The sequence below is a fragment of the Hermetia illucens genome, chromosome 5 (assembly GCF_905115235.1).
Source record: "Hermetia illucens chromosome 5, iHerIll2.2.curated.20191125, whole genome shotgun sequence".
Taxonomy (NCBI): domain Eukaryota; kingdom Metazoa; phylum Arthropoda; class Insecta; order Diptera; family Stratiomyidae; genus Hermetia; species Hermetia illucens.
Window position 1 is genome coordinate 12,620,440 of NC_051853.1, and position 288,358 is coordinate 12,908,797.

Sequence of the window (288,358 nt, forward strand, 5' to 3'; positions counted from 1 at the left end):
CGACCCTTCAGGGAATCGTCCCACCGTTGCTTCCAATGACTCCCGCCTTGCCGTGGTTTGATATTCTGCTTCCATTTTTCGCAGATTCGTTCCCCTTTTTGTCGTACAGGCAACGAGCCTCAATTGTCAGAATGTCCATTAGGACCACTCTCGCAATAACACACGTTTGGAGGACTGAGATTGTCCACACCCCTTACGACTGCTCTCACACGTTACTCCTACCTCCCAGACCGATGATGTATATAATCGTGTAGAGCAAACCATCTCGGCCACAAGTAATATGCGGCTGTATTTAGCGCTTGCAAGTTAAGCATCGTTAGTGTTAACGATACGTTGGTGTTTGCCGTTTTCCCGCAAGCATAGGCCAGATGTCTCTTGAAGTTGATCTTCTCGTCAATTATCGCTCACAGGTATTTGATAACCTACTTTAGAGTGATTATCCGTTTACGTTGTTTCGCGACGACAACCACGCCCCAATAATCTGTGGAACCAATTATTAATTTTTGGGCACGGTAAGGACAAAGACCCTATTGTACATTATGTTCAATGTTCTTAAAATACCCGCAAAGGACAGGTAGGAGTTAGTGGGAACACCCGTTTTAGCTAATTAGCTTTTTGTCCACTGGCTCACTTCAACACATTTTTGACGTCTAATAGTACTAGAGCACAGCATTTATTGGAGGACTTCATGCCCTGAGTCAGTTTCAAAGCCGTCTACGTAGCCGATCGTTGAATGAGCTTAACAGAAACCAAACTGCCACTCCTAAAGGCTATCCCTATATTTTATGATTGAGAGAAGTCGACATGGAGTAGTCGAGTAGACGACCCCATTCCCCAATTCGCCCATCGAGTCCTTATTAGGCAGTGAAACTATTTCTTGCTTGCATGCGTCAAATACGCGAATAAAGTCGGGGTTTAGTGTTAACAAAGAGGTTAAAGACTCTATTGGGAACGGAATCCAGATCGGGGGTTTTATTATCATCGATTTTACGGCAAATTTCTGTTGAAGTTTATCTCCGTTACCGTAGATATGGTGGAGACATTCAGTACATTTGTATAATTACTGCGCTCCCCTTTATGTGGGAGGAAGTGCGCCACCGCTATCTTTGGAAAAAGTGCGGCGGTCACTTGTGGTGTTCGCCTTTTCATTTTCTTCATAACAAGCATATATGCCGCTTCCCATAAAGCCTACCTCGCAAGTTCGCGTTTATTTCTGGCTGAAGTTTGGTCTTCCTCTAGTAGTTGGCTGATGCTTTGCTTCGTATCACATTCAGTTTGGCTTTCTATGAATTCATCCTCTTCAAACGTTTTTGCGGACCAGCCCTGGTTTCTAGTTCCGCGAGCACATCGTCGTATAGCCCATTTTCGATCTGAAGTGGGATTTGCCTCCTTAAATTTGGCGTAGAATAATATAACTCACTGTATGCGTGGGCGTTCAGAGTTCCCACCACTCCACTAAATTTCATGTCAATCATTACAACGGTTTCGGAGAAAGATGTCTGCGGTAGACTGACAGACCAGATCTCCCATCAGGCGCGACTCCAGGTGGCGGAGCATACCTATTTATGTGTATCCATGCACTTTTTTTTTCAGACTATGCATAGGCTAGTATTTGCTCACCTCTATTACACGGGCCAAAATGGCTATGGGAAGGATGGGAAGCTAATGGGAGCTCGGCAATTGAAAAGGGTGAAGGAGACTGTAAAAGGATTGTTTGGAATATGACGGATCCAAAGTCCACATCTATTTAGTCCGATCCAACGTCAAGTGGATGTTGACTTAGGATCCCTCATATTCCAAACAATAAACTACCTTGAGCATAGCTTAGACTCAAACTATTCCTGGTTTAAACTTGGATATAATTCGCGCCATTGTCGTGCTTCTGCGAGGAGCGTTCTGCACTGGTTGCAATTTCGGTCACGCTGCTCCCTGGGCAGAATTGACCCAGCGTCTGATGAGTTGCCTCTGTTCTGGACGAAAACGTTAGTCCCTCTTTCTGTAAAAGGAGTAATCTCTCCAAGACTCACCAAAAACAGAGCCATGACCCATAAGAAACCACCTTTTATGCAGCTTGGTGCTAAAATAGTTGCGCTGTCCAAATTCATCGAGGATCAGCACAACGTGCACCAACCTATTAAAACATGGCGAGAGCTATCGGGATGCTTTATAATAGACCGCAGGAAGAAAGAAAACCTAAGGGAAAGCCGAACACCCCCGTCGCAATAGTGTCACAAGCGACCCAAGTGACACCAAACCATGGGGTCATCTTGGATCAAGTAAGAGAGTGCGAAATAAAGAAGGGGAAGCTTTAGGGAATCAACAGGCACCAAAAAGGAAAAAAAGTGTCTTGACCAGTAAAACAAACGGAACTGAAAGTTCAGAAGGGGAAAAACGTGTGCTCAAAGTGGAATGTCGGCTAGCGAAGCGAAAACAAAGAAAAATGAAAACGGTGGATGAACTAAGGTCGTAATCAAAAAAGGAACAAGAAACCAAAGCGTGAATTCGCCTAGAGGCAATTGTAATCTCCAGGAAATCTATCGTATGCGGAGATACTGAAAAAAGGTGAAATCTCCCCGACCTAAGAGACCTGGGCGGAAATGTCAGCAAAATCCGGACCATCCCGACAGGAAATTTCATATTTGAGCTGAAAAAATCCAGCATGGGAGAAATTGAAGGCTTTCGTAGCCAAGTTATAAAATCACTTGGGGAGAATGTAGCGGTAAGATCCCAAAAATATGATATCTATGGTATATACAGTGCATGGATCTCGATGGGGTATCATCCAGAAAAGGGATCTGCACTGCCTTAATACAACAATTCAAGGTGGAGGAATTTGGAGAAGAATCTATAGTGAGCTTAAGAAAGGCTTATCGCGGTACTTACACTGTCATTGCGACTGTCAGTGGAGGCATCACATAAATTTTTGACCGTGGGGAAGGTTTGGATTGGATGGATTGTTTGCCAACTGAGGGGGCAGATCTCTCTAAAGAAGTGCTCTGGTTCAGTTGTAGATTTGAATTTTTTCAGCCTTGCACTGGCACCTAATATGTCCTATCAGATAGCGAAGACTTCACATACAGCGAACACCAGGTAGCAAAGGACGAGGCACAAGGCGGGAAACCCAGACCCCGGAAGCCAAAATCCAAAAGAACACCAGGATGATCTTCAAAAGTACAAAGTGAACAAACATTCATTGAGGTGTGGTTAGACCTGCCTAGCAAAGGAGGCAACTCCACAGATAGAGCTCTCCATGCCACACAAAGCATTTCTAAAGTGTGTAACGCGTTAATACCTAGGAGATGCTCATTCCACACTAGAAGACCCTATTATTGGTGGAATTGTAAACTTGCCAGTCTTCGATCAATTTGCCACCGAGCCAGACGAACGGCTCAGAGGGTAATAGGTAGCATCAACCAAAGGTAAAGGGAGCATGCCTAGCTCGTCATTCAGCGGAGTCAGATGGAATGTTTTATGGAAATTTGTTCGGAAGCGGACATAAATCCGTGGTGTAACGCCTATAATATCGTGACAGGCCGATTCAGAAGCCGTTTATCTCCGCAGATTAGGTGCTCTATCCTCTTGTTAAAAATAATCCAGGGGTTATACCCCACCAGCGGCCTCTGAATCTGACGCTGATTCCAGCAATTACCGGGGACGAGCTGCCGGAAATCTGCAGTCGAATAGGCGGATGGAATAAAGGATGTGTTCACGGAGTTGCTCGAAGCGTACATGTCCGAGGATATCTTTCCTTCACCATAGAAGCGGCAGAAGTTGCAGCTGCAGCCTAAGGCTGGCAAACCTCCTAAAGACCCATATGTCTTTTAGACATTATGAGCGAGCGTCGAGAGCCAAGGAGGCCTTTCAGATCGGCAGTATGGGTTCCGTAAAGCCAGATCAACCATTGATGTCATTGAAATGGTTAAATACAATTTGCGGAAGGGTTTCTACCTGTAAATATTGCGTGGTGGTGACCTTGCCTACCTGCCGATGATTAGTGTTTTCCCTTATCTCGTTGCTATTGTCCATAGCTACTTGCAGAAGAGGACGCTCTGGTATAATACCGACGATGGACCCAAGGAGTACGTTGTTTCCGCGGGTGTCCCATAAGGCTCTGTACTGGGCCCACTACTGTCGACCATCATGTATAAAATGGTGCTTAACCTTCCAGTTCCGAAGGATGGCACGGTGAAGCATTACGCCTATGCCATAGCACTAGTTGTGGTCGCTAAGTATATCGAAGATGTTGAGTTACACTCAAGCGAAGCTATCAGTGTTGTTAAGGTTTGGTTAGAAAGTCTTGGACTGGCACTCGCGGAGGAAAAAACAGAAGCGAACTTCAGCACTAAGCGCCTTAAGGGAAATTACGCCTGTATTCTAAATCCAACTATTTAACACCGCTGACAGCATCGATTTGATTCTATACTTATTAGGAGATGTAAGTTGCATTTACTTTTTGGCTTAGGGCATCCAAAATTCGAAGTCACCTTCGTAATCGACGCTAGTAATGAAAAATCTGAAAAGACTTTTAGTCTCTGATTAATTATTGAGTATTCATTTCATAATTTTTCTAGGAAAATATTAATGGAATTAATGGATAATTACCGCCGAAATCTCATCTTACATTTTATATCCACTACAGTAAATCAGTTATCTCCAATTAAAGACTCAAAAACGAACTATAATTGACGTTTGCTTTTAAAAGCGCCATTTTATTAATCGCTCTTATTAAAAACAAATAAAAACTTATTCACTCGTCACAATGTAAAATGCGCAACTTTCTACCAAATATGGGTTCATCCAATATTTACATACAAATATAAAAGTTTTATTTACATAAGAGTCAGAGCCGGCATCCCAGCGTTCCTCATAAAGCGGAAACCGTGTTCATCGCTTTATATTTAATGTGATTTATATTTCCATGGATTTGAGACTACTCTTAAATTTTTAATCAAGAATTTCCCTTTCATTTAGTACATGGAATGTTTAAATACTCATATATGCATGTGCACATTCCTGTGATAACGAGTATTACATTTTGCTGAAATATACTTCATAGACAACAAAACGTACTATGTATATACATATATACTCGTATGACTGAATTTTCTTTTCCGGAGATTGCGTTATTTTGGAGAATATTCATAGTATCTTTACCATACAAGTAACGGGCTGAAATCACATTCATTATGCACGTTCTGATTTATATGATTCTGACAAAATTTCGATAAATTCTGCCATAATTATAAATCGAATTGAATTTGAAGCACAAACAAAACCTTATTAAAATGGGTTTAATGTCTGTCTGTCTTTTTTTGCCGATGGAAGGTGAAAAGCTTCAAAAGCTACCGCAGGCTCCTGCCACACGGTTATGTGGGACTCTTACCCACTAAGACCACCTCTTTCTCCTTCCACTCTCCCCGCCCTACTCCCATTTGGTATTACGTCACGTGGCTGGATTAGAGTTTATTCTGCGCTCATGCTATTATTCATGTTTCTCTCGCGTTCATTCTTTCGGATGACGTCTTCCTGCCTAAGCTTCTTTCCGATGACTGGAATCACCTTTCGACTTCGGTCCACTATCCCCTTTGCTTTCTGTCTGTCTGTCCATCTATCCGTGTTTTTTTTCTGTTTTTGAGGAGGTGGAAATCTTCAAAAGACACTAGTCTGGACACACCAGCGTGTGGGATTTTTACTCACTAAAACCACCCCGAATCCCTCCCTGCTCCGCGGAATCATCCTAAGGTATTGCATCACGGGGAGGAGTCAGCTCATTCTATTCGGTTGTTGCATATGAAATGTCCGATTTGGCAATCAAGTGAAGTTAGTTGCGATTTTGGTGTATCAAACCACCACCAGTTAGCGCTGTTCGTGTCGGATAATGAAGTATAAATACTTCTATATTTAATCAAGGAGTCATTTCAGTTTTGACGATCGTTGTGATAACAGTGAATGAAAAGGAAACAAGTCGGGAAACCGGAAGCTTGACGCTTCAGGTATAAACAGTTTTGTGTTTCCCTATGTGAGGAGCATAACGTAGTTCTCCATTGGTTTATAGCATTGACCCGAGATATTGAAATCGCTCAGTTCTGGGTAGGTTACTGCCATTGGCAGAACTGAGCGATTTAAATATCTCGATGGGTAGGTTACTGCCATTGCCAAAACTCAGCGATTTAAATATCTCGAGTCAATGCTATTAGCCAATGGAGAACTGCGTAATGAAATTGTTTCACGCATTAATGCAACCTGGATGAAATGGCATTCCCCAACTGGTGTTCTTTGTGATCGACGTATCAGCGCACGTTCCAAATCTAAAATTTACTGCAATGTCGTCCGTCTGCCGCTATCTATAGTTTTGAGTGTTGGCCGACTATAAAGGACAATGAACGGCGTCTTGCGATAATGGGGACAAAGATGTTGCAGTACACTTGTAGCGTGTCACGTTTTGATTACGTCTGAAATGAGAATATCCGCGATCGATATGGGTTTGCACCGATCGTGGAAAAATTGCAAGAGAGGCGTTTTCGATGGTGTGGTCACATAATTCACGCTAACGAGAATTCAACAACCAGTATTGGTCAGAACATCGAAAGCAATGGTAAGCAACCAAAAAGCCGGCCAAAACAATGGTGGCTTGATACGCTGGATGGGGATTTAAAGGTCTCGAGATTACATCCTGATCAGGCATTTGATAAAATAAAATTACGAAACCGATCACCACGTGCCGACCCCGCTTGTGAACTGAAGGCTGAAGAAAAAGATGTGAGGAGCGACGAGTGCCCGACAGCTCCGTGTAATATAGCTAACAATTCCATTGCCCTCTATTTTCTAGAAAGCGATTTAAATAAATCATTTAATGGAAAGCCCTGTGTTGATAATGGTCAACCTCATACGCTTCACACTCTGAGTTTAATATTATTAGCAAATGCCAACAATTTAACCAACGTCAAATATAAACAAGTTGGGAAACCGGAAGCTTGACGCTTCAGGTATGAAAGATTTTGTGTATTTCTTTTATCTAGAGATTTGAGTGTACATTTGCCCCATTAGTAAAAGGATGTAACTCACTATATACATGAGCGTTCACAGTTCCTATCTTTCTACTAAATTTGGTGTCAATCGCTATAACCGTATCCGAGAAAAATGCGTATGACGGACAGACAGACAGACAGACAGACGGACAGACAGTAAACCGATTTTAATAAGGTTTTGTGTTTACACAAAAGGGCTAGGGAGAAATAGATTCTTCTTGAATGGAATTTTAATATTTCGCTCGAGTTTTAATTATTCTCGTTAATTATGACGTTAGCATCTGATTTGCATGGCTTTGAAAGCAGTAAATTCGCGCGAAATTGCTAAGTTTAAACTGCTATAACTTTGGCCAGATTTCCACGAAATTTAGCGAGTATATACGAAATATTGTCCTCTATGCTGGTACAAAATTCGGAAGTCCTATAATGAATTTAAGGGGGGGTTTCAGTAAATTTCTAGAAAGTAGTAATGTACTATTAATAAGTTTATTTGACCAGATATCGAAATGGGACATATTTTGAGGCCTAGATTTCATCTAGGCGCACCACTTTGATTCTTTTCGGATTTTTAGGTTGGGTAGTTTCCGAAAATGAGTCCTGTCTCACTTCAAGTGTGTGCATTTTGACTCCTTACTCACGCACTTTGCAACTTATGCCAAAGCTAATATCAGTTTCGGAAAGTACAAATCGCGACCTTTCATTTGATACCCTACACGACTATATCCAGTGAAAAAAATTGTTGAATCCCCTCTTTGCATGTAGGGGAGCCCCCCTTTAAACTCCACCTAAATTTATGCCACTCGCTGTTTGCGGGAGATTTCATAGATTCCATCCGCCCACCAAATTTCGTTCGGATCGGTTTAGCCGTTTTGGAGAAAAATGCGTGTGACAGACAGACAGACAGACAGACATTCAATCGATTTTAATAAGGTTTTGTTTTACACGAAACCTTAAAAAGAATGGAAAAGAGCCAAGAACGTATACTTTCCCGATATGAGTTTAAACTCGGTCATAAAACAGCGAAGGCGACCAGGAACATTAACAGCGCATTTGGAGCTGATACGGTAAGCGAACGAACCACACGGCGGTGGTTCGAAAAATTCCGGTCAGGTGACGTAAACCATCAAAGTGAGCTACCCGGACATCCAGGACCATCGATTGATAACGACGAGCTGCGTTTTCTAGTCGAACTCCACACAACTCAGTCTGTGAGAGACATTGCAGAGAAACTGGACGTACACTATTCGACCGTTTCCCGGCACTTGCAACAACTTGGAAAGGTGAAAAAGCTCGACAAATGGGTTCCGCAAGCCCTTACGGAGCAAAACATGGCGCTTCGATTGGAAATTTGCTGTTCTTTATTCTCTCGCAATAGAAGCGATCCCTTTTTGCACAGAATAGTGACTTGTGATGAAAAGTGGATATTATACGACAATCGTCGCCGATCAACACAATGGCTAGATGCTGATGAGCCACCGAAGCATATTCCGAAACCGAGCCTCCATCCGAAGACGGTAATGGTGAGTGTTTGGCGGTTTACAGCAGGAATTATTCACTACTAGCTTACCCGGCTTCGTACCGCCTCAACCGACAAATAAAAGACCTAAACTTTTGTATAAAATAATTTTAAAACAAACAAAACGAATCCGTTTTTAGTAAAAAAGCATATTGTGAATGAAGCATGAAGCTTTATTATTATTTTCGACACATCATGAGATACTGGCTATTTATAAGGTTTACGAGTAAATTTGATATTGACAGACACACACTGCTATGATACAGTTTGTTAATCAATTTAAAGCTTTCTCATAAACTGTATTTTTTGTTTTGTTTTTTGGTGCGTAAATAAACAAAGAGGACGGTTTTCCGACAGGCGAACACGCGACGTATAATTATCAACGCGCGAAACAGGGAAACTCCAAGTTGATTCCGCAAACTTCTAACGATTGTCCTTGCGATTTATTTATGGTTATCGCAAAGGCCAGACGTAGTGGAAATTGTAAGTTTTTAAAATCGAATGGTAAATCCGCTGGAATCATCGGTATCCGCGGGATCAAGACATCCTCTCCTTTGTATTTTCCTTTTATGATTGTTGCCTCAATGACGTTATTCATCTGCTTTTTCACAACCAGTCTTGTTCCATTGCACAGTCGAGGTTGATTAATGTTAGACAGCATGATGACAACTGACCCTATTTTTAACTGCAAATTGTGAGGTTGTAATCCAGATAATTCCAGTGAATTTAAAAACTCCGTGAGATAGTTGACTACGTCATCCTGGTTCATAACGGTGTCGACTGATTTGAAGGAAACCAACTGTCCTGGAAAAAAATTCTGAATGGTCGCATTGAGATCCTCGACATCTTTATTTTTCGCCGCCAATACTGCTCGTTCACCCAGCCAATTATCGTTATTGAACTTTTGCGCTATATCTGGGAAAACAGGCTGAATAAGCTCCTCTTTTGAATCTGTGATGTGACAGAAATCTGTGGGTAATGTGATGAATCCGGTCGAGGTGTCCACTGCAACTTTATTATTTCCAATGTCTAACAACTGCTTCGCAAACACATTCGCAGTTTCATCTTGTTACAAAAATACTCGCATGTTAGTTGTTAATTGGAGTGTCTTTACATACTGCCACAAATTCGATGATTTTAGGCATGCATTTAGTCCATCAGCAACAGTTGATCGGGGAATAACTGGAAGAGTCTGACGAAAATCACCTGACAACAGAATCATGGCCCCACCAAAAATAGTTTGGTTGTCATGAAGATCTTTCAACGTTTTGGCCAGTGCCTCCAGTGACCTCTTATGGGCCATTGTGCATTCATCCCAAACAATCAATTTGCATACCTGTAGGATCTTGGCCATTGCGCTATTTTTGGCGATGTTGCAAATTGGTGTTTCGGTAATTTGCCTGTTTAATGGTAATTTCAAGGCAGAATGTACAGTTCGCCCGCCTTCTAGCAGAGGCGCAGCTCTTCCGGATGAAGCCAACGCGAGAGCAACATCATTTCACGATCTGATCCTCGCCAAAAGCAATGAAATTAAGAACGTTTTCCCGGTTCCTCCGGGAGCATCAAGGAAATAAATTCCACCAGATCACAATACTTTATTTGCCATCAATAAACACATATCTTCTATCATGATCAATGTCTCATTGTAAATTTCTGTAGTCATTTGTAGTGTAGGATTCAAAGTTTGACGGCGCACACTATGCAAAACATCCTCAGACGTCATTTCTATACTTAACCCACAAATCTTTTGGATTCGAGGGGAAACATGTCGATATGATAATCGCAGACAATGTATGAATTTGATGCGGCGATGAAGATATTACGGAATCCTTGAGCGTATCATCCCAGTGCGAATCGTTTTCAAGTAAATGCAATAGTTGACATGCCTCACACATTTGTCCATTAACTGTTCTCAGTTGTTTAAACGAGATCGGACCACGAACATTCACCAACAACAACCGCAAATAATAACATTCATCGTTATTTGGATGTACTGTGTAGATGCGACCCAGAGCGTCTGAAGAAAATACATTTGGATGTCCTTCAACTGGTGTTCCTTGTTTTCGACGCTGAAACGATTTCGATGATGCATTCCAGGTGTAATAGCGTGGCATGTCAGCATACAGCAAAGTGCGAGCAAAATCATCAGTTTGACAGACTGAAGAAACTTGTTAATGTTGTCGACGGTGGACGTGGCTCTGTCTGCCGCGTTCGATTCATTAATATAAACTCGTTGACCATTTTCTAAATGGACTACTGTAGGGTGTCTTTCATGGTTCGCAAATGAAAAGATACGCCAAATTGGTTCGTTGCTATAGGAAGAAGAAAAGTGCTGTTTTTAGGGTTTTACCGGCAATTATTCGAATTTTTCTCACCTTTTAAACCTTCCCTAGACCTCCACGGACATTTCAAAACCAAGATAAGATAAATCCGTTCAGCCGTTCTCGAGTTTTAGCGAGACAAACGAACAGCAATTGATTTTTATATATAAGATTCTTTCCTGGCATCTGAAAAAATGATAAATGCACAGAAATATTGTGCTAAATACTAGGAAATGCGCCAAAAATTGCGTATTTAACGACCGAGATTAGTCAACATATATGATGTGATACTCCTTCACGACAATGCACGACCTCATGAATCCAGAACAACGCTTCAAAAGTTGAACGAATTGCAGTATAAGACTCCGCCTCATTTATCATCGGACTTTTCGCCAACAGACTACCATCTTTTTAGGCATTTGGATCATTTTTTGGCGGAATAACAGTTGAGGAGCCTATTTCAGCTTACAAAGACTGTTCCGCTCGAAACGTCTCACCATAGGGTCAAAGCTCTTACTGTACAAGACTATGATCTTGCCAGTCCTCATGTATTCCTCGGAAACTTGGATTCTTAGCAAGAAAAATTGCGAACTCTTGGCCGCGTTCGAGAGAAAAATCCTCCGAAGAATTTTTGGCCTTCTACATGAGGATGGACAATTCCGTAGCCTACATAATGACGAAATCTATGAGCGATACCATGGCCGTCCGGTTGTAGATAAAATTCTGCTGAATAGGTTACGGTGGGCGGGTCACTTAATCCGTATGGATGAGGATGATCCCACCCGGAAAGTCTATAAGGGCAATATCTATGGTAGAAAAAGAAGACGAGGCAGACCCTGCCTACGATGGAGCGATGGCGTAGGTCAGGACGCCAGACAGCTTTTAGGGATATCGAATTGGTGGACCTCGGCGCAAAGCCGGGATGTCTGGAGTTCCTTATTAAGGCAGGCCTAGACAGGATACCAGTTGTTGCGCCGTTGATGATGATGAACAGTTGAGGAAAGAAAAGGTCATCAAAATTGCCTTCAATGAGTTTATCAACTTCTGAAAATTGGACTTCTACGAAACTGGCATATATGCTTTTTTATCTCGCTGGGAGAAGTATTTTGAATCGACTGGCACCTATTTTGATTAATTAAATAAATTTTTGTAAGCTTTACAGTCGTTGCAAATTTTAGTACCAAATCGGCCATTTCATGTGCAACAACCTTAAGCTTAATTCCCTTTCTTCTATACGCGGCGTACGTGGCTGCATTTTTCTCCTCTTCTCTGCCTTTCGCAATTTATTTTGGTAGATACGATCATGCATCTCTCCAGGCTCTCCAAGAGTCTCCTCTAGATTCTTCGTTTCTTCCACAAATTTCGGATAGTGGAAGAATGCATGCTCTGGGTCCTTTGCAATTTGGACAATCGGGTGAGGTCTCCAATTTACACCTGTGCAGGCATTGGCGATATCCTCCATGCCCCGTGAGAATCTGGGTGAGGTTATAATTACTCTCACCGTGTCGTCTCTCCAACCACTCCTTGATGACAGGAATGAGCCTGTGAGTCCACTAACCCTTTCCCGGGTGTTCCCACCGCTCTTGCCATCTATTTATGGATCATCCCCTTTCAGCCTTTTTCGTCCGCGATGAGGGAGAGATTGGTTTCGCATTGTGTATGTCCGCCATCTCATCTACCAAGATGTCAATTGGCATCATTCCAGAGATGACGAATGCTGCATCATCTGAGACAGTCCTGAAGGCAGAGCATTCAGTTCCACAACGCCTCCATCCAAACTGGGGTCGCATAAAGCATGATTGAGGTCACCACCCTGACTATAAGCAACCTAGAGCTATGCCATGGTCCTCCCACGTTCGGGATCATCCTCTCTAGGGCCATACTAGCAGTGGATAATTTATCGCAAACATACTGCACGTGTTGCTTACAGCTGAGCTTCCTGTTTATCACCCCACGCGTATTTTTCTCGGAGGCTGTAGCAGCGATTGACACCAAATTAGTTGGAAAGGTGGGAACTGTGAACGCTCACGCATACAGTAAGTTACGTCATGCTATGTCGACTTTAAAGGGAGGTCCCCATATTCTGATTTGATCACAACTTCATCGATTGATTGAATCTTCGGAATTTATCGTAGATATATATTTTGTTTTATTGGGCCTTTCTCTTTGAAAAGAAGAAAACGGAGAAGAGGAATCAGAATCTACAGTCTATTCAAAAATGAACACAAAAATTTAACTTAATTTAATGTGATGTTTACGCCGCCGCGGTTGGGAACAGAAGAGACCGGCTTATTTCCATGCGGTCCTTACTGTCCCAACCAACGGTATTTTTCCACCGCTAATTCTCCACTCCCCTGGTGCGTTCCGAAAATGAGTGAGTGGAGAGTTCCGCGCCATCTACCCGTCCGCATCCGCAACATCCGAAATAAATTTCGAATGCTGCAGATCCTGCCGCGCCACACCCATACAGATAAAAGGGGGGTGTACATTTTTTTCACAAAATATCCTCATGTGGGGTATCAAATGAAAGGTCTCGGTTAGTACTTTTCGAAGCTTTTAGCTTTTAGTTTCGACCTTTGTTGGAAAGGCGGGGAGTTCGGAGCCATTCTCAGAAAAAGTCAATAGGCTGCCACTATATGGTGGCTAGGCTCCGAAATACCTTCCATGCCCATATCCTTTCAAATAAAGTTAATAATAGTACATTACTAGTATTTTCAGTAATTGGCTGTAGAACCCCCCTAATCCCAGCACCACGAAGCAATGTAGGCTGTAATATAAAGCTTGATCCTACCAAGTTTGGTGGAAATCGCACTATTACTAACAAAGTTATAATAGGTCAAAGTTGCCACTTCTTTGGAAATTCAAGATTTTGAATGTCAATGTCGAAAGTGAATATTCTCACATAATATATGCATATATTACGTGATACGTATTAATGAGACAAATGCACACTCAAATGTCCTTATAAAGGAAACACACAAAACCTTTCATACCTGAAGCGTCCACCTACCGGTTTCCCCACTTGTTTTTTTCTGTACTACCCCACGAAAAACTTTGCCCTTCATCATTTTGAGTGAGAAATGACAAATGCAGCGATCTCGGCCTAAGATTCTGGGTCTATGGAAAGTTAAGTGATTGGACTCTCGATAACATTGCTTTCTCGCAATTGGCAATAGTTTAGATACAGGCATAGCTCGAATTACCACGTGAATTGGTTCCATAAAATTCCGTTATAAGTCGAAAATGTGATAAGTCGAAGCGTAAAAAATACGTGCTCGTATGCATAGGGTAGAGAAGAGTAGAATTCTTCGTTAATTGTCGCTTGTTGCTTATCAAGTACTAAAACTAACATTTCGCATATAGCAGCTGTTAAGAATCAATTCCGGTCTAGGCCTGCCTTAATAAAGAACTCCAGACATCCCGGTTTTGCGCCGAGGTCCGCCAATTCGATATCCCTAAAAGTTGCTTGGCGTTCTGAACCACGCCATCGCTCCATCTCAGGCAGGGTCTGCCTCGTCTACTTTTTCTACCTATTGAGGCGGGTTTTATCCACACCCTGGTCATGGTATCGCTCATAGATTTCGTCGTTATGTAGGCTACGGAATCGTCCATCATGTAGGGAGCCAAAAATTCTTCAGAGGATTCTTCTCTCGAACGCGGCCAAGAGTTCGCAATTTTTCTTGCTAAGAATCCAAGTCTCCGAGGAATACATGAGCTTTGACCCTATGGTGAGACGTTTCGAGCAGAACAGTTTTTGTAAGCTGAAATAGGCTCTGTTGGCTGACAACAACCGTGCGGGGATTTCATCATCGTAGCTGTTATCGGTTGAAATTTTCGACCCCAGATTGGAGAATTTATTATCGGTCTCACAGTTGTAGTCTCCTATCTTTGACATCACGTCCTGCTATTATCCCCATGCCTTCACTTTTGGCATATTGGATAGCTCTCATGAATGTGCGTAAAAGCCCCATATTATCTCTTTATCTCGCTGTTGACTTTTTATGATTAGTTTAGCCGATGTGATCTCGCCATCACATAGGTCACCAAATTAGCCTGAAAGTCTTTTGAGGCCACCATGTAGGAGCGAGGTCGATCCCTTCCATTGGCAAACAACGGGTCAGCATGTTGGAAGTTTAGGCCCCTGACAACCCCACCAAAAACCCTCGGTACTTGTATGAGGTATATAAATGTCTTGCAGCTATTGATCCGACGACTGATAAGCGCAATCGCTGCTTTACAATGTTGGAAATTTATTTAGGAAATATGGCACCTCTTCTACGCTTCAGATGAAGATGCCGAGGGCTGCACGTCCTCTTCATTAGTTTTAGAAGCCGACACCTGTGAAGTGATGGTCCCTAGCCCATAGTAGAGACGGCGGTCCGTTTATGCCCAAACTTTCTTCGGGTTCGGGAACGCCGATAGTAAGGAAAGTTCTTGGCCTATCGGCTCTGTCCTGTTTTGCTCCCTGGCAGCATCCAGGTGGAGGTGTTGAGGTTATTCTCGACACCAAGTTGTTCCAGAACCTCAACACCACTATGCACTTCATCTAGAAGCCAAAGGAAGCACTTTTTGAACGATGGCAGCTCAGAGACAATTTTTAGGGTTAGTCGCACACCCTCCCACACATCGTCGAGAGAAGAGCAGTACTGCCACAACCACTCGTTCGTGTTTTCGTCGGCAAAGTAACATTTTTCGGTATACACCTACCGACTCATATCCAACCTTAATGCCTTGCGAGGATACAATCCTTAAAGCTAGGAAGAGTTTCCACCCGAGCTGTTCGTACTGCTCAGTATCGTAACTGGATGAATTAGAGTCGTCATACAAGAGCCATTCATCAGCTTCAATAGCCTTGGCTGGAAATTAAGTCCTATCCATTGTCGGCTGAGCCGTCTTTGCTGCCTTTTGTGTCCAAGAGTTGGGATCGTCCGAGGACCGTTGCCGCTTCCGTTTCTTCTTAGCCGTAGTTGCCCCAAACGATCTTTCCCTCTCAGCCTTAGCACAGCCCCGGCGGTTGCAATTTGCCCGAAGACTGTTTGCCCCAAGGCGGTTTGCCCGGAGGTTTTTCCGGAGACGGTGTGCCCGAAGGCGGTTTTCCCGGGGGAATTTTACCCGAAAGCGTTTTGCACGAAAGCTGTTTGCTGTCCGTGGATGGGTGCTTACCTATGGGCAAGACTTTAGCCTCAGCAGGTGGCGCCGATTGGAGCCTAGGCTCAGGAGTTTTGAAAAAAGGGGCCTGCTTCGGCTCGTCTGTTAAGCAGTCCAGACTCAGGTTTCCCGTCGATGACCTTAGGGTTGCCCCTTCACTCGGGGTTGGATCGTCACGATCGAAATTTGATTTTCATTTTTTAATAGGTTTTTGTTTTTCTAGTTATTCAGCCGCCATTTTATCAGAGAAAGTAAGTCGATCTCGGTAGACCCTTTTTTGCTGAGACAAGGCTAGTTGAAACTGGGAAAACATCTTAACCCCTGTGACCACTCAGGCAGTCATACCTTGGCTAGAGATTTTGATTACCGCTTGGCTTCAGGTGTCACCTCTCGTTTCCTAGCGGATCTTCCTTACTGAGCTACCTCAGAACGACAAGGTAGGTAATCGTCGAGTCGACGAGAGCTAACATCCTCAGGAACCTGGATGTCTGCACACACGTCTTGGTTCGTGTGGATGTTTCCCGGAAGTTCTTGAAAAACCCAGATATTAGGGTCCATATGAAATGTTGAAGCGAGGGAGGCACTTATCTTGGCAGGCCCAAGAATGTCACCGTGTCAAGGTTAAATCCTTTTGTGTCCTGTTCTGAGGTTTCGGGGGAAAAGGGTGTACGGCGCGTGAGATTTAATCTGTGCTCCTAAAATTGGCGTGCCAAGAGTCGGTTTTATCGCTGAAACCTAGCATCAGCTGGGGAAGTTTGTCGAAACTCTGGGAACAGGTGGGGCCACACTGAAGGGTACTCCTGGGTGCGGTGGCGCCGCGGCTGACACTGTCGTAAATTCAGTTATGAACCTGATAACGACGGTCTGCGGAGCCTCCATGCCCAGGAAGACATCGAGGCGCGGCAAACCTTCCATGTATTGGTGGATAGTGGAAATCGCAGAGCTCCGGAAAGAGTGTCACAGGCTCCGCCGCTTAACACAACATCTAGACGACCGGGGGGAGTCATGTACCATAATGATGGAGCACAAATCAGCCAAAAGGAGACTCCGCAGCGCAATAAACAAGAGCAAAGCTCGCTGCTGGCAAGATCTGGTCGACGAGGTGAATGGGGATCCGTGGGGACTCGATTATCGGGGCTGTGCGGAAACCTTGTTCACTTAAGGCCGAGCAGGTGGACTGAATTGTAAGGTCACTATTCCCTGCGCACCCCGTATGGAATGATGACGTCGGCCGGAAGAGCGCAGAGGACTGTCCACTTTTCTCCATAAAAGAGTTGGAACAGGGAAAAACAAGAAGGCGCCAGGACCCGATGGTATTCCAGCAGACGTATACAAACTGGTATTCCAACCCCGGCCAGACCTACTGCTCGGCGCATTCAACGCTTGCCTGAAAGAGGGCTTTTTCCCTGCTCGTTGGAAAGTTGCGAGGCTTGCGTTGATCCCTAAAGGGAAAGGTGATCCCGAATTGCCGTCTTCATACCGTCCACTATGTATGCTTGACACTGCTGGGAAAGTGCTCGAAAAGCTCATCAGAAGTAGACTCGCTGAAGCTATACGCATTCCTGGAGATTTATCTCCCCGGCAGTTTGGTTTTAGGGCAGGTAAATCGACAATAGTGTCCGGGTAGCTGAGCGGTTAGAGCACTAGGCTACCGTACAGAAGGTCACGGTTCAAATCTCACTGGTGACAGTGGAATTTGAATCGTGATTTGACGTCGGATACCAGTCGACTCAGCTGTGAATGAGTACCTGAGTCAAATCAGGGTAATAATCTCGGGCGAGCGCAATGCTGACCACATTGCCTCCTACAGTCTACTGTAGTGTACCGTTGCGGTCTTGAATGAAGTGCTCTAACACACTTCAAGGCCTAGATCCAATATGGATTGTTGCGCCAACGATTATTATTATTATTATTATAAATCGACAATTGATGCTGTCATGCAGGTCGTGGACGCCGTTCGACGAGCAGAGGCACATAGCCGCCGAGCTCGACGGGTGGTGCTCTTCGTAACGCTTGACGTCAGAAACGCCTTCAATTCCGTAAGATGGAAAGACATTCTAGGCACACTAGACAATACCTTCAACGTGCCGAACTATCTCTTACGGATTTTGAGAGACTATCTGAGGAACCGCTCTCTGCTCTATGAAACACTTGAGGGTCAAAGGTGGATGGAGGTCACGTCGGGGGTAGCACAGGGATCCATCCTAGGGCCGGACCTCTGGAACGCTACCTATGACAGTCTGCTTAAACTCGACATGCCAGAAGAGTCGCGTCTGGTCGGCTACGCAGATGATGTCGCAGCGCTTGTTGCTGGACGCACTGTCGAACAGGCGCAAAGCAGACTCGGCATATTGATGCGACGGGTAAGCGGATGGATGACTACTCATGGTTTCAACCTTGCACTGGAAAAAACCGAAGTAGTCATCCTGACTAAAAAGAGAATTCCGACCCTGCGTCCCATATCGTTCGGCGAGTCGATAATAGAGTCAAAATCAGCGGTAAAGTTAAGTAAAGGAAGGCATGGGGTTCGTCAGCAGCTCTATTTAAACACAGGGGATCTCTCTCCAGACAACATTGTGGAAGAGATGCTGAGGACTGCTGACAGGTGGAACCGTGTTGCCCATTACGTTCGGGCCCTTCTCGTTGCTAAGAAGATAGAATTCGACTGGTGGAGGAGCCGGATGGCAGGGGGTTCCTTGAACTGACAGTTCCCTTCCTCCTCTCCCCTCCCGTTGGTGAAAGGAATTCCCTGATTTGAAGGCTCCGCAAGGCGGGAGAGTTCGGGGACTAGCCCAAAGCAATGTGACAAACGGTTCCAGGCTAGCTTCCTGACGATGGGGAGGTGTTTAGTTGGTAGTCTGACGACGTACTGAATTGGGAGTCCAACACTGTGTGCGTAAATGCATTCACCTACCCTATCCCAAAAAAAGAAAAAAAGTATCAGCTGGGGGTGGGGTAGTATGGAGGCTCGGGCTGATTAACGGGGATTCGTCCGAGCACCGCAACATAATGATATAATTCACCACGAAGTGAAACTCACACGACTGAGTGATTCGCCTACTTGTTGGTAGCGGGGTGACAGTCACGAGGCTGGCAGAGCAATCGTGGAAGTTGAGTCGAGAATTAGCTGTCAGAAAGAAGGAGTTGAATTGAATTAAAAAAATAAATAAAATTTTGTAATTATGTTTTGGATTAATAAATGTTTAAAATTACTAATTATGTGTTCGTTCGATAAGATGAAGATGGGATTTGATCCCAGAGGTTTTGCGTTTCCCATCGTGGATAATCCACGTTTTCGGCCTGAGACCTATCCTGTCATTTGACTGAAAGAATACATTGAAACGATAATGTACACGTTTCTGAGAATTTCAAGGCTTTACCCGTGTTTATCTAGTTGTTTTGCTTTTGGTATTACCACAGATTTTGTATCTTTTTCTGAAGTACAAACTCAGAGAAGGTCACATCTTACTTGGGGGCGAAAATAGAGAAGAAAGGGTGGCATGCATGCATTGCATGACCTCGTTAATTAGACAAACTCTTAATTAAACAGTTTGTGGGATGATCCAGTCTAGTAACGTCTACCGTTTTCCTATGTCATTATACTCCAAAATCACGAAAAGTGCCCGAAGTAAATTGAGATTGAAGAAGAATTGGAAATTTTGGTTTTTTGGAAATTGTTGGCGACAAAATATTTTGATGTTTCATTTTTGTTTCCCAAAGGATCTTTACAAAAAAAAACATTCACTGACATCTCCAAAAAAACATTTTATTGAAGGAGAGGAAGGGGATGCTTTAAAAAAGATAGTCTAAAAAATTCTGGCTTAAAAAATTCCTTTATTATATCTGAAAGTGTTTGCATGAAAACGTCATTTATCCTGTTAATACCATCATTATTCCATTAATGCGGAATTCGCAGGACTCTGTACGCTGAGCAGTTCCATTTGCATGGTATGACCGCATTGATATGCTTATCTGCAAATAACTAAAGAGTTGGACACATAATTGGCAATCTTGTAAGCAAAGCGCAAAGTGTAAACAAGTCCTCGTCCTTTGTAAAACAAACAGTGAAATAATTGAATGCAGAAAATCTGAAAATAGGGGAAACATTTAATGGCATAGAATAAATTCCCAGAGTATAATTATCTAAAACCATGCGAGCCTAGAGAACCTGAACTTCCACGGGGATAAGTCCTGGAGTACGTTCGAAGGTTCTCCGTTTCGGCGAAGAGAAATGCATGGAACTGTATTCTGCGCATAGCATGGAACTGGAAGTCGTCGCATATTCCATTCGAATGTTTGGTTAACGGGACGCGTGCATGTCTGCACTATGTTTGTTACAAAGATTCAAAAAGGATCCAGTGAGTGCCGAAGACGAGAACCGATTCGAAACTATCCACTGTTGAGGAACGTGGTGGAGTGCGAGTTTTCATTTGTTCGTTCCTTGAAATCCTTCGAACGGTTTGCATGAGTCCTGGATGGAGAGTCTGAAAGCAGCAATAGAATATCTTTCCGTTATTGACGCTCATCGTCGTGGCAATCATTTAGTCCTTACGTGGCTGCAAGTCGTGTAACAGCGTGTAATATTACGTTCCCGAATAACCGACCGAGCAGTTCAGTAGGTTTCAGAATCGGCGAGGACCTGAAGGATGCGCAACGTAGAAGTTGACCGTTATCGCAGGATTTCAATACGTGAATTGACATTTAATTTGAGTGCATTCGATTTATAAGGATTTTTCGTATTGTTCGTAGTGGAATTAACAGTCATTTTGCAATAGATTCGCGGTCAACCCAGGTCCTTTGTGATTATTGTTTATGAATTGGTGCAGTTTGCGTCGTATTGTGCTAGCGGTTAGTGGTTCAGATTCTTGTGGTTTGTGAGATTACGGTACGATTAGTGAGTGGAATTAAAGTTTGTGCATCAGATCCTGCAGCACATGCAGTAGCGACCCGCAGGAAGTTCATTGTATCCTTGCATTGACGGTGGCAGCAGTGATCACAGAGTATTGCACTGTGAATGCGTCCAGAAGGTATCTACATATGAATGCATGCATGATGAATATCCCACTATCTGTTTTATGCTAATGAGGGCTCCAGAAGATAATAGTCAAATCAGTGTCCAGTTTTGAATGGAAAAATTGTCTGCAGTGTGGAAATCCTTAATGGCTTTTTCGAAAAAAAAATTAAGTCGAAAGGAACATATCCAGCGCTCATTTGCATAGAAATTAGTAACCACATTTGACTCGTACTCATGCAGTTGTTTATTCGGTTTCCATGACTGGCCTATTCTGTGTGGTATTGACTAAGAAATTGGCTTTCTGTCGGTAGTTGCTATCTGGCTAGGCACATATAGTATGTATGAGCATTTGATTAGTGATTTAACTCTATCTGAAGCGAATGGTCTCAGATATTTTTGTATGAACTTTGCGATAGTCAACTTTGAATCCTGAAAAAGGATGCATACGAATTTGCACTCTTTCTGGAAAGAAAGTTTCATTTGAATGATTTAAGTGCGGATTTCACATATCCACATGTACATATGTGTCTCTAGTATAGATATATCTGTACATTCTCCATCGGTGTCATCAGGTATTTTTATAATTTCAAATAATCTATAAAACTGCCAACACTTCGAATGCTGAATATTAGAAGCACAAAAAGTCCTGTCGTCTCAAGAGTGTTTCTATTATGGTTGAAAGGAAGTTTGAAGCCGACTTCCATGCTAATATATTTATAGAGAACAAGCAGGAATGCTACTTATCTGCATGGAACGTCTGAGGAAGTGAGGGATGGTTTTGTGTTTGATAACAAACTTGGAATATAATATTATATACAAACATATACCTCTATTTGTGTGTCGATTGTAATGAAAATTGAATGTCGACTTAGTGTAGGTTGCAATTTTCAGAAGCAAATACTTTCAGGAATATCACATAAATTATAAATGTGACGATTTTTGATCGAATATTTATAAGTTCCTTGCTCTTATCGATTCACAGGATATTGAGAAAATCCTTGATTTGTGGTTCTTTCTCTTTTTCGATTATTTAATTCAACTTAAATTTTGAGAAGTTCAAATATAAAATATTCAACTCAATTGGAATATAAACCAAAAAGGATATTTTAAAGAGAAAGTTTTCTGTTTGGGGATTTTTCGACTAGATTTGCCAAACTTATCTAAAACAAAACTGGAACCAACTTTAAATCAACTTTAAACTTAACCTGAAGCTACGTTCTCGATTTGCATATCTCCAATTCACCTCTTTGTGGAGCACAAGGTATCTTCTTCGGTGTTAATTTTTATTTTCTTGTCCCAATTGTAATGCGATTGGACTTCAGATTCACTATCATCGCACATACGATGTGCAAGTGATAAGCCAATAATATTGGGACAAGCACAAAGATGAATACAGCCATCTATGACGCAACAACGATGCTCAAAAAGATCGCCCATAGCACCGATTTCCTAGCCAAACTGTCCCAAAAACCAGATCTAACAGCATTTTTTGAAGAAAGATACAAAACCAGTATGATATGTCTCGATGTTTGGGGGTAAGATGGTGATGAATTTTTTTAAGTCACCGAGAAAATTTGGTCAGTCAGTTGCCCCAATTGTCGGGAACACATGTTATGACTGCGTTTTTCAACTTTAGTTTGTCATACAAAAAATTTTTAATTTTAATTTTTAAAGATCATTCGAGTTTGTCGCAGTCAAGCAAGGGAACAGGGATATCCTAGAAAACTCAAGAAACGGCGAAACTCATCTTCGGTCCGCCCATAGTTAATGGAACTTCACTGTAGAGTTCCTTTGACATGTGCTTCCACGCCAGATTCAGGAATGGAGGAGCTGGTCCTTTTGGTCACTTCGCTCCAGTTCAATTCATTATCAAGGTATTCCACGGCCCTTTAACTTGCTGCTCAGGATTGTAACCGAACTTGAAATACAAAACGAAATATCGCTGAGGCGAAGCTAAAAATTAAAATAAAAAAAATATCGCATCGACCGGACTCAGAAAGGGGGAAAACTTGAAACCCTAGTGGCACGATCGAAAATGGAATGATGGATCATATTCCCGATCGACGTTTCCCATGGCGCAGACTTTGAGGAGGCACAGCTTTGCAAGTTCCTATCACTCCTTGTTATCCCTAGACTATAAAATGGGGTATGTTTCTTTTTGTTTTCTAGGCATCCCCCCCCCCCCCCCCCCCAAAAATTCTCTCAATTATCATTACAAATTTGAACAGCCACGACTTGAAAAATTGTAGAGCCTAGTTAAACACGCACTCCTGCGAAAAGGAATCCTCCAAAAATTGTCTAGACTTGTGTCGAAACCCATTGGCACAAAATCTGAAGAGTATGTCGGTCAGTGAAGAACCTTCCACAGCTCTTAGAATGCGGCTTTGATGGATTGGATAACATGGGGCCAAGCATTTTTTTTTGTTGGTTGGTTTTTTTTGTGCTGAATTCCTTAATTTACGGGGAAAAGCTGGGCGAGGTAGAGCTCCTTGTTGACGGTACTATTATTTTCCAATGCACTATACCTTTCTTGTCCCACTGAAAACAGATCATTGTATTCTTACGGTGGGAGACCTACTTAACTCCTCCCCTGTCCCTCGATGGCAGGCAAGACGTTTAGAGGCAATTTAATTTGAGGGCGCATTTCCTTGTTCTCTTCGTTGAGTTCGTGAGACCTCATGTTTTCGAGTTTTCTGCAAGTCCGATTGAATAAAGGTGGTTAAGTGATCACGGCTCATTACTTCGGCCATCTCACGACTTACTTGACGACAATCTTCATTCACTAATAACTTGAGCCTACTCAAAAAGAACGATTACCACACTTTTGTAGAGCAGAAAAAGTTCTTCTGAATGACTATAAATATTTTACCAAATAAAGAAAAAAGTCTTTAAATGGAAGAAATTAGAAAACGCTACGAACATATTAAACAACCCAATATTTTGATTTAACATAAGTAAGTAATAAAAAACATGTTCAGCTTAGATTAAATCGTTATTGGCACGAATAATAACAATAACTCTGAAAAATCTGAAATTTACCAGCAACCTTACAAGCTTACTGTCTGCGTTCTGCTCTTTCGTAGCAATGTCTATTTACATAAATGCTTTCTAATTTCCCAAGATGATTCGCTATGCAAAATGCATCTGCTAGTGCATAACATGGACACGCATATGGCTGTGCAATTTGCAGGGAAAGCAATGAATTTAAAAGTGGATATATTTTGTGGTATAAATTAAAAGAAAAAAAATGGAATTAAAATGATTATTTATAATAGAGTAATGTTAAGTAGGACCAAAACAGCTATCAAATTGACTTAAACACCGTTCACGCGGGTGACATGAACACTCCGCGACTTGTATCTACTTGCGACACCTTCGTTCCTGGGTTAAATAATGTACCAACTGTGTTGTATGAAGATATTCTGAATCTATTGAAAAAGTGTCTAGGGTATACCCTCGTTGACTTATGGTGATTGCAGACGAATTACAAGAAAACTTGACTCTCAAACAGTATGATGTATCGCCTTAGTCATTGGCCTGAAATGATTTTCTCAAGATTTGATAGAACTCGTCATTTCTCTTCAAGTTTATTGAGGGCAAATAGAGTTATTGATGTAAAGAATAATTGCAAACCAATCGCCATCTTTACTGTTTACGTAGACGCTTGCATTCCGGAAGTTGGGTCTACCTTTGTGGAAGTCTTCGTTCAGACGAAGTTGTACTACGACGGATCAAATGAGCTGGAATGCGCCACATGAGTGAAGGTCTCTCCATTCCAGGACGTTGAGAAAATCGGTTTCTACCTTTTTATTTAGGTTTAGAACCATCAGTACTATCTTTATTCCTCAGGACTATTCGATTTCTGACAGATCTTCCGGACGCGCCAACAAATCCGAAATCTCATTCTTTAATATTGAACAAAAAAATTTCACTCATCTTTCTGGACAAAAGCCTGAACCATCCTCGATCTCCTCTTCAATAGCGTGATGGTTCTTTGGACTAACTGGTTTTATTTTGAGTACCTTTATCAATCTTCCTGATTTATGCTTTGTCGAAGTTGGAGGATTTCGAGTTGGAATGGCATCTGGAATTGAAGTTGGATTTACATTGAAGCTGGATTTACATTGAAGCTCAGAAAAGGGTTACGTTCTCTCAAAGCATTCTGAAATTTCTGTCGAATTGGCTTCCCCCCAACATAGTGATGTTGAAAGTTGTCGGTCCCTCGTTGTTCATGCTAGTGATTCTCCTGTTGACATTTAATTCATCATTTGCCTAGACGATATCAGTCACCTGCTCCGACTAAAAATCTAAAAATATTGACCTTCTTCTCCGTTTTAGACTTTTCCAAGCATTGCAGATCGTGCGAAATTTCTACTTAGTGCTGCTCGCACATGGTTCAAATTTAGCTGTGCTCCTGGTTTGATTTGAGGAGTAAACAGAAAAGGTGGGAGTCAGTTACTCTCCATTTGGTCCGGTCCGACTAAGTGGATACGGACTTAGAAGTCCTCAATCCTCTTCTTTCCACTGTTTCTGGTCCATGGATCCCTCCCTCTCTCTAGGATAGCACCCAAATAGATGTCGGACACAGTACTCCATTACATTATTAAATAAAGTACCTAACCTAGTAACCATCTCCATCAGGCTGCTCTCAGAGTAAGAGTGAGGCGGCGTCAGATGAGTTATCGTTTGCATCGAATGACCATTCTCCATCTTTTGTAGAAGTTGATTGAAATTACCCGATAAAAAAGAAAATAATCGCTCAACATTGTGAGAGGAGTCGACCTAGTAGACCAGAAGATTATCGTCTATGATCTTAACCATAAGTCTCGGAAAGAGTTGAAGAAAACATTCATAAAACCTTCGATGATCAGGTTGTGTCCTTTCTTCTTTTGCTGATTAGCACTAGCTCCGTTTTATGTTCAGTAGGTGATAGGCCAGTCTTTTTCAACCAGTAATTGACCAACCATATAACTTCATTTGCGCAGATTTCGATCTTGTCTAAGCGTTTTCCAACTACTGTTACCCCGCTATCGTCCGCAAAGACAATGGTTGTCAGGCCGTTAGGAAGGTGTAGCGTCAATACTCTATCGTACATAATTATCCACAGTAAGGGATTCAAGACAGAGCCCTGTGGTACGCCGCACGTTATCGGGAATAATTTCAGCCCATCATCCTAGTCGCAGTATAATCTTCTTCCTAGAAGAAATGCAACAACGATGGGTACAATATACTTCGGAGCCTGTAGTTTGGTTAGAGCCTCTACGATTTTCGCCCATTTTGCAGTATTGAATGCATTTTTTACGTCGAATACCACGTAAAAATTGGTTTCCGGTCTAGGCCTGTTTTAGTAAGGAACACTAGATATCCCGGTTTGATGCCGATAAATGATTTGGTGAAAGTAATTTAATGACTTCTGAGGATAGGGTCCAGAGAAAGCTATCCCAGAAATCTAAAGAAACGATGAAACTGACCTTGGAAGTCCGCCCATAAATGAGGTAACTCCACGGTAGAGTTTCTTTGACACGTGTTTGCACGCCTTTGTACAAGCCAGACTCGGGAATAGGGGAGGCGTTCCTTTTGGTCACTTGGTCACTTTAGCCCATCTCAAGTCATTATCAAGGTATTTGCCTGTTTTTTAATTCGATGCTGGAATGAAAAGAAAGATCGCAGGCGAAGCTGAAAATGGGGGAAAAATACCGCCCCGGCCGCCCGCATAGAACCGGAAAATTCGATATTTGCGGTCTGCGATCGAGAGGGAAGATCCACGATGGATCGCATCCTTAATCGATGCTTCCCTTACCTCAGATATTAAGGAGGCCTTTGCGGTGCTCGCCCTTCCTTGGCATTTTGTTGTTCTTTTGATAATCGCTGGACGGCCGGGAATCGAAAAATAACAGAATCTAATTAAACACGTCTTGTGAATTCGCGAGGAGTCCTCATTCAAACATATCTCTAAATCAATTTTGTATAATACGTATTCTGAGCGCAAATAAATAATCAGAAACACGTTTAGCTAATTCTAAATCGCTGTCTGTTCAAATAACGATAACAACGTCCTGAAAAGTCCGAAACTTAATAGCGAGCAACTTTTTGCGTGAAAAATCCACAAAAAAAAAAAATAGTTACATTTTCTCGGCACACCTGACTGTCAAAAATGTTTATTTCTATAACATTAGTGCTATTTTCTCGAGCAAGTAATTACGTACAGCTTTTTCGCACCAATATTTGCATGTATAAATGTTTCACAATTTCCCTAGAAGATTCGCTATGCAAAATGCATTCGCTTGGATATGGAATAAACGTGCATATAGGGATTGGAAAAATCAAAAATTTTTGACTGACGGTTTCGTCCAGGGCAGAGGCAACTCATCAGACGCTGCCTCACCTCTGCCCTGGGAGCAGCGTGACCGAAAGTGCCAACAGGTGGAAAGACGCTCCCTTTTATCATCGCAAAAACACGACAAGGTTGCGAGTTATATTGGACTTAAAACACCAGTCGTTGTAGTCTAAGCTAGACTAAAGCTAGGTTGTTGTTTAGGATCTGCGGGGTCCTAAGTCCCCATCCACTTGATGGTGGACCGGACTAAATGAGGAGCAACTTACTCCCTCGTTTTTTAGTCCATGGATCCCTAGTATTGGAGCGTAGCACCCCAAGCATTAAGAATTGAAAAAATCAAAAATTTCTGACTGACGGTTTCGTCCAGGGCAGAGGCAACTCATCAGACGCTGCCTCACCTCATATAGGGCATATAGGGCTTTGGAATTGGTAAAATAAAAACAAGCAAAATATTAAGTGCCATTTATGGTATTTGAAAATTGTTCTACTAGAATTGAATGATGTTAAATAGGTTTTAAAGTTTCGGGGATTTAAAAAATGATAGGATCTCGTGGCAGCAAATTTCAAGAAAGGTATTAAAATAATCATTCACGAATCGGTGCTTATAATACCATAATGTTTCTTTGTAGAATGCGAAGTCGGAATGACATTTAGGAATTTGAAAAGAAAATATTGGAAATACCAATGATAACTTGGATAACGTAAGGCTTAGGGTTTTCGTAATGGTTCTCTTCAGCTGAATTGCGTAATTTTCGCGGTACAACTGAGCGATGTAAAACTCCTTGTTAACCATACTGTTTTTTTCAATCATTTTTCAATGCGCTGTACATTTCTAGTCCCTCTAAACACAAATCATTGTTTTCTTTGAGTGGAAGTCCTGCTTGACTCACGGCATTTGTGTTTCTCCTGAAGCCTCCCGTTCCCTTCACGGCCTTATATTGACGTTTAGGTACCATTTCTTATCCGGCGTGACAATTTCGTACTAGAAAGGTTGTTTGAATCCACGTCTCACTCTGTGGCAGGCAAGACGCTCAGAGGTAATTGCCTTTAGCTGTTCTCAGCATTGAGCTCATGTCTCATGAGACAACCATGGGCTCACCTATGTAAAAGTGACATGTGCCAAATTGCACAATCCGGAGAAAAATTTTTGACGTAAAAAAAAAACAACCAAAAAAGTAATTTTCGAGCACCTGACTACCAAAAACACTTTTTTTTTTCTATCGTCACCCGCCAAAGAATATGGTGATGTTTGAATAGGTTTTAGGGTTTCAAGGAATTCAAAATTCGAATAGTTTGCTGGTAAAAATCTCAAAAAGGGAATTAAAATGATCATTTACAAATAAGTAATAATTTTGTGTAAGGTTAAGTCGTCCCAAAAAAGCTATTAAGCTGACTTAAACGTTGTTGACACTAATGAAAGAAATATTCTCTCCTCATCTACCTTTGACACCTTGGCTCCTAGGTCAAATGGATAGGGTGACCACATTTTGAATCGATCCAAAATGTCTTGAAGTATGTCTTGATGATAGCTGACGTATTACAAAAAAAACTCGACTCTTCAACAAGATAATATGTCACCTTAGTCATTGGCGGAAAATAATTTTTTCAATAACTTGTAGAACTCGTCGTTTATTCAGCGGTTTCTTTAGAGCATATTGAGTCATTGACATAGACAATAACAACAAAAATATTTGCGTAAATACTGGTTTTCCAAAGGTCGGTTCTGCCCTAAAAATGTGTATCTCTTCGTTCAAACAACGGTGACTACAAGATCCACCTTCTTTTAATCCATATAAGGACTTTTTTGGATGATGCAATCCTTTCCTTCATAGCTGATAACTCGGAAAATATTCTCTCGGCTTTGAAGATAATGTTTTTGGATCCTTACTTCCTTTCAATAATGAACTTTCAAATTTTCTCATTGTATTATTAAGACCTTTATGTTAAATTTCTCTTCAGTAATAATGTTTAGGCGTTACATTCAGTTATAGTACTGTCGACATATTCTTTATTCCGTACTACTATCGGAGTTCCTACAGATCTTCCGAATGTCTCAATAAATCCGAAAGATCATTCATCAATGTCGATCTAAAACTATCACCCCTCGGTAACATGCATTTGCTCCTTACTGGACTGCCGATTTAACTGGAACCTCCGTTGTACCCGCGTTATCTGATGCATCGTGGACCTCTTCTTAAGTAACGTGGTGCTTCTTTGGACTAACTAGTTTTCCTTTGAGTACATTTGTTGATATTCCTGGTTTATGCATAGTCGAATTTGGAGGAGTTGGAACCGCGTTTTGAATTGGAGCTGGGTTCACATCGAAGCCTGGGTAAGGATGATGCTTGCTCAAAACATCATGAAACTTCTGTCCAATCCGGGGTCTTACCAAATTGATGATCATAAATGTTAGTAGATCCTCCGTTGTTCAATATGACACTAACGATCTCTTTCGTCAACATAATGCTCTTCGATTTTCCTCTCAACATTCCATTCATCTTCTACCTCGATACCGGCCACCTGCTCCGAATAAAAGTATTAACGTTGGATGAAATTTCTACTCGGTGTTTCTCAGGGATCTAAACTATGAAGGATTTGGAATCCGTAATGGAGTCCTGGGTCATACATTTTCATGCACATGGTCTGCGCTCTTGTCATGATTTAATGAGTAAACAGACGAACCAAATTCTTGAAGTCTCTCATGTGATCAGTCTTCCATCCACATTTTGTACAGGGTTTTCCTACCGACGCGAGAGTGGCACCTGACACTGGGAATCAGGAATTTAAAAGGGGAATAATGGAAGTGCTAGACATCAAGGGAGGGAAAAATACTGTATACACAACACATACAAGTGGACTTAGTTCGGTGCAAGGCAAAGGGAAAGTGATCTGCATGCTGCGAAACTACAGGTCCTGCAATGGGATATAGAGTCCCAAAAATTGTTTCTATATGGGGCAATTAGGGCCAATATGTTGTTATGCGGGATTTGTCTTCCCAATATAAGTACATACATTGTAGATGTCAAAACGAAAACTTACTCTGAATACAGAATCAGATATCGAGTTCATGGAGTTTGCCAGCGAATGTATGCTGGGGAGTGCAAGTCAAATGGATCCTGCTCCGAACCCAGAGCAAAAAATCGGAGCTTCTAAAATTGGCGAAAAAGACGAAAATCCAGTAAAAATTTCTGTCAGGGTTAATTATTGAAAACCAAAATAACTTTTCACTGAGATACTATTGGCAAACTGTACGTGACGGCAAAATTCTTGTTGATGTGACTGACGAATGTACCCCTCTTATTTCTCCTTTTTCTTCAGCCTTGCTCCCGTTCACAAGCGGGGTCGGCTCGTCGTGATCGGTTTCGCCAGTTAACTCTATCGAATGTCTGGTTTGGGGGGTCTCGAGACTTTTCGATCCACATCCAGTGTATCAAGCCACCGTTGTTTGGGCCGGCCTTTTGGTCGTTTACCATCGACTTCGATGTTCAGACCAATCTTGGCAAGTGAATTCTCGTTAGCACGAATTGCGTGACTATACCATCGAGGACGTCTCTCTCGCAATTTTTGCACGATCGATGCAACCACATAACGATCGCGGATATCTTCATTTAGGATGTGATCTAAACCGTGTCACGCCACTAGTCCAACGTAATATTTTCGTCTTCATTACCGCAAGACGCCGTTCATTGTTTTTTATAGTTGGCCAACACTCAGAACCACAGACAGCGACTGGACGGACGACATTGCGGTAAATTTTAGATTTGAGACGTTCGTTGATACGTCGATCACAAAGGACACCAGTTGTGGAACGCCACTTCATCCAGGTTGCGTTAATGCGTGAAGCAATTTCATAACGCAGTTCTCCATTGGCTGATAGCGTTGACCCGAGTTAATTAAATAGCCCAGTTCTGGGCAGATCACTGTCGCTGACAGTGATTGTGTCAGTTTCATGTGGATCGGTCGTCAAAAATTCAGTTTTGTTTAAATTCAATCTGAGACCATGTTGCATGAGGCGATCATTCCATTTTTGAACAAGTTGCTCGAGATTATTTTTGCTATCAGATGCTAGGAAAACATCGTCTGCATAAAGCAGTGTGTGGGGCGCTGGACATAGGATATCCCGTGTGACGGTGTCCATAACAAGGACAAAGAGGAGTGGTGAGAGGGCACTTCCTTGATGAACTCCAACAGAGACACGAAGCGGTTTTGATACACCCGCCATACTTCGAAATTTACTTTTCGGATCATGGTCGAGCAATTGAACCCAGCGCACGAGTTCTTCTGGCACGAAGTGTTGTCGTAAAGCATACCAGATGAGTTCATGTGGTAGACGGTCAAACGCTTTCTCTAGATCCAGAAAGGCAATGTAAAGAGGGCGGTGCTTCTCACAGTGTTTCTCTTTGAGTAACCGCGCAGCGTGTATTGCGTCAGTAGTTCCGCAGTTTTTAACAAATCCGGTTTGATTTACGGTTATTTCAACGATTTCGCGAATACGGTTGTCAAGAATGCGTTCAAAAATCTCCATGGTATGGGAAAGTAATCGAATCGGACGGTAATTTTAACATTCTCTGTTGGAGTACCTTTCTTTTTCCATATTGGAACAGTGGTACTTTCTTGCCAGTCAGTTGGTGCTCTTCCTTCCTGAATAACCCGGTTAAAGAATTCACTGAGCCACAGTGTTGGGTCCCAGCTCTTCGCTTTCCAGAGCTCAGATGCGATGTCGTCAGGTCCTGTTGCTTTTCCCGATTTCATTTGTTTTATTGCCTCCTCGACTTCAGTTGCGCTGACTGGTGGAACTGGTCCAAATGTCGGCAATGATTGTGGAAGTGGAGGATGAGCAGATTCTTCAGTTGAAATCTGCTTGAAGTATTCTTGCCATCTATCCGTTGCGACTCGACGGTTGGTAAGTAAAGTACCGTTCTTGTCATTAACACAACAGAAGTGTTCGATATCCTGTGTGTCCTGTGATCCAGTGAATAATGACTGGAAATAAAAACTTCTGAGTTTGGCGGATAGGAAAAAAATCATTCGAGTTTCTTGCAGTCAAGCAAGGAAGCAGAGCCATCCCAGAAATAAAAAAAAAACGGCGAAACTTACCTTGAAGTTCCTCCCGCAATTGATGCAATTTCACTGTAGAGTTCCTCTGACACGTGCTTGCACGCCTCTAGTTATACTAGCCAGAGTCGGGGATGGGGGAGGTTTTCCTTTTGGTAACTTCAGTATATCTGTAATGTGTTATAGGGATTTCGCGTTGGTCATACGGCCATCATGAGTGGTCGAAAATGACCTAGAGGGAAGAGCTACTTCAAAAACCAAAAAAGTTGGCGAAATTGACCGTGAAGGTCCGCCCGCGAATACTGAAGCTCAATTGGAGCGCTCGGTCGACACGTGCTTGGACGCCTCTGCACTACTCAGGCCCGGAATGTGGGGGGTCCTATCAACGCTACGATCCCTTACGTGTCATTCTACAAAATTCACGTATGTATATCAGTGCGTTGGTCCCTTCCTCCTTCCTTGCTGTTATCGAGACTTGGCTGAAAGACTCGTACAAAAACGAGGAAATCCTTGTTAGTAATTGGACTATCTATAGAGCTGACAGAAATTATACTAACACTTGTATTTGCAAAGGAGACGGTGTTTTCATTGCTATCCACAATGCGAATTCGTTAGAGTCCTCTTAGGCAAACACTACCTCTATATTGGAATTGTTTACGTTTAGTTATTTATAATAATAAAGTAATTGACAGTATTTCTTCAGCAGTGATACTGCTTCATTGGAAAATGATAACCGGATAATCATGTTCGAAGACTACAATCGCCCGAACATTAGGTTCATCACCGACGAAAGCCAAAACCGCCTCCTCTGAGTTAACTTTCATGATCCCATCGACTTCAACCTTCAACCTTTTATAGTAATGATTTACAGAAAATAATCCCAAAACCTTATCAAAATGGAAAATGGTTAGACATAATCTTTATCAATGCCTATGACGAAGTGGGGGTTAGCTCAACTACTGACGCCGAGAACCTTTTCTTTAACTCTCTTCATTACTCTGCCCTTACAGTTGAACTCTCCTCCATAGATTATCCCTTTACCCTATCGTACAATAACGAAATTGAATTCGATTTTTTGAATGCTGACTATGAGAGCATTATACATTATTTAAACAGCATAGATTGGACCAGTTCTCTATTAACAGCGGATCTAGATGGCTCCGTTGCCTTCTTCTATAAGATAATCTTCCACGCCATCAGCAGTTACGTACCCAAAATAAGGAAACACAATAGACCCTTAGAACTCTGACTTGATAATAATTTGAGGTAGTTATGTAACCAAAGAAATAAAATCGATAAAGCCATCAAAAGTGACTACGACATCAGAGATGATTTAAAAGGACAGTACGATACGCTTTCAAGAGGAATCCCTTATCGATGGAATACTTTTGAGCCGGGAAGAGATCCACGAAGCTCTTCAGGAACTCAACGTCAACAAAGGTCCCGGCCTGGCCCCTACTTTTTAGTACAATGCGTTGATCAATTGACGACTCCCATGTACATAATCTTTAACAAATCGCTCTCAATGGGCATCTTCCCATCCTCGTGGAAATCCTCCAATCTCACGCCTATCTACAAGAGTGGCGATAGAAAGTTTGTCGGAAATTATTGAGGAATCGCTATTTTGTCAGCAATCCCTAAACTCTTTGAGAAGCTGTGCCTGTGATAAACTCAAACCTGGCATCGACCCCCGTCTCAACGAGCAGCAACATGGATTTAGAAAAGGTAGGTCGACCTCCACAAATCTAATTATTCTAGATTCTGATGTCCTCTACGAGTTGGAAGAAGGAAACCAAATTGACGTGGTCTATACGGACTTCGAAAGGGTCGTTGGGTAAACTACGCGATTTTGGTGTATCGGGCTTCTTAGTCTGCTAGTTCCAGTCCTATCTTCATGAGTTCAGTTTGTGAAGTTTGAAGAGCGACTATCCAAATGAGTTCTCGTGAATTTTAGAGTACCACAAAGTAGTCACTTGGCTTCTCTGCTCCTTAACATCTTCATTTCGAATTTACACCGCGTGTTATCCGATATTCCTCACCTGTTCTATGCCGATGACCCGAAAATGTATAATACTATCAACAGTCAATCCGATGGAGACATTCTTCAATCCAGGCTGCAATCTGTTGAGAGCTAGTGCATCCACAATAAGTTCCACCTTCATCATCATCATCAACGGCGCAACAACCGGTATCCGGTCTAGGCCTGCCTTAAAAAGGAACTCCAGACATACCGGTTTTGCACCGAGGTCCACCAATTCGATATCCTCAAAAGCTGTCTGGCGTCCTGACCTACGCCATCGCTCCATCTTAGGCAGGGTCTGCCTCGTCTTTTTTTTCTACCATATATACTGCCCTTATAGACTTTCCGGGTGGGATCATCCTCATCCATACGGATTAAGTGACTCACCCACCGTAACCTATTGAGACGGATTTTATCCACAACCGGACGGTCATGGAATCGTCCATCCTTATATAGGGGGCCAAAAATTCTTCAGAGGATTCTTCTCTCGAACGCGGCCAAGAGTTCGCAATTTTTCTTGCTAAGAACCCAAGTTTCCGAGGAATACATGAGGACTGGCAAGATCATAGTCTTGTACAGTAACAGCTTTGACCCTATGGTCAGACGTTTCGAGCGGAACAGTTTTTGTAAGCTGAAATAGGCTCTGTTGGCTGACAACAACCGTGCGCGGATTTCATCATCGTAGCTGTTATCGGTTATGATTTTCAACCCTAGATAGGAGAAATTGTCAACGGTCTCAAAGTTGTATTCTCCTATCCTTATTCTTCTTCGTGTTTGACCAGTGCGGTTTGATACTGTTGGTTGCTTAGTTTTTGGTGCTAACGTTGCCACCATATATTTTGTCTTGCCTTCATTGATGTGCAGCCCAAGATCTCGCGACGATCGCCGCCTGCTCGATCTGGATGAAGGCAGTCTGTGCGTCTCGGGTGGTTCTTCCCATGATGTCGATATCGTCAGCATAGGCCAGTAGTTGGGTGGACTTGAAGAGGATTGTACCTCTTGCATTTACCTCAGCATCACGGATCACTTTCTCGAGGGCCAGGTTAAAGAGGACGCATGATAGGGCATCCCCTTGTCGTAGACCGTTGTTGATGTCGAATGGTCTTGAGAGTGATCCTGCTGCTTTTATCTGGCCTCGCACATTAGTCAGGGTTAGCCTAGTCAGTCTTAATAATTTCGTCGGGATACCGAATTCTCTCATGGCCGTGTACAGTTTCACTCTGGCTATGCTATCATAGGCGGCTTTAAAGTCGATGAATAGATGGTGCAACTGTTGTCCATATTCCAACAGTTTTTCCGTCGCTTGCCGCACAGAGAAAATCTGATCTGTCGCTGATTTGCCTGGAGTGAAGCCTCTTTGGTATGGGCCAATGATCTTCTGGGCGTATGGAGCTATCCGGCCTAACAAGATAGTGGAGAATATCTTATAGATGGTACTCAGCAACGTGATACCTCTATAATTGCTGCACTGTGTGATATCTCCCTTTTTATGTATGAGACAGATAATGCCTCGTTGCCAATCGTCAGGCATTGATTCACTGTCCCATACCTTGAGCACAAGTTGATGAACCACTTGGTATAACTGGTCGCCTCCATATTTAACCAATTCGGCAGTAATTCCATCGGCTCCTGGCGACTTCTGATTTTTTAAAATATTCAGGTCAGTTGAAATGTAAACCTGAAAGGATATTTTAAAGAGAAACTTTTCTGTTTGGTGATTTTTCGACCAGATTTGCCAAACTTATCTAAAACAAAACTGGAACCAACTTTAAATCAACTCTAAACTTAACCTGAAGCTACGTTCTCGATTTGCATATATCTAATTCACCACTTTATGGAACACAGGGTATCTTCTTCGTTGTTATTTTTTATTTTTTTGTCCCAATTGTAATGAGATTGGACTTCAGATTCACTATCACCGCACATACGATGTGCACGTGATAAGCCTATAATAGTAGGATAAACACAAAGATGAATACAAGCATCTCTGACGCAACAGAGATGCTCAAAAAGATCACCCTTGGTACCGATTCCCTAATCAAACTGTCTTAAAAAACAGACTTAAGAGCATTTTTTGAAAAAGATACAAAGACAAATATGTATTATTTGTCGACACTCATATATAATAATGTGATAACTTCTGAGGTTGGGGGATGGGCCAAAGATCATTCGAGTTTGTCGCAGTCAAGCAAGGGGACAGGGATATCCCAGAAATCAGAAGAAAAGGCAAAACTCGCCTTCAAGCTCCACCCGCAAATGAAGCAACTCCACTGTAGAGTTCCTTTGGTATGTCTATGCACGTCTTTGTACTGGTCAGGCTCAGGAATAGGGAAAGTTGTCCTTTTGGCCATTTCAGTCCATTTCAAGTCATTATCAAGGTATTTGCGGGCCCTTTAATTTGAAGCTGAGGATCGCACCGGAACCTGAAATACAAAAAGAAATATCTCTGATGGGAAACTGGAAATGTAAAATAAGAAAATATCGCTTCGACCGGGCGCATGGAGAGGGAAAACTAGAAGCTGGTCACTGTTCAAATTGTTCCTCAATAAGCGTCAAAAATTTTGACAGCAAGAACAGAAAAAATTGTAGAGTCAATTTAAACACGCCCTCCTGCGGAGGAGGAATCATTCAAAAATTGTCCAATATTGTGTTGAAGAATTGGTTGGATCATTTGTAGAAGTCACCATCTCTGGAAAGGAAATAACGTATCATTTTGCTCGACAGGGAGCGAAAAAGATAGAAACCCAATGGCACAAAATCTGAAGAGTATGGCGGGCTGTGAAAGATCTCCTATTCGAGCTCTTGGGGGGCGACTTTGACAACATGGCTAACATTGGCCCAAGCATTTTCGTAAAACAGTACGATTTGGCCTTGTTGTTCGATTGTTTTCTGCTGAATTGCTTAAATTATACGGAACAGCTGGGCGATGAAGAGCTCCTTGTTGACCGTACTATTATTTTCCAATGTACTGTACCCTTCTAGTCCCACTAAAAACACGTCATTGTATTCTTGGGGAGGATATCCGGCTTGATTCTCGGACTCTACTTTTCTCCAGGAACTGCCCGTTCCCTTCTTTGTATGATATTGACGTCTTGGTACCATTTTTTATCTGCCATGACGATAACTCTTTGAAAATTCTAAAATTTACCAACGGGTTCTCAAATTGCATAATCTGTAAAGAAATTTTTACGAAAAAACCACAGCCAGAAAAATAAGTCCTGAGTAACACACCTGACTACCAAACGTTTTTTCCCCCCATCTTCATTCGCAAAAGAGAATCAAAGAGAAAGCATCAGCAGCGTTTTTTCCAGCAAGTATGTAATTTCATGCACTCTGTCAACAACAAGCCAACGATGTCTGATTTCTGCTCTTTCGTAGCAACGCTTACATATATAAATGCTTTGTAATTCCCCAAGATGATTCGCTATGGAAAATGCATCTGTTGGTACTTAACATGGTCACGCATATGGCTGTGCAATTTGCAGCGAAAGCAATGAATTTAAAAGTGGCGGAATTTTGTGGTATATAGTAAATTAAAAGAAAAACAAGTCGGGCAATTAGACGCTTAACGCGGTATAAAATGTTAAAAGGTTTTGTGCTTTTCTATGTAAGGAGCATAACGCAGTTCTCCATTGGCTGATAGCACTGACTCGAGATATTTAATTCGCCCAGTGCTGTCAGCTTCAGTAACTTGTTCAGCACTGAGCGAATTAAATATCTCGGGTCAATGCTATCAGCCAATGAAGAACTACGTAATGAAATTGCTTCACGCATTAACGCAATCTAGATGAAGTGGCATTTCACAACTGGTGTCCTTTGTGATCGACGTATCAGCGAACGTCTCAAATCTAAAATTTACCGCAATGTCGTTCGCCCTGTCGCTCTGTATAGTTCTGAGTATTAGAAGACTGTAAAAGACAATGAAGGGCGTCTTGTGGTAATGGAGACGAAGATGTTGCGTTGGACCAGTGGCATAACACGTTTTGATCACCTCCAAAATGAGGATTTCCGCCATAGATGTGCGGTTGCACCGATCGTGGAAAACTGCGGTAAAGGCATCTTCGATGGTATAGTCACGTGATTTGCACTAACGATAATTCACTTGCCAAGATTGCTCTAAATATCGAAGTCAATGGTAAGTGACCAAAAGGTCGGCCGAAACAATGTTGGCTTGATACTCTGGATGGGGATTTAAAAGCCTCGTGATTACATCCTAATCAGACATTTGATAAAATAAAATGGCGAAACCGATCACGACGAACCGACTCCTCCTGTGAATGGGACAAGGGCTGAAGAAAAAGAAGAAGATGTGAGGAGCGATGAGTACATGACAGTTATGTGTCACATAGTTAAAAATTATATTTTTTGTTCTATTTTTTAGAAAGCGATTTAAATAAATCTTTTGATGGAAAGCCTGCATTGATAATAGTTAACCTCATACACTTCACACTATGAGTAGGGGTAGTTTCCGAAAATGAGCACTGTCTCACTTTAAGTGTGTACATTTTGACTCCTTACTCGGGCACTTTACAATTTACGTCAAAACTAATATCAGTTTCGGAAGCGCGACCTTACATTTGATACTCTACACGACTATATCCCGTGAAAATTATTTTTAAACTCCCCCCCTTTGCGTGTATGGCGAGCTACTCTTTAAACTTCACCTAAATTTATGTCACTCGCTGTATGCGTGGGATTTCATAGTTCCCATATATCCACTAAATTTCTTTCGGATCGCTTTAGCCGTTTTGGAGAAAAGTGCGTGTGACAGGCAGACAGACAGACAGTGAATCGATTTTAATAAGGTTTTGTTTTACACAAAACCTTAAAAATCACTTCTGCTAAACGCAAGCACCGCACTTTTTTTTCGAAAAAGAAACAGAGTTAGTCCTTGGACTCATTTCAACCCTTCCTCCTCTGTGAAATGGGATTAGACGAAATTTACCGATTTCATCTCAATTTCGGCCAAAATAGGGATGTGACAGAAAAATTTAGGGTAATGGAAAAAAGACGGAGGTCATATCCTATTTCAGTGACCCACAATTAGTAGAGATCTCCCATCAGAGTGTTCATTCTTCCATGTTGACTTGTGTAATCTAAAACAGTTTAAATATTGACAAATTAATTTGACTTGTCTCAACCAGATTTGGCATAGAAAAGACGCAGGCATTAAGGGCCAGATGAATTGTTGGAGAAAATCCCAACAGTAAAAAAAAACTTTACCAATTTAAAAGTGAAAAATATTGATGTCACTGTTTATGACTGGTTTTGCAAGGTCCAAAGCCAAAACACTACATTATCGGGACTACCTATTTAAGAAAAAGCCAAGGGAATAGCTTTAAGCCTTAGTTAAAGATTTCGCTACATCTAACGGTTGACTGCAAACATTTCGCAGTAGACACAACATAACATTTCGATATGTGCCTGGTGAAGTCTCTGCTGTTAATCCAGAAGACATTGAACAATTTTTAAAAAAACTTCCAGCACTTCTAATTGGTTATAGACCCCAGGATATTAATAATGCAGACAAAACAGGTCTTTTCTTTAGAGTATTACCTAACAAAACCCTTGCTCTCAAATCGGATAAGAGTGTGGAAAATTTTCGTAAGGAAGGTTAACAATTTTACTGTGCGTTAATTTAGCAGGAGAAAAAGGAAAATCACTCGTGATAGGGAAAGCTGTACGTCCCAAAGCGTTTGCCTCCATACACATCAAATGGTTGCCAATAATTCGGCATTTTAATAAAAAGACCCTAGATGACAGGCCAGTTAAAGCAGCAAAAAAGGGGAATTCTGCTTTTCCTAGACAAGGCAACTGCGCATCTTCGTCACTTGCAAAATTACAAAATATACAAATTATTTTTCTTCCAAGCAACACGACGTCAGCTTGTCAGTCGTTCGATCAGGGCGTTATTAAACGTTGCAAAATTCACTATCAAAGCATGCATGCTAAGCACATCTTGGCAAGCATTGACACTTCTTCAGAGAAGAAACCAATTAACGTCTTGGAAGCTGTACAGCCAATAAAAATTGTAAACTGATTTAGTAAAGCTGGATTTGACAAAAATGATTCTGAATCAGAAGAATTCAACCCTGAGGATGACTTGCCCTTGGAAACACTTGGGGAGGGCAATTCCAACGCAGAAATCCTCGGAATAATTCGCCACTGAGTCCCCACCAACACTTCCAGAGCTTGAGATCGACTGTTCCAGTGGCGAAATCTGCTTAGATGAAAAGGATTCCGATACTGAACAGCGTGTAAAATTTTTTCGTGAAAACGACAATATTGCCTTCGAGGGACATATTCAAACGCTGTTCTTGGAAGAAGAACAGTAAATTTTACGTCAGTTCACAATTTCCGATTTTTTTCAAAAATTTTGCCTGGTAAAGAAGGAAATAAAAATCTGGTCATATCCTTAGAAAGTGTATTCATTTGCTTACAAAGCTAACCACCGTCGACAGAATTTTTTCGAAAAATTGTATTATTACTCCTTATGGACGGACGCCCCTCTTGAGCGGCCAAAAAATTGCTCGACAGCCCGTCCATGAAAGTTTTCACTGTATAAAGTATTCAACTCAATTGGAATATAAACCAAAAGGGATATTTTAAAGAGAAACTTTTTTTGTTTGAGAATTGAGAAAAGATTTGCCAAAACTTATCTAAAACAAAACTAGAATCAACTTTAACCTTAAGGGGTTATATACCTTTCTTTAAGGTGTAGGGACTTTTTAAGGTTTTGTGTAAAACAAAACCGTATTTAAAATATGTTTACTGGCTGTCCGTCCGTCTATCTTTTTTTTCGTTTCATCGTTCGAAGGTGGAAAGGTTCAAAACCTACTGCTGGTTCCTGCCATGCAGTTATGTAAGACTCTTACTCACTAAAACCACCTCCTTCTTCTTCCACTCTTCTTACGGGACTGCTTTATAATGCATTGCATCGCGGAGCTGGATCACTTTTTTACTGCGGTTTATTATTGTTCTCTACCTTTCTTTTCTCCTTCACAATTATTCTTGCCTTAGCTGCTGATAAATCGTTTTCAACTCAATTACAACTTGATTCCAAGCCTTCGTTGACTCCAACATAAATTCCACTATATTTTAAAGTGTTAAGCGCCTGTCTACGTTCGCTACCAGCCTAGTTCGGTGCACGGTAAACCTAGGGCAATCAAATACAACATGCTCCACATTCTCAGTCACGTTACCACTTTTTGGGCAGCATGGTGACTCGTCGTGTCCAAATCGATATAGATAAGCCCGGTAACCTCCATGTCCACTTAAAAACTGTGTTAGCTCGTAGCTTAGTTCTCCGTGACTTCTTTCAATCCATCTTCGAATGTGTGGAATGATACGGTAGGTCCAACGGCCAGCTTTTGTCTCGTTCCATCTTTTTTGCCATTCTGCGATGGATTCTCGCTTTGCTAGTTGCCATCGAAGTACAATAGATTCCCCGATTGCATACATTTTGTCGTAGAGAGGCCGACCTTCATTCGCCAAGATGTCTATGGGATTGTCTCTGCTAGCATATATGCTGCTCCTCCTGATGTTGTTCGAAATGCACTGCATACCCGGAGTGTACTCGTACTTAGTCGATATGCTATTCCTAGTTTTCTGCAGCTTGATTTGTTTTCCAGAACAGTTGCCCAAACTGGAGCTGCGTAGAGTAGCACGGAACTAACTATCCTTGAAATAAGACAACGTCGATTTTGTCTTGGTCCATCAATATTCGGTAGTATCCTCGAGATCGTTACAGCGATGGAAGACGCGTTAGTTGCAGCACACTCAATGTGCTTTTTAAAGGAGGAAGTCTTACAAAGACACTGCCGCGCCTGGTTGCAGCAGCGTGTGGGATTCTCACCCACTAAAACCACCGTGTCCTGACAGGAATTACGTCAGATGGTAGTTAATCTCGCCGTGTCGTTGCTGGATCCACTCTTCAATACGAGGTGCGTATGTGGTCCAGCGATCCCCTATAAGTCATCTTATCATTGCTGGCACTTTTCCATCGACTATCGCCTTGCCGCCTTTCGGTGTTCTGTATCCTTTTCAGCTGGATTCGTTCCCTTTTTCGCGTCATCACGATTTCGGGCAGAAGATGCTGCCAGGTCACCTGTGGTGCTCGGCCTCTCATCGTCTTCATAACCACCCTGTACGCTGTTCCGCTGTTTCGAAAAAATGTAGTCCACAACTTTGCAATCCCTTCATTCCATCAATAGTTAGACCGCCTTTTTGAAATGGCTCCCCCCCTCGACACAGCAACGTCGCATGTTCTCATTATGCGTCCCATCATTTGCTCTATTTTTTGAAGCCGTACTATCGGGATTGTGGCCTCCCAACGGCTTTCTATGAATGCTTGCTCTTCAAACCTTTGCACGAACCAGCCCCAGTTTCCATCTCAGCGGAAACGCATATAGCCGCATGGCCCATATTCGATCTGGATGAAAATTGGCTGGTGGTCGCTATGAGTGTAATGCTCATTGACAAACTATGCCGTTCTTCACGCCAATGTGGTACTCACTTATGTCAGATCGACTATTGAACCCGACCCTGTCCCACGAAAAGTAGCAACATTTTCCGTATTTGCAAGCAGTCTCGTTCTGTGAAGCCTCGAGCTCCTGGTGTTCGTAGTGCCACTATCCCAATCCACAGCCCACGCGCTGAAATCACCCGCTATTACCTTCGGGTGTCGACTTTTTACATCCGAGACTAGCAACCCGTTGGGGAGTTCCGTCCCCACGTACTCGAGGAGGGCGATCAGACCCGAGTCTGCAAGGGACTCATCTGAAGTGGCTCTGCCACGAAGCCTCACCGGAGGTTATCTGGTACCGTAAGAACCGGGACGGCCCTCTGAGAGCATATGCTCAGGGAGAACTCCTGGAGGATGTGTTCTCGGCCCGGTTATTTGCGGTTGGCCCCCTTGTGGGAGTTTCATGGTGGTTGTGGTTATGCCTACATCGCGGGCAGAGCTCCTCGGAGCTCGAGCGTGGAGTTGTGCTGTACAAATCGGGTGCCGTACTCCTCAGTTGCGGCAGAGGTGTTAGATAGGCCTCGCATCCACTGGTATGAATGCTGAGCCTGCACTCGGTATAAACCAGGACCGCTGTGCTTGCATGGCGGGGCTCTGATTGTGGTCCCAAAATCAATCCGTGTCCGAAGAGGACCGTGGGATTATGCCTTCCCGGCAGGTACTCACGTTAAACCCCCAGGACTTTCATTCGAGACTAGCATACCTAGCATTCCTTCGAATTTTGCTATCATCGCTCTTGGGGGCTATTTTTGCCCTGAGGAATACAACATCTGGAAATGATTTCCACATGCCCATATTGCGATAAGGCTCGCTGATTATGGCAGCTTCAATTCCCCCTCTCACAGATGACAGACGAGGGAAGTTTTTGCGCTACCTCGCAGTGGTTGGGATTTGTATCAATCTCATTTCTTTACTGCATCCAAAGCTCTCCTGGGCACTGGGCATCTACTGCTGCCTGTAGCGTGTCGACAGTCAACACCCTTTTCTCCCTTGCAAAGTATAGATTCACGCTCAGCCTTATGCTCACTGAACATATGACCTTCTCCCCCAAATTTTCTGCATTTTTTTGACCTGTCAGAATCTCCGGTGTATTTCGCCGCTATGTGGCCTGTGGCCAAATTCAAGGCATTCCAAACAGCGCTTGAGGGACAACTGTTCCTTTTGTCGGTAAACGACCCAACCCATTTTTACTTTACCAACCGCCAGCAGTTTGAACGCTGCTTCAGTTGGTAAGCTTATAGTTGCTGTTTGCGTGTCTCCGTATGCCTTTCTCAGTTCTCTGATAACGGAATCTTGCAAACGCGGAATCTGCGAACTAGTTTCTAAGCCATGGACGATATTCAATCCAATCCAAAGTATCACAATCTTCTGCTTTCTGATCCGTATTTGTGCCTCTTATCCTAAGGACTTCTCCACGGTGCCGAGAAAATGTTCAGCCATTTTGCTCGGAGACTTCATCAACTCCAGCATTAAATCTCCTTTTTGGACCGTCTAATCTGGCTGACACTTTCTCCAAGGTCCATCAGCTTAAGATCGGATTTGATCTTCCTGAGGATATCGGCGTAAGTCATATCATCTTTTTTCGAGATAATAATCAATTCGGACCGTAATCGTCTTTTTCTTTCCGCCAACCTTGCGCTACGCTTCCTTGGTTTTTTTTTGGGGCTTTATCTCCCTTAGGTCGATTGGAGCTGGCGCCGCTGTTTCCACGATTTTGGCCACTTTGTTTGTCTTTCCCTTTGCCGGTGAGAGGCCTTTTTGCCTTTTCGCGTTCTGCGAGGATCCAAAAGAATCGTTCGCGCCCTTTTCAAGTTTACCGGCCTTTGGATTTTAAGGGGGTATCACTTGTGTTGCCTGAGTGACGGTTGACTTCTTCGAGGGATTTTTCTCGTCCTGGGCACACCTCCAAATGCGTACATGTGCGTAGAATTGCCCGCCGAGCATTCCCCTATCCGCACGAAGGGACGCTCCTGATGAAAGATTTCGGTTTTTGCCAGTAAATATGCCCTGGTATTCTTATTCCTTTAAATTGGATAGTCTTGAGTTACTATCCGTCGCTGATTCAGGTGGCTTATCTTTCTTACGCTTACATAATGATAGCTGAAAATACTGTGTACACCCGTGTATGAAGTAAATTTACATTCTGAAGTAAATATTCAAACATAATAACGTAAACAAAGCATTATCAGATGCTCCAATTTTCTGGTGTGATAAAACCAACCTCCAATTCTTCAGTGATTATGGGGTCTACCTTAACAACATTTCCAAATTCTTTGCGTCAGACACATTCACATACTACACGCCTATTTACTATACCAACTAAAAAATATATAATTAATGTCACTTTCTAAAAATCACTGTCTTCTGGTCCCTCAATTCCAAACTGCAATGACGATCCTTATCACTTTCTCCACTATAATTCCCGAATAAATCCAAAGATTTAATCAGTGCAAAGAGCAATTTCTAAGTGGCAAGCAAACAAATTAGTCGCAATATGTTTTGGAGTTTGTGTTCGCTATTAGGGTGAAAATCAAACTTTGCAGGTTTGTGGATTGTAATTCGATTAGATCTTGAATGTTTGATTAGTTACCGCAATGAGTTTGCCGGTGTTAGAGCATTTCGCGGACAAGCGTTGAAATCGTCATTCCAAAGTTTGTTCTGACTCGGGAGAAAGGTGTTAAATGGTTTATTAATGAGGACTACTTTCAACCCGCCTAGGAAACTTTGAGCAGAAATTTAGATGGATGCAAATAAGTGTGAGTAGATTTAATTTCATACATACATATATCATCTGCTTGAGGTAGTAACAATTTGTTTGAGCTTGTAAGTAAGTAAGGACTAGATTTCCTTGGAGTTCGTATTAAGAAAATTACAGAAGGTCCACACAAATGTCCCCTGGAAGAAAGACTTCAGCCTATCTAAGGAGACCGTCCTGGGTTAGCCACCAACATCTAATCTGAACGCGTGCTTCCCACGCTAGGGAACCTTATAGGAAGCCCCTCATGGAGATCCCTATGGGTAGACGCTACAATCCGGTCTTCTCAAGCCCACCTCTCTTGTCAAGAGCAGGTTGCCCGGGAGTTGTAGGTTCTGTCGGTACACCAGATCAGCAGGACCTGCATTTAGGATGAATCGTCGCGAGCCATAATAGCGACTGCAGTTAACTGAAGGCATTTGAAACCGAGAAGCTTTCCGAACTCCAAGAAGAGAGTAGATTCGAACTGTATTCCCCGGTCTGTCATTACAGAACACCAAAACACGGGATCTCTCTACTCTCTCTCTCTTTTGCAGTAGTGTCTTCCAGAAGTATTGCCTCAAGCCAATGCGTAAACCAATTTATGATAGTGAGACAATATTTGTAACGAAGTGAGCTTTGCAAAGGGCCTACTATTTTGAGGTGTATGAGGTGGAACCACCCACCCACTTCCTTTTTAACATGCCTAGTGACTTTATACCTTTCACATGCAATGCCCTCTCTAGCCCGAGTATTAAAGTTCTTGTTCATGGCTCAGCAAACTGAGGAAGGCGTGTCGAAAATAGGAACTCCTTGAACTTGTATTTGGAATTCGACTGTATTCTGGGGTTGGGATATTGCTCTCAGAGATCTGGGATAGAGTGTCAGCGACTAAGTTGTCTTTACCTGACTCATGGGGAATGTTCGAAGTTGGCTAATGACGTGCCGAAATTGGCGACGGGACGCCTTGTCGGGTTTTTCCGCTAAGGGAAAAGTGAGAGGCTTATGGTCCGTGGACAATTTGGACGACCTACCTTCAAAAGAAAAACGGAAGTATTTGATACTCAGATAGGCGGCCAATAGTTTACGACCAAAGGTACTGTAATTTCTTTGAGCGGGATTCAACTGCTTCGAGAAGAAATTTAACGGCTGCCAGCTTTGGTTCACCTTCTGGTGAAGAGCAGCGCCTACTGCCATGTCTGGGGTATAGATGAACATGACTAAGGATGCATACTGTTGAGAGAACGCCAAAAGTTTAGCGTCTACCAGCTGCTGCTTCGAGGACTTATAGGCCCAGGCGGCGCTTGGAGACCACACAGCCTCCTGCAATTCCTTAGTTTTTGGCCCCGACAGGACGACGTTAAGAAGGGACTGCTGATGAGCGGTGTTGGGCAATAAAGTTTATCATGCTCTGGAACCTTCTCAGGTCTTTTACTGCATTAGGCAGTGGAAAGCTCACACTTGTATTTTGCCGAGGTCCAGTTGTACGCCGTTAGGTGTAATGAAATGACGTAGATATTTCACGTGCGGTTGGAGGAATTTGCATTTCTCAACATTGATAACTAGGTCATGATGAAGGGAACGTAGGCACCCTCGAGACGTGCTACATGCTGCTGATTTGGTGAAGGAGGTGACCAGAACATCATCCAACTTCGAGTTCCGTAGTATAGAATGGGTGAATTTTTGGAAGGTTTGCACCACATTACATAAGCCATAGTCATTAGTGTGCTCTCGAAAAGTCCGAAAATTATGCAAATTGCTGTCTTGGAGATACTAATGTCTGCCAGAATGAAGCTCCGCGAGGAAGTCCTAAACAAGCCAAGCGTCACGTCTACTTGCGTTTAACCGTATGTGTTTATGGGCGTAAAATTTGCTGCCGCTAATGTTAGCTGGGGATGCTTGGTGAGACTGTTAATACCGTGGATCGGAATTCTCCAGAGAATCGCGCCTACTAAGGGGACCGTATACTATCCACGCTTCGGGTAGATGTCGCCGTGGCGCGCTTAGAACTTTTTGTTGTTTTACCGTAAAGGCGCTGGTGCATTTAGTGCTCTGTTTGCAAATTTGTGAAAGTAACAAGGCGCGCGTGAATTCGATGCGGATCCTGGCGACTTCTCGACCGCTCATTTCGTGCGTGTTCCAGTTTGCCCTCTCAAGTGAATAGCATTTATGCTTATTATCAGCATCGTGAAAGTAGCCTTTTGTCATCAAATTTTCGCTGTCTCGGCGGTCTCGCGAGATACCTACGCAAACACGGGGTGCATGGACCTCGTGCATTTTATCGGCCGCCGTGACCGACAATTCCGTATGCCATCGGCATATGCTAATACGACCCTTGTATTCTCAGGCAGTCGCTTAAGTAAAAAAAAAAAAATGAGGATATTCGCGTCAACCTTGTTCCAACCCAGCTGCTACATTTCAGCAGCAGCAACTAGCTGGAGGTGTGGTCGTGGAGCGCCAAACCAGCAAATGATACAGCTTACTCATTCAGGCGTCAGCATGGTTGCGTCCTGGGGCATCTGTGGTGATGTCCGCCAACACGAATTGCGCCTCGAGTTGGAGGAATCAAGCCCTTGGGTTTCTTCGGTGGCATCCTTATTGGCACGTAGTTATGGATGTAAAAGGTTCCGTGATATATTTTCTTTCACGAGACATACCTTTACGACAACCATAGCCAAAAACGTGGCGAAATAAAAGCGAAATTGGAAAATGGAAAGGACCAAAACTAACCGCTGGCTCCTCCCATATGTGGTTATGTCAAATATTTATTCACTAAAAACATTTCCCTCTCTTTTATTTACCTCGCGGGAGTACCATTTCGGTATTATGTCACAGAGTAAGATCAATTTCGACCAGCGGTTCGTGTCCTTATTTATTATTCCTCCGAAGCTTCTCCTTCCTCATCAGATTGCGGACCGCCTTCATTACTTTTCCATCGGCCTTCAAGTTGTTTTAGAGGCTAATATATGGTGTCAGGTGTTAACCGCGCCCTGGCGTCATTTTCCGCCTGCGCTATGTGTGCGCAAACCTCGGCTAGTTCATAATAACGTGATCCGCACCCTCCGGAATCATCACGCGTGTCGGGTAATATGAAGAGTCGTCACTCCCTAAGTAAAAAAGGTATAGCCTTGATAGTGCCATGATAGTCGCTCCAATATCGTCTGCGAAGCCACTGATAGTTATTTGTCTAGGAATTGAAGGAGATACCTCCTTGTAGCCACTTCGGTCGTACTGCTCCCAGGGCAGAGGTGAGACAGCATCTGATGAGTTGCCTTTGCCCTGGATAAATCCGCAAGTCCTGAAGCGTCGAGCTTCCTGTTTTCTACTTGTTTTGTCTTGGATCTCCTCACACACGCTCCAATTCGTTGGTCCCGGATACGATGTACTCGAGGGCATGCCCGATAGGTCGATGACGTGCTTTTATGACTTCATACAGAGTAACGGGTGAAGTCTCCAGGGAGGTCAATCCAACGATTCATTTCACGTCACTTTAATACTTTTTCTCTAACTTGGTCAACTGTGAACCATCACGGGTCAAGCCAATTCGTAGGTATGGGTTCGCTCCTGGTAGCACTCGAATACATTGTCTTAAAAACAGCCGCATGCAAGGGACTTGCTTGCTCTTTGCTGTCAAAATAAGCGCGAGTCGACTTTACGGTGTTGTTGTTCCGTCACGTCAACCACACCCCTGCTTCCGATGTCACGAAACTGGTTCATCCGCTCAGCGGCAGAATTTGGATGATGAATTCGGAATTTGGGCATAGTAGTCCATATCCACCGCTGGACATTTTCCGGGTTGGTTTTCGTCCACAGCCATATTTCAAATGAATAAGCCAGTGAAGGGATAGCAAATAAATTCAATGCGCTTATTTTGTTCTTCCCCAAGAGATGCGATTTCAGCACCAGCTTTACATGTCGCACGAGTTCGGGCAACAGAGCATCCTTCAGATCACCAACTCGAGCATAGGTTCCCTGCAGAATTTTTAGGTATTTGTAGCAATCTGTCTCGGTCATAGTTTGGATGTGGAGGTCACCAGTGCTATGTCCGGCATGTGGCTCGTGATCACGTTTGCGGATGGGTTGGATTGGACACTTGTCCATCCATCCAATTATCACGGCTAAACTTGTCCACAATTCCCAACAGACTTCTAAGGTGGCCATCACTGCCAGCATACAACTTGTTGTTATCTAATTACATCAAGTGTGTCAGTTCGCACTTAGCACGTAGGCCATATTTGATTGCAGAACCATCCCCTCAACCATCATTTAGGAGCAATGAAAGTTGGTTCAGTGCCATGCAAAATCAAAGGGACTCTCCCTGGAAGGTACCTCTCCTTTTACGGTTAGTCTCTGAAGTATTGGCACCCTCAGATGAACACATTGATAAGTTGGTAGACCCGACTCGGCAGACCTTTTGCTCCTCGAACGGAATGTTGTTGCTTTCAAGGTGTGCATTGACAGTTTCACTAATAATGGACGATATGAATTTTTAGAGGGTTGGTAAGCAAGTAATCAGTCTGCGGGGTCCTGCACCGTGTCCTTGTTAGGGATAAATTAGGTGTCCTCCAGCAGTGAGGACTAATGACCTGATTTGTGCTATGGTGGTAAGTTTTTTAAATCAGAAATTCTGCACCCGATCCAGACCAGGACCCCCCCCCCCCCCCAGGTTTTCGAGCTGTTTATGGCCCGTTAAACTTCTTCTTCGGTAACATCCGCATGCCAAGCCTAGTGGCATGGCGGGTGCCTTTTGCGGTGATCTACTCAGTAGCTCACCTCCAAAGTCCACCCCAATATTCTTTCGCTTCCGTCACCGAAAACTGTACGGTCTGGACGCTCTGTTGGATTTCATTGGATGATCTGCAAAAACTCCGCTGGTGCCTCGCATATACTGCATTCGGGAAACGTCAGGACTGGCATAATTCCCGTAAACCCTCTGCACTATATTTCTCACCCTTCTACTGGCATTGCCCGAGCTGAGTTGAGTCAGCCTGGCAATGTCCTGCCTTAGTGGGTCACGCCGACGTTCCGGACGAATTTTCGACGGTGCATCTCTTCTATCCCTCAAACCAATAATGCGAAAGCGAATCTTCTGACCATGCAATCTGACAGCCAAAACTGCACCAGAATACACAATTGATTGTAGTTGCAGCAGCGACATATCAGCACACAGCTGAGATGCAATCTCATCATTGATTTGAGATTGGATTCTTGGAGTTGCTGGAGATGCATAGAGCCTGGGAATACCTGGTCTAGGCAAAGGATCCATTTCCCAGAATTCTATACACGCTCTTTGGAATTCGTCCTGAACCTCAGCGGAGACTCGGCCAGTACTGAAACTGTTGCCTGCAATGCGGTGCCTAGACGTCGAACCGCCCCACGACCAGCGGTTACGACGCCGTGCTATCCATTACGAGAGCCTGACCTAGCCACCAAATCAGACGATTCCCGCCGGTTATCCGTACCGGTACTGAAGTTTCTCCTTCTTCTCATTAGATGGATTTACATTTTAAGCCGAACTGCAAAGGGTGGTGATAGCTTCCTCAGTGAGTAATCTGCAAGACCGCAAAGTTTTTGCACTTTCTCACCTTCCCCCGGAGACGCTGCGGTGGCGAGTGGTTATTCAAACTGAAGCTATCCAGTCCTCCTCGGGCTCGGCCTTGGGATGGAGGATTTTCCTTATTATGGCTTCAATATTAACCACAAATCTCGGTTTTTCATCAATTTAATTTTAATAAAAGCAAATTTCCGTTGGTTAACCTTGAGTTGAATTTTATCTTTTAAGCTTAACCCACGAACGTATCACATTTCAAAATTTCCGATGTTTATTCAAGTCAAATCTGAAATACGACAAAGTCAAACAGAATTTACGACTTTCTCCGCAAATGGAGATTCATTTCGCAACTCAATTAAAACAATTGCAATAATTTCCAGAAATAAATAAACAGAAATATTTACGTACGTACATACATTTCCCTCCTCACACCCTCCCCCAGCAAGCTGACATGGTTTCACTCGCTTTTTGGGGCCATGAAACATATCGTGCGTCCTTAGCATACTTAAAGCGTAAATCCTTTTTTCCCAAATGAAAATTCACTTAACATACTTTCTGTCGGCGAACTTTCTGACGCCTTTTTACTTTGACTTTTCCCCCCTTTCGGGCTGTTTTCCGTGATTTATTCTTAGGTTTGGGTTTGGGGTGAAAGTTTCATAAATCGGTACTGCGAGGTTCCAGGGTGTAACGCGCTACTCGGTTTCGCTGGTTGGCAGGATCGCGGGGTCCAGTGATGAACGGTTGTGAAACTTATGGACTAAGTTCTGCCGGAGAACAAAAAATTTTGAAACTGGGAAATTCCTTTTATTGTAAGAATTTTTGCACAAGATGAATGGAAAAAATTTTAAAGCTGGGACGGTTTAGTAGATTTGGCGAAGGTCAAGTATTTTCTTTTTTTTCGTCGCTAATTTCTTATTATGTACAAGAAAGTTAGTCTACCTTGAATATTTGAAGGGAGATTTATATGGTGGACAGTCTTTAATAGCGTGGTAGTGATAAAAGTATTACTATACGGCTCAACTCAAGTTCCAATGTCTGTTAAAAGTCGTATAGGGAGTTGGTCACCTGAAAATTGGAAAATTTGCCTGTGGCTTAAAATATTTTGGGAACCATTTGACCTCTTCTTCTTCATAGTAATAGTTTGGGGATTATTTGTTAGCCAATGTTCAAGCAACAACAAAAAAATAATTCGAGAAGAATTTTTCTTCCTTCGTAACGCCGGAGCCTGTTTCGAGTCTAGAATTCCTTAAAGAATTGCCTCCAGGCCCCCTGGATCACTGACTGTGTCGGGACACTGTCGGTGTTGATTGCGGTCTCCTATTATATTCTCGGCTTCCTTTGAATACCCTTTTGAGTATTCTCGAGTTGCCCATCCTCAAAATGGTCAGCCGCAATTTCATTACCTTATGGATTTCTGGTTCATCCTACATATCGTACCTGATTCGCCATCCCTCTCCCTGTCGGACTACTCCTGGACTTTCCTAAAATGATCTTTCAAGGACGTTTAGCAATTTTTCAGAAGTCTGAGGCACAACATGATTTCAACATATGTTTCACTATATTTTCGGGTGCAAAGTGCTCCCTTGGTTGTATCTTCCAATGCAGCCCTTATGGCTGCGAATCTCGATCAATGAAATAAAACGTGTTTTGCGTCCTTTACAATATTTAATGGATAATATGGCGAATCATCATGTCCAAATCGATAGAGATATGCTCGATAACCTCTGTGCATGCTCAAGAACTGGCTCAACTTCGGCGTGGGGTTGCGCGATTTCCGAGTATCCCGTATGATTCTGATGGGTCCAGCGGCCTTTTTCTGACTCTTCCCACTTCTTCTGGCATTCCGCAATAGTTTCACATCGTATGAACTGTCGCCTACGGGCAGGAGATTCTCCGGTGAGATACACTCGATCGTACAATCGTGTTTCTTCTCTCGCTAGAATCTCAATGGGGATCATTCCCGCTATCATGCAAGCTGCTTCATCGAATATTGTTCTGTAGGTGCAACATTTTCGGGGTTCATTCACGCAATACGCAGCTCCAATCTTTCTCTTATTTGTTGTATTTTTCAATGCATCTGTCCACACTGAGGCTGCGTACAGTACGGTCGAACTGACTACCCTCGAAATAAGGAGTCACTAGCTCGGCCTTGGGTAACCTATATTTGGTAGCATTCTCGCAATCTTTGATCCAATGGAACATTTTTGAAGTTTAGCCTTTGGTCTACCATTGCGCCTAAGTACTTAAACGCAGGCTTGGAATGAATGATTTTTCTTCCAACTTTGATCTTCATGACCGTGCACTTTCTCCGTTTGGTAATAAGGACTTTTTTTTGTATGGTGGGGGAGAAGCTACAGCTTCTGAGCACTCAAACCGTGTTGGCCCATTGTACGCGCTTCGCCTGTCTAACGGAATATTCCGGATTCGTTAACGTATCGGAGGATTTCCGTTAGTGGATGTGATGCTACCCGTCGCAATTGGAAAATATCGGCACCAAAGATCTGATGCCTGATGCGTCTATAAGGAAAATTCTCCTTGGATTCCGCTTCCCTATTACAGGAGGGACACGTATCATCTTCGGTAATTCCTATTCTGAACATATGTCCAGCTAGTGAATTATGGCCTGTCAGAATGCCCACAATACACCTGCAAGTCCTCCTGCTCTTCGACAGTATAAACTTTGCGGTACGTATGTTCAGTTCTGGCAGGAAAAGTTTGGCGTGTCGAGCAGCATTTAGGCTCTGCCACCTGTCATTATGGGAAACTTGTTCCCAGTTTTTGAAAACAGATTTAGCCAATGCTACTGATACTCCAATTGTTGGCTCCGGTCCCGGCATAGGGAAGATTGACCCCTCTTTCGCTAAAGCGTCCGAGATTTCATTTCCCTCTATTCCACAGTGACCAGGTCCCCAGAGTAGTTCCACCGTATTGAATCTAGACATAGAGTTCAAACGGTTTCTGCATTCCTGAACTATTTTCGAGCTGATCAAAGGACTGCTCAATGCCCTCAATGCAGCTTGACTGTCATTGCAGAGCAAGACATCCTCGAAAAATATTTCTTTGAGGTCGCTCTAAATGCTCCATACCCTCCTTTAGCTTTGCCGGATAGATGCCATCCATGCCCCATCCAACTTTCCCCCTACCACTTCTCGTACCCGTTCTCCCGGGTGGTGAACTTCAGGGGGGCTGTACTGATTCCAGTCTGGAGCTCGTGATAGTACCGTCGGGTTTTCTAAGAAAGTCCAATTTGGACGACTCATCCCTTTTAAGGATTCTGCACAGCCTTGAAGTCTCTCTTTCGCCTTCCAGTTCCCCACAGTAGGCTCTAAAGGAGTTTCGTATCGAACACCAAACGAGCCTCTTATATTCACGTTGTGAGTTCCTGAAATTTAACCAGTCTTCGTTCTTGTTACTTTTTCAAGCCCGGTTTAGAAGTCGGCTGGTTGATTTGCTGAGTTTTTGCAGTTCTCGGTTCCACTAAGGAACCGTTTTACCGCTTTTGCCTCGGGATATAGGACAAGCCTCTTCATAGCACTCTAAAAGCATGCAGTTCAGAGTTTTCAATTCATCTTCCAGGACCAAAGGAGTCCTTAGTCGCCTAGGGAACTGTACCTTATTGCTAAGAAGTTCATTGAACTTTGCCCAATCCATTTTCCTAGGGTTCCGTCTTTGTACTGCAGACTGTTCGCCCGCAATAGTCAGAGTGAATTCTAGATATCGGTGATCTGACAGTGAGACCTCGTCTAGCACTCGCCAGTGTGTAATCAACTCTAACAATTTTGGGGTACAGATTGTTAGGTCAATTACTTCGCTCCTTCTCGGTCCCACGAACGTAGGGGCGCACCCTACGTTTGCAGTCATAAGACCAGCTGAAGTGATGAAATCAATGGATTGCATTTGCTACTGCCTCAACAAATATGTTGAACATTCGCATCGCAACTTATTAAGAGTTCGAGACCACTTGATTCTGCATACGCCACCAGATCCCTAAGCTCTTGCGTCGGCGGAGGATACAAAGAATCATAGGGTAAATAAGCGGAGGCAACTATGATGTTTTTCCTCTCGCCATTTATCTGGTATTGTATGATGACCGTAGCTAAGTCCTGGGAACAATATTGTCTCAGCATAGTTGCCTCTAACCGTTTTGACATCAGGACGCAAGCTCTCGGTGTTAAGGATCTTTCGTCGTAGAAGATACTAGCCCCCTTTACTGATCCAATGCCACAGATTCTGTTAAATCGAACCCACGGTTCTTGCACCAGGAAGATATAGAGGAAATCCTGTAGCTTTGTCATTCTCGCTGCCAATAGGTAGGAGGGAGCTTTGGCATGCTGCAGGTTGATTTGACCAATCTAATAAGGTCTACTTCCGTCTATTTTCTGTGAAAAGTAGACCAGCATTCTCTAAGTAGGGCTTAACGTCATAGACTGCTCCATTCGCATAAAGCTCGACTTTTTCGCGGAGACGTGCAACAACAGTCACACCAAAGTCGTCCGCGAAACCAATGGAGACCACATCAGTAATGAGGTCTAGCGTCAGTACTATGTTATACATAATTTTGGAGTCTTGTATTTAAACATTTCAGCTGTTCAGTATCACGCTTTAATCTATTGTAATAATACTTAAAACCAAAATCTTATTCTAAGAAGATGTCGAATCGATGGTAACTAAAAATGAACGCAACATTGTATGTACATGATTGAACCGTTCTTTTTTTTCGTTCGTCGTAAACTGACTTTTTTTAGTCAGTTGACAACATGTCATTCTTGACATTTATCACCCCAGTCTCATGTCAATCCGTCAGCTGTTTCTGCGGCCATTGAATGCAACGGCGGAGGCGAATTCATATTGGCGCTTAGGTTCGCGCCTCCGATGTGCCGTACCATAATAATCCACAAGAGTGGACTTAGGACGACCCCTTATGGAACTCCATATGTTGTTCGATATAATTTCATTCCTTGATTTGATTCGCAGCGCAGAAGCCTATCGATTAGGGACTCAAGTATTTTGCACCATCTCGCGGAATTGAAGGCGTTCTTCGAATCGAGTGTGAGCACTGCACAGAATTTTTCCTCGTCAAGTTCGACCTTAGTTTTGTCAGCCACCAGGCAAAACTGAGCTGGCTCCCTGTCTGTCTGTCATACACGTTTTTCTCAGAGATGTTTATAAGGATTTGGCGGAAAGGTGAGAACTGTGACCGCTAACGCATGTAGTAAGTTACACCATTCTAATGGGACAAATGTCACAAATATTTTTATAAAAAAAATACACAAAACCTTTCATACCTGAAGCGTTCAGCTTACGGTTTCCCGACTTATTTCTTGTTTGGACCATGATTTTGAATTATTGTTCATTAGCTCGTAATTCAATCACCTTCGCTGCATCGACAGCTCCAAAAAGATTCCTTTGGCACCAAAAGAAGAGCGCGATAAAGGATTGATACCATCGATATACGTTACCACCTGCGTCATGGTTACTTTTGCTAGACAAAGTAGTTTAACTGGGATTTCTAGCTGTAACGTCAATACGTTGGGATGATGCGGTGAGACGCTCCTGCAATAGTGGCGCTTTTCGTGGGTTGGCAGATGCATTTCTCAGTCATTCTGTCAGGACTTCTGTTGTTTATCATCGTGGATGAGAAGTTGACCGTTGAAGTCCTTTACAGAACCATCGACAGATTTGCGACCACATGCAAGCTGTTTCGTGATGCGGTACACAGTTCTGAAGTCATTGCGGTCTGCGCCATCTTCCACTTCTCTGACTAGTACAATAGTAAATTTTCTTTTGTCACGGCTGTATGCTGTTCAGCATAGTGTACCTATGCTGAACTTCTAGGGATTTCGCTGTCAGCCAGATTTTCTGACGCCTCTTCAGAGGGAGCATTTTCAATGGGGGCCTATGCCTCATGTCGTACAACCCGCTGATGTTGGACTTAAGAGGTCGCAGCTCCCCAACCCTGCAGAAAACTTGGGGGCGCAACATGGAAACGAACGCAAGCGGCTATAAGATGGTGACCTCTTTGGTAACCGATGTGAGCGTCTCTTTGGTTATGCGTATCCAGGAGACAAATCCTCCATCTACTGCTGGTCGCGCAACTCAACTGTTCTTATAGTCGGAAAAGACAATCCACAAGGAAATGGCGAAACACGTAGAAATATCGGCAACTCTTTCAACAAATACAGAGGAGGTAAAGTTCCAAAGGAACCGCCTAGGCATGGGCCAAAGTTAGAGCGAAAAAAATGCGACACGTGAAAGGCCAATATATCGTGAATTATTATCACCTCCAAAAACGTGATGTGACATGCGTCAATATTTTCAGCAAAGTAGAATCTGATCCGGTACTAATGAAGTAGTCGTCAAAGGCATCAAGAAATTAGATGTTCCCGAAGGGGAGATTTAATGTTGAAGGTGAAGAAATGTGGCGGAAGGACGCAGGAAATTTTTCTCCGGAAAATAAAGAAGAACTTGCTGCAAAAAACCACCGAGAAAAACTAAACTGTGCAATTACTATGTGCGAATTGAAAACATGCAATAATCCCAAAAAATATCTTTAAATCTATGCTTACCCACAGGTATCTTATTGCATGACAATTTTTTTAATATTCGCCCCTCCCTCAACCCAACAAAAGCCCAAAATATAGGAAAAATATAATCCTCTTTATTATTTCGCAGTTTATCATATAATTACAGTCAAAATATCCCTAATACCCTCACCCCAACCGACATTAATATTTCCAAACAATTAAAAGTCAACGTCCGGCAAACATCTAACCCCATAATACTCATCTGAATTAACATGAGACTTCACCCCTTCCAACTGCCAAGTATCATTGGGATGTTTGTAGACAGTTATACTTGAAATTAGCTTCCAAATAGTCCTTTTACGTATCTGTTTATTGGGTTCGGGCAGTTGAATAATTACAAAAGTTGTCATTTGGGGTGATGAACTCTTCAGTTGAAGTAGGCGGATAGCAGGGTCGGGATTGGAAAACAAAGGAATCATGCTTTCCTGTTAGCGGAGGGGCATTCAGTCTTTGTTTTGTTTTAAGATAAGAAAAAAAAAAATGGCGTGTCCTGCAGGAAGTATTGGTCAGTCCTTGCTTCCTCGAATATCTCTATTACGGAGTAATTAAAAATATTATATTATAAACCGCAGGATCCTTCCAACATCTTAACATCTAAGGAATAGATTTACTGTTTCAAAAAAAAATTCATCCACTATCAACGTAAATGGCCATCCCACCGAAGCTTTCACAACTCAGCTAGGTTCATTTCGTATCATGGGTGTACCTAGTTCTGTCTGGACCTTCTTTTATTGGTCCTGATATACATTATAGTACACGACCATCGGATGCATCGATAGCTCGTTCTTATTTTTCTGACTTGGTCCATATCTCACATCCATATTAGATAACCGGTGTGCCCTTTCATTAGAGCGCACTCTGATGAAGGGGAAGCTGGTTTGCGAACTACGGCATGTTTGCTTCTTAGCAATATAATTTTCGCCAACGAAGGAAATACACTCTAGAACCTGTGGTGTTCTCAGCTCCGTGGAACGTGAATCATTCACGACGAGAAATTTATTTTTATGCGAATTTTCCCTTTTCATCATTAATAACCCTTCCCCATCAGCTTCCTTTCAGTCATCTTAAAACGTATATAGGCGTTCACTAACTTTAAACTATTAATTTATACACTTCCCCAGATACCCAAACGTTTCCAATATTCCAAAAAAGATCTTTAACTTTTCTGTTGTTGTTTTAACCTAGAATTGATCACGCTGCATATTATTAAATGCATTTTCAGCTTTTGTTTCTGACTGAGAAGAAATGTTAAACATGATAAAGGACGGCTAAGCCGGTGCTTTATTTTTGTGGTTTTCTGCGTTTCTTTCTTCAACGGATTGCTTCTTGTCCGTTGCTAGGATAGAATTTCCTTGGGAGTTCTAAGTTAGAACATCGAAAAAGAAAAGCCGGAGAGTTTTCATTTGTAGCTGCTTCTAGGGTAGCATTGTTTTCTGCATTGAATTTTAAAATCCGGAAACGAAAAGATTGATGATTGAAGTTGGTTTGAAGGAAGAACGTAGTTTTAACCATTTGGATTATTTCTTGGCAAAACATTTAAATTGACAACGGAATATCTTAGTGCATGGACAACCGTCAATTTCCCCTCTCTCCTTCAGATAGAATTTCGACTAACGGCGATCGTCAGAAACCATCCTGAATGACCGGAGTCGATCAACAAGGAAAACCTACCCAAGCAACCTAACAAATAAACCAAGAAGGTCGACCCACAAATATCGAGCTCTACTGAAATATTCTGCGAATTTGAAAAATCGTCAAAGAAATTATCGCGAAAGGAGATAGAGGATCATACAATTTTTATTGACTGTCGTAAAAGTGTCCTCCGGTTTCGCAATTTCTTTTCTCTTTCTGGGCAAGTACCTGTGCCGGTAGTCTTACTTTTTTGGGTTTGAACCATGGTCAAAGTACGGTCAAAATTATAAACGCGATATCCTCATATTTGGGAACACTGTATGCCACTTCGAATTGGTAATTTTGCTTCCATCCCATTTCACTTCTTGGACTGCTTTCGAGACATTTAACAGAAGAAGTGTCGCCTCAATTTTTTCAGCTGCTGGAAGCTCGAAGCTCGAAGCGTTATTTTCAGGCGGGTTACTCGCAAAGTGGTCAATCCGATTGGTCACATAGTATCGGTCAGTTGAAATCTAAATGGGTTCGAACGATGGCAACCAATGACGAAGCGGTGGAAGCAGCAGAAACCTCCAATCATTATCGTTATGGTCGTTAATACCGTGTTTTCCCATCACAAGTCTGAGCAAGGTATTGGCGCAGCGCATTTTGGCATTTTGATCATCCATCATGATTACAATGTCACTTTTAAGTAGCTTTTCCTGAACTGCGCACCCCTTTCTACCATATCCACCATGCCATATCGCTGTCTCACCTCTGCCCTAGGAGAAGCCTGAGCGTGACTGAAAGTGACAGCAGGTGTAAAACGCTCCTTCACATAATGGAAAAAGCATGACAAGGGTGCGAATTATATCCAAGTTCTATCCGCCAATAATTTGAGCCTAAACTAGACCAAAGCTAGATTTTTGTTTGGGGTACTTCGCTTAGGTCCAAAATATCCAGCTTATATCGTTGGAATACTTTCAAGAGTTGGAGGCAGCGAGCATTCTGAGGACGTACTGTTGGCGAATCGCGGACGCACATTTCAATAATAGTCCGTTATCCATAACCCCCTTTTCGTAAACTTTAACGACAAGCAGAGAAGACTTTGAATGTATTTTTAAGTTCTAATTCAATTCTGTAAATGAAACCCAACGTGGCGACCAATATAAGTTCCAACCTTCGATGCCTGTGAAAGATAGTCTGACTACCAACGCCACTATAAACTATATCTTCCGTACTTGAAATTCCCTGGCTTCTCGCAACTATTGTAATTTACTCTCCCCCGCTAATTTTCCTAAGTCTACGTTCTCTTCCCCTCCCCCCCTCTTTTCCCCCTCTTGTTGATGCAGCCTGCCCCAAACCTCCTACCATTCCCCTACTTGCCCTCTCCTTGTCGAGTACCTCAAAAGTAAGCTTAACGCCAATGTTGGTCCTGGTCACGATGGCCTTCCTAACCTCCTTTCAGTTAATTCCGTTTCCCCTTTCCATTATTTTCAACAAGACCCTCGAAGGGAGCTAATTTCCTAGCCTTTGGAAAGAGAGTCTCATCATCTTCATTCGCAAAATAGGGATCGCACTCTTGCTGAAATTGCCTGCCAATCTCACTTCTCTCTTGGAACCTTGAAAATGTATGCCAGTTACTGGCTGTTCGCCCACTTTGACCAGCTCGTAGTGAAATAGTAACACGGCTTTGTCAAACGTAACTCCACTGCCTAGAACTTGCTCAATTTCACCAATTTCCAATTTCACCTACTTGGCAGGAAGTGCATACTATCTACACATTTTTGTCCATTTTGTGCATTCAAGACCTCGGAGACACTTTCGACAATAAGCTCCGCTTCGACACCCATTGCCTCGAAGTCACCAGTCGTGCAGCGAATTGCTGGGCTTTATACTTCGCTCCTCCTCCTGTAATTGTCTTACCCTAAGGAGGTGCAACTTAAATTCACTCTTCATTCTTCTTAAAAAAACTTTCCTTCCATAATTACCCCTCCCGCCTTCTGAAGCTCTCCTACAACAGCCTAGAACCTAACTGGATTGAAGTACATTTTTTGAACTTCCTTTGAGTCCTGCGTCTTATAATACTCGCAACGCAGATATTTTCAACGTGCCCTTCGCGGAACTCAAAATCTATTTCCGTTCCCCGATTCCTAGACAAAGTTGTGTCCTTGACTTCGTACTACTACGTGAAAGTCTAATTATTCTTGTGAGCGTGTTTTTGTTTTGAGGTTGAAGGCAAGGAAGCCCCCAAATGTCCCTGAAAATACATCCAGACGTTGAGAATTGTCTTGCTCTGACTTCCCTTTATGCTACTTTTGAGACTTTAAGTTTCCCAGGTGAGCCTCCCTTAAGTCTCTGGAATACGGGCTTTATCGACAGGGGGCTGAAAGGTTATGTTGTCCAAGTTTTTACTGAACAGTCTGCCCTCTCCTGTAAGTTAATGGCGATCTTTTTCGTAACTTTTGACGCGCAACTACTGATTATTGTTAGGTTTTATTTTTTTAGTTTGGAACCGGAGGTACGTAGTGGGGGGGGGCCTGGCAATCCTTAATACTTTGCATTGGTTAGCTCCTTTAATGAAAGCAAGAAAGGTGGATGAAAAGTAGAACGTTTCCACTGCACAGTTGGGTTGAAGAAAAGGAGGGAGAGCGTATTAGGGTGGGATATACCAGCTACCCCTAATATTTCACTCTCTCTCTCTTCAGATGTCACACATGAAAGTGGAGATGTTCGCGTTTTGGTCTCATGATGTATTATGGAGACATCCTTTTAAGGTGTTGTTGTCCGTCTCTCCGTTTGTCTTTTTTTTTGACTGGGAGAAATCCATCATGGATACACAATTGAAATCTAGGATACGCATGCTGGACTCTTACTATGTTTTTCTCTACACTTTTCCCGCGGGACCACCGTTCTGATATTGCCTCGCGGGGCTATTCAGTTCTTAATTGTTCATTCTCAATTAGATACTATCACTTTGCATAATCTTAATTGCGGTAACTTCTCTTCTATGCCTCCGCTGCGCTTCTGCTGGTGAACCCTTTCCAACATTGTAACTTCCGCGTTCCATGCTGTATTTGATTGCATCATGTACCTTACCGGATTCTCCACTGTTACACTAGCATTTAGCTCTGTTTCTAGATTTCTTCTTGAAATTTCAGATCTTGGACAGATGAAGAAAATGTGTTTTGTCTCTTCAGATGCATCTTCATATGTAGGACAATCGGGCGATTTATCGGAACCGAACATGTAGAGGTGCTTGCTGGATCCACCGTCCTGAGAACTGAGTCAGATCGTAACTCGTGTCATCGTGGTTTCGAATAGTCCACGTATTTTTGTTCGGGATAAGTTCGTGTGTCTACCGGCCATTTTCCGCCTGGCGCTGTGCTCTTTGCCAAACAGCCAATCACCTCATTCCCTTTGCTTTTTTAGGCTCGCTTCTTGCTTCTCGTACAAATGGCTGTCTGTCTGTATTCCTGTCAAACCTATTTACTGAGAAATGGTTGCTCCTACTGATACAACATTTGGTGGAAAGGTGGGTACTGTGAATCCCCTTGCATGCAGTGAGTAAAACTGTTCTACGTTGCTTTTAAGGGGGTGGGGTAGGCGGTCCAATTAATGCAAGAAGGGCGTGTACAATTTTTTCCACCGAGTATAGCCATGTGGGGTATCAAATAAAATGTCTCGATTAGTACTTTTCGAAGTAGATATTCATTTTGACATTGATTGCAAAAGCTGGGAGTATGGGGGTCCGAAAGGGGTCAATTATTTCAAGCACCCATATTTTACGCATATTCATGCTTTGGGTGTAGTTTTGGGGAAGAACAGATCTTTAATTTGTTTCTTTTGGAGTCTCAGGTTCCACATTATGTGCGTTTCTCTTGTCCGCTCTTTTTCAAGGTTTTGTTGAAAACAAATTCTTGTTAAAATCGGCTTCCTGTCTGTATCTTTTTTTCGTTGGGAGATGGAAAGCTTCAAAAGTTACGGTGTGATCCTTACAGACGGTTGTATAGGGCTTGCACTCACTAGAACCCCCAGGACCTCATATACCCATATGGTATTACGTCGGGGAGCTGAATCAGAATTTGCCCCGCGCTCATGCTGATGTTCGTACTCCCCACTCATTTCTGCTTGCGGCTGACTTCCTCCTGAGTTTCCTAAGGATAGTTCCGATTATAGTTTCGACTGCAGTCCATATCCTCTTCAATTTGAACATATGATTTATCATCTTTTTTGGAGTGAAGTGCTCTCCAATGCAACTTTTAAAACTACGAACTTCGGACATCGAAATAACATGCAATATTCGGGCACATTGGACAATTTGTCCAGTCGTCATGTTCATCTCGATAGAGGCATGCTCGATAAGTTCGGTGTCCGCTCAAAACTTGTGTTACGTAGAAATTTACTTCTGTGTGGGGTCGCTCGATCTATCTCTGATTATCTCATATTATTCTGTGCGTCTATCGTCCTTACTCTAATTCGTTCCACCTTTCCTGCCACTTGTCGATAGTTTCACTTCTTTGGAACTGCAGCCGACGGTTAGAAGGTTCTCCGGTAAGATACGCTGGGTCACAAAGGTTCATAGAAGTGCTTCTCTCGCCTGAATATCAATTGGGATCGTCCCTGCTATCATTCAGGTCGTTTCGTCAGACATTGTTCGATAGGCACAATATGTTCGGGGTACAGTCAAGCAATATACACCGCAGTATTATCTGTGTCCCATTTTTGATCTTCATAGGCGTACGTGTCCTTCACTTAGTAAGTACTACTTCCGTTTTGTGCTCTCTAAGCAATAGGCCTGCATCCTCCAGCCAGGGCTGTCATAGACTACTTCATTTCCATAAATCTCGAATTTTTCTGCAATAACCGCCAGACCAATGTCCTCCACAAAGTCGATGGGGACCACGCGCGTTGGTAGGAAAATCTAACGTTAGTAACTATAGTAGTTATATATAATTATCCGCAAGAGTGATCCTTGGACGGATAAAGGTTCACCCAGACGTTCGTCTAGGGGGAATAGGAATGAGAATTAGCCTCTGCTTTTTCCACTCTGTGGGAAATGCGCCAAGCCAGAAACCTTATTTTTTGCTCCTTTGTTTGCAGCTTCCAGGACCTCTTCCTCGCTTATCATTGTTACTTGAACCAGATAAACTTAGATATTAGAGAGGCTAGCGGCGTTCACATGTTGTGGGAAGGAGTTTGTCACTATTTCGTCTAGCAAGTTTGGACAAGTAATCAATGGAGGGCGTTAGACTTTGATTTTGCTCATCACCGTTTTCTAGGCGCCATCCAGAGGTCCGAATCAAATTCTTTACGCCGCTTGAAGTGTTCGTTTTTACTTCTTATTATAGCGACATGCCGCCGCCGCTTTGTATCTAGATCGGTTTCCGTTTCGTTCATTGCGTCCTCTGGCCTTAAGGCACGTCTCGCGGTTCGGTACTCGTTTTTAGGAACTAGTATACCTGTTAACTGTCCAATCTATAGCTGTCTTACGGACCAATTCATCCCTGTAACCGGCTTGATTTCGAAAATTATGGTCGGATGGCCACTATCTGTGCAACTTTTACTAACGTGACCTGAAAATCTGTCTGTCTGACTCTTTGTCTGTCACACGCATGGTAGAAAGATAGGAACTTTGAGCCCCTTTACATGCAGTGAGTAACATCGTTCTACGTTGAGCTTAAGGTTTAGATTAGAACTTGTCGAAACTGGAGTTATTGCTGATATTGGGTAAACATAGGGGAGTAGGGCCTTAAAATGTATGCCCCGAAAAGTGTAACAGGTCTCGTTCTCAGAACCTATCCAACCGAAAACCTTGGAAAAATTCACAATGGTACACCTATACAAGATCTAGGCCTCAAAATACATCCCATTGTTATACCTGCTCAAATAAAGCGAATGCCTCTGAATGGTAGTGTGATCAGTTTGGCTTGGTGCTGTTTACTTTGGTTAGAATTTCTGTTACTGTTCTGATTTTATTGAAGACATAGGTTTTACCTCCCTCGGTTGGTGCGACTGTACACTACGACAGGAATTAATTCTCCGACTCAAATTGGGAGTTCAAGGTACTTTTCATCACCTCCTTTGGTTCCTGGAAGCACTTGACACATGGGACCATAAAAGTATTTCTACTCTTTTGACTGGAGCCGCCAGTTTACGACCCCAAAATCTAAAATAATAGTTCAACGTATGTGAATATACAATACATGTGTGCGTATGAACAATAATAAAACGTTAAATCGATACATGATATCTTCATTCCCACCCTTAAATCTGGCTCCTGTTTCTTGCATTATTCTGGTACCCAAATTGTCTACAAGAATAAGACAAGTCTGTATGAAAGCATGTCCTATCTGAGTGAAACTCCTGCACACCACCAAGATGATGAAAACAAACAAAGACAGACATGATGTTAAATAAATAATAAACAGCAGGAAGAATGCCCACAATAGCTGGGTCCCATGCAGCTTGGCGTCTCCATTCGCTCATTTCAGAGCCCGGCATTGTGATCCTACGCGTGGTAATTTCACACCGTTGTACTTTTTGCAGCTCTCCCAAGGACCCTTTCATTTTAAGATTCCAACATCTGAATTGTGGTTTTGTCTGCCAGAGTAAAATAACATAAACTCGAACATTTAGAATTTCTTTCACAAATGAAAAACACAAATTAGTAAGATACAAGCGTAAAGGACATTTTGAGTGGAGAGTACAAAGCACTAACGTAGGGCTTAGCGCCCGCATCAAGTGGGTGGGAAAAGAGCACTTGAATTTCTTAAGGGTGCTCGGTAGCGAGTGGCACTTGAGTACTTTAACAGACTGATTAAGTCCATTGTCAGAGTAGGGAATTGTTGTCGCTATTGGCCAGGTGCGATAGGTCAGATACTAGAATTTGAACTAGTTTTATAAAGTATATTACGATGTACTCATATATGTCCTTTTACATTAATTGCGGATGTAGGTCCCATAAACAGATCATCGTAAATACGAAGCGCTTTCATTTGTCTTATTATCACTCCTCGTTTCCTTTCATAAATTTTGTGGCGCATATAGATATGTAAGGAAAGCTGATTAAATACTCATTGAAGGAGGCATTCCAAAAATGTGACAGTTTTCTCTTGTTGACTTGACAGTCTGTCTGTCTGATCCATGGCTTGGGTGGAATGCTTAAGATATTGCGGGAGGGTTGGCTTAGCAAATTGTATGTGTATTTATTTGAGTTTTTTATCTTAAAAGCGTTCCCCGTTTAAATATTTCCGCTTGGCAAATTACACTCGAGTTGTGTGAGCATGACGTAAAGATTCCAGTTTAGGCGTGAGCTGTTCACGCCTGATTGTATTAGGTTGTAGCAAATAAAATGGCCGTTTTTGTACCAAAATTTGAAACGACTGTAAAGCTTACAAAAATTTATTTATTTAATCAAAATAGGTCTCAGTCGATTCAAAACACTTCGTCCATCGAGATTCAAGAGCATCTATGCCAGTTTCGTAGAAGTCCAACTGTCGGGTGTTGATAAATTCGTCGAAGGCCATTTTGACAGCCTCTTCGTTTCTAAATTGTTTTTCCGCCGAAAAATGATCCAAATGCTTACAAAAGTGGTAGTCGGTTGGCGAAAGATCCGGTGAATATGATGGATGAGGCAGAGTCTCATATTGCAATTCGTTCAACTTTTGAACCGTTGTTCTGGAAACATGAGGTCGTGCATTGTCATGAAGGAGTATCACACCATCTCTGTTGACCAATCTCGGCCGTTAAATACTCAATTTTTGGTGCATTTCCTCGAGTTAGGCACATCATTTCTTTGCATTTATCGTTTATCCAGGAGCCAGAAAAAAAAGCGGATAACTCCAGCAGTAGACCACCAAACAGTCATCAATACCTTCTTCGTATGGAACTGGATAACTCCAGCAGTAGACCACCAAACAGTCATCAATACCTTCTTCGTATGGAGGCTCGGTTTTGGCATATGCTTCGGTGACCCATCAGCATCTAGCCATTGTGCTGATTGGCGACGATTGTCGTATAATATCCACCTTTTATCACATATCACTATTCTGTGCAAAAAGGGATCGGTTCTGTCGCGGGTGAGTAGAGAATTGCAAATTTCCATTCGAAGCGCCATGTTTTGCTCCGTAAGAGCATGCGGAACCCATTTGTCGAGCTTTTTAACCTTTCCAAGTGCCTTTGCAAGTGCCGGGAAACTGCCGAATAGTGTACGTCCAGTTTCTTTGCAATGCCCCTCACACACTGACGTGCATCGAATTAGACTAGCAAATGCAGCTCCTCGTTGTCAATCGATGATCCTGGATGTCCACGTGGCTCACTTTGAAGGTTTATGTCGCCTGACCGGAATTTTTCGAACCACCGCCGTGTGGTTCGTTCGATTACCGTATCAGCTCCAAATGCGCTATTAATATTCTTGATCGCCTCCGCCGCTTTATGACCGAGTTTAAACTCATACAGAAAGAGTATACGTTCTTGGCTCTTTTCCATCCTTTTTAAATTTTCTATTTTTTTTTATTAAAATCGGTTTACTGTCTGTCTGACCGTCTGTTTGTCTGTCCGTCACACGCATTTTTCTCGGAGACGGTTATAGCGACTGGCACCAAATTTGGTAGAAAGGTGGGAACTGGGAACGCTCACACATATAGTGAGTTACATCCTTTTACGTCGAATGTAAGGGGGGGGAGGTCCCCATACATGCAAAAGGTGGGTGCAAATTTTTTTTTCATCAAATATAGTCATGTCGGGTATCAAATGAAAGGTCTCGGTTAGTACTTTTCGAAGCCATTTGTTGAAAAGGTGGGGAGTGCGGGGGTTGAAAGTGATCATTTATTTAATCAACCCATTCTCAGAAACTGCCAAACCGAAAAATTTGAAAAAAATCAGGGGGCTGCCCCTATATGTTGCCTAAGCTCCGAAATACCCTCCATACCGATACCTGTCCAAATAAAGTTAATAATAGTACATTACTATAATTTTTAGTAATTGACAGGAAAACTCCCAAACTGCAGCAATGTAGACTACAGCATAGAACCTAATCCTGCCAAATTTGGTGAAAATCGCACTATTACTAACAAAGTTATACTAGGTCAAAGCTGTCGCTTCTCTGCAAATTCAAGACTATGAATGTCAATATCACTTGAAAGTGGAAATTTTCACATAATATATGCATATTTTACGTGCTACATGCTAATGGGGCAAATGCACACTCAATTCTATTTATAAAAGAAATACACAAAACCTTTCATACCTGAAGCATCTGGCTTCCGGTTTCCCCACTTGTTTCCTTTCTATTCAGTGTTATCCCGACGATGGTCCAAACTGAAATGATTCCTTGATTAAATGTAGGAGTATTTATACTTCCATATTCAACACCAACAGCGCCAACTGGTGGTAGTCTGATACAGCAAAATCGCAACTAACTTCACTTGATTGCCAAATCGGCCATTTCATATGCAACAACCTAATAGTAAGAGGCATTTCGAATCAAGCTGGCCTCGCAGGGTTGAATTCCGTCATCAGATGCTAGATAGGTCTTTCCAGTGTTGATGTAATCCATTGGGAATTTGCCATTTCTCGTTCGTGTCCAAAATAATGACCCGTGATTTCCTTCGACCATGAGCGAAATTTCTATTTTGATGCAAATCTCTGGTGTGCTTGTTAGTTTAGTTTGGTGGAGGAAGCCGCAGCCCAAAGCACTGAAGCCTTTCTGAGGCTCATTATTCTGGAAATCGCTTATTCAATGGCCTCCCGCATACGGCGTTCGCGGACTTTCCCGAATCTGAGAACATTCTCTAGAAGTGAAGAGCATGCAGGTTCTTCGTTGAAGAAAACCTTACCTAAGTGCGTCCATCTGAGATCTGAGGAACTCGGGTAGCTGCATACGCAGATCTCCTCCTCCCCTATTTTTCCCCCCTGTGGTAGTTTAAAGCTCAGTGTCCCATTAAATGTGCTACTAGGGTTTTCATCTTCAGCTTCTTAAGAGGCAACAAAAATGCTGCCCCGGATTCCTATGTTTGAGTGCCCTGGTGCCTACATTTAGAATGTTTCGTTGGGCCAGCCAAGTTGCCGCAGCAACTGGTAGCAATTTCATACCAACCGGCTAGATATGCTGTTGCTATTTAGTACTGATAATGCTGCTTGACTATCGGAACCGATTCGAACCATGTGACCCCGCCTATTCTATCGGAAGCATTCTTCTCTTACTAATTAAATGGCATATATCCACGGTTGGAATATGGTCGGGCCGGTTCCTTAATCGGATTCGTTGAGGACACTCCTGCGGTCGATTCGTTTTCCATGAGTAATGCTCCGGTCAAGATCATTAAGTCCTTATTCCCAAAAGACTCGTAGCCATTTATCCACCATTTTCCTCTTTTGGTCATTACGATGGAGTTTGTCTTTTCAAAGGTGAGTCTAGAAGCCATATGATTGGCCAGCAGTAGAGCCAGCATGACCGTGAAGGATCCAACTGATTAACAGCAGATCGTTTTTATGCTGTCTTCCTGCGTCACAAATCGTCGCAAATGAGGCCTAATCGAAAGCACCTTCGATGTCCGTACGCTTTTAGCGTCATTCATTTTAAAAATGCCCTCGACAATTTTTGTCGAAAGCCCAAGGAGTACTGTCTCCGTGGAATTGCCATTCTCGTTGGCATGTTGTAGCCACTTAGGAATGTATGTATCCCTTACGAACTACTAACTTACTATAAAGGAAATTAGACTGATCGGTCGGAAGCCTTTTGCGTTCATGTAGGTGAGTTTTCTGGTTTAGGAATAAATAGAACCTTCACATTGCACCAGTTAATTGAAAATAAGCGAGTGCTAGGCACGTACGGTATCATCATGAACGGCGCAACAACCGGTATCCGGTCTAAGCCTGCCTTAGTAAGGAACTGTAGAAATCCCCGTTTTGCGAATAGGTCCACCAATTCAATATTTCAACGAATTGTCTGGCGTCCTGGCCTACGCCCTCGCTCCATCTCAGGCAGAGTTTGCCTCGTCACGGATCACTTTTCCCAGGGCCAGGGCCGTTGTTGATGTCGACTAGCCTCGAGAGTGATGCTGCTGCTATTATCTGGCTTCGTACATTGGTCACGGCCAGCCTAGTCAGTCTTATCAATTTCGTCGGGATACCGAATTCTCTCATGGCCGTGTATAGTTCTACCTGACTATACTGTCATTGGCGGTCTTGAAGTCGATGAACAGACGGCACAACTGATGGACTATTTCGACAGTTTTTCCATCGTTTGCCGTATAAAGTTTGGTCTGTTGCTGATCGGTCTGGTGTGAAGCGTCTTTGGTATGGGCCAATGATGTACTGGGCGTATCGGGCTGTCCAACCTTAGAAGATAGCGGAGAATATCTGATAGATAGTGCATGATAACTCCTTCGTATGTATGGGCCAGATAATGCCTCGTTGCCAGTCGTCAGGCATTGATTCGCTGTCCCGCACCTTGAGCATAAGTTGATGAACAACTTGATTTAATTGGTCGCCTCCATATTTAACCAACACGTGGTCAATTTGGTTAAAAGTGATCTCGTCTGGGGAGGCCCATGTATGTGTGTGGACCGATTTCTGCGCAAACCAGTTACTTCCAACAACCATTTCGCGTGACACTGCTAATTGGATAATCCAGAGTCCGTTATATTGGTATCCTTATGCAAGCTATAGGGGGGTTGCCAGCCCTACCCAATCCCCAACCTGGAGGTGCTATTTCTCTCATTTTTACTTGCAGAAGGCTCGCGTACGCTATATGTTCGGAATATGTAGACTTAAGGCAGCAGATTTGTATCTATGGAACGAGCTAAATACCCATTTTACCACTCCAGTGATACTACTATGCTTGAAAGAGCCTAGTCTCTCAGTTGCACTGGATGATCCTGAGATGAAATTTAGAATGCCGGTTGAAAGTGTACTTCGAGTAAATGGCTGCCAGTTTCGTCATTGCTTTCTGTTTACATCCCACTCGGCGAACGTATTGTAGATAACACAATTTATGGCCACATTCTTTGATAAGAATCCAGCCACCGGCTGAATTGGGGCTTTAGTCCTCGATTTACTTGCATCTTTGTCGTTCGCCTCTGTTTTACCAAATTCGAGTTCCACCATGGTGTTTTACCCTTCTTTGGCTTATTGACTGGAAAGCTTTTCTCATGCTAGTTGTGATCCTTTAGGCTGTTTTGTCAATGCACGTCCCATGGATCGTCACCTGACTGCTCAGTTCCATTTTATACTTCCGCGGATCCCGAAATGAAATCAATGCGACTGTGGTTCAAGAGTGTGATATCGTTTGATACCCTCCACTCTACGACAAGATCAGTAATGTCAGGGGATTCCACCGTGCTGTCGATGACATCTCGCCTGGCACACTTTGAAAAATTCGAGTTCATTGCCTAAATTGAGGATCTGTGGATTGGTTAGATAAATTAATAACTACAATCCTCTTGCGTTTATGTTGGAATATCCCGAGCATATATTATGGGCACAGACATTCATCCTGTTATTACCCCCATGCCTTAACTTTTGGCATATTTGATGGTCTTGATTAATGCTCCATTGGGAACTTCGTCCACATGAGAGGGAAATAGGCAGAGAACCAAAGACTCTTTTTATTTTCCTGTTCACTTTTGTTGGGTTGTTTGGCCGTTGTAATGCCGCCAGGACATAAGTCCTTAAGCAAGTTAGCCTGGAGGTCTGTGAGCCAATCATGCAGGAGCGGGGTTTATCACTTCCGTTGGCACAATAGCCACTGGCTTTCCCATCAACAACCCATGGTTCTTGAATGATGTTGATAAATGTCTTGCAGATCCAACAACCGATAAATGCTGCAAATTTATTTGAAAAATATGGAGCTCCACCTTCGCTTTATATGAGGATGCCATGAGATCCTCGTCCCCTTCAATGGTGTTGGTGTGACCATGCCGAAAGTTCCCTGCCTACCGGTTCCATCAAATAGAGATATTGAGGTGGTTCTGGACACCAAATTGTTCCGAAACCCCAGCCTCATTACGCTCTTCTTCTGGAAGCCAAAGGAAGCACTTCTTGAACGAAGACAGTTCAGCTCGTGGGGAGATGGGCAGTACTGCTTGAACCACCAACCACCAACCACCAACGTTTGCGCTTTCTTCGGTAACGTTTATCCGTAACATTTTAAGGCAGCTTAATACCTCACGCGGATGCGGTTCTTACAACTAGGGGAAGTTTTTCTTAAGCTGTTCGCATTGCTCGGTATCGTAACCGGATGGATTGGCGTCCTCAAGAAGATTTAATCGTTGTAGGCCGAGCCTTCTGTGCTGAAGAGATGGGATCGCCGGGTGACCACTGGGAGTTCGACTTGTCTTCGCCGCAGGTGTGTCGGACACTCCTTTCTCCTCAACTTTGGCACATTTTAGTTTGTCCGAAGGCTATTTTTTGCACGGAGATATTGGCTTAAGCGTGGGTAGGACTTTAGCCTCAGCAGCCCGCGGTCAAGTGTGCTGACAGAAGGGGCAGGCTTCCAGTCGTCCATTAAGGACTGGGTTCCAATAATAAAAAGTGGAGAATCCGAATTTAGACTTGCTTTTGGTTTTTTCGAGTTTTCTGATTTGCGATTTTTCATAATTAACTGTAATGGCCTTAGTTTTACGGGGAAATGTAAATCCACCTCGGCCACGACAAGGCTAGTTGAAACTAACAGGTCGCTTGGTACCCGCAGTTCACCGATTCCGCTGACATCATAACCTCTGTGACCTTCCAGCCTTCGATACGGTAATCACACTTTAGCTTGGAGTTTTGACTACCATTTTGTTTCTGCTCTGATCTCCTAGGGGATCTTCCTAACTGAGCTTTTTCATCATGACAAGATCGAGGGAGTGTTACAGTTGTTAGTGAGACACGCAATTGTTTGAAGGGGTTGAAACTCCCAACGGACCTACTTATAATCCCGAACCTGGCTAGCATTGGAACATAGAAGCGCGTATGACCGAACATTTCAGTTGCTGGTGGACCTGTATGGTCAATATTCTCGGAATACCGTGGGTGATTTAGCTTTATCCTTTTGACTATATGGACTGCAAGTTAACTTTCTAAGCGTTAGGAAATATTGAACTTATTTTACAGATTCCGGATGGAAGTGTCAAATTAATAGGAACTTTACATTTTTTGTAAAATTCGAAAAACCTGAGCGAAGTGCCCCGAAGTACATCATCATATGTTCTTTATAATTTATATTTAAATAATTGTTTCTATGATTAAGGTTCACATTTTATCGAAGATCCTTCGTTCATTTGGTCCCGGTATTGTTATAGAAAACACCTTAACATCCTAATTTCCATAATTTATTGTTTGTAATCAGAGAACTCAACCTGGTCCTTGGTCTCAACTTACTATTATACATATATCTAATTATTTCAAAAATATCTTCAAAGATACAATTTCCCTTTCATCATTCGCCTTCAATTGTCATTGCCATCAAACTATCAACACCTCGAAGATCTGAAGCATGCAAATGAGTGGCACTTCCAGCTTCCGATAATTTTCTTTGAAGGAAAGTCAATTGAGTGGTGCTTAACAGCAATTTCGACCTCCCCCCACCACAGCAGGTCTCCACTTACTCCCAGAAAGCAGAGAAAATTGAACCTTTACTGAGAGATATCAGTGATTGTATGCTTCCTCTGCTGCTCCGTATCGCATAGTGGTTTCCAATAGGAAGTAACATTCTCCTCTATGCACTGCTAAAGACCCATCACTGAGGATACATTCAATGGAGTTGCACTTAAGCTCCTCAAAGACAACCCCTTAAGTGAGTGGTGCATGCATCTATTAGATAGCGAGAAATCGTTAGAGGGCAATCTTTTGAATTCGATTCAATTTAAGTTGCGCTGGGGTGCCTGATAGCGAGTGTATCGAATATTGGGGACACTTCCATCAGGATATGTGCAAGCGAATTCTGGCATTATTTTAATGAACAAGGAGTACAGAAGGAAAACGGAGATAATTTGAGGGAATACATAATTTTGGTCTTAATATGCGCTTTAGAGTTGAATCCTTTTAGGGTGTTATGAAATGCTATTGAAATCAGTCGAATGTGGGGCCAATAGCGTAGCGAGTGGTCGAAGGGAGCTGCAAAGAAGCATTAGGACGATTGATGGTTCCAAAAATGCGGAGCGTAAATTCATCAGAGTTCTGATATGTTTAGTTGATACCAGGACAACGAGTGGTATATTTACCAGGACAATGGCGCAATTATGAGAATATCCGCCTTCGATAAGGGGATGCTCCCATCGGGGAAAAATTGCGAAAGAAGCGTCTTCGGTGGGATGGCCATGTAATTTGTTCTGATGAGGTCTTACTAGCTAAGTTTGGCCTCAGCGTCGAAGCAATGGCTTTATATCCGGTAATATAGTGAGACCAAGAAAAAAAACGAATTCAAATTAGACGAGCCGCCTAGGAACTGTAAGTGATCTTGGCTATAGGGTAGGAGGAGTTTCTATCTTTTATAGACGCTACGGGCTAGGGTCGGCTAGATTCTGCTTCTCGGAGCAGGCGCTGATACCTCCTAACTGCGAAGCATAATCGTTGAACCTTTGTTTGAGAATTGAGGACTTCCAGGGCCAGGACTTCATATACTTTCTGCAAGTTGGGTGCTTGCCTAAAAATGGGCGTTCCGGACCACAACCATGGAAGTATGTTGCTTTTCAACTGATCCGGTCGGACTTAGGAATCCCTCGATTCGCAAACAAAAGTCTAGTTAAGCCTGAATTTTAAAAGGCGGTTTTTGTCTTCGTCATAACTCATGCACATGTCGTGTTTTGAATTAATATAAGGGAGCGAATGCCATCTTATAATCACTTCGGTCACATTATTGACTTGAGGCAACATCTGATGACTTGCCTCTGCCCTGGATGAAACCGCAAGTCATATCGTAATTGAAGTTATTTGATATACCTTACTGCATGCGCTTCATTTCCTGTTGATAAAATCCGGCTCAATAGGTTGCGGTGGGTGGATCACCTAATCCGTATGAAAGAGGATGATCCAGGACAAAACGTCTATAAGGACAATATCTATGGTAGGAAAAAAAGACGAGGCAGACCCCGCCTGAGATGGAGTGATGGCGTAGGTCATGAGGCCAGTCAACTTTTAAGGATGTAGAATTGGTGGACCTCGGTGCAGGGAGCGGTCACCGGTTGTTGCGCCGTTGATGATGATGCTGATAATGATCACTTGCAACAGGTTTCTTCCTCCTCCAATTAGAGTCGTGCAGTCCACTGACACACAAAACTTTCGGAGAGAAATCCAGCTTTATCGCTTATGTAGGCTCAACTCAGGCGTGTAACAACTGGGCAAAGCCGGTGAAGGAGGCGGAAAAGAAACTTTGCACCGATACTTGAAGTTCTCCATGCCAGGATTGTAATGTCAAGGATTTTTTAGGATGACGGCACCAGCCGAGGGGGTTAGGATAACTAAACCAACCATAAATAACTCAGCAATAAGTGAAGGTAATCCTACTTACCCTTCCATGTATCCTTTGCTCAATATCATTTAACAACCACAAAAACTCAAAGCCTAATCAGCATCTGGTATGGAAAACATCACCTACCAACACATCGACTGGCTTAAGCCTCAGCCAAGGAAACCTGAAATCGTAAGCAGCTCCAGTCGGCGAAGAAATGGGCGCAAATAAGGACCAGTCCCATTCCCTAAAATAAACCTTCAAAAGTATATTTTAGAACTCTAAATCGGATGGTTAATACTAGACTAACATCTTTTATTGAGAACTCAGGCTCCTTACCAGAAAGCGCTCAAGCCCACTTGCGTGCTTGACCACCACTTGCCCTAAATGAAGCTTTTCTTCACAAAAGGACAACAGCAAGCATGTCATGGCTGCGATTTTAGATGTAAAAACAGCATATAGCTACATTACGGGAGAAAAGGTTATTACCTAAAATCTCTGCCGGGAATTTTAAGCCTGTTGAGCGAAGAACCTTGACGATAAACTGAAAGGGCATTCCACAAAGTTGTGTCCTAAGTCCCACATTGATGACTACGCTGATGAACTTGTCATCTATGATGAGTCTGGTTACACAAACGAGGTGGCAGCAAAGTCCTAAAAAACAACAAACCACTGTCTTCACGCTGGAGCACAAAATTATCATATTGCCCCTCAATCTGAATTCTGAATCTGAATCTGAATGAATTCATAACCGTAACCTTCAAGAAGAACAGAACGCCCCCTCCAGCCTTACTATTAATGGTTACACCTTGGAACAGGCGAAATCGACCACTTTTCTGGGGAGAGTCGTAACTTCCTCTCCAACAAAGAAGGACGATGCGGTCCAATAAATTAAAAGAGCGGTAATAATTCGATAAAAGGGTAGTAGAGGTCCCAGGGCGAAACGTTGATTGGCACCCACGATGGAGCATAAAACCTAGGAAACGCCTGCTGAACCAACACCAATAGCTCTACTACCAAACCCTGAGATGGAGCGTAGCTCAGGATGCCAGACATTTTTAAGGGATATCGAATTGGTGGACCTCGGTGCAAAACCAGGGTGTCTGGAGTGCCTTAAGAAGGCAGGCCTAGACCGGATACCAGTTGTTGACACCCCACGCGGCGACCAGTCCCTCACCTTCCCGTAATAGAGGGCAAGAAAACCATGCATAGGGGAAACAGCTTTAACGCCAAAGGGCACGGAATCTCATTGCAAAGGGTTGGCACTCCGCGCAGTACCAGTCCCCCTGAACCCTCCAAAGAAGTTCTGATTTTGGTTCCTGTCGGGATGTAGGTAGCCTTTTTTTTTTTTTTTTGGAGTAGGGTAGGTGAATGCGTTTACGCACAGAGTGTTGGACTCCCGCCACAGCACGCTGGCGGACTACCAACTAAACACCTCCCTGCCATCAGAGAACTAACCTGGAACCGTTTGACACATTACTTCGGGCTAGCCCTCTCGCTCTCCCGGTTTTGGGAGCCTTCAAGTCAGGGAATTCCTTTCACCAACGGGAGGGGAGGGGAGGAAGGGAGTTGTTAGTTCAGGGAACCCCTTACCGTCCGATCCCTCTGCCGGTCGAGTTCAATCTTCTTCGTAGTAAGAACAGCCCGAACATAATGCGCAATACGATTCCAGCTGCCAGTGCTCTTCAGCATCTCTCTGACAATGTTGTCTGGAGAGAGCTCCCCTGTGTCTGCATAAAGCTGCTGGCGGAGGCCGCCCCACCTCTCGCAAGAGAAAAAGATGTGTTCAGCGTAATCCGCCACTCTATTGCAGAACACACAATCAGGAGATCGCGCCTTCCCAACCCTATGCAGGTAATACTGAAAACCCCCATGCCCACTTAGAAGTTGGGTAAGGAAGTAATCAATCTCACCGTACTTTCTGTTCAACCATGGGTCTAATTTGTCGATGAGCCGCGCAGTCCACCTGCCCCTTGGCTCATTTTGCCAAGAAAGCTAAGGGTGCGTTGACGTTCTTCACGGGCAACCACTTCTCTTAAGTTTTCGCCCTTACGGCGATAGATAGCTTTGCGCTCCTTGGTAAGGAGGGTAACGGGGATCACTCCCGCAATCACCATCACAGCCGGTTCGGAGACGGTGCGATAAGCAGACGCCACTCGCAAAGCTCCCCGCCTCTGCATTTGAGCGAGGCGTTTACGATGCACCTCCTTGTCAAGGGCATCAGCCCATACCTCCGCACCATAGAGAAGGACGGACTGCGTTGCTCCCATGAGGAGACGTCTCCTAGTTGATATAGGGTCCCCGACATTCGCCATGAGCCGACTTAAGGCCGCGACTCCTGCTGCAGTCCTGTCCGCGGCTGCTTTGATTTGCTCGAAGAAGCTCATTTTCGAGTCGAGCATTAAACCAAGGTATTTAATCGCTAGTTTTGACTCTATAGTCAACTCGCCGATCGATATGGGACGCAAGGTCGGGATTCTTTTTCTGGTCAGGATGACTGCTTCGGTTTTTTCCAGCGCAAGGCTAAAACCGTGAGCAGTCATCCATCCACTTACCCGTCGCATCAATATGCCAAGTCTGCTTTGCGTCTGTTCAACAGTGCGTCCGGCAACAAGTGCCGCAACGTCGTCTGCATAACCGACCAGGCGCGACTCTTCGGGCATATCGAGTCTGAGCAGACTATCATAAGAAGCGTTCTAGAGGTCCGGCCCTAGGATGGATCCCTGTGCTACTCCCGACGTGATTTCCATCTTCCTCTGGTCCTCTAGCGTCTCATAGAGCAGGGAGCGGTCTTTCAGATAATCCCTCAATATCCGCAAGAGGTAGCTTGGCCCGTGAAAGGAGTTCTCTAGTGTGCCTAGCATATCTGTCCATCTTACGGAATTGAAGGCATTTCTGACATCAAGCGTTATGAGGAGCACTATCCGTCCAGATCGGCGGCTGTGTGCCCCGGCTCAATTAAACGCATTTACGACCTCCATAACAGCATCCACTGCAGATTTCCCTGTTTTAAACCCGAACTGCCTTCCGGATAAGTCCCCGGCAGCACGAATCGCTTCAGCGAGTCTACCCCTGATGAGCTTCTCGAACACTTTTCCGGCCGTGTCAAGTATATACAGCGGTCGGTATGCAGACGGGAGCTCCGGGTCTCCTTTACCTTTACTGATCAACGCGAGTCTGGCCACTTTCCAGCGAGAAGGAAAAATGCCCTCCTTCAAGCACGCGTTGAACAGCAATTCTGGCCGCTGGCGGAACAGCAGTTTGTAAACTTCCGCCGGGATGCCATCAGGACCTGGCGCCTTCCTGTTTTTCATAGTGAGAACCGCTTCTTCCAGTTCTCCCATTGTGAAAAGGGGGCAATCCACGACGCTTTCCGCGCTATTTACATCAACCCGTACAGGGTGTCTGGGAAACAATGTCCGCACAATGCGGTCCATCTGGTCGGTGCTCAATATGCAGGGCTTCCGCAGAGCCCCGATTTTCTGAGTGACAAGCTTATAGCCAAGTCCCCACGGGTCCTCATTCACCTCATGAACAAGATTTTGCCAGCCGCGGGCTTTGCTTTTATTTATAGCGCTGCGGAGTCTCCTTTTTGCTGATCTATATTGTGGCTTTATGGCACATGCCTCCTCGTTGGCGTACAAACGTTGTGCCAAACGGCGGAGCTTATGACACTCCTTCCGTAGGTCGGCAATTTCCGCCGTCCACCAGTACATAGAAGGCTTGTCGCGCCTGGGGCCTCTCCGTAGCATGGAAGCCTCACACGCCGTCGTTATCAGATTCATCATTGAATTTACGACGGCGTCAGCTGCGACACCACCACCCCCCCGAGTGTCCCCCAGCGCGGCCCTACCTGCTCCAAGAGCTTCGACGAATCTTCCGATATTCACCCTCGCGACATTCCACACGCAGGGGGAACGTCGTGTTGGTTCTCGCCGGCAAGTAGCGTCAAACACTTCGAACGCAATGTACTGATGATTACTTGGCGAGAAGTCTTCTAGTACTCGCCACCCGTCCACCGATGATGCCAGAGATTCCGACGCAGAACTGATGTCAGGAATGCTTCCTTCACAACCTGGGCGCCGAAACGTTGGCGTGGATCCGGTGTTTAAAATTACGAGCCCGGTTCTCGCCGCCATTTCCAGAATCCATTTCCCTCTGGAGTCTGATTGAGGCATGCCCCATTCAAGAGCCCTGGCATTAAAATCACCGCCAACCAGGATTCGTTCCTCCGTGCTCGAAACGGCGTCCTCCAGAGCATCAAGCCGACACCGAAAGTCCGGAATCGACTCATTCGGCGTCAGGTAAACGCTAAAAAACGTTATCTCTAAACACCGGATCCTGACAAATCCGTCCCCCGGCCTTCGGCAAGAACACGAAGTCGAACGTCGTCCCGAACCCAGATGGCAGCGGTGCCCGATAAGTCGAGATACCATGAGGATGGGTCCTTGTTTCGGTATTGCTCGCTAATCAGCACTAGATCAGCATTTACTTCCACAGCGAACTGTGCTAGCAACTGGTGAGCGGTTGCACTCCGGTGCATGCTAATTTGCAAAATGCGGATCATGGCGTTCGCACCCTAGCTCTGTCCAATTCCGCCCTGAAGATCGGACACCGTCCCGAGCCCGCAGTGTGTGCGACGCTTTCGCCAGACACGCCACGATCCCTGCAGAGAACACAACTCTCGCTTTCCTTGCAAGTCTTCGCTTGATGACCCGCTTGGCGCATCTCCTGCATGCTGTCCTCCTGTCCGGACCCTTGCAAGCTGCTGACGTGTGTCCATACTCCAGGCACCTGTAGCACTTGGTGGGGACTATCCGCATTCGTACCCTGCATACTACCTATCCGATTTTGATTCTCCCGCTGTTAAGGAGCAAACATGGATTAGTTGCCAAGAATCTTTTGCGCGTGTTTGGTTCCACTAAGTTTCCCAGAGAGGAATTTCGAAGCATCATTCGCATAGTGGCTCCATTAAGATCGGTTACCATAAATCCGAACTGAACCCCCCAAAGAAGTTCTGATTTTGGTTCCTGTCGGGACGTAGGTAGCCTTAAGCAGCTGTGAAATGTCTGTTGTTGTAACATATGCTGTGCAACATGCGCGGAATTTTCCTCGTGCAACACCCGGTCCAACGTGTGCGAAACTTTCCCATCTACATAAAATTTCAAAGAATGTGCTGAAAGTTGAATCTCCTGTGTATAGTGTTGGTCTGTTCTTGGACAACAATTTGCTGTACTCCATAATGACCGCCACTCCTCAATAAAATGCGAATGAACTCATCAGTTATTCGTTTGTTTTCAGCCTCCCTTACAACAGGTGAACTAAAAGGCTCGTCCTTCATACTGTTCGTGGAATCCCTTTTCCTCCTGTCTTCGATGGTTTCTCCGCTGTCAGAGCTGACTACCCTAAACTCGCAACTCCTACTCTCCGGCTTCTTTTTACCGGTGTCCATTACCGCCGCAACTGCCTGTTTTAAGTCGACTTTACCAACTTGCCCAAAGTAATCGAGAACCATCATTTTGCTTTCACTCGACGTTCGGCACCTCTCACCTGATTCTCCCGTGTTCTTGGGTTCTTTCTTCAGCGGTATCTTAGGCGAGATGATGAAAGAAGTGCTGGGGATTCGCGATAGGCTAGCAGACAATAAAGAACCGGGCCTTGACGGTATACCAAATAAAGTCATTAAGCTGGCTATTAAGTCGAGGGCGAATATATTTGTTGGTGTTTGAAGCAGGCTTGTGTTGGATGGGATCCCCCCTGAGGTATGGAAACACTAAATTCTACTGTTATTGCGTAAAGCTGGTTAAGCCTACAGAAAACCGGAGTGTTTGGAGTTCCTTATTAAGGCAGGCCTAGACCGGATACCGGATAGAAGAATTCCAACAGCTAAACACCGAATCCTTCAAATGTTCGACTCAAATTCTGGACCACAGTAGAATTCCTTAATATAATATTTATAGAAAACTATCTGTTGGTCGGTCAACGCTCGGCCTGACTCACTACAATTTAGCGGTGAAACTTAAATAACTTAATCGAAGGAAGATTGATATTCTTTCTAGGCGGTATCCCGAATTACTGATACCAAGGGATAACATGACAACGAGGTTTCACTTCGATAAAAAGTTTGAAACACATTGGGGTAACAAGGCAAACTGGGAGAGCGAGGCTGCTACATACGGCTTAAACCAGCAACACATTACTTGGTACACTGACCCTCACAGCAGATGGAGCTGGTGCCGGTATCATTGGTCCAAGGAAAATGTACTTTGAGCCATTGGGCAGGTACAATAGCATATTCCAGGCGGAAATATACGCCATAGACAAATGTGCCTCCTTTAATCTGCAAAGGAACTAAAGGGGCAGAACATAGCTATTCTCACCGATAGCCAAGCAGCGATCAAGGCACTTAGGTCCAACCAGGTGAACTCTAAACTGGTATGGGAATGCCTTGACAGACTGAATACACTTGGCTCGTCCAACAAGGTCTGGATACTTTGGGTTCCAGGTCATGCTGGATTGGAAGGCAACGAAGCAGCGGACGAACTAGTCAAGAAGGGAGCAGGGACGCCTTTACACGGGTCAGAACCTCTCTGTGGAATCGGAAACGGTTTCATGGCTATGAATCGAAGAAATGAAAAGGAACGGTTGAGGGAACTATACTGGGCGGGCCTATCAAGGATGGATCAGTCCAGGGTGCTTATTGGGGGATACGAACCCATGCGCACAAAGGATTGCTTAAACCTCACCAAAAAGAACCTCCGAATCATAGTGGGAATTCTCACTGGTTCCTAGGGAAGCTAGGGATATCTACGGACACTGCCTGCAGGTTTTGTGAGGAGGAGGACGAAACCTCTTTACACGTCCTGGGACAGTGTCCGGCACTTGTGCAAAGTAGGTCGAGGCATCTGGGAGCACATTTAATACCAGATGCAAAGCTGAAAGATCTGGAAGTGGAGAACATACTAAGGTTCCTAACGGTTATAGGCCTGCTTGAGATACTATGATCAATAGGTACACTATAACCAGTGAAAGGGGCACAATAGTTCTTCAAGGACGCGGTGCGACTTTCCCTTAACAGAATAATAATAATAAATCAAGAAGAGTCTAGCACTGCTTCTCTGAATTTCTTAATACTTTAAATTTAGGTTCACCAAAACATTCCTTACATATTCGGGTCGTTAGCGATTTTTAAACGGGTCGCTTACGATACGGGGTGTGACGTCCCCGAGGTGCCCGAGTAAGTAGTTCTGCCCCCTAGCTGGCAGTATACCTGCGTCCTAGGTAGTAGCCTCGAGAAAGCTTCTCGGTGAAGAGCGAACCGCGAATGACCGGTACACGTCGGGACACACTGGGAGTCTCCGGAGCCGTCGACAACTCTCTGTCGGCGTCGACGGGGTGATGTGAGCGTAGCTCTGCCAAGGTGGTAGTTGCGACGTGTATCAGGAGCCAGCCCCTTCGGCACCATGGTCGGGAAGTGTGCATTGAACCGGTGTTAGTAGACCGCGTTGCCCCGAGCGAGCGCTGATCCGTCCGTGAATTCCGGGATCGGCTAAGCGTAGGTCAGGCCTCAGGGAACTGGGGTAGGGGCTGTGTCCCCGAGTGTATACCCGTTCTTGACTATTGCGGCCCGCTCCCTTGCACACGATGCGCTGGTACCTTTTTCATGAAGAACATTCTGAAAATTATAAAAAAAAACGACGAAACAACAGACAAGGAGCTGGGTGCGTTTGGGCGGAGCACAAAAATGCGTCGTTCACCGCAGCGATCAGTGAAAGAGGCAACGAGGGCTGATATACCCGATGAGACACCGGGGCGCCCAAATAAAGAGGAAGCCTCATCAAGTGGCGCGACTGACCGTGCCGAGATGGCAACTCCATTACCTTGCAGTGCCCCTGTTTTGGAAGTAAGCTCAGTGAGAAACGTTAGTCCTGAGCAGATGGATTTGGACACAAATCGAGTGGAAGTGCATTCGACTGTCCTCGCTAGAGCCGAAGAGGAAAGGCTCATCAGAAAGTGCGCAGCAGTGGTGAAACGAATGCGGTCAGCAACGTTCCTTCAGAGAAACGTCAGCAGAGGCGTCAAAAACGGGCTGATGGAACTGGAGGAACTACTGGATCGCATTTCCTTTTATAGACGCACGTGGAGAGCAGCGGAAGACGATTGTAGAGCAGAAACAGTCGCACTCCCCGCTGAGAATGCTGCTTGCGTCAAACGGACTGCAGATAGCCCTCTGCAAAGCGAACAGGGGAAAAAGCGGAAAGAGGACGACGTGCCTGAAGGAGACTTTGTCGAAGTAGTCTTCAAGGCCCAAAAAAGAAGGCGAAAAAAGATAAAAAGAAACAACGGACTCCGTCGCCAGAGACACGTCGGCTCTGCTCATTAAGCCGACGGAAGGCAAGACATTTGCGGAAGTCCTTAGTGAAATCCGCCACAGGATGAAACCCGAGGAGAACGGAGCAGAGGTGTCTTCGATACGGAAAACGAGGAGTGGTGGAGTTCTCGTCGAACTGGGCCCAAAGACGACCAGCAAGAGCACGTTCTGCGAAGCGGTCAAGGGGCTATTGGGGGAGAAGGCTCTTGTTTCCAGCCTAGAACCCATGTGCTCTCTAGAAATACGGGATCTTGACTGCCTCACAGAAAAGGTCGAAGTAGAGGAGGCGCTAAAGCGTGAGTGTCCAGAGGTAACCAATGCCCGGGTAGGTATTACCTCTGTAAATGCTCGAGGCCAAAAACTTGCCGTGGTGGATGTCCCCGAGCAATATGCGAGGAAACTCCTTAACAGCGGGAGAATCAAAATCGGATGGGTAGTACGCAGGGTACGAATGCGGATAGTCCCCACCAAGTGCTACAGGTGTCTGGACTATGGACACACGTCAGCAGCTTGCAAGGGTCCGGACAGGAGGACAGCATGCCGGAGATGCGGCCAAGCGGGTCATCAAGCGAAGACTTGCAAGGAAAGCGAGAGTTGTGTTCTCTGCAGGGATCGTGGCGCGTCTGGCGAAAGCGTCGCACACACTGCGGGCTCGGGACGGTGTCCAATCTTCAGGGCGGAATTGGAGAGGGCTAGGATGCGAACGCCATGATCCGCATTTTGCAAATTAACATGCACCGGAGTGCAACCGCTCACCAGTTGCTAGCACAGTTCGCTGCGGAAGTAAATGCTGATCTAGTGCTGATTAGCGAGCAATATCGAAACAAGGACCCGTCCTCATGGTATCTCGACTTATCGGGCACCGCTGCCATCTGGGTTCGGGACGGCTTTCGACTTCGTGTTCTTGCCGAAGGCCGGGGGGACGGATTTGTCTGGATCCAGTGTTTAGGGATAACGTTTTTTAGCGTTTACCTTACGCCGAATGAGTCGATTCCGGACTTTCAGCGCCGGCTTGATGCTCTGGAAGACGCCGTTTCGAGCACGGAGGGACGAATCCTGGTTGGCGATGATTTTAATGCCAGGGCTCTTGAATGGGGCATGCCTCAATCAGACTCCAGAGGGAAACGGATTCTGGAAATGGCGGCGAGAACCGGGCTCGTAATTTTAAACACCGGATCCACGCCAACGTTTCGGCCCCCAGGTTGTGAAGAAAGCATTCCCGACATCACTTTTGCGTCGGAATCTCTGGCATCATCGGTGGACGGGTGGCGAGTCCTAGAAGACTTCTCGGCAAGTGATCATCAGTACATTGCGTTCGAAGTGTTTGACGCTACTTGCCGGCGAGCACCAACACGACGTTCCAACTGCGTGTGGAATGTCGCGAAGGTGAACATCGGAAGGTTCGTCGAAGCTCTTGGTGCAGGTCGGGCCGCGCTGGGGGGCACTCCGGGGGGTGGTGGTGTCGCAGCTGACACCGTCGTAAATTCAATGATGAACCTGATAACGACGGCGTGTGAGGCTTCCATGCCCCGGAGAGGCCCCAGGCGCGACAAGCCTTCTATGTACTGGTGGACGGCGGAAATTGCCGACCTACGGAAGGAGTGTCATAAGCTCCGCCGTTTGGCACAACGTTTGTACGCCAACGAGGAGGCATGTGCCATAAAGGCACAATATAGATCAGCAAAAAGGAGACTCCGCAGCGCTATAAATAAAAGCAGAGCTCGCGGCTGGCAAAAGCTTGTTAATGAGGTGAATGATGACCCGTGGGGACTTGGCTATAAGCTTGTCACTCGGAAAATCGGGGCTCTGCGGAAGCCCTGCATATTGAGCACCGACCAGATGGGCCGCATTGTGCGGGCATTGTTCCCCAGACACCCTGTACGGGTTGATGTAAACAGCGCGGAAAGCGTCGTGGATTGCCCCCTTTTCACAATGGGAGAACTCGAAGAAGCGGATCTCACTATGAAAAACAGGAAGGCGCCAGCTCCTGATGGCATCCCGGCGGAAGTTTACAAACTGGTGTTCCGCCAACGGCCAGAATTGCTGCTCGAAGCGTTCAACGCGTGCTTGAAGGAGGGCATTTTTCCTTGTCGCTGGAAAGTGGCCAGACTCGCGTTGATCAATAAGGGTAAAGGAGACCCGGAGCTCCCGTCTGCATACCGACTGCTGTGTATGCTTGACACGGCCGGAAAAGTGCTCGAGAAGCTCATCAGGGGTAGACTCGCTAAAGCGATCCGTGCTGCCGGGGACTTATCCGCAAGGCAGTTCGGGTTTAAAACAGGGAAATCTACAGTGGATGCTGTTATGGAGGTCGTAGATGCGTTTAATCGAGCCGGGGCACACAGCCGCCGATCTCGACGGATAGTGCTCCTCATAACGCTTGATGTCAGAAATGCCTTCAATTCCGTAAGATGGACAGATATGCTAGGCACACTAGAGAACTCCTTTCACGTGCCAAGCTATCTCTTGCGGATATTGAGGGATTATATGAAAGACCGCTCCCTGTTCTATGAGACGCTAGAGGGCCAGAGGAGGATGGAAATCACGTCGGGAGTAGCGCAGGGATCCATCCTAGGGCCGGACCTCTGGAACGCTTCCTACGATAGTCTGCTGAGACTCGATATGCCTGAAGAGTCGCGCCTGGTCGGTTATGCAGACGACGTTGCGGCACTTGTTGCCGGACGCACTGTTGAACAGGCGCAAAGCAGACTTGGCATATTGATGCGACGGGTAAGCGGATGGATGACTGCTCGCGGTTTCAACCTTGCGCTGGAAAAAACCGAAGTAGTCATCCTGACCAGAAAGAGAATCCCGACCTAGCGTCCCATATCGATCGGCGAGTTGACTATAGAGTCAAAACCAGCGGTAGGTAGGTATTTAACCTTGGTTTAATGCTCGACTCGAAGATGAGCTTCTTCGAGCAAATCAAAGCAGCAGCGGACAGGGCTGCAGCAGGAGTCGCGGCCTTGAGTCGGCTAATGGCGAATGTCGGCGGCCCTATATCAACTAGGAGACGTCTTCTCATGGGAGCAACGCAGTCTGTCCTTCTCTATGGTGCGGAGGTATGGGCTGATGCCCTTGACAAGGAGGTGCATCGTAAGCGCCTCGCTCAAGTGCAGAGGCGGGGAGCTTTGCGAGTGGCGTCTGCTTATCGCACGGTCTCCGAACCGGCTGTGATGGTGATTGCGGGAGTGATCCCCGTTGCCCTCCTTGCCAAGGAGCGCAAAGCTATCTACCGCCGTAAGAGCGAAAACTTAAGAGAAGTGGTTGCCCGTGAAGAACGTCAACGCACCCTTAACGAGTGGCAACTTTTTTGGCAAAATGAGCCAAGGGACAAGTGGACTGCGCGGCTCATCGACAAATTAGACCCATGGTTGAACAGAAAGCACGGTGAGATTGATTACTTCCTCACCCAACTTCTAAGTGGGCATGGGAGTTTTCAGTCTTACCTGCACAGGGTTGGGAAGGCGCGATCTCCTGATTGTGTGTTCTGCAATAGAGTGGCGGATGACGCTGAACACACCTTTTGCTCTTGCGAGAGGTGGGACGGCCTCCGCCAGCAGCTTTATGCAGACACAGGGGAGCTCTCTCGGAGCAGCTGGAATCGTATTGCGCATTATGTTCGGGCTCTTCTTACTACGAAGAAGATTGAACTCGACCGGCAGAGGGATCGGACGGAAAGGGGTTCCCTGAACTAACAACTCCCTTCCTCCCCTCCCCTCCCGTTGGTGAAGGGAATTCCCTGACCTGAAGGCTCCCAAAGCCGGGAGAACGGGAGGGCTAGCCCGAAGTAATGTGTCAAACGGTTCCAGGCTAGTTCTCTGATGACAGGGAGGTGTTTAGTTGGTAGTCCGCCAGCGTGCTGTTGCGGGAGTCCAACACTCTGTGCGTAAACGCATTCACCTACCCTACTCCCAAAAAAAAACATATTCTATGCGCAGTGATATTTTTGCTCTAATTCCTCCCCCCACCCTGGCCGCTTTCTTCCCTTGACAGAATAATCTAAATCCACTATTTTTTATTTCCATTAATCTGCATACATGCTCACTTTCATACGTATCTATTTCTAAATTTAGCAAATATAGTGAAATATACACAAGGACACTGTATCCTTATGATACATGGGAGTCATAATCACTTCTCTATAAACATTCAACGGCCATTTCCCTCTACATTTCCCATACGACTTTCTATCCAGCCGGAATTGTAGGCCTCTCCCCAGTTTAAAAAGGATCAAATTATTGCTGAGATAAGAAGATTTCCCTTCGTAATAATATGCGTCAGACCGAAAAGGGGATCGTTCCTTCAGAAGCGGATAAATTCTATAACATAGCAGTCAGTGTAATCTTATTACGAAGGATATGTGTTGTGAAAATATTTCGCAAACATACTCATCCGTAACTACAGATTTCATGTGGCTTTGGCGTTTTTTATTTCCTCCCTTATTTGTGGACGTACCTGAGAAAAGAGAGTGGCACCTTTTCAGGAATTATTACTTCTTCTTTCAAATTGGACTCAATCAAATGGAAATTTTGTTTCATGGCCAGCTCTTGGATAGTCCCTATGACAAGGGGAGGACACGTTCGATAATCGATGGATAAGTTTTGTTCGAGGGTGGGAGAACATAAAAAACGTGAAACGGTCTTAAAGGTAACGTGGAGCTCGAAATGAAACTCAGGGTTTGATTTGAAGGAATTATAGTTTTATGGGTAAGAAAAACTTGTTCGGGAACAGGAATTTGGCAATATATCCTTTTCTGTAAAAAAATAGCGCCAGGGAAACTGTGCTATGCAAACGCCAGGGTAAGTTGTCAGCTTTTACAAGTGTTTTTTACCACAGCGGAAAGTCTTTGTGATTCGTAATATCAAGGAAATAATGAAAGCCGTAAAGTTTTTCAATTAGCTACGAGGCTCATTACTCCTTGTTCTTTAGACTTTGTTCCCTTCGGTAATGAGGTCAGTTCGATCTGATCATTTTCATAACTGCTCTCGGCAGACAAGATCCGGACCTGGGGTGAAAATTATGTGGGTCAGTCTTTTATTTTTAAAGTGTTTCGTTCTGTGTTCCTATTTTGACCTTTGAACACCAAATCTTCCTTCTTCTCTCCTCTCCTCAGGCCTAATCAAAATCAAGTTATACGGTATTCCTCCCAAGTTAGGGATCGTCCTTGTCTGGGCCAGGTTGGATATATTGTTGTGTATAATTTTATAAAAGAACTGCAATAGTGGGCCCAGTGCAGAACCCTGTGGTATACTCGTGAAGACAGCATACTTCTTAAGTTATTTTTTCCGTCAGGGAGCTATCGACAAAAGCGATAAGTTAACCGAGAGCATCAGCCATTACAAGGGATTTCCCAACTTTGTTTGACCAAATTCGTTACATTCTCATGCCTACAGGTTTTTAGAGAACCCTGTAATAAATTTAATGATTTGAGGACCATCATGACCCGCTTGAATGCTCTTCTTTTACTGGTTAAAAGGTGCGCCTAAAAGAGGTGAGCTTACCAGCTTAAGATGTCAACTTAAGTTTCTGGCACTTCCTCTGCAACGTATGTTCCACACAATTTGGCAAACGACTTTACAGGGTCGCCTTTTCTTCTTCACAAATTTTACCTAAAAAGTTAACTGGCGGTTTCGTCCAAGGCAGAAGTAACTCATCAGACGCTGCCTCACCTCGGCGCTGAGAGCAGTGTGACCAAAGTAGCGACAGGTAGTAATCGCTCCGTTTGCATATAATCGCAAACACGAAATGAGTGCGAATTACATTAAAGTGCTCCCCCTCGGACACCACCTTGTCGTGGTGGGGGAGCCTGTAGTAGTTTACTACTACACTAAGGGTGTCCAAAAATATGAATATGGAAACGATGGATATAAACTCTTCAAGTGGTAAGAAGTCATAGACTTCGAATCCACCCGCGACCATGAGCAATCATGTCGCGGCCGAGGCGCGGATTTTGGAGGCCTCACCACATTCATATTTGCCTATAGAGCAATCTGTAGAAGGCATGCTTTCCGACTCAGTGGAAAGTTTGCACTTGGTGCCTACGGCGAAGTTAGCCAGAAAGGAAAGTACGGAAACTTTCAAATTGGGAGAAACTGGAAATCCGACTATGGCCGGCCCGTCCGCGGTACTACAGCCCAAATCTACTCGCAAGCGGAAGAGAAAAGCCCGGCAGAAGGGAACTGCGGCCACTAAGGAGGGGGGACTACAGGCTGAATCCTGCCTGTCAGAACCTTCTTCGCCATCCTTACTGGGAAGAGCGGAAGAACGGGAAGCTGGTGACGTGGACGCTACTGGTTCAACGACAGTATGTGGAAATGGATCCAAGCGGTCCGAACACCGTGAACCTGGAAAGGCCCTAAGCCGACGGCAGAAGAGAGCACTGCGAAGGAAGATGAAGCACCTTGGGAATGAGGACATGGACGTGGCTGTACCACTAGGCGCGGTAACGCCCAGAGAAATCGGACGCAAGGTAGCGGAATCTCAGGCGGAAGGTGGGGATAAACTGGAAACCCCGGTAAGATCCACACTGGACGCACCAGACTCTTCAGTCAGCGGTAATGCGCGCAAGAAGCGTAAGACCAACACATCTGCTGTGGCCGACGCTTTATTGTGCTCCGCACCAGGGCTTACATCCACGCGTCTCGCGGGGATTCGGACCGGTGTGCCGGGAGGTGATCAAATCAGCGAGAGAGATCTCAATGAAGCTGGTCCCTCCCACAGGAATACGAACACGAAGGCGGGAAGGAAGAGGACGTATGCACAAGCTGCGGCCTCTGTTGTGACTGCTGCCGTGGGAGTTTCCTCCAAGGATGGCAAAATGTCAGAGGGACAATTTACCATCCTCCAGGAATGCCTGTGGAAGAAAATGATGGAACCTGGAACGAAGCCGCGATTTAACGATCAAGGTTTTCGTGATGGGCTTCTACATTTGGAGTGCGCTGACGAGGCTGCCTTAAAGTGGCTCCAGCAGGTAATCCCAACTTTGAGTTCTGGCGGTCGGCCCAAGTTCACTATTGTGAACACTGAGCTACGCAGGACAGAACATGTCGGATGTTGGCTGCCGGGCCCTCGAAGCAAGGCAGAGGACATCATCCGCTTGCTGGGTGAACAGAACCCGGGCATGGACTTTGGGCACTGGAGGGTAAAGTTCATGAATGCCAGGAAGGACCAATCTACAAACGTGGAGGGCTTCAACTTGGTATTCGAACTGGACCAACAGAGTCTGAATGTGCTCAGGGGAAGTCACCATATGGTGCTCCACTTTTTCCTATATAGACTGAAATTCAGTCATATCAGGAAACTGTAGGGCATCATCTCCATTTTGAGAGCGAACGACAATGATGGTCTTCGACTCACACAACATAGAGCAAATTGCAGCATCTTCGGTGCGTTCTCCCACAATGGAGACGTGCGCGGAGGATAGTGCATACAGGGGCGGAACCCCCGTATGGGGGCTCGCACTGGGGAAGGGACTACAGAGTGAATCCTACCTGCTAGTAACTTCTCTTACACCTTCCAAGGAACAGGCGGAAGGAGAGACGTGAACGAAACTGACTTGATGCCAGTTCGAGTGATCGAATCTATGCAACCCGGACACCGCAAACCAAGTAAGGTGCTAAGTAGAAAACAGACGAATGCTCTGCGGGATGAGGTGAGATCTTTCGTGGATGAGAACATGGGAATTGCGGTACTCCCAAGTACGGCTTTTCTCAGAGAAATCAATCACGAGGGGATCGAGTCTCTGGCGGTACGGTGTGGGGGAAACCCCGTCATACGCGGACTGCCGCATACGCTTCTAAGTGTTTTCCATAAGACAATAGACTAAGTTTATGTCGAAAAACATAAAGATTGGTCAAATCAACCTGCAGCATGCCAAAGTTCCCTCCTACCTGTTGGCAGCGAGAATGACAAAGCTGCAGGATTTCCCCTATATCTTTCTGGTGCAAGAACCGTGGGTTCGATTTAACAGAATCTGTGGCATTGGATCAGTAAAGGGGGCTAGGATCTTCTACGACGAAAGATCCATAAGTCCGAGAGCTTGCGTCCTGATGTCAAGGCGGTTAGAGGCAACTATGCTGAGACAATATTGTTCCCAGGACTTAGCTACGGTCATCATACAATACCAGATAAATGGCGAGAGGAAAAACATCATAGTTGCCTCCGCTTATTTACCCTATGATTCTTTGTATCCTCCACCGACGCAAGAACTTAGGGATCTGGTGGCGTATGCAGAATCAAGTGGTCTCGAACTCTTAATAGGTTGCGATGCGAATGCTCAACATATTTGTTGGGGCAGTAGCAAATGCAATCCAAGAGGAGAGAAGCTATTTGATTTCATCACTTCAGCTGGTCTTATGACTGCAAACGTGGGGTGCGCTCCTACGTTCGTGGGACCGAGAAGAAGCGAAGTAATTGACCTAACAATCTGTACCCCAAAATTGTTAGAGGTGATTACACACTGGCGAGTGCTAGACGAGGTCTCACTGTCAGATCACCGATATCTAGAATTCAATCTGACTATTGCGGGCGAACAGTCTGCAGTACAAAGACGGAACCCTAGGAAAACGGATTGGGCAAAGTTCAATGAACTTCTTGGCAATAAAGTACAGTTTCCTAGGCGACTAAGGACTCCTTTGGTGCCGGAAGATGAATTGAAAACTCTGAACGGCACACTTTTAGAGTGTTATGAAGGGGCTTGTCCTATTTCCCGAGGCCAAAGCGGTAAAACAGTTCCTTGGTGGAACCGAGAACTGCAAAAACTCAGGAAATCAACCAGGCGACTTCTAAATCGTGCTTGCAAAAGTAACAAGAACGAAGACTGGTTAAATTTCAGGAACTCACAACGTGAATATAAGAGGCTCGTGAGTTGCTCGAAACGAGACTCCTTTAGAGCGTACTGTGAGGAACTGGAAGGCGAAAGGGAGACTTCAAGGCTGTGCAGAGTCCTCAAAAGGGATGAGTCGGCCAAGTTGGATTCTCTTAGAAAACCCGACGGTACTTTCACGAGCTCCAGACTGGACTCAGTACAGACCCTCCTGGAAGTACACCACCCGGGAGAACGGGTGAGGGAAGTGGTAGGGGGAGAGTTGACGGTTCTTGCAACCCCTTCAACACGCAAGTGTTGCAAGAGGAACTGGAACACTGCGAAAGCGGTTGTTACCCATGAAAAGGTGATAGCTGCCATACTGTCCTTTGAACATTTCAAAGCACCTGGCATGGATGGCATCTATCCGGCAATGCTAAAGGAGGGTATGGAGCATTTAGAGCGACCTCTAAGAGGATGTCTTGCTCTGGGCTACGTGCCTTCTTCTTGGCAACAGGTTAAGGTAGTTTTCATACCAAAACCTGGGAAAGATGACTATTCTAATCCAAAGAACTTCAGACAGATCAGCTTGACTTCATTCTTGCTGAAAGGTTTGGAGAGACTGGTGGAGCGTCACATTCGTGAAAACGTCACCTTAGTGAAAACCAACATGCTTCCCAACGTTGAAAGTCCTGTGAGTCTGCTCTTCATTCTTTGGTCACAAAGATAGAGGATGCAACTTTGAATGGTGAGTACGCGATGGGGTTGTTCGTGGACATTGAAGGGGCTTTTGACTGTGCGCCTTTTCAAAAACTTTGTGATGCCGCCAGAGCGCATGGTGTTGATGATGCTTTAATTAAGTGGATCCATGCTATGCTAACGCAAAGATTGCTGTGCGCTGAGGTAGGGGTCAATCGCTACCTGACTACGGAGGCAACGAAGGGCTGCCCCCAAGGAGGTGTGCTTTCGCCGCTTCTGTGGAGTATGCTGATCGACTCACTACTATGCGAACTGCAAAATTTGCCAATACACGCTCAAGCTTATGCTGATGACGTGGCTGTACTTGCTGTTGATCGGGATCTTGAAACGGTGTGTAGGAATATACAGCGGGCCGTTGATTTGATAGACAGCTGGTGCCTTAGACATGGTTTGTCAGTTAATCCCAATAAAACCACAATGGTTTTATTCACAAAAAGGAGAAAACTGGATGGACTTTGTCTCCCTGAGATGAGGGGTACTACCCTTCAACTCTCCGAAGAAGTGAAATACCTGGGGGTTACTCTAGATAAAAAACTTCTTTGGAATAAACATATAGAGGTAAAGATGAAACGAGCTCTCACAGCTTATGGGCTGTGCAGACGGACCTTTGCCTCGACATGGGAACTCAGGCCTCATGTGGTAATGTGGATATACGTTGCCATCATTAGGCCGATGTTCGTATATGCATCCATAGTGTGGTGGGTTAAGGTGAGACAAAAAGGTTTTCACCGTAAACTAGCTGCACTGCAAAGAACTGTTTGTCTGGGTATCACTGGTGCCATGAGCACGACATCCGGCGCAGCTCTGAATGCACTACTCAATTTGCAGCCCCTGGATATATTTATTCAAAGCACTGCAATGAGAGCAGCTCATAGGCTAATTCGATTAGATCTATGGGAAAACAACGGACGTGGGGGGCACAGAGCATTGGAAGAGTTATTGGGAGGACTGAATCCAATTCTTACAATGCCTTCCGATTCTCGTGTCCCCATACATCTGTTTGGTAGAAGATATGTAGTTACCCTGAAGCGTAGAGAGGACTGGGAAGACCCAGAGGAATGCGTGGAGGGATATACGGAAGTCTTCTACACCGATGGCTCAAAAACAGATTTGGGTTCTGGAGCCGGAGTCTACCTCTCGAATAAAAACGAGAAGTGGGCTTTTCCTTTGGGACAATATGCAACGGTTTTTCAAGCCGAAGTTTATGCGATCCTAAGGGTGGCAAACTGGGTGATTGACGAGCGGTTGAAGGGCAGGCGCATCGCAATCTGCAGTGACAGTCAAGCTGCACTGAGGGCATTGAGCAGTCCTTTGATCACCTCGAAAATCGTTCAGGAATGCAGAAACCGTTTGAACTCTATGTCTAGATTCAATACGGTGGAACTACTCTGGGTACCTGGTCACTGTGGCATAGAGGGAAATGAAATCTCGGATGCTTTAGCGAAAGAGGGGTCAATCTCCCCTATGCAGGGACCGGAGCCAGCAATTGGGGTATCAGTAGCATTGGCTAAATCTGTTTTCAAAAACTGGGAACAAGTTTCCCATAATGACAGGTGGCAGAGCCTAAATGCTGCTCGACACACCAAACTTTTCCTGCCAGAACCCAACATACGTACCGCAAAGTTTATCCTGTCGAAAAGCAGGAGGACTTGCAGGTGTATTGTGGGCATTCTGACAGGCCATAATTCACTAGCTGGGCTGTTTAGAATAGGAATTACCGAAGATGATACGTGTCCCTCCTGTAATGAGGAAGCGGAATCCACGGAGCATTTCCTATGAAAATGCCCCGCCTATGGACGCATCAGGCATCAGATCTTTGGTGTCGATGTTCTCCAATTACGACGGGTAGCATCACATCCACTAACGCAAATCCTACGATACGTTAACGAATCCGGAATATTCCGTTAGACGGGGGACGCGAGTACAATGGGCCAACACGGCCTGAGTGCTCGGAAGCTGTAGCTTCTCCCCACCATACACACACACACACACACACACACACACACACATTGAAGTGAGATCCGTCGTAAATTCAGACCTAAACCAGGCAACTCATCAGACGAAACCATCTGTCAACCTTTTTGGAAAACTTTGGTCCGGTCCGTCATCAAGTGGATGCGGACTCAGGATTCTCATATATCCTTAACAAAAAAATTTACCTTATACCCTCTGGACAACTGTTTGATGGAGATTCGAGAAAAAATCACGCAGTTTGCTATTCAATCAGAAGTTAAGTTTTCTGCCAGGGAATATCCGATATTTTAACATTATGTCACGTTGTGTTCTGTTGGAAGCCCCCTTTTTGAGAGCTCCTTATTTAACTGAACCAGGAAGAACATATGTAGGAGGAGCAACAGAACACAGTCGGGAGTCTGTCTTCCAAAAAAATAGTAGGCCAAGACGGCTTTGTCGTTTCTTACCAGGGCAGAGGCAGATCGTCAGATTCTGCCTCACCTCTGTCTCGCGTGCAACATGACCAAAGCGGTTCGGAGATGTTAAATGCTGCTTTATATAATTCGCAGGACATGACGTGATTACGAATTATATTGAGCGTAAATCCGCCTATACTTCGGGTTAAAGCAGGAGGTGATGCAGCGTCTGGCGATTTGCCTCTGCCCTGGTAAGAAACGCGTCCGTTCGTTCACTCTAAGGCACTGGAGGGAGCTACACTTGGCCTCTTACATAGCATCAAAGTTGCTGCCTCGAAAGCCATGTAAGTAATCCTTTTCCAACTGCATTCATTAAAAATCTAGTCCACCATGAAGGCCTGACTGCGTTATCAGCCATTTAGGTGTAGCATGCTCTGTCACTACTTTAAATATCTTAGCTGACGTTCCGAATTTCTGCGCTCCCTCCTACAGTATCAAACGTTTTTCCTCAGTAACATAATCGTTTCTCTGAGATTTGGTAGGGAGGAGTAGGAGGAGGAGTAGGCACTCCTTCATCCTCTTTCTGCTCCAGAAGCATATTGATTCGTGGCACCATGGATGCAGAAAGGTTTGGTAAAATCAGATCGTGAAAGGCAAGGCAGCATTCCCAGACAAGCAAAGCTTACGCTTTTCATGCAGCATGCCTGCTAGTGAAGCAACCAGCGAAAGGTAGTTGTTGGTACCACCCACACATTCCAAGCAAGCATATGTTTTTAGAGTTTTTGATGGTCTTCAGATCCGGGTGGTTCAAAAAAAATACTTACTTTATCTTCCACCAGCAACTCAAGCACTTGAAGCTACCAGACTACCAGTTGACAAACAACACATTAATACAGAATTTTCCAACTAGAGCTAGAAAAGGATAAAGTGCCGGGGATTGTAAAGAGAGGGGAGGGGAGAGGTAAAGGAGAGAGAAGAGAGCGATACCATGACCGTCTGGCTGTGGATAAAATTCGACTCAATAGGTTACGGTAGGCGGGTCACTTAAACCGTATGGATGAGGATGATCCAGCCTGGAAAGCATATAAGGGCAATATAGTGGAAAAAGAAGACGAGGCAGACCCTGTCTGAAATGGAGCGATGGCGTAGGTCAGGACGCCAGACAGCTTTTAGGAATATCGAATTGGTGGAATTCAGCGCAAAAACCGGGATGTCCGAAGTTCCTTATTAAGGCAGGCCTAGACTGGATATCGGTTGTTGCACCGTTGATGATGATGATGATGATTGTAAAGATTCCAGAAGAAATTGTTGGGCAAGTCGACCAATGGGCGAAAAATGTCATCTTCAATATGGTCCACGATGGCTGGGATCAAAAGGATATGCCACGCGAGTGGTCAATTACTGTTATCTATCTTATCCACAAAAAAAGACTCAATCAGCAGTGGGAGAATTATATATTATTGTATGATATGTCTTGCGCGTGCTATAAAGTCTTGACCAAAAAACTAGAGGAGTCCATGACTGCTAGGATTCCAAAATTAGAAGGCACGATTGTAGGATCATGACTTTTGGAAAGAATGCACTCTCAACACCAAGGTCCGAAACTAGATCTAGAGCCTCAAACCCAATGACAACGTACCTTGTCGTAATCGCCGCTAACCGTCGCGTTGCTGGCAATATCACAGAAGTGTTGGACCTCATCCAAAGCGAATGTGCCCATCCGCCAAAGATATATTCGCCGTAAGGCCCGCGTGATTCATAAAGAGAAGGTACCCTTAGGAATAACAAGCACCGATCCAAGGTCTCTATAATTAATAGCAGGCCATCAGTGTATACAAATACTATCTACTGTAGTTTCACAGAAATGACCATATCCATCTGCCGTTGCATTACAGACCCCAAAGGAGATGACCCCAAATTCATAGTGTGAAAACCCTGTACACTCATCGCCACCAGGCTGTATTGCCCCTAAAAGACATGGGGGTTGAAAATTTCTCTGCATGTTCGATTTAGTCTGAGCTACGACTAAGTGTAAGGAACGATCCATGGGTATAAAATGCATAATACGCGATCAATAGCTTTCTTCCTGAAGGAATGTCATTCATTCACTGGCGACTGCAGAATTCATTCAAAATATTCCCTGGTTGTCGAAAAAGGGGATTGGGATTCTTGGGCTAGCAACCTGCAAATCGCGGAGTTATTTATGCTTTACAAACAGCTACCATGCCTCGGAATCGGACTGATCGTTGGGTTACGACCTTTTGTTTTCGTCAACGGTTTATCATTGCATTTTCCAGTGTGATGTCGCTTCTCGATTTCGATATACATTCACCTCAGAATGCTCCCTTTCTCCAACTTCAGCGGGTACTTCATTCATACTAGCTGGATATCCTGGGGTTGTGTTGGGGCAAGCCAGGTCCTAAAGGGGACGTTGTGTTTGTGATGAGAGATCCGAAAGTCAAGGTGACTTTCGATCGGGTGGTCGCCTGCCTCACATTCGGATTTTCTCACAAGCTTGGGGAGTTTTGACTTCTGAAGTTTAACAGGGAACGCTTATGAGACCTGGTAGTCCTTCAACAGCTGAAATGCATTTTGAACTGCTCATCAGAGAATTTTAATGAGCACTGGGTTACCAAATGTTTTTCCCTCCGGTGGAAATCAGGTGTTACCCATGTCTCGATTTGATTTCACAGGATCTGGTTGAGGGTCACGACATGAAGTTGAATCGAGGAGTATAGTGATTTAATGGCTCTTATTTTCGCTGCGAGTAAGAGCAAGCGTTTTGAGCTTGAGCTCCGGAGCTGTGGGAAATTTCGATAATTTCAACGTGACGTGCACCATGACAAAAGAAGCTCCACCAAACAAAAGCAAGATAATCTGGGCAACTAATGTGCTCAAAAGGGGCAGGGCCGCTAAGATTGACAATCTCCTCGCGCAGTTCCTGTTGTCTCTGCACAGTTGCTTCTTCCACTTATCTGTAAATCCTGGCAATCTGACATGTTCCTTCTGAGTGGAAGATAATAACTAAAATTATTCTGTTGAGCATTAAAGAATATTTGAAATGCTTAATCGACAGAGAGCATGTTGGCTTTCCTTCTGAATTCCCATGCGTTGGCCATATTAACACACTGCGGATCACTCTAGAACAGTGTGCGTCAATTTCACGAAGGCTGAGTTGAAGGTGTACTTTAGAATGGAATCAAGTAAGGTTCTGTCACCGATAATATAGCTTCATGCTATCGGTGACGTTCGACGTCCAATGCCACCGGATTTGGAAAGAAAAGCAAGGACTGGAAACAACCACCAACAGAACTGAGGTTCTCAGTGCACTGGTCATCGCACGCTCCTTATCTCTATAAATGACCAGGACATTGAGGGTGACGATCGACTTCTCCATCTTGGTAGCGTTATTTCTTCTGATGGCGCCATCGAGCTTGTGTCACCTGACGCATTAACAGTGGTTCCCGAAATATCGGTATTTGAAAAATAAAAATCAACACTAGCGAATGGGGAAAACACGTTTTTATTATTTTAAATAATTGCACTTGCAATTAACGGAGATGCAGCTCTCGCATGGTGGAAGTTTATCTGGGCTATCTTAGTACTGGTTATTGGCTCCGTTATTGTTTGGAGCTCTTCTCCACTGTCGGAGCCGAGAAGTCATTGGTCAAGGTCATCCAGCTTCTGCTCTTCATTAGGTAGCAGGTCTACTTCCCTGATTGAACCAGTCTTTTCCACCTCTATAGCTTTCGAGACTTCTTCGGGGACCTCGGTATGCTTTTCATCCGGTGTCTCCTCTGAGGTGTCTTTGTTCGGCTTTGCACATACACCGTTATATTGCCAAATCGATATCTGATATGGCAACTCCGACGTTTGATTGGCTCCAGGGATCGGCCGTCTACCCCGATCGTGAGGAGTTTACCCTTTCCCTCCACCTTGCTTCTAAAGATTCTCCATAATCGCATATGGAGATCGTTATTCTGAACGATTAGGAGGCCCATGAGATCTTCCGTTTTTATTATCTCGGCTTTTGGGAGAAAAACTACCACCATGTGTGCTCCTGGTATGTCACCCCTAGCACATGTTGACAGTTTCGTCCCTTCTCAGCCTGGAAATTTAGGAACTATGGTCCTAATCCACTCCAGTAGATGACCTGGTCGAATGTGCATCCTAGAAAACACACAAGTTTCGTAGTCTATCCCTTGCACATCTGCCTGACGACAAGGTCTTCGATGGTTTCCTACTCAAGTGAGTATTTTTTGAGGAAACATTTTAGGCAGTATGGCCAGTCGAATGCCCTTGATCGCACTAGCATAGCTAATGGCAGGCTTCCTGATTCCTGCCTTCGTCCCTGACCAGCCGGGGTTTTCTACGCTCTTGGGTTCAGGTTTGTATTTTTTGGGACCATTTCCTTGATGCGGGTTGATCTCTGCTGCTCCTCGCTTTCTTCTTCTTTTTCTTCAGCCTTTGTCCCGTTCACAAGCGGGGTCGGCTCGTCGTGATCGGCTTCGCCATTTGGCTCTATCGAATGCCTTATTTGGGTGCAATCTCGAGGCTTTCAAATCCCCATCCAGCGTATCAAGCCACCGTTGCTTAGGTCTGCCTTTTGGTCGTTTACCATCGACTTCGATGTTCAGACCAATCTTGGCAAGAGAATTCTCGTTGGCATGAATTGCGCAACCATACCATCGAAGACGCCTCTCTCGGCGCCACGATCGCGGATATCGTCATTTCGGATGTGATCTAAACGTGTGACGCCACTAGTCCAACGTAGCATCTTCGTCTCCATTACCGCAAGACGCCGTTCATTGTCTTTTATAGTTGGCCAACACTCAGAACCATAGAGAGCGACTGGACGGACGACACTGCGGTAAATTTGAGATTTGAGACGTTCGTTGATACGTCGATCACAAAGAACACCAGTTGTGGAACGCCACTTCAACCAGGTTGCGTTAATGCGTGAAGCAATTTCATAACGCAGTTCTCCATTGGCTGATAGCGTTGACCCGAGGTATTTAAATCGCTCACTTCTGGGCAGATCACTGCCGCTGACAGTGATTGTACCTGTTTCATGGGGATCGATCGTCAAAAATTCAGTTTTGTTTAAATTCAATCTGAGACCGTGTTGCATGAGGCGATCATTCCATTTTTGAACAAGTTGCTCTAGATCATTTTTGCTATCAGATGCTAGGGAAACATCATCTGCATAAAGCAGTGTGTAGGGCGCTGGACGTTGGATATCTCGTGTGACGGTGTACATAACAAGAACAAAGAGAAGTGGTGAGAGGGTGCTTCCTTGATGAACACCAACAAAGACACGAAGCGGTTTAGATACATCCGTCATACTTCGAACTTTACTTTTCAGATCGCGGTAGAGCAGTTGAACCCAGCGCACGAGTTCTTCTGGTATTAAGTGTTCTCGTAAAGCATACCAGATGAGTTCATGTGGCACACAGTCAAACGTTCTCTAGATCCAGAAAGGCAATGTGAAGAGGGCGATGCTTCTTACGGTGTTTCTCCATGAGTAACCGCGCAGTGTGTATTACGTCAGTAGTTCCGCAGTTTTTGACAAATCCGGTTTGATTCACGGTTATTTCAACGATTTCGCCAATATAGTTGTCAAGAATGCGTTCAAAAATCTTCATGGTATGGGAAAGTAACCGGATCGGACGGTAATTTGAACATTTCGCTGGACTACCTTTCTTTTTCCATATTGGAACAGTGGTTCTTTCTTGCCAGTCAGGTGGTCCTGAAAAACCCGGTTAAAGAATTCACTGAGCCACAATGTTGGGTCCCAGCTCTTCGCTTTCCAGAGCTCAGATGCGATGCCGTCATGTCCTGTTGCTTTCCCCGATTTAATTCGTTTTATTGCCTCCTCGACTTCAGTTGCGCTGACAGTTAAGCTCTTGGGCGTTTAACGTAGCTAGCTGTCGTGAAGACTTAATCCTACGATCCTCTTTATACACGGATTGATTTTGTGACCACAATCAGAGCCCCGCTGAGACAAGCAACAACGGTACCAGTCTATACCAAGTGCATGGCTTAGCATTCATACTGGTGGATGCAAGAATTACCGAAATCTCTACTGAACTAAGGAGTGCGGCACCCGTGTTGAAACACAACACCACGCCAAGGCCCGAAGGACTCTTCTCGCTTGAGCACAACTACAACCACCATGAAACTCCCACTAGGAGGGCCAACCGCAAACAGCCGAGCTGCACTCACATACAACGGGAGTTCACCCGAAGTATAAGAGCCCAGGGGCTATCCCGGTTCTCCCAAACCGCCACGTCTGAGCACCAGGCTGTGGAACTGCTCCAAATATCGGAAATGATTGTGGAAGTGGAGGATGAGCAAATTCTTCAGTTGAAATCTGCTCGAAGTTTTATCGCCACCTATCCGTTGCGGCTCGACGGTTGGTAAGCAAAGTACCGTTCTTGTCATTAACGCAACAGAAGTGTTCTATATCTTGTGTGCGTTCATTACGGCTTTTAGCAAGTTGATACAGATCTCTCTCGTCATCTCGAGTGTCCAATTTATCGTAAAGATTTTTGAAATGGTTCGCTCGGGTGACAGCGACCGCTTTCTTTGCTTCCCGGTTGGCATTCTTATAAATTTTCCAATTAGCAAGCGTTTTATGGTCGAGAATGGAGGCGTTTCTTTTCACGGACTTTCATTTCAACATCATCATTCCAAAGCCAAGTATCTCGGTTGATGTAACGCTTACCCGGTCTGGTGACCCCGAGGGTTGCAGAGGTCGCTTTGTGGATCGTATCTTTCATTTGGTTCCATGATTCTTCGTAATGGTCGGCAATCGTATGAGTGAGATCGTTTCTTCTTTCTTCTCACCAAATCGCCACCATTTAATGCGTCGCGGGTCAGTGCGTTTCTCACGGTGTTTTATTGGTGGCTTAATTCGCAGGACAGTAATCAACGGCCGATGTTGAGGTGCGATGGTCTCATAGGGAACGACTTTACAATATGGTCGATTTGCGTTTTATTGTTCCCACTATAAAATGTGGGAAGATGAGGCAATCGTTTGATGAACCATGTATTCATAAGTACAAGGTCATGGGTGTCCGCAAAATCGATTATACACTCGCCACCTTCATTGCGCGCTCCGAACCCCTTTCCCCCATGGCACCTGTTACCGTCTACCTTTTCACCCACATGACCATTAAGGTCGCCGGCAATGATTATGTAATCGTCAGCAGGCACGTGATAAGTCTTTTCATCGAGAAGTTGCCAGAAGGTGTCTTTCTCGGCATGAGGTTGACCTGTCTGTGGTGGGTATGCGGTGAAGAAGTGAATAATGCGATCAGCTGATATAATGGTGAACTTCATCAGCCGATCATCAAATCGTTCGACTTCTTTAATGGCATCACAGAAACCCTCTGAGATGGCAATGCCAACACCATATTGAGTGTGTGGGTTACCAAAATAGAGAAGTTTATAGCCATTTTCACCGCGTTCGCGTTCAATGTCGCAGCTTTTGGCTCCAGACTATCGGGTTTTTTGCAGAGCGCAGATATCAATACGCCTTTTCCGACGGGCTCTTGCGAGTTCCTTGGTCTTTCCAGTTAGGGTACCAATATTTAGCGTGCAGACACGTATGTGTTTTGTTCGTTGTGTTCGGACTAAATTGCTTACGTCCTGACGCAGTCCATGTAGAGGTAAAGATGAAACGAGCTCTGACAGTTTATGGGCTGTGCAGACGGGCCTTTACCTCGACATGGGGGACTCATGTGGCAATCTAGATATACGTACGTCCGTAGTGTGGTGAATGACAAACATGTTTTCACTATAAACTAGCCACACTGCAAAGAACTTTCTGTCTGGGTATCACCATTAGCACCACATTCGGCACAGCTCTGAATGCATTACTCAATTGAAAGCCCCTGGATATATTTATTCAAAGCATTGCAATGAGAGCAGCTCATAGATTAATTTGATTAGATCTATTGGGAAACAACGGATGGGGTGGGGCACAGAGCATTGGAAGAGTTACTGGGAGTACTGAATCCAGTTCTTACAATGCCTTCTGATTCTCGAGTCCCCATACATCTGTTTGGTAGAAGATATGAAGTTACCCTGGAGCGTAGAGATGACTGCGAGGTCCTAGAGGAATGGGTGGCGGGATAAACGGAAGTCTTCACCGATGGCTCAAAATCAGAACAGGGTTCTGGAGCCGGAGTCTCCCTTTCGAATAAAAACAAGAAGTGGGCTTCCCTTTTGGTACAATATGCAACGGCTTTTCAAGCTGAAGTTTATGCGACCTTAAGGGCGGCAAACTGGGTGATTGACGAGCGGTTGAAAGACAGGCGCATCACAATCTGGAGTGATAGCCAAGCTGCATTGAGGGCGTTGAGTAGTCCTTTGATCACCTCGAAAATCGTTCAGGAATGCAGAAACCGTTTGAACTCTACCTCTAGGTTGAAGACGGCGGAACTATTTTGGTCACTGTGACGTAGAGGGAAATGAAATCTCAGATGCTTTAGCGAAAGAGAGGTCAATCTTCCCCATGCCGGGACCGGAATGAGCAATTGGAGTATCAGTAGTGTTGGCTAAGGCTGTCTTCGAAAACTGGGAGCAAGCTTCCCACAATGACAGGTGGCTGAACCTGAATGCTGCTAGATACACCAAACTTTTCCTGCCAGAACCGAATATGTTTATTCTGTCGAAAAGCAGGAAGAGGAATCCACGGAGCCATTTCCTATGTGAATTCCCTGCCTATGGACCCATCTCAGAAGCTGCAGCTTCTCCCCCACCACACCACACAAGGGTTGGTAGAATAGGACGGTGATAGGAAGGAGGAAAAGTCGCCAAGGCTCTGCAAGTGCTTATGCCAGCTGCAAATGCACATTTTGGGAAAACGTCATGACTTTCGGGGTAGGGAACACTTGGCAGTAAGTGTGCACTTTTTGGAGACCTCTGGGTAGAGGCCGAGATTATAGCCGAATTTGACAACGATGGCCCAAAGAAGGAAATTCCAATTTATCGAAAAGGAAACTCGGATCAATTTAGGAAAATGTGCGTGAAACTTTTTGCCGAAAGATTATGGTTCAAAATTGGAATATCATCTAATGGCTCCATTGAGCAATACCAAACGCATATGTGGTTATGCATATCCTTATATAATTTTATATGATGCATATAGGTTCCGTTTATTTGCATCAAGGTTTCGCTTGTTTGCATGAAAGGATGCATCGCGCTCGGAGCTTCGCTCAGTTGGAAAATACAAATATGTACAAACATGTGTGCTTACTGTATTCCAAATGTGTATTCAGCCCCGGAACACAGCGCAGCATTCTGACTGAATTGATTCACGTTTTTTATTTTTCTATTTCAGTAAAATGAAAATGATGTCCATATTACCTCAGTGTCTGTCTGCACTTCCGTCTGCAGGAATCCGCTTCAATTTTCATAATTGAAATGGATTTTTCATGGAGCATTTTATGGCTAGTTAAAGTATATACGCTAAATGTCTACGCTATGTAGTAGTTGTGGAAAGCAATGAGCATTACCTCTGACTCGGAGCATCCTTGCATCCTTGCAGCTGTGTAGCTTTCAATATTTCTCGTTTTGTTTACGTTTTGTGCCAGTGCACAAGGTTTCTGGTGAAAGATATTAGTTTGACGTGAAAGCAAACCAAAAGTAATGGTATGAAAAGTATTTCAAGGGAAGGGGTGGACCTTCGGGGAGTTCAGTAATATTTTAGTCCGGTACCAGGGAAATGTATAAATTTAAAAAAAAAATCAGTGGAAGCCTGGGATAGTGTAGTTTTTCCAACATTTACTTCCGTAAGTTTGGTCTCTTTGAAAGGAATGATTGAAATCACTTCAAAAACCAATCATTTGCCGGAATTTTGGGCAAAGCCAATTAATCTTGGCCCTACAGGGGCATAACTCTGGGTACCACTAGTAATTCCAAAAATATGTGTGATAAGCCCTATGCAATGGAACTGAGGGGCGGGCAGTTGACCTCCTCTGCAGTTGGGCATGTTTGTATCAGATCCCTGGGACTCTGTGCAAATATTTCAGACAAATAAGAAGAACAAATGATTTCGAAGGGAAATTATAAATTCTGAGATGGAAGCGACCGACAAGGAGCAGCCCAAGAGCCTTTCAGTTAAGTCTGCTTTTAACTGGTTGCAGTGGTGTCTTTCAAGTTGGTACCATCTCCGTCGTTCGCAATGCACGCTATTAATTAGAAGTGAAAGCTTCAAACGAATTCTAATTTGCAAATGCATTCGAAACTCTGAATGGAACGAACCAACCAACTTTCACTTTGATGCATCACATGCCAAAAGCTTTTCATTAAATTTAATGTGTGTCTTGCGGTTTTCCCATATATTCGCTGAAGCCGCTCAATACATATTTGAAATTATTTGGGAATGATATTTTCGACCGAATGCTCGGTAAAGGTTGGTTGGTTCCGATTCAAGGAAATTATTTATAATCCTCCTGACGATAGTGAAATGTGGTGAGCTCCTGCTTTTTGGATTCTCCCTTGAGTTTTTCCGGCTCTGTCGAAAACGAACCCAAGTCCGACTGAAAAGGAGGCAAACGTGGTTGGCGTCTTGGTAGTCGCGAAAATGTAGCTGCTTCAGGCTGCTGTTGGTAATTGACACTATTAACTGACTAATTCATCAATAATTGAGGCAGTGGCTATCTGCTCTGGGGTAGTTGGCTGATGATTAAATATTTACACCCAGCACGTCAAGTGTGAGCCTGAAAATCTGAAAGATTTTGTGGTCTGGACTTTAAGGGCACAAACCCGACAGCTTTAGTAAAAGTATCAACGTTTGAGGATAAAGACAACGAACTTTTTGGCTATCATATAAGGACGAAAAGACGTATAGGCAACATAGGCATAGTCATTCCAATTCGATAATTTCGTTCTGTAAGATTCATAACGAGCTAAAACGTTGTAGTTGGTAGAACTAACTGGATTGAGATGGTCAAACGTCTAACCTTAGTTGCCGAAGACGACCTAGAGGGAAGAGCTTTCTCAAAAACTTAAAAAAGTTGGCGAGATTGACCGTGAATGTCCGCCTGCAAATACTGGAACCCCATCACTCCGTCAACAAGTGCTTGCACGCCTCTAGGTTAGCCAGGCTCGAGAATGTGGGGAGGGAGGGTCCTTTGAGCGCTACGATCCCTCACGTGTTATTATACAAAATTCACGTGTCTATACCAGTGTGGCGGCGCATCGGAGTCGCGAACCTAGGCGCCAACATGAATTCGCCGCAGAAACAGCTGACGGTCTGACATGAGACTGGGGCGAAGAAAATATCAGTGTAGTCGGTTCTGGTAAATTGAACACGCAACGTTCTGAATTACTCGCCGCGTACCTTGCTATAAAATATTTCCGTTTCTCCCTTGAGGGCTGGCCGTTTACTATGTTCACGGACCACAAGCCCCTTATTTTCGCGCTTAGACAAAAGCCCGACAAAAAGTCCCCTCGCTAATTTAGGCACTTGAGTTATATCAGCCAGTTTACTTTCGCTATTCAACATGTATTCGGTAAAGACAATGTTGTTGCAGACGCTTTGTCTCGAATTTCGGAGCTCACAGTCCCCGCCTCGGTCAATTATACGCAAATTACTGAGGCACAAAAAGACGACGCAGAGCTTCAGAGCCGAAGCATCAGGACGACGAACTTGTTAGTCACCTCAAAATATTTCTGGCCTTCCATGAACATGGACGTAAATTCTTGGGCCAGACAGTGCATCACATGCCAGAAGTGCAAGATCAACAAACACGTTCGAAAGGAAGTAGGCGTGTTCCCTCGGTCAACCAAGCGTTTTCACACCATCCATTTAGATATCGTCGGTTCTTTGCGAGACTCCGACGAATAGAAGTATTGCCTCATAATCATCGACAGGTTGGTGGCCTGAAGTAATACCTTTGTATGATATTACGGCCCAATTATGTGCCGAGGTCCTCTGTCGAGAATGGATTCCGCGCTTTGGTGTTCCAGCCGTCATCATCACGGAACAGGGAATGCAATTCGATTCTATTTTTTTCGCGAAGTAAGGAATGCTCCTTGGCTTTAAACGGCATAGGACTACTGCATACCTTTCACAGTCCAATGATATGCTGGAACGTTAGCAACGGACGCTGAAGGCCGGTCTAAAGGCCCGCGACGATCCGTCGTGGTCGTCTTCCTTGCCTTACGTCTTTCTCGGCCTCGGTACAGTCCAGCGAGAGGAGTTCGCGGCCAGTTCAGCGGAGATGGTTTGCGGGGAGAATCTACTCTTCCCCGCCGATTCCGTTCTGGACATTAGAGCACTGCTAAACGACTCGGGAATGCTGCGTCTGCTTAGGGACGCGATTTCGAAGATGCGGCCGACTTCACCATCCAGACACGCGACGCTGGAGATCAACACCCCCAGGGGTCCCGAAACATGTCACCAGGTCCTCATCAGGGTGGAAGCCCCTCGGAAGCCGCTGCCACCACCATACGAAGGCCCTTTTAAGGTTCTGGAAAGAGGCGAACACTCGTTTAAGCTTTACGTCCGAGGCGGATCCAAATGGGTGTCCTTGTCGAGGCTGGAGGTCTTCGACGAGCCGGCGGCTGCTTCGAAAGAGCGCCCGCAAACTATCAGATTCGCTCGGTCACCCCCGGTAGCAGGATCACGCTGACGGTTTGCTTCGCCGAACCCGCGCGGTTTCAGCTGCGAGCGGAGTGATGTACTGGCTCATTGGAGACGCAAACCTAGGCGCTAACATGAATTCGACTCGACCGCTGCGGTCGTGGAGCTGTAAATCTCCTGACTTGAAGGCCGCGATCGATGGGGCGATCCGCAACGGATTACAGTCTCGATCCCGTTGTGTCCTGCCACAGATGTTTATTGAGGTGCGTCCTCTGAAGTTTCCTCCCTTCCTTGACATCTTCCGGTCATTATTCTGGAGATGTCCCTAAAATCTAGGAGTTTTACGGGGCTAAGAAGGAGGAGAGACGAAGGGAGTCCTCACATAAAAAAAAATTAGTTATACTTCATGACGCAGAAGTATGTTTTCATGCAAAAATGCCAATTGGTGGACAACAAAATCAAATAAGTCTGTAAAGTATCTAAGGAGAATTTAAGAAGAGGAAAACAATAAAATAATAATAAAAACATGTCCGGTCTACAGATATGAGCCGCAAGCAGTGCTTGATAGTTCTGTTTACAGCATGTATTGGGACTGGCATGTTCTGACTGATCACCATACCCCACATAACAAGCCTAACGTACTGTTAGTTGACAAGACAGGTCGCTCCACGTATATTATTGATGTTGCTATCCCCCATAACTGCAACATCGAACGGAAATGCGTGGAGAAGAGGGTGAACTATGAGCCATGCAGAAGTACACCATTATGCATAGGTGCTCGATGTTGCAGGGAGTTCTCGACGGATTCTCCTATGGACCTGCCACCAAAACCAGCGCCCTTTAGTTTCTAGCCTTATGCCACTCAACTATCCGGACACATGGATGTGTGGTTAACAAGTATTAACAGCACAAGTCTTTCTGGTGAAGGGACTGTACTTCTTGAAGTGGCCCAACCGTTTGAGAAACATTGGAGTATTCTCATAACCCTTGTCAGGAACTTCAATTTGGCAACCTGAAGGTCCATCTCTTTTGAGAAGAGGATTCTTACGTTTCCTGGAAAAATAAGGAATGCTGGAATCTAATGACCTGTAGCATTCACTGCGCAAGACATTGACACTGTCTGCCTCTGCTCAGAAACTACTGTTTTCCCGACCTCCCGTTTCCCTGTATGTGCAACATGTTTTGGTAACTTATTTGGGACTGTCTGAATCTCCGTCTCATCCATCTTGCAGATGTGGCCAGGAGTGAACCTATACTTAATCATAGCTGCTTCACGATTTTCAAAATATGTTTTCAGTTGGGTTCGATTAAAGCCCATTATTCTGGCTCTGCTAGTTTTGCTTGAGACTTGAAGGGACAATTTATTCCTCCTTCATAAAAGCTCTTGTGAAATCTTCCCCAGCTAGCTTACTGACATCTGCAAATCTATGGTTTATGCCGTTTTGTGGAGTCTAGTTGTATAGAAGAAATCTCAGAGACTTGAAAGTGAGATCAAGGAATCCCTTATCTATTGTCTGAAATCGCCTATGATTTTCTGATTTTACTCTTTTCTTTAGGCGAGCTAAAAAAACGTCTCTGCAACACCTATTCTGGCTACTGCTCCACGGATGAACAATCCATACGCAATTAGGTGACGAGCCTTTTCAAGGAGTTCTCAGCTGATATTTTTGTCGTCGGACTACCAACAAAACACCTCCCTATCCTCACAGGGCTAGCTTGGAACCGTTTGTCACATTACTTCCGGCTAGCCCCCAATCTGCCGCCTTGTGGAGCCTTCAAATCAGGGAGTTCTTTCACCAATGATAGATGAGAGAAGGGAGGGAACTGTTATTTCAAGGAACTCCGTGCCATCCGGCCCCTCCACCGTATTTGCATTTTCAGCGCAATACAGCTCCACCTGTTAGCGTTCCTCAGCATCTCCTTGACAAGGATGTCTGGAGAGGCATCCCCTATAGTTAAATCCTACCTTTCGCAAGAAAAAAAGGAGAAATGGGCATCGTTCAAAACATACAGTCAGGAGATCGTGCCTTTCCAATCTTGTGGAAATAAGACTGAAAACCTCCATGTCCACTTAAGAATTGAGTAAAGAAATAGTCAGTCTCGCCATGCTTTCCATTTAGCCACGTCCCTATGTTGCCAATGAACCGCGCAGTCCATCTGCATCCAGTTTCATTTTGGCAAGAGAGTTGACACTCATCTAGTTTGCGTTGCCGTTGTTCACGAATGATCATCTCCCTTTTCTCTTCTCCTTTGCGCTTGTATATGGTTTTATGCTCCTTAGCAAGAAGACAACGAGGTTGACTCCCTCGATCACCATCATGGCCGATTCAGAGACAATGCGGTGCCCAGACGTCACTCGTAGAGCTCCCTGTCTCTGTACTCATGCAAGAGGCTTACGATATATCTCCTTGCCAAGGACGTCAGTCTATACCTCTGCGCCGTAGACCAAGACAGTCTGCGTTGAAGTAGACGTGGCCCTCAATATTTGCCATTAACCGACTAAAGGCCGAAACTCCAGTTGCAACGTTATTTGGTGCTACTTTGATTTGCTCGAAAAGGCTCATCTTTAAGTCAAGAGTCAGTGCAAGGTATTTTAACGTTGGTTTTCACTCGGTTATCAACTCGCCGATCGATATGGGATGCAGGGTCGGAATTCTCTTTGGGTCGAAATCACGCATGAGTATGCCAAATCTGCTTTGCGCTTGCTTGACAGCTCGTCCAGCAACAAACGGCGCGACATCATTGCCATAACCGACCAGGCGCGAATTTTCTGGCATGTCGAGTCTTAGCAGACTATTATAGGAAACGTTCCAGAGGTCCAGCCTCAAGATGGACCCCTGCGCTCCCCCGACGTGACCTACATCCTCCTCTGAACCTCTAACTTTTCATAGGGTATGGAACGATCCCTCAGATAGTCCCTCAATCTCCATAAGAGACAGCTCGGCACGTGGGAAGTACCGTCTAATGTGCGTAGAATGTCTTTCCATCTTACGGAATTAAAGAAGTTTCTGATGTCGTGCGTTACCAGGTGCATTACCCGTTGAGTTCGGTGACTGTGTGGCTCCGCTCGACAAACGGAATCTATTGCCTGATAGCATCAACTGTGGATGTAGCTGAACTGCCATGGGAATAAGTTTTAGACAAGTGTTGAGTGTGCTGAGCAGTTGGTCTGGCCAATGATGGAGCATTAGTTTGTATACTTCTGCCGGGATGCCATCGGGTCCAGGCGCTTTCTTGTTTTTCATAAAAGGGACCGGTTCTTCGAACTCTTTTATAGAGGCAAATGGGCAGCCCACGGCACTCTTCGTACCGCCATCATAATCTCGTACGGGGTACGCAGCGAATAGCACCGGCACAATGCGGTCCATCTGTTCGGCCTTAAATAAACAGGGTTTTCGCAGAGCCCCGATTGTTCGGGTTACCAGTTAGTAACTGAGCCCTCATAAATCGCCATTCATCTCGTCTAACAGGTCCTGCCATCAACGATGTTTTAGTCCTCTTTATTGCACCGTGGAGTCTTGTTTTGACTGATGTGCAATTTGTCATTATGGTATATGCTTCCTTCCGGTCATTAAGATGTTTTGTCGAGCGGCGGAGTTTGTGACACTCCTTCCGGAGTTCTGCAATTTCCGCCTTCCCTTAATACATAAAAGATTTGTCACGTCTTGATTTCTTCCTAGGTATGTAAGCTCCGCGGATTGTCGTTATCAGGTGTTAACTGAATTTACGACAGTGTCAGCTGCTGCGCCATTCCTCCTTCTCCAGCGCGGCTCCAACTGGTCCATAAGTTTCGGTTAACTTCCCGGTGTTAACCTTCGCAACGTTGCATGCAGAGAAAGAACGCCGTGGTGGCGCATACAGGGACTATGTGCCATCCACTTCGAAGGCAATATATTGATGGTCCCTTGCCGAGAATTGTTCCAGAACTCGCCACCCGTCCACCAGCGACACCGGTGACTCCGACGCGAAGGTTACGTCTGGAATACTCCCTTTGCAGCCTGAGCGCCGGAACCTTCGGGTGGATCCGGTGCTTAAAGCTACCAGTCCTGTTCTAAGGGGTAAGGGTAAGGCATGCCCATTCAAGTGTGCTGGCATTGAAGTCTCCCCCCAACCAGGATCCGCCCCTTTGTACCCAAGATAGCGTCCTTCAAAGCATCAAGCCTACGTTGATTGTCCGGAATGGTCTCATTTGGTGTTAGATAGACACTAAAAAACGTTATCCCTAAACTCCTGATTCAGATAAAGCTGTCGCCTTAGGCAAGAACCCTAAAGTGGGTGCCGTTATGAGCCCAGATGGCAGCGGGACCTGATATATCGGGGTGTCATAAAGCTGGGTCCTTCTTTCAATACTGTTCACTGATGAGCACTAGTTTTGCTTTTCGCAGCAAACTGCGCTAGCAGCTCGTGACCGGGTGCACTCCGATATATATTGATTCCCAGGATGTTGACCGAATCCTGCCTCTTTCCAGTTCAACTCTGAAAACTAGACACTGCTCGGAGTTCGCATTGCGGGTAACGTTGTTATCAGACGCACCACGGTCCCTGCACAGGATGCAACTCTCCTTTTCACTGCAGGTGTTCGCTTTATAGCCTGCCTGGCCGCATTCGCGGCATGTTGCCTTTCTCTCAGGTATCCCAAAGAAAGAATCTAGCCGCGGAAGTCTTTGCCCTCCGCGAGTTTTTACCCCCATATACCCTACGCCAGGAATGTGGCAACCAATTAAAATTTGTCGGCCTCAACATAAGTATGCCGCAAGCACTACTATAACTGTCCGAGGTTTATTATTATCCTTTTTTTTTATGCAGAAAGATAGAAAGACGCTGCTGCGCCAGGTTGCAGCAGTGTGTGGGATTCGCACCCACTAAAACCACCCCCACTCTTCCGCCCCTCTCCGCGGGATCACCGTGAAGTATAACTTCGCGAGGGAGCCTCTGGTTCGCTATACCAGCTCGTCCATGTCACGTCTCCGTCGCGCCGCCTTCCGAGCTCGATCCAACTCCAGGAGTTTTGTCTGCACCACGGCTACTGCCTCATTTACCGCCCATCCAGTTTTCCTCCGACTTCAGCATCTCTTCCACCCGGTTGGAGGGCTCGATGTCCGCCCCTAAAATGCTGTTCAACCTCCTTTTCTGCTGCAGAAATCTGAGACAATGGAACATAACGTGCTTCGGGTCCTCGGGTGCCCCTGTCGGAGTTATCCCATCATTGTTGCCACTTGCCACACAACTCTCTCCTGATGGCTTTTCGGAAATCCGCATTCACCTTGGCTGGATGATTCCTCCTCCTCCTTATGGGACTAATTTGTAAGTATACTTTGCAATCTCAAATTGAACCCCCAATTAACGTTATTACCCATGAATGTCGCGAAATATTATCTCAAAACAAACTTTAGATTGTAAAAGCATCCCTGCAACAACCAAGACAATATCAATAGAGTTTTCGCTTCTCATCCTTCCACGAAATTTTCTTGGGTATTTTATTGGTATGAGGACATGGCATGTAAGACACGAACTGCAATTGCCTTGTCGAAACCATGTTGCTCCTGTACCCATTGAGACGGTGGCTGCATTCGATCTTAAGGAACCGACCAAGTTCACCTTCCTTGCAGGGATATGGGATTATTTATTGCTTGACTCCATGTCTAGATATAAACCGAATGTTTCGCTGAACAAACACCGCCACAATTTGCTATGAGTAAATGTAAACACTTTTCAACTCAAGAAGGTTGTTGCAAGGATGATTCAGTGACGGTCGGGATCCTTGTAAGTGGGTAAAAGTGTTGTCGATTTTCCTTTAGTCTGTTATGTCAGTTTTTCGCGAGGGGATGATAAGTATAGTATTAACCTGAGGCGCCCTAATGCGGTTAGCTCTTTTTTGTGTTGAGGTAATACGCATTGCACATATGAGTTACCGAAAGCTAAGTAGTATAGGCGTCCTTTCATTCAAAGCTGAAAATTATGCGGACAAATGTGGATGGAGTTGTGAGGCTCTCAGTTCACCATTGTACGTATCAAACCTACGTTGTTTGAGCTGGCCTTTTGGTCGTTCCCCGTCCCCCCATAGTGGTGGCACCGGGAGATGCTATACTCACTTTGGCTTGCCCGCCGTGATTCAGTAGGCGAGTCCTTCAAAGGCCTAATCAGGGCAATCAGACCCAAGTCTGCACGGAGACTCATCTGAAATGGCAAATTGGTCACCTCACCAGGGGTATACTGGTACCATGGGAGCCGAGATAGCTCCTGGACTCTCATACTTCGGGTGAACTCCCGTTGTATGTGAGTACAGTTCGGTTATTTGCGGTTGACCCCCTAGTGGGAGTTTCATGGGGGTTGTTGGTTACGCTCAAGCGAGAATAGACCCTCGGGCCTCGGCGTGGTGTTTCGATTCAACACGGGTGCCGTGCTCCTTAGTTCGGTAGAGATTTAGGTAGGTCTTGCATCCATCAGTATGAATGCTAAGTCACGCATTTGGTATGACTGGTGACGTTACTTGTCACAGGCGGGCTCTGATTATGGTCACAAAATCAATCCGTGTCTTAAGAAGACCGTAGGATTAAGTCGTCCAGACAGGTGCTCACGTTAAACCCTCAAGGACTCACAGTCATTAAGGCGTGTTACTGCACTTGGCCAACGCAACACTTCCATCTTCATTACCGCGAGGCGCGGGTCACTGTCTCTCATAGTCAGTCAACACGCGGAACCATAAAGGGCCTTGCTTAGAACATACTCGACGCAAAACATACTCAGCATTTATTTTTTCTCCCGGTGGACCAGTATTAGCATTACTATCAGAATAGGAGAACAAAATTATCAACTGAACCTTCACCCTTTCATGATGTGACATCTTTCGCTACTACTTACACTTACTTATTAGTTTTCCTTCGGGTGCAATTGGTGTATCAACGTAGTCCTTATTGGAAATGTTTTCAAATTCAACACAAAGTAACAAAATGGCGCTTTAATACTGGCACCACAGGTTCGATGTACTATAAATATAATCAATAAAAAGCAGGTTTGGAGTACAGAACAAACGTCAATCATCAAGCTCAATAATTACACACTATTATTTGCGTCGAGAAACCTTCAGTAGAGGTCCTTTCCAAAATCCTTTATTGGTAGAAAGATTTTTGTACGGAAACGCTTGCTTGTAGGTATCCTTCAAATTCGCTCTCCTAAAACTGTGGTTTTACCAGCTTGCATTTCTTTTGAAAAAAAATAAAGTCAATGGGATCAGCCAGAGGATTAGCCTACTTAACGCTGCAGCCTTATTTAATGTTACTTTGATTTGCTCAAAAAAGCTCATCTTTGAGTCAAGAATCGGTACAAGGTACTTTACTGTTGGTTTTGATTCGATTATCAACTTTGGAATTCTCCTTTTAGTCAAGATGACTACTTCGGTTTTTTTCCAGTGCAAGATTGAAAACATGAGCAGTCATCCATCCGCTTACCCGTCGTAGCAATAAGCCGCTTCTACTTTGCGCTTATTCGACAGTGCGTCCAGCAATAAGCGCCATGACATCATCTGCATAACCGAGCGAGAGGTCCGGCCCTAGGATGGACCCCTGCGCAATCCTCCCGACGTGACCTCCATCCTCCTCTGTTCTTGTAGCGTCCCTCAATATCCATAAGAGATAATTCGCCTCGTGGAAAGTATTGTCTAGTGTGCCTAAAATGTTTTTCCATCTTACGAAATCAAAGGCATTTCTGACGTCTGATGTACGGAATCCACGACTTGCATGACAGCATCAACTGTGAATCACCCTACTCTAAAACCGAACTGCCGTGGAGATAAGTCTCCGGCGGCGCGTGAGCTTTTCGAGCACTCTTCCAACAGTGTCAAGCATACAAAGTGGGTGGTATGAAGATGGCAACTCAGGATCGTCTTCTTTTTGTTGACAACCGCAAGCCTCGTCACCTTCCAACAATAAGGGAAAATCCCCTTTTTCAGCAAACGTTGAATGCAAAGAGCAGTAGGTCTGATCGATGTTGGAATACCAGTTTGAATACTTCTGCTGGAATACCACCGGTTTCTGTGGCCTTCTTGCTTTTCATAGAGAGGACTGTCTGTTCCAACTCTTTTACAAAGAAAAGTGGGCAGTCCTCGACACTCTCCTCGCCGACGTCATCTCCCGTACGGCGTGTCAAGGGAATAGTGGACGTACAATGCGGTCCATCTGCTCTGCGTTAAGTGATCAGTGTTTCTGCTGAACCCTGACTTTTCGGTTTACCAGTTTGTAACCAAGTCCCCATTTATCCCGTCGACCAGACCCTACCAGCAGCGTTTATTACGCTGTGGAGTCTCCTTTTGGCTCATCTGTACTCTGTCATTATGGTACATGCCTCTCGGTCGTTTAAACGTTGTGTTAAGCGGCAGAGTTTGTGATAATCCTTCCAGAGCTCTCCAATTTCCGCCGTCCACCAATACATAAATTGTTTGTTACGTCTGAATACGCTCCTGGGCATGGGAGTTCCGCAGGCCATCGTTCATAACTGAATTTATGACAGTGTCAGTTGCAGCGCCACCACCCCAAAGAATACCCTCCGCATATTCCCGCGAGGGTCTCTCTTTCGTTGCCTTGTCTAAAATCTGGAAAGGCATATATCTCAACAACAAAGTCAATTTGTCTGTTTTGGAAAGTGACCTCCACTGCTACTCGAGGCTGCAAGTTTTCGTCAACACCTGTCTACGCCGTATTATCGAAGTATGCTGGCCTGATGCTATTATAAACAAAGGACTTGGTCGGGGAAAATCTAGTTATCCGTACGCCATGTGATTGGAAGGCGGATGTCGTAGCAGATAAACCATACATTAAGGAGGCGCGACAGTTGCGTTGCTGGCTACGCCATGTAGTTGAATATCCACTCACAAGAACACTTGGCACAGAATAGTAGACAAGGAGTGTCGGCGTCTCGGGAAATCCTGGGGGAGCTGAATTGCGCTTCAGGCAACCGTGAACGATGGGGCGAAGGTGTGGTTGATGTGCCATACCCCATCAAGGGGTAAATTGTAATGGCTTATATTACATTTAAAATAAACTGCTAAAAAGAAAGCAGATTTTAATTTTGGATTCAGCTAGGGCTCCTCTCATTCAGAAACGCCTCATGTTATAAGGAAGGAGAAGGATATATACAAGTAGATGGATTTTCCAGGCAATTCCTTAGCAAACCGGAAAAAAGACAAGAATCCTTTGTAGTCACGAGAATGAGCTTCGGGGTGCTATTTACAAGTTGTCACTGTCCCTGAACGTGTATAAAGGTTTCATCACACTCCGCACAACCCTATAGACAGTGTCCATATGTATCTTTAGTTTCGATAGGTGATAGTTTAGTCGGCAGTGACTAGTGAGAATTCCCACTATGATTCGAAGGTTCTCCTTGGTGAGGTTTAAGCAGTCCCTTGTGCACTTGGGTTCGCATCTCCCAATAAGTACCCTGAACGGCTGTCACAGCCATGAACCCGTTTCCACAGAAGGGCTTTGATCCGTGTAAAGGCGTCCCTGCTCCCTTCTTGACTAGTTCGTCCGCTGCCTCATTGCCTTCCAACTCAACATGGCCTAGAACCCAGAGTATCCGGACCTTGTTGGACGAGCCGAGCGTATTTAGTCTCTCAGGGCATTCTCATACCAGTTTAGAGTTCACCTAGTTGGACCTAAGTGCCTTGGTCGCTGCTTGGCTGTCGTTGAGAATAGCAACGTTCTGCCTGCCTGCCTGTAGTTCCATCTTGGAATATGCTAGTCTACCTACCCATTGGCTCCAAGTACATTTTCCTAGGACCAATTACCGTGCCACCTGACCGTCAGTGTTCCAAGTAATCAGTTGCTGGTTTAAGCCGTATGTCTTAGCCACGCCCTCCCAGATTGCCTTGTTATTCCAACGGGTTTCAAACTTCTTATCGAAAGGAAACCTCGTTGTCATATTATACCTCGGTATCAATAATTCGTGGTATCACCAAGAAAGAATATCAATTTTCTTTCGATTTAGGCATCTCCCCGCCACGCTGATACTCCCGGCCATCCTGAAGATTGTCCTCCTGAATCTGTGTGTGCAGACGGGCAGGGGTTAATGGGGCATATCCTCATTGCCCCACTGATACACAGGCAAGGGTTTGTGGCTTGTGAGGTGAGTTCAGTTCTTCCTGCCCAGATTACCGCGCTATTGGCCTTACTATTTCAGGGTATATCCAATGTAGCATCTTCGGGCTGCAATCCCATTTTTTTCCTGCTATGGACCTACAAGTCATCAGAGCCCTTGTGACTTTCCGACAAGTGTTTTCGACGTGCGTCGCAGTTTCAGTTGACTGTCCTGCCCGGAAAGCGTGTTGACCCTGATTACTCATTTAAACATTAGTTCTAATTTGGTTGCCTATGATCTTCTTGTCGATGACCTTCTTCACAGTTTTGAGTACGAAAGATGTTAGAAAAATTGGTCTGAAACATTTAAGGTGAAGGATCCTTTTTACCCGCTTGCGGAATAAAGACCACCTTTGTCCGCCTCAATGCCCTTGGTATATATACCAGGGCTACGCTGCTCCTTATCACCCTCAGAAGAGACTCTAAAGTGCTTTCTGGGCCTCTCTGGATTAGTATTGGGAAGATGCCAGTTACTCCGGGTGCTTTCAGTGGTTTAAAAGTTAAAGTTCTGAGCATACCTGTTTTGCCAGTTTCCAGTTCTCCTTTTTTCCCTTTCATTCGTTGTTGCGGTGTCAGGCAAAATGTTGTCACCTTCCGTCGTGGGGTAGGACCACCGGAAATGAGTTCTGAGAAGCAGGTGAACCAAGTCCTCCTCATTTGCGATAAATGTCCCATTCTCCTTGTTTAAACAGACAGAAGATATTGTCCCGTCTTTTGTGATTTGTCCGATCCCTTCACAGAATTCCCAGAAGCCGTTCCATTTTGCTTCCCTGATCGCGTTGCTATTTGCAGTTAGAGCATTTTTGTACCTTTGCCAGTCCCCGACTTGCTTTGCTAGTTGAAGAGTTTCCGTGTCTCTGCTCTCATTCAGGCTAAGTTCCTATTCCACCAGGGTGCATCCCCTGATGACTCAACTGTCTTAGAGAGACAGCTGGCCTCATATGCATCGTATGTGTGGAGGTTTTTCACCACTGTTTCTAGTTCCAGTTCGCTCCCGATGTCGCCTCCTCTTGAAAATGAGCCACATTGGTACTCAGGTGCGTTGCATAGGAATCCTAATCCGTTCTCCGGGGATTCCTTATTATTCTTTTTATTTCGGAGTTACCCTCAATGTCGAATCTGATTATTCTGGGATTAGACATAGAGGGCTCATCTGGCACCCTGGCGTTGACATCGCAACCGAGGAGAAATAGTAACGACCTCTTCTCATAGTACTTCGCCAATTTACCGACTAGCTCTGGTGGAACCTGGATCTTGCCTCCTGGGAAGTATCCCGATGCCGCGACTGCCTCTCGAGTGCTACCCCCGGCATCCAGTGAGACTTGGATAGCCACAAGGTTCCCGGTTAGAAACTCTGAAAGACATATGCATATATTTGAAATTACCTTTAAGAATTATGCAAGTTCTTGGTTTTTCGCAAGAGGAGTCTTAAATTACCTACATGCTTCCTCCTCCGCGAATCTACCTCCGATGCACCCAGGGATTCCAATGTTCTCTTTGGAACTTGGCCTTACAATTATATGGGGTGCGCAGGGAATAGGGTCCATACAATGCGGTCCTATCACAAATTCTTTTACTCCTCCTCAAAAATAGCAAATTTGTTGATAAAACAGGTAGAGTAGTTCTCTTTTTCGGCCAACTCTAATAAGCACACCAATTCAGAAATATCAACTATCACAGCTTATTTCTCTCGAAGATCGATTTCTGCGCATTTCATTCAAAAATTTTGTATAAAACAAAAAAATTTTGTATAAAACAAAATTTTATTCAAACCCGTTCACTGTTCGCTAGTGTGTTGTGCCTGTCAATCTTTTTTAATGGGAGATGTGAAGCATCAAAGGTTGCTGCTGACATCTAGTAGATGGTTATGCAGGGCTCAGGAGAATCGCCCCCGGTAATTGCCATATCGTCTTCTTTGATTTTAACATGTGGTTCAGAATGTTTTCCAGTACTGGGCATTGTAGCTTTAAATTAGTGGACCTTCAATACTCAGATATTGAAATAAGATATATTCATGTTTGGACGCATCGGATAATATAGCGAATTGTCATAACCAAATAAATATACTTTTCCAGAACATCGATTGGGATCATCAAATCTATCTCCGATGCACTCAAGGATTCCAATGTTCTCTTTGGAACTTGCCCTTGCAATTATCGCAAATTCAACATGGTGAAGGCTTGTCGGGGCTTTCTTAGTGCTGGCCATTAGCTGCGTTATTGTTTGGAGCTCTTCTCCACTGTCGGAATATCGGCCTTCTGCTCCGGCATGTCTACCCTAAGCCCTAAAAGATCTAAGTCTAGGTCGTCAAGCTTCTGCTCTTTACTAGGCAGCAGATTTACTTCCGTGACTGATCCAGTGCTTCCCGCCTCTATGGCCACCGAAGTTTCTTCGGAGACCTCGGTATCCTTTCCACCCAGTGTCTCCTCCGAGATGCCTTTCCTCGGCTTGCCCTGAGCACATGCACAGGTATGCTGCCAAATCCATATTTGGTATGGCAACCGCGACGTTTGATTGCCTCTTGGGATCGATCATCTATCCCGATCGTGAGGAGTCTACCCTTGCCCTTTCTCCTGAAAACTCTTCATAATCGTGTATGGAGATCCTCATTCTGAGCGATTAGGAGGTCAATGAGATTTTCCGTCTCTATTGTTGCGGTTTCCGGGAGAAACACTGTCACCATGTGTGCTCCTGGTATATCATCCCTAGCACATGTTGACAGTTCTGCTCCTTTTCAGCCTTACAATTTAGGAACTATGGCCCTAAACCACTCTGTCTTTCGTCCACCAGTATGTGACCTGGTCGAGAGCGTATTCGGGTGAACACAAATTTCGCAGTCCATCCCTTGCACATCTGCCTGACGAAAAGGTGTTCAAAAGTTTTCTACTCCTCACGAGTGAGTATTTGCTCTGGAAACGTTTTCGGCGCTATGACCAGTCGAATGCCCACTAGCATAGCTAATGGCGGGCTTCCCGATTCCTGCCTTCACCCCTAATCTACCCGGGTTTTCTCCCCTCTTGGGTTCAGGCTAGAATTTTTTGGGAGCATTCCCCTCATGCAGGCTAATTTCTGCTGCGCCCCGCTTTCTTGGCTTGGTCTATCTTGGCCCTTCTTAAAACATCTTCTGGTTTTTGGTCTTCATTCAGATAACGCTGGTACCATTTAGCACCTGCGGTACTGAGACCTGCCTCCTTCTTGACGTCTGGTATTTTGATCTCAGATGTGCTCTTGTTTGTCCCCGCTTTCTGCGGAGTGGTCTTTGTTGGTTGTTGTCCTCGAATCTATTGCTTGATGTCCCTTTTCTCTCTTCTTGGCTGTAATCACCTGGTCTCCAATATTTCGAAGATGTGCCTCATCCGCGGCTCTTTGGATACCCTTAGCCATTTACACCTGGAAACTTGTTTCCCTTACTTACTCCTTCACTTAGGTTTATCGGTTTACTTAGGTTTATCGCCAACTTATGCTTTATTATTCAGCATCAGGAATAGAAGATAGGATGTAACCGATAGAAATGGATAGAATGAGGTAATACCGCACTTCTTTCCAGATGTTGTGGTTAAAAATGTGTTAACTTTTTCACGACGTTAGTATCTGCTTTAATGGACAGAATAATAGTAAAATTCAGTTGATTAATTTTTTAGTACGAGCATTTTTGTGAAAACTATTCCAGAACTTAAAGGAGAATGAAGGATGAAGTTCGTCGTAATCGACACTAACAAGGAATGCTGAGAACTCCGCACAGAATTGCAGAAAACCGGTAACACCACCCACCTACCAGCAACAGTATCAACAATATCATGAACATAACATGGCCATCAAGCAAGGATTCTTACGTTCCTCGGCAAGGATCTGAAAGTGCGCGAGAGAGGAGTTTGGCTGTAAAAATAAAACCGTGACGAAAAATAAGAGAAGAAACGTGCCAAAAGGCCAACACTCTCGTATATTAGAAACGTGCTGTATCTGGAAATTTGATATTGTTAACCAAAGCAAAGACCCCCAAAGTAAAAAATGACTTTAAGAGGAAAATCGGAATGGGGAGAGTCGAAATTGTTGAGCAGGACTGCTGGCCATCCTTTGGCTATCATTGCAAAGACAACATACAAACATGCTGGTCTCCTTATTCGGGCGAGCACAAAATAAAGATGACGAGGCCATCCTAGATACTCCTAGATCCTGTGGAAAACCAAGTCGTGGGGATAACTGTGTGGGTGTACATATATTGTTGCGACTTACGTCTGCGACACGTATCAGGGTAACTGAATTTCAAGGATTAAACACTCGGGAATCGGATAAGGATAATATTTTAGATTTCCGAAGATGCTGAGTGTCTTCATGTCGTCCGTGCTATGTGTTGCGAACATCAATTTGTTGAGTTTCTCGTTTCCATGACTCCTGCGTTCGGTCAATTGGGTTGAAGGATAAATTGGAGAAATCCGATAGTAATCGTCGAGAGTACAGTTTAGTAAGTGTTCAACATTGTCTTAGATGAAATGGTGGATTTCCAGTTTATCTTGTTTCATTCCAATGCAATTTCGAAAGTAGCTGGAGAGTAATTATGAGAATAATTGAAGGAAAAGTGTGAATAGTCATCGGAAAATATTTAGATTTTATTTACGCCTCCGTGGTTTGGATGTACGGTTTCGGGACTATGAATACTTCAAACAATTGATATGCATACTAGAAGTAATAAAGCTGGCACGGCTAATCTTTTAATGTGATGTAAAGAGCTAAATGGAATAGAGTGACTGGCCCAGGATGACCTAGAGAGATAAGCTATTCCCAAAAACCTAAAAAGTTGGCAAAATTGACCGTGAAGGTCCGCCTGCAAATATTGAAGCTCCAGTGGAGCGCTCGGTCGACACGTGTTATAGCCTACTCTACTGCTAGGATGACCTTAAGGAGGGTTTTGCAGCCTGTTACTAAAAATTATAGCAATATACTATTATTAACTTTATTTCACCAGATTTCGATATGGAGGGTATTTCAGGGCCCAGCCACCATATAGTGGCAGCCTCTTGGTTTTTTTTTCAGATTTTTCAGTTTGCTAGTTTCTGAAAATCGGTCCCTTAAAGAAATGATCACTTTCGGCCTCCCGCACTCCCAACCTTTCCAACAAATGTCAAAACCAAACCCGGCTTCGGAAAGTACTAACGGAGAGCTTTCGTTTGATGCGCCACAGGATTATATTTGTTGAAAAAAAATGTACATCCCCTTGTTGCAAGTATACAGATGCCCCCCCTTAAAATCACTGTATGCGTGGACGTTCTCGAATCCCATCAAATTTGGTGTCAATCGCTATAACCGTCTCTGAGAAAAATGCGTATGACGGACAGACAGACATGTGTGGAGCTGCCTTCCTGCGGATAAGAAAATGCTCGGCGTATGCGTAGGAATATGTACATCTACGCATTTGGCACCTCCGTGCATGGGCATGTTTTTGCGCAGGTCAGGTAGGTGGGAGAAAAACACCCACCCGGAGACAAAAATGGTTACGGGAAGGACACCCAGAACAAGAAATAAATATGGAAGAAGAAAGGAGAGAAAAACTTACAGTGTAAGGACTTGGAATTCCAGTGCCGGCGGATTTTGGGAGTGGGCGAGCAGACTTTCGGCCGTCGATATCCTTCACTGCAGTGCCTCGGTGGTGGATTACTTGGGCACAGTTGTATCGAATACTACAAGCAGCCTGGAGACATTTAAAAGGAGTACATCACACCCAAGAATGCCTGTTCAAAAAACACGGAAAGGTGCCCCACAAACTGGGCATTCATTAGCCCATAGTGGGGTGACTACACCGTTCAGACCATGTCGCAGGACTTAGTTTTTCTACCATTTAGGACAAGCTCGACGATCCTGTGATCTCCTCCCAAATGAAGGAACAAATCAGGGAAGCTCCCGGAAGCCTAATAAACACGGAAGTGTCCAGTGGAAAAATCAAGCAGAGGAGCAGTATCAGAATACGGACGAAACATCGTTTGCCCCCCCCCCCCCCAGACTGAGGAAGACACACAGACTGAGGAAGACACACGGAGGCTGCGCTTACCAGATAAAGCAGCGTTCAAACTGCTGGTGGCTAGTAAAGTAAAAATAAGTTGGTTCGTTTTCGACTAAGGCAGCAGGGGTCCCTCAAACGCTGCTTTAGATGCCTGGAATTTGACCACATAGCGGCGAAATGCACCGGTAACTGTGACTGGTCAAAAAGATGTAGAAAACGGGGGGGAGGTGATATGTTGAGGGAGGGCAAGGCTGAGCCTGAATGTATGCATTGGCAGAGGGAAAAGGGCGTCGACTGTCGGCACGTTGCAGGCAACTGCTTACTGGTGTCCCCAGTTATTTGACTAATTTCCTCACAAGTTACCTCTCGGAGAGGATACTTTGGTACGATATGGATGAGGGATCTAAGCAGTACACCGGCACTGCAGGAGTGTCACATGGCTCAGTGCTGGGTCCTCTCCTGTGGAAAGTGATGTACAATGGAGTCCGTGTCCTTTCCGTGCCAAAGGAGGCTACAATAATCGGTTTCGCAGATGATCTAGCTGTAGTCGTCGTCAACCCGTAGACGTTGAAGTGAACGCTAGCGAAACCATTAGCTCTATAAAAGCGTAGCTGGAGATGGTTCAGCTTAACCTTGCGGATCAAAAGATGGACGCGGACTTAATTACCAACCGTAGGAAGAGGAATACGGTTAATATTCGTGTTGGTGGTCACATCATCACGAATCATTCGAACCCGGTTACCTAGGAGTGATGATTGATACTAACATCAATTTCATGGGACACCTGGACTATGCCTGTGAGAAATCAGCAAATACCAGCGCATCATTAGGGCGGATGATACCCAACATTGAAGGCACAAGATACAGTCTCAGATTACCTATGGCCGCTCCACATTATTATACGAGGCACTAGTTTGGGAGGAAGCACTAGCGTGTGAGCGTAATCAAAGGAGGATAAATATGTCTTACCGCTTAGTGTCGCTAAGAGCGTGTGTGCAGCGCCTTCAAAACAATATCAGACGACGCAGCGTGCACTATTGCGGGAATGAACCTGATGAACATTCTGGTAAGTGAGGCACACTGCCTATACAAGAAAAGGAAAATGAATCCACCTGAAAAGGATACAGAATATCAAAAGGCGGCAAGGCGAGAGTTCCTGGAAAAGTGGTAGCAACTGTGCGATGACTCTCAAAGGGTTGATGTTATGTTTCACTGTCCACAATTTTACTAAGAGAGGAAAAGACTCCCACAAAATCAACCTAAACCCGCAGAACATCGTTCGAGAAATGCTGAAATCGGAGGAAAACTGGTGTATGGTGAATTCCGCAATCAAAAGTATACAAGAGTTCCTTGGAAAAGTGGAACGGGCAAAAAAGACGCGAAGATCGAAAGGTTTGTCGCTTAAGCGCAGTCCATTCCGCGAAGTAATGCTTTGCTGCGGTTCGCGGGGAAGGAAAAAGGAGAAAGTGGGGGAAGTGTTAGTGGGTGAGGATCCCACACACTTCTGCAACCTGGCGTGGCAGTGGCTTTGTAAGATTTCCAACTCCATTCATAAAAAAAGACAGGCAGACATACAATAAACCGATTTTAATAAGGTTTTATTTTACACAAAATCTTAAAAAACGATGGCTCGACCACACGCGTAGAGCCGTGCATCTCCGGGCCCGAGTGCCGCGATCGAGGGGGGAAGATCCATGACGAATCACTGTTTCGAGTCCTGTTTCTTCTGCCTTAGATGTTTACAGAGGCACGGACTCTGAGGTTCCCTCCCTTCCTTGACATCCTTCAGCCATTATTCTGGAGGATGTCCCCATGATGTGGGAGCGTTGCGGGGCTGAGGAGGAGGAGAGAAGAAGGGGTCGTGAGAATTCAATCTTCCTAGTTTGGAGTCAGAGGACAGAATGAGGATGAATCATTGAGGACGGAACGACACAGCATGTAGCCGACTACCTTCGTATTCCATCAAGGATTCATCTCACCGGTTCAAATCTCGCTGGTGGCAGAGGGATTTGTATCGTGATTTGACGTCGGATACCAGTCGACTCAGCTGTGAATGAGTACCTGAGTCAAATCAGGGTAATAATCTCGGGCGAGCGCAATGCTGACCACATTGTCTCCTACAGTCTACTGTAGTGTACCGTTACGGTCTTGAATGAAGTGCTCTAACACACTTCAAGGCCCTGATCCAATATGGATTGTTGTGCCAACGATTATTATTATTATTATTCATCTCACCCGTCGCTTCATCCCTACGAAGAAGAAAGAATATTAAATTTTTCGAAATCTGAAACGAAGAGATAGCCATTTAACACAGAGGTAGGGAAGGACACTGGACAGAGGCTCGCAGGGCAATACCTTTCGGTATATAGCTGCAAAGGCACGTAGATCCGAAGACTTCTGGAAGGCAATCACCAAGGAGATGTTAATTCTCAAAGACAAACACAACAAACGACTAGCTCTTGTGGTATACTACCAAGGATAGGGCAGGAAACTCTACTATATAAGGTGGGAAGGAATATTGAGACTTAGGAACACTGGTTCAAGTAGTCAAAACCCACATTGGGCGCCATTTGTTATGAATTAAATGAAATAGAAATGGTCAAACGACCATCCTGAGTGGCCGAGGATGACATGTTAGGGATCGTAGCGCTCAAAGGACCTCCTCACATTCTCGAGCCTGGCTAGAACATAGGCGTGCAAGCACGTATCGACCGAGTTCTCCGATGGAGCTTCAGTATTTGGGGGCGAACCTTCATGGTCAATTTGCTCAACTTTTAGGTTTCTGGGATAGCTTTTCCTCTCTAGGTCATCCTCGGCCACTCAGAATAATCGTTTGACCGTTTCTATTTTATTTAATGTGACCAACCCGGAAGACAGGGCCCTCTTACCTAAAATTTTTATTTTCATCTTTTGACAGTTTCCATACTTACCTGGTTTCCTCTTTCACATACCGTATCATCCATCATATTGGGGAGGTTTAATGAACGATTGAAAAAAGAAACAAAGCAAATCCAAAGGCCGGAAGGATAGCCCACAGGGGGAAAGTTTTTCTTAAAGAAGAGGGAACGGGTGAATTTACCTTGCACCTGTTCAAGGGCAAGGCAAGCACTGTCACGGGAGGGTGATCAGCCAAAAACAGCTTAAGGTCTTCGGGACAGAATAAAAAGGGACAAGTAAGGATGAAAGGGAAGATTGTTGACAAAGAATAAAAGTAATAAAGAGCCCAGAATAGATCCTTGTAGACGCCAGAGGAGGAGGAGGAGAAGAAACAGGATGTGCAGGCAATAAAAGAGGCACGACAGAATCGTTCGGAAAGGTAAGAAGCAAGCCATGAAATAAGTGGTAATGGAACGTTGAGAAAGGAGGGTTTGGACAAATGTATATTGTGATTTACAGTGTCGAAGGCTTTAGCAAAGTCAGTGTAGATAGTATGCACTTCCTGAAGTAAATTTAGACATTTGTCTGCAAGCTTGGTGAAATCGAGCAGTTTGGAGGCAGTGGCCCTACGCTTAACAAACTGCATTGCTCTTTCATTATAAGATGGCCAAAGTGGACGGACAACCAGTTGCTGACATACTTTTAATAGATTTTACAACAGGAGGAGAAGAGCGAAATGGGACGGTAATTCTCAGCAAACATGTGACCACCACTTTGGTGATAGGGATGATGAGAGTCTCTGTTCACAGGCCAAGAAAATGGTTGGCTTCGAGGCTGTTGGTGAAAATAATGAAAGAGGGATGGTTTGACCAGTTTTATGCAAAAAGAAGCATGGTAGACGTCGTATCCAAGGCCAACATCAGCATCAAATTTCCCAATGGGTTGCTCGATAAGGAGAGAGGTAAGAAGGGAAAATGCTTGAAGATACCCGGCAGGAGAGAAAAGGAGGGATCATAGACTGAGGAAAACTAGCGGCAGCGTAAATCACAAGTTATGTGAGCAGAGTTGCCAGAGGAGCCAGAAAATTTAATGGAAGGAGGAGATAGCTAGGCAGGACTGCGGAAGTTGCGAATATGAGATCAGGATGGTTTGAGATTTCCATGCTCCGGTGAGTTATCAATATTGAACAGATATTCCTTCCTAGACTTAAGTATTAAGGATTTGGCCGAATAAAACAAAGTCAGCATGGTTTGCAGAGGACAGAAACTTCTTCCTGGTGGTGAGTTTTTGACATTTTTTGTCGACTTCTGTGGTGACCCAGACAGAGTAAGAGCGCGAGGACAGAGAGCGAGAGTAACAGAGAAGAACATCTGATAAAATGGTATGTAAGATACTGAGCACTCACAGCTAATGGAGAGACCAGGGGAGTTCAGTTGATTGTCGCCAGGGCTGAGTTTACACCTTCGAAGCTTGCCTTACAAAAGTTTAACCTGGCAGGCTTTCGCGCAACAGGAGGGTGGAGTCGAGTAATCTGGGCATCATACTTGAGAACAGTATGATAGGCGTCAGGAGTAACGAAAAAGGGGCATAAGGGAAATGGAAAAGGTCACGCAGTGGAAGGTTAGAGAGGACTAGAGACCTCACTCCGATAAGAGTGCGATTTAAATGATTTCGGGACAGATTAAATTAAAGGGTGGCACAAGTGTTCATGAAAGTGAGAAAAGGAAGGAAAGGCTGGGTGGAGTTATTGGAGAGAAAAATAAGGCCAGGAGTAACATAATAGACCAAAAGAGCATAGAAAGGTTAAAGCTGCCATAAAAGGCGGAAGAAAGAGACGATACCACATTCAGCATTCAGTTCATTAAAAAATTGAGACCCCGAATTACACCTCCGATATAAATCTCTGTTTCACAATTTTAGCATATTTTGTCCTACACCCAAATCAATAGATTTTAATAACTGGCGTGGGTACAGCTACATTTACTTCAATAGAATCGCACGTTTAACCCCTCCAATAGTCGACTTATATTACCCACTGCCTATACTTATCCAGGGAACGTTTCACAACCTGAAAAAGCAAAGTGTCTTTCAACCACCTCTGCTGATAAAATCCCTTTCAAATGACCGCTACATGATGTGATTCGAAAGCAGGGACACCCGCCTTAAATTTTATCACAATAGATATATGTAGTTAAAGGTCGAAAAAAGAAAATGAAGTCAATCAGAAAAAATGCTAGTAATAATTTTCAGAAATCCATTTAAAATATCAACCTATTTCCATCCACCCTCTTCAACCATAATTTTATCAATACCCACTTGCTAAGCAAGTCGAAGCAGGTCGAAGACCCTAACCTGTTTTCCCAGGCCCTACTGGCATGGCGTCAATCACATGCGAAGTGAAAGATATGTCTGCTGAAGATGCACTTATTCGGTGGTGCTCCTTCGTGGCTCATTGGCACTACCTTTTCAGATTTTGACATATATAGCTCTTGTCTTTTGATTGACCGTTGGTAAGCTGGCTGTTTATTTTCATTTTCTCTGACCAGAAATGTCATTTTAAATAAAAATTTGTTACAAATAAAAATTTGTCACAGCAAAACCGAAATAGCTGCAAAGCTGAAATTATGTCAAACGGTACAAAATAGTTTAATAAGTAAGCGTACGTATTGATTATTCAAAATTATCGCCATGGTTCTTCACACAAAGCTTCAGACGATCGGGCCACACATTGATCGGTGTACGAACTATTTCCCACCGCACTGGCATTCAAGGTTATCAAATTGGAGTGGCGGATAGGCGACCTCTTCAAGATTATTCTGCAGATAATAATCCAATGGAGTTAAGTCTGGGTTTCCAGAAGGCCAGTCAGCTGATGCTATGAAATCTGCTACGCTCAACGATGTGAAATTTTGAATTTTCTTTGCCTTCGTGAAATCCTGCGGAAAGCACCAATATTACCCTCGAACAAGCTTTCATTCAGAGGCTCAACTACGGTCTCTAACATCTCTTCATACACTGCTGAGTTGCTCTTGACACGTCACGCCCTGATAGAAAACTCCCCACCACACCATTCCTGAAGAAAGGTGGTGCCTCCTTTGAACGTTTGGTGCTCGATCCTTAGCCTCATAACATGACCATCTATACACCCGATCATTTTAGCGACTAAATTTATCTTTAATTCATCGATTTTTTCATCTAGAAAAATGAATTCCCTGAATTCAGATTTCTTTTAGTTTAATCATAAGTGGCTTTCACAGCGTTTGTACGCCCCTTACTGGAGATCATCGCGTAAAATACGACTCATGGTACCTGTGAAGACGTTCATTTTACTCGCTAAATGCTTCTGTTTATGCAGCGAATTCCGGTAAAATCTTGTACTAACAGCCTGCACACGTGTCGTACAGACCTCTCACGCCCCTCTCTCGGTCAATCTTCGATGTCATCTGTTTCTCTGTACCGTTGTAACGTTCGTTACACGAATCATTCACTTATGAATAGCGGTTTAAGCGTTTTATGAATCTCTTTGGCCGTCTTTCCACACGCATATAAGATAACAATATCCACTCGTTTCTCGTACTTGCCGGACCTCATCGTTACACTGCTCACAAACAACTACCTGCGGCAGTCTGAAACTTAAGTGGGAGTAAGAGAGGATTCTATTATATATTAAACGTTCACAGTGTTGCCACCGTTTTTCTTTTCTCATTTCGACGTTTCACGATTTACTGACGGAACTTATGGCTATACTGTATATATGCTATTGGTTATAATATATATATATAATTTTAAATTAGAGAATTTACCAACGATTTTCTAATGGTAACATACTTTCTTATAGGAATCATTCAGGAACCAGCTATCTTTAAGGACCATGTAAAACTCAGAACCGGTAAAGGATGGTATTAAAAATATCAGGATGACGAGATTGATACGAAATTCCAAAATTCTAAAATGTTTTGGATGGCTTCCGTTTTCTCATCGCAGCCTAAGCTGGACTCTACTCACCGTTCTGATCATTTCAAACTACATAGGTAAGTGCGATGTATTTCGATGTTTTCACGTCGTCACACCTCATGATTAGTTGGACTCTTTTCAGTTGGAGCATTCGAACCGGACTTTGTGATCCCTTTGGAAAATGTGACGGTGGCACAAGGACGTGATGCCACCTTCACCTGTGTCGTAAACAATTTGGGTGGTTATAGGGTGAGTTCGGACTCAGGGCAAGCAAGGGTACGTATCGGTTATTACGACGTCACAGTGAGCAAATTAAAATGATTCAAAGATAATTGATAAGTGCACAGAAGAGAATCACCAAAAATTTATTTTTTCTTATAACGAACTGCCTTGTGATGATGATGCACCACCATGCACTGATTGATCTTCAGTTAGATGCACCGGAATGCCAGCACTTAAACTCTATCTGCACAATTCTGTAAAGATACACATTGGCTAATTTCGTATAAATAAAATTTAATTGAATAAAGCACTGAGTTTTTCGTTGAAAGCGAAAACTATTTACTTTGCGATGAGCACCGAGAGCACCCTCTTAGAGTTAGTATCGCACCAAGCATAATTTGTTATTGGTTCTTCCACTGGTAATAATTTCAATCTTAAAATAAATTTAAACTAAAAAGGATGCACAAAAATATATATACAGCACTTGCTTAATATGGTTAGCACAGGCGTTGGTAAGAAAACGAGAAAAATCTAAAAAAGCTTCCGCTAATAAAGGTCGATGTAGATTTCCTGCAGATAATATGCCATGAATTTCAACAAATTTAACATAAAATTGAAAATCTTTGAAATTCCAATATGTGCAAATATGGTACCTTTAGATAAGTATAATTTGCAGGCTTAAAGCCTACGTTTACATCACAAAAAATTAAGGCCATTGACAAACACTCTTGTTTTTTTTCGTTTTAATGCTAAATGCTTATGCTTTCTACTCGATTAATAATTAATAACCATAAAGTTCTACACATTTGCATTATCAAATTAAGTTGCATTCGGCTTTGCATTACTTGGATCCAGTTTTGAATTTTCAGATATAAAAACATTTTAAACTTGGAAAACATATTATTGCTCGCAGTTCTCCACGATCAGTGCAACCACATATCGATCGCGGATATCCTCATTTCGGGTGTGATCTAAACGTGTGACGCCACTAGTCCAACGTAGCATCTTCGTCTCCATTACCGCAAGACGCCGTTCATTGTCTTTCATGGTCGGCCAACACTCAGAACCATAGAGAGCGACTGGACGGACGACATTGCGGTAAATTTTAGATTTGAGATGTTCGTTGATACGTCGATCACAAAGGACACCAGTTGTAGAATGCCACTTCCTCTAGGTAGCGTTAATGCGTGAAGCAATTTCATAACGCAGTTCTCCATTGGCTGACAGCATTGCCCCGAGATATTTAAATCGCTTAGTTCTGGCCAGGTCACTGCCACTGACAGTGATTGTTTGCCACACGCACTGGTTTTTCCAAAGCTTTCGTTTCTTTGATTGCTTCTTATTTTTTACCAAACTTCTGTGTTATGATCTTCCGTAAAATGTTTACTCCTGGTTGATATTCCTCCAAGTCTTCAGTGTCACATAGCCTTACATCTCATCCACCATGAACTATTCGCGTTTCGACCGTGGAGTACTCCTCGCATAATCACACCCCGAGGATTTCGGTTCGAAAGTTATCAACCGTAGTCGTTGTGGTGAGCAGGGAAGTGGGGAAATTTCGGTCCGTTCTCCTACTTTAATTTTTTTGTTTCAATGAAATCTCTATTCTACGCTGTCGAAAAAACTTCGGGTCTTTCCCTCTCTCGTTCAGCTTGATGGTGACGTCTTATCTTCGACTTCATTTATGAAACTTTTGCTTTATAGTTTTCGAAGCCATCGAAGGCGTCATCGAGACTCTACAGCCCATTTGGGGTGTTGGGTTTACAGATATCCTTCCACCAACCATCTTCGTCCATCGATCGCGTCCTTTAATTTCAAAATCTGAGCAGTTGTGTGTTGTCTTCACTACACGGCCACTGCTCCACAATCTTAATAATCACATTGTCCCTAGCCGAATATACGCATCAGGGAAATATCAACAATATGATGAAGCTCAAAGAAGAAGAAGAACTTTTCAAACAATTTCAGATTTTTTCAAACTGATTTGTGGCTTTTCCAAGTCAGTTTCAGGATTTTTTAATTCAAATCTAGACAATTCCATTTCAAAATCAGAATTTTCCATTTCAAATTCAGATTTTTTTCAATGTTCTACTGTAAGGTTTCATACCAACGTTCTGTCACTTGATCGAATTCACTTTCTTAGAGTTTCCACATCAGCTGCAGCATGGCTTCCCTCTTATATTTCCAACCGATCCTGCCGTGTCTCTTTTGATAGCTGCACATCTGCCTCCTTCCCCCCTCCCCTTAGGCGGCGATCCACAGGTTTCTATTCTGGGCCTCCTGTATTTCTTATTCTTTATCGGCGACCTCTTGTTCACCCTTGTCCCTGCTTCTTCTATACTGACGACCTTAAGCTGGTTGCCACTGTCGCTGATGGGCACGCTGGTTCCCTAGTACTCTGCTAATGGGTTAGATCTTAACGTCAACAATAGTCACTCGATGTGCTACTCATTCAAATCATCACTTTCACATCACCTTCTTTGCCTCCTCTCTTGACAGATATTCCTGATCATATCAGAACTGCACTCAAGGTCTCGGAGTCACTTTTCACAATAAGCTCTTCCCCATCATCCACTGTCTCGAAGCCCCCAATCGATCTGCCAAATTGTTAGGCTATATACTAAACTCCTTCCTTCCTTCCTTCCTTCCTACTGACTTCCTTCAAACCCGCTTTACTCTATTCAACTCTCCTCGCTAGAAGTATCCTTAAGTACTACTATGTGACCTTGCATATAAAACTGAAAACGTACCCTTCCAAGATCGTTGTAGCTTGATATACCGGTAGAATAAGTTGCTTCCTCAGAACATTGTCTGAGATTAGTCATTGCCGCTCCGGTGACCTCTTCTCCATAGATGATTGATTAATTCGTAAAGACCAACTGCCCTTGAGGCACGGTCTGCTGGATTACCTTTGAAACTGGTACGCCCTCAAGCCTAGGATTGCTTGCTAGATTCTAAATTCTAGTGACCTGGTTCGCGATGTAACGCTTTTGGTCTACGGGTCCCTTTTTTATTCCAGGCAGAGTTATCGTAACGTGGGACCAGTAACGTATGACTCCCTCGTCCAATTGTATTGTAGAAAAAAACGGACTCATCAATTCGGAGCAGACAAAGCAATGTTACAGTCACCTTCCCGCTACTATCGATACTGTAACTACCGCTGCGAAAGCAAATTCGGAAGCGCCTGTGAAACTCGTAATAACGCCTTCTTCTGTAATGGATTCACCGGGAAATACGCTTGTGCTACAAGGGAACCTCGTCCGAACAGAAACCTGACTTCCAAATCCTCTGTTCTCTTGACGCATTGGGGTAACCACTGAAGGCGATTGAAAGAACCGACAATATTAGCCAGAGCACGTCTTTTGATTAGCTTTTGAGACGGACCTTGGCAGAGTTTTAGTTCAGGCCAAAGACAGCGATCGATGTTGCATTATCCATTATAATCCTGACCTCTCGGATTTTTCTGGGATTCCGTTCAGCAGGTTGGTCGGGCCCACAAATAATCGGATTTAAACTGTGTGCTATCCGCACGTATATACTGGTGAACGTTTTGTACCAGAAATTCTACATACGATCCAAACCAGGATCCCTACAATGCCTCCAGCTTTTTACGGCTCATCGAACATTTTACGCTATATAGTCGAACCTCAGGCTATAGATAGTCCTCAGTAACTGCCGCAAAGCCATGCCATGGATAGTGAAACGGGGGGTGTCTTCATTCAACATATTGGGCATATAACCCGCAAGCCCAATGTTCTTTTGCTTCCGTTAACAGAAATTGCCCTGTCAGGGCTGTCTATCGGAATTCGCTAAGCAATCTGAAAAAAGCTTCGCTGCTTCCACAGCTGCATTCTGAACATTTGCGGAATGACTTCTGTCAAACTGTCACAACGGATTGCGTACAACAGAAAGCTTCTGTTTGGGTGTGTTCAAAATTTCAACTAAGGGAGTTTAACTGGAAATACAGGATCGTTCTATTTATACTCACTCTCTTAGGTATGTCCGTGGTAATTGAAGCATCATTCACTATTTCCCCCTGATTACTCGTCTTCCGGATGGAACGGATATTATAATTTTGTCTAGGAGTGTGCCTCCCCATGAATTTGAATAGCCAGGAGTAACCCTTGTTTTGACTGCTGTTGAAGGGTTGATCCTTCTGCGTTCTATAACAAAATGTGGTTCCACCGAAATTTCTTCCGCAATCTGCGTTAGAAATCAAGTATATCCTGGATTACTCCATTTGATAGTAGAAGGGTTTTGTGCTGGGTATTCCTACCGCTGCAAATGACTTCCAAAACATGTTTCTCCAGATTTCGTTCAAATTTTTTGAATCGTAAAGTTATTCTCCGTCTGGGCTGTTGATACGAAGTCAGCTTGCTGAGCATTTACCATTGAACCGTTTTCTTTCGTTTGCTAATCGAGCTGCTACTGGTCCGGTTGGTGTATTCATTCAGTCAGGCGACCTCAAAAATCCGGTTTGTCTCTTTCATCATGCCCTCCAGCGAAATAGGAGGGGTTAGCATCAGGCGGATCATGTGGTTGAAAGGGGCGAATTTGTGCTCATGGGCGTGGTTCGAAGTGCTGGGTTTCGTGTCCATCGGTCTTCTGTAGATCACTAGGTCTGATTTCTTTTGCATTCTCCCCAACAACAGGTCCAAAAAGGGCAATCGATCTTCCTTTTCCATTTCCAGGGTGAACTCGTATTGGTATGCAGTCTATTGAGAAAGTCGAACGTTTCTTTCCAACATCGGTATTATTGAGGATAACGTAGATATCGTCTAAATACCTTCCAAAATCTTGTCATCAGGGGAACCGCTATGCCAAGGACACCAGGCGATAAGGACCCTTTAAGGTTCAGCTTTTCTCATTTCATCATGCGTTCATTTGGCCAGCTAGTCGGCCGGGTCTTTAATCGTTTGGAGGAAATCCATGATGATGACAATTTTTTTCAACTTTTGCATCACCTGGTAGCTTTACGGCTTGTCAGATAACGAAGGATTCGGCCCTGAGGTGCGGTTCGAAATTTGAATAAACAGCGCATCTGGAATTTATGAGGTTAACCAAAGCATCGGTTGCCAGGATTGTGGAACCTATGGCTTCCCAATTGTTGGCTTCCTCCCCACAGCGGAAGGCATGTTCGGCCCGTTCGTCTTTGAATGCATTTAAAGCGGTAAAATTTTTGAAAATTTTGAGAGTTCTATCAGCAACAATGCTAGCTATGATTGTAGGGAATTTATTGAATACTACGGTTAATTTGTTAGAAGTGACAGACTTACTCCTGCTTCTTTTCTTATTCGACATGAGTTAAGGTGGGTTTGGTGAGGCCACGATATCGTCTCACCCCTTTATATGGTTTGATGACCTCTCTCGGGTGGAGACCTCAGCTGGCTTCCGTCGCGAAGTTGACATCGAATCCAAATACATCTTTGCCGGCGCTTGAGAAGGCGATGGCCGAAACTATTGTGAGGTTGGGATTTTGGTTTGATGATGTGGGAGTGGATATCCCTGCTGAAAGCAATCTGGAATTCACTATATCTGTCCATTTTGGACTTGCGTATTATGTCTGTATTATCCTGAAATCCATTACGTTTAGGTTGGACGCTCCCTATCATGTCAAAGTTATTATAGTTAGTATAGAATTTTTTCGGCAGGCTCTGAATGTTGTATTGAATAATCCGTGCCATTTGCCAGCTTAATGAAGTGCAGTACTTTTGAGGTTACTATAGGCGTCTCGAATATATGGACTTCATGAACTGTTTGAGAGTCTTGCAAAAACACCCTTTTAATATTCGGAGACGATACAATAAAAGAGGCTGTTGAAGACATTAGTAGAACTTGGAAGTAGCTGTTTAGTCTACGCTGCCTTCCCATATATTTTTTGGGTAACTTCCTGCTCATCGGCCCAAGGACCGGGAAGTTGGAGTCTAAGGATTAGTCCGGGTTAAGGACTTTGAGAGAGTTGGAGAAAGTTTTGCTGGCTTTTCCTCCAATTACAAATACGCTTGCCACTTTCGGCATGCCCGATCCCTAGCAGTGTGTTCTGGGAACTTACACAAGAGACAAAACGTCCTTTGACAGGCCTCTTCCCATTTGCCCTCATTATCACAACTTAAACATCTTTTATCATTAGACTTGCCGATTTTTGGGGTGTGATCCAGGCTCCGACATTTATAGCATTGCCTGGGTTTCGGAATGAACTATTTCACAGGGATTAGGGTGTACCCGATGGGTCCTGGAAGCTTAGTTCCAAAAAGGCCAGTTTCACTGTGGTGGAAGTTATGTATTTTTGTGGGTTATCAGAATTCCTCCTGTTTAGATGTTAGACCCTGGCTAGGTTGTCGTCCAAGAGAGCGTCCCTAAAGATATCATTTCTTATGAAGACGAGGAGGACTCTTTTGATAAGTTAGAAGCGGGGATGAAGTTTTGAGGTATGAAAGGTTTTAGGAGGGACAAAACGGTTTACGTTCTCGGAAGACTTTTAAGTCATCCATGCTCATTCTCCTGCCATTCTCGAGTGTGACCCAATCAACCAACTTTGTGACTCTATTAACCTAATTTCTTTGATAAACCTACTTCCCTCCTTCTTAATCATCTTGCTTTTGGGCTTCACGTTAAAGAAATCAGATTCCTTTGTGGAGAAGAGGCTCATATCGGCTTTGTCCATTTGTGTGTCACTTACTTCTCCATTGGGGGGATCTCCAGGGGGAGGCTTCCATTGAATTGCCCGCTGCCTGGTCAAAAACTCACAAAGTTCACCAGCAGGAGTCTGCGTGAGCTGCGAGATGAGGCAGAGAAGAAGAAGAAACCTCACCCTGCCAGAAAGGTGGGGGGAAGGAAAAGGAGCGGTCTGGAAACAATAGCTTTGGAGAGGACCGGTATCTTGTTCAGTACCGATTGTCCCCAAGCAACACCCCTTACATAAGTGTGAACAGAAGGAAGAGACAATAAATAACATTCTCCCTTATAATTTATTCTTCTGCTATAAAGCTCGCTTTAATTCTAATCGAAAATATTCAATGATTTATTCTGAAAAATCAAATTTTTGTTGGTAGCCTGTTTGCCACTTGCATACTGAATCCACAAGTACATATCCTTCGTCAGGTATTCTCTCCATTAGATGCCAATCTAAGTTAGTTTTCCGAATTTCCAAACGTCTATTAGTTTCAATAAAAGCAGCTAATCCCACATTATAGAGGCTCCATGAAGTTGCGTCTGCCCATCCCCCGTGCTTCTAACATTGAAACCATGATGCACTCGTAATTCGCATTAAATGCACGCCATCATGTAGTACCAACATAGACACGACACAACATTAGTTATCACCTGGTGGATGAAACTTAATTTACAAGCACTTAGCAGAGTCAACACCTTCTCGTCACCTATCCATCATGGCTTCAATTTGGGATGATGCCACAGTGAACCTTCGATCCTGACTTACATGGGGGGTGGATGGAGAGAGTGCACCCCCGCCTGTACCGATTTGTAGAAGATTTGCTTCCGTTTGACAAACAGAAGGTGGTTATAAACTGCTTTAAGGGTACTTCAATTTCCTTACTTTGATTCTGGATTTAGATGAAAGTTAGCTGGGAAAGTACTTACAGAAATGACGATATTATACTCGCAGATGCACAAAATGCATTTCTCTCATGATTAAATTTTTATCGCAATTATCCATTATGCGAAAAGTCAATTATTCCCACTTTTGTCAACATATGGCACTCAACTCTCGTTAAAAATGCAGGGATGGGGATGAGACTGCAAAGGGGAGGCAAAGCGAGCAGTTTCTAATTTACTTGATAGTCCGTTGGCATTGTCGCCTGCATCATTGCTCCCACCGAATACCGGGAAGTCAGCCAATGCTGATGTATCGCCCTCGATTACAATTCGCGCTGTTTTCAAACGTTTTCGAATAAATTGTTCCCGAAATGTATGAGTTCGTCCCTTTCCATGTCCTTGTCCGGTACGACACGAACTCCATTTATCTGTATCATTCAAGGAATTTAAATTTCGAAGCTGGATCCTCATCATCCGACGGGAACATGTTCCTGTCGCCATGCATGCTCCGAGTGGTTATAGTGACCGCTTTAGTGTTGCTCCTCCCGCATCCCTTTCAGCTTGTCCGACTTCCTCTGGGCACGTTGTCCATTTCCGTTTTCCTGTTTTTGTGTGGTGCGGTGCCGTACATTCCCCAAAATTATCGAATGCACGCTGAATGACTGCCGCACTACAGTGCAATGTCCGTTTGAAATAATTTACGGTCGCTGTCCATTAATGCTACGCCCAGGATATTCACCTAAATCAGTTCAGAGTGGGTTTACCTAGAGAAATGTTAGGAGAAGTACTGACCGTTCGCTGCTCCTCATATTGGAGTTGGCTCTCAGGATATCCTGCTTATTTGTGTTTATTGGTGGTTAAGTATATACATAGAATTAATATTGCATATAGCGATAGTCCTGTTCATCTAAAGTAAAGTAGGTGGTAGCGGAAAATGTACAACACATGATGAATTCTGGAGATGAGACAACCATGACCTCCGAATTGGATGAGTTTTCTAAGGTTTTGGGTAAAACAAAAGAGACTTTCGTATCAGGTTCCAATTGACCGAGTTGAATGCATTTCTCACATCCAGGGTCACCACCAAACAATATTTGCTGGTATAACCCCTTCCGTGAATTGCATTTTCGGCCAAGCCAGTAACCATTTTGATGGCAACACTGGTTGATCTGGCTTTACGGAACCCATACTGCCTATCTGAAAGACCGCGTTGCCCCTCGCCTACTGGGAGTGATCTATTATAAATAACCAGCCCCAACATTTTCCCCATAATCTCTAGAAGACATATGGGTCTATAGGAGGACGGTTCCCCTGGAGGTTTGCCAGCCTTCGGCAGCAGCACCAGCTTCTGCCGCTTCCATGGTGTAGGAAAGATACCCTCGGACATGCACATTTCGGAAAGCTCCGCGAAATTATCCGGTCTACAATTGACTGCGAATTTGAGGGCTTTATTTGGTAAACCGTCCAGCCCCAGAGCTTTGCTGTCGCCTGTTCGACTGAAGATCTCCACCAGCTCGTACCTGGAGACTGGTGGAATCAGCGTTACATTCATGGGGCGCTTGAAGATGTCAGTACCCCCCTCTTGCAGGGGAAATAATCCCTGGATGATTTTCAACAAGAGCATAGGGCACGTGATCTGCGGAGATGATCGGCCTCTGAATCGTCCTGTCACGACTTTATAGACGCTACCCCACGGATTTATGTCCGCTTCCAAACAGAGCTCCTTCCCTCTTACTACGCTGGATGGCGACCTTAAGGTTCTTGCAGGCTTCCCTATTGGCATGCTCCTTATGCCCTTGATCGATCTTACCTATTGCCCTCTGAGTTGTTCGTCTGGTCCTGTGGCAAATTGATCGAAGGCTGGCAAGTTCACCAGTGAACCAATAGTTGGGTCTTCTAGTGGGGAGTGAGCATCTCCGAGGTATCAATGCGTCACATGCTTTACAGATGCTTTGTGTAACATGGAAGGCTTTATCCGTGGAGGTGCTTGCGATTGCTTCTAATAAGTACCGCCCCCTTGCGTTAGTGTCTTTGCTGGCCCACTTGATAGCCCACGCATTAAAGTCACGGGCTATCATCTTTGGACCTCGTCCCCTTGCATCGCGAATAAGATCGTCTAACAGGTCTTCAAACTCAGCCAGTGTGAGACTCGGTGGGGCGCCTGACCCTATATCATATGGCTTGACGACTGCACGCCCATATCGGCGCTCCAGATATTTACCACTTCCAGCAATATGCCGGTTATCCCGTCCCTACTTTCCTTCGCACAAAATGCAATTGGGGGTCTCTGTTGCACCTTTTGCACTAGTATTGTGACCGGTTGAGTACCGCCATAAGCTTTTCTTAGGCTCACGATAGATTCTTCGCTGAATTCCTTCAAGTTGAATTGTTGCTTCAAGGCCATGCAGATCTCTTCTTTGAATGTTACCTCATCGAGATGTTTGTATGTAGATCTCATGTTTTTGGGAACGAGCCGCGACATTCTCCCCAAGTGAGTTTATAACTTGGTTACGAAATTTTACCTTTTACAATATCTCCGCATACGTTAGATGTCCTATGCTGGATACTACAATTGCCTCCGGGCGAATTTGTACCTTCTGTTTCTTATTCCTTTTGTTGGTCAACAACCTTAGTTCCTATTTCCTTCATTTTCGCTTCGCTAGCCGGCATTTCTACTTTGGACACTTTATGTCCTTCTGAACTGAGCTGAACTGACCGTTTGTTGGACTGGTGAAGACCCCTTTTTTTCCTTTTTGGTGCCTGTTGATTCCCCAAAGCTTCCCCCTCTTTGTCTCGCACTCTCTAACTTGATCGAAGGTCGATGACCTTATGCTTTGATGTCACTTGGGTCATATGTGACACTTTTGTAGTTGGGATGTCCGGCTTTTCCTTAGGCTTTCTCTCTTCTTCTGCGACCTATTGTAAAGCACTCTGATGGCTCTCACCATGATCTTAATGGTTTGGTGCACGTTGTGCTTGTCCTTGATGAATTCGGACAGCTCAACTATTTTAGTCCCAAGGTGCATAAAATGCAGTTCATCTGGGTCGGGGCTCTGTTCTCGGTGAGACTTAGCCAGATTCCTCCTTTTACGGCTTTGTTATTGGAGGTGATCGTAAAAAGCTTCTCCTGAATGGATCTATTTGCTGCTGGTGAAATACCTCTTGATCAGATACGATGGGTGTCGAAATCGCCTTTTTTTGGCCATCTATCTCTTTTTAGCCTTTTCTCTGCCTTTGCAATTGGTGTTCTTGGCAGAGTTGTGCTTAGTTGTTTCCCCAACTCTAAAACACTTGTAACATTAGATGCGACGATGGTGAAGTTGTCCACCAGCAAGGCACTGCGGTCAAGGGATATCGACGGCCGGGAGCCCGCTTGCTCACTTCCAAAAGCCGCCGGTACTGGGGTTTCGAGCCCCTGCAGCGTAACTTTACTCCTTGTAAATTCGTCCATGTTGGTTTTATTTTCTGGGTGTCGTTCCCATAGCCACTTTGGTCCACGCATCAGAGATGAGCAAACACTAGGCCATGTACAGTCAGAAAAGAAAAGTGCATGAACACATATTTACACATCTATAGATATGCCCCTATCCGACACCTAGGATCGCACCTGATGGGAGATCTGGCAACTCCTTACAGGTCTGTCTGTCAGTCAGTCACATGCATTTTTACCGGAGACTGTTGAAGCGATTGACACCAAATTTGGTAGAAAGGATGGAAACTGTGAACGCTCACGCATACAATGAGCTACATCTTTTTACGTCGAATTTAAGGGGAGGTCGCCATACATGCAAAAGGGGGATGTAAATTTTTTTTTTCACCAAATATGGTCATGTGGTTATAATATAAAGCATGATCCTATCAAGTTTGGTGTAGATCGCACTGTTACTAACAAAGTTATTATATAATAAGTCAAAGTTGTCGTTTTGTTGCAATTTCAAGACTATCAATGTGCTACGTATTAATGGGACAAATGCATACTCAAATGTCTTCATATAAGAAATACACAAAACCTTTCGTACTTGAAGCTTCCAGCTTTTGGTTTCCCGACTTATTTTACGTTCGAAACATTCAGATTACTTCTACTAAATTGATTGAATCATATAACTAACTTCGACATCATATCTGTTAACTCGGGGTGCAATTAAGGGTAAAGTTGAAGTGTCAACCCCATCCTCTAAAGGGGTGAAGAGTTTATGGGGCGAGAGGCAAAATCCCCTCCTCAATGTCAACGAAAACTCGTGGCAGTCACCCCATTACAAACCTATGGCTCCTCCCAAGTAGGCTTTTCTTTTCGTGGTAAAGTTTGAATTTTCAACCCCACCCTGGTTGGGAGCTGGATTAGAAAGGAAAAGCTCCTTCTTTTTCTCCATTCCCCACCAAAAAAGAATACGATTAAAAATTTAAACTTTACCATGAGCATAAAAAACTCCACTTTGAAGGACAATAACTTTTTCAGCCTTTGTGACTGACACGAGTTTTCACCGGATTTGAGGAGAGGTGACCTTCTATTACACCCTCCATAAAGTCTCCACCCCCTCACATCACTGAATTGAGCAACTTCCACTCGCTATCGTGATGAAACAACCAAAAAGTTCCACTTCGGTCTTTCTTTTATAATTGACTCAACAATCGACCCTAATTATTTCTGCAACCTTTCCTTCCTTTAATTAATTGGTGATATGCTGAGCTCGATGGCCTAGTGGTTAGTAGGCTAAGCAATCACAGCGGAAACCAGCAGCGGCATTTCCAACAAGATTGGATGTCATACATTAGTTCGCATGGCCATTGACTTGCAGACAAATAAAAAAGTGGGAGACCAAGGGAGGGAACTTCTAAGGAGGCGGCAGTCACCTGAAAGGAAAACGCAAATAAACAGACAGACAAAGTTAAGAGGAGGGAAAACAGCGCAAGTCGGAACAAGGCGGATGGACCGAGGCTGTGAAAAAAGGCGAAGAAGAAACCAAAAGTGCAAATTCGCCCAAGACAATTGTAGTCTCCAGCAAACAAAATCTTTCGTATATGAAGATACTCAAAAAGACCAAAGCTGATCCCCCCTAAGGCCTTTAGCACGTACTAGCAAGATCCAAAGGACCCAAGATAAGAGATTTCATGCTTGAGCTGAAAAAAAAACCGATCTGGGAGGACCTCGTCATTTCTGTAACCAAGTCCAATGGAGAAACTGGCACCTTGAAGCAATAATTTTAGGTTGGTCGAACTTGGAGAGGAAATCATTTTAACTGTTTTTGTAAGCTGAAATAGGATAGTAGTTGGGTGGACTTAAAGAGGATGGTGCCTCTCGCATTTACCTCAGCATCACGGATCACCTTTTCCAAGGTCAAGTTAACGAGGACGCATGATAAGGCATCCCCTTGTCTTGGACCGCAGTTGATATTGAATGGTCTCGAGAGTGATCCTGCTGCTTTTATCTGGCCACGGACATTCATTAGGGTTAGCTTAGCCCATCATATCTTCTCGCCACTATTAATACTAGATTTTTAATCTGTCGTCGTGGGTCCAAATGTCGGACCTAGCATTTTGCCAGTTCACCTGAAAGGATTCTGGTTCGCGCTCGTCATCTTTTCACTTGAAAGGATATCTACTACGGTGGCCAACTAACCCAACAAACAACGTCAAAATTTTCTCCATTTCTTAATCGTAATTTCTGTCTTTTATCCATTCTTTGCGTGAGTACTTCTCCGCGGAAACCAAAAAAAATCCTTCAGCCAATCTTTCTCTCCTTTCAACTGCCTATCTACCAAACAGTAGACAGCTGTCAAGAGTTCCATAGGCTTTCATATATGTGGTTGCCCTTCACTCCTTGGTATAGTATAACGCGTTAACCACACCCACGCGCCATCGTTCGCGGTTACCTAAAATGCCGCTTAGCTCCCAACACCTTTAGCTCGACACCACGAAATACCTAGAAAAATTCAAGAAAATCTCAGATGGCTTCGTCCGAAGCAGAGGCAAGTTAACTCAGGCGCTGCCTCACCTCTGCCCTGGTGCGTGAACCAAAATCGGCCACAGATGGTAACGATGAGTTGCCTTTGTCCTGGACGAAACCTTCAGTCACTTTTTTTGAAGTTTTTGGTTATTTAGCTCAAAAATGAGGGGTCCGTGGAGCACAGGAGAGGAAATACATTGCTTCCCAAGTGGTTCGGTACGTCATCAAGTGGATGCGGACTCAGTACTCCCTGCATCCTCAACAAGAAAATTACTTTGGCCTAGTTTTGGTCTGAACATACGACGGATTTCATTTCAATATTGTTCGCACTCATGTAGAGTTTGCGATGATATATAAATGGAGCATCTGTCGCCATTTTCGGTCACGCTACCAGGGCAGAGGTGAGGTAGCAGCGGATGAGTTGCCTCTGTCCTGGAAGAAACTGCCAGTCACTTTTTTCCAGAAGAAATATTGCGTGTACATCTTGCAGTCTCGTGCATGTAGCAAAGAGGTATGTTGGAGTGCGAAACCGCAGGAAAAGATCACCTCAACCGACCACCCGTAGTCTTACCAAAGCCGCCGTATCGCCAACGTGGGGAGGGAGATGAGTGATCCACTAACATTTGTGAATAACGAGGCCATTTACAGGGCCTTCATAGAAAGTGATCATCGCCAATCAGTCTTTTGACGCCGACAACTTCTTTGGTTTATGCGTGGGAGGTTTTTTGAACCTACCCGAGTAAGGCTATTGCTGCGTTGACTGCCTAACAAAATTCAGCGCAACGCAGGTTGCATTTTCAGGGTACCAATGTAAAATATTTGCTAGGAAACTCTGAACAAACTGGACAATCATTAACTTTTTGGAATACTGCCTAATAGGGGGAGGGGCCGGTGATCTGTAATATAAAGAGCGCGATTTACTATTGCTAACCACGAGAGTGGAATTATCAGTCAAACCGAAATTCGGCCAGCAATTTTATGCATTTTCATCAGGAAACACGCTACGCGCTTTCTTGCCTGTTGTCTCAATCCCGCGTTTATATCCTTTTGTAGTTATGACCAGTAAGTTTCAACCATTGAGCTCTCTCTCGACCTCTCTGCTTATGGGTACTAAGTCACGATATATGGAGCTAACGGATTAAAAATAGCGATTAAAAGCCTGCGAACGTTATCAATAAAGTAATGCATGGGCCACTTCAGCTACGCTACCTATGAATCAGATACAATCAACCCTTTCAACCGTTCTACGAACTCAAAACCTTGACAAATGGACTGGACTAATTAAAGTATATTTTCGACCCCGACGTCTGGAAAACACTTGACAATAAAATAATCATAGACACAAATTAGGTTTTCAAAATAGAGTATACAACCATCATCATCCCCCAGTGTTTATGTGAAAATTACAGAACCTACAATTGCATTGTTACCCCCATCCCTTACTGAGATCCCCATAACGAGAACAATTTACATAAATACGTATATGGCATCCCACTTAAGCGGTTTCCGTTGGCACGTACCATTGTTGATACTGAACCGCAACTCTGATTTGTAAGTATGGCTAGCGTCGTGTCCTGTTGATGAATTGGGGATTCAGTCGATTGATTCCTGCTTTGCATCCGTGCTTTGGGTAAAAACTAAATGAAACAATATTTGCCAAATTATCGACTGTTGCCTATTATTCTCACATCAATTGTCATATGTGGATTACAGCAAAGGGGGTGGTTGCAGCCGATGAATCAATTAAATTACTTGGGAGAGTGATAATTCAGTTGATCTTGGTCGCTTGGGGGAATTATCTGAGAATTGTTGCATATGATTGGGAATATTTACCTTAGTACCAACATGTGTGCAATACTATGGAGAAGCGAAGGCGAATTTGGCCATAAACTATAGGACGCACTTGCTGCCACTACCAGAGCTGATGGTAATACGCTTCTGATAGTGTTATTGCTCCATCATAATTATTCAACCAACGACCATACCCGCTGAAATGCTGCTCCTCTGTCTTTTAGATCTAGAACTTGCTTTTTTAAAATGCTATTTCCTTGAAGAAAAAACACAAACACAATGGATCAGTTGTAGAGGAATTTTCTCCCACTTTTTTGGTCCAAGGGCTCCTTCTTTTGGCCTAAATACCAAAGTACAAAAAACGAGGGCAACGTGACAGAAGTGGTTACTGGATGTGGTTTGCTCCCATATATTAATCCACCCAATCCCTAAAACACTGGTTATATCTCAACGCACTTTAATAATAAAAAGTTGAAGGGTATTGAAGCACTTCATTTCGAGTTCGTCGATAAGGCCATGTAGCAAGCATTGTGTGCGCTGGGATTGTTACTTTGATTTGATTCTAATCATTCCAATCATTTATAACTGAATTGATTATATTCAGGTCATAAGATGCAAATCTTTTGCCCGCCAGTAAGATTTTAAAGCAATTTTCATGGCTGGTTATATGTGGTTATATCTGAAAATACCTGTATCTGCTGAGCAGCTGGGTTAGGTAATAGTCAATCGTCTGTGATGACATGAGCTATCTACCTACCACTCTATCCCCTTTCCCATAATTGCTGCTAAGCGCTGATAGTGTGAGCTGCCGGTTTAGGTTTCTTATTCCCATGACCTTTTCAAAGGTAAATAGAACTCCCCTCTGCACCATGGAGAGCGATTGGGATAATTTCTAATTGGAGTATCAGGATAAGTAAATGTAGCTGGAAAAGATTGTCGATGCTAGACACTTGCGGTACATTTACCTATTGAGGGTACTATCTATACTGCGGAACGGTAGAGAAGGAGAGACCAACCGCACTCATCTATAAATGACATCTACTGGATGAGAGACCTTCACTATTGGTTCTAACACTCTAGCTGTAGCCTTGCCTCTGGTTTTCAAAATTTGCGCGAAGAAGCACATTCCCGTATTTACCATATCATGATGCCGAGGTGTTTTACAACCAGGTTCGACAGAACCATGATTTCACATTCTCCGGTTGTCCCCGGAACTAGAGAGAATCCGTGTTCAATTATCTATCTGCTGACACACCCCTGCTTGATGTTTCTCCTAAATTCAAAACTGATTCTAATAGGTTAGAGGTTCAGATCAGAAACATAAGGCCACAAGTAGATATTCCCACTCTAACTAACATAATGAAAGAGGAAATTGCTGATTCAACCAGTTTTACCATGAATATTATTACCAACCCAAGTCTTGCTGAGACCCGAAAATCGAGATTTTCTTTATAAGGAAACAAGTCAAGAAAAAACCATGAATATCTTGAACTTCAGCCCTTCTCTAATGATTACGGAGGTTAGGCGAAAACACAAACGGTACTACCAGTAACTCTCAGTCAGCTCGAATCGATGATACCCCAAAAGAGCATGCGCATGATTTCGTTTAACGCTGGAAACCCTGAAGGAATAAGGTTAGAGCAGCTACTTTCTAGCTATCCTAAAAAAATGATTTTTTCGTAAAGGCGTTTAGAAAAAGGATACTAAAGCCTCCTTGAAAACGCAAAACAAGAAGGGACTGTCTCTTCATACAATCAGCTAAATGTCCCGCAAAACACTCACAATCACAATACCATATTGAAACTATCGACGGAGCACCTGCAATTATAGCTACTGGTATATGATTACTGGTAACAAGCTTTGTGACCAGGAGAAGAATGCTCTCCACAGGAAAAGCTCCATGTTCCCTATCAAAACTTGCGTGGCTTGTGAGTTTTCATAGCCATTTGTGGACAAATCCGACACCTAGTTAATAGTTAGATGGGAAGTCAACATTAGCAGAAGCAAGGGTTTTCACGAGCCAAATGAGTGAGCTCTGCCAGTCCGGGCGTCCTTTACGTCAAAGCCGCTAAAAAATCATTTCCTGGAACTATCCCCGTTCCAAAATGTACGACGTTCAAATAATTCGGGGAGGACCTTTTTTAACATAAATGAGTAGGGTCCATTCGGTGTCATGAAACCAGTCATGAATCTATGGAGCTAAATTTTGAATCATCCAACTATTCATCTCTGATTTTACATGCCCAAGGTACCACTGGCAAATGGTTAAAGGATTCTCTGAAAGCAAACTTCTACTGCCTATCGGAGATACATCTAAGAACTACATACGTACGTGATAACACCAGTGAGCCTATTCAACAATAAGACTATTCCTAATACCCTGTTCCGTTGTCCATCTTGCATGGCATTGGAACCACTTTAAACTTTTGCTTTCACACTATGCTTTAATCCTGCATTTGAGCCTCGAGAAGTTTACAACCTGAAACGTATGCTCCCCTTTCAGAACTAGCCCTGTTGGAGCACCCACTGAGCAGGTGGAAAAGTACAAGATGGTTGTCTTGACGGTCCAGAAAATGAAATTATTAGGAAGTGAGGTATTCAACTTCATTTTCAAAAGCGAGAAATAGTCTGAATAGCGCAAATGCGGCATAGGTTTTGTCATCTACAAAATTTTGGCCACAACACCCCAAGCTTCGAAACAAACAACGAAACAATTGGTGCCTTTCGAGTGGAAACTAAATTCCTCGACGTTTGACTACTCAACATGTATCCTCTAATGGTAGACAAGGACGAATCAGGGAAGAATAAATTCTGTTGTCGCCGTAATTCACTGCCCCAAAAGCCCTGTAAATAGTACTCGTCCACTTGACCGTAGAGATTGGAAAAGCGCTGGTCCACTGTGAATCTACTGAAGCCACATTTGACACGATAGAATTAATGGGAGCCAAAGCAGGCTCATAAAATTCAGTTGCAGCAGGAACATGGTAGTCGCATCAACTTGTTCCTCCTACAAGATCCAGAAAAGGATATTGGCCTCAACAGATAGGGTAAGATTCAGCCTAATCGATTACGTCCTCTCCAGGAAACGAACTGCATCTGGAATCCTTGATGTATGCTCCTGCCATGGGGCGACAATTATTTGGAAATAGCAGGGTCATCCCTGCTATCAGCCTCGATATAGAAAAGCCATGTAGGAGCGCTTGAAGAACAAATCCTGCCCACATTAAACTGACACTAGGATGATGTGAAGTAGGTTTCGATAAAAGACGGAATCAAGACTGTTGCAGAAAAACCATCAATGAGTGGTGTGACGAAGATGTAAACAGTATCAAGAGCGACCCATAAGAATTGAACGAGAAAATACGTCGAAGTAAGACGTACTTCTTCTTCTCTAATGAACAAGCGTGTCTCCGCCCCTGGGTCTGACAATATTACTTACAAGTGTATACGCTGGTTGGCCCCAGAAACTTTCTCTGTTTTGCTGCAGGGTCTAAACCTCATTTGGTGCAAGTTAAGTTCGCCCGAGAATTGGTCTATTGTTAGGGTGGTGCCCATCCCCAAAACACTTAAGGACTCTGAAGTTTTGACTAGTTACTGCCCAATTGCTCTCATTAATGTATTTGCCAAACTGCTTAATTCGATGGTCAGGTTTAGTATCAACAAATTCATTGATGAATACAAAGTTCTACCTGCAAACTGTTATGCTTATTCTGCAGGAAAATCCGCATCCGCCTGTATGAACGATGTCTCATGGCACATTTCGGTCGCTAAAAGCAGACTATGGCGCTAGATATGAAGAACGTCTATGAGCAAGTTTATCTGGCGACCCTGAGTGACATAATGTCAAATCTCCTTTTTCCTGCTGAAATTATTTTATAGGTGTCAAAGATAATGTCCAACCGACATCTTCAGCTAGGACAAAACTGTCCAATGCATCTCTTCACAATAAATGCTCTGATGGTATTGAAATCTTCTAATATGCGTACGACTTTCTCATATTAGCCACTGAATATGATTGGATTTCGATCTCCAAATGTTTGCAAATGCAGGTGAATGCGTTCATCGCTGAATCCCACAGATTGGACCTACTGATTAATCTTACCAAATCCGAACTATCTCTTTCAAAAGAAGTAAGGTAATACCCCTGCTCATTAAAATGTATGACCATACTCTCATCATGTTAAATCCATCATCTTTTTGGGTAGGCAGACAACAAGGACGTGCTCTGTGAGGGACCACATGAACTCTATTATTCCTGAAATCCTCAGGCTGGGCTGAGTAATTTTTCAACCAGTTTTTCTGGGGTCTCCCTCCCAAAAAGGCTATTAATCTCTATAGATGTTTGGTAAGGCCCAGGATAGAATATGCCGCCACTTCCACTATGAACTCCAAAGTACTTTGAAAATAAACTCAACTCAATATCTACTTGTATCTTGAGACGACGTTTCGGGTTAACCAAAACAACGTCCTTACTCCAGGTTTTTGCTTTGGCCGCTCAGTTTCAGAAGACCTCTTTTGGCAGCCAAGGAAGTTGTTAAATTAAACGAAAGGAATCCTAAAACCAGTCAATTGGTGGTGCAAAACCTAGATGCTAACAATGGGCTGTCCTGGATCTATAAGTCTTTCCAAAGCTTGTTCGATACTGTAATTCCCAACGTTGTCCTCACAATCTCTAACAAGCTTCAGGTTATCCTGTCGTATGACTTAGGTGGCGCCGGCAGAGCCCATGTGGCGGCTACGTGTGGAAGGGCTATGGAGGGCTTTAAATCAAGGGTTTTCACGTCCTTGCTTCGGAAGCTACTTTCATGATGGATGGGTCTGCTTGCGCTATAGTTGATCTTGAGGGGACGGATGGCTCACGTTTTTCTTTGAAAGTGTGTACAGTCTTGGTTGCTGAACTTGTTGCCTTTCTTTATGTCGTCAATGTATCCTTCAGAATGGGTGCGGAAGAAGTTGCTATCATTACAGACTCTCTCCATACATGTAAATTTCTGAAAAAAAACTGTACTATCGCATCACCTAGTGAGCAAAATATACGCCCTTGCTTTTGAACCCGTTTTTAAGTCGCTGAAAATTCTATGAGGTTCGGCTCACGCCAACGAACTGGCTGTTGAAGCTTGTAAGACCCTGAGGTCTGGTCCTACCAGTTCGTGGGTGGTATCAGGTCTCATTTTGGTCTGTTAGCTTGCCGAGTTCAAGAGGACAAACAAAAATCAACAACAACAACGGGGTTTTAATATTGAACCTGATAGCTTCAGTTACTCCCATTATTTGCTATTTGGCATTGATACCTTAGCCGAAGTTGAGGTTGTCATCGAAATTTGCCCTTATATGTAAATTCACGCCAAGGATGTACGGCAAGGATTTTCGCAAGTCGGCCACTACCTGCTTCGCGATAAAGGGACCCATTTTCTTAAAAAAAAAATTTATGACGTAATAGACAGTGGACTTTGGATATTCTATTATTTCAGCTATTGTCCTGCCTTAGTGAGTCCCGCCGAAAGAAAGCAAGCAATACTGATCTGCGGCTCGCTGCATAGTCACGTACGCGATTTGCAGGAAACGCTCGACGAATCTTTGGTGCAACAAGGAGCGGTAAGGTGTTGAACACACCCTCCGTAGTAAATTTTCGGTTGCCGCAATTCTATAAGATTCTATAAGATCTATAAGAGATCTATCTATTCTATAAGATCAGAAGTTGACTGACTGACTTGCTATTGTAATGAATAATTGAGATTGGGATGGTGAAAAGACCATTCTAAGTGGTCGGAGACGACCAAGAAGAGGGAGGTATCCCAAAAAACCTATTATTGAAACCTATATTTGAAGCTCTATTGAGGTCCTCCATTGACACGTGCTTGCAAGCTTCGATCGCTTATGTGTCATTTTCACAAGAATTCACGGGTCCTTTCCAATGTGTGGGTTGGTATCGGATCCAGGAAAATACTCAATCATGGGGATTGGGGATTTGCGTCCGTCTATCGAAATAAACAAAACGCGAGCTAAATCTGGAACTAAAATAAAAAAAAGACGGCTCGACCGCGCCTGTGGAGCCATACAATTTCGGATCCGAGTGCCGCTACCGAAAAGGTGATGATTCCCCTGCCTCAAATCTTTTCTGAGATTCGAGCTCTGAGGTTCCCACCCTTTCCTGACATCCTTAGGCCATGATTTTGGAGGATGTCTCTTGAATATTAATGAGTATTGTGGCTAGGGAGGAGTACGGTTAAAGGAAATCCTCAAATCAGGAGTGTCTAGTGATAGTTCATTACAGAGTATATTCGTCAAGGAAAAAAAAAAAAATAAACAGAATCGTTGAAATATAAAAAGAATCGTGAAAATATAAAATGATAAAATACCATAGTAAATTATAAGAATGGCTACAATTAATACATAAAACAATAAATAAAAAGTTCGCTGATTTGGAATAATATTAGGTAATAAAATAATAAACGAAAGGAGAATTTAAAAAAAAAACAAACATGCCTGAATTCAGATCCTCCTCCTTGAGAACTACAAAGGTGAATTTCACTTTACCATCTCTACTGTTTTACAAAAGGGGACATTCAAAAGCAAGAAAAATCATTATTACAGTTATTACAGCTTTCCTGCGACAACCGGCATCCTGTCCGGGTGCCAGTTGTCGATCGTCACCTTCCGCATGTCTTGTGGAAAGGGAGCTCTTTCTTATGTTCAAATAGCACTTTTCCTCTCTTCCTTCTGTTTACTCAGGTAAAACCAAACTATATGTTGGCTTTCGTATCATTCTATCGCAAGCCTTGTCACAATCAGCTTCGCTACCAAACTTCCCGCATCAAGTGCCAATCTACAAATCAATAATTCCCCGATTCAGCTGTACCGCTGTCAATCCATCAGCCGGTCTCGATCCCGCTAATTTCGTGCCAAATTCATTTCCATTCACCTCAATCAGATCAACCGTTAGGCCTGCCTTTCGAAATTTAGGAACCGGTTAGTTCAAATTCAAGGTCAATGTTTTCTTTTGACCGCCGAGCAGAAATAGCACGCTCTACTGCCAGAAGGAGGAAATATTCTTCTTGGCAATTTTGGTAAAGATTTTGGTTGGAAACTATACTATGTCGCAATCGAAATATTTAAGGTTCTTCGATGGATTTCAATCTACGTTTTATTAGAAAACAAGAAAGTTCGAGTTATTTATCATTTAGATTTCAACCTTCCGCATATTCTCCAACTTCTATTCAGCTACCTATTGACATTAATTTTCTATAAATTTCCACCTGTATTCAATCAGCGACTTCCTTCAATTAGTTCCCAATCAACCCAACAATTATCGTCGATTTCCTGCAAATTCATCATGTCATCCTAATTGACAATTAAAATTGTAATTCTTCCTATATTCATCCCTAGCCAATCTATCGATTATTTTCAAGCTTTAGTTTCATGAAAAATTCATGATCATAGCGACTAGTGAGCGAATTAGTGAGCTTTAAAGTACTTCCCTTTACACTGGCGACCCCGATTTTGATGCATTCGAAATTAGGCCGAACTCAACCTTTCACCATAAATCTTTTCAGCAATTAGCTATGTTGAGTACGAAGTACTTTATTCTAATTCCAATCGGATTGATTGGCGCTCGATTTTCTGTAGGAGGCGCATCAAACAGAGACCGCTTTCACCACCTTACCATTCCTCTTTTATTGGAGATGGAAGAGAACCCTAGATTTTTTTAAGATTTCAATCAAGCAAGTTAGTTGAGGATTTTTTCGACAGGTCATATATGAACATAGTATAGCTATTAGTTCCGCTAGTCAAACAAATCTTTATTGCATGCATCGACCGCTTCAGGCGCAGTATGAAGCGGCATTTCTCGAGCTGCATGGGTGATGCTGGCCTTCAAACTCTCAAAATTGGTGCAAGTTCGATCGCAGGCAGTCTCCTCTAATTTAGCCCAAAGGCTGTAGTCCAGACGATTCAAATCTGGGCTGCCTCAGGCCTATTCATTGGCAGTTATGAAGTCAGGAACATGCGCCGCTGCTGAATTATCTTGGCTTTGTGAGCGGGGGCCGAGTCCTGCTGGAAGCACCACGGCTTATCAGTGAATGGAGATTCCTCAATGGCTCGACTACATCCTCTAACATCTTTTCATACACGCTCGCATTGGTTTTGACGCAGACCTAGCAGAAATAAATATCAAAAAATATATGACAAACGGTTTCGTCCAGGGCAGAGGCAACTCGTCAGACGTTGCTCTACCTCTGCCCTGGGAGCAGCGTGACCGTGAGTGGCATCAGATGGAAAACGCTCCTTTATCTATTTGGAAAAACACGCCAAGGATGCGAATTATATCCAATTGAAACCGCCAATAGTTTGAGCTTAAGCTAGGCTAAAGCTAAATTATTGTTTAGGATACGTGAGGGATCCTAAGTCCACAACCACTTGCTGTTGGACCGGACCGAATGGAGAGCAACTTACTCTCACGTCTTTTTGAATGCTTGGGTGCCACGCCCCAAACGAGGGATCCGTGGACCAAAAAGACGTGAGAGTAAGTTGCTCTCCATTTGGCCCGGTCCAACAGCAAGTGGTTGTGGACTTAGGATCCCTCACTTATCCTAAATAATAATAAATATCAGTTACTCCGGGATATGAGACGCCCCACCATAGCATGACAGAAGTCGGATGGTGACGAAGTTGGACTCGCGGAGCATTTTCTTTGGCTCCATAACAATTGTGAGCTAATATTCGATTATTTTGTCGGTTGAATTTTTCCTCGATGGTAATCATTTTTTCATCAGAAAATAGAACTTTCCGATATTTTTTACCGGGAAATTGTTGCAGAAGAACAGCACATTGCGTCCGCGTATCTACTTCAGTTTTTGCATTAACACATGGCTAAAGCACCGCCGTATGCAGCGAGACTGAGATTTTCTCGTCAAATCATCATTATCAACAAACAACCGGTATCCGGTCTAGGCCTACCTCAATAAGGAACTCCAGACATCCCGGTTTTGCGCCGAGGTCCACCAATTCGATATCCCTAAAAGCTGCCTGGCGTCCTGACCTACGCCATCGCTCCATCTTAGGCAGGGTCTGCCTCGTCTTCTTTTTCTAGCATAGATATTGCCCTTAAAGACTTTTCGGGCTGGATCATCCACATCCACACGGATTACGTGAGTAACTCCTTATCCCCACTATTAAGTGAAATTTTCATGGCAGTAACCCGCCCACCGTAACCTATTGGGTCGGATTTTATCCACAGCCTAGCGGTCATGGTATCGCTCATAGATTCCAACGTTATGTAGGTTACGAAATCGTCCATCCTCATATAGGGGGCCAAAAATTCTTCGGAGGATTCTTCTCTCGAACGCGGCAAAGAGTTTTCTTGTTAAAAAATACCTCGGGTTGATCTTTACATGATGTCGACATTGTCAGCACAGTTCAGTAGTTCGGTGGGCTTAAAGAGGATCATACCCCTTGCATTTACATCAGCATCACGGATCACTTTCTCGAGGGCCAGGTTAAAGAGGACGCATGATAGCGCATCCCCTTGTCGTAGACCGTTGTTGATGTCGAATGGTCTTGAGGGTGATCCTATCTGGACTCGCACATTGGTGAGGGTCAGCCTAGTCAGTCTAACCAATTTCGTCGGAATACCGAATTCTCTCATGGCCGTGTACAGTTTTACCCTGGCTATGCTATCATAGGCGGCTTTAAAGTCGATGAATAGATGGTGCAACTGTTGCCCATATTCCAACAGTTTTTCCATTGCGTGCCGCAGAGAGAAAATCTGATCTGTTGCTGATTTGCCAGGAGTGAATCCTCATTGGTATGGGCCAATGATGTTCTGGGCGTATGGGGCTATCCGGCCTAGCAAGATAGCAGAGAATATCTTATAGATGGTACTCAGCAACGTGATATGTTTATAATTGCTGCACTATGTGATATTTCGCTTTTTATGTATGAGACAGATGATGCTTCGTTTTCAATCGTCAGGCATTGGTTGGCGGGACATCAAATTCGCCGATGTTCTGGTTGTTCAGTAGCTCATCAAAGTACTGAACACATCGCTCCAATATGCCCATTCTGTCGGAAATCAGATTTCCCTCTTTGTCCCGGCAGGATGAGCATCGAGATGTATAAGGTTCCATCCTGCTGACTTGTTGGTAAAACTTTCGCGCATGGTGTGGTTGCTCCCTGGACTTTTCTAGTTGACAAACTTCTTGATTTTCCAGGCTTCCTTTTTCCGTCTGTGAAGTTGCTTTTCCGCTCGCTGGAGTTCGTGATAAGTCTCTGCGCGTGCCCGCGTTTTTTGAAAATGACCATTACTCGGTATGCAGCATTCTTCCATTCCGTACCTAGCTTACATTCATCGTGAAACCAGCCGTTCCAACTCCTTTTGCGGCTGGGGCCAAGTATGTTTGTGGCCGTATCCATGATAATGTTCTTCAGGTGATTGTGAAGATCATTTGTTGATTCTTCATCTCCAGGTCCTCTGTTGACTGCGGTTATTGCTGCATCCATTTCCCTCTTATAAGTGTCGCGGAGGGTTGTGTTGTGGATGGCTTCAGTGTTCACTCTCACCTGATTGTCAGAGGGGATTCTAGGTGGTATTGTTATTCGAGCTCGGAGCACCATGCCAACGAGATAGTGATCCGAGTCTATATTGGCCCCCCTATATGTTCTGACATTCATCAAGGCTGAGAGGTGGCGGTGTTCGATCAACGCGTGGACAATTTGAATACGGGCTCCTTCCCTACTTGGTTGTTAAAATCCTCAAGTATGATTTTGATATCATATCTGGGACAGGCTTGAAGGGTTCGATCTATTACCTCTAAATTTGCCTCGCAAGCGCAGAGTGTATAGCTGTTCGCTTATATTTTCAAAGCCGATAACAGCAGGTTTCATTTTTTGGCTGACTAAGAAACCTACTCCGAGCGATAATATATGGTGTGGTGGTCTTCTCCAAGAAACCGGTCCCTGTCCAACGCATCTCATGTGACGCTGTTACTTCAGCCCTATATTGGCACAGGGCATCGGCTAGATGCTTGGTAGTTCCATCTCTGTACAGGGAGCGCACGTTTCATGAGAAAATGCGCAAATCGTTATTCCGTTGTCGTTGCCGGGTTCGTCGTGTTGTAATTCGTCCAGTCCGAGGTTCCTGTTGTGGCTTCGTAACAAGTTGTTTTCCGTATAGGATTGTCAGCCCTGCTGACCAGTTGGTACAATTTGTCCCGTTTTTAGACGCGGGGGACTCGCCTTCATCCTTTTCTGTCTACAACTTTTCGTTAAGAAAGAGCTCCCAGCAGCCATCACGTGGAGGTGGAGATAGGGTATGGTAGTAGAGCTGTTGGTGTTGGTTCAGCAGACATTTTCCAGGTTTTATGCTCCATCGTGGGTACCAATCCACGTTTCGCCTCGGATCTGTACTACCCTTTGACCAGGAAATAGAACTTTACGATATTTTTTACCGGGAAATTGTTGCAGAAGAGCAGCTCACTGAGTCCGTGTATTTACTTCAGTTGTGGCATAATATATGGCATCGCACCGCCGGTGTGCAGCGAGACCGAGATTTTCTCCTAAAATACAACTCATAATTCGAGTTGAAACGCCCATTTCCGCCGACATTCGTTTGTACTTGTGGAGAGGTTTGTGACGAACACTCTCACGCATGGCATGCACGACATTCGGGTGACGTACGGAGCGCGGGCGCCTTTCCTGCGGCCTGTTGACCACATCAGCTTCTTCGCGGTATCAGAGCTAATGTCCTAAAAACGAATCGTTCGTTTACCGGCAGTTTTTTTTAACAAACTATGAATCTTTATCGGCGTATTCCCGCATTGGTGCAACGCAATAACCGTGTTTTTTTTTCGTAGTTAGCGAACTTCATCGTGTTGTCGTTCATGCGCTACTGACCTTCGGAACCTGAAAGCCTGACGGAAGTCGGGTATGGTTAGGTACTCTCCGTGCGCAGTGTTACCAGTTTCGGCTGCCTAACATTTCTCGCTATACGTATCGATTGACAGACCTTACGGCTTTACTATGTATATTACGCAAGCCAACAGCATAATCTATTATTAAAAAGCTTTACTCAGACAGATATAGCCATTGTTAATTGTTTCTATCTTATGCTACGATTTGAACCATTGTCAATGGCTCAAATCGTAGCATAAGATAGAAACAATTAAGGCTCAAAACTGGAAAAGGAGTAAGCTTAATTTTGCCACAATTTTCGTCCTCCAATCGACGACTAGACTACAACCATTGCAACTGATAGGTAAGTACACCTCTGTAGAACTGAAAATTTAGATCAATTAACTGTTTCCATATAAATACTTAATGAAAATTGCAATTACGTTTGGATTAAATCTATTGTGCATTCATGGCATATAATTGAAGCAGGAAATCTACTAATTTACAATAACGATTCGCACCATGACTACTTTTAAGAGCACATCACTGTTTGCACCAGTTATTGAAAATCACGCACTTTTGCACAAATAATTGAATTTAGCTGACGTTGTTGCACTGATTATGATTTCTCTTAATTTAATTGCAACAGAAGTAATAAACCGAAACTATACTTGCACCCTGCATGCATTCAGAGCACCAATTTTTCAGAGAGCACCTAAAAACCGAATAAAATCGAATCCATCTAAATGCAATCAATTCCACCAGCTTCAAACTTGAATCTGACTAAACCAATTCTGTGTTTTCTTTCCCCCACCCCCACCCCACTATCTACTATTGACAAAAAAAAATCCTACATGGCTTCCCGAAACATCCAATTTCATTTCAAAAACAAAACTATTGTCGCCGCTTGAAAACAACATTTCCGATAATCGCCTGAAAAATGCGGAAAATATTATCAAATCGACGGCATCCTGCCATGATATCCTTTCGATGCTGGCTCAATGCGATTGCGGCGTCGTCCCTAATGATGATCTGATGACAAAACTTTCAACGTGACCACCGGCTGTTGTTGGACGTTTTTCACTTGCCACCCCCCACATGGCATCATTGCGGGCTGAAAAACGAAAAACGGATCCGTGGGGGCCGGCCGGCTTGACTAACCTAAACAATCTTTTGGGCTTCAAACATCGGAAAATGGACGACTTGGTGTACGGAATCGCCGATAAATGTCCTTTCTGCGGCGATTCGGGAATTCGCTACATGACAATACGGCCTACCCTCGTCCCCGCATCAATTATCCGTTTATGACGTATCTGGCCTTGCACCAAAATGTTTTTGTCTTTCGTCTGGATCCTGTGGATGGTGTTTTGGGGGCGTAGGTGGCATGGATCAAGGCAGACGCCAAGGCAATTCTGGCAATTCATGAGCACGTAATAACGAACAATGATCGATTATCTGTCACCCATAACGACTATAATACGTGGACGCTGGTTATTCGGAACGTTAAAATGGAGGACAGTGGCCAGTATATGTGCCAGGTCAACACGGACCCAATGAAAATGCAAGTAATTATCCTGCAATAATTCGCTAATTTCTCTGTCTGCATTTTGTATGGCTTGTGTTTGGGGTGTTTTGCTTTATTTGCCTTTGTTGGCCTTTTGTTTGTAGCATGAAACCATCACTAATTGCGAAAATTTCATTTTCATTTTGACTTATGGCGCTAATGAATGGATGTTGTGAAAGGAGTTAAAATATGAAGCGAACTAATTAACTTCTCATTCCGTTATTGCTTGCCGGGAACGATTTTTCACCCTCGCAAGACGGCGTATTTGGAAGTGGTAATTCCTCCCGACATCATTAATGAGGACACGTCCGGAGATATGATGGTGCCTGAGGGAGGATCGGCCAAACTGATGTGCAAGGCGCGGGGGTTCCCCAAGCCAAAGATCACCTGGAGGAGGGAGGATGGACGAGATATTATTGCACGCAGTCACGGGACAAAGAGTAAAGGTAAATTTTTTCCGAAGGATATGATTATTCATTTTATACTTTTCAGATATTAGTTCCTTCCTCCCTTAACTGCTCTGGTGTTATTAGGAGTGGATTGATTTTGCCGTGATGGGTGTCCACTAAGACATCTAGTATGGTTCTTTTCCTCAGAGATCGTCAACGATCCTTCATGGGTCGCTTACGATACGGGGAGTGGCGTCCCCGAGGTGTCCGGGCAAGTAGTTCTGACCCCGTACTTGGCATAATACCTGCGTCCTAGGTAGTAGCCTCGACAAAGTTTCCTCGGTGAAGAACGAACTGCTAATGATACACAACTCCTTCTCGACGTCGATGGGGTGATATGAGCCTAGCTCTGCCATGCTGGTAGTTGCGGTGTGTATCAGGAGCCAGCCCCTTCGGGATCCTGGTCAAGTAGTGTGCATTGAACCGGTATTACCGGGTTGCCCCGAGCGAACACTGATCCGTCCGTGAGTTCCGAGATCAGTTAATCGTAGGTTAGGCCTGAGGGAACTGGGGTAGGGGCTTTGTCCCCAGGGTATACCCGTTCCTGACTATTAGGCCAGCTCCCTTGTACACGATGCGCTGGTAAACAATTTATATGGCGAACAAAAACAAATCAGACGAGGAGATAGTGGAAGTGAAGAGTGAGCTGGCTGCGTTTAATCGCAGCACGAAAATGAGCCGCTCACCCCAGCAGTCAGCGAAGGACGCAACAAGGGCTGAAATACCCGACGAGACATCGGGACGCGCAGATTGAGAGGACTCGCAAAGTAATGCGGTACCTCCAACGGAGACAGGAACTCAGACCATACTACACAATGCTATCACTCTGAAAAGAGGCACAGTGGAAACTGCCGAAACTAACCAAATGGTTTCGAAAATAAGCCGAGTGGGAGGGCTGTCCACTACTCTGGCGCAAGCTGAAAAGGAAAGGCTTATTAAGAAATGTACGGCAGTTGTAAAGCGCATGCAATATGCGACATTCCTCCAGAAAAACGTCAGCAAAGGGGTGAAAAACAGGCTAATGGAACTGGAGGAGATCCTGAGCAGGATTACATATTATAAACGGACATGGAGAGTAAGAGAAAATTTGCAGGAAGCAGAAACAACCGCACCTTCCGTCGAGAACACCACGAGTGCCAAATGGATCGCAGACAGCCCCTGGCAGAGCGAACTGGGGAAAAAACCAAAAGAGGAAGGAACATCTGAAGGAGACTTCACTCAGGTACTCTCCAGTGTTCAAACGAAGAAGACGAAGAGGAACAAGAGAGAACAACACGTGCGCCATCAGAAAAACCTCTGCCTAAAGTTAAGGCGGACACGAAGGACGGAGCACCAAAAGAAAAGTTGGTGACACGAAGGAGGACTAGACCGCCAGCTCTGCTTAGTAAGTCGACGGAAGGCAAGACTTTTGCGGAAGTTCTCAGTGAAATCCGTTACAAGATCAAACCCAAAGATAACGGAGCAGAAGTGTCTTCCATTCGTAAAACGAAGGGTGGCGGGGTCCTAGTCGAACTAGGTCCGAAGAAAATAAATAAAGTTACGTTCTGTGAAGCTGTCAATGGGCTTCTAGGAGAAAAAGCTTTGGTATCCAGCCTGGAAGCCACATGTTCCCTGGAGATCCGAGATCCTGACTGCCTCACAGAAAAGAACGAGTTAGAAGAACTCGCCGGATGAGTGCATGGCGGGTCGTTGCTAGGAAGCGGTTCCAGCTTTTTAGAGCTTCGGATTCCTTCCAGAATGGTTGCCTGTCATAATAAGCGACTAGGATCCATTGGCCGGAGATAAGGTTGGCTGGACCCAGGTCCTTGAAGTAGATCAAATGGGCTGACCTTGATGGGTGTGGCATGCCCAAATGCCGGAAATATACAACTATTGCTGATCCAATCAATCAATCTGGGCGGAAAGTCTGCCGACCTAATATCCGATATGGAGGCTGTTGGAGTATGTGGTGATGCATCCAGTTGTTGGTTGTTGGATTCATTTGAAGCGTCATCTACTGGAAATGGAGCCAGCTTTGATGATACTGACGATTTCTCCCAGCGGTCATTTCAAAGCGGGCGATTGTCATCCTTGATGATGACCATTTTCCCAGGAGCAACGTTCTGACCTTGATTCTGCCATTTGTATCTGTGTTGGAGCTGGTTAAGATATTCCATCGACCGCCGTCGCCAGGAATCCGATTTTAGTTAGGTTGTGAGCGAGTTGTGAGCGTACTATTGTGCTGTGTTACATGGAGCTCAATGGTGGCTGTGAGGGACTCTCTGGTCAAGAAATTCCCTGACGTTAGTGCCGTCAAATCATTTGGATCAGCAGGCATCGGAGTTATCGGACGCGAGTTCAGAATTGCCTCTATTTCTATAAATATGGTCTCCAATTCCTCGCACGTGAATGAAGCTGAAGCCAAGGTGTGACGGAACCGGTGCTTGGCTGCCTTCACTGCCGCCTCCCACAAGCCACCAAAGTGTGGTGAGCGAGGCAGAATAAAATGAAAGTTTATGTTGCTGGCACTGCAGGTGGAGATGATCTGCTCCCGGGAAAGATCTGCCTCCATCATGTTACGGATTGCGTCAAGCTGGAACTTGGCACCAACGAAATTTTGTTGCATTTTCGGAGCATATGTGAATGCAGTGACTCCCATGAACCTCTTGAGTGCTTCAGTGAGGGGCTTTTGTTGAGAAGCAACAAAAGACACCGGTGTAGGACTTCTGTGGGCGTTTTCCTCATATCTTATTATGAGTCCATATGGGTCCGCAGAAATCCACTTCGCTGTTAACAAACCGATGAGCTGGTTGGACACGATGGCTCGGCAAATTGCTCATCCTTTGTGTTAAGAGTTGCGGGTTTGCTCATGCACATTGGACGCAGTGTTGAAGGATGGAATTGAATTAGCTAAAACTTTCTAGCATAAAAAAATACTGATTGTCAAAAAATTAACAGGGAAAGTGGCTTATGCAAAAAGTACGAAAAAGTTTGTGACGGAGGAGACTATAAACATGTCTCTAAGGAGTCAAATATGTTAGGAAAAGCGAGTAGAAAAGCCATTGTATTCAAATTCAAATTCCTGTACATTGTTTCTTCTTCCCTTTCAGCCGTTGGCCCCTTTATTAGTGGGGTGGGTTCGTCTTAACTGGTTGCACATTTTGCTCGGCCAGAGGTCTTATCTGGAGGAAGTCGTGGAGCTTTCAAATCTAGCCTGTCAAGCCATAGTTGTTTCAACCACACTTTTGGTATTTCCCATTGACTTCGATGTTCAGACCCATATTGACAAGTGAGTTTTCGTCAACGTGAACTGCATGTCCTCCCTTGTAACTTTCCCACGATAGGTGCAACCCCATTGCGGTGACAAAGTGCCGTTGGCGTTGGTCAGAAGACGATGGAGAGGGGAGAGCTATCCAAAAAAACCTAAAAAGATGACAAAATTGAGCAAGAAGGTCCGCCCAAAAATATTGAAGCACCACCGAAGTGCTCCATCGAGACGGGGTTGGATGCCCCTATGCTAACCAGGTTCGGAAATGTGGGGGGAGGTCTTTCGAACATTTAGATCCCTCACGTATAATTGACCAAAAATTCACATGTCCTTCCCGATGCATGTGTCCGCAAAAGGATTCTGAAAAATAAACAAACAGGGGGATTCCCGCGAGCCTACTGAAATAACGTCTTCGCTTTGACCCTATGATGAGACGTTTCGAGCAGAACAGTTTTTGTATGCCGAAATAGGCTCTGCTGGCTGTCAACAACCATGCGTGCATTTCATCATCGTAACTGTTATCGGTTGTAATTTTCGACCCTAGATAAGATAAATTATCAACGGTCTTTTTGAGAGCGTTGCCACCCGTTGGTCAACCAAAAATATTCTAATTAATTCTTCTACCGCATAGGTTAGTATGATCTATCTACTGCCACTTTTGCCCTCTAGCTAACACGTCTGTAGGCATCTATCCCAATGCCAAAACGCAGACATGAATAGGAAAAGACTTGAAGTTCCCGAGTGACAATGACAGCCTCTCTACATGTGTGGGTCCATGTGGCAGCACAAAGAGAAGATTAGCGCAGGGTAGCCTCAACTTGATATTGGTATTGAGAGAGCTGTATTTTCAGATTTTGGGGCAAAAGACGGAGATCTGATTTAACCCTGAACACACGTCAAAAGCCATTGAGCTCGATGCGCCTAAGAGCGACAGAGATTTGTTGACTAAGAAAAAAATTAGGCAAGAAATTAACTGGAGAAGTGGTTAAAAAAAGTAGGCAACAATTTATGAGAAAGTGTTCAAATCAACTCCAGGAGTCTCGGCAGAAATAACAAACCATAGAAATGGCAAAGCGATAAAAAAAGAATAAATATCCAAGTGTTGAAATATCCTAAAATATCCGGATTCTGAAAAAATAAACTCCGACACGGGGATTCTCATGCACCTATGGAAATAAACAAGATGCGACCTAAACCTTGAAATGAAACAAGAGGTTCTCGCCCTGCGTTGACATCTTTAGGCGATTATATTGGAGGATGTTACTTATTGCCCATTGCATCCACTTATTCGTGTGCACTCTAGCTTCTCACAGGTCTGAAACTCCCACACAGTCTGGATTTCCTCACAAGAAAGAAGTGTGCTCAACAGATTTTCCCCCCAGCATCACACGACACGGAAAAACAGCAGCATACTAAAATCGTAGGTCGTACACTAAAGTTCTGATTTGTGAGGAATCTGATTGCGATTGCAGGGACTGCCCGATATTGTATAAAAATTCGCGTCAACGTCTGATTCACTTCAAGACACACCGTCAACTCCAGTCCAGCTTTTCCGCTTTCAATCGATCAGCTGGTCTTGGTCCCGCTAATTTTCGTTTCAGATCAATGAGCTTGAACTTGAAAGTCCAAGCCAGGTTCAGCGTCAACAGCGAGGTACACTGTTGTGTTGAAATATGCGGCAGAGCATTCCCTTCAGCTACGATCAATCACCTGCCTGCACCCAATAATGTGCAATATGGGGAAGGCACGGTACACTACACGGTCTATCACTAATTCTGAAGAAAGCAGATCGATACCAATAATCCCGACACGATAAGTTTCAATGAAAGCAACTTCCCCAGAATTGAGTGATTTAACTGTCTCAAAATGGTGCCCTTAACTAACGTTGAACTGCACTATAAAATTGCTTCAGATATCGGCGCAATTTGGATAAAATCGCGCCCTGCAATCATTGTACTTTGCGATTGACGTATCAGTGAATGTTTCGAAATTCGCCATATCGCCCTCTATGGTTCAAAAGTAATGAATGGTGCCATGTGATAATAGAGATAAGATGGTTCATTGAATCAGTGGTGGCCTCCGAGCCGATTTCTGACAGACTTCTAACTGCCGCATTTCGGTCCAGGTTAAGGAGCATCACAATTGTACAATGCTGCGCACCAACGGAGACTTCCAATGTTGTGGAGAATGATGCTTTCTACGAGCACACGTGGTTCAGGGGCAGCTTCCTATAGGTGACATTGTAGTCGCAATGGGTGATCTGAATGCCAAGGTGGGATCTGAGAACACCTTCCTCGAACATGTGATGGGAAAGCGCGGTCTTCGAAACCTTAACGGTAATGGTGGGAGGATCATGGATTTCTGCAATTTCCACCGCCTCTCAATTGCCACATTGTTCGAGTACAGAGCCTGCCATAAGGTCAGTTGGGTTTCAATTGAGCGACGCTGTCCGAGCAATCAGGAGTTGTTTTCTAGATGTACGTAAGAAGATAAGCGCTCACATCGGCCTTGAAAGGGATCACCATCTGATGGTCGCTTACGTGATGGGTCCGCCACTTCTCGCAGGGTCGTGGAGCTTCGACCCCTAAGTTCAACATCGACCGCTTGCATGACCCAGCTGTTGCTCGGCAATAGGAGAGCTATCTTGCTAATCGAACGAACCTAAGTCACGCGGCTGAAAATATCGATGAGCATTGGGCCGCCATCACAAATACTCTTGTCTCGCATGCTGCAAAGGTCGCCGGTTTAAGGCTCTACTGGCCGCTGCGAGTAATGGTAAGCGTGACGCGCTCGAACTCCGATACCGACCAAATTCCCGAGAAATTCAGCATAGTGTACACCGTGGGCAGAGAGAATATCCCATTGTGCTGGTCAGAAACGCGGAAGATGCCGCAAATCGCAATTTCAGAACTATCTACCGCATCACGAAAAACCTTGCATATGGTCGCAAATTTCTTGATGGTCCTGTGAAGCACGTCAACGGTCGACTGTTTATCTACTATGATGAACAACTAAAGATGTAGAAAAGGTTTCTTCTTTTAAGAACCGTTCCTTCAAGCAGAAAATAAGTCATTTAGAACATCAAAGCACTCAAACGGAGTTAAGCCGCTGTGTTTGGCAGTCTCCCCGCAAAGTTATTTATCGCTGTATCTGCAATTGCTGCAGATCTGCTGCCTCTACTTGTACGAAAATCTTGAGAATCTGAGACCTTTTCCATCTGCACCCCACTGATCATTTTGGAACAGCGCCCGGCATTTAGATCTTCGCTGCACGTGCTCTTCATCGATTTCGAGAAAACTTTCGATAGTGTGAAAAGGGGATGTACGCAGGAGGAGCATTCTACAGAAACTAATCATCAACATCTACGACGCAACAACCGCTATCCGGTCTAACCTCCCTTAACAAGGAACTCCAGACATCCCGGTTTTGAGCCGAGGTCTACCAATTCGATATCCCTAAAAGCTGTCAACTTATTGAGCCGGAAGTCATAGTATCGTTCATAGATTTCGTCGTTATGTAGGCTACGGAATCGCCAAGCTCATGTAGGAGGCCAAAAATTCTTCGGAGGATTCTTCTCTCGAACGCGGCCAAGAGTTAGCATTTTTTTTTGCTAAGAAATCAAGTCTTTGAGGAATACATGAGGACTGGTAAGATTATTGTCTCGTAGCTGTTATCGGTTGCGATTTTCGACCCTGGATAGGAGAAATTGTCAACGGTCTCAAAGTTGTAGTCTGCTATCTTTATTCTTGCCTTTTGACCAGTGCGGTTTGATGTTGTTGATTGATTGGTTTTTGGTGCAGACGTTGTCACCATATTTTCGTCTTACCTTCATTGATGTGCAGCCTCAAATCTCGCCCCGATTGCCGTCTGCTCGATCTGGTTGAAGGCAGTTTGAAAGTCTCGGGTAGTTCTCCCCATGATGTCGATATGGTCAGCATCGGCCAATAGTTGGGTGGACTTGAAGAGAATAATGCCTCTCGCATCTACGTCTGCACCGCGAATCACTTTCTCCAGGGCCTGGTTGAAGAGGACGCTTGATAGGGCATTCCCTTGTCTTAGATCCTTGTTGATGGTGAATGGTCTCGAGAGTTATCCTGTTGCTTTCATACAGAACTTGAACTAGATATCTCTAGTTTCCTAGGTGATACTTTGGCCGGCAGTGATCATTGGGAATTCCCACTATTATTCGAAGGTTCTTTTCGGTGAAGTTGAAGCAATCCTTTGTGTCCTTGAGCTCGTATCCCCCAGTAAGCACCCTGGACGGCTCCATTCCTGGTAAACTTGCCCAGGATAGTTCCCATAACCCTTCTTCTTCATTTTTTTAATATCATAGCCATGAACCTGTTTCCGATTTCACAGAAGGGTTCTGGCGTTTGACGGCGTCTCTGCTCCTACTTGACCAGTTCGTCGGCTGCCTCATTGCCTTCCAACCCAAATTGGTCAGGAGCCCAGAGTATCCAGACCTTATTGAGCGAACTGAGCCCATTCAGTCTCTCAAGGCGTTCCCATACCAGTTTAGAGTTCACCTGGTTGGACCAAAGTGCCTTGATCGCTGCTTGGTGGTTAATCAGAATAGCAATGTTTTGCCCCTTGTAGTTCCTTTGAAGATTAAAGTAGGCACTGTCTATGGCTCATATTTCCGCCTGGAAAATGCTAGTGTGCTTAGCCATTGGCTCCAAGTACATTTTTTTTTGACCAATGACCCCGGCACCCGTTCCCTCTGCTATGGATCTGTCAGTGTACCAAGTAATCAATTGCTGGTTTAAGCCGTATGTCAGAGCCACGCTCTCCCAGTTTGCCATGTTACTCCAAAATGTTTTAAACTTCTTGTCGAAGTAAAAATTCGTTGTCATGTTATCCCTTGGTGTCAATAATTTGGGGCACCGCCTAGAAAGAATGTCAATCTTCCTACGATTTAGGCAGCTCCCAGCCCTACTGATACTCCCGGCCATCTTGAAGATTTCCCTTGTTGCCAGTTTCTGTATGTGGAGATGGAGATGGGTTAATCCCGGAAGGACATCCAGAGTTGCTGTTGGGCATGTCCTCAATGCGCCACTTATACACAACAAAGCCAATCTTTGGAGTTTGTGTAACTCCCTGGCTTTCGTTTTGAGTTCAGTTCTGTCTGCCAAGATTACCGCCGGTGATAATTGGTCTTACTATTGCAATGTATACCCAAAGTATAATAGTATCTTCGGAATGCAACCCAACTTTTTTTTACCCTTCAAGTCATCACAGTCCTTGCGGCTTTCCGACAAGTATTTACGACATGCGTCTTCCAGAGTAATTCCCAAATATTTTACCTATGTTTCTCGCTTCACCTCAATGTCATGTAGCCTTATATTGTTAATTTTAGCTCTTACGAGACTATTACCAGGCGTTGCGGTTATTCTAAAATGGGTATCGCTCTGTCGTCCAAATTGCGCGCTTTCCACTTTTGTCGGTGGCTCATACCGCGTTATCTTTTCCTCTGTATGGTTCGCTTATAATCACCACGTCCATTGTCGTTTGTTCTGTATTGCCTCGGCAAATCGCCGCGCAAGTTCTCTGTATATGTCCTCTTTTGTCGTGACCTCGTCAAAGTCCCTGCACTCCGCAGTTACCTCGTGATTGATTGCCCCACCATAACCTCCTCATCTGAATATCTAGCAACAAAATCCTGTTAGTTGAGCGTTCTTTCGTCCTGCGTCTTCCAGAACTCCAGGAGCAGTTCTCTCTTCTGCGTTATTCTGATCTGTGTGACATTGCCCACCAGCCGGCTTAGCGTGGATCTTCCTTGACCTGCCGCAGAATCTCAGCGTAAGAGAGGTCACCGCTGCTTTAGATAATAATTGCTCCCGGACGGGGCTTCCTTCATTTATTGCCTGTTTCCTTGGCTTCGCAGTTGTCCAAACATTTGCTTCCAATTTGTGGGATCTCATTTGTGAAGCCGATTTGGGGTCCAAACGTTGCACTCCCTCCGTTACTGATTCTTTGACTTTTCTTTGGTGTTGGAAGCTTTACACCAGTGTTTACATATCTGTCTGTCTGTCACACGCGCTTTACTCAGAAACGCCTGAAGCAATTCTCACAAAATTTGGTGATGGATGGCATCATTTTGTATTGAATTCAAAGGGGCGGGGATGAGAGGCTCTCAATACATGTGACATTTTTTTTCACAGAATATCATCGTATGGGGTGTCAAATGAAAGGACTCAATTAGTACTCTTCAAAACTGATGATATTTTTGATACTGGATGAAACATAAGGGAATAAGAGCTCAAAAGGTGTGCCCCAACCAATGTAACAGGTCTCGTTCTCAGAATCTATCCAACCGAGTTTGAGTAGTTTTTAGGAATGAGCCCTTTCTTACTGTGATTTTGAACTTGTTGATCGTTTGCTTCCTATTTTGCAACCCATTGTTAATATGAAAAATGTTTCGCAAGAGATGAATTAAGGCCGTTCATGTGGTATTTGTCACGACCATTTTCGGAGCAAAATAGTTGCCTCCTATTCAGAAGGAGCCCCCTTTTAAACTGAAACTTGTTCGGCTCCCTGATAGAGGGAGGTTAGGAGGACTTAGGACTTCGGACCCCATCATTCTCAAAACGAAGGTTTCCCTATGTCCGCCGAAATTTGTGTGAATGGATACCGCTGGTTTTTGGAGATAGTACATGTGATATACAGACAAAGGGTAAACCCATTTTATTAAGGACACAAAATTTAAGAATGTAATCATCTCGTGTACTTCCGAGGCCATAATCAAAGAGAAAACTGGAAACCAACGATGAGGTTTAGGTAATTCCTCAGCAGCTGAGAGAGGGACGGGAATGATTCACTGCGCTAATCCTCGAAAGTTAAATGATCCCGAAAGATAGGAACACGGTGCCGAAACAATATTGTTCCCAGCCCTTACTATATAATGTAATTGATATTCTATACATATTTAAGCAAATTTGCCAACTTCATTGACTGTGTCACGAAACCACCCCAGGAACAATTAATGAATTGGAGATTGACTAACACCCAATGGATTCTCACCCACAGCTGTGCTAAGAAAGGACCTAATTATAATACTATTTTTCACTTAAGCGTTCTATAATTTCCAATAATAATAAAATAACGAAGCCATTTCACTATATTTTCATTCGATTTTCATCTTTAACATTTTCTTCCTTTATTTTCATTGCACATGGAAGCGTCTTCCGTTGATGGTGAAATGTTGTGGCTTTCAAAAGTCACGCGATCGGAAATGGGCGCCTATTTATGTATAGCCTCGAACGGCGTGCCACCGTCAGTCAGCAAGAGAATGAAGCTACAGGTTCATTGTAAGTATCAAACATGTAGTGAAATATATAAATTGGAATCCTCCCCCGTCTATTTATACCAGGCTAGTTTCAGTGAGGTAATACCATCTCAGCGACTGTTTCTGTTATTCTTCTTTTTTTTTCAAAAAAGGATCCCCATCCTTTGTCACTTCTGAATGTGTGATGGTTAGAAGCTTCCTTCCGCAGTGAGCCGGCGACAGGAAGGGAAGCAGGCGTGCGTCTGGAAAACGAAACTTTACCTGCGAGGACATCATCATTCGACAAGGACGAGTTGCCTAGTCGAAGGGCATTATTGGAAGCAAAAATTTAATATCCGGTCGACTAAATTGAGTGGCGACTCCGTTGAATAATGGTGGGGTCGTTGCACGTCGGAAATAACGACTCCAGCTTGTAGTGAGTCTGGGAACGTTCTGTTGTTTGATGGCCAACTGTTAATGCTTTTCACTTGTAGCTCGGACAAAGTTTGGTGATGTGCAGATTTCAATGCTATTTTTGATTTCGCCCATTTGATTGATAAAATTCAAGTTAAAATTTAAAATGGTCCTCAATCTTGATTTGCCCTTTCTATATTTGTAAAAATTGAAAAGCAAGATTTGATATGTTGTCTTGTCTATCACTGGGGGTACCCTACCCCAAACATACACCAAAGCTCAATAGCAGAGTGAAAAGGTTATTTTCTATAATTCATTCTGCAAAATGGGGATAGGGGTAATCATTGATTTCGGTATGAGCACACAGAATAATAGACTCTTCACTATCCTCCTTCATTCATTCAATTGGAACTCAACATATATAGGCAGATCTATGTGGGCGTATCACTTGCAGCAATAAGTGCATGGTAGCAGTCATACTGGGGACTGAAGAGTCTTGAGACTGCTTCCCCTTAATGTTGGCCGGACCGCTTTTTTAGGCCACAGACCTTTCTTTATGGGGTAAGCACCCAAACACTTCAAAAAGGAGAAAGACAACTTGCAATTTCGGCCTCCATTATAATTAGGTTCGAAAAGTAGATGTGAATCGCTTATGCCGGCAAAGAGAATTCATTCCCAGGATTTGTGTTTTATTGACATGATACCTTGGCCAATCTCTCGTCCGACATGCAATTCGAACGCTTTATCAATGCTTTGCAGGAAGTTTCCTGAATCAGAGGCTTACATTAAGCAGTCTCCATATCATCACATCGAGGTCTTCCTTCTCAAGGCCCAAGGCCTTCCAGCATACATCACCACCAACTCTTTCGATCCAACGATCCTGTTTGACTTTCATACCCATTCTTTGTTGAATGCTCCTTCAATATCCGAAAAAGCAGCTAAGGTATGTTGCTTCTTAGTAAACGTGCTGAAATTTGGATAGGGGCGAGCGCAGCGTGGTTCTGACCAGGTCTCTCCGAAGATTGGGTCTCATTTTCCATTGGCCAGAATCGTACTGGGTCTCTCAGCATCGTTGGTGATTTCAAGGTTGTGAAAGTAAACCAGCAGAGCCGCTTCCTGGTAGTCCTTATGGTCTACATATGCCTCTCTGAGAGTCCATTTGTGGCCGCCAGAATTTATGCATGTAGCAACTGTTGTTGGACCAGTGTTGATCCCACTCCAGTCGCAATGTCTCTTTGTTGTATCGAATTCCTTCTACAGAGCCCCTTCATTTGACTTGCCAAATTTGGTCGTAATAATTTAACCAAATTTTCTTCAGCCGATCTTGTGTTAATTGCGGTTTTGACGTCTTCCTTCTAGAGGAAAACTACCAAGCTGAGACGTCTGCTTGCGCAAGAGGATCGTCGTCGGTCAGACCGTCAATCTCCATTTACTGCACGAACTAGTTGGCGATATTGACTAGCTCGAAGCCGTCATCCGGTTTTGTCAAGTGGACAACTTTAATCTTTTCGTTAGATTCCGAATAGTACCCTATAGTCCCTGAGTTTATGTGTTTATGTGAAAGCTTATATTTCGAATCCTTGAATCTTGATCTAAGGCTTGGAAATATCCACTGTGACTTTTATCATTCATTCTAAAGTAGGTCTGGGCAGCACAGGAAATAAATAATTTCCTTTTTCTTTTTTGTGGCATCCCTTTTACACCTTCGTCATTTATGGTTGCCTTTATCTCCAAAACGCGTCGTGGTACGAGAACTGCATCTACATGTCATCGCCATAGGTATATCAAAGTTAGTATCAAGTCCCTTCAAGTCTTCCTGAAAAGCCTTCACACATCGGTTACCCTGGAGTTGTGGGTTCTATTGCATGGCATAACCCTTTCTTCCAGTGTCATGTCCTCTTTTTAAGCAACACGTCATATCCTCCTTTTATAAAAGACGTCTACCAGTACTGTAGACGAAACTGGGTCGGAGCAGTGTACCATGGTGAAGCCATGTTAGCGAAGGTTTCAAGCTTCCTAGTAACAGTGTTCCCCACGTTCCCTGTGTCGCCCTTTAATATCAGCTAGGGTATACTGCTTGTACTACAGTAACCGCTCAACCAGGGCAATTACCTCGTGGTAAGCAGTTTCTGTTTCCATTGAGGTAGGCATCCTGAGACTTCCACAATTGCCCTTAAGCGGCTGTTCAGGACGCGCTCTAGGGTGTTCAACACGAGAGACGTGAGGCTGATTGGTCGAAAGTCCTTCGCCCAGCGATTTATATGCACAAAAGCTGTTTATAGCCCAGCCAATCTTATCCTCGGTAATTACCGATTTGATAGTCTCGCATGGCTGAGGTGGCCGCAGACCCTGCGAGCAAGGCTCTGACTCACAGTCCTCCTCGCTAGCAGCAAAGTGCGAATCAGCAGCTTCAAGGTTTCACCAGAAAATTCCATCCAGGAGCCTTCCGACCTTCTAAGAAAGAGTGGGCTCCTATGTTCTTTCGACAGATTCATACTGAGCTTCGCGGATTTTCTGATACTTTTGATGATCTGTCAATAATCCAACCAAGATCGCCTCTTCGCAGTCTTAATGACCGACTTGCACTTCTTCAGGCAGTCCTTGTATGGCTGCCAATATTTATGCCTGTAGCAGATGTTGAAGACTGCCCTGGTTAGCTTCCTGAGGCTGGAGAGATCGTTATCCCACCACGATTTCAGTGTCTTCTTATTGTATTTAGCGGGGCACGAGACTTTAAAGGCGGTATCGAATGCCTTTTCCAGAGCCCCGAATTTTGACTCCAGTTCGTCTATCGTGTCAATCTTACCAAATTGCTCATCGGAGAGTTTGTTCTTAATTGCTTGACCAAACTTTCTCCAGTTGATCCTCTTGGGGTCTCTGAAAGGTTTGGAGACCTCTAGACTGAAAAGTATCCAACTGCAATTTGAGAAGAATCTCTGGCCAGACCCTCTCCAGTTCGCCACCCTAAGAATCCCATTGTCGGTTACTAGGGTGATATCAAGGACCTCCTCTCAATCGTCACAGTTCACCGAGCTGGCGAAATGGAAGGGTTGATGTACTGATCCTGTTTCACACCGATAGGTTTGTACTAAAATAAAATCAAAGAATGACTCACCACTCTCGTTGATTTCCGAGCTGCCCCACAGCGTATGCCATCCATTGACCTCGCAGCCTGTCAACAGGTTGGCCTTTGCTATGGTAGTCGTCAAATGTTGCAGTTTTTCTTGCGGAGGTGATCGGTCGTGAGCCGTGTAAGCCGAGGAGATATACACATTCTCTGCCCCCGCCTGCTCCAGTTTGACCACGACTGGGTCGCTGGAACTGAGATCCGGACACATAAAAGCGTGCGGACTCTTCCTTGCGAGGACACATGCTCCAGGTCTGTCCTGATCAGCGTCTCCTGTGAAATAAATTAAAATATTTGTATCAGAATTCTTTGATGATTCGGTCGTCTCCAACCCAAGGCTCCTGGATTAGGGCGATGTCAATATCTTCCTCTAGAAAGAGACGAACTTTGAGTGTTGCAGATTTATCTGCGTTACCCTCAGCATGATCTGCTTGCGTGGGGGGTTCGTCGGTCCCCGTCGGACCGTCGATCCTCATCTCCTCCAATAGCTCTTTGGCGGCGTTGATTGGATCCAAATAGTCGTCCGGTTTTAAAGAGGGGAACACTTTCACCTTTGCGTTCCTGGCTCCGAGCCGCACTTTATAGTCGATCTGTTCCAGTGCCTCCAGGCACTCTCTGTTTATACGTAGCGGAAAAGTTTGGCTGTTTGTCTGGGATTACTCCCTCTTGATACCAACCCTGTCGTCCATGGGAATCTTGGGGTTTTGAAGGCACAGGAATTGGACGAGCTTGTCCTTATCTGTGACCGTGTGAGTGACCGGTCTCCGTAGGGGATGACTTTGAGCTTCACTCCTCCCAGGCGTCGCTGATCTTAGCGACGCACGAACGATATTCCCTGGAGAATTGTTCCTCGCAAGCTATAACGTGTAACCCACGGACCGCCTGAGAGGAATGAATACAGACGATGGATCCCATGCCTTTGGTGTCCAGGAGATACTCAATGACCATCTCCGACAGCCTGACCTTAACACTGGTCCACACCTCCGGTGCTAGTTTGCCGCTAGCGGAATTGCCATTCGCTAGCGTCGCACGTAAGTGGCTCCTAGCCACGTCGCTGAAGGGTTTCTCAGTTCGTGGCTCATCGGCTGGCTGTTGCTACCCACTTTTCTCAGGATGTTGTTTAGCACCCGAGCTCTTGCCCACTCTGCTCCATCTGTGATCTTGTTCGACCTTCTCTTGCGATCGATTACGTTTGAGAGCGGTGAACTTCACCTTCTGCTCGTCTGCCAGGCATTTGCAGTTGTATTCCTCAACAATCGCTTGGTATTTAGCGAGGTCTTTTTCATCCCGCTCGTCGACACTTCAAAGTCCATCCAGCCGCCTGTTGGACCGAAAGCATCATATACGTACCGACAAGCTGGACGACATCATCAGTTCATCTCCGGCCAGGAACGGCGTTAAAATGCACATTTGAGTTAGCTAGGCATATTAACGCACGTGTGCCGGATTGCTTTTTTCTCTTCTCCGGCTGACCGAATCGTTTCTCAATCGATCCACTACAGTCTGAACAGTCTAAACTGGCAGGCCAGCCCGATCCCACCTTCGTTCCGGCCGCCGATTAACTGGGAACTGTTCAGACGTAACTGAGAGGCGGCCTGAGCGTAGATGGCCTTTAAAGCACAGTGTGTTCTGGTGATGTTAATCTTTGGCCTCATATCATAACGAGGTCAAGTGGTCTACTTGGGGTTCGTCAAGTTATACCAATCCGAAGTGGTGAAATTGCTCAGTTCCGCACAGGTCACTGACAATGATAATGATTGAACTGACTTCATTATAATCAGTCATCAGAAACTCCATTTTCTTCAAACTCAGTGGCATGCGATGCTCCACGGAGCAATCATTCCAAATTTGGACGAGTTCCTCGAGACCAGTTTTTTTTTTGAGACACCTAGTCAAACATCATCTGCATAAAGCAGTGTTTAGAGAGCTGAACTTTTGATGTTTATGTATATGTATTCATGATGGAGGTGATGTCGACCGCCCCTCTCACGTACTGCAGAATCAGACGCGAGTCTGCAAAGAACTCACCTGAATTGACCCTTGCCATGAAGCTTCACTGGAGGTTATCTGGTATTATGAGAACCGGGATGGCTCTTTGAAAGCAAACGTTGAACAATTCAAACTAACATACCAGCCTAATCCCACCCACGTTAACTGAGGATTGTTCAGGCATAATTAGTGCATCTGGTGGGAAACGGAATGGTGCTCTGAATGCATACGCTTCAGGAGAATTCCTGGGGGAGGTGCTCTATACCTGGTTATTTGTAGCCCCAATGTCGTAGTTTCATGTGATTATAGTTGTGCCCATATCGCGGACAGATTGTGGCCTCAATTGTGGAATTTGATTATCTAACTTGGGAGGCGTACCCTTTAATTGTATCAGAGGTGTTAGATATACTTCGTATCCTCTGGCATGAATGCCAAGCCCTGACAAGGGTGCGTTCCAGGTAGTTTGACTATTCTGCCCGGCTATCTTTTTCTTTCCTAATGGGCCGGTGTCCGGATAGCTGATTGGTTAGAGCACTAGGCTGTCGTACGGAAGGTCGCGGTTCAAATCTCATGGGTGGCGGTCTGATCGGTACCGTGATTTGACGTCGGATACTAGTCGACTCAGCTGTGAATGAGTACCTGAGTCACATCAGGGTAATAATCTCGGATGAGCGCAATGCTGACCACATTGCCTCCTCCAGTGTTAATGCCTTGATCAAATATGGACTGTTGTGCCCACGATTATTTTCCGAGTTATCATAATCTCGGCAGATGCCGGATTTTACCTAGTACTAGCACTAAGTACTAAAGATTTAGGTTCGGTCGATTCTACCTACTTAAAAACTAAAGGAGCGCGCTGGTGGCGGTGGCCGTTTGTAGGTCAATGGGTGAATCCGTCGAGAACTTCCTGTAACATCGAGCATGTATGGTGTAGTTCTGCATGGTTTGAACCAGACTGTGTAAAAGTCCCAGGACATCAAGAGATGCCGTAAAGGATTTAGGAGCTGACGACATTATGGGAACTACAACCACCCGCTCGAGGCGCCAATTTCTTTGATTTCCCGACCCAGTGGCTCACAGTTCACCTTCTTCTCCACGTATTTTCGTTCAATGTTGCTATTATGGGGGATAGCAACAGCAATAATGTACGCGGAGCGACCCGTCTTGTCAACTAACAGTACGTCAGGCTAGTTATGTGGAGTATGGCGATCAGTCAGAACTTATCGGTCCCAATACATGCTGTAAGCAGAACTATCAAGTACTGCTTGCGGCTCATATCGGTAAACCGGACATGTTCCCGTGATCAGCCCATGCTTATATGCAAGGTTTTGATGGATAACCTTACATACAGCATTATGCCTGGTGATGTATTGCACCGGTGCCATAACAGTACAGCCAGAAATGAGATGGTCCAACGTCTCTAAGGCCGAACCACACATTCTGCACTGGTCGTTCTCCACCCGTTCTTTCATGATGAGCTTTTTATAAGCTCGGGTGTCGACCATGTCGTCCTGAATGGCACACATGAATCCCTCCGTCTCAGCAAAGAGCTGTCCAGCCCACAGCCATCTTTTCGACAAATACAAATCGACAATTCATGTGTTTACCGTGCATTGCCTTCGACTTCCATTCATCGATGCGCTATTGGTCCGACTTCACTCCACTCAGAGGATTGAAAGATCGATCCTTCAAGTTAAGTGGAGTCAATCCACAGTCTGCAGACAACCGCATGCAAGGGGCTCGCCTGCTCTTTGCTGGAAAAATAAACGCGTAGCGAATCGATTTGGCGATGATGTTGTCCAGCCACTTCGACCACGCCCCTACCTCCGATGTCACGGGGCAGGTTCATCCGCTCTACGGCAGAGTTTGGATGATGCATTCGGAATTCAAACATGGTTGTCCATATCCGCGGCTGGACGTTTTCCAGATCGGTCTTCGTCCAAAGCCATATTCCGAATGCATAAGCAAGTGAAGGGATAGCAAATACATTCAATGCGCTTATGTTATTCTTCCCCGTGTCATGCGATTTCAACACTAGCTTTACTCTCGAAGGAATTCGGACAGTAGAGCATCCTTCAGATCATCAACTCGAGCATGGGTTCTTTGCAGAATTCCTAGGTACTTGAAGAAGTCTGCTTGGTCATAGCTTCGATGTGGAGGTCACCACTGCTATGTCCGGCATGCGGCTCATGATGACCTTTGCGGATGGCTTGGATTCGACACTTGTCTTGTCTTGTCTTGTCTACTATTCGCAGCAAACTGTGTCAGTTCGCACTTAGCACGTAGGTCATACTTGATTGCAAAACCCTGCCCTCTAGCATCATTCAGTAGCCATGAAAGGGGGTTCAGTGCCATACAAAACCAAAGGGGACACAACGAATCACCCTGGAAAATGCACCTCCGTGTACGGATGGACTCTGAGGTATTAGTACCCTCAGATGTAAGCACTGATAAGGTGATATGCCACCCTTCCATAACTGTCGCCAAAATCTTTATTAGTTTCGGATAAATGCGATACAGATGTAGGACATCGATTAGGTAGGTATGCGGTACCCTATCGAAAGCAATCGATATAGCAACTAAAGAGGTTTCTTTGGCATCTAGTTGCTTGTCCTAGAACTATCGAATCTTCTGACCATGCAATCTGACAGCAGTAACTGCACCACAATACACAAGTGATTGTAGTTGCAGGAACGACATATCAGCACACAACCGAGATGCAATCTCATCATTGACTTGAGATAGAATTCTCGGAGTTGCTGGAGATGCATAGAGCCTGGGAATACCTGGTCTATGCAAAGAATCCATTTCCGAGAATTTTATACACGCTCTTTGGAATTCGTCCCGAACCTCAGCGGAAATCTCAGCTGGATGGTGGAGGAGAGTGCTTCGGCGATTATTGAAACTGGTGCCTGCAGTGCGGCGTAGTGTTGTTGATGCCGTAGCCTCTGCCCCCATTGACTCTCGGTCACCAGTTTCCGCGGTGACCTCAAGTCGAATATGCTCTCTGATGATGCCCGGGATTGTGTCGGTGCCAGTTATAAAGCGGTACTGGTCTGCGACTCGCTGCACAGTGACGCGCGAATTTCGAGAAATGGTCGACGAATCTCTGATGCAACAAGGGGCGGTAAGATGTTGTACCCGCCTCCGCCGTTATTTCGTGGTAGGAGCGGATGACCAAGAAGTTCATTTCTTCAGGCCACTTAATTCGCTGCCAGGCGGAGCAATGCTCCTGGTCGTCGTGGCGCCTAGACGTCGAACCGCCCCTCGACTAGCGGTTGCGACGCCGTGCTGTCCATTACGGGAGCCCGACCCAGTTACCAAGTCAGACGACTCCCGCCGCCAGACCTGAAATTTCCTTTTCTTCTCATAGATGGATTTGCATTTTATACCTAACTGCCAGGTGTGAGGATAGCTTCCTCAATGAGTAATCTGCAAGACTGCAAAGTTCCTGCACTTTCCTCACCTACTCCCTGAGACGCTGCGGTGGCGTACAGCCATTCAGACTAAAGCTATCCATCCCTCCTCCTTTCACAACCGGACTTGGGCCCGTTGTGTCGCCTTGCCAAACAGATAGTGTTCTATCCTTCACGAAAATATCAGAAATATTTTCATGTGTTAAGGGAGGCACGAGCACTATCCATATTTAGCGATTCAAGTTTGCAGGATTTAAGGTCTCCTTGTTATAAATCCTGAAAATCCTATAAAAAGGCGTGTATGGGAGGGGGATGTTAAATTGGAGTGAGATAAAAAACAAACCCTAATGTTTTCACTTTCGTCATTTTCGTGCTAAAAATAGAAGTGTGGAAATTAGGGTTTCTTTTCCCCAAGTGTAGACTCTCAAAAGCAACACACTCCCCCGATTTAAATATTTTGAGAACAGTTGACATTGATATTTCCACGGATTTCGAAAAAATGTGTAAACCCACATTGTCATTCTCAAAATAGCTGATTTCAGACGGATCCACGTATCTTTTACATTCGTTCATCAAAAAATGAATTATCCTGAAAGCAGTACAATTCCTGGAATTGAAAATCCTCCTTATTGATGATAGATATTTTCCCAGGGGTTTGCTTCCTTTTGTTTATCATACGAATCGTCTGTTTTCGCTACCAAAAATGTCCCAAAAAAATTTAAGGATGATGATAATTTGTTCTTGAAGTTTCAATCTTTTTTGAGAGACAGTTTAGGATCTGCTGTCGGTGTTTTTTCTATGGGGATGAATTTGAAGCTTATGGTAAATCGGGACGAAAGTCTATTAGATTACCTGAGCCTTTTTAGTGAAGAGGGGGATGTTTATCCCTGCCTTTGGTTAAAGTTAAGTTAATGCAATTTGGAAGTGGTTATCTGAGAATACGCGATTGAGAAAGGGCTTGGAAGTGGGAGGACAGGATGAGTCCTTTGACCCTAATATTGCCTGATATATTTACCATCAACAATCGGCAATATCTATATGAAACCCGCGAAAAAACTTGACAAGATATCCCATTCTGGAAGCAATTCAATTTCAATCAAAAACACATCACAATTAGCAGCTCCAGCTGTAAAAACTACCCCCTGACCGATCCATTTCTAATGCACTCTTCCGAAACAAATGCCTATGTGTAGTGTCCTTTTTAATGGCAATTTTATTCTCTTTTATATTCATCAACGCAGTTCACCCCCTGGTCCAAGTTCCCAACCAACTGGTGGGCGCGCCCGTTAGCACAGATGTCACCTTAATTTGCAATGTGGAAGCTTCGCCAAAGGCAATAAATTATTGGCAACGGGAGAATGGTAAGTCCTTGCACCAAAAACTAGATGAAAAAACTTTCTTGTGATCTGAGAACGTCATGTTGTGCTGTCCTAGTTAGCAGACGGGTCTGCATAGCTGAGATGTGTACAGTTTTTAAGAAGCTTCCACTTGTTCTCGGAAAATGTGACCTAATTACCTTGCGACCGTATTAATGCCTTCAGTCCTGTTTTTAATGTTTTCTGTGAATCCTAGGTGAAATGATTATTGCCGGCGAGCGGTATATCATCAGCGAAAAGGAAAATTCAATGTATGCTGTGGAAATGGTCCTTCAAATAAGACGTTTGCAGAAGTCTGACTTTGGAGGATACAAGTGTATATCGAAGAACAGTATAGGCGACACCGAGGGAACGATACGACTTTACGGTAGGTTGGGGATGGTTTTCTCTGTTTTCAATCTGTGTTTCTTTCCACTTAACATTTCAAATACACTTGTCGAATTCACAGTACTAATTAGTCTAGTAATTCTTCTTGAATAAATTATTGCAATTATGCTGTTACTTTGGTAATAAACTTTCTTTGTTTTGCTACTTCTTACAGAGATGGAATTACCGGGGAAAAAGAACCAACCGCGGGACGATGACGAGGAGAGCGAAGAGGTGAGAGTTCCAAATTGATTTGAATTTAAATCTTCTCATCTAGAATAGTGAAGGACTCCAATTATAGCTTGATTCACCATTTCCACGGCAATTTATAATGCATAAATTATTTAAGGACATTTACCAGGTTTTCTTTTTACAATCCGATACGGTGTTATCTTAATATTTTCCTATTTAATCATGAAAGTTCCGAAAATTAATTCGGTAATTGGTCTTCCCGGAACCTGTTTGACACTATAGTTCTCAATGAAGTTCCCGTGATTTCAAATAAGGTTCAGGTCAACTCGTCTTATGATTTTGAAGGAACCTGTGGCAGGGCCCACATGGCAGCTACTTATAGCAGGTTGGCCGATGGCCTTAAATCTAGAGGCTTTCTGGTCTTGATGTCGGCACGATGGTTCGGCCTGTTTGGTGGTTCGACCGGACGGTACTCAGATGTCAAGCTGTTCCTTGAATGTCAGTTCGGTTTTGGCGGCTGAAATTTTTACTGTCCTTCAGGCCGACAGACAGTATGGCTTCCGTGCTGGTAGGTCCACCGACGACGACTTAATGCATGTGAAGAACTTTGTTGTTGGTTGTCCTAGCAAGTACGTCTTTGGAATCTTTGTAGATTTCAAAGGCGCATTTGATTACCTAAGTTGGTCGTCTGTGTTATTAAAGCTTTATGAGTGTGACTGCCAGGAATTAGCTCTGTGGAAGAACTACTTCCATGGTAGAAAAGCATTCGTCCAAGGTATCAGTGAGCGAGTATGGGTGAACGTGGAGCGCGGCTGCCCACAGGGATCTATCGCGGGTCCATTTATGTGGTATCTGATGATGGACGAACTGTTGGGTAAGCTTTCAACCGTTGCTGAATGTGTTGCCAACGCGGATGATCTCCTCATTCTTGTTGTGAGGAACACTCGGCTTGAGGTCGAACAACGGGATACTGAGTACATGCGCATGGTTAACTCGTGGTCTTTAAAAGTCGGGGTCGCAGTCTCAACGGAAAAAACCGTTGTGATGATGCTGAAAGGCTACCTACGTCGTACGCCGTGTGTAAAACTTAATGGAGTTCCATTGAAATAGCGGAAGAAAGTGACATACTTGGGAGTAATGATCGCGGAACGTATGTCCTTGGGTCCTCACCTGCGCGAGCTCAAGTCACGCTTGATTAAATTGGTGTATATGTTGAAACGTGTTATGAGGTGTGAATGGGGTCTAAGCAAGAGAGCTGCTAGATCCATTTATGTGGGACTCTTCCTTGCTTGTTGTACATATGGGCGTGTCTTTTAGCGTTTTAGCGCGTCTTCCTGTGTGTCGCACGGTCTCGACAAACTCCATGCAGGTCTTGTTGGGTGTTCCTCCTGTTGATCTGGAGGTAGTCCGGCGTGCCACGGCCAACAGGATCAGGAGGGGCGTACCTTTGCTGCAAAACGGACTTAATTAGTGTGGAACAGGTGGAGGAGTTAGGACCGCTTGCGATCAAAAGGGTGTCAAATGAGAGTGTAACATCTAAGTGGCAGCTTAGATGGGATGAATGTGGGAAAGGTCGGGTCACATATGAGTACGTTAGAAACGTGTCTGCCAGAGGAAGTTGAGATGGGCTTTCTCCAAGCGCAACCTTGCATCCAGTCAGGGCTGTGCTCTATGTGGGGCAGACTCAGAGAGCTGGTTACATGTCCTCTGTGTCTGTCCAGCGTACCATGACATTCGCAATCTAGACGACATGAGCGTTCACGCAGTGAACCGTATCTACGATGTTAGCCAGAGCCTTGCAGGCAGTGAGACACTGAAATGTGCTAATGAGTTCGCGCGTGCTGCCTTCCGATGAAGGAGGGAGCTCCTCGACGCTGCTTTGCCTGCAGTATGATGGGCGAATGGACGTAGTGGCCGCGGTGGATAGTCACCACTCTTGCGTGTTTGGTGTTAGTGTTGTCTTGTGATGTCCTTTATGTTGTATTGTACGCAGAGAGGTAGTTAACTGCTGAAAGCTTTCATTGCTGTTCTCCGCTTCAGACTGATTCCAGTTAACCCGTTAGGGAGTGCCGTCCCCATGTACTCGAGTAGGGCGATCAGACCCGAGTCTGCAATGGACTCCTCTGAAGTGGCTCTTGCCGCGAAACCTCACCGGAGGTTATCTGGTACCATAGGAATCGGGATGGCCCCCTGAGAGCAAATGCTCCAGGAGAATCCCTGGGGGATGTGTCCTTGGCCCGATTATTTGCGGTTGACCCCTAGTGGGAGTTTCATGGTGGGTGTGGTTATGCCTGCATCGCGGGCAGAGTTCCTGGGAGTTAAAGCGTGGAGTTGCGCTGTACAACTCGAGTGCCGTACCCGTTAGTTGCGGCATCCACTGGTATGAATGCTGAGCTTGCACTCAGTATAAACCAGTACCGCTGTGCCAGTCATAGCGGGGCTCTGATTATGATCCCAAAATCAATCCGTGTCCGAAGAGGACCGTGGGATCATGCCCACATGGCACGTACTCACGTTAAACCCCCAGGACTTTCATGTCCTTCAGGCCATCAAGGCGGCTCTCTGGATGAGTGAAGAGAAGGTTGCTATCATTACAGACTCTCTCCAGTCTTGTAAACTACTCAATCAAACTTTGCGATCACATTACGTAGTGAGCCAAATACATGACCTGGCTTCTGACCCCTGTTTTAAACCACTGAAAATTCTCTGGTGCTTGGCTCATGCGGGGGACCCATTAAATGAAATTGTCCATATAGAAGCCTGTAAGTGTTTGCGTTCGTATTACACGAAATTGCTCATGCCCTCAACTGCTAATATCCTGAAGGCCTTTCAGGAATACTCATAAAAGGAGTGGGAGGAGGACTTTTTGGAAACGTCGCGGGTGAAAGACATTTTTTCGCCAACATTCATCCGACTGTACCTATAATTAAACCGGAGGCTACGCGTATACTTACAACTTCCGGGGAAAACTTACTGAATCGTCTTCAAACCAATCCAACATAAAATAAAGTTTGTCTTGAGAGGTTTGGAAACATAATTTCGGAGAAATGTACCATTTGTAAAGTTAGGGGAACTAATGAACACATAACCTTCTGGTATAAGGAGTATGCCAGGGTTCGGTAGAGGGTATAAAAAATTGTTTAGCCTTCAACAAATCCTGTTGAGGAGGGATCCTTGCATGATTGATGACCTTTTATATTTTTTTAAGAACACCAGAGTCAGGTTATGCTACTTTTTCTTTTGCTTCGCAGGGCGGCATTGTCTGCCACCACCGTTATTGGTCCTTGGCGTTGTTATATTCGTACTCATCTGTGCTCCAATGGTTCGGTTTGATGAGTAGAGTTGCACACTTTGTTGGATACAGTTACCTTATCGATCAGCCTCCTTGCGTTCGTGCGTCAAGTTTTACTGGCCTCGTGATCCCTTCTGGGATAAACCTTATTAAACTCCGTCCATGGTCTGTCTTCCTATCCTTTTGTCTTTTTCTCTTTTTTTCTTAAGGAGGTAGAAGTTTTCGAAGGACACTGGCCTGGACAAGGCAATATTCTCCGCAGAAGTTTTTTTCGGTGTCAGTGCTTCACCTAGAGTTTATCCTCTTGTCCATAAATCTTGGATATACTTGTTCCAGACCTGCAGCTCAATCGCAGTTTCTAAAACCTATGTATGATACTGGCCATATTCGTCATACCCCGTGAGAGGGTAAGATGATAATTAGCCCCCCACCCCACTTTCATTTAACCTCACCACTGCTTAGCCAACCTGTTCCGATCCTTTCCTGAGCGTTTCCAACACTGCTTCCAGCTATGTACAGATCTCCCCTTTCGGCATTTTTTCATTATCCGGGGCCCAGTCTAAGCCTGCCCTAGTAAGGGACTCCAGACACTCCGATTTTGCGCCGGGATCTACCAATTCGATATCCTTAAAAGCTGTTTGGCGCAGGACGCCACCGCTCCATCTCAGGCGGTTCTGCCTTGTCTTCTTTTTCTATTATAGATATTGCCCTTATAGACTTTCTGGGCTGGGTCGTCCTCATCCATTCAAAATAGGTGACCCACCCACCACAACCTGTTGAGCCGGATTTTATCCATAACCAGATGGTCGTGGTATTGCTCACAGATTTCATCGTTACGTTGGCTATCTATCCCTAAATAGGCTCTCTTGGCTGCCAATAACCGATTTCGTCGTCGTAGCTGTTATCGGTTGTGATTTTTGACCTTAGATAGGAGAAATTATCAACGGTCTTGAGTTGTATCTATTTTTTTCCCGTTTCACCAGTGCGATTCGATGTTGTTCGTTCTTTGGTTTTGGGTGCTAACATTGCCATCACATATTTTGTCTTGCCTTCATTGATGTCCAGCCCAAGATCTCGTGCCGCCCGCTTGATTTTGATGAAAACAGTTTGTACGTCTCAGGTCATTCTTCCAATGATATCGATATCGTCAGCATAGGCCAGTAGTTGGGTGGACTTAAAGAGGCTCGTATCCCTCGCATTTACATCAACATCACGGATCATTTTTTCCAAGGCCAGGTTCTTCTGGTTTTTGTCCATGTTGATATCGAATGGTCTTGAGAGTGATTATCTGACCTCACACATTGGTCAGGGTCAACCTAGTCAGTGTTATAAATTTCGTTGGGATACCGAATTCTCTCATGGCGTTTGACGATGCCCCCGATGTTGAGGCTATAATGATGTTGGCTTCTGTCGAAAACTTCGAAGGGGCCCTCATAAGGTGGCTATACCGGCTACCGGGGAGCGTACGTCCTAATCAGGATATGGATACAGGATTCGAGAACCGTGAGCACGTCAGTCACGGTTGGTTGCCGGGTGGTGGCGGCTTCAGCTTTGATATTGCGCTCCTTGAGTAGACGCAGCAAGCCGGTAGCGTTGAGTCCCGACCTAATGTCGAGAACAGAGTCGCTGAGGAGTCTCAGGTTCTTGAAGCACATTCTTCTCGATTGGCTGTTCAGAGGACAAGAAGAATGGGTGGCAGGACCTGCGACTAAGAAGAGTCGTCTTCAGCGTTCTGTGCCACCTTTCGAGCATCCCATTGGATTGCGGGTTGTACACGGTTGTCCGTTGACGTTGTCTGAGAAATGGGAAGATTCAAATTGCATTTCCTGGTCGGTGATTATAATTGCCGGCACACTAAAGCGTGGAATGCATTCTCGACATAGAGCTTTTGCACTAGATTGTGAAGGAATGTCTTTCAGAGGTATTCCCTCAGACCACCGCGTGAACCAATCGGTGATTGTTAGACAATATCTGAAATCTTGGAAGGACCAATGATTTCGAGATGGATTGTGTGGAAATGCTTGGTGGACCGAGGGAACACTGCTACGTTTTTCCTCACATGCTTTGTAGTTCTGCACTTCCGGCATGCGATGGCAGAAGTACTTTGTGGTGACTAACCGACTCGTTGTCCGAATGCTTAGGTGCGCCAGATCGTGAACGGCGTGAAATACTTCCTTTCGAAAATCGGCCGGAATATATCACCTTGGTCCCTTGTCTGAGGTATTTCAGTATATACTGAACGTTGAGCCGAAGATAGCAAACTGCCTTAATGTGTATTTGAAGTTGGTCCTCAGGCTGAAGAACTGCGTCGTCCTTTTGCACCTCGGTGATTTCCATAAAATCGACGATGGCGGGGATTTTGACCTCTGCAACACGTGACAAAGCGCCAGCAACCACGTTATCTTTTCCAAACACGTTTTGAATGTCGGAAGTGAACTGGCTGATAAAGCTCAAGTGCCGAAGTTGGCGAGTGGACGCTTTGTCTGGCTCTTGTTTTAAAGCAAAAGTGTGTGGCTTATGGTCTGTGAATAATGTGAACGCCCGGCCTTCCAGGGAATATCGGAAGTATTTAATTGCGAGGTACGCGGCGAGTAACTCACGACCATAATTGCTAGAGTCCTGTTGAGCGGGATTCAGCTTTTTGGAGAAGAAGCTCAACGTTTGCCAGATTTGATTCACTTTTTGGTGAAGAGCAGCATCTACGGGAAAGCCTGAGGCAGGGCTTGGAGTGCATCATGCTGAGGGAATGCCAGAAGTGTAGCATCCACTAGCTGTTGTTTGGTGGTCTCAAAAACCTGGACGGACTCTGGTTACCATACTTCAGGCGGTCTTCGGCCCAGACAAGAACCTTCTGAGGTCAGTTTTTGGAAGCGGGAAGGTCGAAATCGTTTGAACCTTGACTCGGTCCGCTTTCAGGGGATATAAGGTGGCTGAGAAATCTCACCTGCGATTGCATAAATTTGCACTTTTCAAGGTTGAGTACTATATCAGCTTCAAGGAGACGTTGAAAAATGCACTCCAGGTGTTCCAAATGCTCGGACTCATAGGTAGACGTGACCACAACATCATTCAAATAAACGAAACAAAAGCTGTGGTGTCGCAGAACAGAGGGGATGAATTTTGGACAGGTTTGCATCACATTGCATAGCCCAAAAGTCATCCTAGGTAACTCGAAGAGTCCGAAAGGCGTGAATATTGTCCTTTCCAGAACGTTTTCGGGAGCTACAGGGATCTGATGGTTTGCCTTGACTAAGTCCAAGGTCAAAATAACACGGCAGTTTGTGATAGATAGATTGCGTAGATGTCAAGATGACAAGAAGAACTCTCGAGTGACGCTCGACGCTGTGCGAGTCATTTTTCATTGGGAAAAACCTATCCTCAAAAAATTGTGACCCCGGCAGAAGAAGACCCCCGTGAAACGATTTGTGCACGCGTTTGTAACGTAATGACGCCTGTCGACCTCATATTCGTGATTTACGCGAAGTCTCGCCAAAAATACGCTAATAAAGTGCAACGGAAAAGCAGTCCAGGAGCAATTGTTCATGTCTTTATCAGCGAACCGGTTGAAAACACCCTAAATTAGCGCAACCTCCAGCGGACAAAGGTAATTCGAATAGAACGCGCTGAGTCAGCCACTCTGCTCGTTCTAACTTCGAGAATCAATTGTAGATTTATAGATCGTAATCGCCAAGGACCACTTGATGCAGTTTATGCCAAGACGAAACAGGCAACTTCATTCATTACTTTTATTTCATTTCCTTTATTTTCTTTTAATACTATTCATTTAGTTTCCTATGATTTAATCAATTTAATTTCCACATATTTTTTTATTAGTTTCATTTAGTTATTTTCTTTTTGGACCATTTTTATTATTCCTATTTTTTGGATTATTATTTTGATACATTTATTTTCACATTTTTCAAATTCCGCTACGATCGCTGCTTCCACGTGGCTGCGGAAATTGTTCGGTCGACAATTCAGTTTGGCCACAGCCGCTCTCCGCTCCGGTGTGTCGTCCCTTCGCTTTTCTGTTCTCTTTTTTTTTCTCCGCTCTCCCCTGCCTCTTTGAAAATATGTCGCGCGAGAAAAAATCGACTGGTTTCCGGATGTTGCCGCCCAACGCCTTCCCGCACTCCTCGAAAAGTATCGCAACGTTACTACAGAAAGTAGTTTCTCCCGGTTAAGCATGATGTGCAGCACCACATTAACACTACTGGCGCTCCAATCTTCTCATAAGTGCGTCCACTTTTATTCCAGAAGCTTGCGAAGAAAGTGTTTGGAGGCTTGATGAAACAGAGTATCTCCAGACCATCCAAGAGCTGTTAGTCCTCACCAATTCATTTGGTCCCTAAGCCAAACGGCGAATGCAAGCCATGTGGAGATTATAGGAATCTGAATGCTCAGACACTTCCAGACCGATATTCCATTTCACTCATCCATGATTTTGCGCAATCGCTTACGAACTGCCGTGTTTTTCAAGACCTTGGATCCAGCCAAGGCATACCCTCAAATCCCCGTCGCTCTCGAAGACATTCCGAGTTCACTAGTATGATTTTCGCTGCGGACACTTTCCAGAGATTCAACCATTCTATCTTACCAAACTTAAGCTTTTGTTTCGTCTACGTGGATGATGTTTGGTTGCTTCCTCTTTACAACCTGAGCATTTAGAATATCTCCAACGCATTTCTCAACGACTCATTGAGGTCGGACTTATCCAAAACGTTGAGAAATGCAGATTTCTCCAGAATCAGATAAAATTTCTCGACCAGTTGATAACCCCTGACGGTATCCAACCTGATGCAGACAAGGTTGAGACGATAAAGAGCTTTCTCCTACCAACCACGGTAAAGGCTCTGCGAACGACTCTGCGGGCGTGTTAAACTTCTATTGTCATTTCTTGTCCAAGGCCGCTCATCACCAAGTGATCCTGAACGCGTACTTGTCTGGGCCAAAAACTAAAGACTCTCGCGAGGTTGTGTGGTCTGCTGAGGCGGTCAATGCGTTTGAGTTGGTCAAACAACAGCCTGTTGATGCAACACTGCTGGCATTTCCTCAGCCAGATGCACCGCCGCTCTTTGCTAACGGATGAATCAGATCTGGCAACCGTTGAGCTTCTTTTCAAAACAGCTCAACTGGGTTAAACGCAACTACAGCGCCTACGACCGTGAGCTACTCACCGCGTACCTCGCCCTAAATTACAATAAAATACCTCCGTTTCTCCCTTGAGGACAGGCAGTTCACCAACACGGTCTGGAAAATACGAAGTTGTTGCAGATACTTTGTCCGGAATCTCGAGGGTCGCAGTCCCCGCCGCGGTCGATTATATGACAATTGCCGAAGCACAAAAAGACGACGCAGAGCTTCTGAACCAGAAGGTAAACTTCAAATACAAATTCAAGGAGTTTCCTATTCAGCTCAAACTCTTATTTACTCTGCGAGCCCTCAGATAAATGGCTAGGCCATCCATTCCAGCCGATTTTCGCAGGGAAGTATTCCACACGATTCACGAATTTGCACACCCAGGCATCAGGACGATAAACCGATTAGTAGCTGATAAATATTTCAAGCTGTCCATGAACAAGACCGTAAACTCGTGGGCCAAACAATGCATCGCGAGTCAGAAGTGCAAAGTCAACAAGCACTTCGAAAGGAAGTAGGTGTATTCCCTAGGTCAATCAAGCGACTTCACTCCATCCATCTCGACATAATCGGCCTTTTGCGAGGCTCGCACAGATTCAAGTATTGCTTCACAATCACCGATAGGTTTGCGCGGTGGCCTGAAGCAATACCTCTGTCTGACATTACGGCACAATCATATGCTGAGACCCTCTGTCGAGAGTGGATTCCGCGCTTTGGTATTCCAGTAGTTATCATCACGGACCAGGGAATGCAATTCGAATCTGCTCTTTTCACAGAGTTAGGAAAGCTTCAGGGCTTCTGACAGCATAGGACTACTGCATACCATCCATAGTCCAATGGTATGCTGGAACGTTGACACCGTCTTAATGGCTCGCGATGATCCGTTATGGCCGCGGTCCTTGCTTTTCGCCCTCCTCGGCCTTCGTACAGTCCAACCAATGAAGTTCGCGGCCAACCCTGCAGAGATGGTGTACGGAGAGAATATCTCCTCCCGCCGACCCTGTGCTGGGTATCGGAGCAGAGTTAAACGACTCGGGAATGCTGCGTCTGCTTAGAGACGCGATTTTGAAGATTCGGCCGACTTTCCTGTCCAGACACGCGACGTTGGAGGTCAATACCCCCAGGGGTCTCAAGACGTGTGACCAGATCCTCATCAGGGTGGACGCTCCTCGGAAATCGCTGCAATCACCATACTAGGACCCCTTTAAAGTTCCGGAACGAGGCGAACACTCGTTCAAACTCAACGTCCGAGGCGGACTCAAGTGGGTGTCCTTGTCGAGGCTGAAGGCTTCGACAGTCGGCCGCCGCTTCGAAAGAGCGCCCGCGAAGCTTCATATTCGCCCTGTGACCCCCATTTATGGGATCACGCGAACGGTTTGGTTCGTTGAACCCCCACGGTTTCGGTTGTAAGCGGAGGGATGTGGCGGCACATCAAAGGCGCGAACCTGAACGCCACCGCGAATTCGCCTCATCACCGCATTGAATGGCCGTGGAAGTAAAGTAAAGTCAAAAAATAAAAACGGAATTTTATTTTTGATTGGGAAAAACCTATCCCCAAACTGGTATCTCTGCGACTTGGTCTAGCTTTCTAGGAAGCTTCAGCCCCTTAACGGAAAGGATTGAAGGCTCTGATGATCGCTACGAGTGATGGTGAATGTGATGCGGATCATGAAGTCTTTCCTCAAACACTTCTTCAACGCTGATGATATCTGTTCACTTTCCTTCCGGATTTTGTGTGGAACAAAACCTTATTGAAATGGATTCAATGTCTGTCGGTCATACCCAACTTACTCTGAAATGACTGAATCTATCATGTAGCAAGTGGCGCCATTTTCTATTGAGTTTAAGGGGGGCGCATACATGCAAAAGGGAGGTGCACATTTATTTTTTTTTACAGAATATAGCCATGTGGGGTTTTAAATGCACGGCCTCAATTAGTACTTTTCGAAACTGGTCCTTTTTTTGAAACTGGGTGAAACCTAGGGGTATGAGGGCTTAAAATGTGAGCCCCAAAAAGTGAAAGAGGTTTCGTTTTCAGAACTTATGAAACCCAAAAATTTGGAAGGCCGCAAAATACATCTCTTTCCAATATCTGCTCAGATAAAGTTAATAACGGTATATTATCGTATTTTGTAAATTTATCCGAAAACCCCCCTTAACTGCATCCTTAAAGTACAAAATTTGACATTGGTATAAGGGGCAAGATAAGCCGTAACTTTGGGAAAATCATCCACCAGTGAAGCACGAAATGTGCTGTAGAGCAAGTACGCTTTTTCTATAAAAGATACTAACTTCTTGCTTTTCATTCTTTCACAGGAAAATGATCTGACATCGAACGAAAATCTTCTGGAAGAAGGATTTCTGAACAAAAATGGACGCTTATACAAGGGCCTACAACGTGGTGAATCAGATTTGCATAGTAGCTCAAGAAGTGCTCAACTCACCTTCAGTACATTTTCTATCTTGTATGTATATTTAAAAATTGTAAATTTGCTGATATTATAGCTTCAAGAAAGGGAACTTAATTGAGATAGGTATTCCATGTGATCAGTATTGTACGACGTCTTTTAAGTTTAAGAGCATAAATTCTTTTTAGGAGAATTATTCCGGAATTAAAAGTGATTAATTTATGGTTTTTATTGTTTTTCCAAAAGAACTATTGAAATTGTTAAGACGCTTTAAGGTGTGGCATGTAATATACAAATTATAAAACGATATTGGATAGTTAAATGTTTAAAAATGGTTTTACAGATAAACCTCAAAAAGTATTGATTCGCTGAGTAATTATTGTAAATATTTGCAAACTCCAGCATGTACATATCGATGATGTTGAATAGTTTCTATATATTTTGTTCAAAGTTCCCAGAGAACCTAATAACCCACTAGTTACCAGCAAGACCCCAACTACGAAACTAACTTCTTTTGATTGCTAATTACAAAAGATTCGGTTCTGTACGATGTTGAGTTTGCTAGTCCGTAATCATTTCCACGACTAGTTTATCTGGATAAGAATAGCAAAATGATAATAAAAAGTGCCAAAGTAACTAGATAATAAAAAAAACTAATCATTGGCCCACGTTCCAAGATAGTGCAGTTCATCATAATATAAAGCAAACTATGAAATATGAAATCTAAAATCTAAAATCATAAAATGAGTAGTAATTCCCGTGGCTCGGTTGCGTGAGTGTAATTTAATGTCTGTGAAAATTGCTATAATCAAATCGATTTGCGAAAATTAATTGCAATGGAATTGAAGTTGCCGAACAATAAGTCTAGGCTTCGATTCGCAAACCCACAACTCTTGTATAAAAGATACAAAGCGTAAAATCAAGCAGAAAACTCACCAGATCTGCTTGGACTAATCTTAAAACTGAAAAAGACTATTGACCTATACACATAAAAATAGCATAAATACTAAGAGAGGCAAACTCATTGGCTATAGATTTATATACGTATCAAAATATTAATATTACATGATCTATTGAGTAACGCAAAAAAAGGAAAAATGTCAGCACATAGTGCGGCAATAAAGCGAAAAGTATTTGCAGAGAGAGATGCAAATCCATAATGTGTAGCGTTGGAAATTATCAATAAAGGAAATTAATAATGTAAAACCAAATAAGTGAATATAAAAGTACGAATAGCTGTAAATAAAGACAAAATGATGAAAAGTATTTAATAAAAATGTATTTATTGATTTGGAAAACGATTTTTAATTCTGTAGGCTCAAATGTTAGGAATAGATTTCACGTCAATTTAGGAACAACAATGATGATGCGGTAAGGATTATATAGTCTAAAGGCCAGATACTGTTAATTGCTTCAAAGGTATTCTGCCGTCTAAGATACACCCCACTCTTCTCTTTCCCGCCGAGTTCAAAATAATTTGATTCTTTCTTAACGCTTTCCCATAATCCTATGGTCTGATTTCCGACTCCTTTAATTATATTATTAATTTTATATTATTGTTTTTATATGTTTCAGACAAGGTAATCATCGACCTTCACCCATACATAATGTATTTTAGGATTGGAATGCTATGTACATTCCCATGCCAACGCACAATTAAATGCATTTAGCCTGACTTTGCCGGGAGAGATATATCGAAATATTCAGATGATCGAACAGTTGTTTGAGAGAAGTTACCGCTGATTCTTGATTTCCGACAAACCTAGTCAATTCTAGAAGGAAAAATTTTTAATACAGGGCAAGTGTCAGTTTAGTGACGAAGAAAGATTCTGGAGATGGAAGTGGACATTAGAAGAATTCATTTAGCGGAGGTTTTTTTCTGCAACAAAAAAAACAACTTGACACAAACAAAGCTCTTGTTGTGATAACTTCAACTATAATAGTATCATTACAAACTTTGAATTTTGTTTCTATTAGAAACAGGGCCTAAGGGCTGTGCTTCTGTAGATTGGACTCACCTTATGTGCATTAGATAGAACATGCAGTGCAAGTATGTCGCAGGCCTCTAACATTGTTCATTCTTTTAGCCAAAGTCGTACTGCCCGTGGATTTTTCACCTCTTCGTGTGTTGTAATGACAAAATTGGTTGTCGATGGTCAAAAGACCATCCTTAGTGGCTGCAGATGACCAAGAGGGGAGAACTATTCCAAAAACATAAAAAGATGGCGAAATTGACCTTGAAGGTCCGCCCACAAATCTTGGAGCTCCATCGAAGTTCTCCATAGACACGTCCTTGCACGCCTCTGTACTGGCCAGGCTTGGAAATGTGTGGGTTTCCTTTGAGCACTTCGATCTCTCATGAGTCATTACATAAAACTCACGTGTCTTTTTCGGTACGTGGGCCCACACCGGATCCTAAAAAAACACAAACACCAGATTTGGAATTGGCGTGCACCTATTGAAATGAACAACACGCGAGCTAAACCTGGAATTGGAAAGTCTAATAAAAAAACTGATGGCTTGACCGCGCATGTGGAACCGTAAAACTCCGGACCCGAGTGGCGCGATCGAAAAAGAGGAGTCATGACGGATCACACCCTCGATCAATGTCTCTCCTGCCTCAGACGTATAGTGAGACGCGACCTTTGAGGTTCCCACCCAACCTTGACATTCTCAGGGTATTATATTTGAGGATGTCTCTTGCTTGATTTGAAAAGGATTGAGGGCCTCCTTAAAAGGAAATTAGTTGAAATTCATTTCCATGTGTTATTCATAAATGATAAAAACGGTGTAAATTCAGAGTGAAAAAAGTGAATTGAAACAAAATAAAAAAAGTGAGGAAATAAAAGAATCTCCGCTGTAGCCGGTCCCAAGCCCGGTTCTAAAAGAAGGAGGGATAGATAGTTTCAGCATGAATGGTTGTACCCCACCGCAGCGTCTTGAGGGGTAGGTGAGGAAAATGCAGGAAATTTGTAGTCTTGCAGATTACTCACTGAGGAAACTACCACTACATCTGGCAGTTAGGTACAAAATGCAAAACCAAATCCGATTTGACGTTTCGTTACAATCTGTGATTACCACTTCAGCAGATGAAACGGACCGGAGAAAAGAACCTCTTCATCATCCGCTCCTACTACAAAATAACGCCGGGGGCGGGTATAACATCTTACCGCCCCTTCTTGCACCAGAGATTCGGCGAGCGTTTCCCGCAATTCGTGCATGTGACTATCCAGCGAGACTAGTTCTGCTTTACAACTGAATCCCGGCCACCATCAGACAGTATGTTCAACTTAAGGTCATCGCAGAAACTAGTGACCAAGAGTCGATGGGGCAGAGGCGGCGGAATCAACAACACCACGCCGAACTGCAGGCAAGAGTTTCAGTGTTTGCCGAACCATTCTTCTCCACCGTCCTGTAGAGGGTTCCGCCGGGCTTCGGGACGAATTCCAAAAAGCGTGTATAGAATTTTAAAAAATGGATCCTTTGCATAAGCCAGGTATTCCCAGACTCTATGCATCTCCAGCAACTCCGGGAATACTATCTCAAATCAATGATGAGATTGCATGCTTAAACATCGCAGCTGTAACTACAATCACTTATTTTTGTGCATTGTGGTGCAGTTGCGGCTGTCAGATTGCATTGTCGGAAGATCCGGTTTCGCGTTATTAGTTTGAGTGACCGAAGAGATCCACCATGGAAAATTTGTCTGGAAAGTCGCCGGAACTCACTAAGGCAAGACATTGCTAGGGTGATTCAAATTAGCATTGGCAATGCCAGCAGACGGGTGAAGAATACAGTGCAGAGGTTTACCGGAACTATGCCAACCCCAGTAAGACACCCGTAGTTCTGGACACACTAAAGCAGAAACATTCTTTCCTATGCAGTTGTAAGACAGGCAACTAAAGGCCAAAGAAATCTCTTTTTGTGGCTATATCGATTATGCCAAGGCTTTTGAAAGCGTACGACATAACTGGCTAATCGAGCTCATTGATCCGAAACTAATAAAGTTTTTGGTGTCAGTCATGAAAGGGTGGCACACCACCTTATCAGTGTGTCCACCTGAGGGTGTTAATACCACGGAGCCTATCCATATACGGAGAGGCGTCTTCCAGAGGGATTAATTGAGTTCCCTGCATGAACTGCACATAGAAGCTATGACCTATACAGACTTCTACAAACACCTAGAAATTCTGCAAGAAACCCATGTTCGAGTTGGTGATCTGGAAAATGGTCTGCAGTCCCAATTCCTGCGAAGTGTGAGGCTGGTGTTGATATCGCATCTCTCGGTGAAGAATAAAATGAGCGCAATGTATTCGCTATCGCTTCACTGGCTTATGCATTCGGAATATTGCCGTGGACGAACACTGATCTGGGAAAAGTCCAGCGGCGAATATGGGCTACTATGTCCAAATTCCAATTGCATCGTCCCAACTCTCTGGCTGAGGCCCATCATAGGTGCTATTCCAATTTCTGTATATGACTCCAATTGGCCGAATTGAATGCATTTTTCACAGGGTTTCAACAACGCAATATTTGCTGGTTCCACTCTTTTCATAAATGGTATCTTCGTTGATATCAGTAACCAACTCGATGGCATCAATAGTTGATCTGGCCTTACGAAACCCATACTGTCTGATCGAGGCCTTCCAGATCGACAGTATGGGTCCCGGTTCACTCTCAACAACCCGAAATTATCTATTATTGATTACTTGATGCAACATTTTCCCCATAGTGTCTAGAAGACATATGAGTCTATAGAAGGTTGGCTCACCTGGAGGTTTGCTAACAGCACCAGCTTCTGTCGGACATGTACACTTTGAATAACTCAGGAAACATAACCGGTCTAGCTTAATGCTTAAAGAGATTAGAAGAAGGAGAGCATTGCGTTTCAAGCTAATCAAAACAGATGAATTCCAAGCTCATGTGAAAGTACCTTGATAAACTTGGTCCATACAAAAAACAAGTGGAGTTTGTATATCTATATTGGAATGGAAGGTGTCGAATCAGCAGCTGAGGTAGTGAAGTAAGGACCAGAAACACTGCTCTCTGGCTTTTGTGCCATTGGTAAGGGACTTATAGTCATGAAACTCAAAGCGGAGGAACAATAATTGTCGAAATCATACTAAGTGAACCTGCTAGGAATAAACCAGTTTAAGACCCTTTTGGCAATACCAGAGCACTCGATTTCGAAAGAATCCTTCAACTCCATGATCCATTGATTGAACATGACCCGTTAAGTGAGGAACACTTCAAGGAGGAAGAGAGAATACATCCTTAGCATCGCCAAGAGAAGAGTTCCAATTTAAAAGACAGTGAAGTATCTAATGAGACGGAAGGAGAGGCAATTGCAGAGCAAGAAATTACCGCACTTAAGCGTACACCAACAAGAAAATTCAGAGGATAGAAATATAGAAAAAGATTCTCCTGCATCTACTCACGGGCAATACATAACATTAAAAATTAAAAATTAATTAATTAATTAATGGAGAAATCATACCTGGTGCCGATGCCGATGCCGAGCTAAGACAAAAACTGGATTCCCAAAAAGGCTGCCTGAAAAAAAAGAGAGGCGTGGTATCTACAAAATCGATTGTTCATAATGCGACCAGGTCTACATTGGACAAACTTAAAAACTGGTGGTCACCAGGATCAGAGAACATATAGGGGATACATGCACACGTTGCACTGAAGACACGGTAAAAGAAATACGGTCGTTGGACATCCTAGAAAGTCTAAATATCTACAAACTACCGGAGGCAAATAAGATGAATATGGATCTTGGGAATGCTCCATCATGTCCAGCCAGTACACTTCGGTAACGGAAGCTAAAGATTAGGACCCAGCATGTGGAATGAATCATCTTCGAAACGACCCGCATTCCACTACGCCTCGCATGAATTTTGCTGATGTTACCGAACAGAAGGTTCGATGGGCCGTAAACAGCTCGAAGAACTGGAGGGGTCCTGTTATGGATCGGTACTGTCTGGTGCAAAACTTTGTTAGTATACACAGTCGGTTGGCAAATATAATAGGATAAATCAGGTCAATGGTCGCATTGAGGAATTTCCACCTTCCTGCACAAAAAGGACCCGCGGACAAAAAACCGATTAATTGCTTACCAACCTTCTAATGATTCATAATGTTCATTATTAGTGGAAGGGTCGATGCGCACGTCCAGACCAACAGTATCCTGTTTGTTGAGCAGAAGGGCTGCGAGTCGGTTTAAGGGGTTGCAAAGAGAAACTTATTATCGACTCGGTAGTTGTAGGACAAGCCACTAGATGCCAAAGATAACCAATGTCCTAAGCCTGTATTGCATTGATCCCAAACTAATCAAGTTTTTGGCGACTGTTATGGAAGAGTGGCATATCAGCTTATGCATTTGTCAGAGGGTACCAACACCTTAGAGCCTATCATTATATGGAGCGGATTCGTTGAGCTTCCTTTGGTTTTGCATGGTACTGAACCCCATCTCATGGCTACTGAATGGTGCTAGAGGGCATGATTTTGCAATGAAGTATTGTCTACCTGCTAAGTGCGAGCTGACAGACTTGATGCGCTTAAATGATATCAAGTTGTATGCTGGTACTGACGACCACCTTACAAGTCTGTTGCGAATGGTAGGCATGTTTGGCCGCAATATCTGGATGGACATTGGATTAGACAAGTATCAAATCCGAGCCACCCCCAAAGGCCATCACGAGCCACATGTCGTTCTATAGTTCTGCAAGGAACCCATGTCGAGTTATTGATTTGATCGATGCTCAGCTCTTCGAATTCCTACGACGTGTAAAGCTGTTTGTGTTTGTCATGGGGGAGAAGCTATAGCGGATTCGTTAATGTATCGCAGGATATTTGTTAGGGGATCTGATGCAACCCGTTGCATTTGGAGAAGATCGGCACCAAAGATTCCGTGTCTGATTAGTCTATAAGCGAAACATTCACATAGAAAATACCCTGCGACTTCTGCTTCTTCATTACAGGAGGGACTCGTATCATCTTGAATAATTCCTATTCTCTTATCCTCCAGCTTTCCGACAGGATAAACTTTGCAGTATACATGTTTGGTTCTGACAGGAAAAGTTTGGTGTGTCCAGTAGCATTTAGCGTCTGCCACCTGTCACTGTTGGAAGCATGTACCCAGCTTTTGAAGGCAATGGCAATGCTACTGATACTCCAATTGCTGGTTCCGGTCGTGGCATGGAGGAGATTGAACCCTCTTTCACTAAAGCATATTTGATTGCCCTCCGTACCACAGTGACAAGGTATCTAGAGAAGTTCAATCGATTTGAATCTAGAGATAGAGTTCAAATGGTTTCTGCATTCTTGAACGATTTTCGAGGTGATCTAAGGACTACTCAACGCCCTCAATGAAGCGTGGCTATCACTGTAGATTGCGATGCGCCTGTCCTGTAACTGTTCGTCAATCACCCAGTTTGCCGCCCTTAGAATCGCATATACTTTAGCTTGAAAAGCCGTTGCATATTGTCCCAAAGGAAAAGCCCCGCACAAAACCCGGATGTCGGGGACATCCTTACTAAGGCAGGCCTAGACCGGATACGGGTTGTTATGCCGCTGACGATGAAAGGCCACTTCCCGTTTTTATTGAAGAAGTAAACTCGGGCTCCGTTTCAGGGTAACTTGAGAGGCCTTGAGAATCAGATGAGATTTTAAAAAATAGATTCACTTGTGCCAGTAACTTTTCCAATGCTCTGTATGAGCGTGTATTGTCAAATTTTGCAGTTCGCATAGTAATGGGTCCATCAACATACTCCACAGAAGTGGCAATAGCACACTGCTATCGGTTGCTTCTATTATTAGAAAGCGATCGGCACCCACTTGCGTACACAGCAATCTCTTCGTTGGCATAGCATAGGTCCACTTAATTAAAGTATAATCAACACCATGTGCTCTAGCGACATCACAAAGATTTTGGGAATGGCGGACAATCAAACGCCCTTTCAATGTCCCCGAACAGCCCCACCGCGTACTCACCCTTCAGAGTTGCATACGTGTAAAGCAACTGAAATTCCATCTCTCCAGAAAAAATAAAATAAGCGCATTGGATATATTCGCTACCCCTTCACTGGCTTAAGCATTCAAAGTATTGTGAGGCCGAAAACCGATCTGCAAAACTGAATTTTTGTTGACCGATCTCCATGAAATAAGCACAATCACTGTTAGCGACAGTGATCTGCCCAGAACTGAGCAATTTAAATACATCAGGTCGACGCTATCAGACAATGGAGAACTGCGTTATGAAATTGTTTCACGCATTAATGCAACCTGGATGAAGTGGCGTTCCACAACTGGTGTTCTTTGTGATCAACGTATCGACGAGCGTCTCAAATCCAAAATCTACCCAATGTCGCTCTCTACGGTTCTGAGTGTTGGCCGACTATGAAAGACAATGAACGGCGTCTTGCGCTAATGGAGACGAAGATGTTGCGTTGGATTAGTGGCGTTACACGATTTGATCACATTCGAAATTAGGATATTCGTGATCTATATGGAGTTGCACCGATCGTAGCAAAACCGCGAGAGAAGCGTCTTCGATGGTACGGTCTCGTAATTCGCGATAACGAGAATTCACGTACCAAGGTTGGTCTGCACGTCGAAACCGATGGTAAACGACCAAAAGGCCGACCGAAACAACGGGATGAGGATTTAAAATCCTCGAGATTATATCTAGACGAGGCATTTGTTTTATCAAATGCCTCGAAACCGGCGAAACCGATTACAACGAGCCGACCCGGGTTGTGAACGGGACAAAGGCTGAAGAAAAAGAAGAAGAAAACTGGAAAACAGCCGGCGGCGGGTATAGACTACGATGTCAAGATTTCTAATGCTTCTTCCAAACTTTGCCATGGAGTGGATGAATCTTCCTCGTGACATCGGAAGTTGAGGCGTGGTTGACATGGAGATGCAACATCACCGCCAAGTCAGTGCATGAAAGCGCAGGGGGGCCCTTGAATGCGGCTGTTTGTAAGGCAGACTGTGGACTGACTCCTAAAATTAGACCAGAACCGGTTCAATGAATGGAAGCCGAAAGCAATGCACGGCAAACACGTGAATTGCCTTTGGCAGTAATTTTTTTTAACAGATGGTTGTGTGCTAAGGAGCTCTTTACAGAGGCGCAGGGATTAATGTCCGGTTTACCTATCTGAGCTACACGCAGTAGTTCAAAGCTTTGGTTTCTCCATGTGCTAGGATCGGCAAGTACTAACTCCACTCTTCTTCTTCTTTTTCTTCAGCCTTTGTCCCGTTTACAAGCGGGGTCGGCTCGTCATGATCGGCTTCGCCATTTAGCTCTATTGAATGCCTGATGCGGGTGCAATCTCGAGGCTTTCAAATCCCCATCTAGCATATCAAGCCACCGTTGTTTAGGTCTGCCTTTTGGTCGTTTACCATCGATTTCGATGTTCAGACCAATCTTGGCAAGTGAATTCTCATTGGCACTAATTGCGTGACCATACCTTCGAAGACGCCTCTCTCGCCATTCACCACACCAAAGTTTGACGGGTTGTCAGTTGAAAATCTGGGTCACTTTGATCTATCCATTTTCTCCTTCTCGAAACCTATGGCATATGATTGCAATCACTGACTCTTCCTCATTTGATTCCCCAAACTGTACTTCCGGACCACCCACCAAGGAACTTCTGAGCAAACAAAATTAAGACTCGTGGAATTCTTCACGACCAGTCCTTCATTTTTTCTTCTGCCCTTTTTCTTGTCTCCTCAATATTTCAACCCGTCCTTTATTGAATCAGTCTCTGTCCAACAACAAAAAGTCCACAATTTTCCAGTATTTGGATTTCCATTTGCATACATTGCATTTCGACTCAGCCCGAAACAAACCCAAGAAAAACACTTGATAATACACAACATAACAGCACAGGTCTATGATGAGGAAGTAGCAACAAAAAAAGGTTAATGATCATTTGTGAAATATTTATTATATTATAAATATTTAAATCAATTTTAGGGTTTCTCTCTTCTCTTCGTTCTTTGTAATTAAACTGCATACGTTGATGGGCCAACCCAGTATCTACACATATGTTACATATATGTCTTAACAGGAGTCTAAGATATGAAATGGTATAAAAAACTAGAGGAACAGACACTAACGTACAAAGCTTTCCTTTATATAGCCAATACCCGAAATCAATATTATTTTATTTTCATCTGATCCAAGACGACACTCATTTAAAATCATTTTCATAAAATTTTCATGCCATCGAATGGCCATCCTCGCTATATCCAAACAAAAGTGGTTACCGCTCACTGAGAGGTTGCTCGTTAGCAAACTTCCAACCCAATTCCTGGAACTTCTCAAGTGTTATATTTAGACGTTGCCCTACAATAGACAGAATCGTAAAAATTGTATTATTTCACTTAACCTATAAAATATGTGACAAGAAATTCAATTGTTCTTATAACGACTGAGAAAGTGAAATCGAAACAGGGATCAACTCTAATCCAACTATTGGCTTCTAGATCCTTATCAAAACTACTATCCTCGTCGTTTCGTGCTTCTTCTATCACCTCTATCGTCACCCCATGTAGGTGCAGGTTGTAAGGGACCGTTGGAAGCCTTCCACCTGTGTTGTCGCCACTATCAAAGGAAAAGCAGGAAAAACAGAAAAGTAGGAAGCTTGTCGCAACTGACAGGGATGTGTTTTGAAGGACATGCGGGAAGCTGAGTAAGGACACTGCACTGAAGGACTAACTACTTTCCATTGGTTGCATGCAGTTTATTGATTCAGCCTTTGAACTTTGATTCATCGTTTGCATTTGTAACCCTTCAAAATAGACTTCATCCAAAATTAAGGATAATGGCAGCCCAAATCCTGGAGAAAAAGCATAAAAATGAAATGACACTGTCGTCGTTTTGTGACTTCTTGTTACGATACTTAACTATCAATGCCACCGTCGCCGCCACCTTTATCAACTAAACGCAAAGAGCCTTTAGGATAAATGTGACGAGTCACGATTCTACGATCGAAACGAAAAAAGGACTCGTGGAAAAAGACTAGATACTTCTTGAATCCTGAATCCTAAGCAGAATGGTGAAATGAAATTCCATGATATGCGACCATTCAAAGTCTTGAGTCAGATACAGTAATGGCTCAATGGCTCAACAAATAGAAGTGGAAGCTTCAGGGGAGTTCTCGGGGAGTCTATAAAAAGGGATATAGGGATATTGGTAATCCTCTATCGTATCCCCATGATTGCCATTACAGGAATCGTGACGTATCGTAAGATGCCACACTGGAGAAAGTAACTGTATCGGAGTTATCCAGTTGTGAAGTTTTGCAAATAAACGAGAAAGAGGGTGCGATAATAGAAAACACACTAGACCATTATAGGAGTTTAAACCGGGGAGCAGTTTCGAACCCCCAAGCAATTTCAACTTGCCCCGGCCTGTTCAATCTAACGCTACGCAAATAAAGAATTATCGTTTCGGTTTCAAGTGCAGTACAAATGTGTAATTAAAGTTCAGCGCATTGCTCTTTTGTGTGCACATTCTACGCTGAAAAACAACAGGAGTCCGTTTTGTGGGGGATGCTGAATTTATGGTGGACCAATTTCCAATTTCTTTTGAGGTGGAAAGGATAATTTTTCATTTCGTGCCATAGAACTTTTCAATTACCTGCAAATCAATCAAAAAGTTGTACGAAGTAGAGAGGTTACTAGGGTGAAAACCCGTTCGAAGGAAAAGGATTTAATAACCACGCCCTGTAACTAACTATTGAAGAACTAAGGTCTCTCCAAGGGCTTAATCTTGATGACGACTCACCGAGTTCCGCTAATTAGATTTGTTCTTTTCAATAATTTGCAACAAAATATGTAATCCCTTCAGGGATCGCCAGCGTCCTTTAGAGGGTCACTTACGATACGGGGTGTGACGTCCCCGAGGTGCCCGAGTAAGTTGTTCTGACCCCCTAGCTGGCAGTACACCTGCATCTTAGGTAGAGTAGCCTTGAGTAAGCCTCTCGGTGAAGAACGAACTGCGAATGACCGGTACACGTCGCGAGTCCCCGGAACCGTCGGCAGCTCTCTGTCGACGTCGATGGGGTGATGTGAGCCTAGCTCTGCCAAGGTGGTAGTTGTGACGTGCATGAGGAGCCAGCCGGGGGCCTGGTCGGGTAGTATGCATTAAACCGGTGTTAGTAGACCGCGTTGCTCCGAGCGAGCTCTGATTCGTCCTTGAATCCCGGGATAAGCTAAGCGTGGGTCAGGCCTCAGGGAACTGGGGTAGGGGCTGTGTCCCCGATGGTACACACGTTCCTGACTGTAGCGGTCTGCTCCCTTGCACACAATGCACTGGTGAATTTTCCATGGAAAACACAAATAAACCAACAAAAAAATCGACGAAATAACAAGGAAGGAGGAAGAGGTGAGTGTGTTTGGGTGCAGCACAAAAATGCGTCTTTCACCGCAGCGATCATCAAAAGTGGCAGCGAGGGCTGACATACCCGATGTGACATGGGGACGCCCATATAAAGAGGAAGCCTTACCAGGTGGCGCGACTGACCGTGCAGGGGCAGCAACTCCAATACCCTGAAGGGCCTCTTTTTCCAAAAAAAGTCCAGTCAGAATCGCTAGTCCTGAGCAGATGGATTCAGACACAAACCGAGTGCAAGTGCTTCGATCGTCCTAGCTAGAACCAAAGAGGAAAGGTTCATCAGAAAATGCGCAGTAGTGGTGAAGCGTATGCGGTCGGAAACGTTCCTCCAGAGGAACGTCAGCAAAGGCGTTAAATTCGGGCTGATGGAACTGGAAGGACTATTGGATCACGTATCGTTCTATAGGGAAACGTGGAGAACAGCAGAAGATGATTAGAGAGCAGAAAGAGCCGCAGTCCTTGTTGAGAACGCTGTTTGCGCTAAACGGACCTCAGATAGCCCACTGAAAAGCGAACTGAGGAAAAACAGGAAAGAGGGCGACGTGTCTGAAGTAGACTTTATCAAAGTAGTTTCCAGGGCCCAAAAAAAAGAAGGCGAAGAAGGAAAAAGAAAGCAACTGACTAGGCCGCCAGAGACCCGTTTATCCAAAGACAAGGAGACTGCAAATCAAAAGCCAGGAGCAGAAAAAACTAGGAAACGAAGGACTAGACCGTTGGCTCTGCGCATTAAGCCGACGGAAAGCAAGACATTTGCGGAAGTCCTTAGTGAAATCAGCTACAGGGTTCATCCTTTATCCCGAAGACAAGGGAGCAGAGGTGTTTCCATATGGAAAACGAAGTGCGGCAGAGTCCTCGTCGAACTGGGCCTGAAAACGACTAGCAAGAATACGTTCTGTGAAGCGGTAGGGGTTATTGGGGGAGTCTAGAGGCTATGTGCTTTCTAGAAATCTCAGATCTTGACTACCTCACAGACAAAGTTCAAGTGGAGGAGGCCATAACCCGTGAATGTCTAGAAGTAAGTAATAAAAGTAGGTATCACCTCTGTAAATGCTCTAGGCCAAAAACCCGTTATAGTGGAAGTCGCCGAGCAATATGCGAGAAAACTCATTAGTATCAGGAAAACCAAAATTGGATGGGTAGTATCCAGGGTACGAAGGCGGATAGTCCACACCAAGTCCTACAGGTGTCTGGACAATTTGAGCATCATGAGTGACGCCACCGGATTCAACCACGCCCTCATCGGTCTCGACGAAGAGACCACCAGGCTGGTTTCGGCCGTACTTGAGGACTACTCGAACCTCGAAGAGCAGCTAATTCGGCGCCTTTAGAAAGTGAGAAACTATTACCGGCCTTCCATGAACAAGGACGTAAATTCTTGAGCCAGACAGGACAGTACCAGAAGTGTAAGATCAAGGAGCACGTTAAAAAAGAAAGTAGGTGTATTCCCTGGGTTGATCAAGCGCTTCCACACCATCCACCTCGATATCCTTGACCCTTTGCGGGGCTCGTAGGGATACAAGTATTGCCTCACAATCATCGACAGGTTTGCGCGGGGTCCAGAAGCAATACCATTACAGCACAGCCATGTGCCGAGGCTCTCTGTCAAGAATGGATCCCGCGCTTTAATGTACCAGCCGTAATAATCACGAAACAAAGAAAGCAGCGTAAATCTATTCTCTTCTCGGAGTTAGCCAAGCTCCTGGGATTCAAACGCTACAGGACCACTGCATACCATTCAAAGTCCAACGCGAGACTGGAACTTTGGCACCGGACACTAAATGCCACTTTAACGGATCGCGATTATCCGTCGTAGTCGCATTCCTTGCTTTTCGTCCCTCTCGGCCTTCGCGTAGTTCATCGAGAGGAAATCACGACCAGCCCCGCGGAGATGGTGTCCGGGAGAATCTGCAGCTCCCCGTCGACCCTGTGCAGAGCAGGATTAATCAACTCCAGCATTCTGCGTCTGCTCAGGGGCGCGGTTCCGAGACTCGCCCGACTCTACCTCGAGACATTCTCGCATGGAGGATTGCCATCTACTAATAGCGGCCCGCATTCATTTGGGGAGAAATTTGCTCCGCTCTCCTCTTCATCAGATAACGTGTTCAGGATATATTTGCTGTATTAGCTGAAACTAGTCTAAGTATAAACCAGGCGCTTTCGATCAATAATTCACACCCTTGTCGGGTTTTGGATTAAAGAAAAAATCGAGCAAAATGCCACCCGCTCCCTTACTTAGCTTGCGATATTTGGGAGTTGGGAAACTTTTCCGTTTACCTCGTTGTCGCAACGTGGTTCACGGAAGTGGAGGGTGCAGTGGTGTGCATGGAGGAAGTGGTCAGCGAGGACGTTCACCTTTTCTGTGGGGGGATGTTTTGGGGTAGTACCGATGTCCCTAAACACGGGCAGGTTTTCCTGAGTGCCCTATATGTACCAGGGTTCAGTTCGGTGTTGGAGAGGCGGCTGTGGAAATATTGGGTATATAGGGCGAGGATTCTTTCTCGGATGGACTTGTCCAGTTCGCGGATTTCGGCGAGGAGGTGAGAGGATTTCGGAGAGTATCTATTTCTAAGTAATCTCCGCCTGAGGGTCTTTTTATAGTGGATATCGGTTAGGATGTCGTCGGGCACGGTGATTAGGTTGTGGTAGTTCAAGGGACGGGATGGGATCAGTTTGTCGCATACTTCCGGGATTGCTTCGGTGTATTGATGGACTGTTAGGTCAATGGAGTCGTTGGGAACTGTACAGTTGGATGGGAGTAGGAAAGGTTGAATTTGGTTTTAGGGCCAAGTTGATGTGTTTCCAGTTTGCACGCTGGAAGTCGGGAACTGAAGGTGGGGTGGACCGAACGACTCTGTCCGGGAGTTTTATGTAAAGGATTATGGCATGGTCTGATGCCGGGAACTGTTTCGAGGAAGGAGAAGGTGTTTGGGGTCTGAATGAAAGTCAGGTTACTGCTAATCAGGAAGTGGTCTAGATAGGCGTAGTAGTGCCATCTGTTGTAAGTTGAAAAGGCCAGGCTGAAATGGGCTAGGTTGATGGTGGGATTTGAGGTTGTGAGGAACAGGTGGAGCTGGTCCCCGTTCTGGTTCGACCGTGCGTCGAACCAAGACGGGTGTCTGGCATTGAGATCTCCACCGATTATCAGGGACCATTTTTTACCGGGAGAGCAGTATTAGGACGCGCAGAGGGACTTGATACGGAGAAAGACGTGGTGTTGAGGGATTGGTTGGGACAGTAAACAGAAGCGACGAAGACCGAGGTTGATTGAGATTCGAAGGAGATTAGGGTGGTTTCGAGGGATTGGAGGTGTTGGGAGGTGGGTGGATTTGCGTGACTTGGAATTTGCCGGAGATGAGGACTAGAGGTCTAGAGGATTGGACTGAGGTCGGTCAGTCCGGAAGAGGTTGAAGTTGGGAAAGGAAGGATTGTATCTATAGTTCAACCTAGTTTCACATAGGAGAACTATATTGGGTTTGTGATCGCCAGGGAAAGCTCGAAGTCATGTCTGCGGGCTCGGCCGATGATTGAGTTAATGTTCAACTCGATTATCTTAAAGTCCATTAATGGATGCCAAGATACGAGCCATTGAGTTGAAAATTTGCAGGAATTCTTGCGATTTCCTGGCAAACTTAAAGAAGTCTGGATTGGAAATGGTGGTGGGTTGGTTCACGTGGTTAGGTGCACGGAAGGAGCTTCTTGCGGCATCGGCGAAGGAAACAGACGGACGGGTGAACGCTGGGTTTGTGATAGGACGACTAACGGGGCGGAGGTAGTTGTGGAGAGAGGGGGTGGGTGGACGAACCGTGGGCACTTTCTGTAGTTGACGGGGTGGTCGTTGTCCCTGTAGTTAACGCACTTCGGTGCCTCCTCGACTGTTTTGGCGCATTCGTCAGGGCTGTATAGCCGGTCGCACTTAACGCACCTGTAAGCGAGGTGGCAATTGGTTGCTGCGTGTCCGATGCGCTGGTAATTTTTGCACTGCAGCACTTGTTTGTTTTTGATTTGTTCGAAGCGAACAATCATGTGCTGGATGGCTTTCACCTCGCTCAACTGCGCCTCGCTAAGAGTCGCATGAAAAGTGACCAACCACAAGTCGAGTTGATGTTGTTGGTCTTTGCCCAGTTCGTGGCAAAGGGTTTTGCGATCAGGGTACTTGAGACTCCCTGAGCCTTCAATTCTTCGACGATCTCCTGAGGGAAGAACGTCGTATCAAGGCCTCGGAGGATGAGGCTGGTTGTCTTTTCAGAAGGGAGGATGTTCGTGAAGAACTTATTCTTGTTCTCCACGAGGACTGTTTTGGCGGTAGAGTAATCTTCTGGCATTTTTGTTATGATTTAGTGTGAACTACCTGATTTCTTGATCAGGTAGTTCTTCGGGAGAGCACGGGATATACTTTCTTTAATGTCTTTGAAGGTAGCTGAGTTTTCGACTACCACGAGTGGAGGTATTCTTCAACTTACCTCCTTTTTAGATGAGACTTCAGCAGCTGGTCTCGGTTGTTGAGGTTGCGGTTGCTTCGGTGCTGGCTAACTTTACTGATAATAACACGACTTCTACAAAACTTTTCAGCATATTCTCACATCGTTGATTCGTACGTTCAAATTGGAACTTATCTCGGAAAGAGCTATTCAAGGCCTCTGGTTTGATACCCCACATGACTATATTTGATAGAAAAAGGTTTTACATCCCCCGTTTCGCGTGGAACACTACATATGTATGTACTTCCTGCTTGAAAGACATACATAAATGGAATGCACGACACAATTTCCTCGCTAATCACTATATTAATAAGCTTTCCATAACAATTTCCAGCAAAAGGACTATTTATTTCCGTCTTCAAGTGCTTGTTAGTGAAATTAATGGGTTTTCTCCCCATAACCTGGAATACGCATTTTCGTGAAAAGTTCGCAACTTTCGCTTCGGTACCTTCTTCACGTACATGTATGCATATGTTTAGAATATTTCTATATATGTACGTATTACCCTTTATTGGATTTTGATTTGAACACGAAATGCATCACAAAATTTACGACTTTTATCCATTTTATCGGGAGCTCTATTTTGACACGAATTGTGCATCTATGCCGTAGGTACCGACAATCGATTGCGGAAACAATGTTTTAAAGTCAACCCTTGACCACTCTTCGGTAGCCTCTTGGCTACCGGGACCATCTGTGGACTCCAATAACCAGCAATCATCATCAATGAAGTTCTAGTCCTTGAAATAATGCTCACTATCGATTTCCTGCTAATAAACTTATTAGTCTTCGGGATAGTGTTGAGATGTGAACTATGAGGGGTGATTTTACAGCAAGGGGCTTACGTATGGACAACTAGTACCGGAAGGTATGTATATGTCATTGTATATTTGCGACTGGTCAGTCTAAGGTTATTGATTTGTGGGAAAAATTGCGGATCCTGATGAGTATTGATTTTAGGGAAATGGGGTTGCTTTCAATTTCCAGGTAAGCTGTTACTTCCGTTGAAATAGAAGTTTATTGGCAGTAACAATGGTACATATTCCCACCCCCGAATTTTTGAATGATTTAGCAAATTCTATGAAAATGCTTCCATAAATCTGGATCGATATATGCAGATATGCCGAGAGGACACTGTATTTAATATTGAAATTCCCCTCTGAGTTTACATGGCATAACCATATTCGGTTAAACGCCTACAGTTCCTGTTCCACTCAAAACTGCAAACTGAAACTATTAATCACATTTAATTGAACAATTCTGCACCGTTTGTGTACTTAGCAAACACCGACCTGGATCCGGACAGACTATAAAAGCCGAAAGAACGTCACTTATCTTAAAATTCCACTCAAGTGGTCGACTGCGTCCTCTCCCACTTCTCGGCCATCTGCATTTTCATTAGACCGACAAATTAAATTAGTTATGAAGTCCACGGTATGAATTGAAAGTCTGGTGTAATTTAATTTAACGATGCGATAATTTAAGTACACGATAAGGAACTCAATGAGAGCGTAAAAGCTTTCACAGGTGAAAGATGGTCTTTCCAGGGTCGTCCTCTTTCTTTTTGGGATATTTCCCCGGAGGGACGAAAACTACTTTGCGGAATATGAATGAACGCGCTTTTGTATGCATTGCACTTGAAAGCATTAACTTCTTGTACAGCGTTATAAGCGACTAATCCAATTAATTCTCTTCGTCGTCATCATCATCATCATTGGGCATAAATGACGCCGCATTTGGGGGTGTCGCCAGGTCGACACTTGATGAACTGAGAGCGGAATTATTATGACAAATGATTGAAAAACTCAAAAAATTAGCTGCTGAGCTATTTTAGATTATTCTAATAAATTCAGGACCACAAGGAAGCGGAAAATACAATAATTAGAAATATGAAAATAAATACTACATAGAAGGACGACGATATGGTTGAAAGGGTTTTCAATAAAAATCGATAATTGACTTGCAGTACGTGCTTATTTCACAACATGCGTTGATGTGCATTTATGACGTGCTATGTATTTTTGCATATCAGCGCACAATTAAATGCATTTTTGCTAACCATTCGGTGCAAACAATTGCGAAACATTTATGTATCTAAAACGTTTTTGGAGATAGAACGAAAGATATGTTTCATTTGCATTCGTGAGGTCCGACTTTGGCTAGAAATCTACGGAATAGCTTCACATATGGAGACCGAGCAACATACTCCAATTTTTCTGTTCAAATCAGGTTGAGGTAGGGCTTAGAAAGTGGGCTAAACAAATTTTTTGCGGTTGCGGTTAACACGTAGGATTTTCTTTAGAGCCAACATTTGTCTCTGAATTTTATACAAGAAGTTCAAGAAAAGCTGTAGTAGAGCTAATTACTACCAAAGTTTAGATTTTTCAAAGTGTGTGGTTAGTTCAATTTGAAGTTTCAAGCTTTACAAACACATGACGAAAAAGACCCCTGTCCCATTTCCGGTGGCTAATTAGCAAAGCCAAATACCGCCAGGAAACAATAGAGCCCAACTAGCCAGGAGAAAACTCCTAAATAGACTTGCTAAGCTTTACAGCACTATTTTATTGGATCCAGAAATAAGCCTAGATGGTCCCAAACGGGCATGAGATAGGAGGAAAGAGTCACTACATTCTGAATAGCCAGGTAACACTTTGCCAAGAAGTAGGCATGGGTGAACAGCACCCGGAATAATAGTAGTTTTCATTTAGATGCTCCCATGAGGGAGTGATTCCTCCTGTTAGTTGAAAGTGGCAAAATAAGCAGCTCTAGAAATTAAGGCTATTATGATAGGATTTTTAAATGAGCGAACGCGCATCGTCCCGAAGCAACGCACGAACGTCCCGGAAATTCAAAATCTGCCGAGTCGCTAGCCCGCCAGTAGTTAAGGATAGTAGTAGAATTCATTTTTTCCCGCCAAAATTCTTGTATGGTTTGACTGCCAAGGCCAAGGCCAAGTCCTGCTCATTTGACCTAGCACTCACCAGAGATTCCTCTCTTTAATCAAGGTCACCCACTTGGAAAGTCATTCCTTAACCCTTAAGGAGGAGAAGAAGCCAATCCTCATTTTCGATCCACCTCCCAAGACTTTCCACCTCGTGGTAACGGTCCAACTATACCTACTTAAACCTCTTCCACGTGATTCTCAATTCCGCGACAGATGCCACCATAGTCTCTAAACTAAAAATCCTACTACATCAGCAGATCAGCTGGGAGAAACCCAGGAAAAGCGATGTCACTTAGTGATTTAACTGCTACAAATTTAGTCAAGTTGCGGCTGCAGTCCTAGATGTGTCAAATGCGAGGGCTCACATACCTCTTGGAACTGACCTCGTTCGATTGTCCAAGACAACGCCGATAAGGAGCCGGAGGCACCCCTCAAGTGCGCGAACTGTGGCAAATTGGATCACCCGACCAATTTCTCCAAATGTCCCCGTAGGTAGGAATCAATTCAACGTAAAGAGGGTGCAAAAAATGTCCCGCACTTCCGCTCTGCTCCGTGCATCCCCCCCCCCCCCCACCACAATCACCGCTGTTTATGACTCTCAGCCAAGCCTTCTTCCTCATTCCAACTGGACCACCTTCTTTGGCCGTATAATGGCCAGGGGTCGAGTAAGACCCGAAACCCTCAGCTCTTCATCGTCCCTATATTACATTCCGAGAGGCTTCTTTATTTATTTATTTATTCTTTTTTGTCATTTTCCACCCTATGGAACACAATCTCTGTGTTCTATCATATTACAAAGAATTTGAAGTGTACTTAAAATTCCGTTTTGAAATTGCTAGACAACCAAAATGAAGATGCTCACACTCAACAATATGATAATTCGCTCATATTAAACGTCAAACGTTTACTCTTCTCGAACTCCTCGAGAAAACTGACTTCAATTTCGCTTTCCTTAACGATACCAGACCTAGGGAAGTCCCCAACGTAAAACTACATGTTCCACTTTCCGCAATAACGCGGGCAGAGGCACAGCCATCATAGTCGTATCGTGACTAACAGCAAATACCATCCCATCGAATGCACTTGCATGAAACTGCCAGTGGTCAGACTACCTGTCAGGGGCAGCGGCGTCCTCCAGCTCTCTCTACTTCCCGGGCGACAAAGGCCGCTACCGCACTCCCATTCTACCCGAACTTTGGGAAATCGCGGGCGGTTTTGACGCTTTTTGTGCTGGGTCGTCCTCTGGACAAATCGTACCACAACTGACAAACATGCTTCCGACAAAGAACAGATGGAACACTGATTACCGTCCCATCTCCGATATAATTAAAAGCCAGTCCAGCAAATATAATGGATCTATTCGGTCCAAACTGAATGCATCCTACAATAAACTTATCGAATCCCTCAAACCTGGACCCCAAGTTTTCCCAACAATTAATCGACTCGCTGAATGAAAAAAAATTTCTCACAACGTCAACTACTCCCCGATTAAAATAGGAAACCTCCAGTTCCACTCCCTCAAGGAAAAAATATCTGCTTGTGAAGACTACTTCTGAGACAAATCGACCGCGGACCCCATCTGGAACTTGGTGGTCACCACTGTTAACGTTGAAAGGTTGAGTTTGGATGGGTCTTACATTTTCCTCCTTTTTCCCCAGACGCCGACAATGAAAATCATCGGGTCCTGATGGTATCTCCACTTTCACCCTGCGCCTACCATCAGTGATCGATTCGCCATCCTTTCAACAACTGCCTGAATAACGGCCACTTGCTTGTATCCCGGAAATCAGCTCTCCTAATACTATTCTTAAAAAGGAGTGCTCTGGCGATTTCAAACATATGAGGCCTATTTCTGTTCTATCCAATATTGGAAAAATTTTCGAACATATCCTACTAATTCACCTCAAGAGACACTACTCCTACATCACTCCACTTAATTGGCTTTGAGAACCTCAGATCCACGGAATAGGCAATCTTTTACCTGCAAGACCACATTCGCAATCACCTGGAAAATAGGCAATGCACCGTAGGTTGCGCCTTAGACCTTGGAGGCATTCCATTCGCTGTGGAAAGAGGGCTTGCTTTTCAAGCTAATCCAGACTAATTGCAACCCCCCCTCCCCCTTTAAAATACTTGTAGACTTCATCTCCAACAGAACTTGTCTTGTACGATTCGCCGGACTTTGCTCCATCGATTTCTCCGTAGACTCAGAAGTCCCTGAGGGATCCATCTTAAGCCTCAACTTTTTTAACACTTTCCTCCCATGGCTCCGTAAATTTCTCCACTACGCCAACAGCAGCCCACTGTGACCCACGCCCGCCCTTTCTGCTCAACGACAATGGTCTACTCGCATCAGGAAGGATCCTCTTCGCAGACGACACCGTCCTATGTGCCAATGGGCCCAGGCCCATACTAGCCTCTCTCTCGCTCAAATACCTAATTAATAGGGTTATTGCTTACTTCAGTCGGTGAACCCTAACCGTTAATTCTCTTAAACCTGAGGTTATTTGCCTCAGAAACCCCAGTGGGAAGCGCCAATCATACTCTCAAACCAAAATCATTAACATTAAATACCAGGGAATCTCTCTCAACAACAAACTTAAATCCAACCCTCACGGCAGATCATCTATAGCCAAAGGTTCTAAGGCCTCAGGTGGCTTAAAAAACCACCTCTCCTCTTGGGCCCTGTTTCCTGTCACTATACAAAACTCTAATTCGAGCATGTTGCCAAACGTAGCCGAAACCCTTCAACGCTTCGAAAGGACGATACTCAGCAAATCCACGGCCAAATACAGAAAGCTGAACCTAAAATTCCACAAAAATTCTGTCCTGTACGCCCTCTTCGAGGTTCATCTCAAAATTCCGCATATGATCAAACTGTCACGCATCAGACTGAAAAAGTGGCTGCCCCACGCTTACTCATTGATAAAAAATCTTGCAATATCTTGTACTACATCTCAGGGCTGGCCCTCTTTTCGGACCGTAATTCTCTTTTCAACCATCACGCCTCCCCTTCTTGTTTTATCCCTTCCTTTTATCAAAGCTCACAGTCAACTTTCGCGCAGGTGTAGATCGCTTTTTCATTATGCATATATTACTTTTTCTAGATGATACGATGAGAGTCCAGCGTTGCATCACCTTGGCACCAACACAGTCACCAAGGCTGTCAACCAGCCAAACTCCCCTAACAGATTTGCGAGTCGTGAGCCCTGACTGCGCGAGATAGTATATGAAACCGGACGGCACGTGCTGGAGCTAACCCAAATGCTAGCATGTGGGGCATGGTTCGTGGTTCTCACATATTATCTCCCTGTCAGGACGCCGAGATTTAATTATGTGCCTTGACCCAGGAGTCAACAAAATAAAACCCACTTGGGGTAAACTACTCTAATAGAGACGTGAAGTCTCAAGGCGCAGTGATCGAGACATATGAACCTAGTCACTGACTCCTTTACCATATGCGGCCGCGGAGGTATCAGGAAGCTTGAGAGCGAATCATGGGCTTTTTGGAGCTACTGACCGTGTCTACTGGGCTGCACGAACGAGTCGTCAGTAATACTAGTGGACCAACCGAGAGGAGATTTACGACCATATGCGAACATCACCCTTTGGGGTAAGGATGTACTGGGTTTGGTGTACACCGGAGCTTCGGGACGTTGTATCTCCGCTGAACTGGTTGAGGAAGTTCTTCGTGAAAAATGAGACCCCATCCGAAAATTACCCCTGACTTTAAAGACGGCAGATGATTGATTCTGATTCTACGTTAGGAAACGATTTTGCTACGGTCACGTTCAGGAGATCTACAGCTGACCTGGAGTTCTGGATCATCCCTAGCCTTATTCAAAATCTGTATCTGGAAGTTGATTTTGTTCGCGCTTTTAATTTAGCACCTGGCCTGTTTCTGACAAACGGTATTCCGTCTTCGCAGAGTTCGAGAGATTTGGAGGCTATCGACGACACCTTTGCCAGCGGCATGTTCTGTCGCCCATGCAGGAGCTTCGGTTGCAAGCTGCGATATCTATGATATGGTCCGTTCGTGGACCAAACAAAGAAGGAGGTAAGTTGCTTTCCATTTGGTCCGGTCCGACATCAAGTGGGTGTGGACTGAGGACTCCGCAATCCTTAAAAAAATATGCGACATCCATGTTTCTCTCTTTCACTAAACAAAAACTAGGACGCACATCGATGGTATCGCATCACATTGATGTAGCAGATGTCAAACCAATCAAACAGTGTCATTATCCGGTATCGCAAGCTGTAGAAGTAGATCGGCCGTTGGAAATGAGGGTCGTCGAGAAGTCTCAAAGCGCTTGGGCTTCTCCAGTGACGGTTGTCGTGAAACCAGACATGTCGCCCTTTGATGGGATCTTGAGTCTGTTGCCTAAGACTCAATTCTTTTCCGGTATTGACCTTAACGACGCCTTCTTGCAGATACCCCTCGATGAGGCATCAAGGGAAAAGGCCGCCTTCATAATCCCTGGTAGACCCTTGTACCAGTTCCGAACAATGCATTTGGGATTGTGCAATGCTCCACAAACGTGTTGTGAGCTAATGGACATGGTGATTTCAGCCCATCTGAGGAATCTAGTGTTCGTATATCTGGATGATTTCTTGACCGTGTCTGAGACGGTCGAGGACAGGTTGCCGGTCATATAAAAAGTACGGAAGGAGGCGAAGTACTTAGGACATATCATCGGACATGGAGTAGTTCTGACGAGCCCTGACAAAATAAAAAGTATTGTGGTGTTTTCACTGCCTAAATCAGTGAGTCAGTTGCGCCGTTTCTCGGGTGTCTGCGGTTGATACCTTACGTTCATCGACGGCTTCGCAGCCGTTACAACTCCTTTGACCAATATGCTACGTAAGGGTCGCCGAATGGACCGATGTTGGGCTCCAAGCATTTCATCAACTGAAAAATGCGCTTACTTCCGCTCCGGTGCTGCATAATGTAGATTTCACCAAACCGTTTTCTATACGAGTATATTGCGACGCCAGCAAAGACTTTATATGCGCGGTCCTCGTCAAAATAATACCAAAAGGACACGAGGTCCCTATTGCTTTCCTCTTGCAGAAACTTAACCACGCGCAACGCAATTACAACAAGCCATTAGAACATTCAAGGCTTACTTGGAGAGATATGAATTTGAAATGGTCACTGATCGCGCTTACCTCAAATGACTGATGAGCCAAAGTGGTTTAAGTGATCATCTTGCACGATGGGCGCTGAAGCTTTAAGGTTTCAAGTTCACTATAAAGCAACGAGGACACCATTAAACTCTCCTATTGATAGCTCCAATTCAGGACAATTTTGATAAACTTCCGGATCTGTGTGTGGTTGATGGACACATCTACAAAAGAACAGAAGCCTTGGGAGATGATCTCCAGTTTCATGTTGGAAAATTTGGGTTCCAGGTGAGTTGACGGAGGGTTTGATTAAACGACTTCATGACCACTCCCAGTGTGCTCATGGAGTGGTTTGCTAAGGGCCCGTATGGCTCAACAAGTAAGTCACCTGTGAACAATTGTACTACGTGCAAGACCAGGAAGGCGTCCAATCAAACACTTTGCCCATCTATAGTTCTCACTCCACTCCCCGATGGGCCGTTCCAGAAGTTGTTCATCGACCTTATTGGTCCGTATCCACGAAATAGGTCGGGAAACGTCGGAGCTATCGTTGCACTTGATCAGCTCGCGAAATTCGTTTTCGTGGAGCCGATTAGCTGCTTCGTGGTTGAAGCTGTAACCCGATTTCTAGTAGATCGGATCGTTAATGTCTTTGGCACTCTTGAATCGGTGTTGACGGACAACATTTCTTATTTCGACTGGGTGATGAAGCAAAGGGGCATTAAAGACGTGCTCACCACTCTGTATTCTCCTCAGGCGAATGCCTTAGAACGGGTTAACTGATCCCGTCCCCTCTCTCCTGATCATCGCGATTGGGACCACAAGGTCCTTGATATCTACTACGGGTTGAGATCATCCGTACATTCAGCCACCAAACGCACTCAATACATTTGGACTTTTGGTCAGAATATGACCACTCACGGAGGTCCTACTCTATGTTTTTCCAATTGAACCATCTTCAGCATCCTTCGTCGGTCACCTCTACTGATGCGAGGACAGAGCTCCTAAAACAAGAGGTCGAAGGGAAAATACGATTGGCCCAGCAGAGAGCAGCTGGCCATCACAAATTGAGGTCAAGACCATCTACCTTCGGGCTGGTATTCGGGAGCTGGACCTGAAGTTACTGCCCAGTGTAGTGAACGAGCGACTGGGCGCCCATCTGTACCGACTGACGGATGATCGTGGGAGAGATGTGGGGGTGTTCCATGCAAAGGACATAAAGCGTGGTTCTCAGGACACTCCAAGGCAACTCGCACCTCAACACGTCTCTCAGAGCCAAACTGCGGCACATCGATCTGTCCCGTCTAAAGAAGTTGATACCACGGCGACCAAAAAGTCGTTAGTCACTCGAGGCGATTGCCCTCATCCAGAAGAGTCAGATTGATGTATTGAAGTTGATGGACCGAGTGGAGTAACTCAAGGGTGGTTCTCGGGTTGCTACTACATACACATAGTTGATACTGACGTAAGGACCTCTTCCGTCACATCTTATCATGGAGCAAATCTTTTAGTTGAGACACTCTTTGAGTTGAACAATTAACAGTCAGCAAAAATTTTGTACTGAAGCACTCTAATTAGTTAAACTTTTCTCAACTTACAAACGTATCTTTTCCACTACATTCCATGAGATTCAAAATATGAATAGTCCCTGAAGTAACACCTACCGTGCACATTCCATCTGAGGCACGTCTGTCTGTCTCTATTTAATTCCATCCGCGGTATTTAACTTGCACTCTGGCAATGCATTTACCGAACGTTTTTGGCCCGTGTGTGCATTTTGGGCTGAGAGTCACAGACGAATTGAAGTAAACTCCAGGTTGAAACAAATCATCTCCTGTCCAGTATCCGCAATTCATAAATTAAAAATGCTTTTCGAATGACACAGTGAAATTGTGAAAATGGAGCCCATTCGGCTTGACAAATATTTGAACGAGATAACCCGTTGCCGCCCCATCGTCACCTGTTTCCATACATTCATGCCCATATATCCTGTCGGGAGTAGAGAGAAGTGGTTGGGTTACCGTTTTCTTCTTGCTATTTAGGAGGATTCAATGAAGAGTCTCCCAGCTTCATGGTTGATGAGAGTCTGATATTAACATGCCCAAGCGCCCCTTCTTTTGACTCCTCGAGCAGATCAAGTAGGTCCTAAGTTCCAACCCCTATTCTGGATGGAGTTTAAAAGAACAAATCACCGTATTTAGGCTCCTCTGCATTCGAGCTTGAACCGTTCTTCTGGCAGTCAGCCCTTCTAGGGGATCATATCTGCTTGACTTCCATTGTTCCCGTGACTCAAATACTTTACTTGGACTCCACAATTCGATTACTTTTTTATTTACAACCATGACCTCCGCTACATCAAAAATAATTTGTTATCGCTTTGTTTTCCCCCGGATTTCATAAAATTGCAACCCCCATGACCAGGACATGGGCCGTGCTGAAATGAAAGCTCCTCTGACAGGATCAGACTCGTGGCCTTCGGAAGGATGGGAGCGATTGTCGTTTGGAGTATGTTTGCGGTTGAAGGCTCAAATGTACTCACATATTCGAACGACCGTCGAGCGATATATTTTGTGGCGACCTTTTCGAGGTAGTTACTCCCCAGACATTATTTGCTTTTATTGCACTGCATTGGTGGATGAATGGCGGCGAGCCTTTTGCGAGCGGCCACTTGGTTATTTGTTTTATATATGTCAGCCGCTAAAAACCCAACTACGCTTTGTATTGTGCGAAATGTTTCCTTTGTTTCTATGAATTATCGATAAAAATGCAGGATGGAATTCCTTTTAGAAATTAATAAAGCTGAAGTTTTTTTCCCTTGTGAACGGAACATGGAGCTGGATGTGGGGTTTTAATTGAGATTTTACAATGATTTGTTTCGTTTTACGGACGGTTTATTGGAACTTCATAAGCAAATCTGTTATACGAACATCATGGAAAAAGCTTCCTATCTATGGTTAGTCCTTAATTATATGAGTTGATTTCAGTTGTTGCTTGTTTGGCATGCATACTGCAGTGTTGGGGTTAACTTCGCCAAATAATTTACATACTATGAAGAGGAAGGCTTAACATCCGTCCTTAAATATGGTTGCCCTTCACCCCTAGGTGTTATCGCTCGTTTTCACCCGAAATGCGCTTTAGCTCCCACCACGACTTCCCGGAACGGTCGCACGCCTCCTCTATTGTTCTACGTCAAGTGCCCTTGGGGCGGCCCACTCATCGGCGATCTTGGGAGAGTGCATTCCACTGTGACCTATCCGCTGTCACTTCCGTCTTCCAATCACATCCCAGACGAGTGCCAAATCTGTGCATTGACCAAGTTGTTTGGTTGAAATAGTGTCAAGCTAACGTACTCCGATGATACGGCGCGGACAGGTATTGACGAAAGCTTGGAGCTTTTGAGTAACAGTGAAGTTCACTCTCCATGTGCTACTTTCAGAACAGAAAGAACACTATCACGGAACAGTCTCAACTTGATCTTAATGTTGAGATAACTGGATTTCCAAATTTAAGACAGAGCAGCGGATCTAGCGCTAATAATGCATTGGGCAATATGTATTTTACCACCGGCAGAAACCATGCTTCCTAGATATACAAATTGGTCGACGATGCCCTGCCCATTAACGCAGATACAAAGAGTGCGATGACTGGTCAGACTAGAAGCTTGGTTTTTTTGTTGTTTATCTTCAGTCCGACTCTGCATGCCTCTGTTTCCAAATCCGCAGCCACTTGGCCATGGTCCATGATCCGGTGAAAGAACAAGTAGATGTCAGGTGTCATAGTCCATTGAACCCCTCCATGTCCTCTGAACAAGGGAGCATGAAGAGCATCACCGATAACAACAAGAAGTAATATCGGTGGCAGGATGCAACCACATTGGACTCCGTTTTGCACCTCAAAATCTTCCGGGATTCTACCTAGGTGTGACACTTTGTGCCATCATATGTTGTTCTGATAAGAGCTATTAGTTTCCTCGGAATGCCCCTCTGACGTAGAGCACTCCAGATGCACTCCCTGTTACGAGATGTTTTTTAATGTGTTTTGGGATTATTTTAGCCATTATTTTTTTCGACGCAAGCAGATACCCCTCCAATTGTCACACTCATAATGTGTGTCGTGTTCAAATCTGATTATCCCTTATTCCACTCTCTGGGAAAGGTCTTGGATTCACAAGATTTCTGTACGAGTTGGAGTAGCAGGTCTGCAGTAACTGCAGGTGAAGCGATAAATGACTGTGCGGGGAGACCGTCAAACCTAGCGGCTTTACCCCATTTGCGTACATTGATGGCCGAAATGATTTTTGTTGGCGACCAAAGGCTCTTCGAATTTCTCAGGCGCGTTAGTCATTATATCTGCCGCTCGGTCAGCAAGATCGCTCTCCCACTGTCGAGTGACAGCTTGGTCGTACAAACAATCGATGTTGCAGCTCCCCAACCCTACAAGAAACCGCAACACGCAACCGATCGTAAATGACCATCGTATGGGGATCCCATTCGAGGCCTCTTTTAAACCGGGGGACGAATGTTCTTGGCTTCTGCGATGCCGTATCTGACACGCTCCGCGCTGGATCCGGGACGCCTGCTGCCAGATAGTTTGAATACTTTTGTCTGAGCTGTGTAGTGCCGAAGTTTTTCCTTTAATTTGAGAAAAAATATTGAATTCTCAGCGAAAAATTCTCTATGATCCTTCAAGTATCTGCCTCTATATATGTAGTTTATCACTTGAGCGAGTGCATCAACTTGTCCTTCATCCTCGTATTCCCACATGCAACGGGTAACCCTTTCCAATCCCTCTCGCCTGTTTGTGAATGTAACTCATGTCAATTCCAGCCATGAATAAACCATTCTTTGAGAAATAATAGAATTTAGAGAGTTGATCGGCTATAAAAGGAAGAGTCACGAACAACAAGTCCTGCATACACTCGTCCTGTTACCAAATTTATCTTGCACTTACATACACAGACAATCGTCCAAATGGATATTCCTACCCTGCATTAACATTTATATTGAAATAATGGAATGTGGTGATCTTTGATGGGAAAATTTTTACTCGTCCTGCCAGGAAGGAGTACTTTACCGACATTTATCACTTGAAAATTTACAATTCGAAACACGAAACGTATCATTCTATTCTGTCTGTCTTCTGGTCGATTACACAAAAGCCTTCAATCGCTCGCTCCTATCAAGCAGGGAAAACGGAAAAGTATTAGCGGGAAACTAGGGAGGAATGGACTTCCATTTCATGGCCGTCCGCCTTATATAACTCTTGAAAAGAGGACTTCGCTTCGAATATGCACGAGGGGTAGTAGCGGATGGAAGCACTTCATAGGAAACTAGTGCTCGTGTCTTGAACTTTCCTCTTTTGAATGATTCAAAACTTGCATGCAATTCGGTTATTTCGGGCCAGCCATGAACTTAGATTATTTTTTTCGAGGATAATATCTGGTCGAATGGAGCTTCAAAGACTTTAAATCTTCCTAAAATGTTTCGGTAATGTTCTATAAAATTTAAAGCTTTTCTTATCTATGAGAATATCTTAATCAATTTCTTGGAGATTTACACCCTCGTTAGTAATAAAATTGGACTAAACAAGAGGAATGATAAGCGCAGATTGATGAGTAACTAAAACCCAGACAATCGGGATGAATCCTTTTTCTTATAGTGTATAATTGTGCTATGAAATTTGTGATGAACCTAAGGGAAGTAGGATGATCAGACCATCATCCTAAGTGGCCGAAAATGACCTAGAGGGAAGAGCTATCCCACAAACCTAAAAAATTGAACGTGCAGGTCCGCCTTCAAAGACTGAAGCTCCATCAAAGTGCTCGGTTGACAAATTCTTGCACGCCTCTGTGCTAGCCAGGCTCGGGAATGTGGGGGGTCCTTTGAGCGCTTTGATCCTTCACGTGTCATTAGTACAAAATTAACGTGTCTCACTGAACGAAAGGCACAGCTGATGGACGAGCGTAATTCGGCAAGGCTTCACATGGAAACGTGGAAACCGTCTTCGGACGGACCAAGAATATGTAGGACACAACTAGGAAGTAGGCTCATTCACAGGACCGAATCAGAAGCCCGGTTAGTGGATTCTAGCTTGGAATCTACTGCTGTTGAGCTGGCTGTAACGAATATTAGCGTTAGTATTCCTAACCCGAAATCGTTGATATCAAGGCTCCGTAAAAATCAAGGACTGATAAAAACGTCGGTCACTGAAAACCGGCTCAGAAACGGAGGTTTCCTTGAGTCCGACTGAAGGGCCAGTACCAGAAAACCATATATCTGAGTGTAATTACGCGGTGTTTCTAGCGATTAAATAATTTAAAATAATAAAAACTTACTTTTTTTACTCGCTAGTTTTAATTTATTGGTCTTTAATTACTGATATTTCTGCATGAAAGGACCTCGTTAAATACTAGGCGATTGTTGAGGAATATATCAATAAATGCTTGACAGACGTGCAAAAGGCGAAGTCCGCCGCCTTCAAGCGCAATCAGATCTCAAGGCGAAATCAAACAAAAACACAACCGGAGTAGAGTGGGCAAAGGCTCGGCACTTGATAACCACTGCAAACAGGTAAGCAGCAGAAGCCAGCCGATGAGTCACAAACTGCGAACTCTTCAGTGAGGTTTCCAAGAGTCACTTACGGCGTCACTAGGATGAGCGGCGCCTGGGAGGGCGTAAAGCTCAAAGTTATCCCCCACAACGAGATCGCTCGCATCTGGTTGCGAAGATCCGCCTGGGTAAAGGCAATCCAATCACTGCACTTTCAAAACTCCAGGATCTCCATGGACGACTGGGTAGTTGTCAAGGGGGAGAACCTCATGCGCACAGTCAACCTTTTCTGCTCCGTATAAACGAAGTGTGCCTGGAGACACTAGAAAATGTAGACTACAAAGAGCGGTTCAGAGTCTGAATTCTGTGGTCGCCACCAATGAGTTATTGGGGGAGATGGAGATCGACGGTTCAACGGAAGCGAAGTACGCTTCAGAGACGCGAACTCCTTCGCTCGCAGTGCACCGCCTTGAACGGACCCTCCGCCGATCCACTAACACATCTGACGGCTTAGCACGAGGCTGATGCGGAGCAGTACTTTCTCTTCAGGCCGCGATCGCCGCAGGGTGCAGTCGTTCCCTTGGTCCCCTTAATTTCTCGATAAATTGCATATTTCCAAACCAAATCAGATGATGTCTTTCCGTTATCGGTTTCGGTGCTTTGTTCCCATAGAATCTGAATAAACCCCATAAAAACTAGGTAAATTAAGTTTACATAGAAGAAAAGTGACGTGCACAGTTACAAAGCTGGTTTTCCTCCTAGAGGAAAATCGACGTCGCACTAACACCCTGGAACGGAGGAGGCTGAACCACGAAAGAGTTCAAAGCAAATATTTTAATTTAGTCTACAGCACAAAAGATGCTGATCGGGACGGACCGAGAACATATTTCCTCGAGGTCAGGAGTCTGCACGGTTTTCTATGTCTGAACTTGAGTTCTAGCGACCTAGTCGTGGTAAAACTGGGACAGACGGGAGCGGAGAACGTATAAATCTCCTCGGCTTATATTGCTCACGACCCATCAGCTCCTCCAGGAAAGTTTTTGACGTCAACCGTAGCAATAAAGAACGCCTGCCTGTTGATAGGCGGTGATACATTGGTATAGATAGGTAGGGCATACACTTTGGGACAGCTCGAAAATCAACGAAAGAGATAAGTCATTCTTTGATTCTATTATTAGAACAAATCTGTCGGTTTATAATAGGGGCAGTACACCAGCTCGGAGGAATGTAACGGTTTGAAAGAGGTACTTTATATTACTAACCGATAATGGAGTTCTTAGAGTGAAGAACTGAAGGGTGTCTGACCAGAGATCCATTCCAGGACACAAATGTATTCAAGTCTAAATCTCACTGCAGAGATCTCCAAACTTTTCAGGGACCCCTAGCGGATCGACTGGAGGACTGTGAACCAGAGTCTTGTTTGGGGGGTATGCAGCCCCAGTCGGGCGAGACCGGGATCGGGAGGATTAGTAATTACCGAGTACAAAATCGGCCAGGATACAAACAGCTTCTTCTTCTTGCTGATGACATAATACCAATCATGCTATAGAGCAACAAGAAAGGGTTGTGCCGTAGCTTGCCAAGATTAACCATAGCTGTATCTGGGATACCTACCACAGTTTTGCGCACGCATGCTTTTCATATCGAAAGCGAGCAGGGGTGGCCATGAGCCCGCGAGGGATTTTCAACTAGAACGCATCCTGAACATCCACTTAAGGGCGATTATGGTGAGAACGTCTTTCTTAAATCTCAGCACGACTACCTCAAAGGTAAATCAACGCAAACCGCTCTACATAAGGTAATTGGCACGATTGAGCGCTCACTGCTGAACGAACAGTGTACTCTAGATGCCTTCTCGGATATACTGGTACAGGAAGCATTCAATGATGTTAGTACCAACACCATCAAGGGAGCCACGACCAGTATTGGATTGGAGGAGTATGTTACGCATTGGATAATATCCATGTTAAGAACCAGGATCTGGAATATAGCTACTTGACAAGTGCTGCGAGGAGAGACACGCCCCATGGTGGGGCCATTTCTTCGGTGTTCTGGTTGATATTGGACAGGAGCGAGGTGTAGGTTGTGAGTGGTGTATGCCAACGGTGATGTTGGTGCCAGAGTTGTCCAAAGTTCCATGCGAAGCTCGACTAGTGGATGGCGTGATTTGTTGGAGAGTTCCCAAGGTATTTCATCCATGATCGCCGTCCAACATCCGAACTCACATAATCTGACAGCACTGCGCACACGGTTCTTCGAATTCAATTGAGCTTGGTTCTATTGCACTTTTGTAGGTGCCACCACACAATAGAGCCCTATGGTAGGATGGAGGGAATCGCGACTGTATACACCCAAAAAACCAACCTCTGCCGAAGACCCCATCTCCTAGCCCTTTCAAGCGTAGAAGGCTATGCAGGTCTTGCAGACTCCAGTTCCATGCTCAATGTCGCCTAATCGCACCCGAAAACAAGATATCCGTGATCAATATGGAGTTTCACAATGATAGAAAAATTGCGAAAGACAGGACATTTAGCTCTCACTGAAAAGAACTCACTTGCCAAGATCGGTCTATGGGAAATTACCGGCCGACCGAAACAGAAATTGGCTCTCAGGTCTTGAGGGCGCATCTTGGAATAGCTATCGGCAACAGTCCGGACTTACGTCTACTTCGTCTACCGGGGCGAGAGGCCCACCGTATCACTTCATCTAGGGGTAGAATGTCCCTCCAATATCGGCCGAATACTTATTCAAGCTGGAGGAAGCCATTATTCGGGAAGCCGTTGATACTGACGTCAAAGGATGTATACATATTACAAAGATGCGAGTGGGAAGATCCTAATAGCAACTAAGCATCAATACCTCTGACTTTTCTTCTTAAGTCTTGTCTTATGTGTCTCCCCGTCTAAGTCCATTTTGTTCATTGTATCTGGGTACTCCTCTCACCTGTATAAAGAAATGTTTGGCAGTTTGTCTGAACTCCTTACGTTCATGTCCTTACTTACCCTTTCTTCTTCTGCGGGAATTTTAACTGATCTAATCACTCTAGCTTTGCAATTAATTCCAACAACCCTTCCCAGACTTACCCCGCCATCAATCTTTTATGAATACTTGTTCTTCCCTGCAGTAGAACACCATTAAAAACTCCTTGGATCGCAATCTCAATCTCTTCCGTTCAAACTTGCCCGACCGCCATTTCTCCATTTTTCCTTTGCAAAGTCCGTATGTCAAAACTGGCGCTCACCATCATACACCTGAATTTCATGCGGGGCTCTATCTATCGAACTTCATGTAAATGGACTAATTGCAATTTTCGCAAAGCCAACTTTAACGGTCTCAATTCAACCTCAGCTTTAATCAATTAAGATCACGTATTATCTAGCAATATCCCTTCCGATCTCCTTTCCTGTTATGTCACTAATTCCCCTACTTGTCTGTATTATTACCCAGCTTAGTACACTACACAGATCCATGAAAACATCCGCCTGAAGAATGCACTGAGGAACAAGTTTGTGGCTTCTAAGAATGACGTCAACTATGCTCATCGCAAGGCTGCTCCACAGAGACTAAACAATCATACGGTACTTGATAATCGTCAAGGCTACCCTTACTCGAGGTGATTTAAAGGCGATTTGGTCCCACACTCATTATTTGGTGACCTCACCTAATCTTTCCCCACTTCCATCATCCATTTGTTAACCCCACTACAGCAATCCTGGGACCTACTCTGTTCTTACTTCTCTTATGTGTAAGGTAGTAAACCTTAACCATTGCGGTCTTTACGCCTCTTTCAGGGACAGACTACTCCGAAACTCTTGAAATTCCTTTTGTTACCCCTTTCTTGGTTGAGTTCCTCATTGGTAATCCTGAGCTTCCTTACCTCTTCCGTGTTAATTGTAACCAATACTTCTTCATCCTTCTGGTATAATAATAATAACTCCGCCGAAGCCGGTCCCAAGCCCGGTTGTGAAAGGAGGAGGGATGGATAGCTTCAGTCTGAATGGCTGTACGCCACCGCAGCGTCTCAGGGGGTAGGTGAGGAAAGTGCAGGAACTTTGCAGTCTTGCAGATTACTCACTAAGGAAGCTATCTACACACCTGGCAGCTAGGGATAAAATGCACCACCAAAAAATGAGAAGAAGGAGAAATTTAAGGTCCGGTACGGATAACCGGCGGGAGTCGTCTGACTTGGTGACTGGGTCGGGCTCTCGTAATGGACAGCACGGCGTCGAAACCGCTAGTCGTGGGGCGGTTCGACGTCTAGGCGCCACGACGACCAGGAGCACAGCTCCGCCTGCTGCAGCTGTTTCGCCACAATCTGTGGCGACCACTTCAGCAGGTTCGCGTAGGAAGCGGATGAAATGGACTGAAGAAATGAACCTCTTCATCATCCGCTCCTACTACGAAATAACGGCGGGGGCGGGTATAACATCTTACCGCCCCTTGTTGCACCGGAGATTCGTCGAGCGTTTCCCGCAATTCGCGCACGTGACTGTGCAGCGAGTCGCAGACCAGTACCGCTTCATCACTCGCAGTGACACAATCCCGGCCACCATCAGGGAACGTGTTCGACTTGAAGTCATCGGGGAAACTGGTGACCGAGAGTCGATGGGGGCAGAGGCGGCGGCATCAACAACACCACGCCGCACTGCAGGCAACAGGTTCAGTACTCGCCGAAGCACTCTTCTCCACCGTCCAGCTGAGGTTTCCGCTGAAGTTCGGGACGAATTCCAAAGAGCGTGTATAGAATTCTCGGATATGGATCCTTTGCATAGACCAGGTATTCCCAGGCTCTATGCATCTCCAGCAACTCCGGGAATTCTATCTCAAATCAATGATGAGATTGCATCTCGACTGTGTGCTGATATGTCGCTGCTGCAACTACAATCACTTGTGTATTGTGGTGCAGTTGCGGCTATCAGATTGCACGGTCAGAAGATTCGCTTTCGCGTTATTGGTTTGAGTGACAAAAGAGATCCACCATGGAAAATTCGTCTGGAACGTCGGCGGGACTCACTAAGGCAGGACATTGCTAGACTGATTCAGATCAGCACTGGCAATGCCAGCCGACGGGTGAGAAATAAAGTGCAGAGGGTTTACCGGAACTATGCCATCCCCTGTGAGACACCCGTAGTTGAAATTCTGGACACACTAAAACAGAAACTTTCTGTCATATGCAGTCGGTTACGACGGTATGGCGAAAGTTATTCCAGACGTGTCCAGAATGCAACATACGCGAGGAACCAGCGGAGCTTTTTCAGATCTCTCAACGAATCCCAACAGAGCGCCCAGACAATACAGTTCTCGGTGACGGAAGCGAAAGAGTATTGGGGTGGACTTTGGGGGTTACCTGCCCAGCATGCTGAGCATGCTGAGTGGATCACCGCCGAAGCCACCCGCCATGCCAATACACCTGGCATGAATTTCGCGGATGTTACCGAAGAGGAAGTTCGACGAGCTATAAACATCTCGAAGAACTGGAGGGGCCCAGGTCTGGATCGGGTGCAGAATTTCTGGTATAAGAAATTTACCAGCGTACACAGTCGGTTGGCACGCAGTATAAATGAGGTCATGAGTTGGCCGGAGGAATTTCCACCTTTCCTCACTGCGGGAATTACCTACCTTATCCCTAAGAAGGACACGGTGCAGGACCCCGCAGACACAAGACCGATCACTTGCTTACCAACCCTCTACAAATTCATCACGTCCATTATTAGTGGAAGGATCAATGCGCACCTCGAGACCAACAACATTCTGTCCGAGGAGCAGAAGGGCTGCCGAGTTGGGTCAAGGGGTTGCAAAGAGCAACTCATTATCGACTCGGTAGTTGTAGGACAAGCAACTAGATGCCAAAGAAACCTCTTCAGTTGCTATATCGATTATGCCAAGGCTTTTGATAGCGTTCCGCATACCTGGCTAATCGACATCCTATATCTGTATCGCATTGATCCGAAACTAATAAAGTTTTTGGCGACAGTCATGGAAGGGTGGCATACCACCTTGTCAGTCCGTACATCTGAGGGTGCTAATACCTCAGAGCCCATCCGTATTCGGAGGGGCATCTTCCAGGGGGATTCATTGAGTCCTCTTTGGTTTTGTATGGCACTGAACCCCCTTTCATGGCTACTGAATGATGCTAGAGGGCATGGTTTTGCAATAAAGTATGGCCTACGTGCTAAGTGCGAACTGACACACTTGATGTACCTAGATGACATCAAGCTGTATGCTGGTACTGACAACCATCTTAGAAGTCTGTTGCGAATAATAGACATGTTCAGCCGTGATATTCGGATGGAGTTTAGATTAGACAAATGTCGAATCCAAGCCATTCGCAAAGGTCATCACGAGCCACATGCCGGACATAGCATTGGTGACCTCCACATCGAAGCTATGACCGAGACAGACTTCTACAAGTATTCGCTATCCCTTCACTGGCTTATGCATTCGGAATATTGCCGTGGACGAAGACTGACCTGGAAAACGTCCAGCGGCAGATACGGACAACTATGTCCAAATTCCGAATGCATCACCCAAAGTCTGCCGTGGAACGGATGAACCTGCCTCGTGACATCGGAGGTAGGGGCGTGGTTGACGTGGCGGCACAACATCATCGCCAAGTCGACTCGCTGCGCGCTTATTTTTACAGTAAAGAGCAGGCGAGCCCCTTGCATGCGGCTGTCTGTAAGGCAGACTGTGGACTGACTCCACTTAACTTGAAGGATCGATCTTTCAATCCTCTGAGTGGGGTGAAGTCGGACCAGGAGCGGATCGAGGAATGGAAGTCGAAGGCAATGCACGGTAAACACGTGAATTGTCTTTGGCAGCCATTTGTCGATTTGCATCTGTCGAACAGGTGGCTGTGTGCTGGGGAGCTCTTTGCTGAGACGGAGGGGTTCATGTGTGCCATTCAGGATGGCGTGGTCGCCACCCGAGCTTATAAAAAGCTCATCATGAAAGAACGGGTGGAGAACGACCAGTGCAGAATGTGTGGTTGGACCATCTCATTTCTGGCTGTACTGTTATGGCACCGGTGCAATACATCACCAGGCATAATGCTGTATGTAAGGTTATCCATCAAAACCTTGCATATAAGCATGGGCTGATCACGGGGACATGTCCGGTTTACCGATATGAGCCGCAAGCAGTACTTGATAGTTCTGCTTACAGCATGTATTGGGACCGGCAAGTTCTGATTGATCGCCATACAGCACACAACAAGCCTGACGTACTGTTAGTTGACAAGACGGGTCGCTCCGCGTATATTATTGATGTTGCTATCCCCCATAATAGCAACATTGAACGGAAATACGTGGAGAAGAAGGTGAACTATGAGCCATTGGCTCGGGAAATCAAAGAAATTTGGCGTCTCGAGCGGGTGGTTGTAGTTCCCATAATATTGTCAGCTACAGGTATTGTACCTAAATCCCTCACGGCTTCCCTTGATGTCCTGGGACTTTCGCACAGTCTGGTTCAAACCATGCAGAAGTACACCATTCTGCATACGTGCTCGATGTTGCGGGGAGTACTCGACGGATTCTCCCACTGACCTACCACCGGCCACCACCACCAGTGCTCCTTTTAGTTTTTAAGTAGGCAGGATCGTCCGAGCCTAAATGCTTGGCACTTAGTGCTAGTATTAGGTAAAATCCGGCATCTGCCGAGATTGTGATAACTCGGAAATAATAATAATAATCGTTGGCGCAACAATCCATATTGGATCAGGGCCTTGAAGTGTGTTAGAGCACTTCATTCAAGACCGTAACGGTACACTACAGTACACTGTAAGAGGCAATGTGGTCAGCATTGCGCTCGCCCGAGATTATTACCCTGATTTGACTCAGGTACTCATTCACAGCTGAGTCGACTGGTGTCCGACGTCAAATCACGATACAAATCCCACTGCCACCAGTGAGATTCGAACCGCGACCTTCCGTACAATAGCCTTGCGCTCTAACCACTCGGCTATTCGGACACTGGTATAATCTCAACAAAAATCTACTATTTAACATTCTTGAAAAGAGTCCCTTATTATCGCTATCCTGAAAAGTTGAGGTCCGACTATATGCTGTGAGCAATCGTCTTACCTCCCTTCTCTCCTCTTGCTCGAAAATCCTCGAAAGATACGCCAACGATTCGTTGGGTGCGCACTTTGATCATAGGGAAAGTTCAAGATGGTTTTGTGAAACATCGATCTACTGTTTCAAACCATCCAAAATTCGTCCCTAAATGCCTTAATTCATGGCAGGAGGTACAAGGTCTTTACACCGATTTCTCTACAGCCTTTGATGCCGTTAACTACAATATTCTCCTTCCCAAACTCTCTCTGTTTAAATTCCGCTTCTAAATCACCTCATGACTCTCCTTCCACATACCACACCGTTCCTTTTCATGGCTATTCAAACCGTTTCTTCTCTCCTTCTTCTGGTGTCTAGACTTTAGATGGTGCTCTCTACCTCTGTAACCTAAATATTCTGGTCCTTTTCCTACTCTCTTGGCGGACCACGGTTTCACAACTGACCTCCTTTCAATACCTGGTTGCAATCTTCGATGACAAACTTCATTTCAGTTCCCTCTTTATTGACATCATTAATCGAGCTTGCAAAATGACTGGCTGTTGATCCAACGTTTCTCCTCCGACTTTACCTCAATTCAGCCCTCCAACACATTTTACACCTCCCTTGTCAGAAACATCATTGGATACTGCCGTGTAGTCCGATCTTCCTTCCGCAAATGTTACTGTGACTCTTGAAGCTATACAATTCACCCGATTCTCTTTTCAAAAGGAAGTTTTCTCGTGCGGACCAAGAAAACCAAACACAGGAGAATCAACTCCCAGCGCATTGTTCGAAATTGTATGATGGGAAAAAATCAATGCGCATGTTTGACGGTCTACGGTAAATGCGCGGATACGCAATGACATTCCGTGTCCCCCAGACACTTGATTTGCTCCTCCTGTATTCAGTCTTGTTGATGCAGACTATCCTTCCTGGCTTCGGATCCTCAGTCTCTACTCCCTGGAACAAAGCCAAACTCTTTAATTGCCTAACGGGCTGCTCTGTCATCGCACATATTATATGTGTATTCCCCTCCGCGGAACTCGACAACTGCTTTCACTCACCGATCTCGAGATAATGCGGGTCCAACAATGCCCTACTGCTTGGGTTCTGTCACTCTATCTCCTTTCTTAGTTTTAAGCGTAAGTTAAGGCACTTACTTGGTCGGCCTTCTTAGGACAATATGAAATTAAAGATTTGATTAAATATTAGGTTGTTGCAAATGAAATGTCGGATTTTTCAATGAAGTGAAGTTAGTTATGATTTTAATGTTTAAAACTGCCGCAAGGTGACTCTGGTGGTATGGGATAATTGAGTATAAATAGTCGTTCGTTCGATCAAGGAGTCATTTCAGTTTCAATCGTCATTGAAGTTCCAAGTAAAACTCAAAGAAAAAAGCATGGAAGGGAGTCGAAAACGTCTACTTTTTCTATATGAATTTAAACTTGGTCACAACGCAGCGGAGGCAACCAGAAACATTTGCAGAGCATTTGGAGCTGACGCAGCAAACGAACGAATGACACAGCGGTGGTTCGAAAAATTCCGATCAGGCGACATGACCCTCCAAAGTGAACCTCGTGGACACCCAGGACCATCGATCGACAACGACGAGTTGCGTTTGATAGTGGAATCTGATCCCCGATCATCGATTCGTGACATTGCAGAGAAAATAGGCGTACACTATTCGACAGTATTTCGGCACTTACAACAGCTTGGAAAGGTGAAGAAGCTTGATAAGTGGGTTCCGCATGAACTCAACGAGCAAAACATGGCGCTGCGAATGAAAATATCCAGTTCTCTACTCAACCGCAACAGGAACAATCCCTTTTTGCGCAGAATAGTGACATGCGATGAAAAGTGGATATTGTACGACAACCGTCGCAGATCAGCGCAATGGCTAGATGCCGATCAGCCTCCACAACACATGCCAAAACCGAGCCTTCACGACTACCACTTTTTTAAGCATTTGGATCACTTTTTGGCGGGGAAACAATTCAGCAATGAAGTAGCTGTCAAAAGTGCCTTTGAAGAATTTCTTAGCTCTAGAAACCCAGACTTTTACGAAACTGGAATAAATGCCCTTGTATCTCGTTGGGAGAAGTGCATTGAAGCTGCTGGTTCTTATTTTGACTAATAAAATTAATTTTCATAAAAGTTATAGTTTTTTGAAATTTTACTCAAATATCCGACATTTCATTTGCAACAACCTAATAGATAAAGAATTCCGTCCGCAGCATATACCACATATGACCGATTGTCAACGGGACAATAGGGAAGCACCCATTCGGATGACTAAAGTGTTTTTACGCGAATCTTAAACAAAAGATAAAAGATAAGGCCGGATTAATGGATTGGTATACATTTGAATGGCACGAAATATTTCCAATTCTATGTTTTTCATTATGCAGACAACTACCGATGAAAGGGATATTATCTTTCTTCGTTGAAAATGTATCTGTATCTTTTGACAATATCAGGCGGAGTAATAAACCTAAACGTCTCATTTCGCGTATCTATCTCATCTTAGTTTCGCTTCTAAGCTTTCCACCCCGTACGCAACATAACAGCATGTAAGGGAACAAACATTTATGACTGTTACCTATTCATTGATAAGAAAAACGAGTTCACGGGAGCATTTTAGTCCTAAGTGCTGGCGGTTATTTTGATAGAGAGAACAATTGACAAATTCACACCACCGCAGATACTCAGGGAGCTTGAATTCTCATTCGGCTGAAATGCGATTTTCATGGAGCCAGGGGTGGATATACTCCAGCATTCTTCGTTTGTTTTAAATGTTCCGTCCCGAATCTATTGTTCAGCAGGATATCATTATATCCCTTCCCTGTTGCGAACACCGCATTTGAATATATCTATGACAGTTTGTTTGCGTACTTTGAAGGATACACATGCGAGCGGTATACACTTGGCTGTATATGCATAAAATCTCATTACGTCGCTCTGCATGATACGGAATATGAGGACTTGATGTTTTGTTCGAGTTCACCAGTTTCGTATTGTATCTAAAAGCTGATGGAAAGTATTGTCTTTTCTTCACATGTCACAAAAAATGAATGTTTATTTAGATGTTTTCAGTTCGTTTCCGCGAAACGTACTTAGAATTCAGATGTAATGAATCCTGGCGGACTGAAGAGGATTCCACTCTGGGGAGGGTCTAGGAAAGGATTCAGTCTGAGTCACTTGTATGCAATTGACAATCAATTTAGTTGTCATAAGAAGCTCCACGCTGCGTTTGGTTATTTGACTCCTTTAACAGAATCTTCAAGTAATACTTCTTAATGGTTACAAATCCGCAAAATCAAATAAATGGAATGCGAAAGAAAGGTGGACTAGTCCATTTAACCCCTCCACGTCCTCTATCCAAAAGAGCGCGAAAAACGTCTTCGACAACGAAGAGAAAAATTGTCGATGGGAGGATATAACCTTGGTGGACTCCGCTTTCAACTCCAAATTCGCATTGTCAAATGTCCCTCCTGCTTAGAGAATTTCGAAATCGATGAAAAAGAAGCGCTCCTCCCCTCATGGACTAATCCCGTCCCACTACTCCACAATGATCCTGAGGCGGTTAATGTGAGCGGCACAAAAAGGTCGGAGCGGAAATCAGCCTATTTTCTGTCAACCAGGATGATTTTGGAGAATATCTTCACGACAGCAGGACGCAAGCAAATACGCTACCAGCTGCTGGACTCAAGACGGGTGTCACATCAACGAAGTCAATGGCGCATTCCATATTCCTTGGAACACCTACATTGTGCTGATGACATTTACCTGCTCTTTGAGGAAGTCATGGTCGTTCGCTAGCGGCCAAAGGGTAGTATAGGTCCCAGGGCGAAACGTGGATTGGTAGCCACGATGAAGCATCAAACCTGGGAAATACCTGCTGAACCAACACCAACAGCTCTACTACCAAACCCTATCTCCACTTCCACGTGGTGATCGCAGGGAGTTCTTTCTTTATGAAAAGCGACAGACGGAGAAGGATGAAGGCGAGTCTCCCGTGCCTAAAAACGGGACAAAATGTACCAACTAGTCCTCCAGGTTGGGGGTGGGGTAGGGCTGACACTTTCTACGAGGCAGATGAGCGGACCCTCGAAACCTCTCCCAAGTATGGTATCAAAATGGTACTTGGAGATTTCAACAGTCAATTAGGAACGGAGTCCGTATTCAAGCGATACGTCGGCTCCCATACTCTACGTAGGGATACCAATGATAACAGACGGATTATTCAGTTAGCAGTATCACACGATATGATTGTAGGAAATACCTGGTTTGCGCGAAAAGCGGTTCACAAACATACGTGGGCCTTTCCAGAAGCGAGCACTTTCAACCAAATGGACCACGTGCTGACTGAACGCCGCTACCTCTGAACCTTAATGGATGTCAGAACATATAGGGGGGCCAATATAGCCTTGGACCACTATTCGTTGGCATGGTGCACCGAGCCCGAATTACGACACCATCTACAATCCCCTCTGAGAATCAGTTGAGAGTCAATACTGAAGTCATTCACAACACAGCCCTCCGCGACACCTACAAGAGGGAAATGAATGCCGCAATAACCGCAGTCAACAGAGATCCTGGAGATGAAGCATCAACAAATGATCTTTAGAACCACCTGAAGAACGTTATCATTGATCCGGCCACAAACATACTTGGCCCCAGCCGCAAAAGGACTCGGAACGGCTGGTTCGACGATGAATGTAAGCTAGTAACGGAACGGAAGTATTCCCCAAAGAGTCGGAACGGTAAGTTTGACGATGAATGTAAGCTAGCGACAGAACGGAAGGATGCCGCATATCGAGTAATGTTGTATTCCTAAAGAACGCGGGCACGAGCAGAGACTTATCACGAGCTCCGTCGAGCAGAGAAGCAACTTCACAGACGGAAGAAGAAAGCCTGGGAGAACCAACAAGTCGGTGAACTAGAAATGTACAGGGAGCAACTGCACCAGGCGCGGAAGTTTTACCAACAAGTCAGCCGGATGAAGCCTTATACACCTCGATGCTCATCCTCCCGAGACAAAGAGGGAAATTTGATTTCCGACAGAATGGGCATATTGGAGCGATGGGTTGAGTATTTTGATGAACTACCGAAGAACCAGAAGATCGGCGAATTGGGGGTCCCGACAACTGAAGACGATGTACAAATACTGCCACCAACAAGTATAGGAGAAACAGTCCGTGCTTAAAAGTCATAAGTCGCCAGGAGCCGATGGAATTACAGCCGAATTGGTTAACAATGGGGGCGACCAGTTACAACAAGTGGTACATCAACTTGTGCTCAAGGTATGGGACAGCGAATCAATGCCTGACGATTGGCAGCAAGGCATTATCTGTCTAATACATAAAAATGGAGATATCACACAGTGCAGCAATTATAGAGGTATCACGTTGCTGAGTACCATCTATAAGATATTCTCCCCTATCTTGCTAGGCCGGATACCCCCTTCCGCTCAGCACACCATTGGCCCATACCAAAGAGCCTTCACTCCAGGCAAATCAGCAACAGATCAGATTTTCTCTCTGCGGCAAGCGATGGAAAAACTAATGAAATATGGACACCATTTGCACTATTCATCGACTTTAAAGCCGCCTATGATAGCATAGCCAGAGTAAAATTGTACACGGCCATGAGAGAATTCGGTACCCCGACGAAATTATTAAGACTGACTAGGCTCACCCTGACCAATGTACGAGACCGGATAAAAACAATAGGATCACTCTCAAGACCATTCGACATAACGGTCTGCGACAAGGGGATGCCCTAACATGCGTCCTCTTTAACCTGGCCCTCGAGAAAGTGATCCATGATGCTGATGTAAATGCAAGAGGTACGACCCTCTTTAAGTCCACCCAAATACTGGCCTATGCTGACGATATCGATATCATGGGAAGAACAACCCGAGACGTACAAACTGCCTTCATCGAGATCGAGCGTCCGCTGATTGGCGCGAGATCTTGGGCTGCACATCAATGAAGGCAAGACAAAATATATGGTGGCAACGTCAGCACCGAAGACGAATCAATCAACAAGATCAAACCGCACTGGTCAAACACGAAGAAGAATAAGGATAGGAGAATACAAGTTTGAGACCGTTGACAATTTCTCCTATCTAGGATCGAAAATCACAACCGATAACAGCTACGATGATGAAATCCGCGTACGGTTGTTGTCAGCCAACAGAGCCTATTTCAGCTTACAAAGACTGTTCCGCTCGAAACGTCTCACCTTGGGGCAAAGCTCTTACTGTACAAGACAATGATCTTGCCAGTCCTTATGTATTCCTTGGAGATCTGGGTTCTTAGCAAGAAAAATTGCGAACTCTTGGTCTCATTCGAGAGAAGAATCTTCCGAAGAATTTTTGGCCACAAGAGAATGGACGATTCCGTAGCCAGAATTTTTCTTGATACCGAAACGTCAACTGCGCTTCGGGTGGAGATCATGGTATCGAGGATTCGAGGATGCTCGCTTCCTTCTGCTTGAGAGTGAATTCCGGGGATAAGCTGGAAATTCTTAGTCAAAGTCAGTGTGCTAGGTTGAGAATTCCGACGATAACCTGGACATTCAAGACCGAAGTGAGGCTGGAGAGATGATGAGTATACATCTCACCCTCTTGTAGCAATGTGCTTGTATAGTCCAAAATGCCTAGCGGTAGCAGATGGAAATACGGGGTCGGAGTGTTGACGACGTCTTATTATCTTCAAATCGATTTCCGTTGTCCGGATGGCTCGCGTGGTTAAAATGCTGGGCTGTCGTAGCGGAAGGTCGTGTTGTTGTGTTGTGCGTGAACTTAGGTGTCCGTAGAGGAGAAGTATGCTGATGGAACAGGTGATCTCAATGGCAAGGTGGGCTCTCGTAACATCTTCCTTGGGGATGCGATGGGGAGCCATGGTGTTGATAACCGGAACAACCATCTTGTCATTCGCGACATCGAGGACAAGATTGGTTTAGTTTTTACTAACCGACCACGAACATCTAATTAAATTCATTGACGGTAAACTCTGGAGTTTTCTTCTGAATGTTCGTAACAAAAGTAAGGTGGACATCGATTTAGAAAGAAATGTTTACTGTCACTCGTAGTAAACCGTTTCCGCGATCTGTCTATCACTTATTTGCTGCGTAAATGGCACGAACTATTAATAGGCCGCTCGGAATATTGATTAGAATTGGGCTGCCGTGGAAAGTCCCTTTATCTCTGGTGTGGACGAAGGTATCAGTCACTTCCAAAAGGACGTGGCAGTACTTAACTAAATTCGATGTACCTTCACACTTATAAGACGAATCCCATATGTGTAATCTACCTGCCAGGAATGCTTCAAATAGCACCAGATCGTCCTGTATCAGCCAGATTAATATCTAGTTCATACTGTCCCTCCCTCTGATTTTCATCGATTCAATGAAAGACTTCCATAGTGTCAACAGCAAGTATATATGAAGTGCTCTGCATAGAAAAGGCATTTCGGAAAAATTATCAAATGTTAACAGAGCGACATATGTTGGAGCAAGGTGTTGCGTGTTGCATCGAGGTAAGAGGAATTTGAATTCCAAAACAGTGTTCACCAGGGTTGCATTTTGCTGGAAGAATTTTTCTTCTTGTTATTTTGAATGTCTTTACTGTTGCCTTGGCTGGAAGATATGGGTGGTCTCCCAAGTTACGCTAGAATATTGCAAGCGGAAGTACTGCCGATACTGGAAGCATGTTGATGGCTGGGGCATGATCCGAGTCGCAAGCCTAACACAGGCATTTTGACCGACAGCCAAACGATCATTAAGGCCTTGTACTCAGCAGCGATATCGTCCAGGTTGGTGAGGCAGTGCAGAAACGCGCGAAACAATCTGGGTTCCCGGTCATAGGAACATAGGAACAAGCGAGCTGACGGATTGACCAGGCGGAGCTCTGCTCTTGGCAGTCATTCGGTGGGTGCAGTCTGTGTCCCGCTGGCGATTGTCAGAGGCGGGATCTACTCACACTGCTCAGCAGTCGCGGACCTCAAATGGAAAAGACTCACCACCTATTCCGAGTCAAGAAGGATTTGGCCTGCTTATAACAAAATTCGATCGCGAGAGCTGTTGTGCTAGACGCAAGCAAACGCATACAAGATAACAGCGAACTGAATTGGGCACTGGCCCATAGGTGACCATGCCCGGCTTGGTATACCCTACAATTCGTACCGCCAAAGCTGCGAAGAAGAGAGGGAAACATTTAGGCACTTCCTTTGCGATTGCCCGGCCCTGGCTAGAGTCAGGCTATGGACACTGGGTAAACCATTCTTTGGGGACCTCGGACAGATTTCTAGCTGCATGGTTGGAGAGCTGCCTTCGTGAATGCTGGCTGCTGGCTCTGAAGATCTGAGTCGGCTTAACTCTGTCTCATTGCTGCCATAACAGTCTTAGGAATTTTTAGCATCAAAATGACGAACCACAGGGCAAATTGGGCTTCTCGCAGCGGCCACTGATGCCTACCTATCAAACCACCTGCACTGAAACGCATACATTATGTTGGAATACTTAATTCAAGATCGTAGCAGTATACTAGGATTCAATGACGCCAGAATTGTGCTTAGCCTACTTTGATTTAGATACTTATCCACAGTGAGTCGACTGGTATGCGTTACCCAGATTTGAATCCTAATTTGTCCTTGCGACAACCCCAGGCTTTAACATAAACACTCAAGGCTGTTAAGGAAAGGGAACCTGGCTAAAAACTATCTGGGCACGCATTATCGTCAATCGTAGCACAGAAATATCCAGCAAAAATCAATGAAGCCCACATAAAAGAAGTATCAGAGTAAGGAAGCTGCAGAATCGTAATAATAATCCAGTAGAGCAATTGGTAGCTTCCCCTGCAATCACATCGAACGGTGATGCATTTCCCAGCTGATATTATAAAATAACACTAAAATAATAATAAATCGATGGCAGCCTTGATTTCCTCTATGAACAGGACTCGCTAGCTTTAACTCAAAACGAATTTAAAATTGAAAATCCGGTCAGCCAAGAGAGCCAGCTTTCGAAATCCTGCCACGTTCTTCTGGAAAATTAAGTGTTGACTTCTTCAACGCGAACGCAATATGCTCCCGCACGGGATGCTCTAAATTGCTGTGGAGTTCCTTTAGCCCTCATATTTCATACGAAATTGTCTGTTTATCCTTTTTCAGTCATCTAAAATAAACATATAAACTTGCCACAATAGAGGAAAGAAGTATTGCTCCTATAGACTAGATGGAGTAGGCATTCTCGCCGGTGTCATGGCGAAAATACCATCGCGGTTGAATGCTTGAAAATATCCGGCCAAAGTACCCCGAAAATGGGAACAAAATTCGATGTCAATAGCCAGTTGAAGGAAAGGGACTCCTGCGTAGTGTCACGCTTAAGCTGGGGTAGGGGAGGGATGGGATTTGTGTCAGTTGTTGAATGTCGTCTATTCGGAATAATTCGAATTGTTCAAATTCTTCCGTCTGCATATACGGTACAGAAGGAAGGATATTATCAAGGACTTGCTTGAGTCCTTCCACTTAATGTTACTAGAAATCCAATTCTAGCCCGAAGTCTTGCAATAAAATTTGAGCCATTCCTCGACTCTCTTCTAATTTTTAATTTTAAGTGTCCTTGGCCATGTCCTTGGACGAAATACACCCACTATCCCCTGTACTCCTTGTCTGGGATTCTTCAGTCAACGAAAGCAATTCTCGCATTCAGAGGAATATTGTCGCAGATTCGGATAAGGACCGGGAGTCATGAGTCGAGCCCATCACGACATACGCCACAGAAGCCTGAACAGCATTATCCTTTACCATATCGTCGTTGAGCATTCGTTTTGAAATATTCATGGTACCAGTCATATAGCAATAAAATGACAAACATGCGTGGAAATTTTTATAAGTCATCTACGACCCGACCACGTACACCTCCAAGATTCCCTGGGAATGGAAGAGTGGCTTCCGGTCTTCTGCTTTTTATTCTTTTCCGTGCCCGCTACATACACGGTTCTGGGTTACTTTGTTGGTTTTACCCCCGAAAAGCAAAAAAAAGATCGTGAATCCTTTGACTCCCTGGCATTTACGGGTCGTCTTCGTCTTTATACAAGTTTTTCCTGGATTTTGAAGCCAAAAGCCAGGGTATGGGGTCGAGTGCTGTAGAATGTGATTTAAATCTGTTATGTCAGAAGGTCGGATGACTTGAACTGTTGAGAAAAGGATATTTTAACCCTTGCTGGATTGAGAACGTGAAAATACATTTATTCCTTAATCGGTGGCAACGGAACGGTTGAGTGTCAGTACCACTGCATTTTGAGGGCTAATCCCATGCATTGAATTAAGTAAACCTTTTGATTTCCCATTGATCGGAGCTACTCCCTTAAGGTATCCAAGATGTGGTTAGAAGAAGCATTGACACGTTTCCTCGATCTACACGGGGTTAAGCCATTTTTCCGCAATTTTTGTCGGTTCTCATGCCCTTCGCCATCACCGGCATTGAATATTTTATTGTGCACCCCATCACACATGGGGGATGAGCGTCAATGTAATTTCACTCTTTCCGACTTTCTTTTATGTTTATTTGATTTTTTACTTTAAGGACGATATGTCAGTTATAACCCCTATCGCTTTTTATCCCATCCCCATTGCTGTTGTCGTCCTGAAGCTTAGTTCAGAAGTAGTTTGGTGACGAAAAGTTTTTTTTTTATCAGAGGCGCCTTCAACGCTCCTTGTGCAGCTAGTGTCGCTCTAAGCAAACGTCCTAAGCGCCTTATTGTTGAGGAAAGTGGTTGGATGGGTCGTCTGTATTGCAAAGGTGGAGGAATTGTTCAGTCGATTTACATTTTATGCAAATGCCTTCCTGGCGGACTGTTTGCGGCAAGATTTGATGTCATCGGGTATTTTTGGTAGTATTTACTCGAGTACCTTCTGAATAGGATTTGCGTTGTGATATGCCATTTAACCGGTGGCTCAAGTCACTTATTGATATCGGCCCTGCTTGTTTCTAAGTTGCTTGTGAATATGTAATACTGGATAAGGATTTTTTTTCTGCAGATATGGGTATTTGAAAAATTCACAGACACATTTGCATTTAATGGAGAATTTCTGTTGCAATTATCGTCAATTTTGAGCAGGTCATGATGGCCACAGTTTGGGGAGGAATTTCACGTGAATATTGTTTCCATAATTGCTGAATCGATGAGTGGTTCCCGTTGGAATGTGGGGAAGGATAAGCTCTGTTTTTGTTATCCTGTTTATTGCTCTGTTGCTTCCGTAAACATAAAGAGGCAACCAGCAGTCAGTCACGGTACATTATTCATAAGAGCCATCATATAATATGCATAACAATATTTCATAATATATGGCCGGGTACCAGCAATTCGACTTTTCCCTGAGTCCCCATCTATTTCGATGAATTGGCGCTTCACATCCATGTATTCAATCCTTTTTAGTATTTTTCGCAGTTTTAAGTCATCATCATCATCAACGGCGCAACAACTGGTATCCGGCCTGCCTTAATAAGGAACTCCAGACATCCCGGTTTTGCGCCGAGGTCCACCAATTCGATATCCCGAAAAGCTGTCTGGCGTCCTGATCTACACCATCGCTCCATCTTAGACAGGGTCTGCCTCGTCTTCTTTTTCTACCATAGATATTGCCCTTATAGACTTTCCGGGCAGGATCATCCTCATCCATACGGATAAAGTGACCCGCCCACTATAACCTATTGAGCCGGATTTTATCCACAACCGGACGATCATAGTATCACTCATAGATTTCATCATTGTGTAGGCTACGGAATCGTCCATCCTCATGTAGGGGGCCAAAAATTCTTCGGAGGATTCTTCTCTCAAACGCGGCCAAGAGTTCGCAATTTTTCTTGCTAAGAACCCAAGTTTCCGAGGAATACATGAAGACTAGCAAGATCATAGTCTTGTACAGTAAGAGCTTTGACCCTATGGTGAGACGTTTCGAGTGGAACAGTCTCTGTAAGCTGAAATAGGCTCTGTTGGCTGACAACAACCGTACGCGGATTTCATCATCGTAGTTGTTATCGGTAGTGATTTTCGACCCTAGATAGGAGATATTTTCAACGATATCGAAGTTGTATTCCCCTATCCTTATTCTTCTTCGTGTTTGACCAGTGCGGTTTGATGTTGTTGGTTGATTAGTCGTCGGTGCTGACGTTGCCACCATATATTTTGTCTTGTCTCCATTGATGTGAAGCCCAAGATCTCGCCCCGATTGCCGCCTGCTCGATCTGGATGAAGGCAGTTTGTACATCTCGGGTGGTTCTTCCCATGATGTCGATATCGTCAGCATAGGCCAGTAGTTGGGTGGACTTGAAGAGGATCGTACCTCTTGCAATCACCTCAGCATCACGGATCACTTTCTCGAGGGCCAGGTTAAAGAGGACGCATGATAGGGCATCCCCTTGTCGTAGACCGTTGTTGATGTCGAATGGTCTTCAGAGTGATCCTGCTGCTTTTATCTGGCCTCGCACATTGGTCAGGGTCAGCCTAGTCAGTCTTATTGATTTCGTCGGAATATCGAATTCCGTCACGACTGTGTACAGTTTTACCTTGGCTATGCTATCATAGGCGGCTTTAAAGTCGATGAACAGATGGTGCAACTGTTGTCCATATTCCTACAGTTTTTCCATCGCCTGCCGCAGAGAGAAAATCTGATCTGTTGCTGATTTGCCTGGAGTGAAGCCTCTTTGGTATGGGCCAATGATGTTCTGGGCGTATGGGGCTATCCGGCCTAGCAAGATAGGGGAGAATATCTTATAGATGGTTCTCAGCAACGTGATACCTCTATAATTGCTGCACTGTGTGATATCTCCCGTTTTATGTATGAGGCAGATAATGCCTCGTTGCCAATCGTCAGGCATTGATTCGCTGTCCGATACCTTGAGCGGAAGTTGATGAACCACTTGGTGTAACTGGTCGCCTCCATATTTAGCCAATTCGGCTGTAATTCCATTGGCTCCTGGCGACTTATGATTTTTTAGCCGATGAATTGCACGGACTGATTCTCCTAAACTTGGTGGTGGCAGTATTTGTCCGTCGTCTTCAGTTGGAGGGACCTCCAGCTCGCCCATGTTCTGGTTGTTCAGTAGCTCATCAAAGTACTCAACCCATCGCTCCAATATGCCCATTCTGTCGGAAATCAGATTTCCCTCTTTGTCTCGGCAGGATGAGCATCGAGGTGTATAAGGCTTCATTCTGCTGACTTGTTGGTAAAACTTCCGCGCCTGATGCGGTTGCTCCCTGTACTTTTCTAGTTCACCGACTTGTTGGTTCTCCCAGGCTTCTTTTTTCCGTCTGTGAAGTCGCTTCTCCGCTCGACGGAGTTCGTGATAAGTCTCTGCGCGTGCCCGCGTTCTTTGAGAATGCAACATTACTCGGTATGCGGCATTCTTCCGTTCCGTTGCTAGCTTACATTCATCGTCAAACGGCTGGGGCCACGTATGCTTGTGGCCGTATCCATGATAACGCTCTTTAGGTGATTGTCCATTTTCCTCTTATAGGTGTCGCGGAGGGTTGTGTTGTGGATGGCTTCAATATTCACTCTCACCTGATTGTCAGAGGGGATTCTAGGTGGTATTGTTATTCTAGCTCGGAGCACCATGCCAACGAGATAGTGGTCTGAGTCTATATTGGCCCCCCTATATGTTCTGACATTCATCAAGGCTGAGAGGCGTCCGATCAACACGTGGTCAATTTGGTTGAAAGTGGCCCCGTCTGGAGAGGCCCACGTGTGTTTATGGGCCGCTTTCCGCGCAAACCAGGTACTTTCAACAACCATTTCGTGTGACCCTGCTAATTGAATAATCCGCAGTCCGTTATCATTTGTTTTTTCGTGTAAGCTGTGGGAGCCAACGTATCGCCTGAATACGGGCTCCTTCCCTACTTGGCTGTTAAAATCCCGAAATATGATTTTGATATCATATCTGGGACAGGCTTCGGGAGTTCGTTCTACTGCCTTGTAGAAGGTATCCTTCTCCGATTCTGCAGTCTCCTCTGTAGGGGCGTGAACGTTTATGAGGCTTATATTTCTAAACTTGCTTCGCAAGCGCAGAGTGCATAGCTGTTCGCTTACGTTTTCAAAGCCGATAACAGCAGGTTTCATTTTTTGGCTGACTAAGAAACCTACTCCGAGCACATGGTTTACTGGATGACCGCTATAATATATGGTGTAGTAGCTCTTCTCCAGGAAACCGGTCCCTATCCGTCGCATCTCTTGTAACGCTGTTATATCAGCCCTATATTGGGACAGGGTATCGGCTAGCTGCTCATCCGCTTCATCTCTGTACAGGGAGCGCACGTTCCGTGAGAGAATGCGCAAATCGTTAATCCGTTGTCGTTGCCGTGTCCGTCGTTTTAAAGTCCGTCTAGTCCGAGGCTCCTGTTGTGGCTTCATAACAAGTTGTTTTCCGTGTAGGGTTGTCAGCCCTACCCAACCCCCAACCTGGAGGACCAGTTGGTACAATTTGTCCCGTTTTTAGGCGCGGGAGACTCGCCTTCATCCTTCTCCGTCTGCAGCTTTTCATTAAGAAAGAGCTCCCAGCGGTCACCACGTGGAGGTGGAGATAGGGTTTGGTAGTAGAGATGTTGGTGTTGGTTCAGCAGGCATTTCCCATGTTTTATGCTCGATCGTGGGTACCAATCCACGTTTCGCCCTGGGACCTATACTACCCTTTGACCATCAAGGCAAGTACTTCAGCATTATCTGCAGATAACAAGAAGTTTGCAAATTGCCGGGGCTTGATTTGTATCGCGATTCCAATTTTCTTCTGGTATTAGAGGGTATAGGGCATCCCGTGTAATGAAGCATACTGTTTCTCAGGTCCTCGGGTGTTTCGATGCATTCAGGATAATCGAGAGATAGGTGTAATCCAAAATGATTCAAATACTCCCTATAGTCATCGTGTCCTGTAGCACTACAATCCTCCGTGCCTATGCTCGAACATCTCTCAATACATGGAATCAGTGTATGGATCCTCCGTGTTTTTCAGCAATTGCTCCACCGGTGTAGCCCCTTCCCATTAGCTTTTTGCAAGATGGCGATTATCTCGGAGGATTCGTCCTCCTCTGATAAAAACAGTGCGTCTCTTTGGTAAGAAAATTGAAGGGAACCACTCTCGTTATGACGAAAGTTGGGATGCTTTCATAGGAAAGCGATGCGCATTATCAAAGCGATTGGCTGGTATACTGAACCGTAAAATCGTGATGGGGCAACTCAGAAGACATTTATCTCCGTAAATCACGTGCCCTACCTTTTTTTTCAAAAATTACCCTGGGGTTATTCCCTCAGCAAGAGAGGGGCATCGACACCTTCTAGTGATTTCTGCATGTGACGGCCATCCCACCAATCACCAGAGACGACCTACTGGCGATCTGCAGTACTAAATGGAAACTGTAGACAATATGAACAAGGCGTCTGAATGGATTCCCAACAAAGAAAATAAGACGTGAGCAAAAACATAATTCACCATTGAGGGGGCGGTAACATCAGGAGCGAACTGGAACTAGAAACAGTGGTGGAAAACCTCAACACATATGAGACCAGCTATCCGGTTAAGACAGTTACGTCATCAAGGGGTGTACCATGGTGGACCAGGAACCTGGCCAGAATGAGAACCGAAGTACGAAAACTCTCCAACCGGGCTAAACAAACCGGGGACTAGCTGAGGCACAAAAATGCATTGACCGCGTATAGCAACGCAATCAGGGAAATAAAACGGAACAGCTTCAGGGAATTCTGTGGAGGGATCGAACAGATCACAGAAGCAACCAGGCTTTATAAGGCTGTAGCGAAAGACGGGGTCAAGCTTGATTTACAAACCGCACCCCGATTTCATTGGGGAAAGAATGGAGGACCTTACTCTCTTTATACCCTACATACTCTGTTCCCGCTTATCCAGGAAGAGAGGCGTAGACAAATCACCCACCTATTCGAAACCCCATAACTTCCCAAATTTTTAGACGGGGTTGGAGAAGAAAGACATTTCGCTTCTTCATTCATACTCCCTTTTCCTCCTGCGGGAATGGGGTTCAAAATGAAATCGTAGGCCTCAGTTTTTTGGCCAAATAAACTCTCCCCCCCCATACGGGGATGGGGTGAATACCAACCTGTACCAATCCGTATATATTTGCGTCATTGACAGCTTCATTCAGGAGATGTCTACATAAATAGAACAACACAAAAGCACCACCACATGCAACAATCCCTCAAATTCAAAGAAGTAAAAAAACCCTTCCAACCAATTCCCTCTTGCCATTTTTCAAACTAATTTCATAAAAGGTACATGTGTCCTGTCCCCCAAGGCCTTTATCGGCAAAACATATCATCGTCAAACATTTCCTGTCAATACTATATTTATCTACATATGCTCTGTCCAATCAAATCATCATTAATCAAAAAGGATGCCCCTGTACAATATTTTCAACTGCATCACAAGCTAATTAATCACACTTTTTACTGTCCCTTTCGTCCCTTCACTACGTGGCCAGTAGTTCTTCAATTATGTGAATAAGGTCTCCAAGGGAGGTAGATAAAAAGGGTAAGTGATACAATCGCAGCTCTTTCCAGGTCCAACAAAGCACCACATCGTCCTTTTCTCCTGCCAACACCTATACGGGGATGTAAAACGGATGCACAGTCAAGACAGGTCCATTTGGACAATGCTTGGTTTGGCTGGTTCTTATGAGTACATGATTTTCTAAATGGCAATGATTTGCAACTAGTACGGGATTAAAGGGGGAAGGTTTATGAAGAAAGGACGAAGATTTTATATTAAAGTTTCTTACCAGAGCCTTGGCTTTTTCAGCAAGAATCACTAATTTACTTCATTAGATGATGTCTCTGGTCTAAATTCTCCTAAATTTGGGATTCCTTTCGTAGAACGTGGACTGTAATGAAGGTCCACTATGCTTACGACACTACAATGAAGCCACATTGAAAGCATCCCCCAGATGCAACACGGGCAAAAAACCTTTTCTTTATTCGTGATAAGAACAGTGAGAATGATGAGCGGAAACTTTCTTTATGGACACTCTTTAGAAAGGGAAAAATCCTGGTAAGCGTGAATGAACTCGAAAATGTCACTTCGACATACTACGTTAGTCTTCAAAATGTAGCTCCTACGATGACACTCACTTTAGACTCAAAAAGGACACTTTTTATAGCGTGTCGATTTTTATTCACCCCTACAGCGATTGTGTAGTGAAATTTTCCACAAAACCACCCAGGACTCTTGGACAGAGAATAAACCATGACGTCACTTAAAAAAATGCTTTTCCTGCAGGGGTTGGACCAGGTTAATTTCAATTAAGTAAATGTCAGAAAGTGTGCTTTAATGGACAGTTCGGTGTTGAGTTTTTGGGGAAAGGGATGAAAAGGAGTGAACAGGGAAATATAATATTAATAATATTGGAAAATTTTTTAAATGAAAGTGGCGTACTATAGATTATCTGCACATCACTTTTTAAATTGAAGTTTCCATGCGAGTTTTATGGGCGTCAAATGGTAGCTTCACGGTCGAACCAAGGCAGAGGTAACTCGTCAGGCGTCGTCCTGCCCTGGGAGCAGCGTGACCAAAGCGGTTTGTAGATGATGATGTACGAAACCGCGAAGCCGTCTTCACTTTTTATTTATGAAGCTTGAGTCCATGGACCAAAAAAGGAGGGGGTGAGTAGGTAGGTAGGTATCAGTGGCCGCTCCGAGGAGCCCAATTAGCGCTTTGGTGCGCCGTTTTGATGCCACAAACCCCTAAGACCGTGACTGTTGGTATAGGAACAGGGAAGCAGAGTCCAGCTGGCTCGGATCTTCAGAGCCAGCCCGTAGCATTCACGAAGGAAAGCCGCTCTCCGACCCTACAGCTAGAAATCTCACGGAGGTCCCCAAAGAATGGTTTACCCAGCGTCCGCAGCCTGACTCGAGCCAGAGCTGGGCAATCGCAGAGAAAGTGCATAAGGGTTTCCCTTCCTTCTCCGCAGCTTGGGCAATGCGAGTTGTAGGGTAAGCCGAGCCTAGCGGCATGGTCCCCTATGGGCCAGTGCCCCGTGCAGACCGCCGTAATCTTGAATGCATTTGCACGCGTCTGGCACAGGAACTCTCGTCATCGGACTATGTTATAAGCGGGCCAAATTTTACTTGATTTGCCACAGCTTGTAAGCCTTGAGGAGGGAGTGATCTGCTCCCCATTGGTCCGGCCCGACATCAAGTGGATGCGGACCTAGGATCACTCATTTCTCAAACGAAATAATATAATAATGAGCAAACATCCCCTCAAATAGCATTTTGAACGCTATTTACCACGTGCATGGACTACCATAATTTTTTTCAGATTTTCCGCTTGGGTGCATTCTGACAAAAGGCCTTTCAAGTAATTGGCTCTTTTCGAACATTGACACTCCTCTCCTTTCAAACCAATATCAAAAGTAATATTTACTCAGATCTTCAGGGCCAGCAGCCAGCATTCACGAAGGAAAGCAGCTCTCCCACCTTCGAACTAGAAATTTCTCTGAGGTCCCCAAAAAGAATGGTTTACCCAGTGTCCGTAACTCGACTCTAAATGAGGCTGGGGAATCACAAAAGAAGTGTCTGAGGGTTCGCCTTCCCCCCCTTCTCCGCAGCTTCAGCAATACGAAATGGGTTTGCTGAGTCAGGCGGCATAATGCCTCGTACTGACCGCCGTATTCTTTCTTGTATGCATTTGCACGCGTCTGGTAGAGAACTTCTCATGATCGGATTTCGTTAGTCCTTGACTTGGAACAGGTTCTGAACCTTCTTCATCTGACTTCCGCGGCAACTAAGTACTGCCAGTAGACTCCGTCGTTGACAATCGCTAGCGGGACACCGATTGTATCCACCGAGGAGTTGGCAAGAGCAGAGTCCCGTCTGGCCAATTCGTCAGCCCGCTCATTCCCCTCTCTGTCCCTATGACCAGGAACTCAAGAAAGGTGGCCTTAAGCGTGCCGCCCAGACTGTTCCGCGCGTTTCTGCACGGCCCCACCAGCCCGGAGGATGTTGTGCCTGAGTGCGAGGCTTTAATTGCTTGTTGGCTATCGGTCAGAATGGCTATGCCATGCTTAGGTTTTGCTTGGAGCACACTAGTGAAACCTTTTTTTTTTTTATGGATGGAGGTGGAAATCTTAGAAAGACACTGCCGCGCCAGGTTGCAGCAGCGTGTGGGATTCTCACCCACTAAAACCACCCCCACTTTCTCCTGTTTCCTTCCCCGCGGGACCGCCGCGAAGCATTACTTCGCGAGGTGGACTGCGCTTTACGTGACCACGCCTTCCGTTCTTCGCGTCCTCCTTGCGCGCTCCGCTCTTGCCCGTTCCTCTTGTATTCGTTTGATGGCGGTGTTCACCGCACACCAGTTTCCCTCCGATTTCAACATTTCCCCGACGATGTTCTGCGGGCTTAGAGTGGTTTTCAGGGAGTCTTCCAGACTCCTCCTTTCTGAGAGAAATCGTGGACAGTGGAACATAACATGCTCCGGGTCCTCAGGTGTACAACCACATTCAGGACACAAGGGAGAATCATCCAGCCTGAATTGGTGCAGGTACTTCCTGTAACCGCCATGTCCTGACAGGAATTGCGTCAGATGGTAGTTAATCTCACCGTGTCGTCGCCGGATCCACTCCTCAATACGGGGAATCAAAGTGTGGGTCCAGCGACCCCTCTGCGAGTCATCCCACCGTTTCTGCCACTTCTCCAGCGAATCTCGCCTTGCCGCCTTTCGGTATTCTGCATCCTTTCCAAGAGGATTCATTTTCCTTGCCTCGTACAGGCAGCGTGTCTCACTTGCCAGAATGTCTATCGGGATCATTCCCGCAATAACACACGCTGCCTCGCCTGATATTGTTCTGAAGGCGCTGCACACCCTTAGCGCCACTAAGCGGTAAGTCATATTCACTCTCCTACGATTACTCTCACACGCTAATGCTTCCTCCCAAACTGGTGCCGCGTATAATAGTGTGGAGCGAACCACTCCGGCCACAAGTAATCTTCGACTGTCCCTTGGACCTCCAATGTTAGGCATCATCCGCGCTAATGATACGCTGGTATTTGCCGCTTTCTCACAGGCATAGTCCAGATGTCCCTTGAAATTGATTTTAGCGTCAATCATCACCCCTAGGTATTTGATAACCGGCTTCGAAGTGATGACGTGACCACCAACGCGAATATTAATCGTATTCCTCTTCCTACGATTGGTAATCAAGACCGCCTCCGTCTTTTGTTCCGCAAGGTCAAGCTGAACCATCTCCAGCCACGCTTTTATGGCGCTAATGGTTTCGTTAGCGTACATTTCAACGTCTTTAGGTACTTTCGCAACGACAACCACAGCTAGACCATCTGCGAAACCGATTATCGTGGCCTCCTTTGGCACGGGAAGGACAAGGACCCCATTGTACATGACGTTCCACAGGAGAGGACCCAACACTGAGCCCTGTGGCACTTTTGCGGTGACGGTGTACTGCTTGGATCCCTCATCCGTGTCGTACCACAGTGTCCTCTCCGAAAGGTAACTGTTGAGGAGCTTAGTCAAGTAACTAGGGACACCCGTTTTCGCCAGTGAACTTTTTATCCACTCCCAGCTTGCGGAATTGAACGCATTTTTGATGTCCAATGTCACTACGGCACAGCATTTTTTAGACGACATCGCGTCTCGAGCCAGCTTCAAAACAACGTCTACGGCGTCGATCGTTGAGTGGGCTTGACGAAATCCAAATTGTCGCTCCATAGTCCATCCTTATATTCGATGATAGGGAGCAGTCTGTTGTAGATGACCCTTTCGAGCATCTTTCCTGCCGTGTCGATAAGGCAAATCGGTCGGTATGATGATGGGTGTCCTGGGTGTTTATTCGGCTTCGGGAGCAAAACTAGTTTTTGCCTCTTCCACCGGTCGGGGAAAACACCTTCTATCATGCATGTTTCAAACACGCTGATAAACCAGTCGGGTCTGGTCTTAACAGCGAGTTTAAGGGCTCTATTGGGAACAGCATCCAGACCGGGTGCTTTGTTATCACCAATTCTCCGGCAAATTTGCATGAGTTCCTCCTCCGTTACCGCAGGTATGGTGTAGACGTCCAGTGCTCGCTTATGTTGTTTGCGCTCCCCTTTATACGGGGGGAAGAGCGCCGTCACGATATCGAGAAGAAGATGCGGGCAGGTCAATTGTGGTGTTCGCCCTCTCATCTTCTTCATAACTATCCTGTACGCTGTTCCCCAGGGGCTTTGGTCTGCCTCTGTGCAAAGCTCCTTGAAGCATTCTCGCTTGCTGGTTCTTATAGCCTGCTTAAGCCTACCTCGAAGGTTCACATATGCTAGCCGTTTCTCGTCGAAGTCTGGTCTTGCTCTAGCTCGTTGGCAGATCCTTCTAGCACGAAAACATGCATCCCGTAACACCGCGATCTCTTCATTCCACCAATAGTTTGAGCGCCTTTTTGCGGGGACTCGTCGCCTCGGCATAGCAGCGTCGCATGCTCTTGTTATGCGTCCCATCATTTGCTCTACCTTTTCCGTAGCCGCACCACCGGGACTTTGGCCTCCCAATAGCATCTCTATAATGCATCCTCCTCAAGCCCCTTCACGAACCAGCCCCGGTTTCCAGCCTCACGGGAACACGCATCGACGCATGGCCCATATTCGATCTGGAGGAAAATCGCCTGGTGGTCGCTGTGAGTATAATGCTCACTGACAAACCATGTCATTCTCCTCGCCAATGTAGTACTCACATATATCAGATTGACTATTGAGCCCGACCCTGTCCCACGAAAAGTGGAAACGTTTCCCGTGTTGGCAAGCACCAAATCTAGCTCCGCGAAAGCCTCGAGCAGGATACGGCCCCTGGTGTTCGTAGTGGGACTGCCCCAATCCACGGCCCACGCGTTGAAATCACCAGCTATGATCTTGGGGTTTCGACTTCTTGCATCCGAGACTAGCATACCTAGCATTCCTTCGAATTCTGTTATCGTCGCGATTGGTGGAGCATAGCAACTATATATATAGATACCAGCTATTTTTGCCCTGACGAATCCAACTTCTGGAAACTCCATCACTTCTTGAATGGCCTAATTTCCACACGCCCATATTGCCGCCTTGTCAGTTTCATCTGCAGTCCAGGCACCGCTCTTATTGTTGCGATAGGGCTCGCTGATTATGGCAGCTTCGATTCCCTTCTCATAGATGGTCTGCGAGAGAAGGTCTTGCGCTGCCTCGCAGTGGTTGAGGTTGATTTGTATCAACCTCATTTTTTTACTGCATTCAAGGCTCGCCTAAACACTGGGCATCTGCTGCTGCCTGCAACGTGCCGACAGTCGACGCCCTTTTTTTCCTTGCAGAGCATGCATTCAGGCTCAGCCTTGCACTCCCTGAACATATGGCCTTCTCCCCCACATTTTCTGCAACATTTTGACCTGTCACAGTCACCGGTGCATTTCGCCGCTATGTGGCCAAATTCCAAGCATCTAAAGCAGCGCTTAAGGGATACCTGCTCCCTGAGTCGGCAAACGACCCAACCTATCTTTACTTTCCCAGCCGCCAGCAGTTTGAACGCTGCTTCAGTTGGTAAGCTTATGGTTGCCGTTTGCGTGCCTCCGTATGCCTTCCTCAGTCCCCTGATTGCGGAATCTTGCAAACTAAGTGGTCCGAACTGCTTTTCAAAGGCGTCACGGATATCCTCCTTGGTCGTGATTTCGTCAATGTCCTTACATTCTATGACAAGCTCCTGCTTTCTGGCCCGTACTTGAGCTTCTTCTCCTAAGGACTTCTCCACCTTGCCGAGGAAATTTTCAACCGTTTTGCCCGGAGACTTCTTCAGCTCCAGCATCAAGTCTCGTTTCTGGGAGCGTCTGATTCGGCTGACGTTTTCTCCAAGGTCCATCAGCTCAGGATCGGATTTGACCTTCCTAAGGATATCGGCGTAAGTCATATCCCCTTTTTTGGAGATGATGATTAATTCGGGCCGTAATCTTCTTTTCTGCGTCGTATTTTTCCTTCCGCCAACCTTGGTCCATGCTTCCTTAGTCCCTTTTTGGGGCTTTGCCTCCCTTGGGTCAATCGGAGCCGGCGCCGCAGTTTCCACGATGTTGGTAACTTTGTTTCCCTTGCCTTTTGCTGACGAGAGGCCTTTTTGCCTTTTCGCGTCCTGTGAGGATCCGAAAGAATCATTCGCGTACTCTCTACTCCTCTTTTCAAGTTTACCGCCCTTTGGATTTTGAGGGGGTGTCACTTGTGTTGCCTGGGTGACGCTTGATTTCTTCGAGGCGTTTCTTTCTTCCTTCGCACCATTGTATAGTACCCGAATGGTTCGGACCATGTTTTTGATAGCCTGGTGCACGTTGTGTTTGTCCTTAATAAATTCAGACAACTCTACTATTTTACCTCCGAGTAGGGCAAACGATGATTCTTCCGGACTCTGACATAGCTCCTCCGCTTGGTTTTCACATTGGGCGCTTATGTACTTATTAGCCTTCCGGGAGCTTTCCTGATTTCGTTCCTTCATCAAGGTTGATTTCGGAGGAGATCGCACGATCGTCGAGCTTCTCTTAAATGGATCAACCACTAAGTCCTGCGACATGTTTCGACCAGGTGTAGTTACCCCGCTATGGGCTAATAACTGGCCAGTTTGTGCCCCATCTTTTCTTGCGTTTTGAACAGGCGTTCTCGGGAGTGATGTACTCCTTTTAAATGCCTTTTTCTCCAGGCTACTTGTAGTATTTGATGCAACGGTGGTCAAGTAATCCACCACCGAGGCACTGCAGTCGAGGAATATCGACGGCCGAGAGCCTGCTTGCCCACTCCCAAAAGCCGCCGGTACTGGGTTTCCGAAGCCCTGCACCGTAACTTTATTCTCCTTCTGTTCCTCCATGTTTGGTTTTATTTCTGGGTATCCTTCCCATAGCCAATTTTTATCCACGGGCGGGCGTTTACTTCCCACCTACCCGGCCTGCGCATAAGCATGCCCATACACGCACACCTCCAAATGCGTATATGTGCATATTCCTACGCATCCGCCGAGCACTCCCTTATCCGCACGAAGGGACGCGCCTGATGGGAGATTTGGCAACTCCGCACAGGACACTAGTGAAATCTGTAAGACCATATGACTCGGATACACTGTGCGTATTCGAGAAAACCCCCCTATGACTCCACAGACCATCTTTGATCCGCCGGTGAAGAATATTGTGTCATAACCTTGAAACACGCCGCCGGTCTTCCACTCTGAACTGGTTGGAAAGTGCACGGAAAAGTTCAGCTTGCGTGTGGCGAAGTCCATGGGGAATGCTCAGATTTCCCGAGGTACTTCGTCTAGGATGTTACTAGGGCCGGTTACTAAGGCTTTGCTGTCTAGCAGCCCGACTCACGTAGTCTGCGGCAATGTGAAGGTCTATTGAGAGCATCTGCCGGGCAGGACTGCAGGAACTTGGAAGCACCTGCACACGTGGTTCTTTGAATCCTATTAAGCTTCGTTTTATTGTATCTTTGCTCAAAACCTGTCACCATACAATGGAGCCGTAGGCCAGGATGGAACGCACCACAACTATGCACAGAGAACCATTCTCGGCCGAATACCCCATTTCTTTGCAAAGGTTCTCTTGCAAGAATAGAAGGCTATATAGACCTTCTTAACCATCAGTTCTATTTCCAATCTCCGATTTAGCTTTGGATCCAGGATTACATCCAGATATCAATGAAGGACAGAAACAAACTTGTTCATTCAGCCACGGTAGGCCACGTCTTGGTTTGGTTTATGCCGAGTCCGCATCCTGCGGACGCAACGCTCCTTCCATGATGTCACTCATAATGGAGGGAAACATCCCTGACACTAATATCACCACGTCGTCGGCATATGCCACCACCTTCATCCCGCTCCTGTCCAATACTCTTAAAATTTCGTCCATCACTCTTAACCAGAGCACCGAAACCGACCCGGATTACCCTGGTTCGCATTGATATAATCTAATGCGTAAGATACCCCTCCACTCCAATACTGGTCAAGGCTTCCCTGATGACATTGGTAATAACATTATTGAATACTCCCTCAACATCTAAGAAGGCAGCTAGGGTATACAGCTTGTTCAGCAGCGAACGCTCAACCTTCCCGGCACTTACAGAAAGACATTCTCTCCATAGCAGTCCTTAAATGGATGTCCACGCGCGTCCCCAAGAAAGAGGTGGGGGTGATAGGTCAAGAGCCCTTCGCGGTCTCATGGCTGCACCTGCCCGTTTTCGGTATAGAAATTACTCGTGTGCGTCTCCGGTCCGATTTGATAATCTCACACGGATAGTGGCTGTAGACCCTCCAAACGAGCCTCTGACTCACAGTCATCCTCGCTGGCGGGAAAGCGCTCTAATGTTTCACAAGAAGATTCCGGCTAGAAGATTTTAACTTTTTAAGAAAGGATGGGTTGCTACGCTTTTTGGACAGAATCTTACTGAGCCTGCGGGTTTCCCGGTGGTTTCAATATTCTCACAATGGTCCAACCAAGTCCACCTTTTGACGGTCTTGATGGCCAACTTGTACTTCAGCAGGCAGTCCTTGTATGACTGCCAATATTTATGGATGTAGCAAATCTTGAAGATCCCCCTGGTCAGCTTCCTGAGGCAGCACAGATCTTCATTCCACCACATCTTGCTGTATTTAGCAGGGCACGAGACTTTAAAGGCGATATCGAATGCCTTTTCCTGAGTCTGGACCTTTGCCCCAGTTCGTCTGTCATGCTAATCTTGCCAATTTGAGTACCGGACAGTTTGTACTTAATTACTTGACCAAACTTTCTGCAGTCGATCCTGCTGGGGTCTCTGAATGATTTGGAGACCTCGGCGGCGAGATCTCGACTGACAAGTATCCAGCTGTGATCTGAGAAGGATCTCTGGTCAGACACTCTCCAGTTATCCACCCTAAGAATCCCAATATCTGTTAGTAGGATGATATCAAGGACCTATTCCCAAGGGCCAGAGTTCTCCGAGCAGGGGAAACGGAAGGTGGGTGTGTGCCCCTGTTACACATCAATAGGTTTGTAGTGATAATAAAATCAAAGAATGACTCACCTCTTTCTTAGATTTTCGAGCTGCACCAAAACGTATGACTTGCATTGGCATCGCAGCCCATCAATCGGTTGGCCTTCTTTGTTGCTATGGTGTTCGTCAAATATTGTAATTCTTCTGACAGAACTGATGCGTCGTGAGTCATGAACCCATTCTCTGCCCCCGCCTACTCCAGTTTGTTCACGACTAGGTCGCTGGAACTCAGGTCTACGGTGAACCGTCGATCATCATCTCTTCCAACAACTCGTTGGCGGCGTCAATTGGACCCCAATTGTCGTCCGGTTTTGCAGAGCGGAACACTTTCACCTTTGCGTTCCTGACTCTGAACCGAACTTCATAGTCTACCTTTTCCAGTGCCTCCTCTCCGTTTATACGGAGCAGGAATGGTTGGCTGTTTGTCCGGGATGATAACGACCCAGTCAACAGTGAAAATCCTGGGGTTTTGAAGACGCAGGGAATGGACGAGCTTGTCCTTATCCATGCTGATTTTCGGCAACCAGGTGCAAACGACCGGTCTTCTGGGAATCTTGTCGAGGAGGATGACGTAAAGCTTTACACCCTCCTAGGCGCCGAGGAACCGAGGAACTTCCTGGAGAATTGGTCCTCGCAAGCTATAACGTGGAACCCACAAACCACTTGAAAGGAATCAAATCAGGGAATAGATCCTATGTCTTTGCCTTTGGCCACATGTAAGTGGTTCCTAGCCACGTCGCTGAAGGGTTTCGCATTTCGTGATTTTTCGGCTGTTGCAGCGTACTTTCCTCCAGATGTTGCTTAGCGTCCCAGCTCTTGCGTACTCTGCTCCGCTGATCTGGTTGGACCTTGTCTTGAGAGTGATTGTGGTGGAGAGCGGTGGGCTTCACCTTCTGCTCGTCTATCAGGCGTTTGCTTTTGTATTCCTCAACAATCGCCTCGTATTTAGCATGGTCTTTTTCACCCCGCTCATCGACAGTACCGGCCTCTTTATTCTTAGCAATCTTGCTGAGAATATACATGGCCTTCTTGTACTGGTTTTTGAACAGGATACCAGTGGACCTTTGTTTCTTCTTCTTTGCTATTTTTCAGGGGTCGTCGGGGGTTTTGGGTTAGGAATGCTATTTTTGGTATTCGCTACACCCAGCTTGACGGCTGTGGATTCAAGACTGGAAACCACTAGTCTATCTGCCGCTTCGCTCCGGGAATTCCCCGCGGTTGGTTTCAGCACACCGGTGCTACGGCTGGCTGCTGTGCTGCTCTCGACGGCTACTGTCTCCTGGCTGGATGCCAGCAGCTCCACTTCCGATGATGCGCCTGGCATCACACTCTCTTCTTCTACCACTGGTTTATCTGTTTTTTTTTAATGAGTCCATGTCTTTGTCCTACGAGTGGAAAGAATGTCCACCCTGGGTAGCCCGGCCACTACCCAATTGCACGGACTGTTTCTTCTATACTTTGTGGTGGCAGTATTTGTCCGTCATTTTCAGTTGGCGGGACCTCCAACTCGCCGATGTTCTGGTTGTTCAATACTTCACCCAAGTACTCAACCCATTGCTCCAACATGTCCATTCTGTCCGAAATCAGATTTCCCTCTTTGTCTGGTACTATATGGTGTTGGTGGGTTGATCCGCAGTCCCACCTTCCTTAACACGTCCAGGAGTTCATCCATTACCATACTCCACATCAACGGCGATAGTACTCCACCCTGTGGACAGCCTTGAGTAGTGTTCATGACAATAGAATTTGTACCTGTCTCTACTTCTATCTACCTGCTTTCTAGCATTTTGCCCATCCAGAATGCCAGGGTGTTTCCCACTCCTTTGCGGCTCAGGGCATCTTGTATCTCTGTGTACGATGTGTTGTCAAATGCTCCTTCGATATCCAGAAACTCGCACAGTGCAATTTCTTTTGTTTCAATGGCACCCTGTAGTACCTCTGTCAGCTGATACAGAGCAGTTTCAGTTGACCGTCCTGCCCGGTAAGCGTGTTGACAGTGATGTAAAGGATTACGCTTTAGAACGTCAGTTCTAATATAGTTGTCTGTGACCTTCTCCACCGTTTTGAGTACGAACGATGTTAGGCAAATTGGTCTGAAAGATTTAGGGTGAAAAGGATTCTTTTTACCCGCTTTCCGAATAAAACCACTTTTGCGCGTCTCAATGTCCTTGGTATGTATCCCAGTACTATGCTCCCCGTTACCACCCTGAGAAGAGACTCTAAGATAATTCCTAGGCCTCCCTGGATAAGTGCGGGGAAAATGCCATCTACTCCGGGAGATTTCAGTGGTTTAAAAGTTCCCACCGCCCCCCTTAGCCTAGCTTCTGAGCATACCTCTTTTGCTAGTTTCCAGCTCTCTTTCATTCCCCTTTTATTCGTTGTCGGGTTGTAAGGCAGAATGTTGTCGCCTGCCACCGTAGGGTAGGACCCCGGGAAATGAGTTCTGAGAAGCAGGTGTACCCTATCCTCCTCATTCTCGGTAAATGTCCCATCTTCCTTCTTCAAACAGACAGAGGATATTGCCCCGTCTTTGGCTACAGCCTTATATAGCCTGGTTGCGTCTGTGATTTCCTTCACGGAATTCCCTGAAACTGTTCCGTTTCGCTTCCCTGATCGCGTTGCTATACGCAGTCGGTGCATTTTTGTACCTCAGTCAGTCCCCGGTTGAAGAGTTTTCGTGCCTCTGTTCTCATTCTGGCCAGGTTCTTGTTCCACCCTGGTACATCCCTTGATGACTTAACTGTCTAAGCCGGACAGCTGACCCCATATGCGTCAATGACGAGTGTGTTGAGGTTTTCCACAGCTGTTTCTACTTCCAGTTTGCTCTTGATGTCACCGCGACTTGAAGGTGGGCAATGTTGTTGTTCAAGTGCGTTGCGTAGGCTTCCCAATCCGTTCTCCTGGGATTCCTTATTATTCTTTCTATTTCGGAGTTACCTTCAATGTCGAATCCGATTGTCCTGTGATCAGACATAGAGGGTTCATCCGACACCCTCCAATTCCTGACCATTCCGTTCATTAGAGTATTTCCTAGAATTATTTCTAGTACCTCCTGTCTAGTGCTGGTCACAAATGTTGGAGTGTTCCCTAAGTTATATATTTCTAAGTTATTGCTAAGAATAAATTCAAGAAGGTACTCACCTCTACGATTGGTGTCGCTGTTTCCCCAGACTTCGTGGTGGGCGTTGGCATCGCAGCCGAGGAGAAGTGGTAACGCCCTCTTCTAACAATACTTCGTCAGTTTTGCGACTTGTTCCGGTGGAGCCCGGATTTCGTCTCCTGGGAAGTATCCGGATGCCACGACTGCCTCTAGAGTGCTCCTCCCGGCTTCCAATGAGACTTGGAGAGCCACAAGGTCCCCAGTTAAGAACTCTGAAAGACATATGTATTGTAAATTACGTTTAAGAATTATACAAGCTCTTGGTTTTTCACAAGAAGAGACCCAAATTGCCTGCATGCTTCCTCCTTGCAGACCGTGAATCTGCCCCCGGTACACCCAGGGCTCCTGAGCCAGCACTATTCCAATGTTCTCCTTGAAACTTGCCCTTGCAATTACTGTAGATGCAGCTTTCGCATGGTGGAGATTTATCTGAACTATCTTAATGTCGGCCATCGGCTCCGTTATTGTTTGGAGCTCGTCTCCACTGTCGGAGTGTCGCCCTCCTCCTCCGATATGGCGCTTTCCTGCGCAACGCTGTCCACCCTGAGCCCTAGAAATCCTAGGTCTAGGTCGTCCAGCTTTTGCTCTTCACTAGGCAGCAGGTCTACTTGCCAGGTTGATCCAGTCCTTTCCGCGCTATGGCTTTCGAGACTTCTTCGGGGACTTCGGTATGTTTTTCACCCGGTGTCTCCTCCGAGGTATTTTTTCTCGGCTTTTCCTTGCGCTTATGCACGGGTATGTTGCCAGATCGGTAGTTGATACGGCAACTCAGACGTTTTATTGCCTCGAGGGATCGGTCATCTACCCCGATTATGCGGAGTTTACCCTTGCCCTCCATCATGCTTTTGAACATTCTCCATTCTGAGCGATTAGGAGGCTCATAAGATCTTCCGTTTCTATTGCCACGACTTTTGGCAGAAAAACTGTCACCATGTGTGCTCCTGGTATATCATCCCCCGCACATGTTGACAGTTCCACCCCTTCCTAGCCTGGCAAACTAGGAACTGTCGTTTTAATCCATTCTGCGGTGTCCTCCGTTGCGCAGTCTACCAGCATAAGGCCTGGTCGAAAGCGTATCCCGGTGAACACCAGTTTAGAAGTCCACCCCTTGATCATCTACCTGACGACAGGGTCCTCAATGGTTTCCTGCTCCTCACGAGTAAGTATTTGCTCGGGAAACATTTTCGGCAGGTCGAATGCCCTTGACCACACTAGCATAGCTAATGGCGGACTTCCTGAGTTCTGCCTTCACTCCTGACCTGCCCGGGTTTTCTCCCCCTTGGGTTCACGTTTGGATTTTTTGGGAGCATTCCCTTCATGCAGGCTGATCTCTGCTGCTGTGTTGATACCGCCACTTTTCCAAGGAAGGGCAGTTCTCACCAAAGGGTATGACCAAAGTGAAACGAAACTTCGGATCTAAAGAATATCGGTATGCATTTTCTCAGAGCTGGATCCTCAAAGGATATGACAGTGAGAATCCCGCTTCATAAAAGATAGGTTCATCCTTATCTGATGTGTCAAATGATTCTAGGTTAGTATCCTACAGCAGAAGGGATCTTTCAGTTGGGTAATTGGCCTAACTCAAACAGCATCAAGGCGAAATATTCACCCCCTGACCGCAAAAAACTATAGCGAAATGAAATCAAAGAGTGGTTACCACGTACTTATAACACGGACATGAACGCATGACCTCCAGGTAATTTAGTAACTTTACAAAGATTGATATCAAACAAACCACGTATGGTGTTTCAGGCAAACTTCGCAGCTTCAGTGTCGCAAACTCTCCATCCACATTCGCTCCCGCAGTCCTAATTTTCTGTCTACACTCATGCATACGAAATCAGCATATGCATATACACATGATCCATAATGTATGCACAATAGCTCATAGGTACATATATTAAATATGTATCTATAGCGTATTATGTAAAGTCCTTGCATGCGACATTTTCGGAAAAAATTGGTAAGGGAACGTAAGGCGGTGGGGTCGCATTTAAATTTTATCTTTTGTTAGCACTACAATAAAAATGTATAACAATAAAAGCCACGGAACCTGCACCAGGATAACCGCGAAAATTTGTTTCCACCGTCGCGCAGATAGTAGTGTTTCCACCACTACCTGTAGGTTATTTAGATGCAGTACCACCCCGTACGCCTCGCCGTGATTATTCTTTAGTTGCTTCCGTATAGACAGGGTGAATGTAGTAGAAAGGATGGAAGCATTACGGTGTGCTGAACACTATATGATGGTTTCCATGCTTTTTAATTTTCGCTTAATTTTCTGCTTAGATTTTTCCAGAAAAAAAAAAGATATTTTGTTAGTTAGATGGCCCTTGGTAGATGCAAATGTGTATATGAGTCTGTGGTAATATTAATTTTTTGCTAGTTCCTTTGGTCGCATGAAAGACCTTAGAAAAGTCGGGATTGGGATTCATTTCGTTTCGAATATTTCATCCTGAAAATGGAAATTATAGAGAGAAACCAAGTCAAAGAACTCTCTCCCATTAGTGCGGAGCAGCCAGCTAGGCAAGCAGGGCCTACCTTCATGTCATCTGAGAGTAAACTTGCACGTATGCCCAGGCGATACGATACGAAAAAGGAAACCTTTTGTAATGGTTTTACTCCATTGTTTGTCATAAAGGAAGGCAAAAAATAGAAATAATGGCGAAAAGAAAAAAAAGGATAAATACACGTGAATACAAGCATAAATAGAAGCATATGGGCCCGTGTGCACGTAGAAAGGTATTAAAGGTGGATGAAATGAAAGAAACGGAAGAGAATAATGCAGAGTTGGCGAAGACCGGCATTCCATTTGTTACATTCGAACGCAAACTACCGTCTCTGCATTAAGGAAACCTTGGAACCAAATGTTAACTCCACCATATTTCACTTAGATTTTCCGAGGAAAATAGGAAAAAAACCTGGGGGGGTCTGCGAGCCAACACCGCATGCCAGCGCACTTCATTATTTAAAATAGTTTTAAAGTAATGATGATGTAAAATATCGAATGAGGCATCTTCTATTTTCGGCTTGGCTATTTGGCACCTGTTTGAAAAAAGGACAAGCCCTTGCAGGCCCCTGTTCTAGCCAGGCTCGAGAAGTTGGGAAGTTCTTCAAACACTTCGATCCCTCACGTGTCATTCTACAAAAATCCACGTGTCATTGCTGATGCGTGGGCCCACACCGGATCCTGAAAAAGGCAAACGCGGGGGTTCGTGTGCACCTAACAATATATTCACACGCAAACTAAATTTGGAAGTAGAAATTATAAAAAAAGACAACCGCACACAAGGGACCCTAAAACTCCTAACCAGAGTGCCTCGATTGAAGGATCCACGACGGATCACATCCTCCATCATTCTTCCTCCTACCTCAGATGTTCAGCGAGGTGCGACCTCTGAGGTTCTCACCCCTCCTTGACATGCTCAGCCCTTTATTTTGGAGGATGTCCCTAGAACGTGAGTTTTGCGGGCTGGCCTTTACGGTCAATTTCGCCAGCTTTCTCTTGTTTTTGGGATAGCTCTTCCCTCTAGGTCGTCTTCAATCACTCCTGATGGTCTCAAATGGCGCCCAACGTGGGGCCCAACTTTCCTGGATTCAGGTACATGCATTTTCTAATTTTAGATTCCTTGAATTCGTGGAAGATAGCCTGTTCCGGCTCACAACTTCGTTTTCTTGTGTCGGATAGAGAAATAATAGTTTCTCAACATTTTTCCCGACTAAGCTCTACGTGCACTTGACTTCATCTTTCAAGTTTTAGGTTTCACGGATTTTCCCTCAGAAGCAAGTGTTCCTTAGCCTGAATTTTTCTTTCCCACTTTGTAAAGTAGAGATTCCTGCACTATCCTTGAAGGTATACCACAAGAGCTAATTTAGTTGGGTAGGTGAATGCATTTGCGCGCAGAGTGTTGGACTCCCGGCACAGTACGCTGCTGGACTACCAATTAACCACCTCCCTGTCATCAAAGAACTAGCCTGAAACCGTTTGAAACATTACTTCTGGCTAGCCCTCCCACTCTGCCGGCTTTGGGAACCTTCAAGTCAGGGAATCCTTTTTCCCAACGAGAGAGGGGAGGAGGAAGGTAGTTATTAGTTCAGGGAACCCCTTACCATCCGGTCCCCGCCGGTCGAGTCCATCTTCTTCACAATAAAAAGAGCCCGAATATAATGCGCAACATGATTCCAGCTACCAACGCTCTGCAGCATCTCTCTGACAATGTTGTCTGGAGAGAGCTCCCCTATGTCTGCATAAAGCTGCAGACGAAAGCCGTGCCACCTCTCGCAAGAGAAAAAGGTGTGTTTGGCGTCGTCCGGCACTCCATTGAAGAACACAATCACAATGAGGAGCTCGGGCCTTACCAATCTTGTGCAGATAAGACTGAAAACCTCCATGCCCGCTTAGAAGTTGGGTGAGGAAGTAATCAAATACACCGTGCGTTCGGTTCAGCCACAGGTCTGAATTTTCACAGTCGATCTGCCTCTCGGCTAATTTTGCCAAGAGAAGTGTCACTCGGTAGGGGTGCATTCACGTTCTTCATGGGCAACCAACTCTCTTAAGTTTTCGCTTTTACGGCGGTAGATAACTTTACGCTCCTTGGCAAGGAGGGCAACGGGGATCACTCCCACGATCAGCATTACAGTCGGTCCTGAGATAGTGCGATAAGCAGATCCCACTCGCAAAACCCCACATCTCTGCACTTGAGGAAGGCGCTTTCGATACATTCCATGTCAAGGGCCCATGCATCCTCGCCATAGAGTGGAATCGACTGCATGACTCCCATAAAGAAACGTCTCCTAGTAGATGTAAGGCGCCCAACATTCTCCATTAGCCCTTGTTCGTCGTCTGCATAACCAACCAGGCGCGACTCTTCAGGTATATCAAGTATCAACGAACTATCATAAGAAGCGTTCGATAGATCCGGCCCTAGGCTGGATCCCTGTGCTACTCCTGACGTGATTTCCATCCTCCTCTGAATCTCTAGTGTATCATAGAGCAGGTAGTGGTCTTTCAGATAATCCCTAAATATCCGCATAAGATAGCTTGGCACGTGGAATGAGTTTTCTAATGTGCCTAGCATATCTGTCCATCTTACGGAATTGATCGCATTTCTGACATCAAGCACGACCTCCATAACAATATCCACTACTCCCTGTTCTGGACCCGGATCCGAGCCTACCCCTGCTTTTCGACCACATTCCCAGCTATGTGAAGCATACACAGCGGTCGGTATGCAGACAGCAGCTCTAAGTTTCTTTTTCCGCTGCCAACCAGCGCGAGTCTAGCCAGCTTTCAGTGACAAGAAAAAATACCCCCATTCAAGCAAGCGTTGAACGCTCCACGCAACAAGTCTGGTCGTTGGCGGAATACCAGTTTAGAAACTTCCATCGGGATGCCATCAGGAACTGGCACCTTCTTGTTTTTCATAGTGAGAACCGCTTCTTCGAGCTCTCTCATTGTGAAAAGGGATCAATCCTCCACGCTTTCCGCGCTATTGACATCAACCCGTACAGGATGTCTTCGGAACAATGCCGGTACAATGCGGTCCATCTGATCGGTACTTAGTATGGAGGGCCTCCGCAGAGCCCCGATTTTTCGGAAGACAAGCCTATATCCAAGTCCCACCACGTTGAACAGGTTCTGCCAGCCGTGAGTTTTGCTTGTGACACTCCCTCTGTTGGTCCGTAATTTCTGCAGTCCACCAGTACATAGTAGGCTTGTTGCAGATGGGGCCCCTCCGGGGCATGGAAACCTCACACACCGTCGTTATCAAGCTCATCACTAAATTTACGACAGTGTCAGCTGCGCCGCTATCACCCCCGGAGCGCCCTCCAGCGCAGCTCTGCCCTTTTCAAGAGCTTCGACGTAACTCCTGATGTTCACCCTCAAGATATTCCACACGCAGGGGGACGACGGGTTAGTGCACGCCGGCAAGTATTGTCAACAAGTTGGAAGTTCGAACACGATGTACCGGTGATTATTTGCCGACAAGTCTTCTAGGACTCGCCATCCGTCCACCGATGATGCCACAGATTCTGACGCAAAAGTGGTGTCGAGAATGCTTCCTTCACAGCCTGGGCGCCTAAACGTTGGCGTGGATCCGGTGTTTAAAACTACGAGCCCGGTTCTCGCCGCCATTTACAGAATCCGTTACATTTTGGAGTCTAACTGAAGCATACTCCATTCAAGGACCCTGGCGTTGAAATGACGTCTACCAGGATTCGTCCCTCCGTGTTCGAAACGGCGTCCTGCAGGGCATCAAACCGCGCCGAAAGTCCGGCAACCTTATCCCTAAACCAGACAAACCCATTCACTCGGCCTTGGGTAAGAACACGAATTCGAACGTCGTCCTGAACTCAGATGGCAGCGGGCCCGATAAGTCGAGATTCCATGAGACCGGATCCCTGTTTCGACATTGCTCGCTAATTAACACTAGATCAGCGTTTACCTCCGCAGTGAACTGCGTCTGTAATTGGTGAGCGGTCGCAATCCGGCGCATATTAATTTGTAAAATTCGGATCAAATCATTCGCACCCTACCCCTTTCTATTATAATTTCACCCTCTCATTGGACACCGTCCCGAGTCCGTAGTGTGTACGACGCTCTCATTAGACGATCCACGATCCGAGCCACGATCCCTGCAGAGAACACAACTTTCGCTTTCATTGCAGGTCTTCGCTTGGTGACCTACCAGGTCGCCCGGTTCCTTGCAAATTGCTGATGTGTGTCCATAGTCCAGACACCTATAGCACTTGGTGGGAACTATCCGCTTTCGTTCCTTGCATTCCACCCATCCTTCGCATATTTTTGCCTCGCGCATTTACAAAAGCGATACCAATACGGGCATTGGTCACCTCTGGATATTCACGCTTTATGGTCACCTCTACTTCGAACTTTTCTGTGAGGCGGTCAAGGATCTCGGTTTTATAAAGAGCATATGGGCTGCAGACTAAAAAGAAGAGCCTTCCCCGCCAATAACTCCTTGACCGCTTCGTAGAACGTACTCTTGCTAGTTGTCTTCGGGCCCAGTTCGACGAGGACTCCGTCACTCCCCGTTTTGCGTATGGAAAACACCTCTGCACCGTTGTCTTAGAGTTTCATCCTGAAGCGGACTTCACTAAGGGCTTCCGCAGATTTCGCTCTTACCTTCCGCTGATTTAATGAGCTGAGTTGACGGTCTAGCCCTTCTTCGTTTCCTTGTCTTTTCTGCTCTGGCTTTTGGTTTACAGCCTCCTTGTCTTTGGACAGACGGGTTTCTGGCGGCGTAGTCAGTTGTTTCCTTTTTAAGGTTTTATGTAAAATAATACCTTATTAAAATCGGTTGACTATCTGTCCGCCTATCCATCCATCCATCCGTCTGCATATCCATCACACGCATTTTTCTCGGACACTGTAACAGCGATTGATACCAAATTTGGCGGAAAGGTGGGAACTGTGAACGCTCACGCATACAGTGAGTTATATCCTCTTATGTGGAAGTTAAGAGGGGAGGGTCCCCATACACGCAAAAGGGAGATGCAAATTTTTTTCACCAAATATAGTCATGTTGGGTATCAAATGAAAGGTCCGGATAAGTACCTTCCGAAGTTTTGACATTTGTTGGAAAGGTGGGAAGTACAGGAGGTTGAAAGTGATAATTTTTTTAACGGGCCCATTCTCAAAAACTACCCAACCGAAAAATCTGAAAAAATCAATGTGTTCCGAAATGCCTTCCATACCGATAGCCCTTCAAATAAAGTTAGTAAGAGTATATTACTCTCATTTTTTGTAATCGGCTGCAAAACCCTCTTAAGCTCATCTCAACATCACGAAATCGCAGTGATGTAGGCTATAACATAGAGCATGATCTTACCAACTTTGGCGGAAAACGCACTAACACTAACAAAGTTATAATACGTCAAAGTTGTCGCTTCTTTGCAAATTCAGAACTATGAATGTCAATATGACCCAAAAGTGGATACTCTCATATAATATATGTATATATCACGTGGTACGTACTAATGGGACAAATGCACACTCAAATCTCTTTATATAAGAAATACACAAAACCTCTCGTACCTGAATCGTCCAGCTTCCGGTTTCCCGACTTGTTTCCTTCTTCGCCTTCTTTTTTTGGGCCCTGGGAACTACTTTTATAAAGTCTACTTCAGGCACGTCGTCCTCTTTCCGCTTTCCCCCAGTTCGCTTTGCCGAGGTCCATATGCGGTCCGTTGGACACAAGCAGCGTTATCAGCGAGGAGTGCGGCCGTTTTTGCTCCCCAATCGTCTTCCGCTGCTCTCCACGTTCGCCTACAGAAGGAGGTGCGGGCCAATAATTCTTCCAGTTCCATTAGGCCATTTTTGACGCCTTTGTTGACGTTTCTCTGAAGGAACGTTGCCGACCGCATACGCTTCACCACTGCTGCACATTTCCTAATGAACCTTTCCTCTTCGGCGCTAACTAGGACGGTCGACTGCACTTCCACTCGGTTTTCGTCAAAATCCATCTGCTTAGGACCAGCGAATCTGACTGGGCACTACAAGGTAGCGGCCATCAAGGCCTTGTACTCAGCGACGACATCTTCCAGGCTGGTGGGCAGTGCAAAGACCTAGGTTCCTGGGCATAGGAACATAGAGGGGAATGAGCGCGCTGACGGATTGCCCAGGCGGGGCTCTGCTCTTGGCAGCCCTTTGGTTCCACTGGCAGCTGTCGGGGGCCGAATCTACTCGCACTACCTAACAGTCGCGGGCCTAAGATGGCGAAGGCTTACGAGCTATGTCAAGTCAAGGAGTATTTGTCACGCTTATAACATAGCCCCATCATGACAGCTCCCGTGCCAGACGCGTGTAAGTACATTCATGATTATGGTGGTCTGCACGGGGCACTGGCCCAGAGGAGACCATGCCGTCAGGCTTGGCATACCCTACAATTCGCATTGTCAAAGCTGCGGAGAAGGAATGGAAACCCTCATGTACTTTCTTTGCGATTGCTCAGCTCTAGCTAGAGTCAGGCTCTGAAGATCCGAGCCTTAAGTAATCCAATTAAGTAATTATGATTACTTATTATTTTTATTGAAATATTTAAGCGAACTCAATGCGAATTTTATACAGCAAACTCAACGCGAATTCTATACAGTAAACTCAACTCAAATTCTATTTTCAAAAAGGACTTCCATATTCTTTAGCAATTTTCAACTTAATAATTAAATTCAGTGACAGGTCTGAAAAACATAATTACTGCGATCTTCCACTCCCTTGGTGTGCCACGCAAAGTGGATAGATCCGCGCCATCTATTCGCTCGCAACATTCGAAATAAATTTCGAATGCTGCGAATCCTGCCGCGCCACATCCCCACTAGACTCTACCTCCCGGCTTCCATAGCAGTAGTCACGGACCTAGGAGTTTGTGGCCTGAAAACGGCGCACCACAGCGCTAATTGGACTCCTCAGAGCGGGCACTGATACCTACCTACCTAAAAGGTATTGGAGTTGCCATCTCCGCACGGTCAGTCGCGCCACTTGATAAGGTTTCCTCTTTATTTGAACGCCCCGGTGTTACATCGGGTATTTCAGCCCTCACTGCCTCTTTCGCTGATCGCTGCGGTGAACGACGCAGTTTTGTGCTACGCTCAAACGCACTCAGCTCTTCCTCCTTCCCTGTTGTTTTCTCGATTTTTTTTTATTGATTTATGTGTATTCTCCATAGAAAACTCAGCAGCCCATCGTGTGCAAAGGAGCGGGCCGCAATAGTCAGAAACGGGTGTATCCTCGGAGACACAACCCCTACCCCAGTTCCTTCCCAGCTAACACCAGTTCAATGCATGCTACTGGAGCAGGTTCCGTAAGGGGCTGGACGTCACACCCCGTATCGTAAGCGACCCGTTAAAGGTCGCTGACCACCCCTTTGAGCAAACGCGATGTATTGAGCCTCATTGACCGGCACCAATGATTCCCATTCAAAAGTTATGGAGGGAAGTTCCTTTGCACCTCCGAACCCGGCTTTTGGTGGTCATTCTTATAGTCCGTTGCCTTCTAGAGTCTGGGCGAGGTATGCCTCATTCAAGCGCCCTAATATTTAAATCGCCCTTTTATCCCACTGCGCCCAAAAAGAAGTCCTCCATAGCACTAAGCCTGCGTCAAAAGTATGGCATCGTCCATTCGGTGCGTCAGTCGTTAAAAAACTTTACCCCTGAAGACAGAATCCAAACAAAGCCATTACCTTGGTGTTGGTCAAAAACTCGAAGTGGGATACCGTCCCGAACTTAGATGGCATAAATTGAGATACTGGGTCCTTGTTCCGATATTGTTCGCTTGTTGCGGTACTGTTCGCTGATTAATGCTACATTAGCTTTTACGCCCTGGCATTTTCCAGCTCAGCTTTGAAGGCTGGACAACGCCCCTAGCCCGCATGGTACGTAAAACTCTCATCAGACACGACATGATCCCTGCAGAAAACGATATTATATTTTTTTGTTGCAAGTCTTCGTTTTGTGACCAGCCTGGGCGCATCTATCATGATGTTCACCTGTTAGACCCCCGGCAGGTGGTAGATGTGTTCCTATAGTCTAAGTACCTGTAACGTTTGACGGGGGTTGTACGCTAAATACCGCCCATCTAATTTTGATCTTCCCCGCTGTCAAGGAGCGAATTTTTTCCTCAAGAATTCGTGAGTTTTCTCCTCCTCTACTTCAACCTTCTCTGTCAGGCAGTGAAGACCTTCGATTTCAAGACAGCAGATATAGATAGTTTGGTGCTTTTCAACTAGTAGGGATACCAATCGTACTTCTCGACCTAAAGGACCATGCTTTTTACAACACTACTTTCCTCTGAGTCGCCTCAGCGCTCTTCAGCAATCCACACTATATATTGGCTATGAAAATTGTTAGCTCTGAACGTGACCATCAAGGAACATGACAGCAACAAATGGAATGTAAAATCATCATTATCTCGAACAGATTTTTAGAAGCGTTTAGGAACATTAACTCAACACTGAAAATGTTGATGCGAGCCTCCTTCAAAATTAATTCTCTTCTCTCGGATGAATGATAATGAACACTCACTTTAAATGTCCTTCAACTTTGCAATCTTCTGTAATAAATCAGTGAATAAATGAACGGAATTCTTCCACTTCATTTCGACAATATAACGATGATGCTCGCCAGTAAACTTCAACATGACACACATTCCAACACAATTTTTATGTTCTCCTCGTAAATACCAGAACAACAGGAAATTGTTTACGTCAAGGCTGTAAAAATTGAGAATAACTTTCTTAGGCGCAAATAAGAAAATTCCTGGTGGCAACTTGAAAAATCTAAGCTCGAAAGGACTCCGTCCCACGCTTCACTGCACGTCAGGCACCTGGGGTACATTCCTGCTTAGGTGAAAGTGCTTAATATCTATTCTGGGTGGTAGTCGACAACTTACCCCGGCAACTAATTGATGATTAAGCAATTTTACGAAGGCCGAGATTTATGAGGTGCCGCATGTTTGAAGCATGCAGAATCCTATTTTAAAGGACGTGTGCCCATCCCCTCGGATTCATATCGGATTCGACCTTCTTAAGCGTTAAACTGCCACTCATTGGATGCACAGTGAATTTCTTGGAAGGGTTGCTGCATGCCAGTTAGTCCTGACTGGAAATTGTTTTATTGGAGTCCTTCCTGGGGTTCATTTTGGAAATAATATCTGGAATCAAAAGGACTCCCAGAAATCAGAAAGCATATATAGCCTCGCTTCACCAGTCACGGAAATAACAGGGAAATTGGTCAGTGTTTGGCCTTAAGGACAGGACCTGGCAACTCTCCCATTTCAAACGAGTTGTCGTGGCTTCCCATTTATAACTTGAACCCGAAAGCCGAATGACTAGTCACAGAATAGCGAGATGTATCTGTGCGTTGTAGCGTTCTACAGCATTTATGTGACTAGTCCCGGAATTATTTGTACTGCCACAAGAGGGTGGAAATACGGATTCTTTGCTATTTTCGCCACTTCTAATCGTCATCTCCCTGAGCTCTTTGCGTTAACTCTTGGAAACACAATGCCATTCATCCCCCTTCCTGAAATGGATGCAAGTACGAACTGGCGGCGAAATCACAAAGCTGTTTTTCATCCACCCGCTTCCATAAGGGCACTTTGTTCCCAATCTGTTGGTCCTTTGCCGTGTAAGAGACTCTTGCCACCCCCGCTGCCACCCACACCACGGAATCTATGATTTTATGGGTGGGCAATATTTGTCCTGTTTACTTTGTTTGTTTGTTTGTTTGAGCTTGCAAACAAGTAAACAACAAGGGCAGCATATATGAACTTTGGGTGATGCCACTTGCTTGCCACTTGGTTTTCAAGAAAAAGAAAATGCGGAAAGCGAGCAGAAGAAAGGACGAAGGGCGCAAGGGTGCAAGGGCGCAATGGAGCAAGAGGGTAACGAAGAAAATTTACTTAAGGTCAACTACATATTAGAAACGTGCTATATCACGAAATTTTGATATTCGAATGGTGTTCTGTGAAGCTCAAGTGAAGCGATACGATACGACCGACATGACACTCTCTCTCCTGAATCTGGATTCGAGACGGCTGTGTGGGGGATGTTATCTTCCAAGGGTTTTTGTGCGATGCCAATGTGTACAGTATCGAAGGACAATATGCTTCTATTTGAGAATTTCAATTTAAAGGTTTAGCACAACAAGAGCGGATCAGGGACAACCCAGAAATGTTAAGAATTTAATAAAGAAGAAGTTGCTATTTTAGAAAAAGGATTGTTTGTTGATGTATTCCGAACTTCCTCGACAAGCTCTTCTGTTATTTAGTTAGGATGTGCGTAGTTATTCTATTGTAGTTGATTTAAATTATTTGAAAATGATGAGCTTGTTATGAAAAAACATGAGGGGGTGAAAGAGGAGCCAATTTTATTACATTCCGGGTTTAGATAGATGCGACGGTCAAGTGATGTGCTGGGGCGGGAGGGGGTGAACTGCAGTAATTTATGAAAATAGATTGCATTTCTTGCCAAGATTTAATAAAGGTTCGCACGGTAGGAAAAAATGGATTGAATTAGTAAGCATTGTATCTGAAATACGGAAAGTCCATGAAAGTAAATTTATCATTTGACAAAAAAAAAAATATTCGGGATAGTTCGGAAAATAGAAACAAAGGATTGTAACTCTCCAAGTGATAAGAAGTCACAGACTTCGAATCCACCGGCGATTCTAAGAAATGAAGTCGTATCCGAGGCACGGATTTTGGGGGCCTCACCAAATTCATGTTCCTCCACGGAAAAATCTGTGGAAGACAGGCTCCTCACTTCAGTGGAAAACCTACACCCGGTGTCGACAGGGTGATCAACCAAAAAGGATAGTACAGTAACTCCCTTAATGAAAGGAACTGGAAACCTGATTACGGCCGGCCTGTCGGTGACACTGCTGCCTAACTATTCTAAAATACGGAGGAGGAAGGCTCGGCAGAAGGAAACTTTAGCCGCAAAAGAAAGGGAACTACAGGCTTCCCTGTCAGAACCTTCTCCTCAACCTGCACCCGAAAAAACGGAAGAAAGGGAAGCTGGCAATGTGGACGTAACTGGTCTAACGTCGTTATATGAAAGAAGAAGAACCATGCAGCGCGAACCCCGGAAAGCTTGGAGGGCTTCTAGCCGACGACAATGGAAGGCTCTGCGCAAGAGGGCGAAGTTTCTTGGGAATGAGGACATGGACATTGCTACACCACCAAGTGCGGCGATATCCAGAGAAATCGGACGCATGAAAGCAGAACTTTCGGCGGAAGGTGAGGACAAGCTGGTAACCCCGATGAGATCCACATTGAACGCAGCAGACTTTTCAGTTAGCGGCGGTTTTCATATTAAACTGCACTTATGGCTACAAATACAAGACTAAGTCAAATCAACCTGCAGCATGCCAAAGCTTCTTCCTATCTACTGGTGGCAAAGCTGGCAAAGTTGCAGGACTGTCCTTATGTATTTCCGGTTAAAGAGCCATTGGTTCGTTTTCACAGAATCTATGGTATTGGATCAGTCAAGGGGACACGAATCCCCAAAGATGAACTAAATTAATTGACCTAAAAATCTACACTTTAAAGTTGTTAGAGTTGATTAGAAACTGGCAAGTGCTAGATGAAGTCTCACTCTCAGATCACCGTCACTTAGAATTTAAACTAGCTATTGGAGGCTAACGGCCTGTAATACAAAGACAAATCCTAAGACAACCGATTGAACGAAGTTCAATGAACTTCTTGCCGACAAAGTTGAACTCCCTAGGCGACTAACGACTCCTTAGGCGATAGAAGATCAATTGAAAATTCTGAATTGCATACTTTTAGAGTGCTTTGAAGAGGCTTGCCCTATTTCCGGAGGCCAACATGGCAAAACGGTTCCGTCATGGAACCGAGAACTGCAGAGACTCAGGAAATCAATCAGACGACTTCTAAATCATGCTTGCAAAAGCAATAAGACTGGCTAAACCAGAATTCACAGCGTGAATATAAGAGGCTCGTAAAACGTTCGTGAGGAACTGGAAGCTGAAATGGAGACTTCCAGGCTGTGCGGAGTCTTTAATAAGGATGAGTGGGTCAAGTTGGACTCTCTCAGAAAACCGGATGGTGCTTCCACAAACTGCAGAGTTGAGTCTATATAGACTCTCTTGGAAGTACACTGGCCGGGAGAACAGGTCTCAGAAGTGGGAAGAAGTGAATTGGCGGTTTCGGCAAGCCCTTCAACACGAAGGTGATGCAATGGAAATTGGAACACTGCGAGAGCGGTTGTTACCAATGAATAGGCGAGAGCTGCTATACTATCATTTGAACACTTCAAAGCACCTAGCATGGATGGCATCTATCCAGCGATGCTGAAGGAGGGTATATAGCACTTGAAGCTACTTCTATGAAACATTTTTCGAGGATGTCTTGCTCTGGGCTACGTGCCTTCCTCTTGGCAGAAAGTGAACATAGTCTCCATACCAAAGCCTGGGAAAAATAACTATTCAAACCCAAAGAACTTCAGGCAAATCAGTCTGAAATGCCTGGAGAGACTGGTTGACCATCACATTGGTGAGAAGGCGCTAAGGTCGCACCCACTAAATGAAAACGAACATGCTTACCAACGTGGAAAGTCCTGTGAGTCTGCTCTTAATTCTTTGGTTTCAAAGATAGAGGATGCAACTCTGAAGTGTGAGTACGCGATGGGGGTGTTCGTGGACATTGAAGGGGCTTTTGACTGTGCTTCTTTCCAAAAGTTCTGCGCTGCCACCAGAGAGCATGGTGTCGACGAAACTGTAATAAAGTGGATCTACGCTATGCTAACGCAGAGATTGTTGTGTGATGAAGTGGGTGTCAATCGGCACCTAACAACGGAAACGACGAAAGGCTGCCCTCAAGGAGGTGTGCTATCGCTACTTCTGTGGAATATGCTGATCAACTCACTACTATGCAAACTGCAAAATGTGCAAATACACATTCAAGCTTATGCGGCTGACGTGGCAATGCTGGCTGTTGGTCGAGATCCTGGTATGGCGGGTAGAAATACAAATCGCGACGTTGATTTGATTGGCAGTTGGTGTCTTAGGCATGGACTTTCAGTAAATCTAAATAAAACCACAATGGTATTATTTACAAAAAGGAGGAAACTGAATGATCCTTTCCCTCCAGAGATAAGGGATACAACCCTCCAACTCTCCGAGGAAGTGAAATATCTGGGAGTTATTCTAGACAAGAAGCTTCTTTGGAACAAACATGTAGAGATAAAGATGGAACGAGCTCTCACAGCTTATGGGCTGTATAGGCGGACCTTTGCCTCGACCTAGGTCTCAGGTAGTAATGTGGTTATATGTTGCTATCATTAGGCCGATGTTCGCTTAAGCATCCGTAGTGTGGTGGATTAAGGTGAAACAAAAAAGTTTTCGCTGCAAACTAGCCAAACTGCAAAGAACTGTGTGTCTGGGTATGAACGGTGCCACCCGGCGCAGCTCTGAATGCATTACTCAATTTGCAGCCCTTGAATTTATTTATTCAGGGCACTGCAATGAGAGCAGCTCATAGACTAATTCGATATTGGCTCTATGGGAAAACAATCGACATGGGGGCCACAGAACATTAAAGGAATCATTGGGAGAACTGAATTTAATCCTCGGATCCCCATATATCTGCTTGGTAGAAGAAATGATGCTATCTTGAAACGAAGAGAAAACTGCGATGAACCAGGAGAATCCGTGTCAGGATATACTGACGTCTTCTACACCGATGGCCCCAAAACAGAACAGGGTTCTGGAGCAGGAGTCTATCTCGCGTCCATCCTGTAATCAGGAAGCGGAATCCACGGAATATTTTCTATGTTAGCGCCCCGCCTATGGACCCATCAGACATCCCATTTTTGGTGCTGATGTACTCCAACTGGGGCAGGTAGCATCACGTCCACTAACGAAAATCCTACGATAAATAAACGAATCCGGGATATTCCTTTAGACGGGAGAATCCAGTCCAATGGATCATTTAGGTCTGAGTGCTCAGAGGCTTTGTCTCTCCTCACCTCAAACACACACACAGGAGGTTGATCCATATACAATGATTGTGTGAAGATCCAAACGGGCGCGAACAGACAGTCCCAGTTTTTGGATAACGAGGATCCTTGTTTATTTCTAAACCAAGTCAATTCCCTCCCAATTGGTAGCCCGGGATAACCACTTTAGCCTAGGAGTGAACTCATGTAGTTGGCAACTACGACGATCCGGTATAACATGGATTTATGATTTGGCAAATGATTCGGAATAGGTTCCATATGAGTTGACACCTTTAGCATTTTGCTACCATACTACACCAGAGTGACATCTAGAAACGGCTCTCAGGCTCCCTGTTACAGCTGCCTCAGTCTCGATCATAATTTTGGTAGTTCATAGCTATGACATAATTAACCTTCCGTTGGTAACATGATTTTTGCAACTGGAGTAGGTAACATGAGGTGATGCCTCACCCCAAGGAGTTATTAAGTAAATAAACCTTTTTTTTGTGGACACCTCCTTGCGATGATCACTGCACGCAGGTTTCCCGCATTCTGTGCAGGCAGTTTTGACTTGGACTGTTTTTGTATTTTCGCAGAAAAGTTCTGCGTTTCTGCTTCTTCTAGTGGCACTGCGTAATATTTTCAGTGAGTTTACGTGGTAAATTCTTGCTGAGACGTCGTCCAACATGAGGTTTGAAAAGCTCCTTATTATTAATATTCTGTTAAGGGAAAGTCGCACTGCGTCCTTGAAGAACTATTGTGCCCCTTTTACTGGTTATAGTGTACCTGTTGATCATAGTATCTCAAGCAGGCCTGTAACCGTTAGGAACTTTAGTATGTTCCCCACTTCCAGAAGTTTCAGCTTTGCATCTGGTTTTAAGTGTTCTCCCAGATGTATCGACCTACTTTGCACAAGTGCCGGACACTGTCCCAGGACGTGCATAGAGGTTTCGTCCTGCTCCTCACAGAACCTGCAGGCAGTGTCCGTAGATATCCCTAGCTTCCCTAGGTGATAGTTCAGCCGACAATGACCAGTGAGAATTCCCACTATGATTCGGAGGTTCTTTTTGGTGAGGTTTAAGAAATCCTTTGTATGCATGAGTTCGTATCCCCCAATAAGCACCCTGGACTGCTCCATCGCTGGTAAGCCCGCCCAATATAGTTCCCTCAACCGTTTCTCTTCGTTTCTTAGATTCATAGCCGTTTCCGTTTCCGATTCCACAGAAGGGTTCTGGCCCGTGTAAAGGCATCCCTGCTCCCTTCTTGGCTAGTTCATCCGCTGCCTCATTGCCTTCCAACCCAGCATGGCCTGGAACCCAAAGTATCCAGACCTTGTTGGACGAGCCGAGTGTATTCAGTCTCTCAAGGCATTCCCATACCAGTTTAGAGTTCACCTGGTTGGACCTAAGTGCCTTGATCGCTGCTTGGCTATCGGTGAGAATAGCTATGTTCTGCCCCCTGTAGTTCCTTTGCAGATTAAAGGAGGCACATTTGTCTATGGCGTAAATTTCCGCCTGCAATATGCTAGTGTACCTGCCCATTGACTCAAAGTACATTTTCCTTGGACCAATGACACCGGCACCCGCTCCCTCTGCTGTGAGGGATCCGTCAGTGTACCAAGTAATCAGTTGCTGGTTTAAGCCGTATGTCGCAGCCACGCTCTCCCAGTTTGCCTTGTTACTCCAACGTGTTTCAAACTTCTTATCGAAGTGAAACCTCGTTGTCATGTTGTCCCTCGGTATCAGTAATTCGGGATACCGCCTAGAAAGGATATCAATCTTTCTTCGATTTAGGCAGCTCCCCGCCTCACTCATGCTACCGGCCATCCTGAATATTGATCTCCTTACCTGCATCTGTATGTGCAGATGGAGAGGGGTTAATCCCAGAAGGACCTCCAGGGATGCCGTTGGGCACGTCCTCATTGCCCCACTGATACACACGCAAGCCAGCCTTTGGAGCTTATGTAATTCCCTGGCTTGTGTGCTGAGTTGGGTTCTTTCTGCCCAGATTACCGCTCCATAGGTAATCATTGGTCTTACTATTGCAGTATGTATTCAAAGTAGTATCTTCGGACTGCAACCCCATGTTTTTCCTGCTATAGATCTGCAAGTCATCAGAGCCCTCGTGGCTTTCCGACAAGTGTTTCCGACATGTGTCTTCCAGAGTAATTTTTGGTCTAGCGTGATTCCCAAATATTTGACCTCTGTTTCTCGTTTCACCTCCATATCATGTAATGTTATGGCTTTCAGCTGATCCAGCTTACGCCTCCTAGTGAATGGTACTATGGTGGTTTTCGTTGGGTTGATCCGCAGTCCTACCTTCCTGCACCAGGCACTAGTAACCCTTAATCCAGTTTGGATTCTATCACATAGGGTATCTTCATATTTGCCCCAACAGATTAGAACAATGTCGTCCGCGTAGCCCTGGACTTGTATTCCAGTATTTGTTAACACGTCCAGGAGTTCATCCACTACCATACTCCACATCAGCGGCGGTAGTACTCCACCCTGTGGACAGCCTTGAGTGGTGTTCACGATAATAGAATTTGTACCTGTTTGTACCTCTATTTGTCTGCTTTCTAGCATTTTGCCCATCCAGAGTGCCAGGGTGTTTCCCACTCCTTTGCGGCTCAGGGCATCCTGTATCTCTGTGTGCGATGTGTTGTCGAATGCTCCTTCGATATCCAAAAACGCGCACAGTACAATTTCTTTTGTTTCTATGGCGTCCCGTAGTACCTCTGTCAGCTGATACAGAGCAGTTTCAGTTGACCGTTCTGTCCGGTAAGCGTGTTGACAGTGATGTAAGGGATTACGCTTTAGAACATTAGTTCTAATATGGTTGTCTATGACCTTCTCCACCGTTTTGAGTACGAACAATGTTAAGCAGATTGGTCTGAAAGATTTAGGGTGAAAAGGATCCTTTTTACCCGCCTTCGGAATAAAGACCACTTTTGCCCGTCTCCATGCCCTTGGTATGTAACCCAGTGCTATGCTCCCCCTTACCACCCTCAGAAGAGACTAAGATAATTCCTAGGCCTCTCTGGATAAGTGCTGGGAAAATGCCATCTGCTCCGGGAGATTTCATTGATTGAAAAGTTCCCACTGCCCATCTTAGCCTAGCTTCTGAGCATACCTCTTTTGCTAGTTTCCAGCTCTCTTTCCTTCCCCTTTTATTCGTTGTTGGGGTGTCAGGCAGATTATTGTCGCCTGCCGCCGAGGGGTAGGACCCCGGGAAATGAGTTCTGAGAAGCAGGTGTACCCTGTCCTCCTCATTCTCGGTGAATGTCCCATCTTCCTTTTTCAAGCACACAGAGGATATTCCCCCCGTCTTTGGCTACAGCCTGGTTGCTTCTGTGATCTGTTCAATCCCTTCACAGAATTCCCTAAAGCTGTTCCGTTTCGCTTCCCTGATCGTGTTGCTATACGCAGTCAGTGCATTTTTATACCTACGCCAGTCCCCGGTTCGTTTTGCCCGGTTAAAGGGTTTTCGTACCTCCCTTCTCATTCTGGCTTCCTGTTCCACCATGGTACATCCCTTGATGACTTGACTGTCTTGGCCGGACAGCTGGCCTCATATGCGTCAATGACGAGTGTGTTGAGGTCTTCCACCACCGTTTCTAATTCTAATTCGCTCCTGATGTCACCGCCCCCTTGAAGGTGGGCAATGTTGTTGCTCAGGTGCATTGTGTAGGATTCCCAATCCGTTCTCTTGGGATTCCTTATTATTCTTTTTATTTCGGAGTTACCCTCAATGTCGAATCTGATTATCCTGTGATCAGACATTGAGGGTTCATCCGACACCCTCCAATTCCTGACCATCCCGTTCATTAGGGTATTTCCTAGAGTTATATCTAGTACCTCTTGTCTGGTGCTGGTCACAAATTTTGGAGTGTTCCCTACGTTGTATATTTCTAACTTATTACTAAGAATAAATTCTAGAAGGTACTCACCTCTACGATTAGTGTCGCTGCTTCCCCACACTTCGTGGTGGGCGTTGGCATTGCAACCGAGAAGAAGTAGTAACGCCCTCTCCTCGCAATACTCCGTCAGCTTTGCGACTTGTTCCGATGGAGCCCGGCTCTCGTCTCCTGGGAAGTATCCCGATGCTACAACTACCTCTCGAGTGCTCCTCCCGGCTTCCAATGAGACTTGGATAGCGACAAGGTCCCTGGTTAAGAACTCTGAAAGACATATGGATTTTAGATTACGTTTGAGAATTATGCAAGCTCTTGGTTTTTCACAAGACGAGTCCCAAATTACCTGCATGTCTCCTCCTTGCAGACCGCGAATCTGCCCCCGGTACACCCAGGGCTCCTGAGCCAGCACTATTCCAATGTTCTCCTTGGAATTTGCCCTTGCAATCACTGCAGATGCAGCTCTCGCATGGTGGAGGTTTATCTGGGCTATCCTAGTGCTGGCCATTGGCTCCGTCATTGTTTGGAGCTCTTCTCCACTGTCGGAGTGTCACCCTCCTCCTCCGACATGGCGCTTTCCTGCGCGTCGCTGTCCACCCCGAGCCCTAGCAGTCCTAGGTCTAGGTCGTCCAGGTTCTGCTCTTCACTGGGCAGCAGCTCTATTTCCCTGGTTGATCCCGTTCTTTCCGCCTCTATGGCTTCCGCGACTTCTTCAGGGACCTCGGTAAGTCTTCCACCCGATGCCTCCTCCGAGGTCTCTTTCCTTGGCTTTTCCTTGTGCACATGCACGGGTATGTTGCCAAATTGGTAGTTGATATGACAACTCCGACGTTTAATTGCCTCTAGGGATCGGTCATCTACCCCGATCGTGAGGAATTTACCCTTTCCCTCCACCTTGCTTCTGAAGACTCTCCATAGTCGAGTATGGAGATCTTCGTTCTGAGCAATTAGGAGTCTCATAAGGTCTTCTGTTACTATTGCCGCGGCCTTTGGGAGAAAAACTGTCACCATCTGGGCTCCTGGTATATCATCTCCAGCACATGTTGACAATTCCACCCCTTCCCAGCTTGGCAATCTAGGAATTATGGTTCTAACCCATTCTGCGGTACCTTCCGTCGTGCAGTCCACCAGTATAAGGCCTGGTCGAAAGCGTATCCCGGTGAACACCAGTTTCGACGTCCAATCCTTGATCATCTGCTTGACGACAAGTTCTTCAGTGATTTCCTGTTCCTCCCGAGTGAGTATTTGCTCGGGAAACCTTTTTGGCAGTATGGCCAGTCGAATGCCCTTGACCGCACTAGCATAGCTAATGCCGGGCTTCCTGGGTCCTGCCTTGACTCCTGACCTGCCCGGGTTTTCTCCTCCCGTGGGTTCAGGTCTGGGTTTTTTGGGAGCATTCCCTTCATGCGGACTGATCTCTACTGCTCCCCGCTTTCTCGGCTCCGGTAGATATGGCTTAGGTCTGTCCTGAGCCTTCTTAAGGGCCTCTTCTGGTTTCAGGCCTTCCTTCAGATAGCGCAGGTACCATTTAACCCCGGCGCCACTGAGACCTGTCTCCTTCCTGACGTCCGTTATATTTATCTCAGACGTGCTTTTGCTGGTCCCTGCTCTTTGAGCAGCTTTTTGGTTTTTGTTTTCTTTTCTAGTTTTGTACTCATTTGATTCCCACGAGTATGGGGGTTGAGAGGTCCGCCGTGCCATAGCCCCCCGTAGCACGGTAAGATCTAACTTACTCACTGAGGCGACCAGGTATCAGTGAGGCTCTGTTCGAATACAGTCAGTTACCCCCGAATGCAAACTATCCAATGGGCACGGTTCGCATGACACCCTGGATTGGGGGAGATGTTTTTCGACTCCCCAGTCTAGATCCGTAGCGTTTTGTTAATAGTAGGGTCACCTCGTACAGGGTGTGGCTATCACCACTCACTAACGGTCTTGGTAGACGAGAGGCTTGGCCCCTGAAAAGGCACGCACCGTCCCAGAGGAGAGACAACTCATCCTTAGAGAAAGATAGGTTGGCCTCAGGGAGCTATGTTCCGCATCAGTCTATCCTGCAGTACACTGCTTCCCCCCTAAAAGCTCCTGAGTTAAACTTTTCAAAAAATTCCTCCTTGTAATTTTTTCCCCAGGATTCGCAAGCTTGTACAAGAATAACGCATTTATGCCTGCCTGATCAAAAATACCGTATAACTTTCGAAAAGGCCAGCGCCTAGTACACCGTGAAAGTATCTACACCACCTTTGGTAGAATTGTAAAAGTCAATTATCTCTGGGTTCTTGGTAACCTAATTTACATCTTTCTATGGAAAGGACACCCAGAACAAGAAGCCAATATGGAAGAAGAAAGGAGAGAAAAATGTACGGTGCAGGGACTCGGAACCCCAGTACCGGCGGTTTTTGGGATTGGGCAAGCAGGCTCCCGGTCGTCGATATCTCTCGACTGCAGTGCCTCGGTGGTGGTTGCATCGAATACTACGAGTAGTCTGGGGAAAGATGCATTTAAAAGGAGTATATCACTTCCGCGGACGCCTGTTCAAAGAACATGGATACAGAAGTGCCCAGTGGGAAAACCAAGCAAAGGAGCAGTGTCAGAATATGAACGAATGCCCTACTCGGAGGAAAAATAGTAGAGTTATCCGAATTCATAAAGGACAAACAGAATGTGCACCATGCCATCAAAAACATACTCCGAGCCATTCGTGAACTGAACAATAGTGGCAAGGACGAAAAAAATGACTCGAAAAACTCAAACGTCACCCAGGCAATACAAGTGACACCCCCTCAAAATTCAAAGAGCGGAAAGCTTGAAAAGAGGAGTAGAGAGGGCACGAACGATTCTTTCGGATCCTCGCAATACGTGATAAGGCAAAAAGGCCTCTCATCAGCAAAGAGGAAAACAAACAAACTTACCGAAATCGTGGAAAATGCGGCGCCGACTCCAATCGACCCAGGGGAAGTAAAGCCCCAAAAAGGAACAAGGAAGCATGGACCAAGGTTGGCGGAAAGAAAAATGTGACACATTAAAGAAAATTACGACCCGAATTGGTGATATGACTAATGCCGATAACCTCTGGAAAGTCAAATCCGATCCTGAGCTGATGAACCTTGGAGAACACGTCAGCGGAATTAGACGCTCCTAAAAAGGAAATTTGATACTAGACCTGAAGAAGTCTCCGGGCAAAACGATTGAAAATTTCCTCTACAAGGTGGAGAAGTCTTTAGGAGAAGAAGCACAAGTACGGACCAGAAAGTAGGAGATTGTTATACAATGTAAGGACATTGATGAAATCACGACCAAGGAGGATATCCACAACGTCTTTGAAAAGCAGTTTGGACCACTTGCCTTGCAAGATTCCGCAATCAGAGAACTGAGAAAGGCATAGGGAAGCATGCAAGCGGCAACTATAAGCTTACCAGCTGATGTAGCGTTCAAACTGCTGGCGGCTGGTAAAGTAAAAATAGGTTGAGTCGTTTGCCGACTCAGGGAGCAGGTGTCCCACCTCAAGTACTGCTTTAGATGCCTGAAATTTGGCCTCATAGCAACGAAATGCAACGGTGACTCTGATAGGCCAAAAAGTTGCACAAAATGTGGATGAGAAGGTCTTCAGGGAGTGTAAGGCTGAGCCTGAATGTATACTTTTCAAGGACGCGTTCACTGTCGGCACGAAACATAAATCATTGACCAAGAAAGCTTGTAGGTATTTTGAAACTACCACGCAGAAGCAGGGTCTATCACTTCTATTGGCATACAGCAAGTCAGCATGGCGGAAGTTTAATCCTTTAATTTTCCCACCAATAATCGGCGGTTGTTGTATGGGGAATAGACATGTCTTGTAGTTATTGATCCGACGACTGATAAGCGCAGTCACCGCTTTACAATGCTGAAAATTTATCAGAGAAATATAGCGCCTCATCTACGGTTCAGATGAAAATGCCGTGGGCTGTACGTCCCCCTTGATGGTTTTAGCAGCCGACACACTCGTAATATGACAGTCCCAAGCCCGTAGTAGAGCCGTTCCCGTTTGTTCCCGAACCTTCTTAATAACCGGTTTTGGAACGCCGAAAGTGAGGATAGTTCCCTGTCTACAGGCTCTTTCCCTCCTTTGCTACCTAGTATCATCCAGATCGAGCTGTTAAGATTATTCTGGACTCCATCCAAGTTGTTCCAGAGAAAGCACCGATGACAACTTTCTTCAGGGTCAATCGATGTTTCTTGGCCGAAGACAAATGCTTACTCGTAGGTAAGACTTTGGCTCCAGCCGGTGGCGCCGATTGGAGCCCGGGGTCAGGAATGCTTCGGATCGTCCATGAAGGACTGGGTCCCAACATGGTTGGCTAACACTTGAATAAGTGGCGAATCTGAATCTGAACTCAGGTTCTCCATCGAAGAGCTCAGGGTTTCCCCTTCGCGATCAAAGTGCTGTTGAATTCTTTTGTTTTTGTTTTTTTAAGTTTCTCGTTTGCTCATAGTTGGTTACCATGACCTTTGTTTTACCGGGGAAAATAAGTCGATCTCGGCAGAGCCTCTTTTTGCCGAGACAAGGCTATTTGAAAGTGGGGGTCGCCTGGTACCTAGAGTTCACCGTTCACGGCCACATCTTAGCCTCTGTGACCATTTTGTCCTTTACCCGGTATTCACACCTTGTCTTGGAGTTTTGGTTACCGCTTAGCTTGAGGTCTCGCCTCTGGTTTCCCGGAGGATCCTCCTTACTGAGCTCCCTCACCAAATAGGTAATCCTCGAGGTATCCATTTATTATGATGCCCATTACTATGATTTCCTTTTTTCGGCCGCTTTATATCGTTTTCGCCCTAAATGTTGATTGAGCTATGCATCCAAGAATTTGGACGATAACCGAAGTTGAACATGGTATGCACTTGGGAGAACAGTCACCAAACTTGCAAGATGATTAACGATCATAAAAACTATATGGCACTTTCCGAACTTAAACATTTTCATCGGTGTATGACTGTGACGTTTTTTAAAGACTTCACCAAACCTCCTTGTCATTTCTAGGGTATCATAGTGACACCAACTAATGGTTTAGAGTTTTTGAAATGAAACGTCACCCTGCACCGCAGGAATTTTATCTTTCGCTCAAATAAATTCCGATAAGATTCCTTGCCAAAGTAGTATCTGCAGATAGTATATGTATAGTATAAGGACAAGAAGCGGAGTAAACCGTTTAAAGGATGCTTTATTCCACCTTGACTTCACTTTTCCTATCGATTTGCCAAAAACTCTTCATAGCACCGAAAAAAATTTTTAAGAGGACGAACTTTCAACACTTCCAATACCGAGAGACCCACAGAGGCGGCAAGGAAGTCCGTAAGATGGCTGCTGTAAACAAAAGTCCTGAAAGTTTTTTAATAACAATTTCATCAATATGTTTAACTGTACCGAGAACAAAGGCAATTTTCTGGTAGTTCCCATGTCGGAGGTTTGATGGGTGTTTGGGTGTTGATTTTTAGTTTGGTTCCATATCTTTTTTCCCAATATCTCCTTCGTATTGACGATGTACTCCAGGAAAGAAAAAAGGAATAACTTTGTTTGCATAAGCCTCAAAGTGGTATACGTAGGCATTCGTGCAAAAACGGAAAAAAATCTGTTGGAATAAACTTTTTCGATACATTTAAATTAAAAATTAAGGCGTGTTGTCTTTATGTCTCCGAACAGTATATTTGCCTTTCCGGAGCTCCTTCAGATAATACACCTGCCCAGGAAACGAGTGTAAGGTTTTCCGAATCTGCCCCTCTTCTCTACTATATCCTGTTATTGTATTAAGGACGATACCTTCCCGTGATAGGTTGCGTTATCGAAAAGTTTCTCACTTGTCATTGTTTAAGTT

General features: G+C 44.9%; 2 protein-coding genes across 5 annotated transcripts; one reads left to right on the forward strand and one right to left on the reverse strand.

Moving 5' to 3' along the window:
• Positions 1 to 8,923: 8,923 nt before the first annotated feature.
• LOC119656957 (ATP-dependent DNA helicase PIF1-like) lies at positions 8,924 to 9,898 on the reverse strand. The gene is made up of 2 exons (XM_038063675.1): positions 9,751 to 9,898; positions 8,924 to 9,609 (listed from the first exon to the last, which is right to left on the reverse strand). The coding sequence occupies exons 1-2, from the start codon at positions 9,896 to 9,898 to the stop codon at positions 8,924 to 8,926; spliced, it is 834 nt and encodes a 277-aa protein (XP_037919603.1).
• A 10,479-nt stretch (positions 9,899 to 20,377) lies between these two features.
• On the forward strand, positions 20,378 to 194,626 carry LOC119658436 (protein amalgam). 4 transcript variants are annotated; one of them, XM_038065838.1, is made up of 10 exons: positions 20,378 to 21,040; positions 131,619 to 131,811; positions 131,877 to 132,010; positions 160,511 to 160,696; positions 160,952 to 161,141; positions 171,570 to 171,698; positions 181,843 to 181,962; positions 182,174 to 182,344; positions 182,519 to 182,577; positions 193,283 to 194,626. In XM_038065838.1, the coding sequence occupies exons 2-10, from the start codon at positions 131,697 to 131,699 to the stop codon at positions 193,469 to 193,471; spliced, it is 1,293 nt and encodes a 430-aa protein (XP_037921766.1). In that variant the 5' UTR covers positions 20,378 to 21,040; positions 131,619 to 131,696; the 3' UTR covers positions 193,472 to 194,626. The 4 variants fall into 4 exon arrangements, with proteins under 4 accessions (XP_037921766.1, XP_037921768.1, XP_037921765.1 ...); XM_038065840.1 differs by having other exon boundaries at positions 131,877 to 131,983; XM_038065837.1 differs by having other exon boundaries at positions 20,380 to 21,040; positions 131,862 to 132,010.
• Positions 194,627 to 288,358: the final 93,732 nt, after the last annotated feature.

Excerpts from the sequence above, each read along its gene's own strand:
- LOC119658436 (XM_038065837.1), top strand. The coding sequence starts at position 131,697 with ATGACGAGATTGATACGAAATTCCAAAATTCTAAAATGTTTTGGATGG. Across the intron at positions 131,812-131,861 it reads GATCATTTCAAACTACATAG|TTGGACTCTTTTCAGTTGGA; the intron begins GTAAGTGCGATG and ends CCTCATGATTAG. Across the intron at positions 161,142-171,569 it reads TCACGGGACAAAGAGTAAAG|CGTCTTCCGTTGATGGTGAA; the intron begins GTAAATTTTTTC and ends TGCACATGGAAG.
- LOC119656957 (XM_038063675.1), bottom strand. The coding sequence starts at position 9,898 with ATGGCCAAGATCCTACAGGTATGCAAATTGATTGTTTGGGATGAATGC. Across the intron at positions 9,610-9,750 it reads GGCCATGATTCTGTTGTCAG|ATGAAACTGCGAATGTGTTT; the intron begins GTGATTTTCGTC and ends TTTTGTAACAAG.